The sequence below is a fragment of the Populus nigra genome, chromosome 11 (genome assembly GCF_951802175.1).
Source record: "Populus nigra chromosome 11, ddPopNigr1.1, whole genome shotgun sequence".
NCBI lineage: Eukaryota > Viridiplantae > Streptophyta > Magnoliopsida > Malpighiales > Salicaceae > Populus > Populus nigra.
Genome location: NC_084862.1, coordinates 186124 through 464413, shown reverse-complemented (window position 1 = coordinate 464413; position 278290 = coordinate 186124). Strand labels below are relative to the sequence as shown.

The window sequence follows — 278290 nt, the reverse complement described above, 5'->3', positions numbered from 1 at the left end:
TATTTCCAACAGAATCACCGATTGATGTTTTTTGTCCATCAATGATTCTATTGGGAAATTAGTATTTTTTTTTTTGTTTTTTTGGTTAAGTAGTTGTTAAATTAAAAAGGAAAAATCACAATAAAATCAAACAATATCAATTTTATTAAACATCAAAATTTTATTAATTTTAATATTCATTACCATATTAATTTTTCAACAATAATTACATCATTACATAGATGAAGATGTAGGTGGAGAATCCTGAGCCAAAAGAATCGAAATGCAAAGTAGGGTAATATGAAGCCATATATTCCGTCATTTTCTCTCAATTTGTCCTATTTTTTTCTTTTAATTTGGCTATCATTTCTTCTTCTAATTTAGCTACTCGCTCCTCGACCTATTCTAGGATCCTCAATTCAAATTCTAGCACTGACTAGCTTGGGTTATATGGTTATGTGCTTAAAGTTGAAGCAATACAACCTGACCTCGTTTCTCTAGTCAATCCCATAGGCATCTCATAAACATAATTCCTATTGGGTCCATCAATTTTTCTAGTCTCCAACCACAACTAAGAGTTATTAGAAGGATGGGTGGAAGCGTATTCTCTATAGGCTTCCCGTGTTCTCTACTTTACCTAATTATAGGTAAAGCTAAAATCAAAAACTTTTGTTTACCATAAGGAAAACCAAATAGAATGCCTTTATATTGCAAAACTACATCATACAATTCTTCACCCGACGACATCGACAGTGCAACATCCCTTTTAGCTTTACATTTCAAGAAGTTTTTTTTGTTGTTTCTATATCGATGATGACTTGGTAAGAACCTCCATTAGCAATAAAAAGAAAATTTACACCATTTATTAAGGTAAATTCCTTATTAATTCTATAGAATATGGACAAGATAATTTTTCATGTGTGCTTACACCCGAAACCATCTTATATGTGGGAAAATAATTAATAGTTCATATCAATGTTGTCTTCATCTGAAAATTTTGTTTTCTTAAGACATCATTTGGCAAAGCCCTTATTAACTATAACCGATTCAACTCATCAATCAACAGTTGAAGATAAACATTTATATTCATACCTAGACTATAATGACCTAGTATGACCATAACCAATTGCATTAATTTAAGTTTCATACACATCTCTAGGGGCAAGTTTATAAACTGTTAATATGACTAACCAACAAGAATAAGGTGCAACAAAGGATCCAGATAGATTAAATCCATTTGTACACAAGCCAAGACGTACATTCTATGGTTCTATTAAAAACCGAGGAGGCACTTTATTAAACTACTTCTAAGCTTCACCATCATAAGGATACACTATGAATTCATTCACCATAGTACAACATATAAAAGTTTGGACACATATTAGGTTTTTAGTATTCTAGGCCAAGAGATTTCATCATTGATTTTACAACATAGAAATTTGTTTTTAGCCCATTCCTTTCAAGTAACATATTTTTAGCCCAATCAATGATGTATTTTAATCGGCCTCACTCAAACTATAATTTGACTTGATGGTAAACACTTGTGCAATGGACAAGAATTTATTGTGAGCTGTACACTTATCTCATAATGGTTCATCAAAATTGTTTAAAAGTTCAAAAAACTTAATTGCATCTATATTTAGTTCTTCTTTTAAATGGATGTTACGTGAACCTTAACATGAATAACCATGATTCATTTCTATTGCATCCATCACCACACTTCTACAAGGATTACTTTTATCATAACCAAACCCGTATATGATGCTAAAACTAGAAGTTGAGCCACCTATATATATATATATATATATATAGAACAATTAAATTATGAATTTTTGTTCTCTTAAAATATGAAATACATGACAAAACATGAAATACTGGGGACATATCCTTTTTGTCTTCAATGACTCCATCTGAGATCATTGTCTCTGTTGGTTTTGTTACGAGGCAATAAACAAATGCTATTTAGGAGACCAATTTTTTTTTAAGTGTTTGGTTTGTATAAATGTAGAAATTAATTTTCGAGATAGAAAAAAAAAAGACAATATTGATAGATTATTAGACATGTCTTCATATCCTTCTTGTTTTGAAATAACAAGAATTCAGTCTAAAGCTGTACAAAAACATATTTATATTATATTTTTACCCCATTCCTTCCAAAGTGCCAAACAAACACTTTTATGTCTTTTGTATCTGTTTTGCCTTTTTATTTCCTGAAATACTAAAAGACTTTCAACTCTCTCTTTTTTTTTGTCATTTTAGATTAGCAGAGATAAACACTTGTACATGCTAAGAAGTATGTGTTTCACTTTTTAGGGATAAAAGCAATTAAGTATTTCCTTTTTAGGGTTTAAACTAATTAGTTTTGTTGATTAGTACCTTAATATATTGATAATAATGAGCCATGTAAGCTAATCGGGCACGCTGTTAAGTTTTTTCAGCTTAGCCACCCATCTCTTGGTGTCTCCCCCTCCCTCTTTTCCTGAGCTGAATGGCTACATCAACTGAGGGCATGCCCACGATCTCATTTCACCAAACTACTTCTGTGATGGATTGACGAGAAAGCTATGGCCTCCCTCCCGCTGTCAATTTCGTCTTTAATATTCTTTATCAATTGCATGACTTAAAGAGTCTTCTTTCCACTTATTAATAGTTTGTTCTTATCCTCTTTTTGTGAATAGTTCTTTTAATCATTGTGGACCTCTTCCCTATTCCCTGATTCTTTAAGCAGCATATTCTATTCCTGACGTCAAGATGACTGTTTTTTTTTTTTGTCTCTAATTTATATCTTAATTAATTTGATTAAAAAAGAGTATAATCTAAAAGTGTGATTGACCAGATCTCTGCCTACCACGCACACTTCTCTTTACCATTTACCTTTTTTCTTCTTTTTTGCTTTTGATGAGCAAAAAAACACGTGCTCATAGTTATAAAACTCGTCTTCATACATGATTTTAATCTTAGATTTAAGTCATGGGTTGGATATCTTAATTGGAAACGATGTTATTTTAATTTTATTTAAAAAAAAAAAGTTGAATTGTATCTCAATTCATCATAAAACTTACCTGAATTCATTGGGCTGGATGAAGTTTCATATCACTCTATTGTCCGTCGTTCAAAAGAAAAGGAAAATTTTGTTTCTCCCTCGTTGCAAATGAAATATGTAAATGCATTGAATGTATGTTTTTCAATGTATTGTTTGAAAGTTGATAAATATATAGAAAGCCGTTAATGCTTCATATTTATATCTGCACATGTATGTTTTATTAATTTATTTATCATCAAAGATAATAAAACATGACTCTTGTGAGCATGTTAAACATATAGCCTACTTGTGAGGTCAACTCTCAAGCAAACTAAATAATAAAAAATAAAATAAAAAAATATAAAATATAAAATAAAAACATTAGAAAAAAAAACTTTGAATCAACTTGGATTAACTCGACTAACCCATAACTCGAGATATCAAATCAAGATAACTTTATAGAAAGAAAATGAAAAAAATCACGAAGTTGGAGACCTAACAACCTTATGTCAAAAGAAAAAATTGAAAAAAATATTTTTTTCTTAAAAACAAAAACCTAAAAAAAAAATATTGACGTCAAATCAAGCTAATATTCAAAACTCATGATTCGGATAATGAGACTAAGTTACCTCATAGAATGCAAACCTAAAAAAATCACGAAAAAAAATTCTCAATCATCTAAAATCAAAAAACAAAACAAATAGCAATTAAAAGAATAAAGACCGAATCTGATATAAAAATTAAATTAAATGAAAGAATGAGGGAAGAAGTTTAAAAAAAATAAGGAAAAGAATAAAAAAAATGAGGACCAAATATGATAAATGAAAAAAATCAAAGGATGATGAAATTGAAAAAAAAATCTAATTTTATAAATTATTTCAAATAAAATAAATAGTAATCAATTGAATTCTGACCGAATCTAAAAAAAATTGAATGACTACTTTGAAAAATTAAAGGGTTTGACTTGGATATTAAGCAGAAAAGGAAAAAAGAAGACCCTCAACACCAAATCAGATGTATGTTGAATACACACACCACTTGGGCATGGAGAGGTCACCAAGAAGATTCTAATATTATCTTGGAAGATGGTGTTTGGCCACCAAGTGTTGCCGTATGCGCCGCCTAAAGTGAATAAGCACTACCAACACACTAATACCTGCAATGCACACATCAACTATTTTTTCAATAAGCACTAATTGAAGCCATTAACTTGCATTATTGGATAATTTTTCAACGAACTCCCAGCGTGTTACTTCATAATCATTTGATCTAGCAAATGGAATTTTACCAAAGGCATCAGCTTCCTCTATACAAACATTACATAGCTCAAAATAAGTTCTTGTAGTCTGCATAGAACAGAATATATGTGCAACAAGACAACCTATTCGAACACTAATTGGAGTTCTCGTACAATTATTGCTTGAATTTCTTACAAACGTGCTAAAAAAGTTGCACAGCAGCCACCATCGTAAAGTAAGTCAATCCACTTCTAACTGGAGAATTTTAGCAGTAATTGTTTTATTTTTTATTTCATTATTAAATTGCAAATAATAATTCACATATAGTGGTTCTTTTTTTTTTCCTTGAGTTTTTTTTTTGTTTCTTAATATTTTTTTTTGTCTTATTTAGTATATTAATATATTGTTCATATGGGATTGGTCTATATGATTTATTTTTTTGCTTGTGCATGGAGACCCATGTAGTGTCAGGTAGCGAAAGTTCCCTTGCTTGAATATATATTAATTTAGGTTTTTTTTGAATATTTTTAAATTTTATCATTCGATATATTAAGTTAGTTAAAAATTGAGCTTTATAATTATTTTTTAAGAGGTTAATCTCGATCTCATGAATCAGACCATTTGTTTGGAATGTCAACCCGGGCTGAGATCGGTCTTTCTTTTAGATTTTTTTACATCTATTTTCTTTTTTAATTTCATCCTTTAATATTGAAGTTGTTGAAAATTGAGTTTCATGATTTTCGTTGCTTTACTTTTTAAGGTATTATTCCGGTCTCATATATAATCTAGGTCATAGGTTTGGCATGTTAGGTCAGGTGACTAAGGTCTTTTTTTTAGATTGTTTTTTTAAGATTGATTTTTTTTTATTATTATAGCCTTGGTCAAGTTTGTTGGTGTTTTTATCCTTTTTATTAACAAATATGTTTTTTCAATTTCATCTTTCTACATTTGAATGGTTAGAAATTGGGCATCGTATTTTTTTCTCAATTTTATTTATATAGGGTTATCCAGCGTCATGACTCAAATCATAATTTTGGCATGCTAACTCCGACTAATTCAGTTACTTCATTTTTTTTCTTAAAAAAAAAGCTTTAATTTCATTATTAAACATTGGATTATCTTGAAATTAGCTTCATAATAATTTTTTCTTTTACCAAGCGTTCTTTTTATATAGGTCCTCATGATCTCTCTTGTTTTTTTAATTAGTCCATTTGTTATCGTTGCCTTTTTTTTATCATATAATTAAATGAAGCCATCGTATTGGATCTAGTTAGGCCTATAACTTATATATGTTGCGGGGTTTTTTTTATCCTTTTTTTTATGTTAAAAAATATAAACATAGCCTACAACGTAGCGCAAACCAGCTCTATAGTATGATACTAAATGCAATGTTTCTAAACCTACCTTGGTTTGATGTAGGGGCTAGGTGTAAGAAAAAATCAACTCGAAGTTAATCCAATCTGACTAGCTCAACTAACGACCCAGTTGAAACTTAATTTTACTTGTACATTTTATTTTTTAACTTTTAAAAAATTAAAATGATGTTATTTTAATTTAACTAGTTAACACGTATAACTCGTTAACAAATCATTTACTTAGATGATAGGACAAGTTAATTGGGTTTAATTACTCTCTCTCTCTCTCTCTCTCTCTCTCTCTCTATATATATATATATATATATATATATATATATATATATATATATATATATATATATATATATATATAACGTTCTCTTCACTTGTGAAGTACTATAGAACAATAGAGATTACCCAAGAAAAATGCTACATAATCCATGTGTTGAAAATGAAATGACAGAAACAATGTATCTACCTAGCTTGCCATTAGCTGGTGACTTGGATTGAATGTAGAAAACATAGGACATGTCAACTATTGCTACCGAGAACGACTTTTCATTGTTTCATTTCCATGGCAACGTGGGGCCACAGTGATGGCTGGACCGTGACAATAGAGCCCACCACCAACTGGTGTTGTTCATGGAGGACCTCAGATAATAGGTGGAGAATCAAGTAATTAATTAATGGAGGTTTTTAATTACAAGCATGATTATGGAATCAGTAATTAATGGTGATGATAATATATTAGTATCAAACCCTTCATCTCTCTTGTGTTTGCTTCAAAAGAATTAAGGCTTAACTGGACATTTTTATTAAGAGAAATAATCGAATATTTGAAACAAACGAAGTGAGAGAAATAATAATTTTTGCTTACTTGTTAATTAATCATAGAAATGGAGGTTTAATAATTTGGTTTTACTAATACAAGGATTATGTGCTATTAGGTGTCCAATTAAAGTGTGATGTAAGGCTATGAAAAATTTAGTCATCTATGACATCATATGTTGATGTTGATCCATAAATAATAAATAAATAAATAAGAGTTTCTTTATTAATTAATAAAAGATTAAACCAACTTTGAGATACAATAAATATTTATAATGTCATTAAATAGTTTATCGTGGATATATGGGCCACAATTTTATTTTATTATTGTTAATTTTTCAATGTTTTATAATACCGAAGAGAGCATATTTTTATTTTATTTTTAGTAATGTAGATGTTTGGGTTAGTTTGAGTATATCTCGACTAATCCCATGAGTCTTGAAGTTAACGATCATGTAATTCTCCAGTGATCTTAAAGTTCATGAAACTCAAACTGATGATTTCTAGAGAGCGGGAATAAATTCAGGACTTGACTAATTAAGCTATATCCAATTTCAAAAAATAGCATAACTATAAAACCTGGAGTTGCCGCGGACCAGTTCTGGAAACGTGAGCTGTTTTTAATTGTAGGACAATCTTGTTCTTTGGCTAATTCACTATGTGTTATGCTGTGCAAACAAATAAATGTTAAAGCTTTTGAGTCTGGGTAAGTGGGATTACAAACATATAAAATTAATTTAAGCAACTTAAATTTTTATTACAGGTAATGAGAAATAAAATTTATTTAGTGTTTCTTCGGGATAGAAAACAACAAGTCTAGACATACCTGACTCTCTAGCACGGGAAGGATGAACAGGAGAGGAGCAACTGCTATGTGCTGCAAATGAGGTTCCAACTCCCAACATCATTTTAATATCGAGATTTTTACTCTCTACCTGTATGAAAATCTTGGCAAGATACATGTCTGTAATTAATTCAAAACATAACAGAAAAGGTATACATATAATTAGACTGTTTGTAGAAGGAAGCGATGCTTGCTTGCTTCACAACTGTCCCAGAAAATAAACCAGCGCATATGCAGCCTTTTCAAAAAGCTCAGACATTTGTTCATAGCTAGATACACCCTGCAAATGACAGAGAAAGAGGGATTGCTGCACACGGCATGTAAATTTCAAAGTGAAAAACAAGTAAAGCTATGCTCTCGTTTTTCGAGAGGAGCTATTGGGATGAAACGACAACGGACCATTGCAAAATCGAACCTAACCATTAATTAATGGGCTAGACCGAAACAAGTTAAAGTTTGGTTCAAGTAATAAACCTGGAAAAGTGGGATAGATCTCAAGAAAAAGTCAAACATAAGCATTTGAAAGTAAGGTTGTTAATTCCGTTTCGGTAGGTGTTTTGTTTTTTCAATTGGAATAGAATGTTTCAGTTTCAGAGTGTTTCGGCGTGCCGTTTCGGGGTTGTACTGTTCATATATATATATATATATATATATATATATATATATATATATTCAACAAACATAATTTAAATTCAAGATAAATTAATTATAAATTATGCAATACAAACACAATGTCAAACAAATATAATTTCAAAATTTAAAATATTTCTAAATAGTCAAGATTAAATAGATCTTTAACTTAAAGTAATTCAACTTAAACAAAATATCAAAATATTATGAAAGTAAAATGTTTTAACACAAATATTTTAAATATAAAGTTAGGTCAGTGTTATTAAGGCTAATGAAATCTAAAGCATCCCTTATTTTGCTCAAATTCCTACAAAGTATAAACATTAAAAAAACAACATGAATATAAACCATATATATTAGTGATAAATCTAATTTTAAAAAATTAATATCATTGTTAATGAAAATAGTAATAATAATTTGCAATGTTATTATTAATATCATTGTTATAGAAAATAGTAATAAAAAGAGCTTTTTATAATTGGATGGTTTAATTAATTAAATTGAATAAGGTTCAATTTGATTCAATGGCTTTTCAAGAGCGGAACGGAACATGTGGAATGGAACCGGAACGTTTCGGGCGGAATTTAGCTGAAAAATCCGGAACGGACCGAGATTTAAAATGAGATGAAATTTGTTCCGTTTTTTGAATTGATATGGAATGTTTCGGCCATTCCGGACGGAACGGAACGGAATTGACAACCTTGTGAAAGAGCATGAGCGAGCTGATGAAAAATATCGAAATGAGAGTTGCCATGCATCAAGTTAAATAGTCGAGTTGGAGAAGGGGGACTAGCATCATTTAGCTTAATGTCACACCAGCACAGTGCAAAGTGACACAGTGCTTACTGTAGTTAAAATGCACACTGGAAAAACAAAAAAATAACTCAGAGCTGATGCAGAGTATAGATCGATTAGTGCCACACTCAATAACAAGGCTGAAAAGAGCAGAAAGGAAGGTTTCACCTGCCTAAGAGGAGTGAGTGAGACGCGTCATTTGCATCGAAGAAAAGGAAAGAACCAAATTATATATACAAAAAAAAGAATAATTGGGACTTAATCCAACACATGATAAATAAAATGATAGCGAGGTAATTAAGAAAAATTAAACCTCAACAAACAATATGCTCTTACCGTTGGAAAAAAATGCTAGAAACCAGCCTAAAGAACAAAGATGCAAGAAGGTGATAAGGAGAGCCAAATAAGGGTAACGGGAGAAGGATATTATTGTTAGAAAATAATATAAATTATACCCTGTAATTTTACTTAACAGTTTAAGTTTTTAGATTTAGATGATTATTTGATATGATATTAGAATCTTGATGATCAAGCGATTACAAGTTCGAATCTTAGCATTCTTATTTATTTGATAAAAATCAATCATAAGGTAATTTGAGTCTGTAATTTTTGAGTCCAAATAAATTTTTATTTGAAAAAATATATTAAAAAAATAATAAAAATTACATCTTAAAATTTTATATAATAATTTAAATTTTTAAATTTAGATGATCGTTTGATAATTATAAAATCACAAGCAAAGACAGAGTGACAACAGATGTTGCAGTGATCTGCTGGGACACAATCTTTATATAGGCCTAGCTAATTAGCAATAGCCTATCTCATCGTGTTGTCCAATTTTATGAATACAATAAGTTTCTACAAGAAATGGTTTGGCGTGACAGCAATTTTTTATTATTATTATTTGAATTTAGCACCCGGCCCTCTAAAGATTCAGAGTAGCTCTTATAATTTATTTTTTTATTTATATTTGATTTTTATCATTTAAATTTTATATAATTTATTAAATTATAAATATTTTTTAATTTCACCTTTATTATTTTTTTAATAATTCAAGTCTGCTCCTCAATTTTTTTCCCATTTCTTTTTTAATTAATTATTTTTTGTTTTTATTTTTTATTATTCGATAATTGAGTTTTATGATTTTATCTAGTTTACTTTTGAACGTGGTTACACTAGTATCAAGACTGAGTTAAAGAATTTTCATCTTGATCCGAGTGGACTCGGATCGAGTTTTTTTAACTTTTTGTTAATTGTGTATTTTTTCATCCTACAATATTTTATTTTCTAGAGATTGAGCTTTATCTATATCCTTTTTATTTTGTTTAATATAGAGTTATCGTGTTTTCATAAAGAAAATTGTTTTTTTCTTAGTATTCTTTTTTAATGTAAAAAGTATATATTTAACCAGGCCGCGGCCAAGTATGGGCAACAAATCTGGTATAAAGCTAAGGGAGTGTATATTATGGTATTTCCAATGCAAAGACTAACAATCTAAGCAATAGTGCTGAATTTAATAATTGTAATTTCTAACAATCATTGATTCTAAATTCCTATGACAAATGTAATGTATTTAATTATGTTTATATTGGAGAAGAGAATCAACAAGCACCAGTGGTCTAGTGGTAGAATAGTACCCTGCCACGGTACAGACCCGGGTTCGATTCCCGGCTGGTGCAAATCCTGAGCTGTGATGACCTCTGTGCTCAACGTGATGATAGGGTCTATCACTACCGTCTGATCATCATCGGACGAAAGCGAGCGCATCTGAGCTCTTGATTTCTGAATTTTGTTCTATATTTCTGTTTTTTGGCAGAATAACATATCAACAACAAACATATATATTGGAGAATTTTATTTTTCAAACTATATTGTAAGGCTGAGTTAAATTATTTAATGATAGACATACCTTTTTAGTAATGATAATTACGAGTTGCAATAAAAAAATAGAAATTTTTTTTTTTAACCAAAACTATTTCAATTGATTATTGCATTAGATATCATTTTTTTTAATTTAATGTTGCGATTGGTTAACTTGAAGGAATAAAAATATGCTTGGTGAGAGAGACATCTCCATTGTCTTCGTTTTCTATCTCGAATCAGCAACCCCAACACTAATTATAGATGATTTCTGGCCTTCTTTTCTAAAAATGGTGGTGTTAGTATGATCCAAGTTCACCACTGAGAAAAAACAGAGAGAAATTATAAGAAGGGATTGTGTGGCGTGAAGAACAGGGAGATTCGTGACAAATTTCAGGGACAGCAAGTCCACACTTGGATTAGATGATGGATGAGAAGGTCATAATGACAAAGTTCTCAGGATTTTAACTCAACATTTTGGAAGATTTTCAGCACCCAGAGGATTTAACTCCACCAAAGCATAGAAAAAAAAAAAAAAAACTTCGATAATTCTGTGTCCTCCCCACTCCATGTTGTAGGGTATTTGGCACGGGGTATTCACAGGGCAAATTCAAAAGTTTCCTCTGTTGGAGACCAAAACTTGAATTCAAATATCCACTAGTCTTCACTGCAAAGCTGAAATTTATCATCAACAATCGATGTTCGGATGTTTCTATATTCACTGAAAAGATATCTACACAAACCTTTTCTGTTAGACTACCTTCAAATCCTACAAACATTTAAATGGAAACATAAGATCTAAGAAACAAACGCCGGTGTTACAGAGAGTCAGCGTAGAAAACCATCATGGCGGACAAAAATAGTCGTTTTCTACATTAGAATGACCTCAATCTCCAAACGGAAGTGAAGAAGAAAAGCAAAACATAAGTCTTCACCGAATCTTGGATAGTCATTAGAATCTATAGTCATTATCTTCAGTTAATCTACGCTTCAAAATCCTTCATTGAGTCAGAGGAGGAAAATGAACATTGTCTTTAAGATGATATTGCTGCAATAAAGCCCTAAAATCCAGATGATGAGGTATTAATAAAGTACCACCTTCTATAAAGAAAAAATATTAAAAACGAAAAACCCTTAAATTATCCTCTTTTATTGAAAATATAAATTTACAGATTCTAGGAAAGTCTATTTACCTTTCTTGCTCATTTTCTAAAATCTCGAGGTCCTTGGCTGTTGATGCGACAGGGCTTGTAGCTGAGGTCCCAGGGCATGACAGGACCACCAAATCTGACGTGGAAGGAGGCCCTTCAGGATGCTGAAGGCCCCGAGACTCACAATCAGTTCTCACAAATGCACGGGAGGAACCATTGGCATTGGAAGATCCCCATACAGAGGGGTAAGAATGGTGGGCCTCTAGTGGCACAGGCTTCCCATTACCAAGATGTGGGTATTCGGCCTCTGAAAGATCATGGCCATGTTCAGAGAGATTCTTCTCCTGCAAAGTTGTAGGCAAACCGTTTTCATGGGCATATTTGTGCAACTGACCATGATTTGCTTGTGGTTGAGTCCTCCCTCTTCCCAAGGACAGCCTATCCCCCCTACTTGAGTGATAACTCTGCGAAATCATAAGCAAGGAAAAACTATGAGACCTGGAATCTATAAAAAAAATAAAATGGATGTCATGCCAACAATCATCAAAAAGCATAAATGCCAGAGAGCATAATAGTCACTTGGAAATACCATGTTGGGAATGTATGTTCCTGTTCCTCGTCGTTTCTTCTTTTCTTCAGAATCAGTAGCAGCTCTAAATGGCCCCCCTGGGTTAACACAATAGAGTTGTGTTCCAAAAACATGGTTTGTGTTCATTTGAGAATGACCATTCTGCTTCAATTGTAGGGATTGCTGAACGGTTTCCCAACGATTCTTATTCTCTGACAGAGGCAACATGGAAGGACAGGGTGGTATAGGTGCAGATACAGCATACATATGGCAATACTGACTATATGCCAAACTTTGCAAGTGGCCATTGTGATCCCCTCTGAGTCCCAACAAGGATTTCAAAGGTTGGGAGTTTCCAGTAATGCCAACAAAGTCTTTTTCTACTCGAGTAGTTGATAGGTTCTCGGGGACATTATCAGCAGGATTTGGGGTTGTTGAAACAGATGGAGCTATTCCTTCATGCTTGGTACATGAACAGACTGAATTACTACTCTGAAAATGGTTCTGTTTTGGTTCTGGCCTAAAAATGCAGCTCATTTCATCATCAGCACTAAAATTTATAAGCATTTCTCTATTTCCTTCAGATAGCCCTGGGAAATGCAAACGGGGGGTATGATTAGATTTTTCAGAAAATAGTGTATCATTATCATAGCCACCATTCAATTTCAGATGTATGTCATCTTCAGAGCAAGTATCGGAATGTGATGACCATGATGCTGAGTTATCAGAACTTCTAGCACCAGATGCTAATTCAGAATTTCCCACTTCTGTCCAATAGTCGCTTCCATGCCTATCCAAAGTATTTGCGAAGAATATTTTGAGCTCATCAGCTATTCTCTCTTTGGGTAACAAAAGAATTTGGCCAAGCTTGCGAGCTCCATATTTGAAGGCACTCCTTATTCGAAAGAAATTACCTGCAAAAAAACCACGGTATAATCATTGGCATGGGATAACACAAACATTCTTAAGTGCCCATTTAGTTGGACTCAACATGCAAACAAACAGGCGCAAAACAAATTGTCATTTATTAAACTGCACAGAATCCCATTAAAAAAAAAGCAGAAGAATAATGTCATCTGCTACCCTTGTCCTTTAGCACAAGATAAACAGCTTAGATTTTATGGCACAATGCAGAACAAACCTTCCACCAAAGGTAAGCAAAACAAAAGAATCTAAGGTAGCTATGCAGCCATGGTAGTCATGGGGCAAAAGTGTAGAGGAGGTAGTGCTAACAATGGATTTGTCAGTGGTGCTAATTCCATTAATAATCTCGGGGCAAAAGCCATGATGGTCATGCTATGAGCAGTAGAAAAACAGAGTTTAACAATTAAAACTACTCAGTTTTGACGTCACTGAAAATTTGACAATTTCAATGTGATGAAAAAGAAAATCCATATCCAAGGTCAGGTACATCAGTCAATACAAATTCTTCTTCTTGTTGTGCCACAGTATTAAAAGAGAAAAAGAGAGCTTCAAACCTCTGTTGACGCTGCGCCCAAGGTTGTTATTCTCCTTCAAAGGATCAACTATATTAAGATGTTTTTGGGGAAAAGGCCGTGAATTCATCTCAGGCTTTCTTGATGGGACAGAGAACCTATCAGCACAATCTTTGAGAAATTCATCACTAAGCAACAATTCACCTTGCCCATTTTCAAGTGGCTCAGCTGCACAAAAAGAGACAAAGCATAAGACAAATATGAATCCATCAAACGATCTATAACATCAGAAACTGGTTTGTTAAAAAGAATGCAGCAAGTATCTCACCAACAATATTGGGAAGGGAAGATTTGCAAACTGGTCCGTTTAAACTAATACAATAATTCTCCCAGTCAAACTTGCTGAAGTAATCCAGAAATCTGTAGAGAACCTACAGAAAATGCATGCACATTCAATGGTTCATGAATGCATAGAGCGCTGCAATTTGCACACATGGAGATACTGCATGCACACTGCAATATTTCAATTGAAGAAGCACAAGCACAATCCACTGTTAATTCCTCTAAATCTTACCGCCAAAGGCCCATTTAAGGAACAGTGAAATAGATGGAAGATGTACAGAATCAGCGTTTCCAAAGCATACGTTGAAATCAAACCATGATGGGCACCAAGAATTCGACTCTCATAGTAGCACCAAGCCTTGATCAAAATAATGCTGCGTTTGAAGAGGTGATTTTTTCCAACAAGCCGATCAACCTGCATACAAGAGATATTAAAATGACAATCAAAACTTGACCAAAATCATATTCTACAGCACTTGTAAATTTTGATCCTAATTTTATCAGGGAGCTGGGTGCTACAACAGACCATGGCGCTAGAAGACATAAATTAATTTAAGAATCACCTTTCCTAAAATAAGTGCAAAAGACAAATTCATGGACTCGATGCTGCAACTATATTACAAATACATAAACTCATCCAGAAAGCCAATGAAGATAAGAATCATACCTCTTCAAGAAAGCATAGGGTGCAAAGTCCTCCTAATTGATTGAAGGAAATATCCACCACTGTATTCTGTACAATACATTTTATAAGCTTAACCTGCCAACAAATACCCAGAATCAACCAGAAGTGAAGGAACAAGGGAAGTGACTGGAACATTCATTCTGCAAAAGTACCAATTTCTCTACTTTAAACTAATTAGAACTGCAATAAAAGATAAGGCATCTGCATGAGAAGAACCTCGGCATCAATGCAATGGACATCCTTCACTTCAAATGTAGAATCCTCATTCAGCTCTTCTCTTCTTAGAACAACATGAATATCAGAGACCAAAGCTTCCTCAATGGCAGGACTGCTAATGGCAGTCAAGTCAATATCCCCATCAGGGAGATATGTCTTTAAAGGAACTGACCCATATGGGAACACCTGTAAGAAAGAATGACCAGAAAAGGGTACAAATTCCATTAGCATCCACATCATTGAAATTAACTGTAACTCCTATGTATTAAACACTAATTACAGAAAGTGATCACAATCAAGCAGATAGATACCAATCTTGACTTAATGGGTGATGCTTAAACTGAGAAAAGTTAAAAGTGTGATAATGTTTACACCAACAATTGAAATCCCAACTAAATCATTTCAATTTAAGCTTTAGGCATCAGCACCAGAACCAGAACTAGAACTTTCACAATCTCGTTACAACTACTGCAACATCAAGGCTTTTACCTCAGGACCTCCCTGCCACGTGCCTAAACACCTGTACTCATGTCAAACATGACAAACAACACACCAGTACAACTCCAGTTAACCTCACACAGAATGAAAATCTACTTCTGCAACCTAATCATGATGAGAAATTTACTCTGTAATGAACTCATACTCATTAACCTATTCTTGCATTACAATTCATGAATCACAATAACTGATCAACCACATAAACAAAACACATTGATTCCTACACTAAGAATTCTAATCATCATGATTAGAATTTTACTTTGAGTTGATTGGATTAAAATAAATTATCTTGTAAAGGCCTAAGGGTCCGTAACCATAAACCACCAAATCTTACTTCATACTTCCAATCACAAACATGCACAAACACCAGCTCTGTCTCCATCTCTCCACTACGAATGTTCATCAAATTATTAGAACACCGCATCACCAACAACTCCATCACTGACAGGAATATCCAAACACAAACACTTTTGATAGCATCACTATCCTACACTCGTTAAGAACCTGACTGCCACTACTATAACTCAATTTTCACATTCAAAGAGTAGTCATATCTTTTGCAGCTATTTCTGTGTTTTTTAGAGCTCATGATATTTCAGAAAGCAGTGCAGGCAATGGAATAGACAGATACCAATCTTAACTTATTGGGTGTGATTTATCTCAACAAAAAATTGTCGATGTAATAAATATTTCAATTGATCTTTCAAGTAATAAACCCTTCCAAATTCAGCTGCAGGAATCAAGATTAGAATCGAAACATTAAAGGTCACTTTACAACTACTAACTATCCAGTTTTCAACAGATCCGAGGATCACCCCACCACATCAATGAACACTCGCACTCATACCATACATTTCAGCTATTCAGCAGCAAAATCCAGTTAACTACACACAATAACATAAGTATACCTCTGCAATCCTAATCATCATGATTAGTATCTACCTCAGTCAATCAAATTGTCCACAACATTACTCCGCAAAGAGCTCATTCACGCAAACCACCTAATCTTCCTTTATACTGTAAAATCACTAATCATTAACGTAAAAAAAAAAAAAAACCTCTCACCCTAAACTCCATTTTCCAATCCTTGAAAGCATTATATCACCAAAAACCCCTTAACCAACTACAATTTCCAAACACAAAAACAGTTTATAACATCACCACTCCATACACTTCAACATCCCAAATTTTCACTATTGTAACTCAACTTTCACAATACAAACAAATTCACAAAATAACCCTATTCCTCCTAGCAATAATAATTTTTTTTTAAAAAAAGACAGGAACAAGACATATTAAATTAAGTTGAAATAACTACATTAACACCTATAATCACCAAAATAAACCACATTAACCCCAAAAAACAAATTTTAGCAAAAACCCACATCACAAAACCACTAAAAAACATCAAAAGAAAATTAACAAAAAGAGAAATTATGCAAGGGAAAGGGATTGTTTAAAATATAACCTCAAATCCAAGAGAGGATTTAATGAGTCTTTGAACATAACCAATAACTTGTTTCCTCTTGAAATTGGATTCTACAGTTGGGTGAATTCTATAAACAATCTCTCTCGTAAATTCCTCTGCTCTCTCCCAATTCTCTTCCACAATTGACCAAGGATCCGGATTCGAAGTAAAAGAAGGAGAAACCGGGTCTTGACCCGAACCCAGAAGACCATGGTGATGATCATGATCGTTTTGGTGATGATGGTGGTGGTGAAGATGGCCGTTTTCAGTCGGAAAGTCACAAACTTGAAGATCACCCATTATTTAAAACTGAAATTCTAACAAAACCCACAGATTTATTTCTTGAAAGAAGAGATTTTCTTCTTGCTTGACAGGATCATATCATTTGCTGCCGTTTTTTTCTTTTTCTTTCTTTTTTTCCTTCTACTATAGTAAGAGAGAGAAAAAAAGGTTTCTTTTTCGAGGATTGAAATTGAATTGTTATTACTATTATTATTTACACAGAAGATGAGGAAAGAACAATTTTAAGAACCCAGAAACCAAAAAAGAGAAAAAAAACAAAGGAAGAGAAAGGATTCTTTTCTTAATATCTTTGGGTTTTCTTTGGAATTTTATACGATGTTTGTGTGGGGTTTTGATTTATTGATTCACAGGTCGTTTGTTTGCATGTCAGTCTGATGAGATGCGACGGAAAGGAAGTGAAGAAAAAGTAAAGAAGGAGAATTATTATTATTATTATTATTATGATAAGAGTGATATACGGCCAGTTGAATCGATTTAGAACCGGGCTGATCTGGATTCTAGATCAGAAAGAAGAATTGATGTGGTGTGTCCTTATTAAAAATCCGATGAAAACTTATTTAGATCCGATTAATAACTTGCTGGCTGTTTTTTTTAAAAAAAATATTAAGTTAATTATTTTAATTTATTTAAATAATTAAGTTAATTCAAGTTAACTGTCTTGAGCATGAGTTAATTTTAATCTAGGTTTATCATATAACGGGTTTAATAATTATGAGATTATATAAGAATAAAGAAGGAGATACAAGAACTTGAAAGAGAAAGATTGGATTGTTTTGTTATGTTTCGTTTGCATTTACTCCAAGCAGTTTTTGTTTGTTCGTTTGTTGATTTTTTATATAAAAAATATTAATTTAAAATAGTTATTTTCAATGAAATAAAATATTTTATTTGGTTCTTTCCCTCAATTTATACCGTTAAAAAAACAAATAATAAAATTCAGATTCATATAATCTAAATTCCATAGTTTTATTTGGTTCTTTCCCTCAATTTTTATTTTTTATTTTATTTATGTTGGCCTTGATAAAATAAGACGTCGGTAACCGAAAGTTAATTTCTAGAATTGAAACTCATAATTAAATTAAAGTTTATATTATGGATAACCGAAAGAGGAAGTTCAATGTATTTAATGAAGGATTCCTAAATTGAAAAGACTTAATGAAATGCTACACAAAATCTCAATAATTACTATATATCTTAATTCTCGAATCCATTTTCATTATGTTAAATCTGATTTTCATCTTTATTATCTTTATTTGGATTTTATAAAATCACAATAATAATAAAATTACATTTTTCCCTATAAAAAAAAGAGCATATCCTCTTAATTAATCATATGGCCGTACACGGTAATTATAATATTTATTCATTGTATCTAAATCGACGAGCTTAATGTGTGATCATAACGTTAATTAATGACACTTTAATGAGCCATAAAATCACAGGATTAGCTTGGGCGTGGCATCTTGCATGCATGCAAGGTGTCATCTCTGTAGCCAGCCCCGACTGATGTTCTTAATTAGCGATTAGGCTTGCTCTCTCTTCCTTTTTTTTTAACAATAAGAACATTAATTAGAGCACTCTACTCTGTATCTAGCAATTTTATTTATTTATTTATTTAAAAAAACAGGAATTCAAATTAAAAAAAAAAAAAACTAAAAAGCAGGGGATCCAAAATAAGTCTGATGCCCATAGAATATTTGACACGGCAAATGGTTACTTGCACTCTTCATTAGGGATTGATAACCTTTTGGATATGGACATCACAAAAGTCAACTCCTTTGAATATCCAGACGACTTGACGCTCACAACTCTAATTCTGACATACAATCCAAAGAGATAATTAATTAATTACTCCATCAAATTATTATTGTCGACTGCCATATTTGAGGCCAAACCCTAAGTAACGTATCACAGTTTGTAATCTTCACCTTTGCCTGCCTAAACTTGCTGTCCATCCAAGAAAAACACGGTGGCTAGTTTTTTATATATATATAATTATAAATATTCAGATTAGTTTATATATTCTAACTCTGAAAGGTTTAATTTAACTAGTTAAACTCTAAATTTACTCTTTAAAAATCATCAGTTCAAGTTTTATAAATCTCAAAATCATTAAAAACTTACATAATTGTTAATTTCAGAACTCATGAAATTAATTAAAATATATATTAACTGATCTACACATTAATAAAAACAAAAAAAACAAAATAAAAATTAATGATTGTACCAATCCATGTTTATGTCTCTTCTGGGTCTCCTCTTGGCTATGTGGGAACATCTAGCAACTAGCATGCTCCTTTACCTAAAGTTGTACTTCTGCCTCTTAGCCATGAGGCTTCTTCTCGTCTCTTGACTTTCAATCATCTTATCAACCGTCAAGTGTTGATAGAAAAAGACTGTAGAGCATTTCAGCCTAACAATTCGCACCAGAAGAGCCTAAGCTACGATCTATAGATATTTAGGCAGGCAGTGGGCTCTGACCTACTGGCTTCTGGCCCCTTGGTGGAATTGGGTGCCTAGATATGGGACCTTTGACATTCAGCGACACTCAACAATACATCAAGTTGCAGACAGGTTTCTACATTCCAAGTATCCCCAGCAAAATGCCTGCCGCCAATTATAATGGAAAAGCCACTCCCTCGAATTGTTGATGACTTTTGCTTCTTTTCTTTCTTCCTCTGTTTTCCTTATCCCCTCTGTGACAATTAGGTTTTGGGGGTTTGTTGCGAGGTTTAATGAATCTAGACTCGTTTCAAGAGGTGCAATTACCGATTAATTCACATTCAGGCTGATAAAGTGTATCTTAGACCATGTCAAGGTTCTTATGATAATCAATGCCAAAGCTCTTAATTAATGTCGAATCAACATTTGAAGCCGTCAAAGAGAGCAACATTAGCCAAAAGAGCAAAAAGAAGTGTGATGAGCCTAGAAATATTAATGAAGCTGTCAAAAAGAGCAACATTTGCCAAGAAGTGTGATGAGCCATTCACCATGGCATGCATGCATTGACCATTCTTAGTTTCTTGCAACATTCCTTCGAAAATTGGGTTCAGAAGCAATTTATTGATCTCTAAGCATTAATGAAGGTAGAAAGTTTCAGAAGCACTAGAAGAGCTGACTTACTGGCAACTTAGAGGACAAGATATGTATTTGTTCTTCACCGATGAATAGGAATACAACCAGAGAACAAATAGTAAAAGTTTTGCAGCCTGCTGTAACAAAAGTAAACATTTAAGAAACCAAATCCTAGTATCATACCATTGCCCATGTGCGATTCATACAAAACTAAGCCAAAACTGCTATATTAATGACATGTTTGTTCAACTCTTTTATCTGAAATAATAGATGCAACGATCTCAGAATACCACAACTCCAGCTATGTGATACACCCTTGCCAGCAACATCTTCATTGCTGAGACAGTTTTGTTTCCAGATTTTGATCCAGAGTAAATGAATTTATAAAAATGAGAATGTTTATGCATCCAAGTCCTTGTTTGAGTTCCACAAGGGGACTACTTTTGGTACGCCACCATCAGCTAAGATCCCAGTTCCATTTTCTGCGCTGATTAAAGGATCAGTTTCACTTTCCTTGACCTAAAACCCATTCAAAATATGAGAGCATAAGATGTCTGAAAAAGCTTACAAGCACTAACTAACTTAGCACTCATAACATGAAAGAGAGGTAAGAGAATTACCTCAGGCAATTTTGCTGGTGCTTCATTTTGCTTCTGCTGATTCTCAAGAGTGCAACAGTAAGAATACAGTACCATTCCAACCACTGCAATGAGGATTCCCAAAATGTTGCGCCAGCTAAATGGATCACGAAGGAGAACATAGCCAAATGCCAAAACTAGGCATGTTTTCAGATGTCCTAGGACTTGATAGGTGACCGGAGATGTCTTTCCAATCACCAGAAAAGTACTGAAGTTCACAGAGACAGAGATCAGGCAGGATAGAACAATGAAGAACTGCAACCACATAATGCACAGAAAATGTCAGAAGCAAGAAAACAAAGAAAATGCCAGTAAAGAGGTTAAAGTATTCCTCAATTCTCACCAGCACTAGAGGGGTGTATTTGAAAGCAAGAACGTTTTTGTTAGTCAGAAGCCCATCCAGGAATGGGCCAACAATGAACAAGGTTAATGCCTGATAGGGGCAAGACTGGTACAGAAGTTGTGTTGAAGAGACTCTGAACTTCTTCTGGATGGTATTGGTCATCTGAAATGCACTGGTTAAGATTTTAACAAAACAACAAAAATAAAAAACAAAAGACACAGACTTCCCTAAGAATGAAGTGATGGTAGCCACACAGTACAGCGCTTATTATATATTTCCTTTGCTTTTGCTTACCATTGAAACGACTAAATAAGGTATCTTAAAGTAGAAGAAAAGAAATCAAATAGCAATTAGCAAAGGAACTTCAGCTAAGGATACAATCTGAGCAACACAGGTTGTAAGGACTGCAAGCAGAGACAAGATAGATCCCAGGACATTGAGCTGAAGATCAGTCACAGTTGCAATTCCAACACCCATAAGAAGAATGGTCAGTGAAAGCTGGATACTCCGACTGCAGTATCACAAGTACAGCAGGCAAGAGTAACCACATATACAACTTGAGCAAGTGCATCAAAAATTAAATTGTTGTCACATAACTTATGAAAACAACATTAGTTACATTAGTGGCAGGCCTAAAAATTTCTCAATAAACAATATACTCAATAATTCAGACTGACCTGAATTGCTTACGGAAGAAAAGCGTCTCCAAAAGAACAGTACATGGGATGATAGCCAATTTTGTCATCTAAAAAATGGGAAAAGAAAGTAAATAAATTTTCATAAGCTATTGCTCCAAAATGGTTTATAAGGGAAAAGAAAACCTAGCATCAAGGATTAAAGTGGACAGGACAATAGTTAACATATGACAGAAAAAAAGGTCAACCAAAGGACTTTCACTAAATATGATATTACTTGATGTCAACAAATCAAGATGCTGCAAAGGGAAACCCAACCTATCCACAGTCAATTCATACTTTACAAGGAAGAGTTTAATAAACAACAACCTGGTCTCATTTAAATCACAGGAAAGTATTAAGCACCTTTTGTTTTTACTGTTTACCACCCCCCTGAAACACAAAAGCACTTAAAATGACTTTCTAGTCTACTGCATCAAGATGCTACTGTCAAAGAATGATAGAGTATGTAAATCAAATTCCATGGCCACTGATCATACATAATAGCATACTGGTTGGGAAGAAAAATGCATACCAGATCATAAGTCTGGCACAGAGAAGACAGCATACCTGATAAAAACCAACTGAGTTGAAACCCAAGCTAAGATTCAAAAGTCCAATGGATATCCCATTTAGTATGCCAAATCCCATTACTGCTCTTGCATCAAAAGGCTTGTGTTCAAACAATTTCATCCATAATGCAATGTGAAGAGAACAAAACGTGACCAGAAGATGCCAGCTTGTCAATGTTGTGGCTGCATTTGCCAAAAAATAAGTTAGTTTACATGATGGCAAAAATTAGAAAAAATAAAATGCTGAGCAACAAAAATAGTGATGATAATTCAAATCAAGCACATCTAAAGAAAAATGACCGCATACAGAGTTTCCACCCATTTACTATCATCATCAAAAACTGCCAGTGATTATATGCCATATGCTTGCATCCGAGTATAAAGAAAGAAGCAAGGCAAGAATATATGAAATCATCATTTCATTGCATCATATTGCAGTTGGAACACATCAGATACTACAGTCAACAAATGAAATCCCACACTATAAAACATCAATTGATGATCAGTAACTAATAAGATTGACTTCTTATGCGCTATGTGTCCATGATCAATTGGTTGTAAAACCTTACAAAGATGCATTGGAAACAATACAACGTGACAAACCATAAACAGTTTTTTAAATTTACACTAAATGATGAAGACCATGCGGTCTTGAGCTTTTACTTACAAAAAACACCATTTTTATCCGTTCCATAATTTCTGAAAAATGAGCATATGGTCTCCTATTCCATTATTCATGACCTCACACAATTACCACCCATGCATAATCATAAAACTTGTCCTTATAAAATGAATTTTGGCATCTAATATAACCAGCAAACTCCCCATCCAACTATCCACAATCATGTTCTAAAAAAAGACACATTTATATTGAATAAATATTGAATACCGCAACATAAAAAGTGATTCAACAACGTAACAATCATAACTTCACAAAAATCAAATCTAATCTAAGCAAACAAAATACATTATGCTTAAAAGGAGAGGGTATGCAAATATAAACACTCACCAAAAGTGAAGCCAAGAGTGCTAATGAGAGCCTTATTGCAAATCACAATAGAAACCGACGAAACCACTGATAAACTCAAAGCCCCAACGGTCCCTAGCTGGAATTTCTGGCCCTCACTCATTTTCACTTCTATTCAAAATCACTCTATCTCCTTGATCCAGATCTATCAAAATCCCAAAACCTCAATACAATCAACACATTTGTGCATAAAAAAGAAAACCCATTTCAGATTTTACTTAAAAACCCCTTTCAGATTTTACACAACAAAGAAAACCCATTTCAGATTTTGCATAAAAAGAAAAACCCATGAAAGCAATACATTTGTAATTCAATACAGAAACAAAAACCCACTACCTGATTCACCTCATAATTTGATCCAAAATTTTCAAAATGCAATCAATGCAGCTGAGACTGTCAAGAATTAACAATGGATTAGAACAAAAACCACAGATCTGTTACTAAAATTAAAGATCAACTTAGAGAAATAGAAACCTTTGGCAATTCTTGATAACTGAAATCTATCTATAAAAGAATACTAAAAGGGGTTTTTTTGTTTTTGTTTTTGCCCCTTTTTTTCTTTGCAACTCTGTTTGCTTTGATTGAGAATGAGAGAAAGAGAGAGAGATTTATTTATATATAAATGGAAGGGAAATGGAAATGGAGAAAAGGGAGGAGTGCTGGCGTTGATGCTGTTGCTGTTGGTGATGGGAAGGAAGCTTTGACTCTCTTCCGTTTTTCGGGGATTAAATTGTAATTGTGTCCAAATTAGGGGACATCAAATTTATGGCTTTGTTTGGGTAGAAGGTTAGATGACATACATCTTCTTTTTAAGAGAGATTATTTTTTTTATTTAATTTTTACCTATAAAAATAATCAAATTAAAATTTTATAAAATATAAAAAATAAAATCAAAATCAAACAAAAATCAATTTCAACCGATTGATTTTGATTCGGTTCAATTATTTTATATTAAAAACTAAAACCTAATCGACTGATTTCAGTTTGGTTTGGTTTGGTTTCGGTTAGGTTTGATTATTTTATATTAAAAACTAAAAACTATATTATTTTTTGGGCTTTTTTTTGGGCTTTCTGATGGGATTGGTTTTGGTTCGGTTTTTCGGTTCAATTCAGTTTATTTTTAACTAAACCGGTTTGGTTTGGTTGAGATTTTTCTATTTCAGGCTTATGAAACCGAAACTGAACCGAACAGAATATTTAATCAGTTTTTTATGGTTTGATTTTTTTTATTTAATTGGTTTGTCGGTTTTTTTGCTCATCTCTAATTTGTTTATTTTTAGGTGGGATGGTAATAAATACCCATAGGTCTGGTTTTGTATTATTTATACCCAAACTTGAAACCAAAATAACTACCCGAATCCAACCCAAACATCTATGTGTTTTTTATATCCAAACCCGACCCAAACAGATGTGTATTTTTTATACCCGAACATGATAGGATTTCGAGTATCTATAACCCAAACTTGAAACCCGAGCCCAAATGCTATATTATTTACATTTAGTACATAATTAACTTGAGATATATGTAATTTTTTAAAATTTTAAAATTATTTATTTAATTACAGTTGATATTTGGGTTGATATATTCAAGTTAAATTGTCATCTTTATTATCAGTCCATTTTTATGTAATAATATTAAGTTTTATTTTATTTTATTGTGATTAAGTCTTACATACATTTATGATAATTAATTCAAACCTTGCATGTTCTTAAACTCGAACTGCTTCATCATGTTAATTTGGTGATTTAATTTAAAACTTGATTCAGTTTAAGTTTTAAATTAAATTAAATTAGAATAAAAATTTATTTTTATTTTTAAAAATAAATTATTAAAATAATATCGTTCTAAATTAATCCGTCTAACTTATAATTTGAAACTTAAATCAAGTCATGAGTTGACTCGAGTGGGATTTAATAAATAAGTTATTTATTGCTTTTCTATTGAAATAAACATGGTCTGAAAGTAAATTACAGAAACTGTTTGGGAACGCGGTGTGTAAACCGCGTTCCAAAAAAATTCATTTTTTTTTACCAAAATTTAATATGATTTATATGTTTTGGATGGTTTTGATGTGTTGATGTTAAAAATAATTTTTAAAAAATAAAAAAAAATCATTGACATGCATTTCAACACGAAAAGTTATTTGAAAAACAACTGTTACTACACTGTCAAACATACATTAGAAAGGAAAAATAAAAAAAAGTTGATGGGGTGTCACATTAACATATCAAACTCAATCAAGCGTGGAGATTGTTAGGTTAGACATCGGAAGCAATTATTTGGTCTCATGAGATTTTTTATATTTTTAACAGGAAATAAAATAAAACAACAGGCGAGTTACTGACAAATTGGACTGTCATTTGCAATTATATCATCACTACATTCCATAATAATACGATGTATAGTGGATTAGTGTTTTAATATTAAAATAATATATAAATATAATAAAAACATGTCTTTTGATATGGTTTTGGAATAAATTCTCTTTATTTTTTTTTTAAATGTTTTTTTTATCCTACTATCTCTGTGTTTTTTAGCCCTGAAATAAGAATAATGAGATGATTTGTTAGTTGGCATGTCAAGTAATTAGATCATAAAGAATTCTCTATTTAAAAATTGCCACACCTTCTCCACAACCAATATACATATCAAAATGTGACATCATGAACCATCTAGGTGGTGACCCAATAATAAAAGCTTGGGATCAAGAAGTTTTTTTTCTTTGTGGTCTCAGGTTCGAGCCCTGTGGTTGCTCATATGATAACTACTGGAGGCTTACATGGTCGTTAACTTCAGGACCGGTGGGATTAGTCGAGGTGCGCGCAAACTAACCCGGACACCCACGTTAAATAAAAAAAAAAATTGTGACGCCATGTTGTGGTCATCTCCCATGAGAAGACCTAGCTAGGTGATTTCTCTAATAGCCAAATGGGGTGTTTTTCAAGAGCTCGCAACAATTCAACTTGCACGCATCTTGGTCCTTCAAGTCATGGAAATGCTCTTTTCTAGTGAAAATTTCAGTCAATTCCACAATATAAAATAGGTATAGTTTGTTAGGTTAATCAATGAAGAAGCTTGGAAGGACGATGAAGGTGCTTGTGTCATGGGCTTCCAGAAACAAGAGCAGGCTTCAGATATTATATAGTTGTGAAAATTAATTTAATGGTAGGATTACAATGCCTAATTATTAAAAATAAAAGAATAATTAATTCTGACTCTCTCAAGGTTTGAGCAATGCATTTCATTATCTGATCAAAAGACTCCCATCGATCTCCCCATCTCCCCATCCCCATAAAAAAAAAAAAAATAGAACTCTTGCAATAGGTGGAAAATATAATTTCAAACCTTGATAACATTTTAACATGGAAGCTGGATGAATACTCACTTTGCATTTTTCATTGTTATCAATTGTGGGTTAGCAAGTACCGAAGTCCTCCTATCCCGATTACAGGCTTATCGTGACAAGAGATCCAGTTAGCCTACTTATTCCTTCGGCTCTCTCAATTAATTATCTTTGGGATAATGTACTTGAAAATTCGAGTGATTTAGTAACAAAGTTTATATATTGGATAATTAATTAATTACTTAATTTTAACAATTTAATTCATTCTTTTTAACTAATCAATAACTTATGCGGGAAGCCAAAGTTGTTGATAGGTGAGAAATCAAGATGACTAGTAATTAGTATCTGGTAAACCAAGATGACTGATAACAGATATCTAGTACTTAATAAGTCAGACATGACTGGTAGTAGATAGTTGATACTTGTACAAGGTTTTTCTATGGTGGATAGATGATTCTCAGATGTTTAAATAAATATCTTTATTGAAAGAGAATGAAATGATATTTATAGAGAATGGAGAATAAAGAATGAAGAGTGAATTTAGAGCTTGAAGGTATCTTTGTAAATACAGTGTAATGATATTTCAGAGAAACTCTGAAAAATATGTATGCATTAGAGAAATAAAAAATTATGAATTTAGAATTTAAAGGATTCATGGGGTATTTATAACCCATAAATTTTATTATTTTGTGGATAAGAAAAGCTGAAAAGTCATTTCACCCCTATAAATTAACATGATATTTTGAGTTATGTTTTATTCAATGTAATATGTATTGGATTAATATAAAATACACAAAAAAATCCTAAAAAATTTCTTAAAAAAGTACTAGGCTCAGATGAGTTGTCTAAACATGCTAGAAGTAAAAAATAAACCCAAACATTACTTGAGCCTATTGATCCAGAGCCTAATATGTATTGAATCATTAGGCTCGAGTGTGTACCCGAGCCCTGAGAGGTGCTGGGCAACATGTCCAACAAGGCACTAAGTGTGATAGCATGCCTAACAAGGCTAAGAGCGTGCCAAACATAGACTCAGGTAGCAACCTGGGCTCATATTTTTATGGGGGAGTATTTTTTTTTTTTGGATATATAAGAATTTTTTTTTTGTCCCATTAAATTTAGATTCATCACTTTGCTTATTGCAGGGGTTGATTTTTGAAATCCTGGGTCAAAACTTGCCATGATGAGTGGCTGCTCTCACTTTTGATTAATGTTCATGACTAACCCGTGTGAGCTTTTATTTTTTTACTTATTCGATTAGATTTTGCCAGATGCAAAATTGCAACGACTTCGCTGGGATATGATTTAGAGAAACTACGACTTCGCTGCATGCTCTAGGACAAACACGTATCCCTCCCCTGTTGCTCTCTCAGGCTTTAACGGTTTGTTTTTTAGTTTGAAATTGTATTTAAGTGTCTTTGAATTGAAAAATATCAATTTGATATTTTGTTTTTAGTATATTTTTAAGGTTTTAATATGTTGATGTAAGAGAATTTATTTTAATATATTTTTTTAAAAAATCATTTTTAAAAAGCATTATGTACTTCAATACCAACACAATTATTACATGGTTCAACCCGTTTTTTAAAATACTTTTCGTTTGAATTAATTTTTTTAGATGCTTTTTGATAATTTTAATATGTTTGTCGCACCCGATATCGTGGCGGCCTTAAAATTTTAATACAAGGAAAGAACAGATTTCTGGTATCTTGTTCTTTTAGGAAAAATATCTTGTTTAAGGAGTCGCCACCTAGTATTATGGTCACTAGGAACCCTAATTGATCAACATAGATTCTATGGTACGGGACTGGTTACGTAAAAAGGAAGATATTATCATCCTTTAAATGTTTTACCTGAGACAGACTGCATTGCTGGTTTTGTCTTAAATTGCTAAATGTTTATTAATTTATGCTATGATGATTTGCTTATAATATTACTGACTCTGGCGTCAATGAATATTCGACTACGGATACTTCCAACTCTAGAATTGGTAAGTATTACATAACTCAAAACAAAAATGAATGGTGTTGCTGATTCTAATTCTTTAAATAAACCAATAAAAATAAATTTAAATATATGCATGTATGTATATTTTTTATTTTTTTATTTAATTTTTTTGAAGTTGGGCCCAGTTTAGTCTACATGGGCTAGGCTGGACCCAGCCAGCCCAGTCTCAAAACTTAAAAAAGGTCGGGTCACTAGTGACCCGGCTGGCCAATGCTGCATGCATGCGTGAGTCTACAATAATAGGGTAATTAATTTAACAAAACAGGGAAAGCTGAAGAACTTACCTGTCGAGGCTGAGGGAGACGATGCTTACGATTGGCGATTCAGCTTACTGTTCACGGCGGAGAAGAAACTTCTCACGACTGAGGAGCCGGTGGATGCTGGCCTCAAGAGCACGATGGGGGAAAGAGGGTTACTTGTTGGCCGGACACTCTCCCCTGTTTCTTCTTATCTTCACTGGTTCTCCTCGCCTGTTTTCTTAATCCCCTATGTTTGTTCTGGTTTTCTCCTTCGTGTCCCTCCTGTTTTTCGTTTTCGTTTGTTTGTGTCTGTTTGCCCTCTATCTTCCCCTTGTGGCTGAGATGAGACAGCTGCTTCAATGGTGGACTGCTAGATGTTCACCATATGGAAGAGCTGTTGGGGCTGGTGCAGCTGTGGGGTGAAGGCGAAGACGATGTCGATGGTGACGGAGGCTTGCCCGACTGCTGCTGCTTCCCCTCTATTTCTGTTTTTCTGTGTCTTCCCTGGTCTTCCTTTCCTAAGCTGTTTCTTGTGCTATTATTGGAAGACGAAGACGCAGACGAAGACGATGGTCGATGGTGCTGGAGGTCTGAACAGAGGAGATAGGGGTTCTTCTCCTGTGTTTGTTTTTTTTTTTTCCCTGTCTGTCCTCCTTCTCTTTTTCCCTCTTCGTCTCTGTCCCCTCGGTTCCCCCTGTTAAATGCCTCCACGCTGAAACATTAACATTGTCTTTAACTGTCGAAACGGAAGCTGAAATGGGCAGTGAACAATTTGTCTAAGAAACGGCTCCGTTTTCAATTCAATTTGCTATTTTTGATGTGGTCCTTGAAGTTTTGAACTTTTTGTAAGCAAACCCCTAGGTAAAATTTAATTGGACCCCTGCATTTCAGCTCCTTTTATGAAACAGTCCTTGGTTTCAGAATGTATCAATTCAGCCCTTAATTGACTCTTCAAACTTTGGCATTTCTTTAATTAAGTCCTTGATTTCATTAATTAAATCAATTTTAAGTCCAATTAGGTCTCAAAATTTGTCAATTCTTCAATTAAGCTCTTGATTTGATTAACTAAACTAGTCAAAAGTTTAATTAAACCTTTAAACTTCCAATCACGTTGCCCTTAACCCAAATTTTAATTCATTCTTCATTTATTTCATTTTTACTTGTTTTTCATCATTATTTTTTTATTTTTTTATTTTTTAGTAAATAAAATAATAATAATAATAAAAGGGTAAAAAATTGGGTTATGACAATATTGATATTAAAAATAAAAAAAATTTAATTTTTTTTGATATATTTTTAATTGAAAAATACTTTTACAAAATGCCCAGACCAAGATTTTAGATCGTCGAATCATAGTTCAATTCATTAATTTAATAGGTCATATATATAATAAAAAAATTATTAAAAATTAAAAATAATTTTTAAAAATATTATTTTGATGTATTTTTAATTGAAAAACACTCTTGATACATTCTAATTCAAAAATACTTTTACAAAATATCTAGACTTTTTAGTGTTTTTTTCCTTTCTAATTACATACTTGTAAAACTCTATCAAGATCTTGGATTGTCGAATCATAATTCAATTCATTGATTTAGTAGGTGAATTATATATATATATATAATAAAAGTACGTTACGACTTGAATCCTATTCTAAGCAATTTATTTTTTATTTTCGTTTTCTTTTTATGTAAAAATTAATCTTAATTTTGTTATATTTTACCAAAAAATTATCTTAACTTAAAAATTTAAATAATTAAAAAAAAACTCTTATTATCCTTTAACAAATTTTAATTAAACTAGACCAGGTTTGATTTGATAATAAAGCTAATTTGATTTGAATGGAGAAGACAATGTCTTGATCCATCAATACGAGTTATTTTCGAGTGGAAAATGAATATAAATATTTCAATTTGAGAAAAAAATTTATTAGAAAATTCAGTACTTTTTGGCAATGTAAAACTGTATTTATGTAGCAATTAAGACTACAACGGAAAGTGTAAATTACTCTTGAATGAGATAAATATATATATGTGAAAGGCCAGCCAAGCGGGTGCATATTTAATCTAGCTACCTCAGCTGTACTTTCGTCACTTCTCTTCCAAACCTTCACCAAAAGCCCCCCTTTGCCTCTCAGTATGTATAATAAGAAGCACTTAAATGCCCACTAATTAACCAAGCTTAAATATTATAGTGGCAGATGCATTAGTTAATGGCAGAAAGATTATCCTAGAACATATCCTAACTTTAATTGAAATAAAATGAAAAACAGAAGGAAAATTGTAAAGTCTGTGAGCAAGATTTACCTCCTAAATGCTACAGGAACAATTCCAGCACGGTATTGAGCAATTTGCAAGAAAGCAGGCACAGCCATATCAAAGTGTTGGAGAGGAGGATTGCACCATCCACCATTGTTGTTAGGCAAAGCAGGGTTAGGAGGGCAACAATTTGTAGCAGGGAGACACCATTAATCGATCGAACGAATTAATTAAGCTCCTTGATGGCATCTGAATATGGCATATCAACTTGGAGTCTTGAAACAAACTGTACTAAATACAGTTGGAAGTGGTGATTGGTCAAGTGATGCATATATGTTAGTTGGAATTTATGAACTCTCTTATATGATGCTAGAGGCAACAAATTAAAATCCCATTTGAAAAAAAAGAGAGAAGATGCATGTGTTAGATTTTGGGTTTGATTTATTTGATAGTTAGACTGCTTAATACAAGCTTAATATATATAGGAATGCACAACAAAAACAATATTCAATAGTCTTTTTTTTATTTAATAATCATCAAACGTATATTGAAAATATTATAAAGCTAATAGCTAAGGCAATAAATAAGAATAAGATCAAATAAGAGAGAAAAAAATCAGAACATACAGAAAAAAGGAAAAAAAAGAAGCAATATTCAATAGTGATTCTATTTGATATGAATTAATTGCTTAATTAAAATATTTTTTTCTAAACATCTCTCTTTCACCCTTTTGGTCCTGGCTAGACAAACAGAATGACCCTCTGCTTCCTCAGCCACCATTGTTCCTTAGCCTCTATTCAATATCCTTGTTAAGACTGTGAGATCAAATGACACAATGTTTATTGACAAGTGCTCAATCATGTGCCCTCACAAAGTTTTTGCCCATAAATGTATTGAAATCATGGATTTTCCACTGATATGTACATTGTTTTCAAGAACAATGTACATTATACACCCACAGCTTATGTAGGAAGAAATGATACAAGAAAAACAAGCAAAAATGACGCGAACAGCAATCTTCCCCCTCCATTTTTTAACTTATCACAGCTTCTCTGTAGCTACCAATCTCATGGACTAGACCTTCATGATCTAGTTGTCCTCTCAACAAGTCACTCAATTGGACTTGCTCGGTGTGTCACTTTCTGCTATCGAATTTACAACTAAACTGATATAGACCCCAATTTTGCTACCTCCTTGAACTCATGTTGCCCACGAAGTGGAGGAGACGGTGTTAGGAAACCATTTGATTCAACTACAACAAGTTTCGATACGAAATATTTTGTGGATTTGGTGAATAAAATGGGAAATATGATGTCTCTCATTGGCAATGGAGAGATCAGAATGAATTGCAGAGTGGTGAATCCTTCTTAAAATTTATACGCATTTGTTTTTGGGAACAGGTAATGGAAAATGTTCACTTCTATATGCTTTCTGTATTGAATTAATCTTTTGTTTATGCTTGTTTATGAAAAATAGATATATGTTTTTGGGAACAAAGTAATCCCATTGGCATGAAATGGCAAGTGTAACATTGTTATTTGGTAAACAAGAAAATAAAGAAAAAAATTATTATCATCATGTATAACAAAGCACATGATCAAGATGGGAAATATGAAGCCACTTACTGGAACTGATGGGGAGATCATAATGAATTGTAGAAAGGACTATGGGTTTTAATCTTGCTCTTTCTACATTCAAAACCGAGACTAGGAGCAAAGTTCTGTCAAATTTGAAAATATAGCATGATCATTTCTTAATTAATTGTTGTTTCACTTGTTGTGCATACTGGACCGAAAGCAAACACAAATAAAACACAAAACAAGCAGATTTACGTGGTTCCTCAAAACCGGGTACGTCCACGGAGGCAGCAGATTGTATATTAATGGAGGAATGATACAAACACTCAACTCAACCCAATACAACCCACAAAAAACCAGTGTTTCACTCTTACACTCTTCTCTCTCAAATCTTCACTTGCACTCACTCTCCCAGTTGCACTCACTACACTTCTATGCACACTTCTTTCACACACACTGCACTCTTCCTCTCTCGTTCTTGTCTTCAGTCTTGAATCAGTTTACATGAGAAATGGAAGCATAAATATAGTGGTTGTAAAGGAGAGGGTGGTTGATGGTGGAGAGGGTAGTTGAAGGTGGTTGAGAAAAATGTTGACAATTGCAAATGTTGACAATTTGCTACAAATCTCCACCTTGGCAAGATTTTTCCATGCAATCCTCGTGATCAATCAATGCTGCCTCTAACGCGCCATATGGCGCTGCACCCTGAAGGTGCTCAACACCGAGAGATGTTGACCAAGTCCAAACAATGTTGGAACTTGATCCCTAAGACACATTTTGTGAGCATGTCAGCTGGATTATCTGCGGTACCAATTTTCTGTAGCAGAATATCCCCTTCATCCACAATTTCTCGAACAAAATGAAATCGAACATCGATGTGCTTGGTGCGGGAATGATGACCCTGATTCTTTGCAAGACAAATAGCACTTTGACTATCACAATGGACATCCATGTGCTCTTGAACAATTCCCAAATCTTCAATCAACCCATGTAACCAAATAGCTTCCTTGAAAGCTTCCGTTACTGCCATGTACTCTGCCTCAGTTGTTGACAAAGCTACTGTTGATTGTAACGTTGACCTCCAACTTACAGGCCCTTTAGCAAGTGTAAACACATAGCCTGTTGTGGAACGGCGCTTGTCTAAGTCACCAGCATAGTCCGAATCCACATAACCAACTAAATTTTGTCCGAGTCTATCATCCCTCTCAAACTTCAAACCAATATCAGTTGTGCCATGAATGTACCGTAGAATCCACTTAACTGCTTGCCAGTGACCCTTTCCCGGATCATGCATATATCTGCTCACCATACTGACAGCATGTGAAATATCTGGTCTCGTACAAACCATTGCATACATTAATGCACCGACTGCATTTGCATACGGAATTTGAGCCATATGTTTGCGCTCTTCCTCTGTGCGTGGAGACATTGAAGCACTTAGCTTAAAATGAGGAGCTAAAGGTGTGCTTACAGGCTTGGTCTTACCATCTACCCCAAATCTCTGTAGAATTTTCTTCAAGTATTGGGTCTGTGTCAAACTGACTGTGCCTTTTCTTCTGTCTCTTTGAATCTCCATGCCAAGAATCTTTTTAGCTTCTCCAAGGTCCTTCATTTCAAACTCAGTTCTCAATTGAGCTTTCAGTCTATCAATCTCCACCTTGCTCTTCGATGCGATCAACATATCATCCACATATAAGAGCAAATAGATGAAAGAACCATCAAGAAGTTTGCGAAAATATACACAGTGATCAAACTGACTCCGTGTGTATCCATGCTCTGCCATGAACTTATCAAATCGCTTATACCACTGGCGAGGAGATTGTTTCAATCCATACAATGACTTCTTCAGTTTACAAGCCCAATTCTCTTTCCTAGTGACTTTGAAACCATCTGGCTGAGACATGTAAATTTCCTCTTCCAAATCTCCATGTAGGAAGGCAGTTTTCACATCAAGTTGGGCTAACTCCAAATCAAACTGTGCAACCAAGGCTAACAGAATACGAATTGATGAATGCTTAACAACTGGAGAGAATACCTCATTATAATCTATCCCCTCCTTCTGAGCATAGCCTTTTGCTACCAATCTTGCTTTGAATCGGATGTTGTCTTTTCTAGGATTACCTTCCTTCTTGGCATATACCCACTTGCAACCAATTGTCTTCTTTCCTTTAGGGAGTTGTACCAAATCCCAAGTCTGATTCTTGTGGAGAGATTTCATCTCTTCATCCATTGCCTTTTTCCATTTTGCACTTTCTACACTCTGTACTGCTTCTTTGTAGGTGTAGGGGATTCCATCATCAATCACCGGAAGTGCATAAGCCACCATGTTACAATACCGAGCAGGTTTCTTAATAACTCTTTTCGGTTTACTCGTTGTAATGGATTCTTGTTGTGTGGTTGCTGGAGTTGTTGCATCTTTTTCATCTGAACTTTCATCTGAATCTCCTTCAGTAGGGATTGTTTGAACAGTCTTTATAGGGATGACTGAAGTCTCCAACTCCACCTGTTGTGCATCACCAGACTGTTTTTCCTTCTCCTGTGATTTCTCTTGTTGTAACATGCCAGACTCATCAAAAGTGACATCTCTACTCAAAATCACTTTCTTTGATTCAGAACACCAGAGTCTGTAACCTTTCACTCCTCCACTAAAGCCCAAAAATATAGCTTTCTTGGCTCTAGGATCTAGCTTGGACTCAGTAACATGATAATATGCTGAGCAACCAAATATACGCATAAAGTCATAATCATTTGCAGGAGAGCCTGACCATACCTCCAAGGGGGTTCTTCCATTTAGTGCTGCTGAAGGTAACCGGTTAACAATATGATGAGCATAGCTTAATGCCTCGCCCCAGAACACTTTGCTTAGTCCCAAATGTGATAGCATACATCAGACTTTCTCCACCAATGAGCGATTCATGCGTTCTGCTACTCCATTCTGTTGTGGTGTTTTGCGAACAGTAAAATGTCGCTTGATCCCTTCATTCTGACAAACTTCAAAGAAAGGATCTGAAGTGTACTCACCACCATTATCTGACCGAAGAGTCTTAACCCTCCTTCCAGTTTGAGTCTCCACCATTTTCTTCCATTTCAGAAAGATATCAAGGACCTCATCCTTGTGTTTCATCATGTACACCCATACTCGTCTTGAGAAATCATCAATAAAAGTAACAAACCAACGATTACCTCCAAGAGATTCATTCTTTGAAGGTCCCCATACGTCTGTGTGAACATAATCTAGGATCCCTTTTGTGTTGTGTACCGCAGTGCCAAACTTGACCCTTGTCTGTTTTCCAAGAACACAATGCTCGCAGAACCCATGCTTCCCAGTCTTGGCGCCTTTTAATAGACCTTGCTTGACTAATCCTTGCAAAGCCTTTTCACCAGCATGCCCTAAGCGCATGTGCCAAAGTCTGGAATTATCTGCTTCATCATCTTCTATGCTTTTGGAGACAGCTGCTGTACCAGTAACTGTAGATCTATCCAGGAAATATAAGTTTCCTTTCCTCGTGCCTCTTAAGACAACTAATGCACCACGGATTGCTCTCAGGACTCCACCATGCATGATAATTTTATAACCACTAGATTCTAGGACTCCAAGTGAGAAGAGATTTTTTTTCAAATCAGGTACATACCGTACATCTGTTAGTGTCTTGACTACCCCATTATGCATCTTCAGATGGATAGTCCCAATCCCTTTGATCTCACTAACATCATCATTACCCATCAACACAACTCCTCCATCAAACTCCTCGAGTCTCGAGAATAAGTGCTTGTTAGGGCACATGTGATAGGAACATGCAGAATCAAGAATCCATTCACCAAAATGGTTTTCTGGTGATGAGACCATAAATGCAGAGTCTTGTTCATCCTCATCTCGTGCAACGTTCACAGTTGGTTTGTCTTTTTCCTTGTTGCCCTTAATTGGACAATCTTTCTTCCAGTGCCCTTTTTTGTGACAAAAGGCATACTCATCTTTTGCAAGATATCGTCTGTTTGATAATTCTCCTCTGGATTTTGAGCGAGATCTCCCTCGCCCTCGAAATCTTTTGGGGTTTGTTCTGCCTCTAACTATCAATGCTTCTGATGTTGACTCCTTGTGAACAATCTGGTCTTTCTTCCGGTACTCATTGTTCACCAAAGCATTGGACACATCAATGAATTTAATCTTTTCTTTACCATACAGTAAAGTGGTGACAAGATGTTCATATGTGTCAGGCAGTGAATTTAATAACAACAGAGCTTTATCTTCATCATCAATTTCCATATCTAAATTCTTCAAATCAGCTATCATTTTATTAAAATCATTCAGATGCTCATTCATAGAAGTACCTTTCTTGTGCTGAAACCGGAAGATCCTTTTCTTCAAGTAGAGACGATTCTCTATACTCTTCTTCATAAACTTGTCCTTCAGTGCTTGCCATAATTCCTTTGCAGAGTTTTGTTCTGAAAAGGCGTACTTCTGATCCTTTACAAAACAAAGTCGGATGGAACTGCAAGCCAACCGATTTATCCTTTCCCAGCTTTTATCATCCAGATCCTCTGGTTTATCTTCTAGAGTGAAATCTAAATTCATTTGGACAAGCATATCCATGACTTCACATTTCCACATGCCAAAATTACCTTTCCCATCAAACTTCTCCACCTCAAATTTGGTATTCGATACCGGGATGTATTGTGGAGGTATACTAGCATTCCCCACTGATTTTTCTTCTGGAATATCAGCCATGATGACATCTTTGGATTACAAATGGAATCCCGAACTTGTTAAAACACACACTTTTATGCTCAAAAGTGCCAAAACAGTAACTTCGGTATGCTGTTTAACAAAACGGACACCACGGTTGCGTCCGGAATGGTTGAAAATGCTAGGAACCAACTTGACTCGGCCAAAAACGGGTCAAAAAATCACTGAGTTGGCCAAAAAACTAATCTGACCGAGTTGACTCAGGGAAAGAATATTCTGTCTCTGATAAAAAATATTATGTCACGGGAATATTCTCTTACTGGTAACGGAATATTCTTATTCTGTCAAGAGAATATTCTGTCACTGTTAGATGACGTGTTTGATGACAGGGCGATGTGGACCCTCTGTTGATGACGTGGATGATGACTTAGCGCCTACGTGTCGGATGACGTGGCTGTCTTCTCAGACGAGAATTCCGGCACTGACTGGTTTTTCCGGCAGATTTCCGGCGAAATTTTGGCAAGCTCTACAAGGCTCGTTTCAACTCCGATTTCGACGATCTTTATATCGCTGGACTCGTATCGACAAGAGGAATCTCCGCAGCTGGTCAAAATCAAGATCTGAGAACTTTGAAAATTCTGCAACTTTGAACAGAGAGCTGAAAAACGTGTTTTCTGTGTTTAAGCTTCCCTAATGCTCTGATACCAATTTGTTATGCATACTGGACCGAAAGCAAACACAAATAAAACACAAAACAAGCAGATTTACGTGGTTCTCCAAAACCGGGTACGTCTACAGAGGCAGCAGATTGTATATTAATGGAGGAATGATACAAACACTCAACTCAACCCAATACAACCCACAAAAAACCAGTGTTTCACTCTTACACTCTTCTCTCTCAAATCTTCACTTGCACTCACTCTCCCAATTGCACTCACTACACTTCTATGCACACTTCTTTCACACACACTGCACTCTTCCTCCCTCGTTCTTGTCTTCAGTCTTGAATCAGTTTACATGAGAAAGGGAAGCATAAATATAGTGGTTGTAAAGGAGAGGGTGGTTGATGGTGGAGAGGGTAGTTGAAGGTGGTTGAGAGTGATTGAGAAAAATGTTGACAATTGCAAATGTTGACAATTTGCTACATCACTTATCTTTCATAACAGGTATTTTTTTACATCAAAAAAAAAAAAAATGCCAAACCCATGAACATAGTCTACATCAAATTACAAAATTTATTGCTCAAATCTATAGTTGAAGAGAAGAAGTTAAACCCTCTGGTCAGTCGACCACACTAACTGTATGTGAGAACAGATCTTCCAAACTTATTGTGTCAAATTCCTTTGGCAGAGAAGGCCACTTAGTTGCAAGCTCCGAAGAAATTCTTCCCATTGTAGGTCGGGATTGCGGATTGGGATGCAAGCATGCAAGTGCTATCTTCATGATATGGACAACACCCTCTGCTGCTCCTTTTTTAGGAAGCGAGATGCGTTGGTCAAGCACATCCTTCAACAATGTCTGTTGAGAGATCGGTGGCTTCGAAGATGATGCGGAAGATGCTTGTGATGAGATTGTGGAGATGAGATCGCCTGGGTGCCTTCCCATCATCACTTCCATTGTTACCACTCCGAAGCTATAGACATCACATTTTTCAGTCACTTTCATCGTGTAAGCTAGCTCTGCCACAAAAAAATTGGTTATGCTGTGTTTTAATCACATAGTTGATAGAAATAAAATTGAAAAAAATTTTACTTAAGTATTTATAGTATAAGCTAAAAACATACTATTATTCTTACTATTACGGGAACTTAATGTTGAAGTAAAGCTACGCACCTGGAGCAGTATATCCAAAAGTACCTGCAAATGAGGTCCAATTGGATGAGTCAGGCATCAACATTCTAGCTGTGCCGAAGTCAGAGACGTGTGCCTCATATTCCAAATCCAGAAGGACATTATTGCTGGTAATGTCTCGATGAATGATCGGAGGAGAGCAAGAATGGTGAAGATATGATAAAGCTCCAGCCATCCCTTTCACAACATTTAGCCTTTTCATCCAATCCAGCTCAATTGCTTGTTCCTCACTGGTTATAATCTTTCTCAAGCTTCCTCTTTCTATGAACTCATAAACCAAAAAAGAGTGCTTTGCATGTGAGCAAAATCCATACAGCTTCACAATATTTCGATGTCGAATATTTGCCAAAACACGAACTTCCGTTTCAAAAGCTTTAAAATCTGACAACTTGTCTGTTTGTGACCGGTGAAGTTTCTTCACAGCAACCACCTGTTCTTCTGACATTACTGCTTTATAAACAATTCCATATCCTCCTTCGCCAATGCAGTAGTTGGAATTGAATTCCTCGGTAGCTGCAATGATATTCTCATACAATAACTTCCCATCATGGCCCAATATCGTGAATAAGTTTCGATCTTGTTCAATATTCCCCGGCTCAGCTTTTCTCTTCCTAGCTCTTTGGCGGAGAATGAATAAAGCTCCAATCATAACAAGCACTAAGAGTAAGCTTCCTAAAAGAGGAAGTACAATCAAAATAACAAGTTTGTTTCTCTTAACAGTTATGCTGCTTTTTGGAAGATTGCATGGCTTTAGACCACTGGCGTTGCCACATATACCCATATTATCCCTTAATGCCTCAAATGAAGCGTTGTGGAAGGCTTTGATATCGGGAATGGGGCCTTGTAGCTTATTGGATGATATATCCACAACTGTCAAGCTTAATAGATCTTTGAAAGTGCGCGGAATCAATCCAGAAAGCATGTTGTGAGAGACATTCAGAGTTTCCAACATTTGCAGTTGCCCAAGTTGCCCCGGTATCTCTTGAGCTAAGAAATTGCAACTAAGATCAAGATCTTGAAGAGAACGCAGAAAGCCTATCTCCTGTGGAATGCTATTTGTAAATTTATTATTACTGAGGTTCAGCAACAATAAATTTGAGCACTCCCCAAGTTGTTTTGGAATCGATCCACTTAGATTATTAGATGCTAAATCAAGGATTTTGAGGGAAGAAAGCATCTTGATGTCTGAGGGAATGGCACCTGAAAGATGGTTGTTGCTAAGAGTAAGGTTGTACAACAGCTTCAACCGCCCTAATTCTTTTGGGATGGTTCCTTCTAAGTGATTTGAGGACAGATCAATCAATTGTAATTCAGTAGCCTTTCCGAGCTCAGCTGGTATCTCCCCAGAAACATTATTGTTTGAGATTTTCAAGCTCGTTATGCTACGATAATCTCCCCATTTCAAAGAAAGCTCGCCATAAAAATTATTGTAACTCAAATCAACATAATCCAAATGTGGATAGATGCCAAAATCCTTAGAAATATTTCCTGTCAATTGATTTCCATCAAGTCTTAGTCGGTGTAAACTGGTACAGTTTTTCAAGCTTTCCGGGATGGAACCTGAGAAATAGTTGTTGGCAGCGGTAAGATTTTCCAATGCTCCTCCATGGCATACCTCTTGCGGCAAATGACCCGTGAATTCGTTGTCAGACACTTGCAATTGCTTCAATTGGGTGAGATTGTTCAGCTCTAGGGGCAATGGGCCATTAAGTTTGTTATTAGCCAAGCTCAATGACACCAGAGATTTAAGTTGTCCTATTTCTGAAGGAATGTGACCAGAGAGATTGTTACCCCAAAGAAAGAGAATGGATAGGTTTTTCAAATTTCCTATAGAGGAAGGAATCGAACCAGTGAGATTATTTGTAGCTAATGAGAGACGGGAAAGAGACGTCAACTTTCCAATTTCATGTGGAATGGAGCCACTAAAAAGATTTCTACATAGAACTAAATCAGTGATACTTTTCAGGGAGCCTATCTCAGATGGGATACTTCCCGTGAGATCATTATAACATAAGCCCAACTGAGTAATCTTGGATAGATTACCGATATGTGATGGTAAGGTTCCATGAATTGAATTGTTCGAAAGGTCAAGAACGGAAAGATTGGGGAAGGATGAGAAGTTGAAATCATAAAGCGTACCTCTCAAACCAAAGTGCGGGAAGGTCAGATTGGCGACACTTCCAGAACCGTCGCAAGTGATTCCAATCCAATCAATGCAAGGGCTGGTGCCGACCCAAGAAGAAAGGAGAGATTGGCTTTGGTTGTCAAGACTTGCTTTCCATTTGAGAAGAGCCTCAGCTTCTTTAATATGACCTCCAGCAACTTTGGAATCGGCAGCACTAGTAGCCGTACCAAATATCGAAGTTTTAGAGGAAGTGTGATCAGCAAGAACAAAGAAAGAAGAGGAGTAGAACATGTGAAGGAGCAAGAAGATCAGGACGTGGGGAAGGATTGAGAAGTATGGTTTGTGCAGTAAGGACGTCATGGTGTGTTTTCAAGAGATGCAGAGAATATTAATGGTTTGCTATGGTAGATGGAGATCCTAGGCTACATGCAGTGGTATTTATAGGATAAGCATTGGAGTCTTTCTTAATTTCATCGAATATTTAAATCTGAGATTTCCAGTTCATCAATAATTTCTTCTCCCATTGGAAATCATAAGATGCGACAAATATTGTAGACATTGACAATGTTGACTTGCTTTTTACATAGAAATTGAAATTAGTTTATTTATATTTCAAAAATAAATATCATAAATGGAGATATAATAACAGGAGCAGTACATTTCTGATGAGTCTGCACTCTCATGAACTTGATTTGTTGTTGAGCAATAAAGCTTGCTTCAAGTCATGACTCGTAACTTCATTTACCAGTGGGGCCTTTGCTAGAAATTAACTTCATGTAACAAACGTCAGGTTGATGATTCATGCATCTGCACTGCAGATCTGCATTATATTTTTGTTATCCAAGGAAGGTATGAAGGGATTAATTAAATATTATTAATTATTTAAAATCAAAATAATTGCCGACAGACTATGAGTATAAATACCGATAAAAAATCTGTCGGTAAAACTGTTAAAACTGATAGGGAAATTACTTGCTTTTCAACTATAGACTCAAAGTATTTTATTTATGCAAGGATAAATCTAACATTTTTATATGTATTTTATTTTAAGACATAACTTGTCTAAAATCAAATATTATATGATTTATGATTTATATTATCAAAATCAATTACCCATTATATAATTATTAAAACCTTAAACCTTTTATTTTATAATAAACACAAAAAATTTATAATTATAGCTTACAAAATAAGCAAATCATAATATCATCATAAAAGTAAATTAACTCCTGTTTCTCTGGTGCTTGACACTGTTGAAATTTCCAAATAATCTTTGTTTCCCCTTTCCAAATTATTGTCGGAAAGTCCGACGTTCACACGCTATCTTGCTTAAGGGGCTGAATAGTGTAGACGGGTCAATGGGGATGGAAAAATTGCAACGTTATGGGCTCTCTCTGGAAGGATAGTCGGCGGATATCAAGTATAAATATTAACAGAAAATTGTATTGGAAAAACTTTTAAATTTAGGTTGTGTTTATTTTCTAGAAAGTAATTTTAAAAAAATTAATTTTTAAATTTTTTTGTATTTGTTTGCTATTAAAAAAGTTAGTCAACAAAAAACATTTTCTGATCAATAAAAAATTTGGCTTGATTTATAGGAAAGTCTTTTCCTTTTATTTTGAGCGGAAAACACTTTTTGGAAGTTGTGAAAAATTTAGAAATGTCATATTATTTTTTGATTATATTAAATTCGATCATCAAACTTTTAATTGCTCTATATATATTTATTTTTTTTGAATATTGTTTTTTCAATTTCATCCCTTACAATTTAATTTTTATATAACTTTGGTATTCATTTTTATAATTGTTACTTGCTTTTTCCTTATCATTTTTTAATTGAAATTTTTTATCTATCAAATTTAATCCTCATTTTTTTATTATTAATTATTTTATTTGAAATAATTTATAAAATGTTAATTATTATTATTTTAATTTCTTCATCTTTCAATTTTTTATTTTTTAGATTTGATCTCTATTATTTTTTTTATTATTTATTTTATTTAAGATAATTTATTAAATTATATTTTTTTTTCAATTTCATTCTTATTCAACTTTTTAATTTATAAGATTTGTTCCTCGTTATTTTAATAAACTTGAAAAAAATAAAATATTAATAAGTTATTTTTCAGATCATTTTCCATGACATAACCAAACATTGAAAATTATTTTCCAACTTATTTTTCATTACACTACTAAATATAAAAAAATAATTCACTTTCTCGAAATTTATTTTTTTAAAAAAATATTTTTCAGCAAACAAATTGACTCTGGTCATAAAACTCCTTGCATTTCAGCTATAGACTCAAAATATTTTATTTATGGAAGGATAAATCTAACATTTTTATATGTATTTTATTTTATCTTATACCTCCAATACCATTTAAGAGGGTGGGTCTTGCTGCCAGCTTCTTACGTACGGTTGATTATTAATTTTGCCTACCGAAGTTGTTATAATTTTATGAATGTGATAGCGAGTGTTTGTTCATGATTTCTGCAATGGAACTTATCGTGCAAATTGGGGTTGGATTTTCATTGATTAGTTGCCGTCTTCCTACGGTTGATTAAGTTCTCATACCTTCTCTCTAACTATCAATATCATGGGCTAAAACGCGTTGACTTCTACTCTTTTAAATTGTGCCGGGTACAAAAATTACTATGGATTCTGTACTAGGAAATTATTCTCTTAAAACTTGTGTCATTCTATGTATTATGGTTAGGTATCAATCATCCATGCGTTTAACCAATAAAAAAAATAAGTTTACGTGACAAATGACAAAAAAAATATTTTCTTCAACTAGATAGAAATCAAAACAATTAAGAAAACAAAGAATTTGCCATAAAAATCCTTTTGCATCACCATGCATATATGCTCTCATCTAATGGAATTGTTTCTTATTAGTGGTTTTTTTTTAAAAAAAAAAACCATTGAATTGGTCTACTATCGAAACATTGGTTATGAAATTTCAAATTCATCAATAATTTATTCTCCCTTTCCAAATCATAGGATACAACAATATTGTGGGCTCTCCCTCCTAATGTGTGCAAGTCCTATAGATATTGACAATGTGACTCCCTTTTGTTGTGGGGAATTGAATTCCTGAACAAGTGTTAAATACAATGACAAATTATACCATTACAGTTTTTCCATGAGACTTGTATCACAAACTTTTTCCATGAGATAGTTTAAACTCAATCTAAGTATATAAGGAAAAGTTATAAGAAAATTGTTTTTCTCTCTTCTAATTCTTGTGGTTGTCATGACCTTCCCCTCATCAAATCAAGGATTTTATTTTTTGATCTTGAGATTTTGGGTGACAGTTGATCGTTTGACCAAGTCAGTTTATTTCTTACCAGTTGTCGCATGTGTGAGGTGTTGCAGTGAGCGTCTTCTCATATGATATTGGGAAATGACAAAGACAAGGATTTCTTGTCTTTTATCAGTGGAAAGAGAGAATGAGAGTCGTCACCTATTATTTTGGTCACTAAGAACCCCAAATAGTCTCCAAGATCGGGCACGTGGACTAATTACGTAAAGGGAAGGTATTAGCACCCCTAATACGCCTTACTTAAGGTAAGCTGCATTATTTAATTGTTTGATATAAACTAAGATATTGTTGTGTTTTCTAATTGTTGGTCTGTCTAAGGTTTAAGAAAAATCATTCTCAGTAAAGAGATTCTTATCTTATCAAGTAAAACATAATCATTATAACATTAACAAAAAAGAACTACCTTTTATTTAATATTAGGAATACGTCTTACGTATAAGTTTGTAATCTCAGATATTAAAAGAAAACAAAATATATTTTTAGTATTTTTGAAATATAGACCAAGTTCTCATAACTTTAATAAACTGATTATTAAAGCTCAAAATGCATGCTAATATATAATTTTTTTTGTATGAAAATACATTATAAATTTTTTATATTTTTGTGAAACTTGGTCATATGCATGAAAACAAGATATTTTTTGTTGTTTTTTTATTTAATTTTTTTTCATTATTTCAGAGAAAACCATGTATTTTAATACCGGATTTGTATCTTTACAGTATAAAAATACAAACTAATATTAAGAAAAATTGATAGAAAAATACCCAAGAAAATCACAAATTTTTTTGAAAGGATTTTTGAATATTTTTTGTTTTTGTTTAATATATAATATTTATTATATATTATTATTATTATTATATTATATAATAATATATTGGGTTGGGCCCAACCCAATTATATGGTCTAAGCCCCTCCTAGTTGGGTCAACGTCGGCCCAAAACAGGGGTTGGGTCGATGTTGGCCCAATATATAATATTTTCTTTTTATTGGACTGGAGCGTCCCAACCCAACCTTATGGTTTGGGCCGACAATGGTTTGGCTTAGTAAGCAGTTGAGAAGCTCTCCATTGTTCATGCAGAATAGTGGAGAAGGAAGAGATGCAAGAGAAGAAGAAGAAGAAGAAGAAGAAGAAGAAGAAGAAGAAGAAGAAGAAGAAGAAGAAAAGGGAAGGCTGAGCTAGCAGTGACTTCACGGTGGTGCTAGTGGCAAAATGACGGTGGTTCCAAATGGCTATGGGGAGAAAAATGATGGTCTGCAGTGGTGATTGTTGCAAAAGGGGCAATCTTTTTTTTTGTTCTTTTTTTTCTCTATCTTTCATCTGTTTTCTTTATCCCTGGTCTAGTTTTTTTTTCTTGTTCTTGTCATTGTTTTTTTGTCCTTCCTCTTCTTCTTTCCCTCTCTATTTTCCCATGTTTTTTCTTTCTTTCTTTTTTCACTTCTGTTTTGTTTTTTCCTTTGCCCCTTTGTTTTTCCTTTTTTTTTCTCGTTCTACCGTCCTTTCATCTCCCTCCTCACCGCTTGGTGATGGGGTATTTATAAGGGGGAAAGGAAGAGAGCCACCCTACTTTTGTCCAGTCGCGTTGAATGGATAGGGTGGTTGGGCGGCCACTAGGCAGTCACCCAAGGCCGCCTGCAGGGCTTGTCCCCTCTATGCTTTCATCTGGTGGTAGGCCATGGGTATGGGTTGTGTCAGCTTTTTGGGTATATGGGAGATAGAGTGAGAGAGATGCTACAGGGGAGAAAAATCCTTCTTCCCATGCATGCAACGCGTCCATAGGAAGAAGAAGACCTATAGTGCCATTCAAAACGACACTGTTTTGAGCTTTGTCTTTTTTTTTTAATAACAGTAAATGAAACGATGTCGTTTTAAACAAAACATGTTATTTCATTTAAAAGAAAATATTGCGAAAAAGTTTTTATTTCCAAATCAGTCGTCAATTTATGATTTATTCAATCAAGCCCTCAATTGAGATTTTGGTTATAAGAATCAATTCAATTGCATCCCTGCCATATTCAAATGTCAGCCCTAAAGTTGACCGTCTTTTTCACTTTGGTCCTTAATTTTGAATTTGTTTATTTTGACCCTCAATTGATCAACAAACTTCTAATTTCTTTAATTTAGCCCTTGGTTCGGTCAATTTAAGCCCTTATATTAGCTTCTTTTTTTTAGTTTAGTTCTTGGGTTTGGATGTTTTTAATCAAGTCCCTAATTGCCCATCAAAATTTAATATTTATGCAATTAAGCCCTTAATTTGATCAAATTAACACTTAAAAATTATAATTTGACCCTCTTAAACTTTAATTTCTTTTAATTAAAGCCCAAATTGACTTAAAAAATCAATCTTCTTGTAATTAAACCCTCCATAAATTCAATTAAACCTTTAATAAAATCTAATTGAGCTCTTAAACATTCAATTTTGAATTTATCTTTGTTAAATTGAATTTTCTTTGCTAACAAGGCTCTCATTAGTCGAAAATATATTGTTAAATTCCAATCTTTGTATTTTTTAACCTTCTCAACCAAACTTTGGTCATTTTCAAGGCTCCTTGGTGTCCTTTTCTCACTAATATATATTTTTTGGTTTTTCTTCTGATAATTCTTGATTTCTTTTATTTTCTTCTTTTTGTATGGGGATCCTAAAAATAGATAACAACACTAGTAAAGGTGACATATAGGTTTGCAAAACTAGTAGAAATCTATGTCAATGAGATCATAATGTTGCACGATGTGTCGATCTCAATTGTGTCCAACAAAGGTCCATAGTTCACTTTTCAATTTTGGGTGAAGTTTCATAAAGTTTTGGGGACTAACGTTCAGTTAAGTACTAATTTTCATTCTCAGACCAATAAACAGTCTGAAAGGACTATATAGATTTTGAAAGATATGTGAGAGCTTGTGTGATTGACTTTGCAGTAGGATGGAGCAAGTACTTGTCTTTGATGGAGTTTGCTTATAACAATAGTTATCAGACAAGTATTGATATGGCACCATATGAGACTTCATATAGCCAAATGTGTAGATCACCTGTATGTTGGTATGAGGTTGGTGAGAAGGGATTAATGGGCCTCGACTTAATACAGATTATTTTGGATAAGATTAAGGTGATCCGAGATAAACTTCAAACTTCTCAGAGTAGGCAAAAGATTTATGCGTATAAGAGGAGGCGTAATCTAGAATTTTTAGTAGGTGACAATGTGTTCCTGAAGTTCTCCCCGACTAAAGGAATATTCATATTTGAGAAGAAAGGAAAGTTGAGTCCCAAGTTTATATGGTCATTAGAGATCTTGGAAATAGTAGGGGCAATGGCATATTGGTTTGCCTTGCCGCCTAATCTATCCTCCATACATCTAGTGTTCCGTGTTTTGATGTTAAGAAAATATTTGTTTGATTCATCTCATGTGCCGGAAATTCAACTAGTTGAGCTAAGGGATGATATGTCATACAAAGTTTAACTAGAGGAAATAGTGGTTTGACAAGTTAGAAAAATTTGATTGAAGGAAATCACATCGGTTAAGGTTGTGTGGAGTGAACACCCACACAAATAAGTGACATAGAAGAAATGCTTAACAAGCATTCCGTACTTGTTTGAACTTGATGGTTGACTTTGGTTCTTAAAGTTTAAATTCGAGGATGAATTTTATGTAACGGGGGAAGTGTTGTAAAACCCAAACTTTTAGCTCAAACCTAAGTCCAAGTCAACGTAAACCCAACCTAAGTTAACCTAGATATATAAGAAAAAGTTGCAAGAGAATTATCTCTCTCTTCTAATTCTTGTGGCTGTCGTGATCCTCTCCTTATCAAATCAAGGATTTCAGTTTTTGATCTTGAGTTTTTGAGTTCAAGAAAGGTGAAAGTACCAAGTAAGTGGTTTCCTCTCATGTTACTTTTGATTATGGTTTGTTTTTGGAAGGATAAAAAAGAGATTAGGGTTTATAAAGTCTTGAAGTTTATGGTGTTAAGATTGATTCATGATTATTATAGGTTTAAGGTTAAGTGATGATTTTGGATGTGTTGTTAGAAATAAGGATTTGTGAATTAATTTGTTATGGGTTAAGAAATTTGTTTCAACTTTGCTGGAAAATCTAGATAGAATGGCTTGGGGTTGAAGATGATGAAATTTTATCTTGGTCCTTAATTTATAAAAATTACATTTTAGTCCCTTAACTTTGAAAAATTATAATTTGACCCCAAAACATGTTTTGGAATTCTGGGTAGTATTCTTATAATATTAAAGATGATGAATCTCAATTTTATAATTGAGTTGTGTAATTTTTAGTTTAGCCACTCCATTTTGGATATTTATAGTTTGGTCCCTAAACTTTTTTAAAAAATATAATTTGGTCCCTAAAATGTAAATCGAGATCTTGGATATAATTAAGGATGTATTATGGGTGAAATTTTACCATGGTTATGTATTTTTGGCTTTTACAGTTTGGTTATCCAATTCTAGAAAAATTATGTTTTAATCCCTGATTTATAAAAATTGTTGTTTTGGTCCCTGATTTATAAAATTTTTTGTTTATCCCTAAACTTAGGAGACTAAACCTGGTTTTCTTTTATGAATTGGAGTCTTTTATTTGTGTTATTTTAAGTTATTTTTTAGTATATTCTATATATTTGTTGTAGGTATTTCTAACGATTCTCAATAGGATTTTCAGGTCTTTCATCCCATATTCCTTTTACTTCTATATTTTTTGGGTGAGTTGGATAATATTTAATATACATGTAATATAAATAAATATGTATGTTGATTATATGATGATTACAACTAGTTAATTTCTTGAATATTTATATTTGTTGTTTTATTTTCTTGGTACTTATCTATTCTTGAATTTGCATTCGCATTCTATTAAACTAAATTATATTCAATATAATATACATTGGTTTGATAATTATACGAATATCTATTATGCCTTGATATAGAAATTATCAGTAACTTCATGCTAACAGATAATAGTTAGTCTATGTGTATATATTATTTTGTATATTTTACTGATGAGAGAGACATCAACTTATGACAATTTATCTTCCTACAATAGTTATTTTTCGGTATCATCCAGTCACCTTCAACTATTAGCTGATTTCTAATATATATTTCATTACTTTATAATAATATACTTAGTCTACTAGCAAAACAAATTTTCAATTCTTCTTTCTCCTTTCCAAAATCATAGTTTGAAAGTGGTATATTCACACGCTATCTTGCTCACGATGCTGAATAGTGTAACGTTAGGGGCTCTCACTATGTATTGGAATCTTTTTCATAATTTCTTCTCCCTTTCCAAATCATTGCATGCGACAAATATAGTGGGCTCGCCTGACTAATTTGTGGACTTCCTTGTTCTTAAACATAATTTATTATGTTGAAGGATGTTTTTCTTATTGAATTATTGTAATGACCTGTCTTTGTTTGTAATTAAAGACATAAAGACTCCAACTGTTAATTTTGGCTATAGGTGCAATTTTCTCTACGCAATCAATACTATGGTTTATATATATATATAGATCACATCTAGCTGGTTTCTTTTTTTATAGGATTTCATCTTTTTGTTGATAGTTTTTTCCCCATATCTAGTCAATTAAAGCTTCTTGTACATTGTTAGTAATAGATATGAATGATAATTAATTTACAAATAATGAATTTAATATTAACAAATGATGATGAGATACTTAATGACTCATGAAATATTTAACCTTAGTTTAGGTTCATATGTGAGATTAAAGAATACTACTAAACCAAAAATTATCACACAAAATCCTAAGTTTCATTTTCTTGTTGGAATTTCATCTCTTGGTTCATAGCTACTTTCCACCTTGAGTCAACAAAGCTTCTTGAATATTATTTGGAATAAATATAAAAAGTAATCAATTTAAAAATAATAAATTTAATATTAAAAAAATAATGGTTATACAGCTAATTAATATAACTCATATGATATTTGACTTCATTAGCCAAAGATTATCACAAAAGATAAATAATCTAATTAGGGAATTGCTAGAATAAAAATCTATTCAAGTATTAGTCAGGATCAAGATGTGATATGTCTAAAATCAAATCAAAATCAATTATTCATTGTATAATTATTAAAACCTTGAACCTTTCATCCTATAATAAAACACAAAGAATTTATAATTTTAGCTTACAAAATAAGATGTACATCAATCACAATCATAATATCATCATAAATGTAAATTAACTGGTGCTTGACACTGTTGAAATTTCCAAATCATCTTTGTTTTCCCTTTCCAAATTATTGTCGGAAAGTCCAGCGTTCACACGCTATCTTGCTTAAGGGGCTGAATAGTACTGTAGATGGGTCCAGGGGAATGGAAAAATTGTAACTTGATGGGCTCTCACTGGAAGGATAGTCGGCGCATTTCAAGTATAAATATCAACAGGAAATTGTATCGAAAAACTTTTAAATTTAGAGCTCGTTTGTTTTATAAAAATTAATTTTTAAAAGATTAATTTTTAAATTTTTTTGTATATTTTTGTTATTAAAAAAGTTAGTTAATGAAAAATATTTTCCAGTCAACAAAAAATTTGGCTTGGTTTTCAAGAAAAAAACAGTGTTTTCTAATTTTTAAAAATGATAAAAAATTTAAAAATATTATATTATTTAAAATTTCCAAAACATCTTTGTTTTCTTTTTATAATTATAGTCGGAAAGTCCAACGTTCACATGCTATCTTGCTTAAGGGGCTGAATAGTACTGCAGATGGGTCCATGGGAATGGAAAAATTGTAACACTCTGGGTTTGTGGGTAATATTTCCATGATCTATCATACGCTCCTTGAGTTTCTGCTACCCCTATTGTTTTCCAACATGTCGGAATGTATACTACACTCAATAATCATTACTGCATTAATGGAGGAAATTCTGAGTTTCCATGCATGAGTCAGTCCAGCAATGGTCGAGTTTCACGGCAATGCTAAGAATAACAGTAGCTGTCTAGCTAGGAAGATTGCGAGTAACATTGTTATTTGGTAACCAAGAAAATAAAGAAAAAAATTATTATCATCATGTATAACAAAGCACATGATCAAGATGGGAAATATGAAGCCACTTACTGGAACTGATGGGGAGATCATAATGAATTGTAGAAAGGACTATGGGTTTTAATCTTGCTCTTTCTACATTCAAAACCGAGACTAGGAGCAAAGTTCTGTCAAATTTGAAAATATAGCATGATCATTTCTTAATTAATTGTTGTTTCACTTATCTTTCATAACAGGTATTTTTTTACATACTTTAAAAAAATAGAAAGAAAAAAAGCCAACCCATGAACATAGTCTACATCAAATTACAAAATTTATTGCTCCAATCCATAGTTGAGGAGAAGAAGTTAAACCCCACAAAAAACTGGTCAGTCCACACTAACTGTATGTGAGAACAGATCTTCCAAACTTATTGTGTCAAATACCTTTGGCAGAGAAGGCCACTTAGTTGCAAGCTCCGAAGAAATTCTTCCCATTGTAGGCCGGGATTGCGGATTGGGATGCAAGCATGCAAGTGCTATCTTCATGATATGGACAACACCCTCTGCTGCTCCTTTTTTAGGAAGCGAGATGCGTTGGTCAAGCACATCCTTCAACAATGTCTGTTGAGAAATCGGTGGCTTCGAAGATGATGCGGAAGATGCTTGTGATGAGATTGTGGAGATGAGATCGCCTGGGTGCCTTCCCATCATCACTTCCATTGTTACCACTCCGAAGCTATAGACATCACATTTTTCAGTCACTTTCATCGTGTAAGCTAGCTCTGCCACAAAAAAATTGGTTATGCTGTGTTTTAATCACATAGTTGATAGAAATAAAATTGAAAAAAAAAATTACTTAAGTATTTATAGTATAAGCTAAAAACATACTATTATTCTTACTATTATAGGAAGTAGGAACTTAATGTTGAAGTAAAGCTACGCACCTGGAGCAGTATATCCAAAAGTACCTGCAAATGAGGTCCAATTGGATGAGTCAGGCATCAACATTCTAGCTGTGCCGAAGTCAGAGACATGTGCCTCATATTCCAAATCCAGAAGGACATTATTGCTGGTAATGTCTCGATGAATGATCGGAGGAGAGCAAGAATGGTGAAGATATGATAAAGCTCCAGCCATCCCTTTCACAACATTTAGCCTTTTCATCCAATCCAGCTCAATTGCTTGTTCCTCACTGGTTATAATCTTTCTCAAGCTTCCTCTTTCTATGAACTCATAAACCAAAAAAGAGTGCTTTGCATGTGAGCAAAATCCATACAGCTTCACAATATTTCGATGTCGAATATTTGCCAAAACACAAACTTCCGTTTCAAAAGCTTTAAAATCGGACAACTTGTCTGTTTGTGACCGGTGAAGTTTCTTCACAGCAACCACCTGTTCTTCTGGCATCACTGCTTTATAAACAATTCCATATCCTCCTTCGCCAATGCAGTAGTTGGAATTGAATTCCTCGGTTGCTGCAATGATATTCTCATACAACAACTTCCCATCATGGCCCAATATCGTGAATAAGTTTCGATCTTGTTCAATATTCCCTGGCTCAGCTTTTCTCTTCCTAGCTCTTTGGCGGAGAATGAATAAAGCTCCAATCACAACAAGCACTAAGAGTAAGCTTCCTAAAAGAGGGAGTACAATCAAAATAACAAGTTTGTTGCTCTTTCTCTTAACAGTTCTGCTGCTTTTTGGAAGATTGCATGGCTTTAGACCACTGGCGTTGCCACATATACCCATATTATCCCTTAATGCCTCAAATGAAGCGTTGTGGAAGGCTTTGATATCGGGAATAGGGCCATGTAGCTCATTGTATGATATATCCACAACTGTCAAGCTTAATAGATCTTTGAAAGTGCGCGGAATCAATCCAGAAAGCATGTTGTGAGAGACATTCAGAGTTTCCAACATTTGCAGTTGCCCAAGTTGCCACGGTATCTCTTGAGCGAAGAAATTGCAACTAAGATCAAGATCTTGAAGAGAACGCAGAAAGCCTATCTCCTGTGGAATGCTTTTTGTAAATTTATTATTACTGAGGTTCAGCAACAATAAATTTGAGCACTCCCCAAGTTGTTTTGGAATCGATCCACTTAGATTGTTAGATGCTAAATCAAGGATTTTGAGAGAAGAAAGCATCTTGATGTCTGAGGGAATGGCACCCGAAAGATGGTTGTTGCTAAGAGTAAGGCTGTACAACAGCTTCAACCCCCCTAATTCTTTTGGGATGGTTCCTTCTAAGTGATTTGATGTCAGATCAATCAATTGTAATTGAGTAGCCTTCCCAAGCTCTGCTGGTATCTCCCCAGAAACATTATTGTTTAAGATTTTAAAGCTTGTTATGTTACTATAATCTCCCCATTTCAGAGAAAGCTCGCCATAAAAATTATTGTAACTCAAATCAACATAATCCAAATGTGGATAGATGCCAAAATCCTCAGAAATATTTCCGGTTAATTGATTCCAATCAAGTCTTAGGCGGTGTAAACTGGTACAGTTTTTCAAGCCTTTTGGGATGGAACCGGAGAAATAGTTGTTACAAGCAATAAATCTTTCAAGTACTACTCCATTGCATAGCTCTTGTGGCAAATGACCCGTGAATTCATTGTAAGCCAAATCCAACAACTTCAAATGGGTAAGATTGTTCATCTTTAGGGGCAATGAGCCGCGAAGTTTGTTCTCAGCGAAGATCAATTTCTCTAGAGATTTAAGCTTTCCTATTTCTGAAGGAACATATCCATATAAATTATTTTCACCTAGATAGAGAATGGATAGGTTTTTTAAATTTCCAATAGAGGAGGGGATCAAACCAGTGAGATTGTTTTTATCTAGTTCTACATCAACGAGCATGCTCATGTTCCCAATAGAAGAAGGGATAGGACCAGAGAGTTGGTTTTCATAAAGGGAGAAAAAAGATAAATTTGTCAAGTTTACAATTGAATTAGGGATTTTACCGGTTAAAATATTACTTGAAAAGTCAAGATCGTAAAGAGATTCTAGCAATCCAATTTCTTGAGGAATGGAACCAGAGAGTTTATTACGCCAAAGATAGAATATTGATAGGTTCCTCAAATTTCCAACAGAGGAGGGGATTGAACCAATGAGATTATTTTGTCCGAGTTCTACATCAATGAGCATAATCATATTCCCAATAGAGGTAGGAATGGGACCAGAGAGTTGATTTTGAAAAAGGTGGAGAAATGATAAGTTTGTCAAGTTTCCTATTGAATTAGGAATTGCACCGGTTAAATTATTACTTGAAAAGTCAAGATCATTGAGTGATTCTAGCAACCCAATTTCTCCAGGGATGGAACCAGAGAGTTTATTGCTCCAAAGATAGAGTATCGATAAACTCCTCAAATTTCCAACAGAGGAGGGGATAAAACCAGTGAGATTATTTTGTTGTAGTTGTACATCAATGAGAAAGCTCATGTTCCCGATAGAAGAAGGGATGGGACCAGAGAGCTGGTTTTGAAAGAGGTGAAACAAGGATAAGTTCGTCAAGTTTCCAATAGAGAAAGGGATCACACCAGTGAGATTATTTGCAGATAAAGAAAGAAGGGAAAGAGACGTCAACTTTCCAATTTCACATGGGATGGAGCCACTAAGAATATTTCCACACAGATACAAGATGTTGAGACTTCTCATCAAGCCTATCTCAGATGGGATGCTTCCCGTGAGATTATTATCACATAAATTGAGCTCAGCAATCTTGGGTAGATTATCAATGCCTGATGGAACGGTTCCATGAATTGAATTCCTCTGGAGATTGAGAGAGAAAAGATTGGGGAAGGATGAGAAGTTGAGATCATAAAGCGTACCTCTCAAGCCAAAGTGTGGAAGGCTCAAGTTGGTGACGCTTCCAGAACTGTCGCAAGTGATTCCAGTCCAGTTAGTGCATGGGCTGATGCCGAACCAAGAAGAAAGGAGAGATTGGCTTTGGTTGTCAAGACTGGCTTTCCATTTGAGAAGAGCCTCGGCTTCTGTATTATTACCTCCAGTAATTCTGGATTTGGCAGCACTTACAGCCGTACCAAATATTGCAGTCCTGGAGGAACTGTGTTCAGCAAAAGCAGCAAAGGAAGAAGAAAAATAGAACATGTGAAGGAGCAAAAACAGGATGTGGAGAGAGCCAGAGAAGACTGGTTTGTGTAGCAGGGACGTCGTCATGGTTGTGTGTTTTTTCAAGAGATAATAATAAAGTAATGGGAGGCTCCTTCATTTATAGGATGGAAAACATGATTGGAATCTTCTTCTTAATTTCATTCGAATATTACAAATCTGAAATTAATTACCAATTCATCAATAATTTCTTCTCCCTTTCCGAAATCAAATCATGGATGAGACAATATTGTTGACTAATGTGCAAGTCCTATGGACTTGCACATTGTTGACTTCCTTTGTGTTAAGCACACTTTTTTGAGAAATTATAGTGTTAGTGTGTTACAGCTTTAGGATTTCTATTTATCGAGATTAAACTTAAACATCTATGGCTAACACGATTATAAAGGATTATTCAATTATTAGCTATTTCAAGATTTATTCTTTCGGACCCTAAATGATATTTATCATGATGAGTCCTCAATTAAATTCTTTTCAAATGGTAAATTATTTTTTGTTCATTACTATACTAAGGTAAGCTTCTTTTTTTTTTTATTACTCGTAACTATATTCGTAGCTAGAACAAAGAAGGAGAAAGTATTCAAGGTATATACAATTATAAATTAAATTCATATAGATGACACATGTCAGAATCTGCACTCTCATGGTACTCATGAAATTGATTTGTTGTTAAGCAATAAAGCTTGCTTGCTTAAGTGGCTTCAAGTCACTCATAACTTTCGTTACCAAAAAAAAAAGAAAGACAAAACAGAGTAAAACACTCTCGTTTCATAACATATTTATTGTATGTAAAATTCAAATTAGAGTTCGGAGACTTTTTTAATGTAAAATTCTTTATTTCCTTGTACTTGTTATAGTTATTGTATTATTTCTATCTACTTTAAGGTTTAGAATTCAAAACATATTTTCTACCACAAAACTAGATAAAACTAGATGAAATTAAAAAAAAAACCTCATCGAATATATATATTAACCAGCCACAAAAAACCCGGTTAATTCTATTTTTAATAATAAAGACTATTTCAAACAATTTTTATTTTATATTAAAAAATTAAAACCTTTATCTAATATTTATATAATAAATTTTGATATGGGATAGTAACTAGCAAGGAAAGCATAATGAGCTCACGGGCATAACGTTGAGCCGAGCAAGAGAAAAACCTTTGATTGTCCCCCCAAATGCGCGAGACAACGCCTATATTTTTTGAATCTTTTATCTCCAACATTAATTTGTTTTTGGCCTTTAAACTATTTTTTAAACACTTGAAATTAGTTTTTTAACGGTCACAAAATCCTAACAACTTTTTTATTTTAAAAACTTTTTAACAACCACAATTCTTTAATTTCCTAACAATTCTTTTATTTTTTTTAACTATTGTAACAGCTTTATAATTTTCTAATTTTTTTTCTGTTTAGCTATAATATGTTAGCAGTCTCTATATATATATTGCATTCTTACAATCAAAGTATACTTAAAAAATTATAATACTATTTTTTTATGTTTGAAAAGTTTGTTGATATTTCTTTTCGATCTTGGTTTTTTGTTTCGGTAACTCTCATTTTAAAGGAGGAACTTATTAAATCCTGAAGAATAGCCTCATGTTGAGAAAATATACTTAAAAGACAGTTTCTATACACGCCTCAAATTATATTTTATTTTTGTTCTTCTTTGTATTTTAGTAACATAGATGAAAATACTACTGCTACCAGGACTGCTCTCCTCAACAATGTTGTTGTTGAGAACTCTGTTATTGTCATCATTATTGTTCCTAACTCTGCTGCTGCTACTGTTTCATTAGCTAAGGGACCATGATAAGTGAATTGAATTGTTCAATAAAACTATGAATGCTCTCGTTCTTGACACAGTTAAATACGCTAGTCTACTTGACGCTATCGTGCTCAAGGGGATAATGGAGGGCTACCGAATATTCCACTCCACTAAATACATAATGGAGGGCCAACGATGTCAAATTCAAGAAATTGGGGAGACCATGGAAACAAGTAAAACGAGGGATGGTCCCTCACAATTGTTTTTCAAAAAATTGCACGGTCATTTTTGGCATCTCAGTGGACGTGGGCTAAGACTCTTGTGAAATTGAGGGGGGGGGGGGATATATTGTCGAAAATTATTTTATAAAGATAGCATAATTCATGTGCGTGCGATTTAAAGAATGTAGAACATGTCTGATGAGTCTGCACTCTCATGAACTTGATTTGTTGTTGAGCAATAAAGCTTGCTTGCACAAGGAATGGCACCTGAAAGATGTGGGTCAAGCTGACTGCAAGGACTGAGAGGGTTTAGGCCAAGTGGGGTCAGTAATGCAGCGAGCAAGTCTGAGGTTTGAACACTTTGTCAATCTCTTATTGGCCAAGTATTTTCACGAGCTATGTAATGTTAGAAAGGAGGGTAAAAAGCTGGTCTCAATTGGGAGTATTTCCTTCCACCTAGTCTAACATTTAAACAACCATGCCGGGATTTGGTTTTGCTTTCAAAGGGGTTGAATGTGCAAATATGAAAGGCTTTTTCATGTGTTGGGAATTGGAACTTGGTTCCAGTGTGGTGAGCTGTATGCATATAAAGTGGGTCTTGTTCTTGTTGCTTCAACTACGAACAAGAGTAAAGTTTAGGTTAGGGCTTAGAGGGCCGTCGTTTGGCTAACGTTCTCCAATGCAAAGGCTGGTTTAAGTTTGTACTTCGAATTGAATTCGGAGAGTTCTTTGACCGTTGGTTCTCTTCCGGTCCCCTACGGTTCATTGCAATCTTCTGCTGAATTTCCTTTCTCATTCACTATGCAGTCATTAATTACTATAAGCATAATTACGAATTTACGATACCTCCTGAACTTCGACCGATTTGATTTAGATCCTTGTTCTTTCAAACATTGAATTTACACCCCTTGAACTCTTAATTTGTTAAATTAGATGCCTTTTAACACATTACGAGAGAGTTGTCTTAGTTTGTTCATGATCAAGTCATGACTCGTAACTTCATTCACCAGGGGAGCCTTGCTAGAAATTAACTTCATGTAAAAAACGTCAGGTTGATGATTCATACATCTGCAGATCGGCATAAAATTTTTGAACTAGTGAATGATGGGTCTTCAAGGTCTTGACACCATGTCAAAGAACCAATTCAATCCAAGAACTTAAATTATTAAGTGAGTTTTCAAGATATGATTTATATTAGTATAATTATTAAAACCTTAAACCTTTCATCATAAAATAAAACACAAAAAATTTATAATTATAGCTTACAAAATAAGATGTTCATCTATCACAATCACAATATCATCATAAATGTAAATTAACTCCTGTTTCTCTGGTGCTTGACATTGTTGAAATTTCCAAATCATCTTTGTTTCTCCTTTCCAAATTATTGTCGGAAAGTCCAGCGTTCACACGCTATATTGCTTAAGGGGCTGAATAGTGTAGACGGGTCAATGGGGATGGAAAAATTGTAACGTTATGGGCTCTCACTAGAAGGATTGTCGGCTGATTTCAAGTATAAATATCAACAGAAAAATCTCTCTCGGAAAAACTTTTAAATCTAATAATAAAACTCCTTGCTTTTCAGCTATAGACTCAAAATATTTTATTTATGGAAGGATAAATCTAACATTTTTATGTGTTTTATTTTATCTTATATATACCTCCAATACCATTTAAGAGGGTGGGTCTTGTTGCCAGCTTCTTACGTACGGTTGATTATTAATTTTGCCTACTGAAGTTGTTATAATTTTTTGAATGTGATAGCGAGTGTTTGTTCATGATTTCTGCAATGGAACTTATCGTGCAAATTGGGGTTGGATTTTCTAATGAAATGATGGATACAACATGAAGTTGGAAATTCATTGATTAAGCACAGTTTCGGAACGCGGTGCAAATCATGTTCTTAAAAAATTTAATTTTTTTTATTAAAAATTAATTTTTTTTATATTTTGAATCGTTTTAATACGCTAATTTTAAAAATAATTTTTTTTAAAAAAAAATATTATTTTAATATATTTTAACAAAAAAAACACTTTAAAAAATAATCACACTCTCACGTACTCTTTGGTTGCGGTCTTCCTGCTGCAGTTGATTAAGTTCTCATACCTTCTTTCTAACTATCAATATCATGCGCTAAAACGCGTTGACTTCTACGCGTACAAAAATTACTATTATGCTTAAGAAATTATTCTCTTAAAACTTGTGTCATTCTATCTATTATGCTTAGGTATCAATCATCTATGCGTTTAACCAATAAAAAAAATAAGTTAACGTGACAAATGACAAAAAAAAATATGTTTATTAATTGATAAATCATTATAAAAAGAGAGAGTAAAAAAACATATATAAAAAGAAAAAAGAAAAAATATGAGCAAACATCACCACTAATTGTGTTGGTTTCAGATTGCCTTGATTGCTTTTGTTTCTATATAATGAATTTGTTAAACTCACAACTTTTCTGCATTTGACAAGCTTTATTTTGCTTATAAAAAAAATATTTGACTTTTTAAATAAAAAAAATACCATAAAAGAAAATATTTTCCTAAACTAAATAGAAATAAAAACAATTAAGGAAACAAAGAATTTGCCATAAAAATCCTTTTGCATCACCATGCATATATGCTCTCATCTAATGTAATTGTTTCTAATTAGTGGTTTTTTTTTTTTAAAAAAAAAAACCTTTGAATTGGTCTACTATCGAAACATTGGTGATGAAATTTCAAATTCATCAATAATTTATTCTCCCTTTCCAAATCATAGGATGCAACAATATTGTACGTGGGCTCTCCCTCCTAATGTGTGCAAGTCCTATAGATATTGACAATGTTGACTCCCTTTAGTTCTGGGGAATTCCTGAACAAGTGTTAAATACAAAGACAAATTATACCATTACAGTTTTTCCATGAGACTTGTAACACAAACTTTTTCCATAAGATAGTTTAAACTCAATCTAAGTATATAAGAAAAAGTTACAAGAAAATTGTTTTTCTCTCTTCTAATTCTTGTGGTTGTTGTGACCCTCCCCTCATCAAATCAAAGATTTCATTTTTTGATCTTTAGTTTTTGGGTGATAGTTGATCGTTTGACCAAGTCAGTTTATTTCTTACCAGTTGTCGCATGCGTGAAGTGTCGCAGTGAGCGTCTTCTCAGATGATATTGGGAAATGGAAGAGACAATGATTTCTTGTCTTTTATCAGTGGAAAGAGAGAATAAGAGTCATCACCTATTATTTTAGTCACTAAGAACCCTAATTAGTCTCAAAGATCGGGCACGGGGACTGATTGCGTAAACGGAAGATATTAACACCTGTAATACGTCTTACTTAAGGTAAGCTGCATTGTTTAATTATTTGATATAAACTAACATATTGTTGTGTTTTCTAATTGTTGGTTTGTCTAAGGTTTAAGAAAAGTCATTCTCAGTAAAGAGATTCTTATCTTATCAAGTAAAACCTAATTATTATAACATTAACAAAAAAGAACTACCTTTTATTTAATATTAGGAATACGTCTTACATATAAGTTCGTAATCTCAAATATTAAAAGAAAACAAAATATTTTTTTGGTATTTTTGAAATATAAGCCTAGTTCTCATAACTTTAATAAACTGATTATTAAAGCTCAAAATGCATGCTAATACATAATTTTTTTAATTTTTTTTGTATGAAAATACAATATGAATTTTTTATATTTTTGAGAGACTTGGTCGTATGCATGAAAACAAGATATTGTTTGTTGTTGTTTTTTATTTAAATTTTTTGCATCATTTCGGAGAAAATCATGTATTTTAATACCAGATTTATATCTTTACAGTATAAAAATACAAACTAATATTAAGAAAAATTGATAGAAAAATACGTAAGAAAATCACAAATTTTTTTGAAAGGATTTTTGAAATTTTTTTGTTTTTTTTTAATATATAATATTTATTATATATTATATATTATTATTATATTATATAATAATATATTGGGTTGGGCCCAACCCAATTATATGGTCTAAGCCCCTTATGGTTGGGTCAACATCGGTCCAAAACAGGGGTTGGGCTGATGTCAGCCCAATATATAATCTTTTTTTTTATTGGACTGGAGCGTCCCAGCCCAACCTTGTGGTTTGGGCTGGCACTGGTTTGGCTTAGTTAACAGTGGATAAGCTCTCCATTATTCATGCAGAATAGTGGAGAAGGAAGAGATGCAAGAGAAGAAGAAGAAGAAAGGGGAAGGCTGAGCCAGTAGTGACTTCACGGTGGTGCTAGTGGCAGAATGACGGTAGTTCCAAATGGCTACGGGGAGAAAAATGATGGTCAGCAACGGCGACTGTTGCAGGAAGGGCAATCTTCTCTCTCTCTCTTTTTTTTGTTCGTTCTTTTTTTTCTTTTTTTTTTTCTCTATCTTTCATATGTTTTCTTTATCCCCGATCTGGTTTTTTTTCTTGTTCTTGTCATTGTTTTTTTTTTGTCCTTCCTCTTCTTCTTTCCCTCTCTATTTTCCCATATTTTTTCTTTCTTTCTTTTTTTGCTTCTATTTTGTTTTTTCCTTTGCCCCTCTGTTTTTCCTTTCCTTTTTTTTTGTTCCACCGTCCTTCCATCTCCCTCCTTACCGCTTAGTGAGGGGGTATTTATAAGGGGGAAAGGAAGAGAGCCACCCTACTTTTGTTCAGTAGCGCCGGATGGGTAAGGTGTTTGGGCGGCCATTAGGCAGTCACCCAAGGTCGCCTGCAGGGCTTCTCCCCTCTGTGTTTTCGTCTGATGGTAGGCCATGGGTGGGGTTTGTGTTAGCTTTTTGGGTATATGGGAGAGAGAGTGAGAGAGATGCTGCAGGGGAGAAAAATCCTTCTTCCCTTGCTTGCAGCGCATCCAGAGGAAGAAGAAGACTTATAGTGCCGTTCAAAACGACACCGTTTTGAGCTTTGTCTTTTTCTTCTTCTTCTTCTTTTTTGAATAACAGTAAACGAAACGATGTTATTTTTAAACAAAACATGTTATTTCATTTAAAATAAAATAGTGTCAAAAAGTTTTTATTTCCAAATCAGTCCTCAATTTATGATTTATTCAATCAAGCCCTCAACTGAGATTTTGGTTTTAAGAATCAATCCAATTGCATCCCTGCCAAATTCAAATGTCCGCCCTAAAGTTGACTGTCCTGTTCACTTTGGTCATTGATTTTGAATTTGTTCATTTTGACCCTCAATTGATCAACAAACTTCTAATTTCTTCAATTTAGCCTCTGATTCGGTCAATTCCAGCCCCTATAGTAGCGCCTCTTTTTCAGTTTAGTTCTTGGGTTTGGATTTTTTTTTAATCAAGTCCCTAATTGCCCATCAAACTTCAATATTTATGCAATTAAGCCCCTAATTTGACCAAATTAACTCTTAAAAATTATAATTTGACCCCCCTAAACTTTAATTTCTTTTAATTAAAGTCCAAATTGACTTAAAAAATCAATCTTCTTGTAATTAAACCCTCCATAAATTCAATTAAACCTTTAATAAAATCTAATTGAGTTCTTAAACATCTAATTTTTAATTTATCTTTGTTAAATTGAATTTTCTTTGCGAACAAGGCTCTCATTAGTCGAAAATATATTGTTAAATTCCAATCTTTGTATTTTTTAACCTTCTCAACCAAACTTTGGCCATTTTCTAGGCTCCTTGGTGTCCTTTTCTCACTAATATATATTTTTTGGTTTTTCTTCTGATAATTCTTGATTTTTTTTTATTTTCTCCTTTTTGTATGGGGATCCCAAAAATAGACAACAACACTTGTAAAGGTGACATATGGGTTTGCAAAACTAGTAGAAATCTATGTCAACGAGAGCATAAGGTTGCACGATGTGTCGATCTCAATTGTGTCCGACAAAGGTCCACAATTCACTTTTCAATTTTGGCTGAAGTTTCATGAAGTTTTGGGGACTAACATTCAATTAAGTACTACTTTTCATTCTCAGACCAATAAACAGTCTGAAAGGACTATATAGATTTTGAAGGATATGTGAGAGCTTGTGTGATTGACTTTGGAGTAGGATGGAGCAAGTACTTGTCTTTGATGGAGTTTGCTTATAACAATAGTTATCAGGCAAGTATTGATATGGCACCATATGAGAATTTGTACAACCGAATGTGTAGATCACCTGTATGTTGGTATGAGGTTGGTGAGAGGAGATTAACGGGCCCCGACTTAATACAGATTACTTGGGATAAGATTAAGGTGATCCGAGATAATCTTCAAACAGCTCAGAGTAAGCAAAAGATTTATGCATATAAGAGGAGGCGTAATCTAGAATTTTTAGTGGGTAACAATGTGTTCCTGAAGTTCTCCTCGACTAAAGGAATATTCATATTTGAGAAGAAAGGAAAGTTGAGTCCCAAGTTTATATAGTCATTAGAGATCTTGAAAATAGTAGGGGCAATGGCATATTGGTTTGCCTTGCCGCCTAATTTATCCTCCATACATCTAGTGTTCCATGTTTTGATGTTAAGAAAGTATTTGTTTGATTCATCTCATGTGTTGGAAATTCAACCGGTTGAGCTAAGGGATGATATGTCATACAAAGTCCAACCAAAGGAAATAGTGGTTTGATAAGTTAGAAAACTTTGATCGAAGGAAATCACATCGGTTAAGGTTGTGTGGAGCGAACACCCACGCAAAGAAGAGACATAGGAGAAATGCTCAACAAGTATCCATACTTGTTTGAACTTGATGGTTGACTTTGGTTCTTAAAGTTTAAATTCGAGGATGAATTTTATGTAACGGGGGAAGTGTTGTAAGACCCAAACTTTTAACTCAAACGTAAGCTCAAGTCAGCGTAAACCCAACCTAAGTTAACCTAGGTATATAAGAAAAAGTTGCAAGAGAATTATTTCTCTCTTCTAATTCTTGTGGCTGTCGTGATCCTCCCCTCATCAAACCAAGGATTTCAGTTTTTTATCCTGAGTTTTTGAGTTCAAGAAAGGTGAAAGTACCAAGTAAGTAGTTTTCTCTCATGTTACTTTTGATTATGGTTTGTTTATGGAAGGATAAAAAAGATATTAGGGTTTATAAAGTCTTGAAGTTTATGTTGTTAAGATTGATTCATGATTATTATAGGTTTAAGGTTAAGTAATTGATTCTGGATGTGTTGTTAGAAATAAGGATTTGTGAATTGATTTGTTATGGGTTAAGAAATTTGTTTCAACTTTGCTGGAAAATCTAGATAGAATGGCTTGGGGTTAAAGATGAAATTTTATCTTGGTCCTTGATTTATAAAAATTACAGTTTAGTCCTTTAACTTTGAAAAATTATAATTTGACCCCGAAACATGTTTTGGAATTCTGGGTAGTATTCTTATGAGATTAAAGATGATGAATCTCAGTTTGATAATTGATTTGTGTAATTTTTAGTTTAGCCACTCCATTTTGGAGATTTACAGTTTAGTCCCTAAACTTTGAAAAAAAATATAATTTGGTCCCTGAAATGTAAATCAAGATCCTGGATATAATTAAGGATGGATTATGGGTGAAATTTTACTATGGTTATGTATTATTGGCTTTTACATTTTGGTCATCCAATTCTAGTAAAATTATGTTTTAATCCCTGATTTCTAAAAATTATTGTTTCGGTCCCTGATTTATAAAAATTGTTGTTTATCCCTAAACTTAGAAGACTAAACCTGGTTTTCTTCTATGAATTGGAGTCTTTTACTTGTGTTTTTTAAGTTTTTTTTAGTATATTCTATATATTTGTTGTAGGTATTTCTAACGATTCTTAATAGGATTTTCGGGTTTTTCATCTAATATTCCTTTTACTTCTATATTTTTTGGGTGAGTTGGATAATATTTAATATACATGTAACATAAATAAATATGTATGTTGATTATATGATGATTACAACTAGTTAATTTCTTGAATATTTATATTTCTTGTTTTATTTTATTAATACTCATCTATTCTTGAATTTGCATTCGTATTCTATTAAACTAAATTATATTCGATATGATATACATTACTTTGATAATTATACGAATATCTATTATGCCTTGATATATAACTTGTCAGTAACTCCATGCTAACATATAGTAGTTAGTCTATGTACATATATTATTTTGTATATCTTGCTGATGAGAGAGACATTAGCCTGTATCAACTTATCTTTCTACAATAGTTATTTTTAGGTATTATCTAGTCACCTTTAACTATTATCTGATTTTTAATATTTATTCCATTACTTTATAATAATATAGTTAGTCTACTAAAAAAACAAATTTTCAATTCTTCTTTCTCCTTTCCAAAATCATAGTTTGAAAGTGGTATGTTCACACGCTATCTTGCTCACGATGCTGAATAGTGTAACGTTATGGGCTCTCACTATGTATGACTGGAATCTTTTTCACAATTTCTTCTCCCTTTCCAAATCATTGCATGCGACAAATATAGTGGGCTCGCCTGACTAATGTGTGGACTTTCTTGTTCTTAAACATAATTTCATCAGAAATTATACTATTACAATTTCTTATGAGATTGATTGTATTTTTAAACATGTTTTTTATTTATCAAAATTTAAACTTAAACATTTATGGCTATCACAATTTTAAAAGGATTTCTCAATTAGAGAGGAATTATTAGGTTCCTTTTAGGTATTGGTGAAGATTTATGTGCATTTATTTAGGCAATTTATTATGTAGCAGGATGTTTTTCATATTGAATTATTGTAATGACCTAATAGGTGCAATTTTCTCTATGCAATTTCATATCTATGTTTGTAATTAAAGACATCAAGACTCCAACTGTTAATTTTGACTATAGGTGCAATTTTCTCTATGCAATCAATTCTATGGATTATAATGTAACCTTTTTTCACCGCCATTATCTTAAAGCATTCAATTATATCATCTGTAGATGAGAAGGGAATTGAATTGGAGAATAGAGCTTAATTTATCTGCTTTTATGACTCAAAATATCAATCAAATTGATCAGTGACTAACGCTAGTCAAGCTATGAATACTACAATTCTTTTCTGTTCTCTCCTTTTAGTTTCAGAGTCTCAATCTCTAATTTGTTATGTCTGTGCTGGAACTGTATCGAAATGCTTGACTAAACCCCATTTCTGTTTGATTTCTGCGGTGTTAGTCTATCCTTTTTGTCCATCAATGCTACAATTAATGCAACCTCTTGTGTCTGGCTACAAAAGCACACGCACCTTACTGCTAGTTGTGCACTAGTACTGCAATTTCACTGAAAGTTTCTGAGCTTAATACCTATGGCTGCTCTTAGATCCTTCTTATTGTATTTTTCAGCAGCTGCTGCTATTTTGACCCCTTCACATGTCGCTTTGCTCCTTGACTACCTATACTTACAGTGCCCTAAGATTAAACATATTGTGTCCGAGGGTCAAAGCAAGTTCAGTATTTAATTGCTCGAGACTCCTTAAAGTAAGTTTGTTATGCACGTGAGAACAACAACATCATTCTTATAACATTTTTTTTTTTTTATGAAATATTACTTTTACCATGTGTTTTTTCCTCAATTTAACTTTTTGATTGCTCTTAATTATTCTTATTGTTTTTAGTTTATATTTTTTTATTTCTAATTTCTAATATTTTCTAAAATATTTGATGTCAGTCTTTAAATATATCAAAAAATAACATCAGTCCCTAAAAATAAAACACTCGTCTTATGTTAAATCATAAGAAAAGATTTCATCAAAATTGTTAAAAATATATGTAACTCATATTTGAATTTAAATCTAAATATACATCTTTTTTTTTAAAAAAAAAAGAGAAAAAAATGATGTTTATCCTTAAAAAAAGAAATTTCATCAATGTTAATAAAAAAAAAATGGGTGTTGAATCTACATGAATGATAAGAATTGAACTTTAAACTCAAGGAGTAGAAAAAATGAGTTTGGGCTTTGTGTTAAAAAAGAATATTTTAAATTGATGATTTTTTATTATTGTTTTTTTTTTTGAAAAATAACATGAGTTTTTTATATTTTGTTTGGTATATAGTTTTAATGGGCTAGTTTATTGGCTGAAGTCTTAATAAACTTATTATTAAATTTAAATATACATGCAACAAATATTTTAAAAAGCAAGAAAAACTTTGGCGACAATGCACAATAAATACTCATATAAATTTGGCGTTATTTTTATTTTTATTATATTATTTTTTTTATCTTTTCTCTGTTTCTTTTTTTCCTTAATCTGTATATACTTGACCCAAACCCATTAAACCCATAGATACAACCCAGATTAATAAAGCTATAGCCCGATATTCATTAAAGAGAATCCAAGCCCACAGTCCATCACGCAGCCCACGGACAGTGATGAATAAACCTAAGGAAACTAAATCCAGCCCATTTTCTATAGCCCACATAAGCCTTATCCAAGAAAGAAACTGGGCCTTATGTTTTTGGATCCATGAATAACTTGTAAAACAGTGTTTTTGTGTTTGAATATGGTTATAATTATTTTTTAAAATATTTTTTATTTAAAAATTATTTAAAATAATATATTTTTAAAAATATTTTAACATCAGTATATCTAAATAAATGATCTAAAAATATAAAAAATATAAATTTGATGTAAATAAAAAAATAAAAAAATTATTTTTTTTAAATATTTTTAAAACACAAAAATAAATAAAATTTAAAATAGAGTTCCGTGCGAGATCTACACAGAAGAAAGACCAAAAACATAAAAGCCATGGACCGAAAACAATCAAGAGATCTCCTAGCACTGAACTATTATGAAAATTTGACAGTTTGATAAATGATACCAACAATTAAAAATACCCATAAATCAAAACTTTAACATAACATAAGTGGGTCACGGGCCCCAAAACAGCAATCGCTACAGGCATGAATAGACTTCAAACTATAGATATTAGTTTAATACTGTTTTAAACTAATTAGAATCAATTTAAGTTAATCCGGATCTGAGACCAGATCAACTTTAATAACATTAATTTTCTGCTCTACTTGATTTCTACCTAGCTTTTCTAACTTTAGTCGGAAGTAGCATGATAAATCTAGTGCCGTAAAAATAATTAGCAAATAATTATTTTGTCCAACCATTCATAATGGTTATTTTCTTAAATGTTATTTGATTTTTTTTTTTTTGCATATCTCTTTTTATTATTGTTTGATCAAATAAAAAATAGATTTTATATAATAAAATTTAAACACAATTATATCTCGTGAGCTTGATGGATTAATGATTGACTCGAGTGAATACAAAATGTCGTCGTATACCTTCAATGGAAATGCCCGTAATTGTTATTCTTGCAACAAATGTAAATATAACCTATATATATATATATGAACTGATGAAATGGATATGGTTGATCATGAAGACCAATATTTCACTTTCATTATTGAAACATGTAAGTTGAAGCAAGCTCACCCCAGCCCAGCATACCATCCTACTAAGCCCCCAAAGCATCTACTAGCTAGAACAGATCAAAGCTTTTGAAAAACCACTCGAAAAGAAGAAAACACAGTAGGGTCGATGAAGAAAAGATGGTCTGCTGCCGGTGAAGAAGTCACTGGAAACAACCATATTGGAGGCTTAGGATCGATATATCTTCTACCCCTTGCGCAAGTCCCTAAAATAAGCAGAAGGATTTGCTTCAAAATTACTCCTTGGTATGCGCAAGTTCCTCCCCGGTGCTTTCATTGTTTCAACACTCTTGGAAAGACATCCGCAGCAACTGCGAAACCATTGGAGGACATTAACCACTGTTTCAGAAGCTAGAAATTTCATTTTTAGGTCAGAGCTTGTGGATGAAATCAGACACTGCACCAGAAGCTATAAATTTCTTAGTTAGATCAAAAGGCGTAGGTATGTAATCAGACACGGCACCAGAAGCCAGAAATTTCTTTATTAGATAATAAAGGTGATGGAAAATCGTGGAGAGAGAAGTTGGTGGTTCCAATGCTTAGGAGGTAGGCTGGGATTTGTACAGAAATGAATAGGGAGGAGAGTTTCTGGGTAAGGAAGAGAATCAAGAGGATGCGAGAAACGAAGAGTGTAATGACATATGAGCAGGGAACGCCCAAATCAATGGTGCCTTTTATCAAGTGAAAAAAAAAAAAAACCAGTGGTTTTTACGTAGTTATAACTTGACTTGAGGATGGACTTGGAAAAGTATTGAGTGACTGCGATGTTTTGTTTTTTTTTTAAAAAAAAATATTGATTTATTTAAGTTTTTATTAGGCTGAATTGAACATGTTTGACTATATCAACAAAATGTTTAATTCAACTAGAAACTTAATTAGATTTTCTGAAACAACTCATTGAATCGGGTATAATTTAATAACTATATCAATGACAACTATGAATTTTTATGAGTATAATTTAAAAAAGAATACAGCAGAAGTAATAATTTGACTATATCAATGATTTTTAAAAAAACAACAAGAAATTTAAAACTTGGACCAGTTTGTTTTGAATACAAAATAGAAAAAGAAAAAAATTTATTATCCATCTAGATTTTTTTATTAATATTGGTGTTTGGATTAATTTACATGTACCTCAACTAATCTCACGGGTTCTAATATTAACGACTATGTAAGTTTCTAATGACTCTGAGGTTGTAAGACTCAAATTAGTGATCTTTAAAAAATAAATTTAGAACTTAATTAATTGAGCTACACCCCTTAAAATTCTCATCTAGATTTTTTATCATGTAATACATTGCAAATTTCTTTTACTATATCAGATATGAGAAATATTTTTAGTTTAGAAAATATCTTTTATTAGTGTTAATGTGGGGGAAAATCTCACTTTTGACGAAAGAAAGCAAAAGTAAAGAAAGAAAGCAAAAGCAAGAGAGAAGATATAAAATGAACAAAAGGTGAGCTAGCTAGTTGCATCTTTTAACCCTTTAAAGAATTAGGCTATGCATTTCTGCATTATCTTGACAGATACACTTGACCATTCATAACTATCAAATTCTTTAAACCCATCTACAATACAGTACTCTACTACTGCTATTAATTACTACTACTACAAGCAAAATAGATTGAACCTAGAGGAGAAGGCAGGAAAACAAACGACCCATGCAAGAGGTCACCAGGGAAAAGTAACTTCATAAGGTACTGAAGCAAAACAGAGCCGAAGAAAAACAAGACTGTTATTTGAAAAGAATGAGATCTCCAGCCCCAGCCACATTCTACTCCAGGTTACCAGCATCAATATGCTTCTTTAAGGATTAAATCAGCATGGCTCCCAGCAGCTTAATTAATGGGATCAAAACCAACAAATCATTCAAGATTATTCCTATAGCTTATCTCCGTTCATCCGTGATGATAGTTCACCATTAATATAGCTCCAGAAAACCAACAGCACGACATCACACTCCCAAACAATTACAATATTCTTCACCTCTGAAGGCTTATTAGATACAGTCTTCCCATTAACATTAATAAAGAGCATGCATGGCACTCTTCTTCTTTCTGGTTATTGCAGACAAATGAAAGAATTTAGCATTCTTTATTTTCCCCAGCTTCAGCCGGTGAACTCTGAACTTTTGCTGTCATAACTGTTCTTCGGCGTTATTCCATGATTTGATACCTTCCTTGAAGATCTTGTCATGCTGAATTCAATTACAAACTTAGCTCAGATCAGTCAGATCCGGATCTTAAATTTCTTGAATCAATCTAATTTAATAACTGTGAATATTCATGCATGTAATTTGGAAAATACGAGTGTCAGTCATATTTTAGATGTACGCGTCTCTTAGAATTGATGTCATGTTCAACTCACCAACTATAGAAAAAAGAAAGCAGAAGCTAGAAACAAAGCAAAACAGAATATAGCATAATTTTCTTAGTTTTTATTTCTTTATGCTTCACATATGGTAAAACATGCATATATTATAATGCCAACCATCCAACTACTCCAGCATGATTATTGACTCATTGATGAATTAGTGACTTAATAGTTTGACTAAATCAGTGATTGGATCAGGTTTAAAAATATCTATTGATAGAATTGATTGGAAGATTTTTAAAGAAGACTATAAACAACTAATAATAATAATAAAAAAAAAAGACTCATTCTCTCCCCCTTCGCATGCTGATACAGGCTACATTAGGAATTATTTGGAAAACCCTTGGATTGTTTTCCAAATTATCCACCAATTCCCAACTGGGATCTAACAAATTAAACGAAACAAAATCATTTCAATTGAATTTTGAAAGTTTTCGAAATCCCGAGTAAAGAACATTATAGAAAGCAAAATCATTCAATGACTTTAAATCATCGTTTCACAATTTTCGTTACCCAGTAAGTAATCTATCACAAACAAGTGAGTAAGTATTCATTTTATCGTGATTCAATTATAGAAAACAAATCATATTTAATTGAAGCAATGTTCACTCAAGGAAGACGCAAGTATGTATGCCAATTGTCATGTAAATATAATCTATATATATGAATTGATGAAATGGATATGGTTGATCATGAAGACCAATATTTCACTTTATTATTGAAACATATAAGTTGAAGCAAGTTCACCCCAGGCCAGCCTATCCCATGCAGCATACCATCCTACTAAGCCCCCCAAGGCATCTACTACTACTAGCTAGAACAGATCAAAGCTTTTGAAAGACCACTCGAAAAGAAGAAAACACAGCAAGGTCGATGAAGAGAAGAAGAAAAGAGGGTCTGCTGCCGGTGAAGAAAGTTTGAATCAAGTATAAATCACGTTTCAAAGTATCAAGAAGAGTTTATTATTTCTCTTATATTGAATGAGGAATACAAGCAAATATATATAGTACTGGAACAACCAACCAGTTCCTACAATTAAGCTATTCTGCCTATAATATTACTTCTGTAATTAGGAAAGAAATAGTATTGTTCCTCTAATTAATCTATCCTACCATATACATTCATACTAAGAAAGGAAAGAATTCTGCAGAACAGGAAACCTGTAGAAAGGGAAAGAATCATAAGGAAGAGGAAAGAATCATAATATTTCAACACTCCCCCTCAAGTTGGTGCATGGATATCCCACATGCCCAACTTGTCCAGAAATTTTGAGAATACTTGCTTTGAAACTGCCTTGGTTAGGATATCAGCTAATTGCTCATCGGTACGAATTTTTGGTAACTCCACAATTTTCCCTTCCAACTTTTCTTTGATGAAGAATCTGTCCACCTCCACATGCTTGGTACGATCATGTTGTACTGGATTATGAGCAATGTCACATGCTGCTTTATTGTCACAATATAATCGAATTGGTTGTTCAGGAGGATAGCCCAAATCACTTAAGAGAAGTCTTAGCCATAATGCTTCACAAATTCCAAGAGACATACCTCTGAATTCAGCTTCTGCACTAGAACGTGCTACTACATTTTGTTTTTTGCTTCTCCATGTAACAAGATTGCCACCTACAAAGGTAAAATATCCTGAAGTAGATCGTCTGTCATCTATTGATCCAGCCCAGTCAGCATCAGTATATGTATCTATATTTTGACAATCTGTATTCTTTGTGAATAATATTCCTTTTCCAGGAGCAGCCTTCAAATACCTCAAAATTCGCATAACTGCATTCATATGCTGCTCTCCAGGATTATGCATAAATTGACTGATAATACTCAATGCATATGCAAGATCTGGCCTTGTGTGCGCTAAGTACATCAATCTTCCTACAAGTCTTTGGTACCTGCTTTTATCGACTGGTATCTGATTAGGATCAACATATAATTTCAAACCTTCTTCCACTGGTGTATCAGCTGGTTGACATGCTGACATACCGGTCTCTTGCAGTAAATCTAAAGTATATTTCCTTTGGGAAAGGAAGATACCCTCTCTAGATCTAGACACTTCGATTCCAAGGAAATATTTCAAGGGTCCAAGATCCTTCATTTCGAATTCTTTGGACAAGTAATTCTGTAAATTCTTCCTCTCCTCGGGATCATTTCCCGTAACCACCATGTCATCCACATATACAATTAGTGCCGTGATTTTATCCTGTTTTCTCTTCAGGAATAATGTGTGATCTGAATTACTTTGGTGGTAACCAAAGTCTATCATAGATTTTGTAAATCTTCCAAACCATGCTCTTGGAGACTGTTTTAATCCATACAATGATTTCTTTAATCTGCATACCTTTTGGCTGTGTATTTCTGGTATCATGCATCCTGGTGGAAGATCCATGTAGACTTCTTCGGACAACTCGCCATGTAGGAAGGCGTTTTTCACATCAAACTGTTGTAATGGCCAATCCAAGTTTGCGGCTAGAGATAACAAGACCCGAACTGTGTTGATTTTTGCTACTGGTGCAAATGTCTCTGTATAATCAATCCCATAGGTTTGAGTGTACCCCTTTGCCACCAATCTTGCTTTAAAACGCTCAATTGTACCATTTGCTTTATACTTTATAGTAAAAATCCACCGACACCCAACTGGCCTTTTTCCAGGTGGACATTCAACCAGCTCCCATGTCTTATTTTTCAACAACGATTCTATCTCTTCATTCATGGCTGCTTTCCATCTTGGATCGGTTAAGGCTTCCTGCACACTGTTAGGAATAGATACAGTAGATAATTGATTTACAAATGACATATTTGATTCAGTCAAACGATGGTTAGACACATAATGACTCATAGGGTATTTGACTCTACTTGAAAGTTCAGGTTCATATGTAGGTTTAGGAATACCTCTGGTATGGCGTTGTGGTAGTGTTTTAACTGACTCAGTTATAGGAGCAACCTCGGCAGACAATTGGTTTGGTATGTTACTTTCATCCCTTTCTTGGCTGATCACCTCAGTTTGTGAGTCATCACTCCTAGTCTCCACGATACCCATATCTTGATTACAACATTCATCATTAGTATCTCTATATAGATCCACATTCATCCTTGTATCCACTGTACTACTCTCATCTTGGTTATTCGGCAGAACGTCTGTAGGCATAAGGACTTCATAGTCTAGAGTCTGAAGTTCATCCTGATACTCCCCCTGAAGTTCAGACTTAGAAAAATACATTGAGTCTTCATGAAAAACCACATCCAGTGTGACAAATGTTTTCTGAGTTGGGGGATGATAACAACGATAGCCTTTCTGATGAGTAGCATACCCAATAAAAACACACCTCAATGCCCGAGGTTGCAACTTGTTGCGTTGATGTTTATGTAAATGGACGAATGCCACACATCCAAATACACGAGGAGGTAAGTTTGGGGTTGCTGGAGACACAACACCTTCTGTAAGGGCTTCAGATGGTGTCTTGAAAGCAATAGTGCTAGAGGGAACCCGATTGATCAAATAGGCTGCAGATGTGAGAGCTTCTCCCCAATAGAACAATGGTAGATGAGCTTCTATTAATGAAGCACGGACTACCTCTAATAAGTGACGATTTTTTCTTTCAGCTACCCCATTCTGTTGGGGTGTATGTGGACAAGTCGTTTGGTGAATGATTCCATGGGTTCTCAAGTACTGCTGAAGTTCACAACCTATATATTCTCCACCATTGTCACTACGAAGAACCTGAATTTTTGCATTATATTGAGCACTCATCATTTTATGAAATTGTTGAAATAACACATTTACATCACCCTTGGATTTCATCAAACACACCCAAGTCACCCTTGTACAGTCATCAATAAAGGTAACAAACCACCGAGATCCACTCAATGTAGGTACCTTGGATGGTCCCCAAACATCTGAATGTATTACCATAAAAGGAATTGAGCTTCTATTCAAACTTAATGAAAATGAAGCACGATGGCTTTTTGCAAGTTCACAAACATCACACTTAAAGCTCGAAGTATCATATTTTGCAAATAAGTTAGGAAATAATTTTTTTAAGTAACCAAATGAGACATGCCCCAATCATCGGTGCCACAACCAAATATCTGATGACTTCTTCTCTCCTTGAGAACCATCTACTGCCAAGGCTTGACGCAACTTATCTGAACTTTTTGACGTTAAGTCGAGGTAGTATAACATCCCTCGTTTAATACCATAACCAATCGTCTGCCTTGTTCGGATGTCCTTAAACACACAAGAGTTAGGCCAAAAAATAACAATACAAAATAAGGCAGTGGTTATTTGGGAGACAGACAATAAATTATAGTTTAAAGAAGGAACAATTAAGACAGAATCTAAACTCAAGTCATTAGTGAGAGGTACTGATCCTTCCCCTCTAACCGGATTTGAAGTACCATTGGCAGTTGAGACACATTGTTTGGAGGATGGTTTGATTAATGATACTTGACTAGAATCAAATGTCATGTGGTCAGATGCACCAGAATCAATTATCCATGCACTATTAGAAACAGGTGTAGAAACATTAAAAAACTTACCGCTGTCATATGAAGCCTTCCCAGCAGTATTAATTTTGTCATGTGTTTCGACAGTTGCTGCAGTAGGAGTTGTCATCTTCGGTGTCTTCTTTCGTGGATCGCGACTATGATCCCACCAATCTGGATATCCCACCAGTTCAAAGCATTTGCTTTTAGTATGACCATTTTGATCACAGTGACTGCATTTGTATGCAGATTTATCAGCTCCATTCTTCTGATGATTATACCTTGTTCTCTCCTGCTGATATTTGCTAGATCGGTTTTGGGCCACCATTGCTGAGGTTTCAAAGTGTTCTGTTTCTCCGTTCATCATTGTATGTCGGCTGGATTCACGACGGATTAGTGCATAACACTCTTCTAGTTCAGGAACTGGTTCCTTTCTCAGAATTTCTCCACGGATTTGTTCAAAGTCATCATCTAATCCAGCAAGAAAGATATGCACCCTCTGCCGCTGGACCAGTTTTCTATATGATTCAACATCTTTCTCACTCTCCATGATCACCTTATCGCGATGATCTAATTCACCAAAGAGCTCAGTCAGTTCCCCATAATACATAGACAACGTTCTGCCCCTTTGTTTGGCAGAGAATGCTTTCTTGTTTAAGGCAAAGACTTGTAACTCATCTGTTCCATCATAGAAAGCTTTAGAGAGAGCCTTCCAAATATCACAAGCAGTAGGTAAGCGCAAATATCTCTTCATTATTTCTGGAGACATAGACATCAAGAGCCACCTCTTGACCTTTTGATTGTCTGCATACCATTTTTCGTATCCCTCTTCTTCCTCTGCAGGTGTCTGTGTGCCACGAATAAAGGAGAGTTTCTCCTTCTCAGCAATATGCATTTCAATGATTTGAGACCACATGTCATAGTTTGTTTCATTGAGTAGAATCCCTGCATTAAAAGAGGATCCTTCCGATTGAATAATAATTGGACCAAGTTTGTTACCAGAAGCTTCAACATCTGATCTGTTCATGGTGGTGTTTGAAAAAGAAAGAAGAAGAAGAACCTTTCGGGTAGGCTCTGATACCAAGTTTGAATCAAGTATAAATCACGTTTCAAAGTATCAAGAAGAGTTTATTATTTCTCTTATATTGAATGAGGAATACAAGCAAATATATATAGTACTGGAACAACCAACCAGTTCCTACAATTAAGCTATTCTGCCTATAATATTACTTCTGTAATTAGGAAAGAAATAGTATTGTTCCTCTAATTAATCTATCCTACCATATACATTCATACTAAGAAAGGAAAGAATTCTGCAGAACAGGAAACCTGTAGAAAGGGAAAGAATCATAAGGAAGAGGAAAGAATCATAATATTTCAACAAAGAAGTCACTGGAAACAACCATATTGGAGGCTTAGGATCGATATATCTTCTACCGCTTGCGCAAGCCCCTAAAATAAGCAGAAGGACTTGCTTCAAAATTTCTCCTTGGTATGCGAGAGTTCCTCCCTGGCGCTTTCATTGTTTTAACACTCTTGGCAGAACCTCCACAGCAACCACGAAACAGGAGTACTATCACTACCACTACCACTGCAGCCATTATAGGTACGTTTTCTTTCTTAAACCATCGGAGGACATATACCACTGTTTCGGAAGCCAGAAATTTCTTTATTAGATCAGAAAGCTAGCGGATGAAATCAGACACAGCACCAGAAGCCAGAAATTTCTTTATTTGATCAGAAAGCTTGTGGGTTAAATCAGACACTGCATCGGAAGCTATAAATTTCTTAGTTAGATCAAAAGGCGAACGAATGTATTCAGACACAGCATCAGAAACCAGAAATTTCTTTATTAGAGAATAAAGGTTATTGATATTTGTGGAAAGAAAAGTTGGTAGTTCCATTGCTTAGGGGGTAGACTGCGATTTGTATAGAAATAAATGGGGAGGAGAGTTTATGGGTAAGGAAGAGAATCAAGAGGAAGAAAGAAACGAAGAGGGTAATGACATATGAGAAGGGAACACACAATTAATGGTGTCTTTTATCAAGTGAAAATGAAAGAAAAAAAACGAAGAGGGTAATGACTTGAGGATGGACTTGGAAAAGTATTGAGTGACTGTGATGTTTTGTTTTGTTTTTTTTAAATTGATTATTTAAGTAATCTATCACAAACAAGTGAGTAAAGAATTTATTTTATCGTGATTCAATTATAGAAAACAAATAGTATTTAATCGAAGAAATGATCGCTTAAGGAAGATGCAGAGCATCTGTGTCAATTGTCATCTACCCGCTCACCACCAACTTTTCTTTGAGGTTTAACTAAAGAAAAGAAACTTTAGTAATGGTGATCATGAGACTGCTCTAAGTTTATTATTGTTATTATTATTATTATTATTCCTTTCGATTTATTAAAGATGGTACTGGAAGAGGAAGGAAACTAAACGACACATCACACTATTAATAATGGAAAAAATGATCGATGGGCATCACAAATTCAATTAACGAAACTTACAAGTGAAAGCAACCTAACGAGAAATCATTACGACGTTGAATGCTGCTCTTGTCATATTCGGGATGGAAGCATATTTCATGTTTATCATAAGATAAGTTGTATTATTATTTTTTTTAAAATTGAGTATTTTTTATTCGTTAATCTTTTCTAAGATTCAAGGTAGATCTCTTCTCATAAGAAAATCTCTACCTTATCGGGTTAAATCCTAACTATTTTAAAGTCTGAATTTTAATATCGTATTTTTACACCTTGCATCTTTAGTACCTCAAGGTGTACTTTATCGTATAATTTTACACCCCATGAATATTAAAGTTTTCATCTTGACCCTAACAAATTGGTGAAAGAATTTTTGATATTGTGGTCAAATCCTAATGAATAATCCTAAACTGGTTACAATATCTATTTTGTTTTTTAAAACATGAACAAGATGTAATTTTTTTTTTAAAGAAAATTTGCTTGAAAAATTTTAGAATTTGACCATATGCATGAAAAAAAATATTGAAAATTTGTCATTTTTATTTTCATATATAATATATAATATTATATATATTAATTAAGTATTATTAAAACATGTGGGTTGGGCCAAGCTCAGTCTCAGAAAAGGTGGGCTAATACTGGCCTCACAAATTTTTTTTTTTGGGTGGCCGGGCCGGACCCAGCCTAGACACTTGGGCTGGGCCACCACTGGCCCGACCCAAAGTCAATGTTAATTATTTACAAAACATGATAGTAGTTGACGTTCTGCATGCAACCGAATTGGTTGCAGAAAATGGAGGTTGACGGAGGAGTGGCTCACTCGAAGGAGTCTCGACCATGATCAAGAGGCTTAACTAGTGGTTCTGACAGCATTGCTGCGAGGAACGATGACCTGAGTTGTTCACGGGGAGAAGAAGAAGACTTCTGCAGAAGTGAGAGAAAGGAACAAAAGGTGGTTGTTTCAGGCATGGGGGTGGCTGGCTGGTGGTTGGGCTAGCTACATGTGGTGGAGCTGGTGGTGGCTCTGGTTGATAGCTGGAATAGCAAAGAGAAAGAGGGAGAGAAAAAAATTTGCAGAAACAGGGGGTAGAGGGGTTGGTTTTGGCCGACTTTGAACCTGATTTTTTTCCTGCTCAGGCCATGAAATCCACCCCTATTTATAGGGGGTGGAAGATGTATTCTTGTCTGCACATGAAAAAAATTTCAGCCCTTGATTCTGTTGGTAAGAATTCCAACCATTGGTTCAAAATAAACACCATGAACTGTCAAATCTAACAATTCAAGGCTGTCTGAGTTCGCTATTTTAGGTTGGTGCCGAGGTCGTTTTGATGATAATATGCCTGAATGGACCATACTCGGGGATAAAGGGATGTCAGGTGACTATTTTGGTTCATGCGTTGTCTATTTTTATGGACATATGAGGCATTAAATGCACCTGAAAAGTAACCACTCAAGCAACATTCTAGGGCAAAATCAAGGAAGAAAATAAACAGTGACAAGACGACACGTCATTTAGGCAAAATCGGGCAAAATCAGATTTATGCAATCTAACCCTTAATTGACCATTAAACTTCTAATTTCTTCAATTTCACCCTTGGTTTCAACCAATTAAGCCCCTAGAGTTCGGCGCCTTTTACAAACTAGTCCTTAGCTGCGAAAATCTTTAATTTGACCCCTAATTGACCCCAAAACTTTAATTTTCTTGTGATTTTACCCCTAATTTTAATGAATTAACTTGGGAAAAATTAAATTTGATGTCTTGAAATTACAATCTTATCAATTAAACCCAAATTGGGCTTCCAAACTTAATTTTCATTAGCTGAGGGACCCTGATAAGTGAATTGAATTGTTCAATAAAACTATGAATGCTTTTGTTCTTGACACGATTGAATGCGCTGTAGTTTTGAAAGTTAGCTCGGCGGGTCGACCCGAGGCTGGAACCGGGCCAAGTTTAAGAAAAAATTGGGACAGTTAAAACCCGGGGTGACCTGGTTAGCCCGGCAAACCCGGTTCAAAATCCGGTTGCAACTCGTTAACTTTTATTTTTTTACTAAAACAATATTGTTTTGATTTTTAAAAAAAAATCAAAATTGACTTGGACAACCCAATAACCCAGTTAAAACTCAAAACCTAGCACGCTGTCATGCTTACGGGGATAATAGAGGGTTGCCAAATATTCCACTCCGCTCAATACATCATGGAGGGCCAACGTTGTCAGATTCAAGAAATTGGCAAGACACTTGTGAAATTGAGGGGAAAAAATATGTTGTAGAAAATTAAAAGTTTTTATCTAGTAATTAAAGGAAATAGAGATATTAAACTGTGTACTGATCGCAGATATTTAGCTAAAAAATTAGTTATGCATATAAAAATAACGACATTATACTTACAATATTTTTTATATAAAAAGTTATATTTATTATGTACTTTTTCCTTAATTTATCTTTTTGATTATTTTAATTATCCTCAATGATTTTAGTTTATATTTTTAATTTTCAATTCCAAATTATTTTATGAAAAAATTGATGTCATTCTTTAAACAGAAAATAATATGCTGAAGTTGAATAATATACGAAGTTCTATTTCTTTAAACAGTAGAGGTTCTTTTTTTTTTTTTTTCTTGATTCTGTATATGCATTTAGCCCAGATTAATAAAGCTATAGCCCGATATTCTTCAAAGAGAATCCAAGCCCACAGTCCATCACACAACCCACGGCCAATGCTGAATAAACCTAAAGAAAACTAAAGCCAGCCCATTGGCTAGAGCCCACATAAGCCTCATCCAAGAAACAAATGGGCTAAAGCCAGCCCATTGGGGTTGAAATGCAGCCTATATTTCATGATTTCTTGAATTTTTTTAAATTTATTATTTTTATTTTTTCAGATCATTTTGATGTCTTAACACTAGAAATAATTTTTAAAAAATAAAAATAATATTATTTCATAAAAAAAATAAAAAAAACCAAAAGAGAGGGATGAAATAAATATTGTTTTTGTTTTACAATAGTCTCAAACCAGTGGTTCTTTTGAATATATTTTATCACAATATTCAGTAAATATTTTTTAATATATTTATCAGCTTATTTAGGAAGAAATGATTCAAGAACAAGAAGAAAAAATGACGGATGTATAACGAAGCACATGATCAAGATGGGAAATATGAAGCCACTTACTGGAACTGATGGGGAGATCATAATGAATTGTAGAAAGGACTATGGGTTTTAATCTTGCTCTTTCTACATTCAAAACCGACACAAGGAGCACAGTTTTGTCAAATTTGAAAATATAGCATGATCATTTCTTAATTAATTGTTGTTTCACTTATCTTTCATAACAGGTATTTTCTTACATACTTCAACAAAAAAAAAAAAAAAGCCAAACCATGAACATAGTCTACATCAAATTACAAAATTTATTGCTCAAATCTATATATAGTTGAAGAGAAGTTAAACCCCACAAAAAACTGGTCAGTCGACCACACTAACTGTATGTGAGAACAGATCTTCCAAACTTATTGTGTCCAATTCCTTTGGCAGAGAAGGCCACTTAGTTGCAAGCTCCGAAGAAATTCTTCCCATTGTAGGTCGGGATTGCGGATTGGGATGCAAGCATGCAAGTGCTATCTTCATGATATGGACAACACCCTCTGCTGCTCCTTTTTTAGGAAGCGAGATGCGTTGGTCAAGCACATCCTTCAACAATGTCTGTTGAGAGATCGGTGGCTTCGAAGATGATGCGGAAGATGCTTGTGATGAGATTGTGGAGATGAGATCGCCTGGGTGCCTTCCCATCATCACTTCCATTGTTACCACTCCGAAGCTATAGACATCACATTTTTCAGTCACTTTCATCGTGTAAGCTAGCTCTGCCACAAAAAAATTGGTTATGCTGTGTTTTAATCACATAGTTGATAGAAATAAAATTGAAAAAAATTTTACTTAAGTATTTATAGTATAAGCTAAAAACATACTATTATTCTTACTATTACAGGAACTTAATGTTGAAGTAAAGCTACGCACCTGGAGCAGTATATCCAAAAGTACCTGCAAATGAGGTCCAATTGGATGAGTCAGGCATCAACATTCTAGCTGTGCCGAAGTCAGAGACGTGTGCCTCATATTCCAAATCCAGAAGGACATTATTGCTGGTAATGTCTCGATGAATGATCGGAGGAGAGCAAGAATGGTGAAGATATGATAAAGCTCCAGCCATCCCTTTCACAACATTTAGCCTTTTCATCCAATCCAGCTCAATTGCTTGTTCCTCACTGGTTATAATCTTTCTCAAGCTTCCTCTTTCTATGAACTCATAAACCAAAAAAGAGTGCTTTGCATGTGAGCAAAATCCATACAGCTTCACAATATTTCGATGTCGAATATTTGCCAAAACACGAACTTCCGTTTCAAAAGCTTTAAAATCAGACAACTTGTCTGTTTGTGACTGGTGAAGTTTCTTCACAGCAACCACCTGTTCTTCTGGCATCACTGCTTTATAAACAATTCCATATCCTCCTTCGCCAATGCAGTAGTTGGAATTGAATTCCTCGGTAGCTGCAATGATATTCTCATACAACAACTTCCCATCATGGCCCAATACCGTGAATAAGTTTCGATCTTGTTCAATATTCCCTGGCTCAGCTTTTCTCTTCCTAGCTCTTTGGCGGAGAATGAATAAAGCTCCAATCACAACAATCACTAAGAGTAAGCTTCCTAAAAGAGGGAGTACAATCAAAATAACAAGTTTGTTTCTCTTAACAGTTCTGCTGCTTTTTGGAAGATTGCATGGCTTTAGACCACTGGCGTTGCCACATATACCCATATTATCCCTTAATGCCTCAAATGAAGCGTTGTGGAAGGCTTTGATATCGGGAATGGGGCCTTGTAGCTTATTGGATGATATATCCACAACTGTCAAGCTTAATAGATCTTTGAAAGTGCGCGGAATCAATCCAGAAAGCATGTTGTGAGAGACATTCAAAGTTTCCAACATTTGCAGTTGCCCAAGTTGCCACGGTATCTCTTGAGCTAAGAAATTGCAACTAAGATCAAGATCTTGAAGAGAACGCAGAAAGCCTATCTCCTGTGGAATGCTATTTGTAAATTTATTATCACTGAGGTTCAGCAACAATAAATTTGAGCACTCCCCAAGTTGTTTTGGAATCGATCCACTTAGATTATTAGATGCTAAATCAAGGATTTTGAGGGAAGAAAGCATCTTGATGTCTGAGGGAATGGCACCTGAAAGATGGTTGTTGCTAAGAGTAAGGTTGTACAACAGCTTCAACCCCCCTAATTCTTTTGAGATGGTTCCTTCTAAGTGATTTGAGGACAGATCAATCAATTGTAATTGAGTAGCCTTCCCGAGCTCTGCTGGTATCTCCCCAGAAACATTATTGTTTGAGATTTTCAAGCTCGTTATGTTACGATAATCTCCCCATTTCAAAGAAAGCTCCCCATAAAAATTATTGTAACTCAAATCAACATAATCCAAATGTGGATAGATGCCAAAATCCTCAGAAATATTTCCTGTCAATTGATTCCTATCAAGTCTTAGTCGGTGTAAACTGGTACAGTTTTTCAAGCTTTTCGGGATGGAACCGGAGAAATAGTTGTTGGCAACGGTAAGATTTTCCAATACTCCTCCATGGCATACCTCTTGTGGCAAATGACCCGTGAATTCGTTGTCAGACAAATGAAATTGCTTCAAATGGGTGAGATTGTTCATCTCTAGGGGCAATGGACCATGAAGTTTGTTAGTAGCCAAGCTCATTGACACCAGAGATTTAAGTTGTCCTATTTCTGAAGGAATGTGACCAGAGAGATTGTTACCCCAAAGAAAGAGAATGGATAGGTTTTTCAAATTTCCTATAGAGGAAGGAATCGAACCAGTGAGATTATTTACAGCTAATGAGAGACGGGAAAGAGACGTCAACTTTCCAATTTCATGTGGAATGGAGCCACTTAAAAGATTTCTACATAAAACTAAATCGGTGATACTTTTCAGGGAGCCTATCTCAGATGGGATACTTCCCGTGAGATCATTATAACATAAGCCCAACTGAGTAATCTTGGATAGATTACCGATATGTGATGGAATGGTTCCATGAATAGAATTGTTCGAAAGGTCAAGAATGGAAAGATTGGGGAAGGATGAGAAGTTGAAATCATAAAGCGTACCTCTCAAGCCCAAGTTTGAGAAGCTCAAATTGGCGACACTTCCAGAATTGTGGCAAGAGATTCCAATCCAATTAATGCAAGGGCTGGTGCCGACCCAAGAAGAAAGGAGAGATTGGCTTTGGTTGTCAAGACTTGCCTTCCATTTGAGAAGAGCCTCAGCTTCTTTAATATTACCTCCAGCAACGTTGGAATTGGCAGCACTAGTAGCCGTACTAAATATCGAAGTTTTAGAGGAAGTGTGATCAGCAAGAACAAAGAAAGAAGAGGAGTAGAACATGAGAAGGAGCAAGAAGATCAGGACGTGGAGAAAGATTGAGAAGAATGGTTTGTGCAGTAAGGACGTCATGGTGTGTTTTCAAGAGATGCAGAGAATATTAATGGTTTGCTATGGTAGATGGAGATCCTAGGCTACATGCAGTGGTATTTATAGGATAAGGATTGGAGTCTTTCTTAATTTCATCGAATATTTAAATCTGAAATTTCCAGCTCATCAATAATTTCTTCTCCCATTGCAAATCATAAGATGCGACAAATATTGTAGACATTGAAAATGTTGACTTGCTTTCTACAGGGGGCTCTCATGGTATCATATGATTTATGATTTCAGTATCAAAATTAATTATTTATTGTATATGACAAAAAATAAATTCAATTTAAAAGCTCAAGCTATTAAATAAGATATCAAAATATAATTTATATTATTTTTTAACACATCATTTCAAATGAAAATTTTTCAAACTTGAAACTTACACAGACTTACACTAACTTGTGTATAATTTTTATTAAATAAATAGAGATGATGAGATTCAAACTAGTGATCACTTGGTTTTCAATACTCTGATACTATGTTAAAAAACCGATTTAACTCAATAATTTAAATTATTAAATAAATTCTTATAATAATATGATTTATATTAATATAATTATTAAAACCTTAAACCTTTCATCTTATAATAAAATACAAAGAATTTATAATTATAACTTATAAAATAAATCATAATATCATCATAAAAGTAAATTAACGTTGTGGGCTCTTTCTAGAAGGATTACACAGTTATATTACTAAAGAGTTACAGCGAACCTAAAAATGTCACATTTCTGCCCACGCCTTGTTAACGATCAGCACCTCGTCATTTCCTTCTCTTGAAACACGAGAGAAGGAAACATGATTTTGAAGTCCTTTCTACAGCATCCAAGACTTATTATAGGTTAAAGAATAATATAAAATTATTTATTAAGTTTTATGTGATAATTTATATTGAGATGATTTTTTGATATAATATTAGAAACTTAATGATTAAATAGTAAAGAATCCAAATCTTTTTTTCTCTAATTATGTAGTGATGATACTGTGTAACCGGTCTTTTGAGTTGAGATATTAGAAAAATTCGAATAAATATTTACTCCAATTAACCCAAATTTTCTCAGCAAACATTTATAGATTAGGAATATCATTCTTTCCGTTTTATGTTTACTTAAATTTTCTTACTTTAATTTCACTGTTTCACCTCTGAATATAAGGGAAATCTTAGGCAAAATTGGTTTTATACTTTTGTTTTGCAAGGAAAATATCTTATTGGAAGCTTACCAAGGGCAGCCAACCACCATACAAAAGCTTCGACGTTCGCTGGGCTAGAGACTTCCAAACACATGAATCTATTGACTGTCTGTTTCCTTGTAAAATTACTGCGTCCAATAACTTCCTACAAGACTGAACTGTATACATCTCTGTGCTGTGAAGAATCCAAACTTATCTATCTTCCAGCTTCGGATTCAACTGAATACTATCCCAAGACCTTAATTAGCTGTCTCCTTCAATTAAACTTCCAAGCCCAAACTAAATCTTGCCAGTAACCTGAATCAGCCAGCATACACTTTTGATCACATGCAAGCGTAAACAGTCCTGGGAAGACTGTCCTCAATGCACATTCAAGTCTTATTTGGTGATGTTTTCTACCGAGTCATCTGTGTGACAGACATTCTATATATGCTTCCAAGTTGTTGTAAAATACACTAAAGTCTATGCTCAAGGAGCCAGCCATCCTTATATATATATATATATATATATATATATATATATATATATATATATATATATATATATATATATAACGAAGCAAAGGGTTCAAATTGGCACAGTGATCGACTGAAATTACCTTTATTAAGCTTAAAAATTAACAGTGTATTGATTTTCTAAAAACAAAACACTCGTTGTAGTTATTACTATATGTCGAACCTAAAAAATCTTTTTGCTCGTAATTTTGATTTGTTGTTAAGCTTACACAAATAAAAGAAAAGAACATTGCATATAATCAAGGAGTTTTTGGCTCATAAAAAATAATATGGTCTTTAATAAGGTGCAGCCGGATTGAAATTTGAGTTTCTCTTCGATCTTGCATAGATTATGAGTTTGGATAAAGTGTAGCAACTACACTATAAATAACCTAATCTGTAATGCATTTAATTTCAACTATAGTAATAATGACTTTATCTGTAGTGCATCTAATTTCAACTTATTAATTCAGTTATTCTTTTTAATTATGTTTCTTTCTATTTCCTTTTATATCATTTGTAACGCAGACATTTTATTTTCTTGTAAATGATTATTTAAATTTTCATAGGTCACCTTTTAAAGATTATATTTTGATTAATACACTCGATTATTATATATGTATAAAAAAAATATAGCATAAAATCAGTAAATTTCAAATTTCAAATTTTTAATCCAATCACCATCAACTAATTATGAATATACATTATCATTAAAAAAATTCAAAGTTCTTTATTGATTATTTGATTACCTAATTGTTTTTTTTTAGTTTAACGTGGGTGTCCGGGCCAGCTTGTGCGCACCTCGACTAATCCCACGAGCCCTGAAGTTAACAACCATGTAAACCCTCAGTGACCATCATATGAGCAACTATAAAGTTCGAACCTGAGACTTCGGAGGGAGCAAACCTCTTGGTTCCAAGCTCTTATCATTAAATCACCACCTAGATGGTTTGATTACCTAATTGTTGACATGTGGGTTCCTTGTTCATGCAGCTGCAGACTCCTTCCTTTTTTATCCTCAAATTCGGCTAGAACGTTCACAGTCAATGGCATGATGTATCATACGCTCCTTGAGTTTCTGCTACCCCTTTTGTTTTCCAAAATGTCGGAATGTATACTACACTCAATAATCATTACTGCATTAATGGAGGAAATTCTGAGTTTCCATGCATGAGTTTGGCGGAATTACCGACGGATTGAAAAATTATCGGTAATTATTGACAGTTTCTGAAAACTTTTTATAAAATTAAAAATTTAAATTAAATATTATTGATGAAATTACCGATCAAATAATTAAAAAATATTAATATTCAATTATCCGTCGGTAAATTCATCGCTAACGCACCTCAATAAAAAGCCTGAATCCACTTATTTCACAAGAGACATACTCATTTCTTCTTCTACTTCTTCTTCTTCACTATATGTAAAAAATATCAATATCTATTTCTTTATCTTCTTTTCTCTCCTCATCTCTTTTTTTTTCTTCCATGCTCAGGTATGTCTTCTTCTTCTTTCTTCTTTTATCCTCTTATTTTTTTTTAAATTAATATGTTTTACGAAAAAAAATTTATCTCCTTAGCTTCACTTATAACTACATTAAGGTAAGATTTTGATTTTTTATTTTTTCATGATTTTTTTCACTATATTTGTTTTTTATTTTATTTTTTATTGTTTTTTGTTCTTAATATTTGTATAAATGTTGTTGGTAGATTTTTTTTTTCATATGAGATCAATTTTTAGTTGATTTATTTATAGGATTTTTAAATTTTTAGCAATTGCAACTTTATTTTTTTCATATGAATTTTTTTAGTTGAATTTATTTTCGTTTTATTTATTTGTTGCAAATTTGTTTGAGTTGATTTTCTTTTTTTTTTTTCCAAGCATTTTGAGTATATATTATAGAGTGTTAATTTATGTTAATTTAATTATTTTATAATTTTATAAAATGAATTTTTTTAAAATGTTTTTAAATATTTATCGACAGAATTACGTCAGTAAATCCGTTGGTAATAAAAAAAATATTATTACCGAGACGTTTATTCCGTCAGTAATAATATTTTTTATTACGAACGGATTTACCAACGGATAAAAAATTATCGATGAAAGATTCACCGATGGATCATTTCCGTCAGTGATTTCGTTGGTATATTAATTACCGATGGAATATATGTCTTACGCCGATTGAAAAATTCTGTCGACAAAACTGTTAAATGTTGTAGTGATGGTCGAGTTTCACGGCAATGCTAAGAATAACAGTAGCTATCTAGCTAGGAAGATTGCGACATCATTTTTCATTAGCCAATCAATGGCAAGTCTCTGCATTTCTGATTTTTTCTTTTTCATGTATCTCCATACAGGAACAAGTATTGATCAAAAGCATTCTGAAACCTTTCCTAATCTTTAGCTGAGAAAGAGGTTTGTCTTCTTTGAGCTTGTTGGCTAACCTAATTCTCTGGAAGAAATTGAGAATCTTTCTTTCAATTTGCGTTTTATTTGTGACATTGATGAGAACGTCCTGCATGTCTTGTTGAATTACTGACAATTCTTGCAATCTTATAGGTCAATGTAATATTAATTTCTCTCAACTTTGAAAGCAATGCTCTGGAGTTGTGTTGTTGGAACAATCACAAGCGTTACAAAAATAAACAGGTCAATCACTTCTGGAAATCTGAAGCAAGCATTGAAATTGAAATTATAAAGAAACATGTTTATTCTTGTTGAGCATTGTTGTAGTTTTTATGGTTGTCATTATAAAACAATTAGTTTAAAAAAAATATTTGTAATTATAATTTTTTTAAAAAATATATATTTAGTTAAATTGATGTGAAATTAATTTTTTCATGCAAAATAAATGAAAAGTAGTCTTCATGAGTGAAAAACAGGTTATTCTAACTCCTAAAAAAATCAAAGTTAATTTAAAATACAATTATATATGAACCTAATATAAAAAATAAAAGTTATTTAGCTAACTAAATTTTTTTTTTTTTTTTGTGTTTGGATAAAAAAGAAAATTATCACTGTACGGTCTCTAAACAGAGATCGTATTTGCTTTTCCTTGTGTTATAAAAAAAAGCGACCATTGCAATGGCAGACAATGTCACTAGGACAAGTGAGCAGAATTTTATGTTCCTTAACATTAACCAGTAAATTAGAGAGAGAGATGAGTGATATTGTCTAAAATTTTCGATGTTTTCTGTGTTGTTACTGTACTTATAGCTTTCGTTGCTGTACTTGTAGCTTCCGCCTACATTATCTTTCCTTGTCGGCTAACGTAATTCTATTGAAAAAGATTGAAATTCGTTATGTTTTCATGTAATGTTCATGGGAATCAAATTGCGAGTGTTATTTGCAAACTATGGCAATGCAGAAAAAGGTCTACTCAAATCATTCTAAATTATTATTGCACCCTCAGAAAACATACTTACCGCCGCACACACTTTTCATATACACAAAATCTGTAACTTGCTGCAAAATAAAGAATATATGTGCTTATTCTTTCTTTTATCATTACTTGCTGCAAAAACTGAATTGAAGAATTTCTGAAATGGATGAAGATAATGGAATTTGATTGCAAGATTCATTTGTAAATGAGAAGGGAATTGAATTGGAAAATAGAGCTTTATCTGCTTTTATGACTCAAAATTTCAATCAAATTGATCAGTGACTTAACGCTAGTCAAGCTATGAATACTGCATTTCTTTTCTATTCTCTCCTTTTAGTTTCAGATGTTCTCAATCTCTAATTCGTTATGTCTGTGTTGGAACTGTATCGAAATGCGTGATTAAAACCCCCATTTCCTGCGGTGTTAATTAGTCTATCCTTTTTGTCCATCAATACTACAATTAATGCAAACTCTTGTGTCTGACCACAAAAGCACACGCACCTTACTGCTAGTTGTGCACTAGTACTGCAATTTCACTGAAAGTTTCTGAGCTTAATACCTATGGCTGCAATTTCACCTTATTGTATTTTTCAGCAGCTGCTTCTATTTTGACCCCTTCACATGTCGCTTTGCTCCTTGACTACCTATATATACTTAACAGTGCCCTAAGATTTAACATATTGTGTCTGAGAGTCATTACTTCGCTTGCATTCCCATGATTGCTTTGTCAAAGTAAGTTTAATATTTAGTTACTTGAGACTCTTTAAAGAAAACAAATATCCAAAATCACTGGTAACACGCTATCGTGCTCAAAGGGATCATGGAGGGTTACCAAACATTCCACTCTCCACTGAATATATAGATAATGGAGGACCAACGTTGTCAGATTCAAGAAATTGGGGAGACTAGGGAAACAAGTAAAACAAAAAATGATCCCTCGTATCAGAATTGATATTAAAAAAATGGCACGGTTATTGTGGCATCTCAGTGGACGACGGCTGGGACTCCCGCGAAATCAAGAGGAAATATATATATATATATATATATATATATATATATATATATATATATATATATATATATATATATATCATGAAAAATTGAGTCTCCTCCTATTAATTAAAGAAAATTAGAGATTCTAAAATATATATTGATTTAAGGAATTAGTTAAGCATATAAAAAAACAGACATTATTTTTATATCATCCTTTATTACATAATATTATCTTTATTATATATTTTTTCCTCAATTTATCTTTTTGATTGTCCTTAATTATCCTCATTGTTTTTTGTTTATATTTTTATTTCTAATTATTTTATGAAGAATTTGATATTAGTCTTTAAACATGTCAGAAAATGACATCAATCCTTAAAAATAGAAAACTCATCAAAGACATTGACATTAAATCCTAAAAAAGATTTTCATTAAAATTGTTAAAAGTATACGTAACCCATATTTGAATTTAAATCTAGACATATATCCTTTTTTTAAAAAAATATACTTATAAAAATTGATATTTATCCTTAAAATGAGAGAAGGAAACGAGTCTCACGTATGAGTTCCTAAAAATTAACATTTGTGTCCCAAAAATCTAAGTAACCTAGAAATAGAGCTTTCAGGTTGGATAATCAATTAATTAATTGGTCCTAGCAATCTTATCCATTATCCCTAGTTAAGGTAGTTAATAGTTTATACTTGGTACTTGGTAGGTCCTTATAAGACTTTTATACATCTAAAAGGTATAGAAAAATTAGAGTTCAATACATTGGATGTTGTTGAGTTTATAGAGACTAAGTTCTTCCTATAGGTTAGACTAAATAGAGGAGGGTCACCCCTTTGTACATGCCAAGGAAGGATGGTTATTCCTTTGGGTGTGCCCAAGGGATGATTGTGCTCTCAATCTTTTGGGCATACCAATAGAGAATGCTCATTCTCTTAAGCGTGCCCAATAGAGAATGGTCATTCTTTTAGGCATACCAAAGAAGGATATGGTCATTTTTTTAGACGTGTTCAAGGAAGGGTGGTCATTATCTCGAGCATGTCAATAGATAGTGGTTATTCTCTTAGGCGTGCCTGGAGCTTGGCACACTGCCAAGCCCAGCATCTTGGGGCCTGACGCACTGCTAAGCCCAATCGTCTCTGAGTCTTGCTAACGCCAGACCTAGCGTCTCAGGGCTTGGAACATTACCAAGCCCAATGCATCTTCACTGGGACATGCTTGTTTTCCTGAAAATTTATACCCGTAAATTTTTCTTAATCCGGTATTTTTTTAATAAAGATATATTATTAAATACTTGGTTCATCAACGTGAAATTAATGGTGGATAATGAAAATATATAATATAAGCACAATTTCAAGCAGTACGTAGAACATATTCATAAATCACTATCACTACTAAAATATGAAGACATGTCTCATATTTTAATTTCTGTATTGGCTGTAGGGCTTGCGATGGATCAGTACTTCTTGATGACACAGACAACTTAACTGGCGAGAAGACAGCGCTTCTCAATTTCAATTCACTCAAATCCGAAGGCCTTAGAATTTGGTTGAAAACATTATAATAGCTGTTAATGAAGATTTCAAAGGGAATGTGGTCTCATGTGCAGACATTTTAGCTGTCGCAGCTCGGGACTCTGTCTCCATTGTAAGTAGAGAATATTTACCTACATTTTAGCTATAGCATGATTCTACTTGGGGGGTCCTTTATACAAGTGCTCGGTTTATTTAGGCTGAAATGATTCAAGAACAGGAAGCAAAAATGACGCAAACATTAATCTTAATTCCTCCCCCATTTTTCAACTTCTTGCAGCTAATCCTAATTATGAAATTAGGATAATTGGCTATGAAATTTCAGACTCGCCAATAATTTCTTCTCCCTTTCCGAATCATAGGATGCAACAATATTGTGGGCTCTCCCTCCTAACGTGTGCAAGTCCTATAGATATTGACAACGTTGACTCCCTTTTGTTCACATACTACGTATTCCGTGGAATTCCTGAGCAAGTGTCAAGTACGATGAGAAATTATTCCATTGCAGTTTTTTCCATGAGGTTGACGAGAATGTTACCGAATACAACACGTAAATAGACAACGGAGGGCCAACGTTGTCAAATTCAAGAAATTGAGAAGTGATCTATGGATCACCCGTAACGACCACGGGAACAAGTAAAACAAGGATGTTTCTTCAATATAAAATAACTTTGTCAAATATGCTCTTAATTTTGAAATGGTAAGAAAAATATGAACACACGGCAGAGGAACTGAAGAAAGACAAAAAATGGTAGCTAGCACGCTATCGTGCTTGTTAAAGTAATTCAGATCAAACATAAAAGGAGGCTAGAATTCTCAATGATATGTTTGTTATGAGTGCTTAAGTTAACCTAAATACAAATGAATTATATATAGGTTAAACTGAAAATACTATTCTACCCTTAATAAATAAAACTAGATAAATATTACTTAACATCTCCCCTCAAACTCACGATACGGCATCTACAAGCATCGAGAGTTTGCCAACTAGAAAATAAAAACGAGATATGGAATGCGTCTTGGTAAAGAAATCTGCAATATGCAAGAAAGAATGAACAAAAGGCAAAGTAATGGTGTCATGCTTGAGATGATGACGAGTAACATGACAATCGATCTCAATGTGCTTAGTTCGCTCATAAAAACCGAGTTGTGAGCAATCTGAATAGAACTTTGGTTGTCACAATTCATAAGAGTAGGATGAGAAAAGAAAACTCTCATATCAGCAAGTAACCAACGTAACCAAACAATCTCTTTGGTAGTAGATGCCATGACAGAAGCTGAAGGAAAGTCGAAATACCAGATTTTGCAGAAGCAGAAGACAAAATATCATTCCAAATTTTTTATTTTTCTTGCAGAAACTTAATTCAAATACCAAATTGCAAAAACTGAAGAGAAGACGAAATACCAAAACAATTGCAAAGACAGAACAGAAATGCCAAATTGCAGAAGCTGATACCAAATTGCAGAAACTGAAGAGAAGATGAAATACCAAAACAATTGCAGAGTCAGAACAGAAATACCAATTTGCAGAAGCTGATACCAAATTGCAGAAACTGAAGAGAAGACGAAATACCAAAACAATTGCAGAGACAGAATAGAAATACCAAATTGCAGAAGCTGATACCAAATTGCAGAAACTGAAGAGAAGACGAAATACCAAAATAATTGCAGAGACAGACAGAAATACCAAATTGCAGAAGTTGAAGAACAGTCCAAATACTAGATTTTGCAGAAGCGGAAGACAAAATATCACTCCAATTTATTTTATTTTTTGCAGAAACTTAACTCAAATACCAAATTGCAGAAACTGAAGAGAAGACGAAATACCAAAACAATTGCAGAGACAGAACAGAAATACCAAATTGCAGAAGCTGATACCAAATTGCAGAAACTGGAGAGAAGACAAAATACCAAAACAATTGTAGAGGCAGAACAGAAATACCAAATTGCAGAAGCTGAAGAATCTAAAATAAAGTTTCAGATATTAATTCTTCAGCCGCAAGCACAAAACTTTATCTTCATCCTCCATCTTTTAATAGGTCAAACAACCCATGTCTGATGTTTTGAAAAATGAATCTGAAGTTAAGCTTCAAAGGAATGCATTAAGCGTGCTGGAACATCTTATAGGGAATGAAATGGATGATGATAACGATTTTGATACGAGCAGTGGCTCTGACATTGGTAAACATGATTTCTACAAGGGCAGCGAGTTTCATAAAATTAACAAGCCAAGGGTTCGATCAACTAGGCTCTGATACCATGTTAAAGTAATTAAGATCAAACATAAAAGGAGGTTAGAATTCTTAATGATATGTTTGTTATGAGTGCTTAAATTAACCTAAATATAAAGGAATTATATATAGATTAAACTGAAAATACTATTCTACCCTTAATAAATAAAACTAGATAAATATTACTTAACAGTGCTCAAGGGCATCATGGAGGGTTACCAAACATTCCACTCGACTGACTAGATAATGGAGGACCAACGCTGTCAGACTCAAGAAACTGGAGAGACTAGGGAAACAAGTAAAACAACGATGGTCCCTCGTATCACAATTTTTATTCAAAAAATGCATCATCCTTGTATCATCATTTCTTATAAACAACGATCTCTGTTTATTATTTCTTATGTATTTTTTTTTCTCAATTTATCTTTTTAATTATTCTTAATTATCCTTATTATTTTTAGTTTATATTTTTAATTTTTAATTTCTAATATTTTTTGAAAAATTTGACGTCGGTTTTCAAACACATCAGAAAATAACATCAATTTCTAAAAATAAAAAACTTATTAAAAATATGCATGTTGAATCTAAAAAAAAATTTCTTCAAAATTGCTAAAAATATACTATCTTATATTTGAATTTAAATCCAGATATATATCCCTTTTAAACAAAAAAAAAACATATAAAAATGATGTTTATCTTTAAAATGAGAGATTTCATTAATGTTGTTAAGAAAATAGACGTTGATCCTACGTGGATGATAAGAATTAGGCATTGGGCCCCACAAGTATAAAAAATAATCTTCACTTTTCGGCGCCCACCTTTTCTTTAGGTGTTGGGGCAAGCTCCAGGAAAGTCTAAGTTGGCTCCCAGACCCTTTTGCTTAAAAAGAATCTTGTAAATTGATAATTTTTTATCATTGTTTTTTTCATTTTTTTTTATGGAAAGAAACATGATTTTTTTTTTTAATTTTTTTGGTATATAATTTCAATGGGCTAATTTATTGTATGAAGTCTTAATAAACTTGTTATTAAATTTAAATATGCATGCAAAAAATATTTTAAAAAAAATATTTGCCACGGATACACAATATATACTCATATAAATTTGATGTTATTTTTATTTTTATTTTTATTATATTATCTTTTTTCTGTTTCTTTTTTTTTTCCCTTGAATCTGTATATACTTGACCCAAACCCATTAAACCCAAGGATAAACCCAAAGCATTTAGCCCAGATTAATAAAGCTATAGCCCGATATTCATCAAAGAGAATCGAAGCCCACAGTCCATCACGCAAGCCACGGCCCGTGCTGAATAAACCTAAAGAAACTAAAGCCAGCCCATTTGCTAGAACCCTCATAAGCCTTATCCAAGAAAGCAAGTGGGCCGAAGCCAGAATATCCCCTAACTAATTATAGTTCATTAAAATAAATAAATAAATTTTTTTTAGATGCTATTTTATTAAATGCCGCTAAATTTTGACTTTTTTTTATAACATTAGCAAATTCTAATTTTATCCAACCCTTCATAGTTTTTTTCTTAAATTTTATTTAATTTTATTCTTATGCATATTTATTTTTATTATTATTTAATTAAATAAAAAATAAATTTCAAATATTAAAATTATTAAATTCAACGGGTCTATAATATATCTCAAGGGTTTAATGGACTAATGGTTGATCCGAGTGAATACGTATACCTTGAAATTTTATAATTCTATTTTTTTTATAAAAAAAAAAAGACTAAGGTTTTTAAATATAAAATTACAGAGAAAACTTTCATATATTTTTTCTTATATCTCAACACTAAATAACTACAAGTATATATATATATATATATATATATATATATATATATATATATATATATATATGAGATTTTTTATAGAATCTCAACACTAAATACTATATATATGAACTGATGAATTAATGGATGTGGTTGATCATGAAGACCAATATTTCACTTTCATTATTGAAACATGTAATTAAGATGAAGCAAGCTCACCGGCCCCAGCCCAGCATACCATCCTACTAAGCCCCCAAAGCATCTACGTACTAGCTAGAACAGATCAAAGCTTTTGAAAAAACACACGAAAAGAAGAAAACACGGCAGGGTCGATGAAGAGAAGAAAAGAGGGTCTGCTGCCGGTGAAAAAGTCATCGGAAACAACCATATTGGAGGCTTAGGAACGATACATCTTCTACCGCTCGCGCAAGTTCCTAAAATAAGCAGAAGGATTTGCTTCAAAACTACTCCTTGGTATGCGATAGTTCCTCCCCGGTGCTCTCATTGTTTTAGCACTCTTGAAAAGACATCTGTAGAAACTACGAAACAGGAGTACTACCACTACCGCTGCAACAATTATAGGAACGTTTTCTTTCTTAAACCATTGGAGGACATAAACCACTGTTTCAGAAGCTAGAAATTTCATTATTAGGTCAGAAGCTTGCGGATGAAATCAGACACTGCACCAGAAGCTATAAATTTCTTAGTTAGATCAAAAGGCGTAGGTATGTAATCAGAAACCAGAAATTTCTTTATTAGATAACAAAGGTAATTGAGATTTGTGGAGAGAGAAGCTGGTGGTTCCAATGCTTAGGAGGTAGACTGCGATATGTGTAGAAATGAATGGGGAGGAGAGTTTCTGGGTTAGGAAGAGAATCAAGAGGATGCGAGAAACGAAGAGTGTAATGAGATATGAGAAGGGAACACACAATTAAGAGTAGTTTTGAAGCAAATATTTATTTTAACGTGATTCAATTATAGAAGACAAATAATATTTAATTAAAGTAATGATCATTAAGGAAGACGCAATCATGTATGTCAAATGTATAGAACCCACCACCATCTTCTTTTTTTTTTGGAGTTTTAACAAAGCAAAGCAAAAGAAAACAAAAGGATCTTCACCTCTGAAGGCTTATTAGATACAGTCTTCCCATTAACATTAATGAAGAGTATGCATGGCACTCTTCTTCTTCCTGGTTATTGCAGACAAATGAAAGAATATAGCATTCTTTATTTTCCCCAGCTTCAGTCGGTGAACTTCGAGCTTTTGCTGTGATAACTGTTCTTCGGCATTATTCCATGATTTGAGACCTTCATTGAAGATCTTGTCATGTTGAATTTCTTGAATCAATCTAATTTAATAACTGTGAATATTCATGTAATTTGGAAAATACGAGTGTCAGTCATACTTTAGATGTACGCGTCTCTTGAAATTGACGTCATGTTCAACCCACCAACTATAGAAAAAAGAAAGCAGAAGCAAGAAACAAAGCAAAACAGAATATTATAGCATAATTTTCTTTGTTTTTATTTATTTATGGTAAAACATACATATATTATAATGCCAACTATCCAACCACTCCAGCATGATTATTGACTCGTTGATGAATTAGTTTGACTAAATCAGTGATTGGATCAGGTTTAGAAATATCGATTGATAGAACTGATTGGGAGATTTTTAAAGAAGACTATAAACCATTTTTTTTACAGAGAGAGAGAGAGAAGACTCTTTCTCTCTTCGCTAGCTTGCTTAAAAACCTAGCTTGGATTAGTTTCCAAATTATCCACCAATTTCCAATTGGGACCAAACAATAGAAACAAAACCATTTCAATTGAACTTTCGAAAATTTTCGATATTTCAAGTGAAGAGCATTATAGAAAACAAAATCATTTCAATGACTCACAATTTTTGTTGCATAAAGTAATCTATCACAGACAATCTAGTGAGTAAAGAATTTATTTTATCGCGATTCAATTATAGAAAACAAATAGTATTTAATCAAAGTAATGATCGCTTGAGGAAGATGCAGAGCATCTGTGTCAATTGTCATCTACCCGCCCACCACCAACCTTTTTATTATTTTTAACAAAACAAAGCAAAAGAAAAGACACTTGGGTAATGGTGATCATGAGATCATATATATTGGTTGAAATATAGACAAATCAAATTATATATTGTCTAATTTAAAAAAAAAAATTCAGGCAATACATGCTGTCTACTTTAATTTTCACCAATAAAATAAGAGATTAGTTGCTACAGTAGTCGCGTGCGTTGCTACAGTAGTCCCGTGCGTGGGTCCTGATAAAATGATTAGACCTGGTAGTACCTTATTTTTGCTTTTTTTGGTTTTCTAAAATCATTTTATTTTATGATTATGTATTTAAATTTTGAAGTGTTTTTATGATTAATATGTGCATGCATAATATTTTTTAAATAATATTTTATTTAATTATATATATATATATATATTTCTATTGTGCATGGTTTACTTGAATAAAAATATTACTTAAATAAATAAATATAATCGACTAAATATCCGTCTTGCAAGGTTTCATAAAGCATGTAAGGCATTATATATGGTGTGGCCTCTTGAGGTCCCATGTTAGCTTTCACAAAGCAAAAGTGATATGAATTCAAATTTTCGTATCTTACCACATTCGCTATCTAACACATATATATCATACATATTATCAACCATCTAACATCCCTTTGTTTGTTTGTTTATTTATTTATTTATTTTCATATTTGATTTTCATCATACTTTCTTTTACCTTGTTTTTTGTAGTATAGCCTGTCATTTTAAAAAATCAAATAAAAAATGATGAAATATAATACAAATTGAAGAATCTAATAATAATATGAAGAAATAAAGGTTTAGATTTATATTTTATTTTTTATTAACAAAAAAAGTAAATATTTAAAGGGATATTCTAGAAATCACGAGAAAATAATTTATTAGGAAAATAAATTTAAAATATAAACATATTGGTCAATGAAATTTTTTATAGAACCCATTGGTCTTTTATTTTCTGAAGTACTAAACTTCCTGGTAATTTTCTCTTCTTAAAACTATTGTCATGTCCCACTTCCACCCATCCCGTACTGCCCCTATCTTAAATTAATATTGAAACATACAAGTTGAGGCAAGCTCACCCCAGCCCAGACCATCCCAACATGCAGCATAGCATCCTACTAAGTACTAAGCCCCCAAAGCATCAACTAGAACAGATCAAAGCTTTTGAAAAAACACACGAAAAGAAGAAAATACAGTAGGGTCGATGAAGAGAAGAAGAAAAGAGGGTCTGCTGCCGGTGAAGAAGTCACAGCTGGAATTAAACAACCATATTGGAGGCTTAGGATCGATTTATCTTCTACCCCTTGCGCAAGTCCCTAAAATAACCAGAAGGATTTGCTTCAAAAATACTCCTTGGCATGCGATAGTTCCTCCCTGGTGCTATCATTGTTTTAACACTCGTGGCAGCACCTCCGCAGCAACTACGAACACTCCAGGCAAGACATCGGCAGCAACTACCAACAATCTTGGCAAGACATCCGCAGCAACTAAGAAACAGGAGTACTATCACTACCACTGCAACCATTGTAGGAACGTTTTCTTTCTTAAACCATTGGAGGACATATACCACTGTATCAGAAGCTAGAAATGTATCTGTTAGATCAGAAAGCTTGTGGATGAAATCAGACACCGCACCAAAAGCCAGAAATTTCTTTATCAGATCAAAAAGGTGATGGAAAATCGTGGAGAGAGAAGTTGGTAGTTCCATTGGTTAGGGGGTAGGCTGCGATTTGTATGGAAATGAATGGCGAGGAGAGTTTCTGGGTAAGGAAGAGAATCAAGAGGAAGCGAGAGACGAAGAGTGTAATGACATATGAGCAGGGAACGCACAATCAATGGTGCCTTTTATCAAGTGAAAAAATAAAAAATAAAAAGCATTGGTTTTTACGTAGTTATAATTAACTTGACTTGAGGATGGACTTGGAAAAGTATTGAGTGACTGCGATGTTTTGTTTTTTTAAAAAAAAATATTGATTTATTAAGTTTTTATTAGGCTGAATTGAACATGTTTGACTATATCGACAAATGTTTAATTCAACCAGAAACTTAATTCGATTTTTCTAAAACAACTCATTGAATCGGGTATAATTCAATTACTATATCAATGATAACCATGAATTTTTATGAGTATAATTATCAAATTCTTTAAACCCATCTACAATACAGTACTCTACTACTACTATTAATTACTACTACTACAAGCAAAATAGATTGAGCCTAGAGGAGAAGGCAGGAAAATAAACGACCCATGCAAGAGGTCACCAGGGAAAAGTAACTTCATAAGGTACTGAAGCAAAACAGAGCCGCAGAAAAACACTACTGTTATTAGAAAAGAATGAGATCTCCAGCTCCAGCCACATTCTACTCCAGATTACCAGCATCAATATGCTTCTTTAAGGATTAAATCAGCATGGCTCCCAGCAGCTTAATTAATGGGATCAAAACCAACAAATCATTCAAGATTATTCCTATATATAGCTTATCTCCGTTCATCCATGATGATAGTTCACCATTAATATAGCTCCAGAAAACCAACAGCACGACATCACACTCCCAAACAATTTCATTCTTCACCTCTGAAGGCTTATTAGATACAGTCTTCCCATTAACATTAATAAAGAGCATGCATGGCACTCTTCTTCTTTCTGGTTATTGCAGACAAATGAAAGAATTTAGCATTCTTTATTTTCCCCAGCTTCAGCCGGTGAACTCTGAACTTTTGCTGTCATAACTGTTCTTCGGCGTTATTCCATGATTTGATACCTTCCTTGAAGATCTTGTCATGCTGAATTCAATTACAAACTTAGCTCAGATCAGTCAGATCCGGATCTTAAATTTCTTGAATCAATCTAATTTAATAACTGTGAATATTCATGCATGTAATTTGGAAAATACGAGTGTCGGTCATATTTTAGATGTACGCGTCTCTTAGAATTGATGTCATGTTCAACTCACCAACTATAGAAAAAAGAAAGCAGAAGCTAGAAACAAAGCAAAACAGAATATAGCATAATTTTCTTAGTTTTTATTTCTTTATGCTTCACATATGGTAAAACATGCATATATTATAATGCCAACCATCCAACTACTCCAGCATGATTATTGACTCATTGATGAATTAGTGACTTTTATAGTTTGACTAAATCAGTGATTGGATCACGTTTAAAAATATTGATTGATAGAACTGATTGTAAGATTTTTAAAGAAGACTATAAACAAATAATAATAATAATAATAAAAGACTACTCCTCTCTCCCTTCGCATGCTTGGCTGATACAGGCTACATTAGGAATTATTTGGAAAACCCTTGGATTGGTTTCCAAATTATCCTCCAATTCCCAACTGGGACCAAACAAATTAAACGAAACAAAATCATTTCAATTGATTTAATTTTGAAAGTTTTCGAAATCCCGAGTAAAGAACATTATAGAAAGCAAAATCATTTCAATGACTTTAAATCATTGTTTCACAATCTTCGTTGCCCAGAGTAATCTATCACAAACAAGTGAGTAAAGTATTTATTTTAACGTGATTCAATTACAGCAAAAAAAATCATATTTTATCGAGGAAATGATCACTAAAAGAAGATGCAATGAAATGGATATGGTTGATCATATGTGAAGACCAATTCACTTCTTTATTGAAACATGTAAGTTGAAGCAAGCTCACAAAGCATCTACTACAACAGATCAAAGCTTTTGAAAAACCACTCGAAAAGAAGAAAATACAGTAGGGTCGATGAAGAGATGAAGAAGAGCGGGTCTGCCTCCGGAGAAAAGTCTATGGAAACAACCATATTGGACGCTTAGGATCGATATATCTTCTACCCCTTGCGCAAGTCCCTAAAATAATCACGAGGATTTGCTTCAAAATTACTCCTTGGTATGCGATAGTTCCTCCCCGGTGCTTTCATTGTTTTAACACTCTTGGCAAGACATCCGCAGCAAAAACGAACAATCTTGGCAAGACATCGGCAGCAAAAACGAACAATCTTGGCAAGACATCCGCAGCAAATTCGAACAATCTTGGCAAGAAATCCGCAGCAACTACCAAACAGGAGTGCTAGGAGTGCTATCACTACCACTGCAACAATTATAGGAACGCTTTCTTTCTTAAACTGGAGGACATACACCACTGTTTCAGAAGCTAGAAATTTCTTTATTAGGTCAGAGAGCTTGTGGTTGAAATCAGACACTGCACCAGAAGCTATAAATTTCTTTATTTGATCAAAAGGCATATAGGTGAAATCAGACACTGCACCAGAAGCCATAAATGTCTTTATTTGATCAGAAAGCTTGTGGTTGAAATCAGACACTGCACCAGAAGCTATAAATTTCTTTATTTGATCAAAAGGCATATAGGTGAAATCAGACACTGCACCAGAAGCCATGAATTTCTTTATTAGACCAAAAGGCGAACGTCTGTAATCAGACACAGCACCAGAAGCCATAAATGTCTTTGTTTGATCAGAAAGCTTGTGGGTTAAATCAGACACTGCATAGGAACCTATAAATTTCTTAGTTAGATCAAAAGGCGAACGTCTGTAATCAGACACAGCATCAGAAACCAGAAATTTCTTTTTTTGAGAATAAAGGTTATTGATATATGTGGAAAGAAAAGTTAGTAGTTCCATTGCTTAGGGGGTAGGCTGCGATTTGTATAGAAATGAATGGGGAGGAGAGTTTCTGGGCAAGGAAGAGAATCAAGAGGGTGCGAGAAACGAAGAGTGTAATGAGATATGAGCAAGGAACACACAATTCATGGTGCCTTTTATCAAGTGAAAATGAAAGAAAAAAGAAGTGGTTTTTACGTAGTTATAACTTGACTTGAGGATTGACTTGAAAAAGGCTTGGATTATTACAAAAATGTTTTGTTTTTATAAAGAAAAATATTGGTTTATTATTATTATTATTATTGAGATTCCTAGTAAAGAACATTATAGAAAGCAAAATCATTTCAATGACTTGAGATCATCGTTTCACAATCTTCGTTACCCAGTAAGTAATCTATCACAAACAAGTGAGTAAAGTATTTGTTTTAACGCGATTCAATTATATAAAATAAATAGTATTGTTTTTGTGATTGTAATTTTTTAAAATATTTTTTATTTAAAAATATATTAAAATAATATTTTTATTATTTTTTAAAAAAATTATTTTTGATATTAGCATATCAAAATGATTTAAAAATAATAAAAAACATATTAATTTAAAAAAAAATCTTTTTTTTTAAATACACAAAGAAACATGACATAAATAAAAGAAACGATCGCTCAAGGAAGATGCAGAGAATCTGTGTCAATTGTCATCTACACGCACACCACCAGCTTTTCTTTGAGCTTTAACAAAAGAAAAGAAACTTCGGTAATGGTGATCATGAGACCACTCTAAAGTTTTTTATTATTATTAATCCTTTGTGTTTATTAAAGATGGAAATAGAAGAGGAAGGAAACGAAACGACAGCACATCACACTATTAAAAATTATGGCAAATTAAGAGGATGGGCATCACAAATTCAATTAACAAAACTTACAAGTGAAGCAACTTACTGAGAAAACGTAACACCACGTTCAATACTCCTCTTGTCAGATTCGAGATGGAAGCATATTTGATGCCATGTTTCACCCACCACCAACAAAAGAAAGCCAAAAGGAAAGAAAACTAAAAGTATATATTTTCTTTATTCATAAAGATTTATTGCTCTTTTCTTTTTGTGAAATCTCTTTCTGTGAAATCAGGAATATATATAGATATAGATAGATATAAAGTCTAAACAAAAAGAGAGCAGAGCTTTTTTTTTTTTAGTTTAACGTGGGTGTCCGAGCTAACTTGCGCGTACCTCGACTAATCCCACGGGCCCTGAAGTTAACGACCATGTAAGCCTCCAGTGGTCATCATATGAGCAACCACAGAGCTTGAACCTGAGATCACAGAGGGAGCAAACCTCTTGGTCCCAAACTTTTACCGCTGGGACACCACCTAGATGGTTAAAGAGAGCAGAGCTTTAATTATATAGGTTGTAGTCCAAGCTACAATCTAACGACAAGAAAAAAAAATAAGGAACGAACAACCCTACATAAAAATAAAACAGCAACACAAAAAACCAAACGAAATCAGAACTTGAGTGGACTAAGCCGAAATACATTCGTGATTCTTATACAGATCGTGTCAAATAAACATCTTAACCCAATAGTTTAAGCTGTTAGGTAAGGTTTTAAGATATGATTTATATTATTCTCTAACACACCCCCTCAAGTGAAAACCTTTTAGACTTGAAACTTGCATAGGCTCATATTACCTTGTACTTAATTTTTATCAAATAAATGGGGATGATGAAATTCAGTACTCGCTTGGTCATCAAGGCTCTGATACCATGTCAAATAATCAACTCAACCTAATAGTTTAAACTGTTAGATAAGATCTCAAGATATATTTTATATTATTATCTAATAGATCAGACCGAGAGAACACATGTATGTTTGTTTCTCTTAGTGTGTTTTTTTAATTTTTAGTGATAGGCCCGTAGTAAATACAAAAATAGAAGAAAAAACAAGCACACCCTTAAGCAACACATTGGAATTTTCTGGGTGCTTGGCTGCGGTGAGTCACTTAATAATTTTTTGGAATATATAACCATGGATTAGTTTCCAAATTATCCAGCAATTTCCACTTGGGGCCCAAACAAACAAAATAAAATCATTTCAATTAATTAACTCCTCAAAGTTTTAAAGATCTCTCAATTTAATATCTTAGCTCAAGATCACCAGACATTTCTCATAGAAAAATTAAATATTTCTTCAAGATCGCATCATGGTTTAGACGGATATGCATGAATGCATACGGGGAATGGAATATTATAATAATATCTTAAAAAACAGACTATGAAAATATTAGAAATATTATATTATAGGTGTTAGGTTACTTTTTCCTTAAATATTTGTTTACCACTGCCACCTAATGAAAGTATAAACCATGGAAGACATTATGGTGTTGCCTTTTGAGGTCCCATGTTAATTAGCTTTCATGGAGCAAAAGTGACTTCGATTCAGATTTTCGTGTCTTTACCACTTTCGCTGTCAGCATTGAAATTTGATTTTCTTTTTAAAAAACTAGCACATTTCAAAAAATTTAGCAATCCAGTACATTCAAAAAAAAATATAGCATTATTTGATAAAAGTTACACTTCCCAACTGCGACTTTTTAAAAAATACACATAAATAAACTTCAATTATAACATCATCGTATTATAAATAAATAAAAATTTATCCTTCAACATTTAATTTATTAAGAATTTATTTGTGTGTTTTTTTATCACTTTTTTTTTATGGAATTATCCCAATTTTATGCTCATGATCGCAGGGTTAATGAGTTTACCCAGGTTAGCTCGAATCTTTTTTTTTCATTTCTTTTTTTTAAGAAAATATTTTTTTTCCACTCTCTCTCCCTTTAATATTGGATTTTTTGGTAATTGAGCTTCATAATTTTATTCAATTTGATTTCAATGAGCTTTCCCCAGTATCACAACCATATCATTATCATTTTCTTATTTGATTTTTGCTTTGTTATCGAACAAAATCCTTCAACATTTGATTTTTAAAAAAAATGAATTTCTTTCTCAATTCAACCTTTAATATTTGTTTGCTTGATAATTGATCTTCTTACTTTGTTTTTTTTTTTTTTACTTTTCTTTCTATAGAATAATTCTAATCTTATACTCATAGTAGCAGGGTTAGCGAGTTAACATGGTTTGGCTCGTGTATTTTTTAATTATTTTTTTAGGTTCCACACTTAAGTATTGGGTTTTTTTATAATTAAATTTTATGATTTTATTCATTTTGTTTTTGATGGGATTGCTTTGATATTACAACCAGGTTACAGCTTTCGCTAGCTAATCTGGATGGGCTAGCATCTAGATTTTTTACCTTTATTTTGCTTTCAAATTTTTGTTTTCATTTTATTTGTTGTTATTATTTTTTATTATTATTGAAATTGCCCGGTCATATTAAACCCAGTAAAGTCAATCATCCTAATCCTGGATTTTATTTGTTTTTTTAAAAAAAAAACGCTTGGATTGGCATGCAAGATAACATGGATCACCTATCTAGTAAGAACTGAAGATAGTTGGGCGATGAAGATGCAAGGATGCATGGACCTGACCGGTGAACTAAAAATCATCAACCGAGTTTTCAATTTTATCGTTATCTTTTATAATTAAGTCCTTTAATTAAATAAATTCAAGTTTGTCAATTTTCCTTCCATTACTTTACTCAATTCTTTTACCATTCCACGGGATCCAGATAGATCAGTTACCACAAGTTTATTTATAAATGGAATGGTTTGTGTGGTAAGGACGTCACGGCGTGTGTGTTTTCAAGAGGTATAGAATATGGCCTGCTATGGTGGATGAAGATCATTGGAATCCTTTTTCTTTTTTTTTGGGTGTATAGAGTGGTTTCGTGGGCTATAAAAAGTCATGCACTTTGAGTATTTTTGGTGTATAGATTCAAAACATATTTTTCACTGAAAATTGGATGAAATTCAAATAGTTTATTCCTCGAATATATATAAATTAATGAGCCAAGAAGTTTGATAACTAAATTATATTATATGCAAGTTCATTTATCAATGCAAAATACTTAAATTTTCAATTCAATTAAAATAAATTCTCTAAGCATAGAAATCAAGGTATCAAACTTAAAACATAAAGTATTATACTAAAACTAGTGTAAATATAATATACTTACTTGTTGGAATAAAGGAAAAATATCACCGTCAAGGATTTAATCATTTTAAAAAAAAAATTGAAATGATTCTCATTTGATGGAAATAATCACTAACAGAATTTTTATATTTATCGACGGAAATTTTCGTCGGTATTTGTACTATCATTCTGTTGGTAATTAATTTATCAACAGAAATGCTTTGTCGGTGAATCTTTCATCGGTAATTTTTTTTCCGTTAGTAAGTCCGTTGGTAATAAAAAAATATTACTACAGATGGATTTACTGAAATAAAAGGCAAGCAAAAAAAATCTCGCTTCATTCCGTCGATATTTCCTTTGAAAAAATATCGTATGTAATTTCATCGGTGATTATTTAAAAATATTTTTTAAAAAATAAATATCCTATAAATAAATCAACTAAAAATTGATCTCATATGAAAAATAAAAATCCTACAACAACATTCATACAATTATTAAGAGCACAAAAAATTAAAAATAAAATAAAATAACAAATATAATGAAAAAAAACACAAAAAAAGAGAAAAGAAAAATCATACCTTAATGTAGTTGTGAGTGAAGCTCAGAAGAGAAAAATAAATAAATTTGTAAAGTTTATTAATTAAAAAAAAACTGAAAAGAGAAAAGATGAAAGGAGAAGAAGACATACCTGAGCATGAAGGAGAAGAGAAGGAGTTGAGGAGAGAAGAGAAGAGAAAGAAAGGGATGTTGATGTTTTTTACATAAGGGGAAGAAGAGGAAGAAGAAAAAAAAAAGGAGGTCTGTCTGTTGTGAAATGAGGGATTTTAGGTTTTTTATTGTGGCGTTTTACCCATAGTTTTACTGATGAATAATTAAATATTAATATTTTTAATTCATTACATTGGTGATTCTGTTTGTAATATTTAATTTAAATTTTTAATTTAATAAAAAATTTCAGAAACTGTCAAATATCACCGACGACTTTTCAATCCATCGGTGATTCTGTCTGTAATATTTAATTTAAATTTTCAATTTAATCAAAATTTTTTAGAAACCGATGACTTTTCAATCTATATTGTCTGTAAAGAACATAACAAAATACCCCCTTTTAGGCCCCTTTTATACTATAATTTGAGACTAAAACCAATGCACATAACAAAATTAATTTCATCCATTTATCAACTTTACTTAAATGTTATAAAAATAAAAAAATAAAAAAATAAAAACTTATAATTTTTATATATTAAAAACCAGATATTTTTTCTTTAAAAATATATTGTTTAGGAATTGAATGATTAATGATCAAATGGTTTATTTCATGAGTTGAAAAAAAGAATCTTTATATGTCTATAATTATTTTACAAGAAATCTAAACTCAAACTCAAACCCAAACTCAAGCTCAAGTTTGGTCCTAAGACCGGAGACTCGAGTCTGAGCTTGTGTTGTGTATACACGTATGTCCTTAAACCTAAATCCTACTTAGCCCAAGGCTTCTTCCTTCTAAATGCTTAAATGTCCTTCAAACTTGATCTTAATTCCTCAACTTTCAATTATATAAGTTATGAAAAAATTTTGTAATCTTTCTATAAGAGATTGAGGGTTTTGGGTTGAGAAAGCATGTCATACAAGGATTCTTTAAAATTAATTTTATTGAGATAAAGCATGCCTAACATTCTCTTACGTTGATAAAAATTATCTAACTAGTATACAAAAACTTGAAGATTTGTATATAAATAGTGACTTGATAGGCCGCCACATCAAGATAAGTAGCTTTTAGATTTAAATCATTTTTAATGTAATAACATCATATTTACTTGATTTAAATCTAAACACAAACCCAAACTCAAGCTCAAGTTTGATCCTAGAACCCGAGACTCGAGTCTGAGCTTGTGTTGTGCCTTGTTGAATTGAGCAAGCATACACGTATGGCCTTAAGCCTAAAGGCTTCTCCCTTCTAAATGCTCAAGTGCTCTTCAAACTCGAATTTAATTCCTCAACTTTCAACTATATAAGTTACTAGAAAATTTTGTAATCTTTCTATAAGAGATTGAAGGTTTTGGATTGAGAAAGCATGTCAAATACAGATTTTTTAAGATTAATTTCTTTGAGATAAAGCATGTCTATCATTCTCTCACGTTAATGAAAATTATCTAACTAGTATACAAAAAACTTGAAGATTTGTATATAAATAGTGACTTGATAGGCCACTACATCATGATAAGTAGTTTTTAGATTTAAAATCATTTTTAGCGTAATAACATCATATTTACTTGATTAATTAGTAAAAAAAATATCATGAACTATTTAGCTTTTTATGTAAACCAAAATAATAATACTCACATAGTTTTTTATCTAGATTTTTTTCTTTGGTTCTCATTGTAGTGTTTATTTTGGTCCTTTACATTTTGGTTTCATTAGTGCTTTAAATAATTAAACATTTTATAATTCTCAAATAAACGATTACATTTCTCACTTATATGAATAATCTTTCATTAGAAATATTTTGTTATACTTCACTTAATAGAATAAGACATAAAAATCATTAGGAGCATGATTCACCCTTATTATATCGCAAGTAGCACCTTTTTATCATATAAATAGGAAGGAAATAATTATTTTTGTATGCTACTAAGAATGCTGTATAATATAGTTTTCTCTTTAAATCTAAATTTTGCTATCTCTAATCAACTATGTATGGTTATCATCATTAAACTGTTTCACCTTTAAAAGTTTTAAATTCATTATCCTCGATTAATTATTCGTAAGTTCCCTCGTTAAATATTTAGTGAGTAGATCTACAATATTTTTTTTTAACTTTATATAGTTATTGAAAAAATCACATTTTGAAAGTAAACGTTTAATAGTATTACATCTATGGCATATATGTCTAGAGTTACCATTATACATGCTACATTGTTCTCTTCTAATAGATGATTAATTATTGCAATGGGCACAAATTATTGGCATGATCTTAGGCCAACATGAAATATCTTCTAAAAAATTTCAAAATCAACTTTCTTTTTATTTTTAACAAAAATAATAAAAAATAATTTTTTTCTTTTTATCTTATGGTACATGTTTACTTAGAGGATTTTCAAGACTTTACTATTTCATTAAGTGTAAAGATATATTCACTAATAGATTTTGAATCTTTAAAATTAAATATTCAATTTATATTAATACACTTTTGTAGTATTTTTGAGCAACTAATATAATGTAATTTATAATGCAAAATGTACCTTAAATATTTGAATATTATATTTTTTTTATTTATAATGGTTCATAATACTGATAAATCTACTTAGTTTGCTAATTAATTGATTATGCAATATCTTTTCATATACAGTTCATAACTTGCTTTAATTATCCAAGAATATGATACATTGTTAATAATTTTATAGATTGCAATTATTTAGTTTAAATTTAATTTGCTAAACTAAATATATATGGTACTAATAAAAAGTGTGATACCTAAATTATATTGCATGCAAGTTCATATATCAAAGCACAGTATTTAAACTTGCAATTGAATTAAAAAAATAAAAACCCCAGCATTTGTACCAATCATACAAACAAAAGTTATCAAAGTTAAGAGTCAATTGATCTTTGGAAATACTCCTTAAAATAACATCATTTCGAGTCAATTCTACATTTTGTCTCTAAAATTGATTCAGAACATGAAAAATACAAATATCTGATAATTAGACATTTACCAAAAAACGGCCTCTTTCTATTCTATTGTTACCAAAATCATGGAGAAGCATCCGACTAAGAGCAACATTCTGCTCGCAAAAAAGTAAGGCATTCAGGATCCACATCCTCCGTCTGAGGCCACCCCTCCCCAAAAACGCAGACATTCAGTGGTCAGGCCAGGTCTGCAACCGCGACCACCATCTGTGGATGTGGCGAACAAACTTCTAACTATTAAGGGTAGAGAGCACGCCTCCACTGGCAGTCGGTACAACCACCTCCCAACCAGGCCCTTTCAGAGGAATTGAAACAGTGGCAGCCATGTTTTCCATGTCATCTGATGATGAGCCTACGACCAAATCACTGCGATCCAACACCCTCTCTAAATCTTCATCACTGATATCTGTCTGTATCAACTTGTCTTCTGCTGTTTCTTCATCCCGAAGCAGGGCCAGCATCTCCTCCTGAAAGGTTAATCCAATTGAAAAATTCATCAATCAAAGCACAAAAGAAAAGGAAAGAAGTTGCTGGTCATAATCAAGTCGCATCCAATCCTAGCATAGCCAACTGCAGGTGCTCAGTTAGCAATAAATCAAAATAAGAATTTCACTGTTTGTTTTTCATTTGGAACAGAAAACTTTTAATGTTACATCACATGCTGCAATGTGTCATCTAATTAACAGCCATCTGATTGCCAATTGTCATTTTTTCACCATTTGACACTAATTAAAAGGGTATGTTCAAAAATAGAAAAAATAAATGAGGTTGAAGAAATAAAATCTTCCTTAATTCTAGCCAGGGAGCAAACCCCTACTGAATTTCAATGAACCATGAAAGATACATACCATTGCTACCACTAATGGTTAAATAATAGAAGACATGTAAGAAACAAAGCATATAAAACAAACCTCCATGAGATCTGTGCCGGTAGACTTGGTTCGCTCTTGATGAAACTGTCCTTTTCCAATGACCACATGCTCAAGCTTCAACTTGCTAAAAGCTCTTTTCAAAATACGACCCTGTAAGCATACAATTTGTCAATTACCTGACAACCAAACAAAAGCACTAAACGAAAACAATGGCCATCGTTGGTTACCTCAACAGACTGAGCTGTTGTAAGCCTGTAAACATGGACAGGCTTGGTTTGCCCAATTCGGTGACATCTATCCATGGCTTGCAGATCCATTTGAGGGTTCTGGGATAAAATTGTAAAAATCCATGTAATAGTACAAAAATCAAGAGTTTTTAGTATATACTAAGGGTGGAACATGGGACACAAGATCAAGAAAATACCCAGTCACTGTCATACAGGATACAGGTATCAGCTGAAGTGAGGTTGATACCCAATCCACCAGCTCTTGTGCTAAGAAGAAAAATCCTAAACTGACTGTTCTCGTCATTGAATTCCTGGATCTGTTCAACACAAACAAACTCTTTTAAGCCTAGAATAATTATGCAATTTAATCCCTTCAGGTATTAGCAGATGCCATTCAATACTAGCAGCACACATCGACTTTCAGGATCTTTTCCCCATTAACAAACGCTTTCAAGCCTAGAATAATAAAACAATTTAATACTCACAAATACTAGCAGATGCCACTACATGCTAGAACATGCTGACTGGACAAGAAACAAAGTGCTGAGAATAAACATTAGCAAATTACTGAAGACAGGCAGTGAAGTTGACAAGTAAATTGCGTCACCAAGAGCTTGAAAGAAGCTTTCAAAAGTGCATAATCAAGAAATGCAGAGATGCTTTGATGAAAGCAAAGACACCGAAATAAGTGATAAATCATGTATGATTGGCCTAAAAGTACCAATTACCAAGACAGTTGCAGAATCCAAAATTATAAACTTCACAATATTCATCTATGGCGAGCAAGCTTTTCTTACATGTCTAAACCCAGAAGCTGCAAATTAATATTAATATTAATATTAAATATCTAAACCTTCAAGTTTTAAAAAAAGGAATGCAAGGTGTAACGGACCTGTTTCTTCCTCTCCTCTAACTTCACAGAGCCATCAATTCTACAAACTTCAAATCCTTTCTCACTAAAATAATAGTCCATTATATCCAAAATTTTAGTCCACTGGGAGAAAATCAGAACCTGTTTAAAAAGCCAGCAGAAGATGAGAGCATGCATGGTTTACAATAAACTAGAAAGTTTAGAAACTTGCACATCATACTTTGTGCTGGAGTGCAAACAAACGATTCAACAATCTATCCAGCAATTGGAATTTGCCACACTTCCCAACTATCTGTTCAACTGGTGGATAGAAATCTGTCAAGAACTTCGAAGGCATTAGTGAATCTGGCAACAGAAATTCACCACAGTAATTAAACGAGTTGAAAGGCACATACATGTGCCATCAAAGGCAGACTCTAAGAGATCCGGGTGGTAGCAATTTTTCCGAAGTTGAATCATCAAATTATTAAGCCTTCCTTTCATGCCACGTCCTGCAATTTTAAAAAACCAGAAGTCAATACAGGAAAATATGTAGAGCGGCTATCCATTCCATTGGGCCAGTGCTTGCTGACAATGCAGGTCAAGATGCATGGCGAAAGAATAAATGACTGCAGTTTGCTATCAGGTAGAATAATCTAAAAAAAAAAAAAAACAAGCAAACAAATAGCATATCCATATGATAAATCAAGCTTCAGCCCACAAAGAAAAGAATAATTATAACATGAACATTCATGAACCTGTGCTTCACGATTCACAAACCATAGGAAATATCATAGCCAAAATTAAGTCAAAGGACCAACAACTTATAATAGGGAGAATTAAATAAAACTATGACTCAAAAGCAGACACGATTTTTACTTCAATCACCTATTTTGCTTCTAGATTCACCATTATCCAGTGTCATCAAACTGCATGAGCTATTCAATAAACAGCTAGTATCCTGAAATTCTCACTTAGAGCTGTCATACTTTGATAGCTAGTAGTCCCAATGCCCAAAAACAGTGCTGCTTCCAAAGGACAGCCAGCCGAAACAGAATACCAAATAATCACAGCACGTAAAACCTCTTTTCTTCCTTTCTAAAGCTGAAGTCTTATCAATAACAAATTGATTGAAAAAAGTAAACTAATACCGGTATCCAGCTTCTCTCGTAAATAGTCCTCCAGTGTCTTATTGATTAAATGCTCCTGGAATTTCTTCTGATGCTCAGTCAGGGTAGCATATAAGATGATCTCTTTCTTCCGAGGAAGCATCTGCTCTACATCAGTTTTCATTCTCCGTAGGAGAAAGGGACGCAATATTGCATGGAGTTTGGTTACAGCCTGAGGTTGATTAAAAACCCAGTATATACACCATGCCATTCAAATGTTTCATTTACAAAAGCAGAATTACATCATTAGCTAAAATACATACCTGAGCCCTTCGCCTTTCTTCTACTTCTTCCTTCATTGTTTCATTATTGCACTTTCCTGACAGATCAAACCTGAGAAAGAAAAAAACTTCAGTTTAGGTCAATTGCATGTGAAGCATTGCAGTCATAACTACATGATTGAAGTCTATACTGCCATAATTACTGGAAAATGCATGCACGACTTTCAAATTGACAGCATACTGACCATGACTCAAATTCTTCATGGGATTGGAAAATATCAGGCAAAATGAAATTCAACAGTGACCAAAGCTCAGCCAAATTGTTTTGCAGAGGTGTCCCAGTTAATAAGAGCTTATTGTCCACGTGCAGGTATTTCAACTCCTTCAGCAGTTTGCATTTTGAATTTTTCAGCCGGTGCCCCTTAAGTAAGAAGGTTGCAATTTAGAATAGTCGGTAAAAATCAGTAATTTGGCAAATTAAAGTATTGGCACATGAAAGAAGACAGCTCAGAATGTTTAAGGCGCAAAAAGAACAAACAAGAGCAAAGGTATCTCAGAGCCCATGAACAAACACGAGCATTGACTATACAGAATAAAGAATGTGATTTCAAATTGCAATTTAAATAATTATTAACAGAGTGAGATAAGTGTTAAATAATATTTATGTAGTTTTATTTATTAAGAGTAAAATAGTACTTTTAGTTTAACCTATATATACGTTATTTGTATTTAGATTAATACTAAGCATTCATAATATACAGATTATTCAAAATTCTAGCCTTCTTTTTGCATTTGATCTCAATTATTTTAACAATAAGAAGTCTAAAAGTGACAAAATAGTGAGTGTTTAATCTGTTAGCTCAAAAGATTAGAGCTTTGTGGAATTGCAAGATCCAAGATGCCATGGTTGCATGCCTGTATAGCCAATCTAAACTTCATGAATTCAAAAACAGAGGAGAACTGTTATCTTCGGCAAATCTGCTAGTTTATAAATATGCAGTGCAACATCACATAAAAAGGCTCTGAGCTTATTTCAGGTTCCCAACAAAATGTATAAAGTGAGTGGAAAAGCTAAAATTGTACCAAAAAGGAAAAAAGAATCAACAACAAAGCATAGCACTTTTAAATTCCAGGCACTTGTTATCCTGAGTGTTATCTTCTGTGTAATTTGAAAGTCTTGAATCCAGAGCAGTTGACCACAATGTATCCAAACACACAGAACACCGCTACTAAAAACAATAGTCATTTTTAGCTTTGCCCTTATAACCACAAGCAGTCACTTTGTCCATACGATTTCCCTTAGGCTAATGTTGTTTGCTTGGAAGAAAAGAGTACTTCTCCCGTGTGTCTACCTAATCTACAAGCTATCTTGTTAAAACACTCACCTCATCAACCACAACATACTTCCATGGGTAATGCCTCAAATACTTTTTTGCATCCGATAATGCAATCTCATAGGAAGTAACAATAATTGGGAATTTGGAGCCAATTGATCTGGGCATGTGCTTCCTCCTTATCTCATCCCTCTGTTTCTTGCTACCGTGGTAGATAATTGAGTCCATAGAAGGAGCAAACCTATTCAGGGGAATTCACAGAGAATCAAATAAAACTGTGGATTAAAAGATCAAGATGGACAGTTTACACAAAAAATCAAGTTAAAACTTTTACCTTGAAATCTCATTCACCCAATTTGAGAGAGTGGAAAGAGGGGCAATAACCATATAGGGTCCATTTAAACCATTCCCTTTCAGATGTGCTAGGAAACCAATTGTTTGGATAGTCTTTCCGAGCCCCATTTGATCTGCAAGGATCCCATTGAGCCCATTTGTCCAGAGAGAGATCAACCATTTCACACCTTTAATCTGATAAGATTTCAACCTCCCACCAGTTAGCAAAGGTACAAGTTCTCTCTGCTCTTTCTCAGCTCTTTCTTCCTCAGTCAAATTTGCATCCTCATCCTTGTCAACTTCTTTTGATCTTGTAAGCATTGCGGTAACTGCTCTCTTGGCTTTCCTCTGAAGAAAGGTAGGTCATGGCATGTCAGAATTCACTAAGGCAATCTTAAAATGGCATCTTTTCATAGCAGAACACGTAAAATTAAATACAGGAAGATTTGAGAGGTCAAGACTAAAACTCCACTGAGATCATTAAAACACTCCCCATCTCAGTCAGTTCTCTTACATCTACCCATTTTCATCTTACAATTATATTCCTCTTTGGCAGGTGCGTTAAATATCCCTACATAAACATGTTTTCCTATTAACAGCTCTATTAAATTAAGAAGCAATCGTAAAATATATAATTGAAAATTTGTAACCAGTAAAGCACAAAAAAAAACACTTAAACTTTCAATCTTATACAATACAGCACATCTTCCGGCCACAACAGTCATCTCTAACATAATATCGAAAACACTAACATCCATATGAAGCAAAGCAAGAGGATAAAAACTCACAGAATTGTATTGCGCAGCGGCTTTTCTTTTTGATCCACGACCTCTATTTTTCTGCTCGACAGGTTCACTCTCTTGCTCCGCTCCATTCTAGTAATGCAATCTAAATCGTAAAGCAAGAAAACAAAAACGAAAAAGGAACATAAAAGAAAATTCATTGAAAAAAAAGGCATTTGAGAAGATATACACATACAGCAGTGATTTGATCAATCTTTTCCAGCAGAAACTCTGAATAGAGCTGAGTTTGAGTTAAAAGCTGGTCCAATCTATTAAACTGGCTTTCATCCAACTGAGCTTCCTCCGCCGCCGCTTTTTCTATCTCTTCTTCTTTCATCCTGGATTTCAACAGCTTCTCTTCCTCCTCCGCCATAGATATTGATATAAGAGACGCGTCCCCATTTTTTGCTTCCACAAACACCTCTTCTTCTACTTTCAAATTGCATTGCTCCTTCATTTTAAGGGGGAAAAAACACAAAAACATAAATAATACATAATATATTGTTAATCATATCTTTAAAAAAAATCACTCTTTTGTTCGACTGCTTAACATTAAAATAAAAAAATCATTTTTTTTTGCTTATACAGTTTTTTTCTTCTTGTAATTTGCAACAAAAATTAAAAATAAAATCGATCAATTTTAAAAAAAAAAAAAACAAACAAAAACACTTTTTTTCGAGAGTTAAATAGGAAAAAAAATCTAAAACAAAAAAAGGCTAAAAATAATAATACCTCGTCTTCAAGAACGGAAGTAGGAGAATCAGCAGAGGCTTCACTTTTCACTTCGCTCCCCATTTCAAATCTTAGAAAAACAAATGTCACCTCCAAACGCACAAAAAAAATCGCAGTTTTTACAAAATAAAGGCTAGCGCGGTGAGAAAAGGGAACCGCCGAAATCTATCGCACAAACTCGTGATTTTTCGAGAAATGTAAGAGCACGAACTGTAGAGAAGAAGGAACCGGTCCGGACCGTGAGAGTTTCTCTAAGAGAAGAAGACGGAGAGTTTTGAACTTGCAACAGAGAGAGCTTCAAATTAAAAAAAAAAAAAAACAAAATTCTTTTTATTTGTTTTCTTCGAGGTGGAATGGGCGGGAAATGGAGTTCAAAGTTATGCCCAGAAATGTAAGAATAATTACCAAAGGAACCTCTTGGTTTGGTTGGGTTTTCTTCTTTCTTTCCGGTCCTTTTTGGTATCCACAGCACCAATAAGAAAAGGATCTCCTGAGATCCTGGTTGCGGGGATAATTGGTTGTGTCGCAGGATGTAATTAAGTTTTGATTTGGTCCTCTTAGTTTAAATAAATTAAATATTTAGTCCTCGTGATTTAAAATCTTATATTCAATCTCTATGAATTGAAATATGCTTGTAATTAAATTAAATCATATACTTATAATTAAGTTATAAGCATATTTTACTAGGGGCTGGGAAGTTAGAAGCTGGGAATCTCTCTAAATGTTACTATAACAAGATACAAAATTTCCTTAAATCTTCGTTTTTCTTCCTTCCTCGTATTTGGAATATGCCATTAATTAATTATTAATGAACAAATAACTAAAAGAGATTACAAGACATTATTCCTCACAATAGTTATTTTTTCTTTGTTTTTTTAATCTATATTTTTTTAATAATTCTATCATTCAATATTTAATTTATTAAAATTTAAATTTTATAATTTATTGCGGTTTGTTTTCTATGTGGTTAATTCATGTTACAACTTTGACGAGTTAACATGATTGATTCAAGTTTTTTCTAATTTGTATTTTTTTTTTAATTTTATTCTTTATTAGGTTGATTATAAATTAGATGTCATGATTTGTTTCGGTTTATTTTCCATGAAGTTATCGTAGTTTCATGACCTGAGTCACGGGTTTTATAGGTTAACCCGGGTAGACTTCAGTTTATGTCCCTTTTCATATTGAATACTTTTTAATTTCATTATTCAACAATAGATTTATTGAAAATTGAGCTTCATAATTTATTTTAATTTCTTTACAGAAGATTATCATAATCTCATGACTCAGATTGTAGGTTTGGCAGGTTAACCTGAGTTTAATCGAGTTGTTTTTTTGGTTTACTTTCTATAAGGTTATCCTGGTCTTATAACTCGAGTCATGGGTTTAGCGAGTTACTTCGTGTTAATAAAAGTTGTTTTTTTTGTTTTTTTTTTCAATTTCATCTTTCAATATTGGGTTAATTGAAAATTAAGCTTTATAATTTGTTTTAATTTAGTTCCTACAAGATTGTCCTAATCTCATGATTTCGGGTTAATTTTTTTTTCATTTTCTTAATTCATTTTTTATTTTTTTATTTGTTTATTTTAAATTGAGTTTTACAATTTATTTTAATTTATTTTATATAAGGTTATCATAATCTCTTAATCTCTCAACTAAATCGTAAATTTAATTGATTAATCTGGATCAATTAAATTGATTATTGTCTCCATATTTTTTTTAAAAGAATGTATCTTATTAAATTTTTTTCATTAAACTATTTTTATAGATTGTTAAATTATATTCTTACCGATTGTTTAGAAATCAAAAACTTCTCTAACATGATTATTATTTTTTTACTACTATAAAAAGTTGCGCTTGATGTTTCTGGCACAGGGCGGAGCAAGATCTAGATTATATAGAAACCAGACAGTTCTTTTATAAGAATATTCTGTAACGTATTTCAAGGTCATAAATCTGTGCTGTAATGTTGGCAATCCGCTTCAGCTTTTTCACTTCATGAATGCATGCAACCCCATGTCAACAAAATGATGGGGCTGCAGTTGACAGAGGAGTCCGAAACATCAGAGTGTGGAAGAGGAAAGAACATTTTACACAGAGAAGAAAGCAGCTAGGGAGAGGGGGAGAGAAGGAATTGGAGTCCATTTCAATCAATCCAGGAATGGTTCAAGAGTAATATGACAGTCTACAAAGAATCGGACACCATCAACATAACATCCCATATGTTGACATCCAACAGGAATGACCTTTCATCCCAACAAGTCCTATATCACCACGAAATTCCATGTTAAACAAAGGACTCTTACACATCGCATCAAAACCTGGGTGCTTCCCTTTCTGGAGAACCCTAAGAATAAATAATTTGAATCGACCCCACAGCATGAATGGAATGAATAATGAAATCAAAATAGAAACCTTCTCTAAGTGACTGGATGTCAGTCTATAAACAATCTACCACACAGGCACACCATGGACAAGTCAGCTAGTCAGCAGCCAGTTTGCCTCAAAATGTGGAGCTATTTTCACTTGCAGAAAGCGAGGGACCTTCTGACTTCACAACATTTAAGCCTTTATTACTGATATCAAGCCCCTGTAACTGTCTGATAGGATCGTTTTGCATGTAGTCTGCGAGATTGTGAGAATCTGCCTGCTGTAGATGGTGGGTGGACATGCTAGGCGGGGTATGAGTAAATGATGGTAATTGCATGTTTGGGTGACCTGAAGATCCTGGCTGTGGAGGAAGTGGGAAAAAGTTTGGCTGGGTGAAGGGCATTTGGTGCATTCCCAAGTTGAATGACTCGGAAGGGCTTACCATTTCCCCGGTGGCTATCCTGAGCCTCTCAACCTCCTTCTTCAGTGCTTCATTCAGAGCTACAGAACAACATAAGAACTACCACTGTTTCAACCAAATATGATGTCATAGCCTTAAATAACAAATTTTAAAGAAGAAATGACTGAGAAAAAGCAAAGAGTATTTATCAGGTGCACAGGTGATATAAACATAAAGCAGGCATGCCACTCACCATCGCGCAACTGAGCCTGTTGCTCCATAGCTTGCAACCGAAGCTTAAGCTCTGTGTTTTCTGAGCTTAGACCAGTTGTGTCCCTCTATATGAGAAAAGAAGAGAAACAGGATCACCATCCTGACTGAAAACCAGAAGTAGTAGAGCACATAACATGGACTAAGCACGGTTGCTGACAATAAAGTAACATGATGAGATGAGATTGATAGAAAAGATAAATGGTGTTCTTGATTACAAGAACACAAAATTCAATATCACGAGATTTTTACTTGCTTTCATTCTGCATCTACCAGCTTGCCTTGTGAAAGATCTCTCTTAAGAGAGGAGGGTTGTGATCAGATTATTAGCTGCAAAATTTCACGAGAATCACCACCCAATAACAATATCATTTACTATCATAACCGTTCTTCATCCTCACATAATTTTTTTTTTTTTTTGTTCACGTCCGTGGATCAATTTGTTTATCTAGGCATTAACACAATCATCCATCCAACAAAAAATGGATCACAAAAATGAGGGACATCCTTGCAGTGGAAAAACATGGTATAAATAGACTATACAAATATAACTAAGGTAGAAAAATGCATGCTGAAATTACAACCAGCAAACATAAACCTGAAATAAAGTTAGTTGTGCAGAAAGAGTGGTAGCTTCTGTTTGGAGGGTCTGAACTTTGCGCTCAAGTTCCAGTATGTATCGGGCTTTCCTCTCTTTAGAGCGGGCGGCAGACTGCCTATTTGCAAGTATCCTGTGAACAACAACTATGTTGTCAGCATACGCAAAAGGGATGCCACCAATTTTTGAAGAAAACTAATTCGCAAATCAATTATCCACTTCTTTGCTTGTCTTTGTTCATGCATTCATTGTCAAAAGAAAACTATGAAAAACATATTTGGGGTGATTATACTTTTAAACATATTTGTGGTTACCGACATTTCTAAAATCCCACCATAAGCCACCATAAAGTTAAATGTCAGGTATGCCAAAGTGGTTGGTGAATGACAAGTCAGCCTAAATTGAAGAAAACTATTTAAGCTTAACATTTCTAAATCCCAGCATAATGCACCATTACTTTAAATCTCAAGTATGCCAAAGTGGCTGGTGAATTACAAGTAAGCATATATTGAAGAAAAATACTCGAACTAACAAGCCAGTCGAAATCTATCTTAGACGATAAACCGGTTTCTTGACTTCCTTGTAGGCTTCAATATATACTAAAGTATCCATTTGCCACAAAGACTATAAAATTCGTCATATTATTTGATAAACAGTAGCAGAAGAAGAAAAGACTCTCCAGTCCCGAAAAATACAACAATTCAACAAGCAGGTCTAAACACAGACAACTTAACAGTTATGAGACAGCATGAATCATCATAGATCCCAAGATGAAACAAACAATATTGACCAATCAGAACCAAGAATCTAACCCCTGAAACCAATTTTAAATCCAGCAAGCAACTAGCTAACTTTCCCCATCTTCCACATCCAAAAAACTACAAAAATTAAACCATAAAACCAAAAACATTACCTATCTCAAATTTAAAGCAAATGCACACCAATTTCCTACAAAAACCCATAAAAGAATAAAATTTTAAGCCAAACCCATAATCAAAAAACAAAAAAGTTCACACCTTTTAGCTCTTTTAGGATCAATATTCCAAAGCTCAGCTAACTTATCAGGCGGCATTGCTTTCTTAGCATCCATTACCTCTCCTCCACCAAACACACTCCCATCAACAGAATTACTATGCCTATGCTTAGGCCTGGAAGTACCCGAACCCGAAACCCCAGCTTTCTCTCCGTTCATATTATTATCATTATCATTCTGAACCCCCCCTCCAGCTCCATTCCCACTATTGCCTCCAGTTAGCTTATCAACATCAATGTAGGTTGAGAACAAATCATCCTCTGATCCGATCTCTTCTAAGCTTCCTGTTGAAGACCCCCCTCCACCATTACCATTACCATTACCACCATTGATTTGATCTGATGGGTGGATATCCATCATCATCATTGTCATGTCTTCTGGTAACCTAAAACTCATCTCTGAACGTGCCCTCCTATGGAGGGCTCCACCTCGAATGTTGTTGAGCATCGAAGAAGCAGGTGGTGTTGTGGGGTTGGGGTTGTGGGGTTTTGTTGGATCTGAATTTTGCGGTGGTTTAGATTGTGGATCTTGAGTTTCCATTGAAGAAGACATTGTTGAGAAGCAAAAAAGGGAGAAAAGGAAAGGAAGAAAATGAGAAGGTTTTGGGTGTTTTTTTCTTTTCTTTTCTCTCTTTTTTTGACGTTGTTGTGTAATAAAAATTATTACTGTGTTGTGTTGCTGCTTGTCCAAAAGTTAGTGTTATTAAATCTTATCCGGCTTGGCTTGGCTTGGCTTGGTATACATTATATTAAAACGTGGTTAAGACCGGGTTTTATACTGGATTGGTTAGTAATTATCTGATTAACCTGGTGCATTATCAAAAACTTAAATAATATGTAATTTAACTTCAAAAAACAAAAAAATATTGGTTTAATATTCTTTTAAAAAAATTAAAATAATATTATTTTAAATTAATCCATATAAATTTAGACGAAAATCTTGGAGGTTGTCATGAACCAGGCCACGTTATATCACTATGGTCAAAGGTAAGGTTACATGTTTTATTATTTTTTTGTGATTTAGATTGTGGATCTTGATTTTTCATCAAAGAAGACATTGTTAAGAAGTGGAAAGGGAAGAAGAGGAAAGAAAGAAAATGAGAAGGTTTTGGATTTTTTTTCTTCTTTTTTTTTAATATTTCTCTGTTCGACTAGTTTGCGTGCACCTCAACTAAAAATTATTATTATTATTATATTAACGTGGGTGTACGAATCAGCTTGCACCCACCTCAATTAATCCTATATGTTTTGAAGTTAACGACCATGTAAGACTTTAGTAATCCTAAAATTTATAAAATTTAAACTAATGATTTTTAGGAAACAAATCTATTAAGCTATACCCCTCCACTAAAAATTATTACTTTGTTAAGTTGTTGCTTGCCAAAGTCACTAGTATTAAACATGATCTGGCTAGTCAGAAATTTGTTAATTCAGGACACGATTCCAATCATATTTGATATCGAATTAGTGGATGTTGACTTGATGATATTCAATTAACATGGTGAATTAAACAGAGGTCTCCGCTAACTGGTCAAAACTGAGGTGAAATCTAGGTTTTTTTTTAAAAAAAAAAATCAAAATAATATAGTTTTAATAATTAAAAAAAACTTTTAATAATATTATATTAAAGTAACTCAAGTAATTCAGTTAACTCACTTGATTTATTACTTGTTTCTTAAACCAAGTCGCGAATTTGCTAGGTTTTATCACTATGATCAAAGGTAATCTAAAGAGTGTTTTTTTTTTTTCAAAGTGTGCATGTGTTTTTTTGGATTTTAATGATCCGGTGATGTTGGAACTAGGATGGAGTAAATAAGGTTAATTGCAATTATCATTATTGATTAACTAACAAATAACCTTATAAACTAAATTGGTAGAGCAACATTACACCGTAAATCAGAATAATTTTTTTATTAATTTAAAAATAAGCTCAAGCAATACTAGCGTGTTTAAAATAAAAATAAAAACTACTCAACTACTCAATTTATAATATAGACAAGAAAAAAATATATATAATCAAATTTGAAAATAAAAAGAAAAGATAACGACTAATGGATCAATATAAACATAAAAGAATAATAAAAACCTAAAAAACAAAACAAAGAAAGAAAGGCCACCCAGACTAAAAAGGTGACAGGGTTAGGATTCTAGCCAATTAAATGAAAAAAAAATCTAAACTAATATAAATTAATCTGTCAAATACATAAACCAAAGACTAAAATAAGCTAGCAAAAAGCAAATAAAAAAAAAAGGTTAAAATCTAATCATAAACAAATCAAATTAAATTAAATTAAAAAAAATCAATTTAAAAAAACTAAAAAGACAAGTAGAAAACAATGGTAGTTTTTTGGATTGTTATAACTGTTGTTTTTCAACGAGTTTTTCGTTTAAAAATTTATTAACATAATATTTTTTTATTTTTAAAATTTATTTTTGACACCATCACATCAAAACAATCCAAAATCATAAGAAAAAATTGAAGCAAATTTTTTTTTCAAAAATTATCAAAAGTATTTTTTAAACGCAAATACAAATACATGCTAAGCAAGTTAACCAAGCTCTACCACCCCAGATAATATGAATGAGATAACTCAATAAAAGATAAATAAAAAAAATACAAAATTAAATTTCAAAACAACCTCATGCCGAAGGATGTAGCGTAAAAAATATTGAATTTTTAAAATAATCTTAAAAAAAAACCAAACTCGTCTAGAAAACCTCACGGTTTAAGTAATGATACCGAGATAAATGAATAAAAAGAAAATTAAATTAAATTATAAATGTTAATACAAAAAACTTCAACTTGAAAGGATGGAAATGAAAAAAAAAAATTAAAATTTTATCTTATTAAATGAACCTCTAATAAAGTTAGTAAATCTATTAAAAGAAAACATCAACTAAAAAAATCACAAATATAACATGCTAGAATGCAATAAAAAAAAGGTTTCCATGATAAAAAAAAAGAAGAAAAAACAGTAAAAATGAGAAGAAGCACAATACAAAGTGCTACGGTGAAATCAACATCTCTTTTAATATTTCTTATAACTGTAATTGTAAATATCAATCATATCTTGCATGTGGAGCTCTGTTCTTATTTTTCATGTGTGTTTAGTATTATAATAATTTTTATGATTGTGATTTAAAAATTATTGTTTTTTTCAAATTCAAAATTTTACCATAATTTAAAATGAAAAACAAATTTAAACAATAAAAAAAACTTTAAAAATGATAGTCAACCAAAAAACATTTGTAACTACACCCTATCATAGTACCACCTGGAGCTTTCATAGTTTCTGAAACACTGGCTTGGACGGTTTAAACATTAAGAGAGTGTTTGAAAATATAGTTCAAATCTGTTTTTAAATTTTTTGATTTAAATATTTTTTTAAATTTTTTTAAATTATTTTAATATATTAATATTAAAAATAATATTTTTTAAAAAATTATTTTAATACATTTCTAAATAAAAAATACTCTAAACCACTGCCACTTTCACAATCTCCAACCTCATTTAAATGCACCGACCAAACCATGACCACCCGCTTCAAATTTAGCCCAGTGCTCCTTGGATTGAATACTTTCTTAAAAGTATAATTATTTAAAAAAATATTAAAATAATTATACTTGAGCAGGCAAAGAACTAGCCTTTCAAAATGAGGTAACTTTTCTTTTCAATATTTTTTTAAAAGTATAATTAAAAATATAATTAAATTAATATTTTTAAATAATTTTAATATGTTAATATTAAAAATAAAAAAAACAAATAAATTATTTTAATGATGACAAATAAAAATGATGGAACTTGAATGAAGCAGGGGCCACAGATGGGTCGTATCCCGTCAATTACGGGGTCCAACACTTTCTGAACCAGACACGACACAGGTTCCATTTATTAGCGCCATAATTCGATCAATTTAATATTAAATCAGGTTACTATACAATAAGTTTTTATTTAATTATAATCTTTTGTTTGTTAACAGCATTAATATTTAAGAGTTGGCCTATAAAATCTTCAATATCCGGTCCATGTCGTGATTTATTTGGGAATCATTAAATCTTAACGACGTTCATATTAAATAAAAAATTTACTGTACAGAGAAATAAAATATGACATTATATTAATAAAAGTATTTAATAAAATATTTTACTAACTAAATCAAAATCCTGTTTTCTTTCCATCAATGCATCACATCTTCTATAGAATTATCACATGGATAGAAGAAATTTACTTGGCATTATTTTGATTTTGATTTGACAAAGGAAAACAGGTAAGCGAAAAAATCTATTGTTATCATTTGAGTACATATGGGATATTAATGGCAAGTAAAATACTAAAATATATGTGATTTTCCCATGCTAAATTATGTTTATTGTAATACTAAGAGGTGTAGATCAAGTGATTAGATCCTGAATTTGTTTTTTAAAAGTCACTAGTTCGAGTATCACAAATCTCAGAATTACTAGAGGCTTATCTGGTTGTTAATTTCAGAGTCTCAAGGGATTAGTCGAGATGTGTGAAAATTAATCCAGACATCCACAGTTATCAAAAAAAAAAAAAAACATACTGTTTTTAAATTGACCTAAACCACCAAGTTAAATAGTAACCCAAATGACCCAGGATTTAAACCTAACTAATTAATCATATATAACCTGTTTAAAAATTAGGCTAGCTTGTGCCCAGATCAAAACCATTAATTTTTTTAAAATAATATTAATTTTATTTTTTATAAAATAAAAAATTTAATTAATCTAGATCAGCTCCTAATCAATGACTCAACACTTCCTCTATGTTTGCTCCGAACTTGTATTTAAAAACTATGATTAAGCTAACTATAGATGAGGATTCAATTTTTTTTTAAAAAAAAGAGTTGCCAGAGCTGATAAATGGCAATAATTAGAAATTATCATAGTCTAACACAAGTCTACAAAAATTAAAGCACGAATGATTAGCTAAAATAGAGATCAGATATATATAGTTCCTAATAAAAAAAAGGATTTGATTCTGAAAGGATATGAAGCTAAAGCAGAATTAACAATGTCCGGAAACCCATCCCATCTTCCTGAGAGCGAATGTGATGAAAGAAGATTTTATCATATACTTTCATAAAAAAAATTGGATAAAAAATAATTTATTGGTATAAATTTCTTGAATATAAATACACTTCGATAAAGGCTTGTTAAGTCTGACGCTAGTTAGACTCAAGAGATAATTGCGTCTAACACCATTAATTTTATAGATTTTTATATAAAATCATAAAAGAATTATTTCTCAACAAATACACTTAATTAAATAAGCTTATACTCTGCCAAGACTATTAGATGTATTAAAGTTTTTCATAGTCAATCATTTCTCTATCTTTTAGCTTGATTAAATGAGTGAAATACAACTCATAATATAACTTGAAATATTACAAAGATAAAGTTATACTCCAACATTTTTTTTCTATAAAAAGAGAAAACTCATGGATTACAAATATACCGTGAAACCTTCAAAACAAAAATTCACAATCTTTATTTTTTATTACATATATATTTTAAGAGCATCTTTCTCTAAAATATTATTGTATTTTATCTTTCTAAAAAAGATATTTATTTAAGCATCGGAGAATTCATATCTCCATAAAAAATAATATTTTAGAAGTACTAACTATAAGTCACCTTGACCTATCAAATACCAAGTATAAACTATCAATTACTTTGACTAAAAATAAATAAATAATATTATTATAATTAATTAATTAATTAACTAATTATTCAAGTCAGGATTCATGTTCCTTTGAGACCTGTTCAGAATAAAATTTCAACTACACGATGGAATCATGCTATGATCCTTTATATGAAACACGGCCAAAAGTTTAGTGAACTTGAAGCATCCACAACCACTTACACCCCCAACTCAAAAATATCTATCCTTGAAATATCTCTCCACATGTATTCTTCAGTGACCACTTATGGAACACAAACTCTCTGCTATCTATCTTCACACAAAGCATTGGATGTGGGTATGCACGTACGTAGGAGAGGACCATAGTTCTGATCAATTTGGTGTATTATAGCATTCTATGGTCCCAATTTTGGATAACTACTGGACTTTCTCTTATCCTTCGCTGATCAAGTTGATGCTGCTTTTCTTGTAGTCTTTTATCGGATGGAATATATGCAACATACCTAGCTAGCCAGGTCCATATCTATAGTTACCTTGTACCAAAAAATAGCATATCTACCATAGCTAAAGCACATATTTTCTACAAAATTTAACCCTATCATGCTGCATGATCCTTCAATGGAAGCTGCGACGTGACGGATCAAATCAAACAAGCCATGCAAACTTTAGTTGTATACCGCCCGCACCGCTTGCTCTTGGACATGGATTCTGGGATGCCACCTGATAGCCATGGATGCAGGAATTCGAGTATCCTCAACAGTGATGAAAACAGCAACATGGCGATAGTTTTGGTAGCTTTGCTGTTTGCATTCTTATGTGCTCTTGGAATAAAGTCCGTAGCACGTTGTGCTCTAAGATGTGGCTATAGAATTGGCTTTGAGACTCCGCAGCAAGCTGCTTCACGCCTAGCTGCGGCCACTAATACAGGACTAATGAAAAGTGCACTGAGGCAGATTCCGGTGGTAACTTATGAATCAGGACTAAATATTCAGGTCACTGATTGTACAATATGCCTTGGAGAGTTTTCGGAAGGCGAAAAGGTAAGAGTACTACCAAAATGTAGCCATGGTTTCCATGTTAAATGCATAGACAAATGGTTATTGTTACATTCATCATGTCCCTTATGCCGACAAACATTAGCACTTGATCAGTCAGCAAATAATTGTGATGTAGATGAGCCGAATGTGAGAATCCCGGTCCTGGAAAATGGAGCCGGCGGATAACTTAGCACAATACACATGTAGGTGGCGAAACTCAATAAAGGAGTTGGTTGCCGGCACCAAATTTCCCGCGAGGAGGTCAAGCCTTGCTTCTATGGAACATTCTGTTATTGTAGAATGGAGGACAAACAGGACCCTTTATTTCATTAATGTACATATATTTTCTTTTCTATGCTTAAGGTTGTGTTTAATTAATGTTCTAAAATAAAAGAGATTAATAACAATATATATATAGGGGCGTAATCACAGGAAAGCAAGCAGGGGCTCGGGCCCTGCAAAGAAAAATTGTGATGACTGATTTTGTAGGTTTTTTTGCTCTTAGTAATAGTGTAATAAGATGTGATATTTAAATAGGTGAGTCTTCTAATAGTAAATATATTTGTTGTTCACTGACTTTAAAGTTACTTACGTGTGGGAAGAAAAAATATAAAGTTATAAATAACTTTTTTAACTTAATGGATTTTACCCTTTTTTTCTTGTAGCCCTAATATAAAAGGTAAAATACAAAAATATAAATATAAATATAAATAACAAACAAAAAAATGAAAGCAGAGCACTATCAATTAATTATTTTTTCATCAAATAAATCAAAGTAATTGAGCATTGCTAACCTTAAATTTAAAATTTTTGTTTGTCTTGTTTTGAGATGTTCGTTAAGAATTTGATAAATTTTTTCATAATTCTATTATTTTGTTTCTTATTGTTTTTTTTGCTTGGATCTGCTAGTTTTGCCAAATTTATTTTTGAATTCTTGTTATAGTGATTTGTTTTCTAATTAATTAGATATATTTTATTGGTTTGTCTTGATTATATTTTTTTTATGTTTTGTTTTTAGCAAAACCACCAAAATTACCAATTTTTTTTCTCACGATGAAGATGAAATTAACTTCATTGTTTTGACTCAATTTGGTATTGCTCAAAACCTTTTACCTAGTGCAAAGATCATTATATGTTTGTATTTTTTTTTATAACTCATGTATAATAAATTAAAAAATATTATGTCTTGTTATATTAATTTTGGCATCCTCTAATAAATAATCCTAGCTCCACCCCTATATATATATATATATATATATATATATATATATATATATATATATTGGTTAAAGGGACATATAAAATATACAAGGAAACATGTTATCTCCCTATTACTATTTTTTTTCTTTTGTTAATAATAACCAAATATTATCCTTTTGTTTGTGGATTTTGTGTAAGTGTTAAATATGATATTATATATAGCATATTTATTTAAAAACTCTTATTTCATGGCTTTTGACTTCTGAATTTTAATTCAAATAGGTTTTGAAATGTTTCCAAACTTTTTCTTTTTATTGGTTCTAATACAAAATACACAAAAATTCTAAACATAAAAAACACTATATTACATATGGACTATATATATATATATATATATATATATATATATATATATATATATATGCTTAATAGTGTTTATTTTATGTGACCAGTTTTTCATTACCAAGTTCACTAATTATAGAAAAACCATCCCACATTTAATTAAACCACAGAGTAATAGCACATAAAAACAAATGATCAAGTACAAGAACAAACAAACATAAAGCATCCCGATTCATCAAGGGCCCTTCCTACAAGGGCAGCTGGTGATGTTTAGGAGTACTGTAAGGAGAATAAGGCGAGCTTGTAACAAAAGAAGGAAGATCTTGACTCATGCTAACACCTGCCTTATTGGAGGGCCTTGGAGGAGTCGACATAGGGTTTCTTGATCTTGAGGTCATGTTGCCATGGCCGAATGCTCTCTCCCCTGCCCTTCTCGGCCCCTTCTCAGCCCACCTGAGCTCTGCCTGCTTTACATCACTAGGATACCCCGAACAACACCCTACCATTCCTGCTCTACTAATGTATCTGTATAAAAAATCAGACAAATTGTTAGAGTTTGATATTAGGCTGCCACAGTAAATTATTTAGAGCTGTCCATCATTAATGATGAAAATCTGGCCCATAAATTAAGTCAATATAGCATCATGACTACGCTTTAAGCAAGGACAATCAAATAAATTAAGGTTAATGGTGAAAGATTAGAATTTAATCCAAGTTTATGGATCGGAAAAATTTCAGAGTCCCTTTCAATGCAAGGTCATCTACAGATTTAATGACAAATAAATTTAATTTAAATTAAGTTTTGCATATTCAATACTTGTTAATTAATCAACCATGCATGAAAATATATAAGATAAAATATTAATTTGAAGGAAATATGCTTAGAGATGTTACCTTTGACTGAACCTTCTCCCTAAACAGTCGATGCACTTTCTTCCTTCTGTCATCTCTCCCATTCCTATGCTTACACAATTTCGGCAATGGACTCTTCCACAAACCTGTAGACAAAATCATCATTTCTTAGCCATCAATACAAGAATATAAATCTACAATACAAGTATTAAATCACCTCAAACATAACTTATAAACCACTATCGAAAGCATCTCTCTTTATCGAATCTGGGGCTTAATTTTTTAAAAGAAAGAAAGAAAGAAAGAAAGAGGATTGGTTAGTAAATATACTCACCAAGCAACGATGCCGAAAAATATAGATGTAAGTAGAGCAAACGGCGCAAATATTGGAGTGAGGGATTCCAGGGCGATGAGGTCTTCCACTTCTTTCTTGGCACATAGAATCCATGCTCATAACACTCACATCATCAAATTCCCTGCTCCTCTCCGGTGCAAACCTTGATTTTGAAGGACCTTTTCTACCTATATTTGCATGACCATGATTGCTTTGATCATGATGATATGATCCAATAGTGCCACACGGACTATGAGTATCATCATGCTGCAGGTTATGTTTATGGTATTGACCAAGTGGGTGCCCTTCAGCAAGATGACGAGGTTGTTGATGATTTTTGGAAGCCTGTAAACCTCTGTTGAAATCAAGGCTAGGCAACTTGGTTAGAGGAGAAACTTGTTTAGGGGTTTTGGCTTCTTGACTTGGTTCTTTATTGGTGGTTGTGTTTATCTTCTCTGGTGTACTATTTTTGCTTTGTTTTACATGTATTGCTAGGTCTTGAAAATTGAGATTGACTGAATCATCTGGGATTCCTGAATACAATTCTTCAAGCTCCATTCTTGCCTTTGCCAACGTTTTCAAGTCCCCCATTTTTTAGCTTATCAAGCTTCTTTTTTTCCTCGGAGAGAAATTGTGAGAGCTGTGGAAATTGGTTGAAATAGAGGTGGAATGAGTTCATTAAGTTTCATAGGAAATGTCGATGATTTTATACATAAATGGCTAACATCTAGCTAGGCCGGACATTAATTAAGCTGCTCGGAAAATCAACTTGGAATTTAGCCCAGGCCAAGTTTTTTTTTTAAAAAAAAAAACAGGTAGAAGTTAACTTGATCACACTACAACCATCCATTTGATTAAATCAAAACCTGATTTGAAGATAAAATATATATTTTTAAAAATATCATTTTAATATTTTTAAAAATTTCAAACGATATCTTTTCAGGGTAATTTATATCAACCCGTGATGTGCGACTCTCTACGTGGATTGAATCACTCTCTACGTGGATTGATCAACCCTAGCATGAAAAGCGACAAATACGAGGCCGGACTAATTATTAATTAGCACACTAATGACACGATTCTGGTGGTGTGGGTCAAATATATTTTGTCTCACTTGGGTTGGTACAAGAATGCTAGCTAACTTAATTAAGAAATGGTAATTAAGATAACTGATCTCCCATGTTAGCTAGCTAGAATATTAACGCGTAATTGACCACAATGGATGCCTTGTAGCTCTTCTTCTTCTTCCACTACTAAGAAAGACTTGATCCAGCTACTGATATCATTTGAACAGTTCCATGCAACAAAAGACGTACAGTTGCCGACTAAAAAAGACTTGATCCAGCTACTGATGATTTGATCCATCCTTGACAGATGGATTTTGATTTACAAGTTCTAATTAAGCAGCTATATATATATATATATATATATATATATATATCCAAAACCTTTTCTGGAAAATGTTGATGGAGAGGTTTTCGAGACGCAGTACTGAACCAACAAAACAGGAGAGCATGCTCTATGCATATTGAACACGAAAAGATCAATCATCAATGTGGCCAAGAAATGGATTGGGCCAGTTGGACCTTCGGGAGGACCAGGCACAAACGTTTTTTTTATATTATATAATTAAATCAAACAATCTTATTGGATCTAGTAAGAGTAATAACTCGAGTTACGAGATTATATTTTGTTTTTAATTTAAAACATGTTTACAGTGCTTGAATATCGGTTTTTTAAATAAAAAAATCAACGTAACAAAGCACGGGCGACCTGTATAATTATAAGTAAATCAAAGTATTAATGGAGATGGTTGACATTTTGAGGTTGTAAGTAGTGTCCAAGGGTTCACGGGTTTCGCAGGATTTTATTATTTACACCTAGCCAACCATAAATGAGAGTATTAAATATTGAACCCTAGCTATTTAATTTAAATTAACCAAAGGTTGATGAGTCCAAGGCTTAAATTCATAAGTGGCCTCTCTATTTTAAATTAATTTGATCAGAAAGAACCCCATTTGTTTATGCCCTGCCGCAAGGCAAGGAAAGAGTATAGTAGGGGCTATTTAATTTTTAAAGCTAACAAATAATATATTTTTTTTTATTTTTTTAAAATTATTTTTGATATCAACAAATCAAAATAAAAACAAAAAAAATAATTAAAAAAATCAAAATTTACGCAATACCGAACAAGGACAAAGAGCATAAATTAAATACCTGCATAAACCTAACCTAATTGCTTCTTGTTAGAAGGGAATTTAAGATCATCTTGTTTAATTATTTTGTATCGCACAGTATTGATGTGGCTATTTAATTTATAATCCAGGTGGATAAAGGGAGTCAAATAGTCAATGTTAGTAGGAAACAGTGGGGTTAACTTGAGCCAAATCAAAGTGTAGGGTTTGAGATGAATTGATCAAATATAACAAGTACAAAAAACCAGGCATATGAACCTCCCACCCATTAAGATCGCAGTGGTAGGCAGGACTTCGAATGGAGCAACCACAGATTCTAACAGAGTAATATCAAGGGGAAGATGTTGTGTGAATGGAAAATTAAACATACAGCAAAATTGCATTTTCTATGACTGTAGAGATATGTATAGCACCACCCCTTTGGAGGGGACATTAAAAAAAACAACGAAAATAAATTACACTATTCGAGTGAAGAAAATCGAACTCCTCGTGAACTACCATATCAAGCCGATATAAATCGAATAGACAGCACCGTCAATCGCGTCTGCTCTCTTGAGTCCATCCTATTGATGCAAGAAATGCTTCATCGGACAGGCGCCTCAGACTCTCTCCACTATGTTGAGCTTGACCTCCCTCTTGGTCCCACACCAAGCTTGAAAGACCGTTTTGCTTGATATAATTATCCAACGGTGTGTTGGCCAAGTCAACAAGGTTCATCGTGCTCAATCCTGGCATGTCCAGCGGCATGTCCTCCCTGTTAGGATGACAATTTAGGTCTATTTGTCCAGCACTAGTTTCTGTTTTCTCAGTTTGCATTTTGCTTTGACCGACTTCAGTCTCCGGGTTGTTTATAGGCAACACTTCATGACTCATTGTGCCATTCGCTTCTGATTCCTTACGATCCATGTTGTCCTTCTGAGAAGTTTCTGCTTCGCGTTCTGATTGGCGCTTCTTCTTGCGCAGCATGAGGGTTTTAAAACGGCGCTTTACAGTCATGCAGACATTACATGTGCATGTGGGCTTGTGCTTGCCTTTCCCGCTTGGTGGTTGAATGCAAACGATGCAAGTGCAACCAGGGCGGTGACGGGGATGCTTTGTCGTGGCTCCAACTGATGGCTCACCTGAATCATCTAGATTGTCTCCTAAAACTGCAGCACTAGCCAGAGCATCTAAGCCAGAAGGCTCACAGTTTTGGAACCGCTTTTGGCTTTCTAAAATCCTTCGCTTCTTGAAATCTGCTTTTACAAAGATTTACGGGTGGGTTTTCAAATCAAGGAGATGTTTTGAGATTCATCAATAATAAAAATCTTGCACTTCAAAGGAAAATCTCAATAATATAATATCACCATGATTATTCAACCCTATCTTTTACTTGATAGTAACTGAATCAGTGATGTATGTATCAGGTTATTTAGCTTACATTTTAAATGAAAATCTTCACTAAAAAACTATCAACAACAATTCAAATCCTGTGTTTTCCTGCATGTGTGTGTGTGTGTGTGTGTGTGTTATATCAACCGACCTGCATTACTATGAAATTTAAGTTGTCTAGTCATGGTGATTTCACCCACTTGTATTAGAAATTAAATCTAATGACACCGATAAAAACTCTCCAATGTATAAAAGCTTATGCAGAAAGCAGAAAGGGTCTATCATACCTTTGCTCACTCTCAGAAGATTATCCAAATCCTTTGGAGTCATCTCTTCGGGTACAGAACATGTACACCTAGAAAAGTTGACCATAAAAATATGAATTGTGAAACCAAATATCAATCATGAATGATTTTTAATGAAATACCCTAAAGAACGAAAAACAACATTTCATAAGCAAAAAATGAGCAACCTGCTTGAATCCCAAGCATTCTCCGAACACGTCCATTTCGGGGGGAGAAGAGCATCCACAGGAAGCTTTCGCCATTTGGAACAATCATCACATTGAGCCCACTGTTCTTGTCTCCTGAAAGATTCAGTTATTGAGCATTAAAAGAACTGACATGGAGCACTTCACTACACAAGCCCATTCATGCAGGTTAAGAGTTTCTACCAAGAACCTACATTACCCCAAACATGCTGCATAACCATAGAGCTACTTGATCTCTCTTGCTTCCCTTAATTAAAGGTAGTAAGAAGGAGGGAGGGAGCAAGCAGAAAAAACTGTGCCATCATCCATATCAAGGGCTACGGGATCACAACATGCCCTTTCTATTAAAAACTACCAGAGCCTTATTCAAAATTTGTGTTCAATGTACTGCAGGGAAACGTTGACAACATATAAATAATACATTGGACAAATGCTGAAAGAACTCCAAAATATCCTTCACCAACCCATATGGTAGTTTCTTTTCTTAACACAAAATGTAACACTATGCATATACAAGAATCCTTACCCAGGTGATCGAGAAGTAAATATGGTCCTCTTCCCAAAAACTGGAGGCTCCTAAATGAAATAAAGAAATTTTATCAAATAGTTTATCTAGAAAAAAATGGTCGAATTTAGAGCTTCAATGCACTGAATCCTTTAAAGCATCACTGCACATATAACTTGCAAAGCATAGGCAAGCAAAAACATCAAATAAGAGAAACCTACATCATATTCTTCAAATTCATGGTCCTCAATAGTGACAATGGTTGGTTTCACACTTGGGGGTGGACGAAGTAAGTCCTGCGCTTCCTCCCATGTTAGTCTGAGCTCCATAGCATCTTCACTATGCATGAGTAACCTCTTACTTTTAGGTCCAATATTTCGAGTCCTTTTCTTCTCTGTTGGTGCTGTTGTTTGCTGCAGTAGATCCCCATTTATCCCGCCCCCATGGTTCTCACTATTGTTCCAGCCAATATATCCATCAGCTAATTTCAAATGTTCAGACAGAGAATTTAGGTCAGGATCCCTGCTGCCTTTAATGATCTAAAAAGGACAGATTAACCACTTACTGCAAGGAGAGTCTCAACAGTACCAGATAAAGAAGTTTCCCCTGAAGCAGTGCCATCAGGAAGACCAGATGCCTGGGCGTCCTGTTCATTCAACAAGCATGTACAAAGTACATGTAAATCCGCTCACACATTAAAAAAGAGATATGGCATCTGAAAGTAAGAGGATTCAGAATGAAGTGAAAATGCCAATAAGGCTCAACCTGTATATCTTCATTGTTGTTTGTTGATTTGCGAAATCCCATGACAAGTTTGCCTCCAGGATCTATCCGGCTAAATGTTACTGGAATAGGAAAAAAAATAGCATTCATAAGATAACATTAGAGAGAAAGAGAAACACTTGAAATGAAAGTGATAATTACCTCCAAATTCCAATAGGTTAAAGGATGCAAAAATATGACAACCATAATAGAACATACAATAATCAAACAAGGCAACATCAATGCGCTTTAGTTCTGTTTGAAAGAACTCAAATTTCATACAGATAGATAAGATTTAAAAAGGTAATGCAGCTGAGAACCTCTCCTTTCATGCCAATACTAGTTATATTGTGTTCCATTAATTTAAACAACTGTACTGCCATCTTAGTCCATATTGGTTTCTACATAAACCAAACCATTGTTAAACGGCTTATATTTGAATGAAGCAATATATATCCTAATAGCTATGTATTAACATCTTCCTTTAATCAAGAATAGAAATAAAAATTCAAGCACACAACCACCCCCGGCTAGGAATAGCATGAATTTTACAATAAAGCATCACAGAATATGATTCAATGTGCAAAAAATGTTGTGAGAACTCAGACATTAATATCTACTTTAAGCAAGAATGTAACCGAGCATACTTGTATCTCCCGCTTTTAATTGCATAGATTGTATGCAAGGGGTTACACCCTCCAACACATACATCCTACTGTTGTTGTTGGGCCAAAATCTGAACTGAAACGTCCATTCTCTCCCTTTTATATCTTGAATCTTTAAGGGAATGCCTTCAGATTGAGAAATAGGAGGAAAATATGCCTGCAATATTTTAAAGTTTATGCAACTACAAATGCAAAGAAGGAAGCAGGAACAAAAAATGAAACGAAGAGAAAGGCACAGGCTGTATTACTTCTGCACATGCTTTTGGGAGAACCAAACGACCAATTCGACCAGCATCACTGGCACTGAGAATCTTCTCAAACAATGGCACAATATTGGAGTTCAAACTTTAAGATAACATACTTAAGGAAACCACTAATTCTGAATCCATTTATGATGAAAAAAGAAATCACAAATGTAAATTTATCCAACGAATTAGACTTTAAAATAAAGGATACTCTCCAGATAGTTGCTGCAGCTCTTGGTCAGTGATCCTTGGCCAATATCGAGGAAGTAACTGATTCTTTCCACGCCCCTCAGCAGGTGGCCTTGCAATCCGTAGCTCAGAAGCTGCACCTTTATTATTTTCTGAACTTGACAAAAGGCCCAGTTTTGAGGGTTTAGGCAATATTGGTCGAGATCTTTGTCCCTGCTGAAAGGAAGAAGGTGTTTTGCCTTGTTCCCTTCCTTCAACAGCCCCACCAGGAAAGGGTGCAAAATTTGTAGTCCCGGATGGAGCTCCCAAAGCCATACTCAGAGATGGCTCAGAAAGTGAACAGTGCATATCTCTCATGTCTAACAATGAACTCATATTGTCTGGCTTGGTGAATTTAGATGATCCAACTGATGGTAGAGTCATGTTTGAGAAGCCCGTGCCAATATCCCCAATTGCATGCCTGATCTCCTCTTGTCTGAATTGCCCAAGACATCCATTAGCGTTGGCTCTCTCGGAAGGATGCAATAGGCTGGGTTCACTAGCCTCTATAAGCCTGCACAACTGAGCAAGTCCTCCCTCATCATAGTCATTAGTAGCCACTGTGCTTTCAACAGGAATGGACTCCAAATCACCAGCATTATTTCTTGTCAATGAGCCATACCCATTAGGAATCTCATCACTTTGCATCTGCATGAACAAATAGAAAAACAAATGAATGAGCACATGATTAGAACCACTAAAAGCACACTGTCTTGCTACCAAATAAATGCCAAGAAAATACATTATCCTTCATACAACAACCATAACCATAAATTTAAGTCATGAAAATAAAATGTGAGCATGAGAATCTATAGGGACGTGCAAACATTATTAGCTAGAAATGCTTAAGGATAAGCTTCCACAACTATCGAGCTTTTTCACAAGAACACATTAATCATTTCTGTCACCAAATTGTATGTGACAAACAGTCAGCAATCCTGGAACTATTTCTGAAGAATCATCAAGACAACCAAAGTCTTCAAAGCCATAAACATGTGTAGCATGTAATTTATTGAGCCTCTATAACTATGTATAATTCATACTTTTGACAGAATGACCAGAAAAGGTAAAAAAGCAAAAGCAGTTGTTTAAACCAATCAAACTAATATTCAAACATACTGCATACAGCAAATTAGAAATGCTAGAAGCAATTCATCTTACTGAATGAAGTCGAGAACTCCTTGCACAGCTACTACACCCAACACCCCCATAATCCAAGAGTTCAAGCAAAAATTTAGAGGCTATGCATCCACAGTGGAGACGCTGCGAAACAATTTTCAATTAGACATTTTTCTCTTCTGTTCTTCTTCTTTTTGGAGGAGGGCCATAAGTTGATATAATATAAGAAAGGTTCAACAAACAAAAGGAAGGATTTGGAAAAAGTAAAAGCCACCAGACCATTAACTTACCTTGGTGCATATATTGCATTCCCTCCATCCAGGTTCCTCAGAGTGGAAAGTATCACAGAAAAGGGAATCCTCATATGCAGATCTAAGTTACAAATAAAGATATAACCCACGTCAAATTAGCAAGGATTTAGTGAAAATAAATGGAAGTAAACACATGGACATCAATAGAATGATGAATCAGAAACATGATGTTTCTAAGTTAAAGGTAAAAGCAACTTGTAATGCACACACAAGGTCAGCCAGCGTAATTGTTAAAATGTTACAAAAACTACAAAAGTAATAAGGTGTCTCATGATTTCACGAAGCATATGGAAACTACTGTGAGATTGTTATAAAGCTTCATGTATCGCATAAGTTCATTAAAGAAAAACCATGCATATCAAACTCAAAGAGCTGTCAAGTGAACCAGTTCAAATCTTAACTACTAAGATTTGTCAAAGCATCTGAGATGGCAGCATCTCTATCTAAACTTAACATTTGCTACAGTTGCATATCATGCGAGAATGGGTTATTCATTCAAATTGAAATTAAGGATCCATTACCAGCCAAATGCATGAGATAGGAAATAATTATTCATTCATTATCAAAACAAGCCAATTGTCTACATCAGAACAAAAGAAAAATCGAACATGCAAGGATGGGAAATAATTGTAGCTCAACCCCTTCCTCTGACTGTCCTTCTGCCAGTCAAACACAAAGTTTACTGATTTAGACTCATTCTGCTAAAGATAAAATTTGATAGGTTCTCCTAGGACGGCCAGCAATTTTCTTCAGCTGGTTAATACCATCGACAGAATTCAATACATTGTAGCTGTCGGTGCAGAAACATACAGATTGAGTGATTTGTATCGTTGAGTATAAGCCATGATTAGCTGCTTACATGCTATAATTAAAGATCAAGACTTTCCACGATATAATAACAAGTAGTTGCCCGTATATATAGATGGTTATACTCTAGTACTGATTATCTAAATATAGGTGTCTTAATAACAATAATCATAATGTCACCGATTCTTACAGCAAAGTACTAAAACACTCCAGATGACAGAAATCTAGAAAAGTCAAAACCCAATTAGCAGAAACAACAAAGTGATGAACTTGAATCAAAACATCCCCAAACTGCTCTTTGTGAAGCTACTTAGCTACTAGCATTGGAAATTAAATCCACGACAAGGAAGAAGAAAAAGGAAATTACCCGCAATTAAAGCAGAGAAGAGCATGACCACCAGATCGCAAAGGCCAACCTCTCTTCCATTCATGAGTCGTCGTAGTTTGACACGATGCATTCATGCAAATCTTGGTGCCCATTTCTTTTATTAAAAAAATAAATAAAAATCAACCCTTTCAACTAATAACAAACCAATCATCATCAACAACAAAACCCAATCATAAGAATACCTAAAACCCCTTTCTGATCAAAACCCACAATTCAATTGAAACAAGAATCAAAACTTGTCAATCTCTCCACGCACAACATTATGAATAATTCCAAATCTCAACAACCCCTCAATAGTAAGAAATTATAGAAGAAAAGGCCCAAATCTTTAAGCAAAAAAACTAAAAAAGAAACAATTTTTTCAGCAAATTTACCTTCATTAATGTCAGTGACTAGTACTGAGTGAAGAAGAAGAAGAAGAAGAAGAAGAGGGGTGAGTCAAAGAGGAGAGTAACGGCGAGTTAATTTGTTTGTTTGTATTATTATGGGCAGAGACAGGAGACAAAGTGTGTGTGTTTTACAAATGAGAGAGGGAGAGAGAGAGTGCATGCAAATATGCGAAGGAAGGGGAGAGAGGAAAAAGGAAAGATGCATGCACGACACTTGACGCCGCTTTCCTAACAAACATAGAAAAGTAGGGGAAGGGTAGTCGAGTTGAGTCGAGTCTGGGTCGAGTGGGTTCGAGTTGACTCTTTTTCTTTCACTCACTCATTCGGACAATGACACCATCATGCGGCGGTTTCGTGGGTTTTTGTGATCTGTTTCATCCAATATATTAATTTACTCCTGTTATTAAGATTGCATCGGGTTGTTTTTTTATTTTATTTATTTTTTTAATTAGATGATAAAAATATTAATACTTTTTACTAGGTTTTTTAAGTAATTTTCAAAATATATTTGGATTGAATAAATATCAATATTTTACTGGTTTTTTGGGTTTTTTTTAAATGATATAATCAACTTTCTATACTATTAAAAATCATTAAAGTATAAATATTACTAATTCGAATCTCACAATCTTTAGAGTCACTGGAGATTTATATAGTCGTTAACTTTAGAGCTCATGAGAATAGTCAAGGTACACGCAAGCTGGCTTGAACATCCGTATTAATAAAAAAATTATTAAAATATTATAAATTTTATGTTTTTTCACACTAAAATCATTTTTGTAAAAGAGAGCTAAGAAAGTCTTATTTCATTGAAAGGTTATGTATATCTCATCTTTTGGATGGTGTATATTTCATCACCGACATTTAAATTGAAATTGAGACGTTGATGTAGGTTTTTTCATTTTAAATAAGACAAATTAATATTTGAAAGAGGTTAATTATAAGTTTTTTCTTTATCTCTCTATTAAAGATATTTAAGAAACTTCTGCCGTAGAACAAGTAGGTTTCACTTGCAATATCAACGCAATTAATTACCCACTAACACAAATCTTGAGGGCTTATCAACGCAATTAATTACCCACTAAAAAAATCCATTGAAATAATTAAATTAATTGCTTTCAAGGACTGATCGATCCTGCCTTAATTTCACCCTTAAATGATATATTTTTCATCGTTGGTTGATGAAAGCATTTGAAAATAATTGCTTGATGTTGCTCGGAGAATATGAAAAATAAAAGATTAGTGTGAAGAAGGAAAAGACAAGACTTAATTAGCGGTGGAGCCAAGAATGTAATGACAAAATTAGTTTGTAAAATAAATACTTTTAATATCTTCTTAATTTAATTAAGCTGGTTTAATTCCCTTAACCAAAAATTAATAATTTTATTCTATTCAAGCTCACATAGATGAACCAAGAACTTCCTGTTTGAAATTACATTAACATTATTTTACTAAAATGTAAAGGAACAAATCTTAGCAGAAATTTTTTCCTTTATAGTCTTACATTTCCAACAATGCGATGGCCAGTTTTGAATTTTATACTGACAGCTATAAATGACAGAGGCTATAAATGTTAAAATAACATGTGGAAAATGATAGATAAAATTAAAAATAAATAAAATTTTTGTAAAAAAATTAAGAATAAAAATTAGATATCTAAGGATGAGGACTAAAGTTCAAATACCAACAACGAAAAGAATTAAGTTATAATTTTCATAGAAGAATAGAGAAAGAGAGAGAGAAAAGGCTCACCAACAATAAACCGAACCGCCACCATCGACATGCGCTACACCACCATAAAAAGAAAGTGGTGACGCTTCCAATAATATGATAAATTTATATTTTTAGATGCTATTAGGTGTCTCCTCCCACACGTTGAAGAGTGAGCCACATGTCCTCTCATCTTTTTAGCTTTTTAGTTGACCTAACAATAATATAAAAAAAAAACATCATGAAAAGACCAAAGAAACCCCTGAGGTCAATTTTAATTTGTTGACTTTCAAGGTTTTTTGATCATTTTATTATGTTTTTTATTTTTTTATATTTAATCAAATACTAAATTATCCTTCATAGCAACTAAAAAAAACCATTGCGAAGATAAAAAAATGTCTCTTGATGCCAATATTAATTTTCTTTCGCTTCTAATAAATTTTTAATTGTTCCACCGTGCAATTAAAATAAGAAAAAAGTTAATTGTAATTGATTATTTTAGTAATGATCGGGCTCTGTACTCGTGGTTAAGATTTTTAGTATGAGAGACAAAACTATAAAAATATTGTTCCGGCAACAGTCTTTTCACTCCCAAGCTACCACGCAAATCTCGGCCAAATTAGGTTTTATAAATTTGGTTTTAGTGTCCGTACACTGTTTTTGATGAAAGATATTTCCATGTATTAAATTGCCAACCAGTTGTAAATTTCAACTAGGGTTTTTCATGTGCATGCAAGTGTTTTTGACCGACTCAGCGCTGAATCTTTTTCTTGTGATGATTAGCTCTCGTTGTATGTTTGCTTAATTTGCAGTGACCACTGTCTATATATATGTACTTGTTAGTAGTGCGTGTGTGCGTGTGTATTCCATGAAGAAGTAATTATATTTTAGCTTCCTTCGGACCATCTTTTGAGCCACTCCACGCTTGCATGTCCCGTGCCACTTTTGTTTTATGGCCTTATAATTATAAACAAGTAATTATTCTCTAACATCTGATTGATTAATTGTTAATTAGTAAAGATTAGCAGGGTACGTAGCAGTAGGCTGGACGAGTGAGGGATGAGTAATTGCAGACATCTGCATAGTCTTTCTTCCTCTCGTTTCTTCTTATTCTAGATCTCTTCATTTCTGGAACTTCTACTTGTTATGGTCCAGCCATAATAATTGGTATCGGAGCCATTTTCCAAGGAAAAAGAAAGGTTGTTTGTGTTCTTGAACAATCAAAATATGATAGAAAACAATAAAATCAAGGCTCTAAAGGAGCATGGTAGAAATTAAGGTGGATGAACAGATGCAATACACCTACAGAGAAGCATGGTGAAAAACTCGATTAGATCAGTTCATAATTGGAAGCTATGGTGGCTATGTTGAAAGCAAATCAGGTAGTCAAGAAGCTGATAGAGTTAACACCTCAACTGAAGGTATTATTCCAAGTCAGATGATGAATCCACGAGGTGATGGGCTTATGAATAAAAAAAAAAGCGATTGCTCCGGTGGTCAAGGCATATCACGGGTGGGGCACAATATGGCAATGCAAAGAATTGATCTGTCAAATCTCCATGGAGAAAATCCTAGAAACTGGATAAGAAAATGCAAGAATTTCTTTAAGCTGAACTACATCCCAGTACAACAGTGGGTTGAGCTAGCATCGATCAGTGTACCTGGATGGCAAGGCAAAGATTTGGTTTGAAGGGTTTTTGTATGCAGGAGAAAATTTGGCAATTTGGGAGGAATTTACATGGGCTTTGTGTATAAGATTTGGTAATGGAGAGAATGTGGTGGAAGAACTCAATAAGCTAGCACAAGACAAAAGTGTGGATGAATATGTTGAAAGATTTGAAGAACTCAAGTCTTTAATGAATGCTTTGATTCCTTTTTAACCATAATCTTACTACATTTCAAGTTTTATAAGTGGACTTCAAGAGGATATAAGGCAAATGCTTAAGATTCTCCAACCTACAATGTCGATATATACAAGCTTTTGAACAAGCTAAGTGGCAAGAGGAATCCAATAATACCATGACTAATAAGAGCCTATTCAATCCAAGAACTGTTCTCTCATATAGCATGGATCGATAACCAAGTAAACCACCACCAAAGACTTTTAATCATTTAGAAAAAGAATGGCATCATGGTTCAAGACAAAACTCTAGAACTTATACGAGGAGAGGAGAGGCTGGGGCTATGTTTTAGATGTGGGAAGAAGTATGCACATAGACATCAACGTAGCATGAAGGAATATGATAGAAGAAGTGGCAGAGGATGGATAGGCTCCTAGTCCTGGAAGAAGGTAACAGTAATGGAATTACAGCCGAAGAAGGTTAGTTAGCTATTGATTAAGAAGTAAAAATATGTGATATATCGATTGTTAGTTAGAGTTTGCTAGTGAAGGTTAGCAAGGTAGCAGTTCGTTGCAGTGTGTATACAAGAAACGTAATAAGGAGTGAGGGATGAGTGATGAGTGATGAGATTTGTGAAATTGCAGAGTTCATTTGTTTTTTTTTTTTTTTTTTTGAAACGTTAGATCATTGTGCTGCCGGTTCCATTGAGAAAAAGGATGCTATGAGAATTTGGTTGGAACTGAAACATAATGGATTTCTCTCGCCTTCGCCTGCCCCCATGCCAATGTCAAAGCCAAATCCGAAGCCCGCTTCAATGCCAGATAAGAAACGAGAGAGGCACAGAAATGATCAGTTTAGTGGAAAACCAAAGCTTGAAATTAAACGGTGCGGCGAGTTGATGGGTTGGCTAAGGTTGCTGCGTCTGCTTCTGGATTGCTGAAGAAAATTAACTGTGGGAATACTCCTTGCGTTGTTATGCTATCAATGCCAAAAAAGCACAATGAGATCGATGTCCACGATTGGCGGGCCCAAGGGAGTATTGAAGGATTAGAGGTAGAACCGCCCGGCATGTGCTCTCGTGTTGCTCAGCCATCTGGGTTGCTTAATGACTTAAATCCAGAGATCATGAATCGGATGCGAAGCCGAAAACAGCTCTTTTCATTTATTCAGGCTTTGGTTCGAAGAGATACAATAGGAAATGTTGACATCCTGACTAGGCAGGAAAAGAGATTTGGGGAAGATGTAAATGAATGTCCAAATGGTTCTTCAGGAAGTGACCACCTCGAATTATGTTCCAAGGCTCCAAGTAGCCTTTTGTGTGTGAAAACAGAATACGAGGAAGAGATTGATGATTTGGGGATAGCTTTGAGAAGGGCAGACGATGAGGATGACAAAGATGATGTGAAGTTATTCCTATCTTCAATGACAACATCAGAAAATGCAAGCAGTTCTGTTCTTAGAGTAGAGCCACCCTCTCAACTAGCTGTGGTATGTAAAGTGTACATTTTCAATTAATCTAGCTTTTTGGTTCCCAGATGCTACCGCAGCTTCTCAATGTTTGCAATGTCTTCGCAATGACATCACAAGGCACCTTGAAGGTGCAGTGCAAATTCTTTAAACTAGTCTTTTTTTTTTTTTTGTTAGAGTATATACATGCTTGCATATCATGAAGCGTCCTATGTTTCCTTTATGTTGCCAGCATTAATGCTTAGTAGAATTAATTTCAAAATGTAATCCAGACACAGTTGCCTGCACTTATGCTCAAAGAATTTTCAGTTGACCATGAAACTGAGTTCTTTGCTGCCAAAAGCGCTGTTTCTATGAATGAATGTCCGTAAAGCAACTTGGAGTAATTAATTAGTTTGATGAGATGGATAAGGCACTCGATGAAGAGGCAAATCAACTGGGACGTAATTAAGCACCTGTCTGAAGTCCTTTCAAGACATTAAAATGCTATTAATTTATACTGCTGAATCTGGACATCAACTCTAGAAACTCTGGTTGAACCAAGTAATGGAAATGCAGTCACAGAACCTTGAAGTTTTCTGTCGTCTCAATCGGTATACAGGATGTTCACCTGGAAGCATACAATGTTAGTTTTCAGTCATCAATGAAGATGAGAGCACGAAAGAGCATTTTATGCGAAAAGGCAACAGAATTTCCATGTGTCCTCCCACTCCGACACCTGCCAAATAGTGAAAAGAAGAGGTGTAAAGCAAAGATAAATGGATGTTGCAGAGAAGGATTGGTAGATGAAGCACACAGAGTTTTCAGAACTTCCTGCATTAATAGATCATGAATGTGGCTGATTCCTCTACCGTGGGCTTGCTTTGATGCTTCCCATTCGTGGGGTTTTGTTTTACACTTGTATTTGATTTTCCAGAGAGGTTATATTACCTAAATTTTATATTACTCAAAGATGATAGAAAAGTTCTCTTCTTTATACTTGTTTCATAAATATTAGTAGTTACGCCTGAGCTTCGGAAAGCCAAAACACACTTCCAAACACAGTCCACATTCATTACCAAGCATAACCTTAGGCCTAGTAGTTGAATGCATATCATGCTTCCTCTTTTTTCTCCTAAGAAATTAAAACCCAAAGAAGAAAAAATCATTCTTCTATAATCTTATGACTTATCCTGGTCAAAGATGGTGGGCATGCTACGAGTAACTTCAGATGGAATCTAGTCTGAAAAGAATATTAATGGATTTGGAGAGGATAAGGTTAAAACAAGGACTGGTGATCTTGACTATCACATTTGAACTTGGCAGGCAAGCAAGCAACTTAGAACATGCCACGATACCATAAATAATTAGCATACACACATGTAACTAGACCTAAGCAATGACATCATAGGTGCTGGTCAACATCTTTGATTACACTGTCAATCAGCAGCTATAAATAGGTGCTACTACCCCATTTCCTTATTCACCACAACAGCTTAAGAATAGAGAGATCGGTTGAGCTAGGAAAAGATCATCGCTTTATTTGGAGATGGAGGACAGAGTGACTCTATTGGATTTCTGGTCAAGTTCATGGGCAGTGAGAGTGAAGGTTGCCTTGGCAGAGAAGGGGATAGAATACGAGTCCAGGGAACAGAACTTGATAGATAAGAGCCCTCTGCTTCTTGAAATGAACCCGGTTCATAAGATGATTCCTGTTCTTATTCACAATGGGAAGCCCATTTGTGAGTCACTTAATATTGTCCAATATATTGATGAGGTGTGGAAGGACAAGTCTCCATTGCTACCCTCGGATCCTTACCAAAGATCCCAAGCCAGATTCTGGGCTGATTACATTGACAAGAAGGCTAGTATTTCAGTACTTGTTAAACTTCTTTCTTTTTTGTTTTTCTCGTGTGTGTGTGCTTATTGTTTATTTGAACGCAGATATATAACAATGCCAAGAAGTTATGGAAGGAGAAAGGAGAAGAGCAAGAAGAGGTAAAGAGGGAATTTATAGAAGGCTTGAAGACTCTTGAAGGAGAGCTTGGAGATAAGCTTTACTTTGGTGGTGAAAGCCTTGGATTTGTGGATGTAGTGCTTGTTCCTGTTACCAGCTGGTTCTACTCTCTTGAGATATGTGGGAAATTTAGCATTGAGGCTGAGTGTCCAAGGTTCACTGCATGGATCAAGAGGTGCATGGAAAAGGAGAGCGTGTCCAGTTCACTTCCTGATCCTCACAATATCTATGACTTCGTATTGCTGCTTAAGCAGAAAATGGGTATAGAGTAGGCTTTCAGGCTTTGAATAATGAGTGAAGGCATTCCTGATAGAATGTCGGAAGCAAGAATGGGAAATGGAATGAAGTTTGGGGATGAAAATAGAGAGTGATGTTATGTAATAAGTTATAAAGTTTAGCACTTAATGCTGATAATTTTTGCTGTGATTAGAGTTTTAATCCATTAATTTGGAAGGTAACTAATTATCTGTTTGGAAACGAGGCGGTGTAACCTATATTTCCAAATGAAAAGCATCAAATTTAAGTGAAAAACAAAGCCTAAATTGAGTATAAAACTTCCAAGCAATATGTAGATGGGCAGAGATCTCGAACAGAAACATGGAGTTACATGTGAAATCCAGAAAAAGCAAAATTTATCGATTTTTCATTAAACAAAAAAAATAGAAAAGAAAAGAAAACATCAGCTGAGCTCGACACAGTGGACATTTTCTTAGTCACCATACTTGTGAATAAAAGTAGGACCTCGCCACTACATCTGGTTGCTTAATGACTTAAATCCAGAGATCACGAATCGGATGCGAAGCAGAAAACAGCTCTTTTCAGTTACTCAGGCTTTAGGTCGAAGAGATACAATATGAAATGTTGACATCCTGAGAATGCAGGAAATGAGAATTGGGGAAAATGATGTGAATGAATGTCCAAATGGTTCTTCAGGAAGTGACTACCTGGAATGATGTTCAAAGGCTCGAAGTAGCCTTTTGTGTGTGAAAACAGAATATGAGGAAGAGATTTGAGGATAGCTTTGAGAAGGGCAGACGATGAGGATGACAAAGATGATGTGAAGTTATTCCTATCTTCAATGACAACGTCAGAAAATGCAAGCAGTTCTGTTCTTAGAGTAGAGCCACCCTCTCAACTAGCTGTGGTATGTAAAGTGTACATTTTCAATTAATCTAGCTTTTTGGTTCCCAGATGCTACCGCAGCTTCTCAATGTTTGCAATGTCTTCGCAATGACATCACAAGGCACCTTGAAGGTGCAGTGCAAATTCTTTAAACTAGTCTTTTTTTTTTTTTTGTTAGAGTATATACATGCTTGCATATCATGAAGCGTCCTATGTTTCCTTTTTGTTGCCAGCATTAATGCTTAGTAGAATTAATTTCAAAATGTAATCCAGACACAGTTGCCTGCACTTATGCTCAAAGAATTTTCAGTTGACCATGAAACTGAGTTCTTTGCTGCCAAAAGCGCTGTTTCTATGAATGAATGTCCGTAAAGCAACTTGGAGTAATTAATTAGTTTGATGAGATGGATAAGGCACTCGATGAAGAGGCAAATCAACTGGGACGTAATTAAGCACCTGTCTGAAGTCCTTTCAAGACATTAAAATGCTATTAATTTATACTGCTGAATCTGGACATCAACTCTAGAAACTCTGGTTGAACCAAGTAATGGAAATGCAATCACAGAACCATGAAGTCTTCTGTCGTCTCAATCGGTATACAGGATGTTCACCTGGAAGCATACAATGTTAGTGTTGGGGATTCCTACCTGTGATGTTCTGATATTTGCTCATAGAAAGGTAAAGCACACTGACACAATATTTTACGTGGTTCGGCAAATCCGCCTACATCCACGGGAGATATCCATTTTATTAGATATAGAGATACATGGAGGAGGAGAATTACATCTGCTGCTCTTACAGCTGCTGCCATTGCAGCTCTCTCTTTCCCTCTACTCACACTCACGTTCTCTCTCACTCTCACAACCCTCTCTCACTTTGCTCTCAACAAGTATGCCTCCTTTATAGGCAAACATGGTGAGCCCCTCCAGCACATTTGTCAACATGGAGGGGTCAACAAAGCCTTAAACCATGGCATGAATTGTGGCACAATTCATGCTTCCACTTGCTTGGTGGTGGGGTATTGCCACAAATGGTAATATCCTAACAATCACCCCCTTTGTCATTTGTGTGGGCAATTGTCCTCTTGCTTCTTCAGTACAAGCTTGCATTATGCAGCTCTTCCAAGCTTTCATTTTGAGAGCGTCTTCAACACAACATTCCCCTTCGAGCGTATCAACCATGCTTGGTCCAGAATGATTTTTCAAGCCTTACACTAAGGCTTACAACACCCCCTCAAACGAATATTCCCAAGTGCGACAGTCATTGAGTATTTCAATGTGATCACAAGCTCGCCACTCTTTCAAGAGTCTACTCATCCAGGAGTTGCGCCTACCCTCTGTTCCACCCTAGGAACCACGCCTTACTTCTCCGTGAGTCTCTCGCTCTTAGTCGTAAGAGTCCAGGTAGCTCTCCACCTTTAACCATAGGGGTAGCCCATTAAAGGTTGATCCATATTTGTCTTCATACTCTGAGTATTACAATGCCATTACCAAGCTCACCACCTTGACAAGACTCAACTTATTCCCGGAACCTGCGCATGCCCTCTGCTCCTTCATAGCAGCCGCGTCTTAATGCTCCACAAGTCACACACTTGTTGTCCAAGGCAAATGTCTTCTAGCTCATTGATCTTTAGCATGGGGGCAATATCCATGAAAGTCAATCACATCGGCTTTAGGGCGTTCTGAACTGGGCTCATATCGTGGCCCACACACCTTCTCCTTAGGTGTCTCCGCTTGTCACCATGCGACGGTCTGAACTAGGGCTTCTATCACAGCCCTCACACCTTCTCTAAGGTGTCTTCACCCGTTGTCATGGGGCGGTCTGATCCGGGCTCCTATCATGGCCCTCACACACCTTCCATCTAAGGTGTCTTCACCTTTCATAGGTGGCCGCATTCTCCTTTAGCTGAGATGCTTCAAAGTGGCTCCAAAATTCTCTACCACCATGTGCACTATAGGAGAGATTACTGCCACTGACTACATAGAAAGAGAAAGTTGCGGTATACTCCTCGCAATCCTCCACCTCGATTTCTATGTTTGGAGCTTTTGTGCCTTTCTGCTTGAAAGCTCCACCTACATCAACTCTCGTTGGTGTCTTCGCCTTTCATCATAGGCGGTTGCCTTGTATCACAGGCATTTGCACCCCCTCAATTAGGTGCTTCTACAACAGCTATATTTTCATCCTTACATGCATTGGAAAGGTCTTCGCCTGTTGTTTTCATCAAGAGCATAAAAGACTTCCTGTTGTATAAACTTTAACAGTCTCTGCTCTAAGCTTCATCTGGGAACACTTCTTCTCCTTGCACTTGTTGTCTCATTACAGTACCTCGTTGGATCCTACGGGTACTCTGCACAATCTCCGTGTGCCCTTGTGCAATTTCTATTCTCCAGATTTTCCCCTATTCCTTGCTTATGTTTTACAGCAGCTCATCCTGTCACAACACCTGTCCAAGTCAAAATAGGGTGCCAATCTTTATCCCATTCTGTATTTCTCTTCCATTATCAGGGTTTTCATCAATTCTCCCCTCAAGAAATCACAGTCACTGAATCTAACTTCTTTGGAGAAATCACATCTTCATCAGATCCTTGAACATACGGAACTCAACTGTTCCCTTGTGCCGTCGTCTTGCTAGTCTTCAACTGTTTCATTACAAACTGCTATATATATATGAAAATAGTACCGTATGGATAATCCTTCCACTAAGCAAGTTCCTAGGAAAGATTGGAGGGGTCACACTAGTCCCGCTTAAAACCTAATCTCCTAGATAGAACTTCTCAGGCCATATCTATCCATCGTACTGTCTTTCCGTATATACAACCATTTGCTAGCTTTGTTGCGGCTTTCCTTTACAAGTGATCTGGAATATACTGGTTTAATACATGATTTCTCAACATCTAGCAAGAATACAAGTTCTTAGATTCGTCAAGATTGGTCTTCGTCAATTTCCACTCTTCACCTCAAATTGTCCACATGATCGGGTGTCCAGAGTGTCCCAATTTTGCCTTCCCTCAAGGCAATTAAAATTCTCCCCACTTAGCAGTTCAGCACATGTAATTGGGTAAACATGTGTGACATGTTCTTCTTCATCTCCATCGACCACCATGAAGACCATCAGATGCCTCCTAATCGGGCAATCTCTTTTGTTAATTCACCACTGCTTTTTTTTATCTCAAATCTCAATGATCGGACTATATCATTGCATCTGGAACGATCAAATTAGCTGGAAACAAGTCTGAAATCGTCTAAATCGCATTTCAGACGGCTAAGATTTGATCAAAACAATTTTAGCCTGATGAACGGCCCAAATTCAATCTCAGATCCGGTTGCACAGAATCTTCTCCCTCGACTCGCGGCTCGGCTCGGCTCCAACACAGCTCGGCTCAACTCGGCTCGGCTCGCGGCTGATGAAGTGGCAGATGGGTCCCACTATGTTGATGTGTCAGCTGCCTGGTCGCTGACATGGCATGCCAACTGTGCATGCTGACGTCACAATTACATCATGCTGATGTCATCCCTTGCATGTCTAGTGTGCATGTTGACATCACAATTATGTCATGCTGACGTCATTCATATCCGGGTCAGTCAAATGGGTCGGGTCAACTGGTATTCGGGTCGGGTCAGCCCATCCGGGCGAAGAAGATGCGTGGCACGCCTGAGGCGCGTCTGCACACGTGAACTGCCACCTCGTCGGCGCGTGGAGGCGCGTGCAAGAATGTTCGATGTCCGTTTTTTACGCCGTTTTCACCAGTGGCTTCGTCTCGGCCTCCTCTACACAGTGGTATTGTCAAAATACCATTTTGAGAACTTTCATTTTTTAGCAAAAATCAAATACCCCTTTAAACCATGTGCTCTGATACCAATTGTTAGGGATTCCTACCTGTGATGATCTGATATTTGCTTATAGAAAGGTAAAGCACACTAACACAATATTTTACATGGTTCGGCAAATCCGCCTACATCCACGGGAGATATCCATTTTATTAGATATAGAGATACATGGAGGAGGAGAATTACATCTGCTGCTCTTACAGCTGCTGCCATTGCAGCTCTCTCTTTCCCTCTACTCACACTCACGTTCTCTCTCACTCTCACAACCCTCTCTCACTTTGCTCTCAACAAGTATGTATTTTTTATAGGCAAACATAGTGAGCCCCTCCAGCACATTTGTCAACATGAAGGGGTCAACAAAGCCTTAAACCATAGCATGAATTGTAACACAATTCATGCTTTCACTTGCTTGGTGGTGGGGTATTGCCACAAATGGCAATATCCTAACAGTTAGTACTCCAGGTATTGCTTTTTCTTCCTCTTCTTGTTCTCTCTTTCTTTTTTGTGATCAATTGCAACCACTGTGATTGCAATTTCTTACTTAGCACTCGCACTTTGTAAAAAGTAACATTAATATGCAAAGAAGGATGACTAAACGAAATACTTTGAGCATTTTAGATGAATTACCCCTGCAGTATGAATTATCGTTGTTATTACAGTAAAATGGTAGTTTGTTGGGAACAAATAGGTAGTCCATATGGAAGCATTTCAATTGGAGCAATAGGCTTTGTTTAAGCTGCATAGAAAAATTTATGAATGGAATCTAGTCTGAAAAGTATAGTAATGGCTGCAAAGAATATTTAAATTTTCATCATCTTGAATGACTTCAAAGCTCTTTTGCTTCAGGCATCCCAGGTTTCTTCATACGTAATTTTTTGCTGAAAAACAATCCTTGTACACCACTGTATTTACAAGATTCTCGATCGTTGTGCATATCTGTGTAAGGATGGGTGCTACTCCCACATTTGCAAATAAAAACAAAAGAGCATGCGAGTAATGAAATTTTATCATGTCATTGGAAATCAGATGCCATTGAGTTTTGATTTGTTTATGCTTGTTCTTCTTCTTTTTTCCATCTTGTGATCTTTTGTGCATTTGGGTGATATATTAATGGTATGTTATCTGGAAAAGAGAACTCTACATCTTAATGTTCAGTATTCTAGAATTTGCATCAGATGTTTGAGATCAATATTTAGGTATAAGTGATTATATAAATTTGTGGTTAATCAGAGTTAAGCAATGAAAAGTGTTTAATTTTTCTGTAAGTGATTCAACGTATTTGAATTTTCATATTAATTGACTTTGAAGATTCTTTTTGCTGAGATGGGTGTGGGTGCTTCCCGTGTTTTGCAAATAAATATGCTGAGGGGTTCCACTGATTTTTATTTTTATTTTTTTTTGTATTTTTTTTTTTGGTTTCTGGATAGTTTTTTTTTTTTTTGGTGGAGTAGCTACTTGTGCGTACTCTCTAATCACTAGAAATTTTTTCGATTATACAGTTTTTCTTTGTTGAATATATGAATGGTATGTTTCAAGAAGAAAACTTTGTATCTTGAAGTTTTTTTATCGTACAAATGAGTTAAACTTGTTGTGATTGACAACTAGGGAGGTGGGATTTGAAAGAGGAGTTTAGATACAATCTTGGTCTGCATAGGATGATTGATATCATGTTTACGAGGGGATATAGGATGGCCCATTATGATCGTTTTATGTTTGACGCTGAGGGATAGATATGCTGGCAGTAATGCTAAAAAACGTCTAATGCCAAATGCTTGATGCTTCTGAAATTGAGAGTTGAATTCTTTGTAATTATTTTGGAGTAGGGGGTGCTTAGGCAGTAGAACTTGGGATGTGTGATAGAATTCATACAACTTTGTCAAGCACGAAAACTGACATTGATCTGGTGATTTGTTCCTGTGGGACAATTGTTGTATGATGTTTCTTTGCATGACCATGAGTTGATGAACTTGAAGTGCCTAGAACTTTAAGGAATCATACTACTATTTGTTCTTGTGTATTTTGCTTCTCTCTATTTATTCTTCTAATTGAGAAATCAATTCTGTTTCTTATGGATAAACATTTGACATTTATGGCTGGCAAGATTAGATCCATCTGTTGGAAGAGGAGAAATGAGAGAAGAAAATGCAAAATCAGTCATCAATGAAGATGAGAGCACGAAAGAGCATTTTATGCGAAAAGGCAACAGAATCTCCATGTGTCCTCCCACTCCGACACCCGCCAAATAGTGAAAAGAAGAGGTGTAAAGCAAAGATAAATGGATGTTGCAGAGAAGGATTGGTAGATGAAGCACACAGAGTTTTCAGAACTTCCTGCATTAGTAGATCATGAATGTGGCTGTTCCTCTACCGTGGACCGGGCTTGCTTTGATGCTTCCCATTCGTGCGGTTTTGTTTTACACTTGTATTTGATTTTCCAGAGAGGTTATATTACCTAAATTTTATATGACTCAGTGATGATAGAAAAATTCTCTCTTTTCTATTTCTCCCTCTTCTTTATACTTGTTTCATAAATATTAGTAGTTACGCCTGAGCTTTGGAAAGCCGAAACACACTTTCAAACACAGTCCACATTCATTACCAAGCATAACCTTAGGCCTAGTAGTTGAATGCATATCATGCTTCCTCTTTTTTCTCCTAAGAAATTAAAACCCAAAGAAGAAAAAATCATTCTTCTATAATCTTATGACTTATCCTGGTCAAAGATGGTGGGCATGCTACGTGTTACTTCAGATGGAATCTAGTCTGAAAAGATTATTAATGGATTTGGAGAGGATAAGGTTAAAAAAAGGACTGGTGATCTTGACTATCACATTTGAACTTGGCAGGCAAGCAAGCAAGCAACTTAGAACATGCCACGATACCATGAATAATTAGCATACACACATGTAACTAGACCTAAGCAATGACATCATAGGTGCTGGTCAACATCTTTGATTACACTGTCAATCAGCAGCTATAAATAGGTGCTACTACCCCATTTCCTTATTCACCACAACAGCTCAAGAAAGAGAGATCGGTTGAGCTAGGAAAAGATCATCGCTTTATTTGGAGATGGAGGACAGAGTGACTCTATTGGATTTCTGGCCAAGTCCATGGGCAGTGAGAGTGAAGGTTGCCTTGGCAGAGAAGGGGATAGAATACGAGTCCAGGGAACAGAACTTGATAGACAAGAGCCCTCTGCTTCTTGAAATGAACCCGGTTCATAAGACGATTCCAGTTCTTATTCACAATGGGAAGCCCATTTGTGAGTCACTTAATATTGTCCAATATATTGATGAGGTGTGGAAGGACAAGTCTCCATTGCTACCCTCGGATCCTTACCAAAGATCCCAAGCCAGATTCTGGGCTGATTACATTGACAAGAAGGCTAGTATTTCAGTACTTGTTAAACTTCTTTCTTTTTTGTTTTTCTCGTGTGTGTGTGCTTATTGTTTATTTGAACGCAGATATATAACAATGCCAAGAAGTTATGGAAGGAGAAAGGAGAAGAGCAAGAAGAGGTAAAGAGGGAATTTATAGAAGGCTTGAAGACTCTTGAAGGAGAGCTTGGAGATAAGCTTTACTTTGGTGGTGAAAGCCTTGGATTTGTGGATGTAGTGCTTGTTCCTGTTACCAGCTGGTTCTACTCTCTTGAGATATGTGGGAAATTTAGCATTGAGGCTGAGTGTCCAAGGTTCACTGCATGGATCAAGAGGTGCATGGAAAAGGAGAGCGTGTCCAGTTCACTTCCTGATCCTCACAAGGTCTATGACTACGTATTGCTGCTTAAGAAGAAAATGGGTATAGAGTAGGCTTTCAGGCTTTGAATAATGAGTGAAGGCATTCCTGATAGAATGTTGGAACCAAGAATTTGGAAGGTAACTAAGTATCTGTTTGGAAACGAGGCGGTGTAACCTGTATTTCGAAAAGCATCAATTTTAAGTGAAAAACGAAGCCTAAATTGAGTGCAAAACTTCCAAGCAATATGTAGATGGGCAGTGATATCGAACAGAAACATGGAGTTACATGTGAAGTCCAGATAAAGCAAAATTTATCGATTTTTCATTAAACGAAAAAATAGAAAAGAAAAGAAAACATCAGCTGAGTTTGACTCAGTGGACATTTTCACAGTACTTGTGAATAGAAGTTGGACCTCGCCACTAGCCAGGGGATGCCCTTGCCCTCTTCCCCGCCAAAAGTTTTCAAATCCCTTGCAAATCTTAAAAGTTTTAGGGAATAATTCTTACAAAATGGCCCTCCCAAAATCAGACGTACACATTCTAACCCTCCCAGCATTAGAACTTTGGATTCATCCTTGATACTTCTGTATACGAGGAACTAAGATCCTCGGTTTTGGCAGCTACATTAAGCAGTGAAGCAGATGAAGCAGCTTCGAGATTGGGCTGTTCGAATACAGCATACATATGGTGAAGGCTGAAGGAAAACCGGATCTAAGCAATGAAGCCATGCCTGATTGTTTACTTGCTTATCAGCACTATACAGCTCGAGCTCAAGTTTGTCAAAAAGATCAACCGCGGAAGAACTGGTTCTGCTTGATTTATGGGCAAGCACTTAGGGTACGTCTAGTTAGCATCCCAGGATACAAAAAAAATAAAAACATGTTTAATTAAAAAAACAAAGATATAGATAAAATATATATATATATATATATATATATATATCTAAAAAAAATTTCTATCTCTATTATCTTTGTTTTTTCTATGAGATTTGGTTAATTACAAGTATACAGTAGGAGATTTGGTTAATTACCAACCTGCTACTTCTTGTTTGTTACCTTGTTGTAATGCATGAAGCTATGCAGGAAAAGGCTATGGAGTTATAAGAGCTTGAGGAAAAGGTAAGCAAAATTAATTTAAGGCTTGAGGACCCTGGAAAAAGAGCTTGGAGAGAAGATTTGATTATTTTGGTGGGGAGAGCATTGGTAAATAGTTAACCCAGAGGTTTTCTCTCATTCATAACTTTTTTGAGTTTCATTACTGTAATATTTTATTTTTTAATAGTTTGTTTGGAACTATTTTTATTTTACTATAATTAAATTTAATTATAATGTTTAATTTAAATTTAATTAATAAATAAATTGAATTTATATGTTTAAAAAAGATAGAATTCAATTCATTTTATTTCTTATATTACCTTCATTTTATTCCTTCAAAGATCTTTAAAAAAATATTGATAAATTGATGTTTTTAAATTTCATCTCTTCTAAACATGTGAATTCAATTTATTTATTAATGAAATTTAAATTAAATACTAGAATTAAATTGAATTATAATAATAAAAAATAATTCCAAACAACCTCTTACTAAAGTAAATAAAAGGAGTTAACCTTTTATTTAATTTTATATCATTTTTAGATATTAAATTTCATTTGAAATTCAATTCTTCATGCTTAAAATAGCTTCTTAGACCAGTATTAGAGATATATTTATAATATTATTTTAAAAAATAATTTTTATTCATAGTAATTAACAAAACATTAAGAAAAAAGTGCTTTCACTTTGCACAGTGTGCGTCATCTCATAAAATAATATTCATTTCAATAATGTTTTGGTTTTTTTTAATCAATAATTTTTTTTAATTTTAATTTTATCTTTTGATATTTGATTTATTACGAATTAGACTTCATAATTTTTTTTTCTATGAGGTTATCATAGTCTTATTACATGAGTTACGAGTTTGGCAGGATAACTCAATTTTTTTTTTAATGTCACTGTCATCCTTTACCATTTTGTTTGTTGGGGATTGACATGATTTATTTCAGTTTGTTTTATATGAGTTACCTAAACTTTATGATCTAGGTTACGAGTTTAACAGATTAACTTGGTTGACTCATATTTTTTTAATTGATTTTTTTTCAATTTCATCATTTAACACTTCATTGATTGGGAATTAAGCTTCCTGATTTGTTTTGATTTTCTTTCTATGAGATTATATCGATCTCATGACCAGAGTCACGGGTTTGTTAGGTTGAAGCGAGTTTGTTTTTTACTCTCTTTTTTTAAATTGAGTTTTTTAAAATTTTATCATTCAATTTTGGGTTAATTGAGAATTGCACTTCATAATTTATTTTAATTTGTTTTCTATTGAGTTATCTTATTTTTATGACTCAAGCTACATGTTTAGTGGGTTAATCAATGTTGACTTGATTTGTTTTTCTATTTGTTTTTTATGAAATTATCTTGATCTTATACTCTATGTTATATGTTTGACAGATTGACTCGGTTCATTTTGTGTATTTTTTTAATTTTATCCTTTAACATTGGATTTATTGATAATTGAATTTCATGATTTGTTTTGATTTTTTTTTCTATATGGTTATCTCAATCTCAAAACTTGAATTGCGGGTTTGACAAGTTGACTTGATTTCTAATTTCATCCTTCAATACTTTATTAAGTAGGAATTAGGTTTCCTGATTATTTTTTATTTTATTTTTTATTAGATTATCTCAATCCTATAACTCGAGTCATAAGTTTAACATGTTAACTCGAATTAACTCGAGTTATTTTTTTATCTTTTTTAATTGATTTTTTTTAATTTTATCATTCAACATAGAGTTGATTGAGAATTGTATTTTATAATTTGTTTTGATTTATTTTTATGAGATTATCTTAATCTCAAGACCTGGATCGTAAGTTTGGTAAGTTGACTCGAGTTGTTTTTTAATATTTTTTTTATTTATCATTTAACATTGGATTACTTGAAAATTATATTTCATAATTTATTTTAAATTATTTTATTTAAAGTTATTGTAGTCTCATGATAAAAGTTATGAATTTAACAAGTTGAACTTAAGTTGATTTAATATGTTACAATTTCAATACTACTTTAAATAAAATAGTTTTTATTTTTTAATTAAACTATGTTTTTAATTGCCGTCAAGTTATTTTTTAACTCATCAAATCAACCAGGTTATATCATAAAAATCTCTAAATTTTTTTTCTGTTAAAAAAATTAAAATAACATAGAAAAAAATTGCTTAAAAAAAATTAATCCGAACTCGCTACGTTGCAATTATCCAGCACAAACAAGTTCGAAGATGTTTTCATTGGTGAACCGGGAAAAAACAATAAAGTTAAATATAGTGTGCTGAAGCCCAGTAATAAAATAACGGTCTTAATTATCTGGGCTTGATTACCATTTGAACTGCACGAAACAGTTTGTGAATTGTGATCAACTCATGGGCTAATACAATCTAGCCCAGTAAAAGTTGGAAAATGCAAACCCTAGCAAAAGACACCCTCTTTTCTTCTATATATACCATATGATAGACTACCAAAGTTGCAGCTGCAGTTCTAGATTGCTTCAAAGCTCAGGCCTCGTGGTGTATATGTTTCATGATGTTAGGAGACTGATAGCCATCATATATACATAATATTCTCTCTTGTTTATTTGTTTTGTGGTTCTGTGTACAATAAGCCGATGCTCTGGATTGAAAAAAGAAATGAAGGAAGCATGGTAATGTGCACAGAAATTGATCCAGTGATGGAGGGTCACCATGTCTGCTCCTTATGATGCTTCTCTTTTATGGAGGCTTTGAATTTGGGGCCTGGTTTATACCCACACTTTGTTCTTGCTTTGTTCTTTCCTTCATGCTTTTCTGCTCGTCTATGCCCTTTGTTTCATCTGGGGATTTATTTTTACATCAGGTGTCTCCTTTTCTTTCCACCTCCAAGAAATCTTAAAATTTCAGTGTTCATCGTAAAAGTTTGATCTTTCCTTCTCTTTTGTTTTTGCTTGCACTGTTCTGATTGTTATTACCGTACCAGACAAGCACTAAAATGTTTTCCCAAGTAGCCCCATGAGATTTTTACCCTGGACATTGAGTGTTTTTTCATTAAAAAAGCTGGATCTTGAAAAATTAGAAGAAATCTCTCCAAAACATAAGTAATTATATATTATGCCATGCAACACAAAACATTAAAGCAACGAGAAAGTTTGAGTGGAAATTAAATGAAGATCCGAGGAGATAATCATAGTTATCGGACCGCTGGGGCTTAACGTGCCAGAGGGTGACCACAATTTTAATATAACAATTTATGTGGGTGTAATAATAAAATTTAAAAGATTATTTTGAAAATGTTTTTATCCTGAATAGAAAGTAAGCGAACACAAAAATTTATTGTCTTGTATTGAAATTCTTCTCATTTTATGTGAAGTACCAAAAGATTTATTATCTAGAAAAATATAATATTTTTATTGTGAATATGAAGGATATATATTAGAAGATTTTTAATTTTATATTAAAAAAATAACATTTTTTTAATGTTTATATAATAAATTTTGGAATGAGTTAATAAAAAAAAGAATTGGTATTATGATTGCTTGTAAAACTTATTTAGGTAGTATTGACTAGATTAATTGTTTTTCATAAAAAAAAAAAATTTTAAAAATAAGATTCAAGAGTATTAGACTGCAACGTCAAACCTAAAAGTAATATTTATAATATTAATTATAATTATATTTTTAATTTTATCATTCAATAAATCTATGGTTGTTTTAAAATATTAATAATATTTTATTAAATTTTATTAATTATAATAAAAAAATAATATTTATAATATAAATAATAATAGTATTAAACTTGTTTAATCCAGGTTTAAGTGGATTTGACTGCAATGCTTGGTCTAAAAGCCTTCGGCTTGGCTGCAACATCGGACTTAAGAGTTGTGGATCTAGATGCCACCCGAGAGCTGCGGGTCAGGATACCAGACCTAGAACTTGGGATTATAACACCAGATCTAAGAGCCTTGAGTCATGTGAGGCTATAAGATCCCGATAACTTCAATCAAGTGCCCCCTACCAAACCAAATCAACTTGGATCGAGCGTCTTTTTTCAGCCCCAAGTTAATAATGAAAATAATAATTATTATTATTTTACCCCTTAAATTAAATCTATGTATTTTTTTATATATATATATTTATAATACTTATTTCAAATTAATAATAATATTAAACTTATATTGCTTAAGTTTTTATAGTTTAGACGTCAGACCCAAGAATCTTGAGACATGTAAGGCTGTAAGGCTCAAGTGACATGGGTTTGGCGCCTCGCCTTGGGTTTGGAAGAGGATGTCAGACCCAAGTTAATAATAATAATAATTTTAACCCTTCAAATCAAATCTATGTTTTTTTTTCTGATAGTAATAATACTTATTTCAAATTTAATAATATTAATGATAATATTAAAATTGTCTGGACCATGTTTTGATAGTTTTTAATCTCTTCAAATAAAATTTATGGTTTTCTTTGATAGTAATAATATATTTTATTAATTTATTAATTTTAATAATAATTATAATATTAAATTTGTCTGACCCAAGTTCTTCTAATTTTTAATCCCTTCAAATAATAATTGATTTGATTTTACCCTTCATATAAAATTTAAGTTTTTTCTCCAATAATAATAATAATTTTTTCAAATTTAATAATATTAATGAATATAATAATATTTATAATAATATTAAACTTGTCTTGCCAAAGTTTTTAATCTGTTCAAATAAAATTTATGGTTTTTTTTAATTTTAATATATTTTTTTCAAATTAATTAATTATTATATTAATAATATAAATAATGATATTTTTAATATTAATAATAATATTAATACTATTAATATCAACCTGTGCTGGGCCTGCTGTGGCGCCGAACCCAACTGTGCTGGGTCTAACGTGGACGCTTGGCCCAGAAAACCGGGATCTAGTCGAGGCTCCAGGCCCAAGTAGCCGCAGTCTAGTTCGGCCTCAGGCCTGGGAAATCTCAAACACAAATTTCTTTCTTTGTCCCTTGAATTCAGTAAAATCCAAAAGAAATAATTAAAATAAACAACTCGAGGTAGAGATAGATACGCAGAACCAAGAGAAACATCAATGAAACCACTGTCATCCCATGCAAAGTCAACCAAAATTAAGAGCTACCAAACAATTGGGTACATCGCTTGTATTTAACTAGCAACCCCTTTTCACTAAACAAACAAGGAGAGTGACATGCCACCAATCACTCACTGACAAGTGACAACAAACAACTTGGTAACTCACAGCACACCACACATATTATAAAAAAATAGCAAAAAAAATAAATTACCCCCAACTTATAGCAAGAGAGAACAAACTCCTCCTCGGTAAAATACGTTTTATGTAATTGAATAAGTAAAAAGAAAACCTCTAATTACCCCGTTGCATAGTCATTTTTTCTCTCTCTGTTTTTTAAATTGAACCCAATGCCCTTTTTGTCGCTGAGGATATTTTCCTCGAATGCTCTTGATTTAAATTGTCACTTTCCTAGGAAAAACAGTGGCAGTGTCCATGAGCATGCTGTTGAAAATAGTTACCTTGCTATGCCTTCATTTAATTTTTCTGTTTATAAAGAAAATGTTCCCTCTTTGTTACTTTATCAGCCAATCAGAGAAATGATACCCAGCCATGCCTTCATTAATTTTTTTTCTTTGTTAAAGAATGACCAGTTAAAAAAAAAAAAAAAGAGGGTTTCTTCCTGGTTTTGCTGGGCTACCCGAATTATGAATTTACCTGGCAGGTCACGCGGTTTCACCGGTCAATTGCAAGCCCTAATTTTACTTTTTACAGATCCAGCTAGGACTCCAAGTCACCTGGGTGGTGAATCTACTTGCCTGGGTGGGTCCAATAAATTGAGAATTCACATGGTCTAGGGGCAAAGCTACAAGGAATTAAATATCAACTTATTGCAAAGTCTAGAAAATATAATTTTTTAGTCCATAGATTTACAGCCACAGCTCCCTTTGTATCATCATCATTATCCAATTTCATCTGAATCCCACATCCAAAATCATTCCTTTTTTTTGTTCTCAAGACTCACAGCAACAATACACGAAACAAAACAAAAGGGAAGTAGGAAATGAAACTAAAAGGACCTTGGCTTTGCAACAATGGTGGAGTGCTTCAAAATGTGCAAGCTGAACTGTCCACCTTTCTCTGAGGTGTCAATCTTTGACTGTCCAGGAGGAGGCAAGAGCTCAAAATTCTGTACCAAACGTCCCAAAGTAATACCAAGAATTGGTAATGCAAGAATAATTCCAGGGCAGCTCCTTCTCCCAACTCCAAAGGGGAGGTACCTGAAATCATTGCCATTGGCCTCAACCTTGGCCTCCTCTTCGAAGAACCTCTCTGGCCTGAATTCTTCAGGGTTTTTCCACTTAGCAGGGTTGTTGGCAAGCCACCATGCGTTTACCAGGATCTTGCTCTCGGCGGGGATGTCAAAACCTCCAAGCTTAGCATCATGGAGGTTCATGTGTGGGACAAGCAGAGGAATCGCCATCCTGAGCCGGAGAGTCTCTTTGATGACAGCATTAAGGTAAGGCAGCTTGTTGGTGTCAGGCTCAGTGATTTGGTGACCCGGTCCAAGCACGGTATCGAGCTCATCACGCAACTTCTTCTGGATTTCAGGATGGTTCACAAGCTCAGCAATTCCCCACTCAATCGACCACAGTGTTGTCTCAATTGCTGTTCCACAAAACAATCAATTCGTACGAGTAAGTGACGTCCTACTAAATTCGAGCGTCTCATTGTGTTGCGAAAAAAGAAAATTACAGAGCCACAAAACACAAAATTCGAGTGTCGCTATGAGTGTGTGTGTTGACATCCCCACCAATAAAGTTGGGTGGACGGACATATACCATCAACCTACCACCACCATATATTCTTTAGAATGTGAGAATTCAACTAGGCCTTCGAAAAGTTTGTTCGCAGAGTATCTTGCTTGGTCAAGGAAAAGTTGCAGGATTTTCAAAAGGGTTAGGTGAAGGAAACACAACAAACACCACCTATACTAGTTTCAAAGCGAATCAAACTTCAAAATGGACGAGGTACATGCACGTCACATCACTTGTTTTCTATAGATAAAAGAAGAGGTTATTCTTGAAAAATAGCAATTTTCCAAAAAATAATAAAAAACAAATAGCACAGTTGAAGACTTTTTTTATTTTTTATTTGAAAAATAGCATTCTTAATGCGCTATGTTGTTGGGAAGTGCACAACCCAGTAAATTGCAAGGTTCCTATCCGCGCATTCTACAATTATTCTTTTCATATATACCGAATATGTTTACCATAAACTAGTTTAGTAATATGATAGTAATTATTTTTTAAATAATTTTTTATATTGAAATAGAGTTAATAATATTTTTTTATTTTTTAAAAGTTATTTTTAAGATTACTATATCAAAACAATCCAAAATATACAAACCATATTAAATTTTAATAAAATAAAAAATTTAAATTGTTTGAGAACCTCGTTCCGAGACAATTCCTAAATTAAGTTGTTCGCAACAACAAAATCTACTGAGTTGAGTTATTTTTAACGAGACAACCCTTTAATTTATGTTATTTTTCTACAACGACAAACCCTTTGGATCATAGAAACACATACCAGCAACATTGATGTTCTCCACGATGTAAAGAACGTTGTCCTCATTGATCTCTCCTTTCTTTTGAGCATCCAAAATATGATCAATTGCACATTTCAAGCCTTCATTGCTCATGCTCTTTGTGCTTCCAAGTTTCCTATTTCCCCAAGACAGAGAATATTTATCGATTTTGTTTACAAAATAGCACAGTTGAAAAAATTCAAATTCAAATTCAAATAAAAATTCAAATTTTATTTTTTAAAAAATAGTATAATTTAACAATTTAAAACTATACCTACAAACCCAGTTGTTAAAACTTAAACAGGTAATGCATTTATTTATTCAAGGATGGGACAGTGATCAAAATGTCGATGATGATGAAAACTATCAGCCAAGTACTGACACATAAATGATTGCTGGCCCTCTATCAAAATCTATTGCAGATCTGAGCATGATGACAAATAGCACCAGAAAAAATATAAAAATTTATAGGCCATTAGATTGTAGTTCTAATTAACGAGATTGTTCAAGATCATTAATCAAAGAATCTAAATAGCCAAGAAAGAGAGAAACTTACTTCCTCTCTTCAACAAAGTAGTCCTTGAAGAGTTGCAGCCTTCTCTCTTTAACCTCCTTGCAGATCTTCAAGTAGCCTCTCAAGAAAGGTCTCAGAATGGGGATAAAATCACCGTAATTGTAATCAAAACTCTGAGCCAATCTGCTCCTCTCACCATTCAAAGCCTTAAGCTTATTAAACAAAGGATCCTCTTCGCTCTCAAATCTCCTATCAAACATAATCCTATACATGTTGTTATACATCATCAGTTGCAGTCTCCTCCTCAAAACAATCCCATGAGTTGCAGCCTCGGGGTTTTTCTTAACATCCTCGACAACTTGAGCCGCTTCCTCTTCCCATCCATACCTATATTGTTGAACAACCTTGTTCGTAAAGAAAGGGACTGTCATGATTCTCCTCATCTTCCTCCAATGTTCACCATAGACAGTGAAAACCATGTCTTGACCTTTCCCAGTGAAAATATCAAAAACAACGTTTCTTGTTCTTGACCCGAATTCAACACCTTGCGTGTGCAGAACCTCTTTAGCGAGGTCAGGTGAGGAGACGACAACAAGATTACGTTGGCCCATACGGAGGAGGAGGATGTCACCAAACTTCTTGGCCAAATCAGTGAGGTTACGGTGGTTCAGATCATCACCAACTTGAAGCCAGTTGCCAAACACGGGGACCGGTAAAGGACCAGGTGGGAGTTTAAAACGTTTGCCACGTAGTTGTGAAACAAGAATGGCAACAAGAATGGCAACGAAAGAACCCAAAAGGGTCTTCTCCAAGAGAAGGAGATCCATTGTACTGGAATATGATCTTCTTTATCCAAAGGAGTACTGAGAGAGATTTCTGGGGAGAAGAAGGAGTGGTAGATTGAAGAAAATATAATTAAGAGGAGGAGAGACTAGGTGGTTGGTGGGGAGTGAGCGGGGGCTGGGAGGGGGTTTTATAAGCTAGAGAAGAATTAAAGAGCCGACGTGGAGGTTGGAGATGAAGATAGTCCGTGAGTTAGGTGGACGTGTGGCTTCCAGTTAGGTTTCTGAAACAGAGTTAACGGCGTTAGATCTGAGGTGTGATAGGAGAGGGACAACACAGCATTGATCGTTGCGGAGGTAGTAGGAGAGGCACATGATGTCACAAATTCCTTATATGTATACGCATGCAAGCGCGACTCTTCGAGACGCTATTTTGTCGGCTAACTTGTATATATTGTAATTAATTTTTTAAGATTTTAAAGTTAATATTTATATAAATTTTTAATAATTTTAAAATTTATAATACTCAAATTATTTATTTTTAAAAAATAAATTTAAAATTTAATAAATTAAATTACACCTCTCATAATTTATCTAAAACCCCTAGTTTAATTTAAAACATAAAAAAATTGACTAACACATTCAAGAATCCAAAATGATCTCCAGTCTCCACTTATTCCATAGACTTTTCTTTTCAGTTTTTTTTTTTATCAAATCAATATTATTTTATCCTTTTAAAAAATTTGAAGAGTTTCTCTTCATACGTAACTCGGGTTTTATTTTGTGCCAGCTTCAAGTCAGGTTTTACACATACATATATGTATATATACACGCACTTCAAGAATATTCATTAATCAGCACTTCGTCAATACTCCCTCATGTTAGAATATTGATCTCAAATTATAATTAATTATAGGTGTTTTTATAATTAATAAATTTTATATATACACGCACTTCAAGAATATTCATTAATCAGCACTTCGTCAATACTCCTTCATGTTAGAATATTGATCTCAAATTACAATTAATTACAGGTGTTTTTATAATTAATAAATTTTATATATACACGCACTTCAAGAATATTCATTAATCAGCACTTCGTCAATACTCCTTCATGTTAGAATATTGATCTCAAATTACAATTAATTACATGTGTTTTTATAATTAATAAATTTTATATATACACGCACTTCAAGAATATTCATTAATCAGCACTTCGTCAATACTCCTTCATGTTAGAATATTGATCTCAAATTACAATTAATTACAGGTGTTTTTATAATTAATAAATTTTATATATACACACACTTCAAGGATATTCATTAATCAGTACTTCGTCAATACTCCCTCATGTTAGAATATTGATCTCAAATTACAATTAATTACAGGTGTTTTTATAATTAATAAATTTTATATATACACGCACTTCAAGAATATTCATTAATCAGCACTTCGTCAATACTCCTTCATGTTAGAATATTGATCTCAAATTACAATTAATTACAGGTGTTTTTATAATTAATAAATTTTATATATACACACACTTCAAGGATATTCATTAATCAGTACTTCGTCAATACTCCCTCATGTTAGAATATTGATCTCAAATTACAATTAATTACAGGTGTTTTTATAATTAATAAATTTTATATATACACGCACTTCAAGAATATTCATTAATCAGTATTTCGTCAATACTCCCTCATGTTAGAATATTGATCTCAAATTATAATTAATTATAGGTGTTTTTATAATTAATAAATTTTATATATACACGCACTTCAAGAATATTCATTAATCAGCACTTCGTCAATACTCCCTCATGTTAGAATATTGATCTCAAATTATAATTAATTATAGGTGTTTTTATAATTAATAAATTTTATATATACACGCACTTCAAGAATATTCATTAATCAGCACTTCGTCAATACTCCTTCATGTTAGAATATTGATCTCAAATTACAATTAATTACAGGTGTTTTTATAATTAATAAATTTTATATATACACACACTTCAAGGATATTCATTAATCAGCACTTCGTCAATACTCCCTCATGTTAGAATATTGATCTCAAATTACAATTAATTACAGGTGTTTTTATAATTAATAAATTTTATATATACACGCACTTCAAGAATATTCATTAATCAGCACTTCGTCAATACTCCTTCATGTTAGAATATTGATCTCAAATTACAATTAATTACAGGTGTTTTTATAATTAATAAATTTTATATATACACACACTTCAAGGATATTCATTAATCAGTACTTCGTCAATACTCCCTCATGTTAGAATATTGATCTCAAATTACAATTAATTACAGGTGTTTTTATAATTAATAAATTTTATATATACACGCACTTCAAGAATATTCATTAATCAGTATTTCGTCAATACTCCCTCATGTTAGAATATTGATCTCAAATTATAATTAATTATAGGTGTTTTTATAATTAATAAATTTTATATATACACGCACTTCAAGAATATTCATTAATCAGCACTTCGTCAATACTCCCTCATGTTAGAATATTGATCTCAAATTATAATTAATTATAGGTGTTTTTATAATTAATAAATTTTATTGATATGGCCAATTAAATTTTAATTGTACTGTATAAAATTTAAATGGCTAAAATCAATACAATTAATGGGTTAATGTTTATGATTAAATTAATTTAGTTTATTTAATTATTTTAAATATACTCGGTAACTTACATTTTTATTGGGTATACATAAATTTAACATTTAAAAATACTTTCCTGTTTTTCATTTCATTTTGTGTTTTGTTTTATTAAGAGAATAGAGTAGATAAAAAAAGGTTAACGGCGAAATGGGTTTTTTTTAATAAAATAAATTATTAAATTGAGGAATACCGATTAAGAAAATAATTAATTTATTTTCAATGCTACAAAATCTGAATAAATTAATCAAGGAACAAGCTTATCATCCTAGTTCAAAGGACTGGTGTCATGCTATGCTGGGAGTGTCATCAACGTTTTGCGGAGGTGCAAATTGAAAATGTTAAACATGTTTCGAGGAAGAAGTCGAAATTCGGAAGAAATCAATCCTCAATTGAAATAACTGGAAAGAAAGAAAAGTCAACCTTTAAACAGACGACTAGACTGTACCGTTACTTTCAACGGCGTGTGTGCGGCCTTCTCAGTTTCAACTCCTGCATGCCCATCTACCCCCACCTAAATCGTAAAGGATTTCTTTCGCTTTCCCTTCAACATTTATTTTTCTTCCTTCTCTCTTCTTCTTCTCGCCCTTTCTACATATAAATTGCATGCTTTTCATCTCCTTAATATATAGTTTCCATGCTTGATGGAGGGGTAAGTAACTTTTTTTCCTTTCCATTTGGATCATTTTGTGGGCACTACGTACATGAAAAACATATTTTTCATTAATTAAATGCATTACTTTTATGTTGATTATTAGTCCAAGAACTTGTTTAGTCTTACGTTGAATTCAAACACAACATCACGACAAAAGCATAGTTTTTATATTATTGTTCTGTGGAAAATTAATGTGGTGCTCAGCAATAATATATGGGCCCTGAAACTCTTTTTCTAGCTCCTGTTTTTCGTTTTTTTTTTTCATGAAAGATTCCTTTTTTGTATCAATCTGCACATCGTACCAATATCAGCCTCATAGATTCATAGAAATTTGATATTTCTCTTGATATTTGAAATCAAAAGATGAAGGAGGTGAGCATATTTTGTTTTCATCGCCGGATCGAACAATAATCCTTCAAGTTAATTATTCTAACTAATTACCATCACCATCGATGTTGATTATTTTTTGTTACAATATCGTATTTAACTTTTAATAAGTGGATCATTCTTCAATTCGGCAATGAAGTTGTAAAATCTAATAATGAAATTGGTGAAGGTCAGCAACTGCATTCATCAATAAAGTTAAAAAAAAAAATATAATAACAAATTTATAAGAGATGTAATTTAATTGGTCAGATCCTGAATTTATTCTCTAAAAATCACTGGTTCGAGTGTCACTAATCTCAGGACTACTAAAAACTTACATAGTTATTAATTTTAGAACTCATGAGATTAATTAAGATATGTACAAACTGACTTGATCATTGATATTTCACGTTAATTTTTTTTAAAAAATTATAATAAAGGGAAGCAATTGGAATTGCATACCTACCTCCAATTCTCACCTACTACCGTGGATAAGGGCGTGGACAAATTGCATACCTACCTCCCCAAAAAAAGCCCCTGCCACCACACCATTGCTCGAGCTACCTCCTTCCTCCACTCCACTCCATGTGTATAGTTTGAATTGAAATGCTTATGTTTGTCCACGTCATTCTTATGTAGAAAAAATCTCCATTTATAGCTTCCCCATCCCTATACACCCAACAATGCCAGCGATGCCAAGAATTTATTACATGTCTTCCAATATTGTACTCACAACCTAACATGGACATAAATATATAATTTAATTTAATGATTGTGTGTTTGATGCTTGATAACTTTTTAAAACTAAAGAAGATTCAAGTCGTAATGATTTTAGTTTATTTTACATTATTATTATTATTATTATTATTATCCGTACTATGCAATTCAAGGCCCTAGTTTGCCATCATCTATTACGCCATCTCTTATCTTCTCGGCGCTGTTAAAATGACCTTCGAACCTCAGGTGATGGAGCTCGGCGCGTGTTTTTATGTACGTTACACAAAAAATAAATAAAAGAAGGGAAAGTCCCTTTCCTCGCCAGTTCCTTTACTCTTGTGTTTTGTTCCCGTGACTGTGATGTGGTCTCATTTTTGTTTTATCCCATTATAAATATGTTCGAGAAAAGTCTATTTTATTCTTGTATAATATATAATATATAATTCTTAATACTTTATTTTATTCTTTCTTCCTAATTGATTAAATTATACTCTTCATTCAAGAATTATATCACTCTTAGTCATATACAGATATAATATATCTTTTTTTTTAACAAATGATTTAAATGTTTTAGAATTAAGCACCCCACCACGGAAAAATAAAAATAAAGAATTGTCAAAACTAAGAATAATATCAAGACGAGAGATATATATTTGGTAGTGTGGTAGCTGTTGCTTTTCAAATAATTTTTTGTGCTGAAATACATGATAATGATACTTTTTTATTTTTTAAAAATTATTTTTGATATCAGCACATCAAAATAATTCAAAACATATAAATCATATTAAATTTTAATAAAACAATAAAAAAAATTAAATTTTTTAAAAATATAGTTTTCACAGCATTACCAAATCCAACCTCAAAATCACATAAACTGTAGCCGGCCATTGTTTCTCATTCTCGAAGGGGATTGATTGCTACTCACTGGAAATTAATTAATTGCCTCTCTCGTCCTTCAAATGAACTAGACATTTACCCTTATCCAATAGCTTAGTGGTGGATTCCACTTGCATCATTTCAGAAAAGACCAGCACTTATTATCAAAAAAATAAATTAAATGAAAACGAGACTCCACTTCGCAAAGTTTTCCCCTTGCACTTGTTGGATTATCTTATTGCTTTCGGTTTGTCGGTGTTAGCTTTTTTTTATATTATTTTTTAAATTATTTTATATTTTTTAAAAAATATAATAGAGTAATATTTGTAAAAGATATTTGTTACTTATTATTAATAATGATATGTTATTTATTTCTCATTAAAATCATCAAGCGAAAATAACTATTTAACCCTTTTAATCTACCACAACAATAAGGTTCATTAAATATAAATACTTTCTAAATTATAAAGTTAAAATATTTACTTTTTCCAACTCTCCAAACTTATACATATCTTAATTTTTAGAGTATTATTCATGCAAAAATAAAAATAAATACTCTTATTTTGTAAATTTAAATCTCTTTCTTTTAGCTTAATCAACAATCACCTCATTAAATATGCGATAATCTACCCTTATCCAACAACTCAATAGTAGATTCCACTTACTTCATTTTAGAAAAGACCAGCATTTATTATCCAAAAAAAAGGAAAAAGAAATGAAAAGACTTCCCTTCACAAAGTTTTTTTCCTTGTACTTGTTGAATTATTTGATTACGATTGGTTTGATTTAATTAGCTTTTACTTTTTAAAATGTTTTTTAAATTATTTTAAAAAATATTATAATAATATTTTTTAAAGTATTTTTAACATGCTAATATTAAAAATAAAAAATCTAAATAAATATATTTTTCAATTAAAAAATATTTTTAAAAACATCTTACACAAATTACAAAATAAACACTACTTTATACCTCCGCATGCACTCGGATGCGTGTTTCATGTTGTTCAAATATTAAAAGATGACTCAACGTTCTATATTCTTACAAGTTCTCGCTTGATTACTATATCTATAATGTAGATATAAATCTAAACAAATATGTTCTCGCTTGATTACTAATAATAATAATGCTTTCTCTGGCAAACCTTAAAACCCCAAAAAATGCATTTCTTCTTTGACAGAGTTTTATTCAAGCCAAACATGGCCTTAAGGCCCTTCATAGGCTTAGCCCAGAAAAGCGGATGGGCTTCTTAAGATGGCCCAAAACCAACACCAATCCTATGAAAAATATATGGACATTTTTTGTGATAAAACAACGGGCCAGGCTTAACACAAGAAACCCGAGCCTTTTTAGAAACTAAAAGTACCTAAAGGCCTAGTCCACTAAAAAAAAAAAAAAAAAAAAACAAGTTCCCTCTACCTCTTTAATTTTAGGAAGATCAAAACATTGATCTAAAGAGTTTGTTGTGACTAGAAACCATGCATCCAAAAAAACAACAAATCATTAAAAAAGAAGACATGTTTTATGAGTTTAAGAAAGGGACCTTCAAATGAAAAAAAAAAAAAAGCGAACAAGGCTGCTGGACTTAAGAACTCTGCTACACTGATTTGTTGTTGCTCACGGCTGCTGCTGGAGTTGGTGTCATCTACCGCGGTTGCTGAAGATTCTACTGCTCTCGGTTGCCGCTGGATGTTCCAGTTGGGTCACGGTGCTGTGGAGGAAGACAGTAGCTGTTGTTGCCTAGACCGCTGCTACTGGAAGAAGCTGCACTGCTGCTGATCTTGAAAGTTGCTGCTCACGGTGCTGGTTCAGAGAGGTTCGCTGCTGCTGCTTCTGGAGGCTCTTCCAATTTCTAAGTGGCTGTGATGGTCTGTGGAGAACAATCGCTGTTGCTGGATGGAGAAGAAACCTTGGACAATCGGATGGAGGCTCACGATGCTGTCATGTGAAGAGAGTTTGCTGGAGTGGCTGCTTCTCTGACGGTGGAAGATACAGAGGAAACTGTTGGTCTGCTTTGGTTTTGTCAAGAAGAGGCAATGGTGGATGGTTGGCTGATGAGCTTGCAGTTGAAGATGATGGCAATGGAAGTTACTGGAGTCAGGCAGTGGGCGCGCAGGGCTGAGAAGTGACGTGCAGCCCTTGCTGGTTGAGGTCGGTTGGTGCTGTCGTTGCTGGTATCAGTGGTGCTTCACGTGATGGAGAAAGTGATGTGATGGTCTCCGTTTGGGTTCACGGGCTGAAGAGCTGCTGTTATTATCATGGATTTGAAGGAGAAAATGACTGGAGTTAGGAGGTGACAGTTGAGGGATGCTGCTGGGAAATGAGATAGAAGGCTGTCAGGTATTTTATTTTTTGGAGGGGCTATCACCAGAAAAGAAGAGCTTGTGTTCGTGTAGGTTTTTTAGAGAGAGAAAAAAAGAGGGAGACCAAATGAGGGAGCTTTGGTTGCTGGAAGAAGGGGGTCTCCAGTGTTCAAGAAAATTAGATGGTGCGTGAGCTTGGCCTTTTAAAATGAAAAAGAAATGAAATGGAGAGTGTGTGGCTGAGGCTTTGGGTGGATGATGGGACCTTGGTGGCTGACAGTGGCGTTTTTGTGTGTAGTTAATGGGTGTCTAGTACTGTTGCCCTCCCAGGAGGCTGTTTTCGTCAGGGTTTTGAAGGCAGAAACGGGGAGGTTAGAGGAGTCATGAAATGATGGGATCAATACTTAATTGGTGTCGAGGAATAAATCACAACTATTTATTAAAGCCAAGTATATATATAAGATTGTCTTCGACTGCAACTGATCATAAGGGAGGATAGAAGCTGTTTTTATAGGCAAAGTGGTGTTGGGTTGTGGTTTTGGAAGATAATCTGCAGATGTTTTTAATGCAATAAAAGCAAGAGCTGTGGCGTAGAGTGAATTGCAAATACCCAGATATAAGTTGGCATAAAATTTATATGATGTGATGAAGGAATTAGAGAAAAATTAGAGTTGAAATGCAGGGAATTGAATATTTTTAATCAATTATATATTTCTGAAAATACATAAATTTATTTTAAAACTATTTATTTTATGTCTCTATTTTTTTAAATTAAACATATTTTTTGTTTTACCATCCCCATCTTTTTTTAATTCTGTATTTATAACCATAGCATATTTTGAAAAGACAAAGATGATTATAGTTGAGCACTTTGTTAACAAAAATTTAAGTTAATTAAGTTATAAGCATATTTAAAAACAAGAGGATGTTATACTGAGAAGTTTAAATCAAAGGGACTAATTAATTACTTTACTAAGAAAACAAGGACTAAATAAATAATTTACTTCATACAAAAAAATGATTTTTTTGAAAAACAACACAGTTTGATAAAAATTTTAGAAAAATAACACAAGTTAAAAAAGTATTTAGAAAATCACACAATTTTAACATAATTGTGTTTGTGAATATTGACTAGTATAGTGATTTTTTAGTCAGAAGTCAAAACGCATCTCTCATGCAAATTAATTAATATGTATAAAAGTTAACCCATAATTTTATGAAGAGTCATTGACCAAGAGATGAGATTCAAAATTTAATAGTCAAGAAAAAGAGATATGAGATAAGCTAACGTGGCAAAAAAGAGAAATGAGAAAAGAAAAGAAAAGAAAAAAAAAAAGAATAGGTCAATAAGAACTTGTTAGTGTTTTGTTTTTAAATATATTTGGTACCATTAGAAAAATTTCAACTTCATAATTCTAACTATATATTAAAAAATTATCAAACAAGAATGTAATTGATTAGGAGTTTTATCTAGGGTTAATTTAAAATTAAAGTAATTTATAAATTTTGTTTGGGGTTAATTTAATATGGTTAAAATTATTTAATTGAGATATTTTTAATAGTATAAAATATCTAAAAAGCAAAGTTATGATGTGTCTTTAATGATTCATTTCTTTTTTCTCTTATTTTTCTTTCTCTATTTATTTTTTATTCTCACATCATTTTTTTTTGTCATCTGAATTATCAATCTTATCTCTTGATTATTAACTTTTTATTAAATTTTAAGTTGATTTTTGTATATATGACTTCTGACAAAATAACTATTATTTATAGTAATTATTGCGTATCAAAACCATAATTAAAAATACAGTTATGTTTCTAATTTTTATATAATTTTTTAATTTATATAATTTTTTAAGTAATTTTATGATGCTTAAATAATAATTATTAATATTTTCTAAATTTACTTTTAAAAAATAAAGAAATATAACTATAAAAAAAATCTAGATAAAAATATTCTTCGGTGTTTTTCTCATTATGTATACTTAAAGAATAACTATGCTTCTAATTACTTTACAGTAACCATATATATATATATATATATATATATATATATATATATATATATATATATTTTTTCCTATTGCTTTTACCAAACAGTGTTAGAACGGTAAAAAACGAAAAAAAAAAAAAACCTTCAAAGCCATTTCTCTCTCTTTCTTCTACCCTTCTGGCTTCTACTTCGCTGATACACTCTCCCTTCACTCCTAAAAAACGATGTCGTATATCCCTCCTCACCTGAGAAACTCAAGCTCAACCACTACCGTTACTACTCGCAGAACTCAGTCACCGCCTTTAACAGACACTAATCTCTCCCATTCCTCTTCAAATTCCACCTCCTCCGCCCCTTCTTCTTTCTCCACATTCAACTCTCTCTCCTTACGGACCTCCGCCTCCGTCGCGCGAACCATCTCAGTTCCTCAACCTGTTTTTCCTCAGTGGACGCCCTCCGACCGCGTCCTTCGCTTCACTCCAGATCAGGTTCACTTCCTTTTCAAGTTTTCCAATCTTTTTCCGATTTTTGTATTTTAAGTGATTATTGTACTAAATTGCTTTATTTATCAGTAATCTGTTCTCACAAAAAAAGAAAAAAAATTGAATTTATTAATTAAAATTATTTGTAGCTGTGATTAAATTTTTTATAATAAATGCAGATTGAAGAAATTCGTTCTCAGCTCAAAATAAATGTCAGTGTTGCTTCGGGTTCACCTCCTGCACCTGCGCCTATTGAATCATTTGAAGATATGGTAAATTCACTTTTTAAAAAAAAAAGAAATTTAGTAATTTTTTTTTGAAATTGCTATATTTAGTAATGTTTTTTTTGTTTATCTGGTGAATATTTGTCAGTGTTTGCATCAAAGTATCATGAAGGATATTGCGCATCATGAGTTTACGCGACCGACTTTGATTCAGGCTCAGGCAATGACAGTTGCGCTTAGTGGAAGGGATTTGTTGGGTTGTGCTGAAACTGGTAGTGGAAAAACTGCAGCATTTACCATTCCTATGATACAGGTGATCGATGTTAGAAGTCGTTTTATAAGAAGATATGTTCTATGGTATTGTATTTATTTTGCTGTTTTTGATTGGGATTTTTATTTTTTTGTGTTGATCTGGCAGCATTGCTTGGCTCAACCTCCTGTTCAGCGTGGTGATGGACCATTGGCGATGGTGTTGGCTCCTACCAGAGAACTTGCTCAGCAAATTGAAAAAGAGGTGTGATACCTGGTCCTTAGATGTAGAGAGCAAAGATATACTCATGGATTACATCTGTCATTCTGGTCATGTTTTGTTTATATATGTTGTGGAGTATCATCAATGTGTGGAACTGTCTTTGAAAACATTTGGTTATTTTTTTTTGAGTTGGGACTATTATTGACTTTATTTGTATTGATGGAACTTATTTTCCCGAGGTTCCTGTCCATATAGCGTTTCTACTTTTCCTGGCATGTTTTATTGGACCACTTAATTTATTTGTTTTGGGGCTTTGGATCATGGACATACTTGTCAAGCACCAACCTTGAGTTACTTTGTCATATCTTTCAGGTTAAACGTTTTAGTAGATCTCTTGAGTCCTTCAGAACTGCCATCGTGGTGGGTGGAACAAAGTCTGCTGACCAGGTAAGTAATGCTGTGATTATTTGGCTTTCCAATGTTTGATTGTAGTTTCTAGAAGAAAACAAAGTATGGATTCTTATATATGTGACGTTGCACTTGGAATTGTCTATATGTGGTTAGGTAGAATAAAAACAAAATTGTCATGTCTTTGTGACAATTTTGTGAGAATTGAATTCTTAGCAATGCATGTCTGGACTCTTATACACCATTTTATTTTCTTTGCCAGTAAGGTAGAATGTCTCTTGCTGCCCTGCTTTCTTGTATTATTATGGTGATATATGATTTTCATTAAGTTTACTAATATTTGTCTGTTTTGTTTTTGATGTTGCAACCTGTGACAGGGATCAGAGCTACGAGCGGGAGTGGATGTAATTGTTGCTACTCCTGGAAGATTAATTGATCATTTACAACAAGGAAACACTTCCCTTTCCAGAATTTCATTTATCGTTCTGGATGAAGCTGATAGAATGCTTGACATGGGCTTTGAACCACAGATTAGAGAGGTACATGATGCAAATGCATAGGAGTGGTTGGATTTCTTAGTTCATTTTGCTTGATAGCTAAACAAGTAAGAAGCGTTAAGGTTTCCAGAATCATAACAAACTCATTGATCAGTACGAAGCATTGAAGGGAGATATCTGAGTTTACCTTTCATAGAGCACATGATGCAAATGCATAGGAGCAGTTGGATTTCTTAGTTCATTTTGCTTGATGTGTTTTATTCTTTCACTGCATCATTGTCATTTAAGTGGATTCTTCAACTGCAGATTGAATAGTGCTTGATATGACTAATGTTTATGCACTTGCAAGAATTGCAGTAATCTTCAACAAGATGTATTAACCGCTTCCATATTCTTTCAGGTTATGCACAACCTTCCAGAGAAGCATCAAACTTTGCTGTTCAGTGCAACTATGCCTGTGGAAATTGAAACACTAGCACAGGTTAGATCTCCTGCTCCTTTCCGTTTGGGTCTACCTTTAAAAAGCATGATATGATTCTTGCAAGAAGAGGAAACTGGGAACAATTTTGAGGATATTGATGGATCCATGCTTTGTTTTCTTTAACTGCTATCATTTGAATGGAATCCTGGCCCACGGAGGAGAACATCTATTGTTCCTTTTTTCCTTTTTTTAATTTCAGTGCCTGCAAATCAATAGCCTTTTCTTTCAAATTCATATTTTGATTATCCAAGGTTCTTTCATATGAGTTTGATTAATTTATGAATCCTTCTCTTCTGGATTATTTGCTTTGGTATTAAGAAATACATTAATCCTCCTTCCTGTTTTATATATTTGCAAGTCCCTGGAAATATTATTTTGGAAACTTCAAACTTGGGCATCTTCAGATAATGGTTTATTATTTCCATATCAACAAATGTTGCAGTACAATATTCAAAATATTATCCCAAAATTTGAATTGTTGCATGAAAATCACACTTTAAAGTACATTTTTAAATCGCATTCTTGTGATGCTAGATATCTAGGTCAATATGGTCCTTTTGCTCTTCGAATCCTATTTTCCTAATATTTACCGTCATATTTGGCACGGTGTCTCATGGTTGCTTTACCTAAGTGGTCTACATGTCTGGTTTTCTAATCATTCTGTTACCTGGATGAGTGCGATGATGGCTTTCCAAAATCCAGCATTCAAACCCGGTATTTGCTTTTACTAGTACATTTTTGAAAAGAAGACAACTATACCCCCCCCTAGATCTGGTTGGTTTTGCTTGCAAGTACTACTATTATTGAGTTGCAAATCTTGACATATTTTCCTACTTGTCAGTATAAGGTTGAGTATGTAAGATTATTTCAGTTAATTTATCCTGCCACAAAGAAGTTCATGTAAAGATTACATTGTTTCATTCAATTTCAGGAGTACTTAATTAGCCCTGTTCAAGTCAAGGTAGGAAAAGTGAGTAGCCCTACTGCAAATGTGTCTCAAATTCTGACAAAGGTTTCTGAAAGTGAGAAGGTATGCTTCTCTTGGTGCATCAGTACAAAATATTTTGTTTCACCTACAGAGTTGAAGATTGGCTTTGTATTTATTGTTTTATGTGGACCAAGTATATAGAGGAACCTTTGGTTTTCTGATTGCCACAATGGTTTAACTGAAGCAAATTATTAGTCAAAACAGAGAGAACAATTTTAAATTTGATCATGAAGATGAAAGACACTGTTGCTCACAAAATTGTAACTAAGGAAATTTTGGGAGCATATCCATTCCATGTGATCATATAATTTTACTATCAAATATATAACTTGGATGATTATATTCTTAATTACTTTTTTTTTTAAGTTGACATCTCTTGTTTCAAGTTTGTGTGGTCCTTTGATTGATCAAATTGGTATGGTGTTGTGAAAGCATTTAATGTGGTGTAGATTGATTGCCTTCTAGCTCTGCTTGTGGAGGACGCATCTCAGGCTGAGAAATCCAACCAATCCTTTCCATTGACTATTGTGTTTGTGGAGAGGAAGGTATGCCTCATACTATATGTTTTCATGTACTTCAAGCCATGTTTTTTTGGTTCTTATTTATGCTTCATTCTTGTAAGTTTCTTGTTTAAAGTTGTAATACTTGAATATGGTTTGAATGCAGACAAGGTGCAATGAAGTTGCTGAAGCTTTGGTAGCGCAAGGTTTACAGGCAGTTGCTCTTCATGGAGGCCGCAGTCAGAGTGAAAGAGAAGCTGCTTTGCATGATTTTAGGAGTGGATCTACTACTATTTTGGTATTCTGATTTATATCACTTAAGCATCTTGAGTGCTTAATGTTCATGATATTATTACTTGTTTTAGATAACACAGTTTGAGACGTTCCTAAAATGTGATTTATTCAAGTTGTCTTATGTTCTTTCTTGTAGTTATCCAATGAATTGAATTTAATGCTCTGATTCATATTCCCTCTTCCACTTGTCACTCCCCCCCCCCCCCCTCCCCATCCCCCTCTATTTGTTGTACTTACACTCTGGCACATGCATGCATATTTATCACAGTTTACTCTCTGCGATCTACCACCCTCTGGTACCTTTAAATATAATTTACCATTTTTCCCTAGAAGAAGAAAGAAAAAGTTCTTTCCTTGTGTACGGTAGATTTATGTTATACTTCTTGTTTACTTCCATCTTCTGTTTTCTTCCTTTAATTTCATCTTTTACAAATTTGACATTGTCTATGTTGCTTATAGTGATCTCCATGTGCAGGTTGCCACTGATGTTGCATCTCGTGGATTGGATGTAACTGGAGTTGCTCGTGTGATAAATCTGGATCTCCCAAAGGTATTTTCAGTGGAATGTTTTTTGGTCATATAATGTTAGATGACTGCAATGACAGCTTGGAAGTATTTCATTCATTATTCTGTTGCAAAAAAATTGGACATTCTACTTGGTTTGTGGATTGCCAGCAATTCTAGCAGTTCACAATATCATCAGTAGTGATCTTGATTATAGAACCATCCTGCAATGTAAATCTCAGCTTGTGTTGAGGCTAACCAGAACCATGCCTTGAGGTACATCATGGCCTCTATCCCAGCTTATGGTCATGAAGTCTTTGTGCTGCATGTTCTTAGCATCAAATTAGCCTGGCCATTTTCAGTTGCTATTGATTTCCTTCTGAAGTAGCAAACCTGAAGCTTCAGTTATGGCTGCCTCAATTATAGAAAATGGAAGATTATGTGCATCGTATTGGAAGGACAGGCCGTGCAGGGTCAACTGGCCAAGCTACTTCATTTTACACTGATCGAGATCTGGTACCACCTTCACCTTATCTTTCTACTTATTGCTAATGCTCCCTTCTATTCGTGTATTTGCCAGCTCTTCAATTCTTGACTGCTGTGCCTTCTTACTGTAGTTCCTTGTGGCACAAATAAAGAAAGCAATAGCAGATGTGGAATCGGGGAACACAGTTGCTTTTGCAACTGGCAAGGTATTAATTTTCTTTCTAGTATGCATTAATAATTTCTTTTAACATAATATATGTGGATTAGTTGTACTTTTTTCACCCCACATTTTCTGCTCTACACCTTTCTCTGTGCGAACCTGGCAGTGCAATGAGATTGCTATGAAGCAGTAATTCTAGCTTGAAGGACTCTTCACTTTGAAATCTTTAATATTTCTTATATTTTTACTGAACTTAGTACTGTTTAACCTTTAGGCTGCAAGAAGGAAGGAAAGAGAAGCAGCTGCTTCACAAAAGGAAGCTAGGAATGCTCTGTCCAAGGTGATGGGATCCACATGTATAAACATTGAGGATAAGTATAGGTTCATGATAGCCCCTTCAGTCATCACAAGTGAGGGCGCGGCCGACAGTGCCTGGGATGATTAGTTGAGGATCTATTCAGTGCCTTTTTAAGGAGCATTGATGATCCATGCTCAAGATTCAAGGTTAGTGAGATCTTGTGACTTCATCATCTTGGTGTGTATGCGCTAGGGTTTGCCTGCATTAGTGTGTGTTTTGTGCCACCATTGCCCAACTTGTGCTGATGAAAAAAGATGAATGTGTAGGCGCACACTTCCTGATTTAGGCTTGAAGTGAAAGACGTGGAGTTGCGCGTGGCTTGTTCCCTCTCCAAATCTCATCGAGCCTTAACGCAAGCAGCTGTAGAGGACAGGTAGAATGATCCTAAAACAGCAAGTAGCATTGCATATAGATTGTGCATATTGTATGTATACAGAATGCTCTATTGAATTGTGATGTGATGTTTCAAAGGTTACTTAATTACCTCTAATCAATCTGATTCAATGTTTATATTGAACGGATGCAAACACGAATGCATGTTCTGATATATTATATTTGATTATGTAATTTTTAAGATTATAATGCGACGAAGGATTGTAATTGTAATGATTGATTACACTGCAAGTATTATGTATATATAAGCTATGTAATGAATACTTAATGAGTAATCATGCAAGGATGTAATTGTAGAAAGGGTTCTCATTGGAGGGCTAAATTGTAATTTTTTATAAAGTACAAGGACCAGAAAATTTAAAAGAAGAATTAATTTGTAAATTAAAATAAAACATGGGGTGGTCTAAAATAATTCTTTTTAGAAACCACAAGGACTGAAATAAAATATTATAAAGACTCCTTTACATGACTAAGAGCCTTGCCGACAAATAAAATAATCTTTTTCATTGCATCGCATGGAATAAAAACAAGGTTTGAAAAGCCAAAACAATAGCTTGTGGGCATGAAATGAGAGTGTGTTTAGCTTTGTGGTTGTGATCTGAAAAGGCCGGCTTAAAAGAAGTCATAAAGTTCTCAAGCGAGTCTAGCTTTTTCACTGCTCAATCACACCGCACACTGTTGGTAATTGCTTGGTGCTTCCCATTCTGCTTGGAAAGTGAAAAGCCTGACACTCCACCACTCATGGCAGCCAACATTTCTTTCTCTTTACTGTCCACCTAGTAGAAGAGCTTTCTAGTGGCCTTTTGCTGTATGATTTATTTTTCTTTGCTATTCCTTTGATGAGTATTGTAGAAGTCGATGCCTCCTTCCACCTTTCGTTAATACTAGAAGATCTCTAATACCTTGTCAACCAGGATAAGAAGAGGTAATACAGTGATACCTACTGCCGACGTTGACGAAAACAATACAAAGAAATATAATAAATATTAAAGATTGGGTAGAAATTTTGCAGAAAAAGAAAAGCTTTCATTTCTTCTATTCGAAGTACAGGTAAATTAAGACACCCATTTAAACACCGGCAAGGAAACATTGCTATCAGGAATAGCTTCGGTAAGACTCTGACTGCAAGAATCCTCATCTAGTTTTATGTTCGAGGAATTATTTTTATGGCCTCAAGAACCCTCAATACATAAGTTCTTCTTGTGATGTTTGCTATACAGACCAAAGAAATGCCACAGGACTACTAACCAACAATGGTAAACCCGGGCATCACTCAGCTCAAACATGAGGCATGGCAGAAAAAAGAAAATACATTATTACACTACTGAGTGCCTGGCTGGGCTCGCACTCGCACTGCAGCACTATCAGATTTGCAGTGGAGTTGCAGCCACAACCTAACTTTATGTTGCCAAAACTGGAACTCCCTTGTGCCCCGCAAAAGCCTGTCGTAGAGTATGATAACCGTTCCTGTAATGTTCAAGAGTGAGACACAGTTGCCTTATTGCCTCCCGTTTCTCTTCTGCTCCTTCCAGGATTAAAATTCTTTGCCTCTCAACTTCTCCCTCCAAATCCTTAGCTTTTGATCTTAACTCATCCATTAGTTTACGTGCCTCTTCTGCCCCGGCAAGTAGCTTCACATGCTCCATCCGTAATTGTTGCAGATGCTTATCCATTTGATTGACCGGGTTGTCTCTAGAAGTTACCTCTGCTTTAAGTGTAATAGCTTTCTCATTAAGCTCTTCTCTCTCAGATTTTATGCGACTGTCTCGCTCAGCAGTGTCTTCCTTTAACTTCTGAATTTCACGTTCAAGTGTTTCCTGCATTTCTGCCTCCTCAGCCTGGAACATCCTAATACCATCCTCTAAAGAACGGCAACGTGATTCCTGTTCTTTCAGCCGCTCCTCCAAGCATGTCCTCTCCTCTATCAATTTAGATATTTCAGCCTTGATTTGTGCCTTTTCTGGAAAAATCTTCAGCTCAGCATCAGACACTGCTATTTTAAGATCTCTCACCTCACGATCCCGGTCTGACAGATTAGTTTTCAGCCTGGCAGTTCTTTCTTGCAGCTTGGAGACCTCCCTTTTTTCTGCGTTGAGCTTGTTTTTCAACGTATTTATCTCCTTGTGAGCCAACGCAAGTTGATCTTGCAAATTATTGATTTTCTCAGATGGTCCACCACCCTCAAGTTGTTTTTTCAAAGTAGTTATTTCTTTCTCTGAAACATGAAGCCTCTCTTTAGCAATCCTGAGTTCTTCCATTAGTGCTTGAATCTTAACACTGGAGTCCAAAGTTTCAGCTTCCGACCCACCAATCCTTTGTTGAAGATGAGAAGCTTGATTTACCTCAAATTCCAGCTCAACCTCCCTGGTTGTGACCTTGCTCTCAGCTGGCGATGCGAACTCAGACTGCAAACCATCAGAGACTTCAGATGACCTATATTTTTGAAGCTCAGTATTCAATCGAGTAACCTCTTCTTCTGACAGCCGTAACTCCTCATTTGCAATTGCCAGATCTCGCTCACACCCTGTAAGTTCTGCAAGAACATCCTCAGAATCTTCATTTCTGACACCCCTAAATGAGCCATCAACACTCTCATCTTGCTGCATCCGTAGCTTTTCTTTTGTTTCACAAAGCTCATTTTCTAAATCAATTATTCTCCGGGACAGTCCTTGGTCACCACTATTACCAGATAGACCCGAGTAATTGTTTACTGAAGAATCATCAGATTCTGATTCTGAATCCGTCAACGTGGATAATTCGTCTACTTCTTTATGGTGATGATCGCTACTGCCACCAGAGCCCAAAAAGAAATCAAAACCAGCAGCTCGAGGGCCAGGTTTAAGACGGCTTGGTTTTTGTTCACGAGCAGGAGAAGGTGGTTCAAAGATAACGTCAGAAATTCCAGAGCCTTGGGACTGGAGATCTGATGGAATGCTCTTCCTTAATTCTTCTGTCACGTGATCATAACGTTCTGCCAGAGATCGATACATGCGGTAGAAGTCCTCTACATGAGAAATCAATTCTGGTCTCTTCTGATAATACATCTCAGCCTTTTTAGCAAATGAGTCTCCATCCTCTTCAATTAGCTTCAGCATCCGCTTAACGCTCTGGTCCATCTCTGCAGTCAAGGATCGTTTTCATGATCACAGGAACTCACTGTTTCGTGATGCAAAATACAAAGTTCAGAGAAAAAAAACTCCTGTTACAAAAACTCGGGGGGGTTCCGGATTGACCATGGCAATCACTCAGGGTATTCCCATGTCGGAAACAAAATAAAAAATAAAAAATAAAAATTCATCAGGAGCAAATGGCTATCTTTAAGTAGAGAATACTCTAACCACTATTCTTTTGGAGTGGTAAAATAGAGGCAGACCCCAAATATAGGCACCAGACAACAGTGTTGACCATGCATGTCCTTTTAACACATTTATCTTGTCTCTGAGGAGCATTTTACTTAAATTTGCGATTCCAAAGACGCGGCAAGACACCCTTATTTGATAATCTGTTCCTATTTCACATTTGATTCATGCACATTTCTGTTCTACCAACAAGTCCTTGAATGAAAAGGGACAGCGAGAAATCAGTAGCTCACCCTCAAGATTCTCAGCATGCCACTTGGAATTTTTCGGACTGATATGACTATCCCACCACCAGGAATGTGATTTTCTTGTTTGCAATCCCTTGAAATTCTTACACGGGACCTGAAATTCATAAAAAGAGCACCAGTTACAAAACCAACTCACACTAAATTTCTTAGACTGATGAGAACATTCAGCGGAACAGATGAGACTGCAAAACTAGAGCCCATCACCGAGGTCGAACATAGGAATTCAATTGTTTGCTAAAACTATTGGAATAAGAAAATCTGTTCTTACCATCGGAGAAGCCATTTCGGACGTTGAAGGGAATGATGCGGCGGTCCAAAATAAACTGATGTGGTATTATCAACAAACCTGCTACACAGTTATAAAGATAGCTATTACATGAAGTCTTCACGGTGAACAAATATCTCAACAACCAATCCCCCCAAAACCAAACAACGTAGTTTTAAAACACAAAGTGCCGCCACTTGTTAATATTTCTACAAATGCTTTTTAATTAATTTTTTTTATTCCAACAATTAAAAAACACTTTAAAAAATATCAATTTAATATCTCTTATATAATTAAAAAAAACAATTTAACCACATAAACAAAAATTATCTAACTTTTATATATATATATATATATATATATATATATATATGACAAATATATACTACCACATCTATGTTTATTGACATCCTTATTGTGTCAAGAATATATTTGAAATTGCAATAATAATGATGAAAGCTTTAAAATGTTTTTAAAAAATATATATTAAAATAATAAAATTATTTTTAACATCAATATATCAAAATAATTTAAAAATATAAAAAATATTATTTTAAATTAAAATTTTTTAAAATATTAAAAAAATAATAATTTCAAACACGGATGATTGAGCCGACTTCAATAATAAGTAGGTGGATAAATGGTGTTAATCCAAAATGATTTTTAAAGAAAAAGGAAATTGAGAAGATAATGTTTTGAAAAACAAATCATACCGACAAGAAGTACAGCTCCTTTGTCTGAAAATCACTATACTGTAACATTCATTAAAATATTCCCTTATTTGACGCCAAAAACACCAAATACAAACAAAAAGATCAATATGTAGTATTTTAGACGCAGAGAATTGCGAATACCAAAATCCAAAAGGGTTTTTTCCTTTGTTTCTATTTCGGTTAGAAAAATAAATTTTATGAACTAACTTAGAAAATTGATAAGTTTTGTTGATTTCTTCGGTATTTTAAAGGGTTGTTTATTTTAGTGGAAATAGAAAGATTGAATCTTTAGAATATTCCACCAAAAAAGAGAAAAAAGATTGAATTTTTACAATTGCATTTGTTTCAGTAATGAGGTGAAAAAAAGAAGCTGCAAAATTCAAAAGGGTTACTGGTTTTTAATGGCAGAAACTAAAAATCTTCAAGTAGAGATCAAATCAAACAATCTAGTTAGCACATTAACCACTACATATCATGATATAAATGATCAGCTCATACAAATTGAAAAGGATAAAAGACTGAATCCATAGAAAAGAGAAGTAAACCGAAGCAGCAAAAGAAAGAGAGACTGGAACAAGGTAGAGCATACAGAAGAGAAAGAAAGAGGCTTTCTTGTTTGCTGTTATTGGAAATCTCGAGGGATGATAATTAGGGGCATATGCAGTAGTAGACTAGTGGTGATGGATGATCAGTTTCAAAAGAAAGAGAGGAGGAAGTAATAGAGACAAATCTGATAAAATTGTTTGCCCACTCACAAGAACCACAACCCCACAACTACAACAGAGAGAGAGAGAGAGAGAGAGATGTGAAGAGTTATATTACATAACAATGGAGGAAAAAAGGGATATAATGGCTACCTTTTTTAAAATCTGGTTTCCCACTTGAATCTCCATACAAGTCAATGCACTTAAGCAATCGCAACACATGGGATTTAATTTTTAATTAATGATTTGATTTTTCATAATCAATTAAATTTGAAATAATCGTGCATATGTACTTGAAAATCTCAAATTATTCTAAACAAATTTATTTTATACACCGATCTCTGTTTTTTCTTTTTTTTTAATAGATAGAAAAACCCTCAGAATCTTGTACCAAATCTAGTTGTTTCCTTGAAATAAGAATTGTTGTTTAATTTCTCCTTGACTACCATCTAACTATCGACGTGTAGTTGGATGGGAAGATATTGCTAAAAGAATCGATTAAGCAAACAAGAACATGTCCTTATTTTGGATGCCAAAGGACTTGGCAAACTTTATCTATGAAGCGTGGATTTTTTTTGGTGTGGTCATTTTGACAAGCAAAAAGTGCATACGGTAGCTTAGATCATGTTTGTTAGAGAGAACGACAGAGGGGATCCGACGTAGGAATAGGGTTAATTACTGCAAAAAAAAAAAGGAAAAAAAAAGCCCTTCTATTCAAATGGTTTTGAAAAATGGAGTTCAGGAACCAAGAACGATAGGAAGAATTCATAAGAAGAAAGTATAACCCAAACATTTTGGATGGTGTTTGGATTGGTGAGAATGCTTAGTCGTCGGAGTTTTATCCCTGTCTTCGTAAATTATCTAGTCAAAGAAATAGTATTCTGGGTAGTATGAGGCCTTGGATTGCTGGTTGCTGAAGATATATGTAATCTTTAATGGAACCGAGATATTAGAAGCACCGCTTGACAGTTTAATGGAGGTTATTAAGCAAATCCATTTGCACAAAGCAACAACTTGAATCCACTCTTTCAACAATAGGTTCAGCTAAAATTCTCGATCTTGTTACTTCATTTTTCATTTCCATTGTTGTATTACTTTTTTTCACTTCTTAATTATGCTGGGTTTTCATCTACTAAATGGCTAGCTTAATATATATAATCTCTCCAATTTCGTTAATAATAATAATAAAAAAGTTCCTTTTCACAGTGATTAGCGAGCTATTTTGATATAGTTCCATGAAAGTATAAGATAATAATTTGGGTTACTAAATTATTCTTGTTTTGTAAGATCATCGTAGTCATGAAGCATTGTGGTCAATTAATGTTAGAAGAGAAGATCTCTAGAGATGTCTCCACATGGAGTGGAATATGGCGAGATGTTGATTATTTATTGCTTTTGACTTTGTAACCGAAAATAAATGGAAGAAAGTCAAAAGGCCAGGGTTTCTCTTTGTCTTTATCCTGCAATCTGTCCCTTCTGAAGCCAGCAAGAATTTCTTAGCGATGACTTCTTTGTTATTTTTGCAGGATGGTATGCCATTATTGAAGCAGGATGTAGAATTATACGAGTAAACATCAAGAACCCAGCTTGCAGGCCTCTCTCTTTCCACTGCTAACCCTATTAACTAATAAAAAATACAATAATTAACACGCCATTGCCATCGAACTGCATGTATAGGCTCTCACACACACATGTACACAGCATGCACTTGTTCTGATATCACTTTTATGTTAGGTTAATTGAGTATATCGAATGCATTTCACACCCAGGAAAGAAACGAGAAGGAAACTCCATTCACAGGTGGCTTCATCTCTGTTTGTTCCCACTGGCTTATATATATATATTTTTTTTTTATTATCGTGGGTGTCCGGGCCAGCTTGCGCGCACCTCGACTAATCCCACGGGCCCTTAAGTTAACGACCATGTAAGCCTCCAGTAGCCATCATATGAGCAGCCATAGGGTTTGAACCTGAGACCTAAAAGGGAGCAAACCCCTTAGTCCCAAGCTCTTACTACTAGACCACCACCTAGATGGTTCACTGGCTTATATTATATATATATACAAGATGTAGTTGTGTGCCTTGGAGTTGGCATGATGGTATTTAATTAATAGGAGATATGTTCAGTCATTGCAGGTTTTCAGCTTCGCGCCACATGGTTCTTAGAACTGCCCGTGTCTCGAGCCTTGAGTTTTCTTGCCGCATGTTGTGCATAGCTTGCAAGTTGCAACCATTGTACTTGAGACATGCAAGTCCAATTGGTTATAATATGCTTGTGTGTGTGTGTGATGAGTTAATCTAACTCCACCAAAAGAAGCCTGGCTACTAAGAGTCTTGAAAGACTAAAAGATGTAAAATCGATGCCACATCTGAATTCTGCAGGGCAGCCCTTCCAATTTCCAAACAGCTACCTTAATTTGCTGGTTTTATAATCTAGTTTGTCAATGTATTGTAGCTTCTTCCTTCAAAAAAAAATGGTGACCACACCACACAAGAAAAGGTACATTTACCCAAAGACAAATCACATAATATCTCACATGCATGCACATCCTAAATTAACCAGCACACCTGTTTATTGAAGGTTGAGTACATTTAGATATAATATTTAACGTGATTCGATAAATTACCTACATCTATGAAAGAGTTTCATATTATTAGAGATAAATAAAGGATACAATACAAATAGATGAAGGAGAAGGATCACTTCATTCTAACTCAACTCTCAATTTTTATTGTTGCACTTGCAGCTACTCCAATGACAACAGGGCTGCTATCCTTGGCAGCCCCTCTTTCTCTCTTCTTTTTATTGCCTTGCTCTCTCTCTATTCAAACTCTATTGCTCTTTCCTGGTGTCTATTTATAGACAAGAATGATGCCACCAGCTCCAGCTTATCTTCAACAATGATAGCTATTAATTTTTGATGTTAAGGATGGACTGCTGCATTTGTCAATGGACGATGTCATTCATTAATGATTGTTACATATTAATAGCAACTCACTCAATAATTATCACATCCTAAGAGTCACATTTATTAATTGGGTATAAAAAAGGTTAATGTAAAGTTGATTTATTTTAACTCGTGACTTGGTGGATTTAATTATTATACTACTAATTGATATTTTTTATTATGGTTGTCAAACTCATAAATTGATTAGTAAAATTATATGATTTTATAAGTCAACTAAAATATACCATGTAAAATAAGATAGAAAACTTAAAAATTAATAAACTCTGTTAAAATGGGTAAAACTCAGGGTTTACCGAGTTCACAAAATTAACAAAAACCATCGAATCTTCTCACTGTTCTCAATCCTCTCCTCTCCATCCCGTTAGTCTCACAAAATTCCCCTTTTTCCTTTCCGCTTCCCCAAAATCTCACATTCTCTGATTCTCAAATTCAACCCTAGCAGAAGCAGATCTCACATTCTCTGATTCTCAAATCTTAAACCCAGCAGAAGCCAACGCCTTCCACTCTCTTTCTTTCTCTCAAAACCCCCATTTTTTTCTTTATTTCGTTTGCCTTTGATCTGATTGTCTCCGACTCTCCGGTCTCCAGTTTCCAGTCTCCACTCTCTCAGCTTTGCTTGCTGGATTCTTTCATTAGTGGCCAGGTTTGCTTGATTCTCTCCTTCTCTATCATGTTTTATATCATTTTTGGGTTATCAATCTTATATCATTTTTGGGTGATTTGGCTGTTAAATAATCTTGAACTTGCTGTTAATCTTGCAATTGGTGCTGAAAATCTTCCTGGTGTTGAAAATCTTCCAGGTAAACACATTATTTTCTGTTAATCTTTTCTTTTTCCCCTCATCCATGGCGACGAAGTGTCTGATATAGAATAAGAGTTGAGTGCCTGTCATATTAACATTTGCTCATTTGCTGAATCATAAGATCTTTTCTCTTTTGTAATTTCGCATGCCTTATTAACTGTGCTGACAAGTCTTGTATGTGTGTGTATATATATTGTCATATTGGGTTTTTGCAATCTTTGCATGTTTTTGTCCTAATCTGATAGACGGTACCAAATATGTTGCTTTCAAATGGTTGCTTTCAGTTTCTGGTTGCTACAATGCTGCTACATCATATATAGCTCCCAAACCCATCTTCCTTTTTATTGCAATTCCCACTAGAAGGGCAGAGCATGAAATGAATGCTTAATACTGTCCTGAATTTTGGTATATATATTGATTCTTCAGTCACATGATATCTCATCTTCTTGTTGCACATAGAGTTAAAAGAATTAGTTGAAAAATATTAGGTTAAACAGAGAGAGGTGCCTGCAATGATTTTTCTTTGAAGGTTCTAGAGGAGTGCTCCTCTATTATACAGAAGGTGAGGGTGTCTCTGATGCAAAGGTGTAGTTTTAGAGTCGGTGTTCTTGTAGTATGTGGTGAACTGGAATTTACCTGTTCCCAATTCCTACTTCTCTTATATATCCTGGATAATAACCAGGAGCTTGTTTATATTTGTATATCTTCTGGTGCAAAAGGGGTTATGATCCTAATGGGTAGCAGTAAGACCATTGTTTGGTTTAGGAGGGACTTTCGAATTGAAGATAGCCCTGCATTGGCTGCTGCTACAAGGGATGGTTGTGTTTTCCCTGTATTTATATGTTGGTTTTTTTGTTGTATTTTATTCAATTCTCAGCACTATACATCCTTATTGGTATATATATATATTGATTCTTGAACTGCAGGATACATGACGATAAAGATCAAGGCAATGAGGTCATGTTTAGTTTATATGACACACCAATATATTATTTGTTTTAAGTTTGTTAATTTTTAGTTAATAAAATTCTATGGACATAATTGTATTGTATTATATTTTAAAGTTATTTAAACCATCTATAAATTTTTATTTGAATCATGTATTTTAAGTGTTTGGACATTTGTATTGTTTGTTACTTTATTTCACTTTTACTTACGATTTTACGATTCGAGTTTACGATCCGAGTTTATATTGTATATTCTGTGTCGTGTCAAAAATGCGTTTTCGACAACCTTGTTCTTTATCACAAGACATAACATGCAAATATGAACATTGCTATTGAATGACTGTGTCAGTTAAGAAAGAAAAAAAAAACAGCATTGATCAATTAAGCATGTCAACTTGCAGAGATTTAGTTTATCATTAATCAGTCATCGTACAAGAACCAAGAAGATTGAATAAACAATTGAAGCTGAAGGAAATTAGTCCAAGAATGTTCAAGCGCTGCTAGAGAGTAGCTAGCTAGGTGAGAATTTCCAGTTGGGGAGGTGGGAGGTGGGCTAAAATGAACGAGGTGGTGGGACTTCAAAAACCGCACTTTGTTCTAGTCCATGGAGTATGCCATGGAGCCTGGTGCTGGTACAAGATCAGGTGTCTCATGGAAACATCTGGCTATAAGGTCACATGCCTAGACCTTAAAAGTGCTGGTATTGATCAGTCCAATCCCAACACGATCCTCACTTTTGATGAGTACAATGCACCCCTTATCGACTTCTTGTCGAATTTGCCAAACGATGAAAAGGTAAACTAACTAAAAGCTTCTGTCAACTATAAGCGATTGATTTTTATGGGTTGCTTGCTTGCTTCGCTGTATATATGTAGGTTATATTGGTAGGACATAGTGCAGGAGGTTTGAGCTTGACAGACGCTATACACAGATTTCCTAAGAGAATTCATCTGGCTATTTATGTTGCTGCCAACATGTTGAAGCATGGCTTCTCTTCAGATCAAGATTTCAAAGATGTAAGAAATTTCTTAATCACTTCTCTTATTTGCTAGTGGCCTTGATAATTTGATCAAGTTAGATCATGAGGTGTTTTGTGCTATATTCCACGTTCCAGTTGATAGGCTATAATTGTCTTTCCTGGCTGAAGCTTGTATCAGCAAATCCTCCATGTCTTCCAATTCTGATGACTGCAATTGTTAGTGCTTGTTTGTAATATACAAAATCTCTTATAATTTGTCTTGCATTCCTGATGACATCTTGCATGCTTTCACCCCTTGGAGATTAATCTAAGATCATTTTTGCATCTAAAGGGCCTAATTCATGCCCCTCGCTCTCTGTATATATATGTGTGTGTGGATCGAGCAGGGTGACCCTGATGTATCTGAGTACGGAGAGATAGCTGATTTAGAATACGGGATGGGTCTAGATGAGCCTCCAACAAGTGTCATAATAAAGGAGGAGTTCCAGAAACGAATTCTCTATCAAATGAGCCCTAAAGAGGTATATATTGATTTATTTCGAGTCTTTTGACACTAGTAGCAAGCATGATTGCATCTCTTAACAATCCCAGCCCCTTGATTATTGGTTTTGGACCAAGTCGATCAGGACTCCATATTAGCATCAATGCTACTGCGAGCAGGGCCTATCAGGGCATTCAAAGGTGCTCGATTTGAGGGAGGAAAGGATGCTGATTCTGTTCCACGAGTATATATTAAGACATTGCACGATCACATTCTAAGACCAGTGCAGCAAGAGGCAATGATAAAGAGATGGCAACCTTGTCAAGTTTTCGAATTGGAGAGTGATCATAGCCCTTTTTTCTCTGCCCCATCTTTGTTTTTCAAAGTAATAGTCGAAGCAGCAGCCGCCATCACTTGTAACTGATATTTTATTGAAACTTCAATAAATCTGGACTATTTATAGGGCTCAACAAGAGTTTTTAATTGGTTATGATATGCTTGTGAGTGTGTGTGTGTGTGATAAGTTAATTAATCGAACTCCACCAAAAGAAGCCTGGCTACCAAGAGTCTTGAAAGACTAAGAGAAGTAAAATCGATGCCACATCTGAATTCTGCAGGGCAGCCCCTTCCATAGCTAGCTTAATTTGTTGGTTCTATAGAAAATTTAGCTTAATTTTTCTTTTAAGTTTAGGGTTTATAACCTAGTAAGTTGTGTCTCAATTAATGCCAGTATTCTCTCCTCTCGATCAGATTATCTCAAACTCGAACCTCTTTGCTGTGATAAAAATTAGCTCGTGGACCAAGTTAAGCGCAAAAAACAGAAAAGAAAAGGAAACCCTGGATTCTTTTGCAGGGCTGCTCATGCATTAATACAAATTTATTTTGTTGCGTGAATGAAAGAGTGGGGTAGGATTTCCACTCAGCAGTTGGGTGAAAGATTAACGAGGAATGGACGTGCAGAAATAAATTATCTGAAACAAGCTGGTGTTCTGACATCTGACAGTACGCCATGCACTTCATTAATAAAGAAGAGTAGCAGCAGCAGCCAGCCTCAGCCCCTAGCTCCATGCCTCTCCCTTGACCCTCCTTCTGTTCACTTTGGTGCAGAGCTCTGCCGCCTCTGATGAGTACTTGCCTTGGAAAAAATGAGACCTCGAGGCCGGCCAGCCAACTCATAGAACAGTCGGAGAAATTAAGCTCCCTGCCTTTGCCTCCTTTTTATATATATATATATATTCGTGTATGCATTGAACAATTTTTTTATTTTATTTATTTTTAATTCACACGAGATACAGGTCTTCTTTGATGTGTGGGGGTAGAGTGTTTCAATTCAGTAGTTGATTGAACCATGCATGCAGAAACAACTAATTTCCGAACCCCGATCGAGGTTGTGTGTGTTAATTATTTATTCCTACTCTTGTTTTATTATCTTGATCATTTAATTCTTATCTTTTTTAAAATTTATTTAATTAACCCTTGTTTTATAGTTTTTTTTTTTTAATAATTTCATAACTAACTTTTGTCAAGTATTAATGTTTAATGATATATAGGATTTAATTGTATCATTGAATAATACATTAAAAATAGATGAATCATGTTAGTTGCAACTTTTATATATATATATGTTAAAAGCTAATTAAACAGACATAAAATGATATGAAGATATTATTTATTGAAGCTCTTCAAAAATAAGAAAAAAAAACCATGTCATAAAAGAAGAATATTTATTTTTACTACATAGTTAACTTTGGGATTTAATAAAAACTAATAACTTGATTAATTGATAATTTAATTCAAAAACACAACAAATTAAAATTAATTCAACAAATATAAAAATTAAAACAAGTACAAATGAACAATGACCCGAACACAAAAACACCCACCGTCCAATCCATCACAAGTCATTTTCAATGATTATTGTCATGAAACTTCCAGTGCAGAAGCACTGTCTGCAGCCCCATAAAATAATAAATACATAAATTAAAACAAAAATCACTCGGATATTCCAAGTGATGTATGTTTAAAATAATTACTGAGCATCATTAAGTGACATAAGCGCTTTTGAATCTAAATCCTGAAAATATGAGAATTCTCAAAGAATCTGAAAATTCAAGTAAAGAATTAACCCCAAAAAAAACTAATAGGCATCAGTGTCAGCGGCTTCATATTTTTTCTTGTTCCTGTGAATTTTTACACTTTAATCCCTTAATTTTATTATTATTTGGTTCTTCTATATTACTTTGATTTGTAATTGGTTTTAATGATTTATTTTTTTATGAGCTAAGCATGGTTAATTCTTGGTTTTGCAAGATAACTCAGATTATAAGATAACTAAGATGAATTCAAGTTAATTTTTTTTATTTTTTTTTTATTTTTTCTTTCAATATTTAATTTGTTAAAAATTAAACTTTCATAATTTTTTCATTATACTTTCTATAAAACTATCATATTGCCATTTAATTTTTACTTCCTGATTAAATATTAAAAAAAATATCTTTCTATAATATTACCAAACATTAGTTCAGTCAATTTATTGTCGTTGCATGTTTTTTTAATCATTAACCACGCTTATTTAATCAAATTAAATCTCTCAAATTTTTTCTACTTTTTTAAAAGCGCCTTTTTTTTTTAACATTGAGCTTTTTTGAGCCCATCTAGTAGAAACCAGGCAAACTGATGCCCCAACAACCCTCAGCTTTTTTCAGACCTATTCATTGAGACCTAGAAAATTATCCAAACATCTCTTGAAATATAAATTAAAAACCAGTACAAAGTCCCAGAAACAACGTAACCATCTTAGGAAACATCTGTATACTTCATAAATTGACAGCATTTCAGGTAGCTGTCACAATTCACGCAAGCAGTGGCTGATTGACAGCAAATACAAAAAAGGATCTATCGGCTAATTCGCACAATTCCTGGCTTTTAAAGGCTTATGTCCCGGTATTTCTGCGGCCAACACGAGCAACAAAACCAGCTTTAATTGGAGCAACTGATCGTCCAGAACCACACTGCACAAGTACTAATAAGATCAGCAAGAAAGAGCAAAGCAGAAATGGGGACAAAAATATAAAAGCCACAAAGAAGTCAGCAACCTGAAACTGGCATCTTCTTGATAGTTGCATGTAAAGCAACAAGGAATTCATGGAATGGAGAATAATGACAGTAAATGATAAGAATAGATTCAACCAAAAATGCAGATACTGATTGGAAAATAAAAGAAAATGCCAAGTCGATAGAAGAAAGCTCCACAAAAAGCAAGGTCCCAACATTTCCCACGGGCATTGTAAGCAAACACAAGGGCACTCACCAGGAGGGCCTTGGATGTACGTCATACATCTGCCTATGAGGTTGGAAAATCTGGCAATGGATATCTCATCATCTTAAGTCTCAACTTAAGAGGATTTGGCCAGAGATAAATTTGGATACCTATTAAAGGTAGTCACGAAAGTTGTACAATTTTCTTTCCAAATCAGCATCTACTGACCATCCCGTATTTTGTTATCCCTTAAGTTCTTTGTCTCAGTTCTTTATCAACAACCATAATAAAGAGACAAGAGGATAATCAGCAGTTACCTTCTCGCATCTGAGAAAGAAGAGACGATTCTCTTTTGACAAAATGGTGTCAGGACTCTTGCAACCAAGACAAATGACATACTCATCTGAAAATGACATAGAAACATTCAAATGTGTTAGGCAACAAAAACCCTGCCCCATCAATTCCTTCTGGAAAGCTTAGCATATAAGGAATCAATCGAGAAAGTTATATACTTACTGATATATCGACGAAGGATCCCTTCAAAATTTTTGGGAGCAAATCTCCCTTTGACAACCAACCTCTGTTGCCCATCAAGGGATCCGCTGGTACCCAACTCAGCAAGGAGGAAAGCCATGACATGGTCTGCCTGCCGATGCATTCTGAAATCCCCCCACCAAAGAAAATGGAAAGATAAAGTTCACATTCAGTATTCATGCCAAAAACAAGAAGCCGTGTACTAAAAAAACAAATGATAACAAGCTACGAAGAAAGGCAACGCAACGGAGAGCAACATCAACTCACGTCCTGCACAGATCCATGAAATTCACAAAAACAGTCTTCTTTGTTCCCTCACGAAGAACTTGAGGAGGCCTCATCACAGTTCTTCGCCTGTCACCAGCAAGCTCAGGATTGTTTTCACGCAGAATGTTGAAAACTCGGCCAAGAAGCTGCCAATGACACAACAGAAAGAAGAAAATTCATTACTCCCCAAGAACATATATGATAAAAAATAAGGGAACCATAATGTCTCAGCCAAGCACTTAGCCAACAAGTAGAGAGCACAGACATAACAGGGATGGAAGACCTACAGTAACTACAATCAAAAGGATTATGTGATTACTCATTACAAAATATCAAGATCTTTTAGCCAATCTATTACATAAACTATAGTTCAGAGAAAGCAGAAAAATACAGTTCCTTGTACGATTGGTGCTACTCCACATAAATGAATTTTTTTTACTGTACCTCCTCGTACTCATAGTCACGGTCAGTCCCATCCCAGGGGTTTCGTTGCTGCTGCTGCTGCAGGTCAGCACCCTCCCCTTTTTCATCCTCTCCTGCATGATCTAAGAAACCAAGAAATGCATCTCTCTCAGAATCCAAATAACAGAGTCAACATAGATTAAGCAAAGAGGGAAATTTAAAAGAGAATCTTCTTACCATCCAAATCTTCTCCTGCAACCCCACTTTCCTCATCCAACATACTGGTTTCAACCTATAATTATCATACCACGTATCAACACAGAGATTCACAAAAAATCGGATGATACTAAAAAAGGGCACGCCAACTTACAGGTTTCTTCTTCTTCTTTTTCAAACCAGTAAAAGAACTCTCAAGCCCATCAGAGACTGTAACCAACAAAAAGAAAAAAAGAATCCCAGAAAGAAAAATTAGGCAATCTTAGCACAACTATTCAACAAGAAAAAGAAATACTTTTAAGTAAATATACCTGACAAAGATTCAGTCTTGTCAGCCAGGGAATCGACTGCCTCATCTGCATTCTCTTGTATCACCACCTTCTTCTTCTTCTTCTTCTTTGTTGGATCAAAGGGGGCAAGCTGCTGTCACAAAGAAATAAGAATAAATTAAAAAAGAAAATCAGCGCTAATTAATCAAAGGGAAAAAAAGAAGAAAAACAGACCTCTGCCACCTCATCCTTGATATCGATACTTTCGTCCGCCATGATTGCTGCATTGCATGAATCAAAATAAGAGATAGAAACTGTACAGAATCTAATTATGAAACCCTAAGACATAAAATTATGGGATTTTGCTTCAATAAACCCTAGAGAGTGAGAGAGAAAGAGAGTACCTTTGTGGTTTACTGCGTCTCCTGCTGCTGCAGCTGAGAAGGATTGGCTTGGGCTTTGGTCTGCGTTCAGAGAGAGAGAGAAAGGAAGCAGAAATGTTTATAGTTGGATGGTGCTGTGGTTCGAGACCGATGTATAGATGGCCCACTTTACTTAAATGGGCCTATTTGTTATGGACTTTAGTCGGTTGGGCTTTTTTCTAGTTGGATGGTGCTGTGGTTAGAGACCGATGTATAGATGGCCCACTTTACTTAAATGGGTTTATTTATTATGGACTTTAGTCGGTTGGGCTTTTTTCATCGTCCTTGCTCAACCATAGAGGCCGAACGCCCCTTCACTATTTTTTTTATTTTTAACTATATTGGGTGCAGTGCATGAGATTCGTGATACTGCAAGTTAGGTTAAATTTTTCATAATACAAAGAATTATTCTGGGCGATGATAATATTTTTAAAAAATTAAAAAATTTAGGACTCGGGGGTATTGATTAAATTGTTTAATAATATCAATTAATTTAATAATATGATAAAAAACATAAAAAATTAATTATTAATAAAATAAATAAATTATTGCCAATATTATAAAAATATATTCTCTGAATAATGTCTCGATAATCTTATTTTATAACAAAACAATTAAATTTTTCTTAACATAAAAAGAATTATTTTGGAGATGATAATATTTTTAAAGAAATAAAAAAAATCTAGGACTCGAGGGTATTGATTCGAATTGTTTAATAATATCGATTAATTTAATAATATGATAAAAAAAACATAAAAAAATTCAATGACCAATAAAAAAATTATTGCCAATATTATAAAAATATATCATCTTAACAATCGTATTTGATAACAAAACAAAAATTAAGTGAGAACGAGATGACTTTGTAAAGAGCATACAAAAGAAATTGAATAAAACAATGAAGGTCAACTGTCAAGAAAATAAAATAATAAAAGGCAAAACTAGAAAAAAAAAACTCGAGTTAATATAGGTTAACTTAACTAACCCGCAACTCGAGATATGATATTGAGATAATAATATAAAAAAGAAAGTGGCAAAACTCATAAAGCTGAAGACCCAATAATACAGTATCAAATGATAAAATTTACAAAAAAAAATAAAAAAAAAAAACTGGAATCAAACCAGGCTAATCTTTAAAACCTATAACTCTAGCCATGAGACTAGGCTACTCTGTAGAAGAAAAATCCAAAATATCATGAAGCAAAATTTACAATCATAAAAAACAAACAAATAGCAATAAAAAAAATAAGAACCAAATATAGTATAAAAAAATACATGAAATAAAACAATAAGAGATAAAATTGAAAAATAAAATAAATCAAAAAAAGAATAAAAAAGTAGCAATTAAAAGAACGAGAACCAAATATGGTATTAATAATAAATTAAATAAAAGAATGATGAACAAAATTGAAAAATAAAAAAATCAAGAAAAGAATAAAAAAAATAGCAATCAAAAGAATAAGGATTAAATTTTATAAATTATTTTAAATAAAACAAATAATAATCAAAAGAACATGAATTAGATTTGAAGAAAAACCAAATTAAAGGTATAAACCCCCAGATAAAAATTCACGACATTAATATGGAAAAAATTTCTAAAGTTGGGGTGAAAATATTTTGGCAAAATATTTTAGATTTAAAAAAAAACAAATTAAGTTATGGTTTTACACGAGAATGACTCTAATTGTCGGTCTAAGCCAGTATATAACCATGTAGCCCGGAAGGGAGCTAATTTGAAGGAAAATTGGCTGGGATGGAAGTCCCCAATAAATTAGTTAAAATATTGAGAATGAAAGACTCGATCAATGAACATAAATATAAATGCATGAGAATATGCAAGGCGTTACATAAGGGCTTGTTTGAAAAATTAAAGGGTTTGACATGAAAATCAAGAGGAGAGAGAAAATAAAAAGAAAAGGTTGTTGGCATCAATTCAGTGGTCCGTTGAACAAATGCATCACTTAGTCATGGAGGGGACGCTGAGTATTTTCCAACTTTGCCCTTAAATTAAGTGTTTGGTAAATGAAAACGACACACATGCCACTCGATACTCGGAAGCTCAACTCACGCGCAGACGCGTGCAGTACACTCATCTGCTCTCTTTTTTATTATTATTTAGTTTTAGTAATTTACCAAATCACCCCTCAATCCAAGTGATAATAACAAAAAAAAAACCATATTGAAAAGATAAAAAATCCCCTAACACCAAGTTTAGTTTTCTTTACTTTTAAAATAATTTAGTAATTTTATTAGTTTTTTAAAAATAAAAAGATCAAGAAGTCTCTGGATATCAAGCTAATCTTTTCCTTTTTAAAAGGTAATTAAGTCTTTTTATTATGCTAAAAAATAAAATTAACTTTAACGAGTTTGATAATATCAAATGAATCTTGTGAAAATATTATTTTGCCCTATATTTGCACTTCCTGGCTTGCAATGTGAAGAGAAAAAAATATTATTATATTATAACAATTTAAAATGAAATGAGGCTTTAATGTCAATTAGTATATATATACAATGATGATGTTGGATTTATCTAGGTGGAGTTTGGTTACTTGCTTTTTGTATAATAGATGGAGATAACGAGGATCAGACATGTTTGTTTGGAAATAAAATAAAAGAGATAAATAAAAAAAATAAAAATCTATTTAGTTGAAGAAATAAAAATATATTTATCTTTATAAAAAATTTAAATATATTTTTATCATTAAAATCAGGAATACATGATTATATGTTATATCTTTTCTCATCACCTATGTATTTTCTGTCAATAGTCGTGTAGAAGTGCCAAGTTTTAACAAGAAGTACCATTAGCATCCTTCAGGGTTAGGCCATGGAAAATATTTCCAAGAACTTCACGACTCCATATTTTCAAAAACCATTCTTATCATTCCATGCCTCTTTGACAAACTCACAAAGCCTGGGATCAATCCATCAATCAACCAAGATGATTGGAACCGAAATAATCGAGACTTAATTAGGACAAGATGACGAACCCAACTGAACTGAAGCAATAAAGTGACTTTGAATTTAGACTTACATCTTAAAGAGGTTCATGAATCATAGAGAAGTCTAGTTCAATAAATTGTCTACGGACGAGGAGCAATAACCAGAAACTGTCACTTCACTTGAGAGACCCTTCGGCCTCAATACAATAAGGATTAGAAAAACCGAGTCTTTTGAAGCCCACTGATGCGAGGTTCCACTATTACAAGAGCTTTTGGCTTGTAATGAAAAAAAATCAAAATAATGATAAGTTTGTGGCCAGCACCCTGGCAGTTCCGAGTCGTTACACTCATTAGAACATTCAACGCGTTGCCGCCCCACTCACTCCTTGACTGCACATTCAAACAGTGATGTTTATGCTGGGAAATTTATATAAGAACACGGTTAAATGGTATATTTACGATCAAATTAAAAGTAGAATTCACTTTCAAGGTATAACATGACCCGTCGTCGAAGATTGTTTGAATAATTGAGCCACATTCACGTCTCCATCGAGTCTAGTTGGCCCGGTGAGACTGGCAACATTTTTGAAAGCAACCTGTGATGGAACTTGTTCCTTTACCATTTCAATGAACACAAGCTGAGAAGTTTCCAAGGATTAACTGGACATGGACATGGACCTCCTGGTCTCGGTCAAACCATGATGTTCTACTTCTATTGGTGCACGCTTCCCTACGACAATTCACCAGAAATCTGGCTTCGTAACTGCCCCCCTTTCACATTTTGTCTCAAGATCTTCTACTTCTACTTTAATTATTTGTCTCGCAAAGAAAAAAGGTGGACTCTGCTTAGCTTGTGACTTTGGGTAGTCAAAAGGAAGGATGCGGCCAAACATCATCTGCTCCTTCTATTTCGAAGAAGTTTCCTCCATCTTTTCATGGGGTTTTCGGTCCAAGTGATGGAAATATTTAAAGAAGAAAACTTACGGCTAACCTCTTCTCTTCTCTTCTTTTCTTTTCTTTTTTTTCAAATATTAATCTTTTCTTGAGGGCTAAGACACGGTATTAATTAATCATATATAGCACTGGCCAATTTAAATTAATGGGCCTTTTCTATTCCTTGATTTGTCTTTTTGTATTTCAGTCAAGTGGTTGTGTCTAAGAAGCTTGCATATCGCTATTTCTTAACCAGATTCAAGGAACGTGACTGTAATTTGTAACCTCAATGCATGGAAAAGGGGGGAAATTAATCAAATATACTAAATATTAGCTTGGCCGAGAAACAAATGGGACAAATTCAGACCTCATCGGTAACAACGTTAGATGATTTTCCTAAATCGTTAATTCCCAGTGTCATACGGCAGCAAGAAATTGAGTGGTGGCTGAACCGCCAAGGATTGTGAGCCCTAAGCGGCATGCTTCTCTCCGATCTTCTATGTTCATACATGGTATGATGCTCTGACTTGCAAATATAGCTGAGAAACATAGAGTTTTATTCAGTCATAGGTAGCTAGAAGAGGGCCAGAACAGATGACAGGAGCTATGTACAGGAACGTTGAAGACAAATCACAGATGTTGCGAGGGACGGCTACGGTGTGTATTGCAGCACGTCTGTCTAACAGAAACAGTTCGATTTTTTCCAGTTTTTGACAGATTAATGACATCCCTAGCTCTCTTCCATGCATAGTTTCACCAAACCAGTATTAAAAATAAATTAACAGTTGAGAGATATTAATTTCCAACTTGGATGATTATCACGAACATTTTCTCCATTCAAAATATCAAAGGATCAAGGAATTAACTTTAAAAAGTGTTTAGCAATTAAAAATAAATTTAGAAATTAACTTTAAATAATAATAATAATAATAATAATGCAAGTAATATCAATGAAATCGATCTAGAATTCAAATGGTGTTTAGCAATTAAAAAAAAAAAAGATGCGACATCAATCACTCACCACACTGAGGACAGTAGCAGATGGCGGCCATAAATTTAGAAAGACAAAGAGGGTTAATTTGTCCGCTACGATGAACATCTCGAAAGTGACGGGAAATCACCATGTGCTCCCCTTCTGTTGTATGTTTTGCGCTTATCCTATCCTTGTTAGAGTGGATAAGTTTGCTGCTTCCTCGTTTCACTTGAGATTTTACGTCCATCGTGGGCGTATTCTTACCATACCTTACTCCTGTTTTTTCTGCTCAACCTTTCTTTTTAAAAAATATCTTTTTATACTATTTTTTTAATATTAAATTAATATTTTTAAATGCTTTTAATGTTAAAATTTTAAAAAATATATAAAAAACATCGTTTTAATTTAAAAAATACTTTTACAAAAATACTATATATTACTAAACACACTAGTTGAGGGCTTGAGGCTCCACACACACACACACACACACATATGAAATATTGAACTTTTTGTATTCACATATATGTGGAATCAACCTTTTACACTCATTACAATTACTTCTATACTAAAAAAAAAATATTAAGAATCATGGTGATCTTTCATTTATTTATTTTTTATTTCTCCACATTTTATAGTTTGATTTGGTTTTTTTTCTTTCAATTTTATCATTAGATTTTTTTTACAGTCATCCAGGTTATTTTTGGACCAGTCAATTTATCTTAACAATGTCAAAATAATTTTCATATTGTTTAATTTTAAACTCGAGTCAAATAAGAAAACGGGTCAAAATATTTTTTTTATCAATTTTATCCTCTTTTCAATTTATTCCATAAAAGTTTTTTTTACCGATCAACCAAGTTGTCTTTGGACCAGTCAAGTCAACCGGATCACGTTAAAAACATTCCCACACAATTTAATTCTAAATTCGAGCTAGATAAAAAGTTGGGTTGTGAGGTTTTTTACATGTCAATTTCATTATATTTTTTCAATTTCATACTCAATGTTTTTTTTACTAGCTAGATGGGGTATTTCTGAACTAGCTAAGTTGAGTAGGCCATGTGAGAACAACTCTTATACTGTTTAATTTTAAAATTAAACTAAATAAAAAGTTTGGTAAAGAGGTTTTAAAGTTAACATGTTAGGTTGAATTTGATAAAAATACTAGATAATTTTTTATGACATGAATATTTCTTATTTTTTTTTTTTTAAATCCAAACCCACGGCACACAGAGGATCCATAAACTTGTAGCATCTATAATTGAATAAACATCGTTAAACATATATGAAATAAAAGAAATCGTTTAAAGTGGCGTCATAATATGTTTAATGATATTTTTTTCAAAATATCTACATAGCTATAAAAGAATTACCGTTAAGATAAGTGTCTCCTTGATTATTACTGGGAGGTATGGCATGAAAGCCAAGCCTTGCTGCTGACAAGTATAGATGGCCACCATAGCCAAAACACGTGCTTGTATTTTAAAATTATTAGACAACCATGCGAAATGAATTGATGGAGCAGCTCTCTTGAGAGAGAGATAGATAGTGGAGGGGTTGCGTGTAAAGTGAAGTGGATATAATGAAATGTTTTTAATTTTGGAACACATAATCTCAGATTCCCAAAGAAAAATAAACAAACAAAAACAGAATGAAATATCTCACAACACATTTAACATGTGGAAGGTTAAATTTATTGATGTGATTGATTATATTTATAAGAATTAAAATCTTGCTTACGATAAAGGTAACTATGGACCGTAGTTTTGAAATCTGAAATTTGGCCAATCCAGGGCTAGAATTAGATCGGGTTGAAGAAAAAATAGAAAAAAAATTCAGTGTGACCCGGTAAAAAACTTGGTTGCAATCCGTTAAATTTTGTTATTTTTTTACTAAAACAACGGCGTTTTGATTTAAAAAATAAAAGAATTGACCCGGACGACCCGATCAAAACCTGAAACTCGAGCCTTGGACTGGGCTGACCACCAGGCTGGGTCTGAAAACTATGTTGCGGACTAGGTGGATACATGGAATTGATATTAATAGCAATGTTATAACTCTTGGTATGGTTACTTGCATTGGTTAGCTTGCTTAATTTAAAATTGTATTATTTTTTTAAAAAAATTAACAAATAAAATTGGAACTTTATTTTTTATATATATATAAAAAACTAAAAGTTAAACTGATCATTTCACTTAAAATCTTGATCAAAGTTGATTGAATTCACTTTTACCTTGTATTTGAATATAAAACCTGACTAATTAAATAAAGTTTTAGATTAGTGAGTTGTTAAATTGCTCGTCGGTCTTGGTCAGTTAATACATGAGAAAACACAAAAAAAAAAATAGCAACAAGCATAGAAAGATAGAGTTTTGGTTGAAAATAGAGTCATGACACAAGCATTCTAATTCATATTCTAATATACTATGTCTCTTTAAAAGGTTTTAAATTTTTTAAATAAGTTAGAAATCAATCTTTACTATATAATAAAATTAGAATCCATAAATAAAAATAAAAAAAACATAAAATCCAAAACAAAATAAGAATTCCAAAAAAATCAAGGAAAAAATTACTTAATTATTCGTATAATGTTTTCGTCACAAATCTCCTTCTAGCTAGCTAGCTGGAACAAAACTGTATCTGATTAATGTTCTTAACCTTCAGTTTTTGCTAAGCAGGTAATTAACTTTTTGCAAAATAATTAATCTTCTAACTTTATAATTACATGAGCAATAATTATCTATGATGGAAAAAAACCATATAAAGGTTTGATGCACGCTGCAAACATTTACTGTAATATATATATATATATATATATATATATATATATATATATATATATATATATATATATATATATTAATTGTTGTTGAAGGTGAAGGTATCATGAAGGAATCTGATCATGCAATATGATGATCAGAGGATGGAGTGAATATCCTAACATGAGCAGAGATCAAAGATCCACTGATCATCATGAGTCGTCTCCAATGAAATCTCTCCAAGAAACGCCAAAATAACTATATATATATATATATATATATATATATATATATATATATATGATTCCAAAACTTTATAAATATTCTATATGCTATCCGTTTCGAAGAGAGAGCTACCGAAGAAATGCATGTATGCTACTAGATCAACCTTTGCAACTTGTACCCACGCCAACAAAATTATTGGACGAGCAGTGGTGCGTGGCCTCTTCTCGGTGCCTCTTTAATAATATATTAATTAGAGATTATATATTAAGGTCCACATAATACTATATGCTCTTATAATGGACCCCGTTCCTATAATAATATTACAAGTATAAGATATGAAAAAAATAATCAATATTTGGTTTTAATTGATATGTAAATTTGTCACAAAATATTCTTATCCATCATATAAAAATAACATATGAAAACATGAAGAGTTCTTATAGAAATTTGCCTTTTTCCTTTGATTTCATGAGTTCGAATTTTAAAACCAACATTTTAAAAAAATTATTTTATTAAATATTGGTATTTATTAACGTGTATGTAATCCAAAATACTTTATTGAACATAACATTTGAAATATGAAAAGTTATATTAAAAAAAAAAGAAGAAGCTAGTGGAAGGCGGCAATGGTTTTTAAGGTGGTGATCATGGCCATACATGTATGGAGTAGATTTTTATTGCTTTCGAATCCGTTTGGTCACCAACCATAGGGCCTACAAAATCTCCACTACGATTTTTTCATTTCCTCAAATATGTCTGATAGTCCCTTCTTGACTTTTCCCTCCATCTCATTTACTTTGAAATTTATTTGCAGCCGCCGGTAGACGGTGGAGCAGCTAGTGATGCCACATTTTCAAGCTAGAATCCAATAGCAGTGTGTGGTCTCTACTGAATCGTGGTTGAGATAGGTGGACCCTTTATCATTATTGGCCACTAGCCACCGTCTTGTGGTGGGGCTTCGGCCCCCACCATTAACCTTTTCTCCAGGTCTTGCTGCTATGACTTGGTATACAATTGCTGTAAAATGTTGACTATTTGATCCCCAAATTACTGCATGTATTCGAGGGGCACAGATTTGGGGATCAGTGGATCAAAAATGGACATCTCGTGGGGGGGAGGTGATTATATGAAGCTCCCCCACCTTGGTGTAGTCAAGAATATTAATTTGGATTTGATATATTATTTCCGATTCCTATTTATTGATGTGTATTTAGATTTTTTTAAAATGAAAATATGCAACTTGATTGTTTTGAGTTTTTTTTTTATATAAAACAAAATCTAAAGGGTGTTACTAGATATCGTTTCCTGTTTTTAGGTTTTTTATTTTTTAACACTAAATAATGTTTTTTTGTTCACTATTTATAGTATTTAAAAAGCAGCAATTCTTTTAAAAGAGGTATACATATGTAAAAAATATACAAATTTTTTTTAATTTAAAAATACATTATTAATTAAAATGTAAAGAGAACAGAAATGGAGCGTGCTATAACTATATTTATGAATCATATGGATAAGACCAGACATAAAGAGAACTCCACAAAGAACCTCAAAAGCATATAATATGAAGCTTAAAGTTGTTATTTTAATTATTTTTCTAATTAATTTTGAATTTTAATTATTTGTTTTTAATAAGCATTTAGAAATTTTAATATTAGATGGATTCTATGAATTAGGTAAGTTTTAATTAAGAATAACTTTCTATAAAAGATTTTAGTTGTAATTAGAAATTATTTCTTACCAAGAATTTTAAAACTAATATAAATAGAGATTCTGATTTATTTTAAAAGGAAGATTAGTATTTCATTTTGACTAAAGCGATTTTATTTGTTTTTCATTAATTTTTTATTTTTACAAGATTCACCATTTCGCTAAAAACTTTTTAAAATTAACTAAATTTTATCAAGTTAATTTATTATTTAATTCAACTAAAAATTCATTTTGAATCAAACTTTAAATTTTAAATTTTTCAAATAAACTCATCGATCCATCCGACAAGTTTAACTACTATTATAAATATCCTACATTAAAAAAAGGAAAGAAAAAAAAACACGCCAAGGACTTTATGTGTTTAAACCCTCATGTGTGAAGGGTCAAACACATAATTACATATGTGAGAAATTTTATTTTAAAAGTTTTTTTTTGTAAAAGCAAAATATTGCAACAAAAGAGATAAAAATAAACAATTTGTTGCACCAAAGTCGTGCCTTTTCCCCATCAAGAAAAGACTGCAGATATAGAGAAACTAATATAGCTTTCTTTTTCAGGCTCCCCGGCGGCAACCTCTTTAGCAGCTAGGGAAAGGATTTCACGACAAGCGAGGCAAAGCAAGCAAGTTGGAGACTAATAAAATCTTGATGGAGCCATAAAATCCGACAAAAACCCGCCACCTCATCAAGTGACGATTTCATTTTTGTTTCAGACGTTTGGCGGCTCCCACCTTCAAAACGTGTCCAAATTTGAAACTTCAAGCATCACTTAATCCTCTATGAATTAGTATTTTTGACATCATGATAATTTATTTATTAATTAAAATATTATTTCAAAATCGCTGGTAAGAATCTGTTTGACATTGTAACAGCATACAATTAAAACTCTGTTTTACTTCAATTATAATTTTAAAAATATATAATTAATAAATAAATATTACAGTTTTACCACTGAAAATTCTCTACTAAAATTTTAATCATAAAAAAAAGAGAGAAGAAGATTCATTCAAAGCATAAAACAATTAACAGACGCATAATTCTTTCTTTATATTTAAATACAATTTAAACCATAGCTTTAAATATAATAACAATAATTTAATAAAAATCTCCCTTGTTTTCAACGCTTGGCGTGACATCCAAGTAATCCAACCATTATCCAATTTATAGAATCTAAATCAACTTTTTCCTTTTCTTTTAACAGAATCCAAATTAAATTATCCAATTCAACAAGCTTAAGAAATCTCATGCCACACAATATTTATTAATACTCAAATCTTACTTCATTATTAAAATTTAAATCTTACTTTTTTTTATACAATAAATTATTAAATATATGTCGACTACATTTTGTGCTGCATAGAAATTAAGAATAATATTAATCTTTGAGTACACAAAAATCCTTAATAAAACCAACGAGTGGCAAAATCTCCATATAATTTGCTAAATATAGACTAATTAATTAATTAATACTCCACTTTACAATTACACTCCGTGGTTTGACTAATCAAACCAGACACCTAACATCAAACACAGGGGCACTTTAGGTATTCCGACTCTATATTAGGCGCCATTCTATCCTCTTAGCGCCTTCAAACGCGAATCGTAACATGCCACGTCGTGTTTGGGTAGTGTCAATTTACAATACACTCCCTAAACCTTCACAAAATTGATTATTTTACCACACGCTCGAAGATATTTTCTTAGCAAATGGCCTCCACCAAGAAATCGTCGAAGTCAACAAATTCTTCCTCGTCAACGAATTTCCCCGGCAACATTAAATCCGGCAGGCCGAACGGCACGTCAATTTTAAACCCAAAAGCGTCAACGTCACCGTAAGCCAAACTATCAAACGGAGTTAACTCGTCGTATCGAAGAACAGATGTTGGTGAAGTCATCGATAACCTTAACGGTGACTCGCATGACTCGCGGTGATCGTCAATAACCTTAGCCTTCTCGGTCAAAACAGGGTCAAACGGGGTCAACTCCTCGTAACGGAGGACTGACGTGGGTGATGGCATGGCGTTAACACCACTGCTAGACCGTGAGTCACATGACTCGCACTGGACGTCACTTGGACCGTCGACGTTAGCTTTCACCGTCGAAACGGATTTAGTAGGAAAGTTGGTGACGGCGTCAGGACCTTTTAGTTTCACTGCAGCTCTGTCATAGACAGTAGCAGCTTCCTCTGCAGTGTTGAAGGTGCCAAGCCAGACCCGTTTCCGTCGGGTCGGGTCACGGATCTCGGCAGCCCACTTTCCCCAGGGTCTCTGACGGACACCCCTGAAGTTTTTCCGGCGAGTGACGTCGGATACCGGTAGTCTTGAAGGTCTCTTTCTTGTTGGGTCTCGATGATCATCGTTTGAAGTTCTTGAAGAAGGAGCTGCTGGTGCTGTTGTCTCCTGCTCTAGCAATCTTATTTCACTCACTTGTCTCTTCACTCTCCTGACAAACCTCCTCTCCTGTTCTTGTTCTTCTCCTTCGTCACTGGAGGAATCAGTGGCATCAGGGTCGGTATGGATGATTCTAACAAGTCTTTGGCCGCGGATCCTTGAAGAAGGATGCTGCTGCTGCTGGTTCTTGATGAGCTTTTTAGTGGCGACTACGTGTTCAGTAAATTTGACTTTTGATTGTACGGACATGGTGTCGGGGTTGTAGATCAGCATGGGTTATGATTTAGTGGGGGATAGAAGATGAAAGAGTGGTAGAAAGGGCTGGGTTTTGTGATCAAGAAGTGGGTGAAGACATAGAGGCAAAACCATGTATTGACCAGCTCAAGTTGGTCTAGCTAGCTAGCTTTGTCTGTCTGATGAATGAAGTGAAAGATGAAGAAAAAAACTGAAGAAGAGTGAAGGAAGCCACTTAATATGTACTAAGATTAATTGGATCTTGAGAGTCGGAAGGTGTACTTATAAATACAGTAACGAAAGAGGGAGGGTAAAGCTAGAGCTAGCTTTGTGGAGCAGCAACTCCTGGATTTCACGAAGAAGTTGGCTAGCCTGAAACGGCGAAAAGGGTGTGAAGCTTTTAGTGGGAAACGAGAAAAAGAACAACGTCTTGCTGCGAGTTCAGTGTTCTTCACCCTCTCTGCGTGTGAGGGAGAGGGGGGAGGGTGAGAGAGAATTCACTCAATGGAAGAAGCAAGGAAATGAAGTGGAGTAGGAAAGAGGCAAGTGCGCGCGGGTATATATATAGTTCACGGAGGGGGCACTTAGCTTAGGGGAAGCTGGTGGCAATGGGGCAGTGTTTTCTGTTTTTGTCGTGGGAGGTGGGGAGAGGGGTCATGTCATATTGGAAACGGGAGCTAAGCACAGTAGCACGTCCACTTACTATTAGCCTTTATACTGCCTCCAGCTGCATATCTTGACGTGTCAAAGAGGACTCTTTCTTGCAGACCCACCTCATTTTCTCTCCTCTCTTTTTACCACGTTGATTCGTTTTATTTAATTTTACTCTTATTTATATATGAAGTTCCGAATCCTGAGGTCCTATCTTGCAGCCTTTCTTACTGAAGTTTTCCATACAATGTGTAAATGGCCTGATGGAGTGCTAGCTAGTTGCTGCTAGCTTGCTAGCTAGTTGCTGCTAGCTTGCTAGGCGTTGCTTTATTTCTGGTAGCTCTAAATTCATGGGAGAAGTTGACCCATCCCTCCTTTGCATTCAAGGGAATTGAAGTCTACAGCACAACTGATGCTAGCTTGCTAGGCTCGGTTTGTCTTTGCAATTTTATCCCGGTCATAAATTTAAGAATGTTCAATCAATTAATTCAGCACAGTTTTTATATATATTTTACTGAAATTTTCATTTTTTAAAAAGAAAACTATAATTTGCAGGTTTTCTTTGTTAATTGACCTTTTCAAACAGCACAGTAACAAACATATCCTAATAAAACATTGTTCATCAAGAGAGAAATGTGCAGAAGTATTCATGATTCTAAAGAAGGGAAACCGGAGGAAATTACTGTATTGGCGACAAGGGATGCGTACGGGTATGTGAAGGTTTGGACTTGCAAGAATGGAGAAGGTCTCAGTTAGATGGAAAATATTGCAATTAAAGACTTTCATAGAGAAGTTAATTGGACCTTACCCTCTTAATGTTGGAGTGGACGACGTTGACTGTGTTTGAGAGTAATAATAACGGTTTAAAGTATCTTTTACTTATAAATTTATAAAAATATTTTTTTTTATTTTTAAAATATTATTTTTAACATGAACACATTAAAACAATTTAAATATATATATATATATATAAATTATTTTAAATAAAAAAATTAAATAAAATAACTACACTGTATTTTCAAACACAATCTTTGTAACAATAATAATAATAATATCCCCCATACTATACTACTTATCAAATGTTTCCTGAGGATGCCTTAAATTTACAAGAATCGGGTAATATTATATAGTAATAATATACTAGCCCGTCTATGCCAAGAGTCGGAGTCGAATTAAATATTTTTAAAATGCTGGAAAAAATATCCACTCTAATAAATCAATCTTGACATCCTTTTAACTTGATTTCTTTAATTACCCTATACTAGGTTTAAAATTAACAGGTTAGTTGTTACAATAATTTTCATAAATACACTCTAGTCTAGTCTAATGATGAATCTTCAAACGTAGCAAATTATTGACATCAGCAGTGTGGTTACAGATGCTTTTCAAATAATTTTTTGTATTAAAATATATGTCAATAATGTTTTTTTATTTTTTAAAAATTATTTTTAATATTAACATATTAAAACGATACAAAACATATAAATTATATTAAATTTTAACTAAAAAAATTTTAAATTTATCAGGAATGCAACCGTAGCCGCGTTTCCAAACAGAAAGTGATGAGTTTGAAGGTGATGTGTGAAGGATTGTCATATCATTGTGAAACCCTAAACAGAATAAATTAAGCAAGACTTCGTCTATCTATCCAGTGAGTTAGAGAGCAATTGACGGGTCACAGACTCGTACGCAGCACAGCAGGAGCAGACCAGTTGTGACCATGGCAATGATAATTGTGTAGCTAACAGAGGACATGATAGATAGCAGCAGGGTTAGTTAGGTAGGTGGCTAGCTACTTCACCAGATTCAAACTACAGTGATTTAACACGAACCCACCACAACGAACAATCCCATTAGCAGAACTCATCGTTGCACAACGAGGTCGAATTATTATGATCCCTCACTTGCTTCCGGCTTTATTTTGCCTTTTCCTGTCTTCCTGTCTCGTCCTCTCTCCCTCTCCCTCTCCCCCCCCCCCCCTCTCCTCTCTCTCTCTCTCTCTCTCTCTCTCTCTCTCTCTCTCTCTCTCTCTCTCACACACACACACACACACACTCACACTCACACTCACACATCTTTTTAATTAGCTTCTGGGATTTGAAGGGTGTATGGCTCATCATCATAAATGGACCGACATTTTCTTATACTAATCAATTACAATTTATGTAAAGGAAAAGGGATTCATAAAGTCTAAGAAGGGATGGTATCATTATAAATAAATGCATGCGTCCCAATTTTAATCATGAAGAAAATCACAACCACCTTATTAATCAATTAACCCCTTTGATACTAATATTCCATACTCGAACTGCCCCATAGCTAGGGCCAAACTCATAAGCAATTAAGAATTCATTATTCTATGGGAAAAGACATGTTTCTCCGAGTATAAAAATTTATTTTAAAATTATCTTGTACTTAAATTTATATTATAGCTCTGTTTTTCTTTAACCAATATTATGTTTATGTCATTTCTATATTTGTCCCATGTATAATAATATAAATATTTAAAATAAACAAGAAGGGTAAGAGGAATTACTATAGCAATAAATATTTTTAGCTCTAGACTCATTTTGCAGTGAAATAATGAAATGATGATTTTGTTTTTTTTACATAATATTTTTATTTTTATTTTTGCATTGTAAAATGACGTACTTACATTTTAAAACAAAAAAAAATATTAATTTGACAATTAGAGGTTTATTCGATTAAATTACCTTTCAAATCAAAGTTTCTTTAACAGGTAACTAGAAGCTTTTTTGTATTTTCATCTTATTTTTTTTAAATAATCAAGATGGCTAATGAGCAATTTGATATTTAAATAAATATAAAATATTATTCAAAAATAAAAAGTGATTGATGCGTGCGTTGTATGCTAAAAAACATGGGCTATCCTCGCACTCTTCGAGGAGCACATGCAGCATCGTCCAACGACTAAATATTAGCTTTTTACAGTGATGTTTAAATGGTTTGAGTGATTTTTTATCTCTGAACAGTATGTGTGGCCAATAAGCTTTTGATTTAGTATCAACACGATTTAATTTAAATATGAGCCAAGCAAATAGTGAGGTTGAAATTCTTAAAGTTTAAATTCAAGATGCTGAAAGTTTATAATAATCTAAATATTAATTTTTACATTAAAAAAAAAGATTCAAGCCACAGCACGAGTGTGGTCAATAAACTAATACTAACCAGTTGCAACCCTAGTGCTATGCTCCTGCTGTTAATTTTCTTTTTTCTTCTTTATTTTTTTATAAATAAGGTCTCAATATTCTATAATAAAATCAAATATCTTGGCCGGCGACAAAAAAAAGAAATAGTTCAAGACAAGTGTGTGTATAGTGCTACGAAATACACATTCGTTTGGACTCTGAAACAGTAGATATATATATCGAGATGACATGCACCAAAATTTAATTTAAGAACGGATACAAACAATACAAGAAGATTTTTTCTCGCTCTTTCCTTCTTCTTCTTGTTTTTTTTTGTTTTGTTTTTTTTGCTATCAATATCTATAATGGAACTGAACACTGGAGTCAACCCTTTGAAGGCAGCAGCTCTACTTGCATACATGTAGTTTGCAATTGATTGCAACGAGAAGCTCCAACATATTTCTTGACTATGAAACTCAATCATGGGATTTTCTTCAATCTCTCTTCACTGCAGAGAGTACCAAATCTCCGATACTTCATTTTTATTGACATCGATCCCTTTCGGAACCATATCTCAAATTATAAAATAAGGAAGATATATATCGGCAAGAAGTAAATTAATGGTACAATCAACTACATATAAAGTGATGATTACGACGTCGTTATCAGTTTATATAATTATATAAAACCAAGGGCGTTGAAGGTTAATGGTGGTGAAGTCTGGTAGGTTTCCTTCGGCTTGGAGAGGAAGCAAAGGGTGATGGGCTCAACCCTAGGCGGACAACATGCATGTGTGGAGCACTCATAATATTATGCATTGGAGCTCTCGCTGAGGCCCTCTTTGCTTCTTAACTAAGTGATAAGATGATGCTTTAAGTTCCTTTCCTCTTAAACAATAGATCTCAGGTTCCCAACAATATTATCAAATGATTTTTGGGGGATTCCATTATTTCATGCCCTGCCCTTTACAGGTAATAAAAACATGCACCTCACAAATTTATGCCATTAAATTGTTAAGTCAAGAACAGTATTCAACGCCCTGTATGAAGGATATGCTTGCCACCTTATTGCTGTCATAACGACATGACGACGGGTTTATGTGAGGCTTTAAGCCTGCTCCGGTTAGCCCCATCTTAATCACGTTTTCCATTTCTCTTTCCCAATCAAATAATTAGATGTGTCCGTCGCTCAAGCGCCACCTTAGATAAACTAGTCTAATCCCACTACGTATCCTGTGATTGTGCTTGTCCTTCACCGTCATCTACCGCCCCACTAGCAGAGGTGTTAAGGAGCCATGTCAGGAAACACTCGAGAGTTTGCTGAAATACGCGAGTGGAGAAAGCAAGGGTTTGATTGGTTTTAGGACACCTTTTGATGGTCTCGATATTTTCATGTTAAAATACATAACTTCGGCAAGGAAAATCATTAAAACAAGGAAGATCCCAAAGGCAGAACTGGGGTTGGTTCTTAAAATGGGCTAATCATTGGTTCCTAAGACATCAAAGCTTTAAGGTGCCAAGAAAGTTAGATTGGTAAACCTTGCCTGTACTTGTGTCTTTAGCATATCATGAATCGAGAATGATAATCTTGGGCAAAGTATATCAGGATTAACACTTCTAGCATTCAAATACGAGCATGGAATGCAAAGAAACAAGCTACCAGTTCTAACAACAGCAGCATTACATTACATGCACCCCCCCTTTAATGCCTTCAAATAGATATTCACAGACTAGCAGACCAGTTTCTTCCCAAATCTCTGCATTTAAAAACCAGAAAGAAAAAGACAATTTGAAGTTCGAATACTTCCATCCTTTCACCTAACAATATGTGAACCATTGGATAACGAAATCTTTAAAACTTGCTAAATGGATTCTTCTGCATCATCGCATCAACCCATCGCATACTTCTGCGTCCAGCTTCGGGCGGTGGCCTCATACTTTGCCCTGTCAGTCTTGTACATGTGAGCGATTTCAGGCACAAGTGGATCATCGGGATTTGGGTCGGTCAACAGAGAGCATATAGATAGCAGCACCTGGATTGAAAAACACAGCTGCTGTTAAACACTTCACACAAATACAAATATTCTAGGCTGTTTTGCATGAGTGAATAAAATGCACAACTTCATCCTAATATTCCAAAAACACCTCAACAAGTGTTGTTTGGAAAGAGCCAGATGCCCAACTTTGTGATCAGGAATGGGTTACATAATTCACTTTTTCACCAAAATCAAATAGCATCAGAGAAACAATTGTTGAAGAAATATTTCCTTTCCAATCAAATTTTCTGTCACATCATCTTCTTACAAGGAGCCCATTTTTGTTACTAAAGTCTTATAATTTTTCTTCACTTTGGTTTCGGGAAGGCAAAACAGGGTCAGAAGAAATACCTATTCAGAAAAGTAGTGGAATAACAGACCACCATATCCACATCAATCAAATAACAAGCTCACACCAGTGAGTGTTCGAGAAACAGCTATCAAACACAACATACAAAGTCTAAATCTCCAATCTGTGAAGGCCTAATTCACAAAGCAATACAATTAGAGCTAATGTAATCAGAAACTGCGACCCTTCTACATTTCCTCTTTTTCCTGATTCCAATTGTGTGAAACATTTAATTAGCAGCACCATGGTATTCTCCCTAATCACCAAGAGGTAAATGGACATCGGAAAAAAAGGCACAGATATGCAATTAAACGTGTTCATACACAGTTCAAGACATTTATTACATTCATTGATACATATAAGAATATTACTAGCAGGCCTTCCAAGACCTTATCATTAATGGTTACTATCATTCTCTTTTCTATTCAGGACCCGGGGTCACCATAAGTTCCTTCATATTGGTAGCACATACTCTTGCGCATAGATGTGAGGCCTTCAGGACCTTAAAAGACTGTTCAATGCATCACTGCTATAAACCTTAAATCCCGAACTAGGTACAAGTTGTGTTTAAACTAACATTTGTGGTAATTCTTCATATTACTTGTTGTTTTAATAAAAAAATGTTGAAAGGTCGTTTTTAACAGATAATAATATCATAGCGAACACATCATTTTGGTTTCAGGTCTCAGTTGTGAATGTACACATTTGATGTATATGCATAGAACACCAAATCAAGTTATCAGATGAGTATGTGTTTCAGCATCAACAAAAGCCTACATGGATAATAAGGCAAAAGAGAAATCATCATATCAAACCTTGGAAATGGTTAGTGCAGGGCTCCACTGCTCTTTAAGAATATCCAGACATATGCTTCCATTGCTGTTAATGTTTGGGTGGAAGACTTTTGTCCTGAAGGCAACCTGATGTAAATAATCAAGAGTCAAATCAATTTGTTTAGTAAAAAAAGAAAAAAACACAAGATACTGAACTCATTTTACAAATCAAGCAAGTCTATGGCCCAAACTAAATGGGATTGGCTACAATATATCTCTTATATTTTATTATGATTGGATCAAACTTTTTGTGAATTTTGGTGATTCTATTTAAGTGGATTTAACACCGTAATCCAATGTATCATCAGACAAAAGTATTCAATCCATACCTATCAGCCACTAAATCTAGAACATTAAAGCACAACACTTTCTGCTTATCTAAATGCCTAAGTTGATTCAAATTCCAAAAATAGTGCGGCCCTAAATCTATCATCAAAGCACATAAAGATGATATCTAGGCCTTATGACATTGATATTTGATAGCAACTCTATTTCACGCAATCTTGGCTATAACATGAGCTGTTCTCCAACTATATAGCTCTTTTAGGCTCGAACTTTAGCATGGTAAAATAAACCCTGGCTATAACATGCAAGATTATAAAAACTATCTAGAAAGTCATTCTTACTTCTGTGCTGCCCTCTGATCTTACTCAAATTGGTAGCTCCTTTTCTATATTACAAGTAAACAAAAAAACTTGACAGTCATTGCTTTGCACACAGAAAGCATGTAGAGTTATCAGACATTAATGCTCATAACAAGCACTGACCAGAACTTCACAATATCATTTCCATAAATACCTTTCATTTTACTGTTTCAAAACCTACATCTATGCTGGAGCAAATTTCAACCTTTATACAAATATCAGCAATCAATAGTTTTGTGAAGTTCAAATAAGGTACGACAGAATCATATTTCTCTTTCCTTCTCTTTCTAACAAGGAGACCAAAAAACTTGATGTAGTAAATACTTTGGTCTCAAGGGAACTTTGCGCGCGCGCACGATAAAAAAAATACAGAGAAAATGATCACCTTGGGGGGCTTGAAAGGATAATCAGGAGGGAAATGAATAGAAACTAAAAAGACACCTCCTGCATATGGGCTATCAGCAGGTCCCATAATAGTCGCTTGCCAATGGAACATGTCCTCAGCTACTGGACCTAAAATTCCAACCATTTACAAGTCAAAAATCAAGTTACAAAGCCAAAAGGATGGAAACTTTACACCACTAATTCCACAAATGATACAAAATCAGCTCTCAAGAGCAAGAGGGTCAGCATAACTAAATAACGTAACAATAGAGGGAAAAACAGTTTTAAAGATGAGATTTTTATCAAGTAGAAGAAAAGAACAGGAACCATACCAGCACTGCAAGACGTAGGTGGATCTTTCTGCAAGTCCTTGAGCTCTTTCAAGATGCGTTTGGAAGCCATCGAATCAGAACCCAAAAATCAAATCTGGACTGAGTCGCTGAATAACAACCAAAACAGCCAAAGAAAACAACCCAGATGAGGAAAAGAGCAGATCTATTAGTACACACAAAGGATATAGAGAGAGGAGCACAAAACCAAGAAAAGATTTTTGGAATCTAAAGACAGGTGAGGAAGAGAAAGATGGTCGCTTTGTAAATTCTTAGAGGCCTGGCTTGAGAGAGAAAACTACTTTTGCTTCTAGAATTCTCTCTTATCTCATCAATTTTGCGTAAGATCAACGTCCTGCTCTTTCTTTATTTTATTTTATTTTATGCAAGTCCATTAAAACTGCTATCCTCTCCTCTATGACCATCAATATTATCTCTTTGTTTGCATTCTGATCCCTCTTTTTTGTTTTTTTTTCATGTTCTTGCACTTTTTTCTTTACTGTTTCTCCCTCTAGTCCCTAAAATGAATTACATACAGGCAGCATTTTGTTCACCATGGGAGCCCAGTTGAATGTAAGTAAAGGACGACCTCTTTAGGTAATGATTGAGATGTAGAAGAGTTGTTTTTTAAAATGTTTTTTATTTGAAAATATATTAAAATAATATTTTTTATTTTTTAAAATTTGTTTTTAATATTAATATATCAAAATATTTCTTAAAAAATAAGTTTGATTTCTTTCCCTTTTTTAATTCTAAATGACATGTTTAACTTAATAATTCGAGTATTTTTTTTATATGTGAGTCATTGATTCAAATCCAATAATATATAGCTAATTATCCGAATCCATGGTATCTAATGAGTATTTTTATTCACCTTAATTTTATTGATTTTTGATATTTTCCATTCCATTTTGTTTCATTTCCCTTTCTCTATTTTATTTATGAATTTAAAAATAGAATTCAATTCCAATTATGATTCTACTAAATTGGAAAAATAAAAAAATTAAAAGGTATGAACAAAACTTCTGTTTATACTAAGTTTTATTTTTATTATTCGATCACAATGCCAAATGATTATAGTACCAAGACATGAGAACATCACAAAGAAACCATTTCAAGGAAGAGGCCACACTGATCAATGGCCTGTCTTGCTGAACACAAATCCAGATTTTCAACTCCCGGGTCTTGACATATTACTTGTTAGAGAATAATATAAATTATATTTTGGAATCTCAACTAACAACTTAAACTATTAGGTTGAGATGGTTCCTTGACATGATATCAGAGTCTTGATGACCAAACGGTCACGAGTTCGAATCTCACCATCCCTATTTATTTGATAAAAATTAAGCACAAGATAATGTAAGTCTGTATAAATTTCAAATCCAAAGAGCTTTCACTTGAGGGGGTGTGTTAGAGAATAATATAAATCATATCCTGGAACTTCATCTAATAGCTTAAACTATTAGGTTGAGATGGTTCTTTGACATTACTGACTAAAAATTAGAACTGCTTGTCTTGTGTAAATTTAATGTTTGATAATCTCAAGCAGTCAAAAGTTGCTCTTGTCACGCTTTAGCTGATAAAATCATGATTTTCAAGTGCAGACCAGAAGAGAACCGTCGTTAATTTCATCATTTTCATAAAGATGGCTAAGATGGTGTTCGACATCAAAAAGGAAGCACATTCGCCAGCTAAGGCAGAAAAAAATGCAGTGTTCTTGATTCAAGTCAACAATTCATTCACAGTATTGAATTAAATTTTACAACGAATCAAGAGGTTTCCACCTAATCAGACTAAAAAATCGAAAATCAAAGCAATACTACACAATAACAAAGGAAAAACATGAGACAAATTCACACTCTATGACGCTGCACATACACATAAGTTGGAAAAAATGCTCCAGAAACCTTTCAAGGCAGTTGCTCATAGCACATTTTGAATCTTGATCCTGAAATCAAGCAGCAACAACAATTAGTCAATCATGGAGTCTGCACATTTGAGTCCTTGGATTTATTCTCTTCAGAGGATGGCCGGTTCTCTGAGTCAGATTGCCGGATTTCTTCAATCATTCGAACAACTTCTTCCATGTTAGGTCGCATGTCTGGCACCTTTGCTACACAGGTCATTCCAATTTGCAACATCTGCACCATTTCTTCTTCAATGTTTTGGTATCTCATCAGTTCAACATCGAAAACCTCAGCTGTCCACTCCTCCCTTACAACTGATTGGACCCATCTAGGGAGATCAACCATGTCATCACGTCCTGGTGATTGGATTGGAGCTTTCCCAGTCAGCATCTCGAGGAGGACAACACCAAAGCTGTAGACATCTGATTTATGAGTGTGCTTACGAGTTTCAATCACCTCAGGAGCACGATAACCTGCACTCCGAGATGAAGTAGCAGGGACATTCATAAGAGGGGTCAGGCCAAAATCAGAGATGCAACCATCATGGTCTTGGCTAAGGAGGACATTTGTCGACTTGATATTTCCATGAGTGAACTTTGGACCGCCAACTGAATGCAGGTGGGAAATTCCCCTAGCAGTTCCAAGGGCAATCTTAACTCTGGAGTCCCAATCTAGTGGAGTTCTGCCAGCTCCCCTGTTCGCTGTTGTCATATTTGAATGGAGTTTAGGATATTAGTGAATCAACAGTTTTAAATTCCATGCCTGAGTGAATTTAACTGCAAAGAGTATAGGTTGATTGATGCAAAATGGAAAATGACCTCCTAGAATCATCTCTTCTAGGAACATGGACAGCTTGTCCAAACACAATTGATTGAAAAATGACAAAATCTATAGTGCCATTCTTTGGCATGATAAATAATTACTGAGCTAATCCTCCATGTAGGACCTCAGAAAATGGTTATTGTATCCGAAAGGCTGTTCAAAAACTGCGAGGAAAGTAAATTTGGTAAACAATAGTCGCAATGTGTAAAAGATTTCATAGTATTATCGCCATTCCGGTCATACCTATGTTCTTGTAGTGTCAAATAAAAGTGAGTGAAAGCATCATTCATCAGTTTCTAAAGCAACTTCTAAGACTCATTACTAGAGCTTAAGGCGTACCATGCAAAAGCGTGGATAAGCTGCCACCAGGGATGTAGTCGTACACTAGAAGCTTCTCATCCTTTGAGTAGTAATAAGCACGAAGTGGCACAATGTTTGGGTGCTGCCCAACCCTCCCTACATTCTCCATTTGCTGCTCAAAGTCTCTCTTCCCCATCACCACTTCTTTCAACCTTTTCACCACAACTGTAGTTGATTCCTCCAAGACAGCCTTATATGCTGTGCCATAACTACCCTTTCCTAGAACTTCAGCTGAAGCTCTTAATAAATCCTCGAGATCAAAATTGTAAGAGCAGCCTTCAAAGAACACCAGCTTGTTTTTCTCATGTTCTTGCACCCCGCTTCCAAACTCTTCTTTGGGCTTCTCGCCCCTTCCACTGCTAACTGCCTTCCCTTTCAACACACTACTGCCGCCATTACCTTTTTTCTTCAAACAGCAGCACAAGATGGCTAAAACAACAAGAAACAGAACAGCAGACCCTCCCACAGCTATGGCAATGATAGCTCCCATTGTCAGTTTCACTTTTGAGCTTCGCTTACGTGGAACTGTTGGTGGGGGAATGTAAGCAGGAGATGGAGAAGGTGGACGAATGACTGGGGAGCAAGGATTGAGAGGAGGTCCACATAAGAGAGTGTTTCCAATGAAAGATGAATTAGGGAAATTTTGAAGAGATACTGGAATTGAACCGTTAAGATGGTTGTAGCTTAAATTCAAACGCTTGATCCTAGTGTGATTAAGATCAGGTATGGGTCCAGAAAGTGTGTTATTTTGGAGGCTTAACCCAATAACTTGTGTTAAATTTGCTAATGTTTGAGGAATGTCGCCTGTGAAAGAATTGAATGAGAGATCCAGCACATTGAGCTGCAAGGAAAAGGAGGTTGGAATGCCACCGGAAAAGTTATTATGTTGGAGGAAGAGGTTGGTGAGTGATGGAAGAGAGGTAATATCAGAAGGAAGATCACCTTCGAGGACATTGGATCTGAGGCTGAGAACCCTGAGGGCATCAAGTTTACCAAGAGTGTTTGGTGGGATATGACCCACAAGTCCAACTCCAGGGAGTCGCAGTTGAGACACACGAGTGCCATTCGAATTGCAAGTGACACCCACCCAAGAATTGCAGACCGATGAAGCGGGGTTCCAATTGAGCTTCCTTAAATGAGGTACAGCAGTAGCAAAGTCCAGAAGAGCTTGCTTATCTGACTTCAGGTCAGCAAAAGCAAAAGGAAAAATGATGGCTAGGATGACGAAGAAATAAATAACTGAACCCAGGAAGATCTTCATGGGGAGTTGATTTGGACTTGCCATATGGAAATATAGGCCCTTCACTTATTGCTGTTTCCCTGATTCAGCACAGAAACCAGAAAACAACATTAGACAGCCAACATAAGGCAATTCATGAATCTTTACAAGAAAAGAATATAAGCATCCCCATTATATCACAAGCTAATTGCAGCAAAAAAGACAACATTCTCAAATGCAATACTCATGGCGTAGCAATCTCTCACATAAAGAGCTTCTCACTTTGCTATGCATCTATCAAATGAAAACTTCATGAGTTGCTATTAAGCTTAAATCTGAATCGTCTTAGTTTTCCAGTTCATATTTTCCACAGCATAAGCAATAATGATTACAGCAGTCTTGTCTGCTAAGCACCCAAAACAACAGCAAGTGTGTCCTGTACTTCAGCCATTAAAGATACGAAGATCTAAAATTAAAAAGCTATTGATTGATCATTACTTTTCTTGCCAGAAAAGTTGAGATAAATTTTTCTACTCCTCACTTTTATGTTTCATCCAGTATCTAAAGAAATGCTAAGGACAAATAGAAAAGGTAACACCATCCAAAAGCAAGAGGCAAAAGATATCACAAGACGAATAAAGCAAGCAAAAGAACAACTCTTTTCCATTACATTCCGGGGCTCCCCGAATGAAATGCTTATTCTCTATAGTGATGGCCAAAGGGCACAGAGAAGACCCAATACCAACAGGAAAAAATAAATAAACAACAAAAAGGTGAGAAATAAAAAGGCAGCACATGCTTTTGCTCATCAAAGACCATCAAATAAAGCAAATTACACCCACATGCTAATTAATTAAAGAAAACAAAATAAAAAAAGAATCCAAAGACTTTGAGAATGACCAAGTTTGGTTCTATACCAGAAATATCCCAGTAAGATCCTACATTACAAGTACTTGAAGGATAAGAGTTAGGCTTCAAGGAAATAACAAAGGTACAACACTTGTTGAAGTTGAAGAGAGAAAGAAGCCATGGAGAAACCAGAAAGTTCGCAAAATTTTACTGGACTGAATGGCAATTAAGCAATTTAAAGTCATGCTAGCTAGAGTTGTTGAACAACTAAAGGTGGATTCTTTGCATTGAAAAGAAAGAAAACAAGTCGAAACTAGTCAAGCCTCAAAAGCATCCTGAAGAGATCCAAAGCAAACACAGGTATGACAAACATTGCAACAAACTCACTTGAAAATCTGGAAACCAAAAAGTTTCCTCATATTAGATAAGAAATTGACTTTCTTGTGAGAATCAACAAACAATATTCAAAATGAAACAGATCTAGAAGCTTAAGAAGATGCCCAAAATGTAAAAAAATAAATAATGCAGGTAGACCTTGAAGAGCTTGATTAATGAAACAGAAGAGTAAAGAAATAAAGGCAAAATTGTGAACCTGGAGAAAGAAGCATGCAGGAAGACTCTCTCATCAAACAATGCCTTGATAATTGAACGCAGTAGCTGCCATTTCTCCAGCTCTCTCTCACTCTCTCTATGGAGAAACTATAACTGAAACCTCCAAAGAACCAACCAACTGAAGAAACCCATTTCCAGCAATATCAAGAATCTGCAAAGAGAGGAGCTTTAGATCCAGCATGAATGTTGTAATTAGCTGAAATGGGTAATCTTTGGACAATGAGCTAGCAACATAGGAATTCACAAACTTTGAGGATTTGATTCCACCCCCAACTAATAGTTGAGCACTTTTAGCCCAAGATTAGCATAGCATTTAAGAGGGTAGAGTCAGCGGAAGCGGTAGCAGCTTTAAGCTTTGAGTTTACTTAAGACAAAATAAACAAAAAGTGAGAGCAAATGACTACTACTGTTTGTCTTGTTGAGGAGTGGAAAAGAAGGCAAATTTCTTGTTTTTGAATTAAAAAAGGCGAAAGGGAAAGATTAGAAGCAAGAGAGCATAAAAAGGTTAGAAACTTAGTCCCTGTTACAGTTACAGTAAAGAGAGAGGAGAGAGGAGAGAGTGAGAGAGTTTGACTTGTCAAGGACAATTACATAATCAACCTCATACCTTAAACTAATCAACTCCAAAGAAAGCCACTTTACTGTACAGATTCATGGAGTTGAGGAGATGTTTATCTCACTCTTTGTCGACACTTCACTCACGTCATAATCACAACTATGCCACTGTCCGGCTAACAGTCTGTGGAAGGATGCCTGGCCACATGGATAGGCGTCAGAAGTGCAAGCCTGGAGGCATAGACTTTTTCTTTCTTTATTCTAAACTGCAACTGCTCTCTCCCTCCCCTTCCTCTTCTCACCAAAACATGATAATAAGAAATTGGTGGGGATTGGCCTGCGGAGACTTACTTGCTCTTTCACTACCATTTGCTACGCAGGCAATTCAACATTTCCTGGCAAAGCCATGTGCTTGGTGCGTGTTTCGCCTCCCAGAAGCTTTTGTGATTGTGTATGGAAAAGTAGGTTTAAAAACATTATAGGTTTTTTTTCTTTTATATATATATATATATATATATATATATATATATATATATATATTAAGTATAAATAAAATAGTATCAAAACACTACTCATAAACATCTATTAGATTGCTTTGATCCTCACATTTCACATTGTTCTAATTAATAGAACAAAAAAAAACTATATTATTCTATATTTCATGGAAAAAAACAAATAAATAAAAATAAATTAGTTTCTTGTCCTCTTTTCCTTCTTCGTCTGTAATGTACTTTTGCAACTTCAACAGAGTTTCAGGTTTGAAAAAGGATAAAGTCTTTAAATTCAAAGTAAAATGCCATGGGATACATTTAATGGCTACAAATATTGCATGGACTGAGTCTTTATACAGACAATTAATGGCAGCAATGCCCTACATTTCTAACTCTTTCATGCCCCCTTCCCTTGCTCCCTCGTTTTTTCCACATAATTCAATGAAATTATAATGTCTCCTCTCCACTATTATTCCATGAACTAAATTTTTTTCTTCTTATTATTGTTTTCAAAAACACTTGAAAGCTAGCCAAATAAATAAAATGCTTGTGGTCTGCTTCCTGGGTTTTGATAGTGTTGGTAATATTTTTATTGAAAATATATTAAAATAATATTTTTTATAATTTATTTTTTATACTAGTATATCAAAACTATTTTTTATAATTAAAATCATAAAAAAAACACTGAAAAAACATCATCTAATATTTTGTTTTTGATGTTAAACGCGTTTTTGAATCCAAGTTCACATTATTGAGTTGTCCTATGAACAGTAGGCATTAATTTAAAGAGAGCACTTGAAATTTGGAGGTAGAATGGATGGACAGACCTTGGAGAAACTACAACGACAGGCTCTGGGAAGGTGAAGAAAATACAGATCAAATTCCAACCACTCTCTACCTTCTTTTTTATCATGCCCAACCACCCCCACCAAATCAATTTCAATGCTTTTTTTTTCAAATTCACATGCAGCTGCAGATCTTTTATATGTAAATATATATAATGTAAAAAATTATGACAAAAAAGAGAGTACGTACGTTGTCTTTGCTTTGAAATCTGGTCAATAAAATGTTTGGAGTCATAATTGATGCCAGTGATGGATTTTGGAATCATGTTTTGCCTGCTGCTGCTGCTGCATATTTTAAATGTTCCAGTGAAGTTTACTCCTTAACCACAAGCTAGCGAGAACCCATCTAAAAGAATCCATGGATGGAAAGAAACTTCCAACCCTAATTATGATGTCTGATAAACTCTCATAAAAGAAGTTCATGATTGCCATCTGGGGGACTGACTCTCTTCATCATACTTACTTTGGTATAAAAAAGAAATGACTTCTCCCTGCAGATCAATAATTTACAGCTAATTAAAGGGAGAATAAAACTAACAACTAATTAAATCACATCTCCAAGTCTCTCCTGTCCCTATATATGTACGTATGCATCAAGGTTATATGACAAATTACGAGATGCATGGAAAGAATTATCCTCCCAGCTTGGCATAGAAATAATATTGGAAGTTTTGTAGCCTGATTTTTAAAAAAAATTGACCAAAGAAATGGATGGGATTGTACAGCGACAGATGAATAAGAAAACGTAGAAAGGAGACATGGAAGCTTTGGAAACAAGTGTGCATGGACATGGCAGCCGGTCATAAAGTTAATTTGGACGAGGAGTGGGGACTGGGAAACCATTACCTTTGTGATCACGCAATGAACACTCATCATTATACTGGAATAAGTTTTATATATGTCACAATCAGAAGGAAAAAAAGTTAATCCAGTTTTAATTTTTTTAAAAATTAAAATAATATATTTTTTAATTCCATACATTATAATTCCTGGGATCACCTGAATGTGTGATTGAGCTCGTAATTAAGTGATTACAGTCGCAGCGATCGATCCCATGAAGCTGATTTTGACCTGGAAATTAAGGTCATATCATTCACTGCTCAAATCTCTTCCATATTCTTATATTTATGGGGGCAGAAAATCCTAATTGCATGCTCATTGAATTCCAAATTAATTAAAGCAGCATGAACATTGCAGGTTTTTCTTTTAAAAATAAAATTAAAAAAAAAACTGGAAAGAAAAAAAATGGTGTCCACATGATAGGATATTTTCCATTTGTCTACGATCGTCCTGTGTGGTTACTGTATTATAAAAGCAACATGGGAGGGCCCAATTTCTTTAAAGATTTTTTCCGACCGTCTTTCCCTTTCTTTAATCCTAATTAAGTCGTCCTTGCTGCGAGAATCTTGTTAATTTATATATTATAGTTCGAGATTGTGATCCAAAACCACGTAGCTAGCCTTGGACCTTTAATTAATTATGGGGATTAATTAATTTAAAGTATAATAATCATTAGAGACTCGTTGAGGATGTACCCATGCATCCACTCACGCATGTTATTTAAAACTAATTTGTTATTGTAATTAAATTTAATTAAGTGTTTGACTTGAATTCAATTAATAAATAAATTAAATTTGTACGGGTAGAAGAGATAAAATTTAATTTAATTTATTTTCTATGTTACTCTAATTACTTTCATTTTATTTTCTTAAAGATCTCTACAAAAAATATTTTAGAAAAATTAGTTTTAACATTAAATTTTTTTTGGTGTAGCAAATTTTTATATTATTTTTAAAGATTAAATTTTATTTAATATTTAACCATTGATATTCAAAACTATTTTAAATATAAGATCTAATTAAAACTCGATCCAGAGGGTTCATAACTTGTTTGGAAGGTGTGTTCTTACATCTGAAATTCTTTTTTTTCTCTTTATAGTTTTGTTTTCCTAAAGAAAATGAAAATAAAATTATATTTTTTAATGTGGGATTTGAAATTCATTAGTATATATACTCTATGATCCCTAGAAAAAAGTTATTTTTTTAACGTGAAATATATGTTTTTTTATTTAAATACTTCAATTTAAAAACTCAACATAATATATTTTTAATGTAGAATAAAAAAATTTAAAATATTTTTTTAAACTTTATTATTTACAATAAATATAACTTATATTTACATGAATTTTTTTAAAAATTTTTTATATAAAATATTAAAATTTTAAATATTTTTTTTTAAATTGACCATAAAATCCACAAGTCGATCCCTTGTCTTGATCTAATAACTATGGTTGGAAGGTGTGTTCTTCCGTGTGAAATTCTTTTCTTTTTTCTTCTGTTTCCCTGGAGAAAATGAAAATGTGAATCACATTTATGAGGCGTGGATGAATTGCTTGATGACTCTTGGCTCCCTGGGTAGCTTATCAGCTAATTAATTCCATTTAATTGAATAAAGAAAAGTGCTCCGTTTCATTAGAAGGAGTCTATTCTCTCACAAATGGCCGTCTCTTCCCAACCTGTCTCGACTCGCCAACCTTCCATGCTTGTCAAGTCAACCTCAAGCATCAATTTTTCTCATCAATAACAAGACGAAGCAACCAACCCACCTTTCCACATTGACGAATAATTATTTTTTTATCATTATTTCATTCTTTAAAAGGTAATTGAGGTGTGCAAATAGCTTGGATCATGCACTAAATCAATATAATTCATAAAATTATAGAAAATAAATAACAATTACAATATGCACTCTCTTCAGTCTCCCTTCTCTTTATCTTTCGTGCACATCAATTCCCTACTAAAATTTATTACCTTAAATGTTGGAGGGTCTTGTATTTTAATAAATAACTTGTTTTTATAAGATAGCATAAAAGTCAGCCGGTAACCCGTCAATTAGTGGCCATGGCAAAGTGAATCTTGTCGGATTTCACTTAATGTGTTGAACCAACTTGTACATATCTTGTCTCTAAGTGCTCCTTCGAATCTTGCTTCTGCATCCTAATTACGTCACCAATGTCCATGTCCATCGTTGATGGTAACATTTCTATATATATATCACAGCATGATCAGGAATTATCAAGGTGACAGACGATTGCCACAGGAGCAGACATGTATTTCTCATATTCTTATAGTTTCCTCGTGTATTTAGGAATCAATGAACAGTGCTTTCAGGGAATAACAAAGACAGGAAAGGACAAACAAAACAATGGGGGAGATTAAACAATTAAGGTTTCCTCTCCTCTCTCCCCTGCATTACCTGGTAGTATATACTGGGTTACCAAGGATTACTAATTGTCGAAAACCATCAAACAAAATTGATCTAAGTAGTTTGTTTTAAACATTCGATTCAAAAGTCCTGAACTCCAAACCTGCAATGCTTGTTTGTTTTTTAGAGTGATTTAGGGCCCATTTGGCCCAGCTGCGGTGCTATTTATACATGCTCCCGTGCCGAGAGCATAGTCAATGTTTTTTTGTTTGGAAACGTGAGTTGCACCGCAGCTGTGCCAAAGTTCATGGGAGAAGGACATATATTCTGAAAACTGGTCAACGCCATCTATCAATTCTGAAATTAGGAGTGCGCTTCTAGACTGATATCACAGCACCAAACACACAGTAAACAGAAGAAGAACGGACAGCAGAATTCTATTATTATATATTCTGATCTTACTCTCCTGTCTCATCAGTGAGTTGTGATTCAAGTCATGACATTGTTATCAGATCCATCAGGTAAAAGGGAATTCAGGTTCTCCATCAAATCTTCCATTTTGGCTCAGGGCTTCAGCGTATCTGTCCATCTAGTAGCTGGCCACTGTGACCTTAACAATCCTGTGAAATCTGTCCATTTTCAGACTTTAGCTATGGGACCAGAAAATCAATCAAGCGGTCATGTTGAAGAAAGAGTTAAGCCTGAATCTTTGGTGGTCAATTAAAAGCCCAAACTGGGATTGATTCCACTGTAAATAACCAGCAGCATCTACCATTTACATTACATCAAGTTTCTCCTCTGTACACACACTATTTACATCAGGATTATTAACTAAATTATCTATCTGCTCCAGTTTAAGCATCAATTGTGTTGACAAACGAAGTGTGCAGATACAATTTCCTTTGGGCAGTTAACAATAACTAAAGGACTAAAATGGGGAAGTGAAATATGCAGGTCTAGAGCATCATCATAGTCTACACTCTACAGCCTGTTTGCTTCGTGAAAGCCCAGAACCATTTGCCTAGAATTTCAAAATCCAAGCCCGCAAGATGAAAAAACCACAACCCAGTTCATGAAGTAGAAAACACCAGCGCACTTAAGGGTCTAGCTCATGGTTAACAGGTGAAGCTTGCATTGCCCAACATCTCGAGTTTGACCCTCTATATACACGCTTGTCATTCCCGTGATGTCTTACCTGTCTACTGGATTTGTAGGATGTTCAGTAGACCCGAAAAATAATCATAGTACGCGCAAGTTGGTCCAGACTTCCCAAATTATAAAAAAAAAAAAAAAAAAAAACACTAGCATACTTGGAATTCAAATGAAACGAAATCCTTTACACTATTAAGAATTAAATTTTAAATAGAATTTAATATTTAAAAATGCTACAAAAATAAATAAAAAATTAACCTCTTTTATCTCCAATTTCAAAATGAAAAAAATTTAATGTTTAAACTAACTTTCTCAAATTACTCATTTAGCTGTTTTTTTTAAAGACATGTGAAAAAATAAAATAAATATAATAAGAGTAATATAAAAAATAAAATAAAATAAATTTTATTTCTTTGAATTCAACTTATTTATTGATTGAATTCAAATTAAATATTATATTTAAATTTAATTATAGTAAATAATTGATTCTAAACAATTAATGTAAAATATATAAATATGGATTGATTAAATTGAAAACATGGTAAAATTAATAATTGAAAATAAACACATGATTAATAAACTATAGAAATAAATAGACTGTTTTTCAATATTTTCATATTAAAATTATAAAAAAAACATTTAAAATAGCATAATTTAATTAAAACACAAGTTGAAAAGCATTTTGAAATTTGAATGATTAAACATAATTCCAAAAGAAAAACCTCGATTAATTGAAAATTTCATAAAACATTTCTCCATTGACCAATTATTTCCCTTCTTAAGTATTTTACATCACATTGAGATTAAACATATATTCACTATTAGAACTTATAATCCAAATCTATTAAGAAACTAAAGGAAAATAAAATAATACCATCCCAATATTCGAGTGGATCACCAGCCCAGCTCTACCTACGCAAATTTATCACACAAATTCAATGGAAGGTAATTAACTAGCTAGTTTTAACTTCTAAGAAACGGAGAACCTTCTCCTCCTGGGCTTGGTAATATCCACAGCAATATTGTCATCGATATGAGAAGTATCCTTAGATCCATGCTTGAAAGGATTCAACTTCCCCAAGGTCTTCGACATGGATGAGAAGAAGGAATGTTTTCGAGGCCCAGAAGTAGTAGCAGCAGCAGCAGAAATACTTTTACCTGAACTACCTTTATCCTTCTGCATGTCTGAGATGTAAAGCTTCATCTTCGTAAGCTCTGATCGCAAGGCCTCATTCTCACTGACAAGTGAAACATCAGATTGCAATTGACTCCTTGTTGCAGCAGCATCAGGCTGATCATCTGCGCCACTCCTTAGTTTAAGCTGATCGTAGTAAAGGGTATGCAAAACAATCTGTACTGGTAATCTTTTGTTTAGTGAAGCATGGAGTCGAGCTTCATAGGAGAGTTTCAATGGATCCATGACACTGCAAACCTTCTCTCGTTCCATCTCATCGAGATTCGGATGAGCCTGCAATCAGCACTCAAAACCATTACTTCTATGCCTATTCTCAAATGAACAAACACTGAAAAAAAAAAAGAAGCTTGAATTGATAAGCATAGCTAATAAAAGTTTACTGATTATACCTTCAGATAGATGTCGATGGCACGATAGAGATCATCTTCAACCTTTCTGGCTCCTTTCCGCACAAGAGTTGCAATCCCATTGAATTTGGAAATGGTGAGTTCAGGATAGGTTGCGATCTCACCAAGGTACGAGTCCACAGTTTTTGCGACTCTATGCATTGCTGCAGAACATGTTTCCTTGAAATCACCACCACTAAAGACAGCCATATTCTTCTCCTTCTCCATGAATCCTGATATGATCCTCCTGATGCTATCCAGATCGTAAAGTTTCTCACCATTATAAGTGAAAGACATGACGAGTAGATCATCAACCGTGACATGCTCTAATATCACAGAGATTCGGTTCTCGAGCTCATTCTTGCAAGAATTTGAGGCCTTGACAAAGATGGCAGTACGGAGAAGGCAGCACAGGAAGTTGATAGGCAAGGCAGCTTTCTCCGAGGGCAAGAGAGAGACTATTGATTGCAGAAGCTCGCGTTCGCGGGCATACATAGCAGAATCATCAGAAATGGAGGACTTGGTGCACCTGCCGGAGTGATCTCGAACAAGATCTCGAAGATTTCTTTCTGTGTATGTTATTAAAGCACTTGCTAAGGTTAGTGCTTTCGCGCCGCGTTTCCTCATTCCAGACAGGATTCTGCCAATGAATTCTATGTCTAAAATTGATAACTCCTCAGTCCACCAATTTGGTGGTGTTCTGCTTGGAAAGTTTGCCTCATTACAAGCCTGACAATCATCAAACTAACATCAATTAACCAAAATTGTACTGAAAATTAACCAGATAACCCGATGATATATGTTACACAAGCTACTAATTTATGTGAATCTACAAAGTACCTTAAGGCTGATGGCATCGACACATCTTTGGACAATTTTGACGTCTTCAGCCAGAGGAAGGAGATCTTCGCAGGATTTTAACACAATGATGGCGCCGGAAAGGCTAGACAGGGCTACTTGAGCAAAGAAATCTTCAGTCCGACCAGCAAGATTGTTATCACAATACGTATCAGTCATTTGAAGATACTCAGCAGCACAACGAAGGGCTGCTACGTTTTGAACCGTGATCTCAAAGTTAACACCATAGCAGAATTTTGCTGCTTTTACGAAGATCTCAGGCCCTCCAGGTATGCCAGACAGATCGATCCTAGCTAGCTCTGGTTCTTTTGATTCAAAAATTAGTTTTCGTATGTAGTTGCTCTTTGCCAGTAGCATGAACTGCCACAAAGGAATCAAAGCATAATAACATATTAATTAAGCATTAGAAAAGCTATTCCTTGTTTTCATTCTTTAATTCTTGCACTTGATCTACAAATTAATACATGATTGGCAAAAGATCAGTAACACAACATTTCCATACCTTATGAAGAGAAAAGCTGGCTTCACACACTACAACCACAACATCTGTAGGAATATCTTTAGAAAAGACCCTACAGAAAATTTAGAAAGGACTGACAATAATAAGCAAGAGCTAATGTTCAACTTAGCATATATAATTAACTACAAACAAGAATATATGTATGAATAATATTGGTGTTCGTACCATTTGCCAGTTCTCTCCATGGCAAGAGAGAGCCTGCTTCTGACAGGAGAAGCCATGTTTCTGCCTTGTCCTAACTTGGCTTTTAGAAGAAAGAGATCTTCAGATAAGCAGAGTATCTATGTTGGGTTATATAGCAATCTTTGTCTGGATAAGTTGCTTTTTCTTAATCTAGTACTTATCTACGGTAATTTCACTCTCTCTTTTTTTTTTTTTTTCTAAACATAGTCTTGCAAATGTAGTGATTGTTACCACTTGCTATGGATTAATCTACCCTAGTTGGCTTCACGACAGATAGGCATTAACGTGTCAATTCTATTCGGCTGCAATCACAATCTCAGAAATTTCAAACGTCTATGATGACCCTTTGATGTATTTCCAATCCACCGTTTTTATTTTTAATGATTAAATTCCATGAATTACTCTTTTGATCCTGAAAGAGACGAGAAGAGAAAAGGAAAAGAATGGTAAATGAGAATGGGGAGAGGGTAGGTTATGCATTGCACAAAAAGAACAAGAACTGGCCGGAATCGGGCTATCACAAACACGACTCTAAATAGTAGTTTTTTTTATGAAGTTTTGTCTTACTGAAAGGTTTACAAGTCTTCAAATAATAGGATTGAAATCGATCCCAACAAAGAAGAAAAGTCATAATCCCTCAATAAAAAGAAAAATTAACAAAAATAATCTAAAATTAACATAAAATTTATAAAAATCAAGAAAAAATAATAAAACTGGCTTGAACAACATATTCGGGGCCTAATTTAGAAATATTTCAAAGCTCAACTAGTTATAGTTAATCAAGCCTCTAATAGAATAAGAGATTAGAAATCTCCAGAAAAAATTTAAACACTTAATAATTATAATATTTTAATTCTATTTTGTTGGCTGCTGTGATCAGATTTCATCTTATATTTAGTTGTATGCTGCTAATCCATATATATATATATATATATATGCAATGTTATTCACCTTATCTCTCATCAAACAAAATCATATTCTCACCATCACCTAGAGTCTCTAGTTTCTACTGGACCGGCTTCATCGTTAGCTAATCAAATTGACATTATGATAAGAATATGACAAGAAACAAGACAGGAAAGTAGTCATGGGCAATCTGCTAGATCAAACATACGCGTAAACATATATTATTGGATGTAGGTCTCGAGAGATGTCTCTGCCACTCAAACAAGTGGTGAAGACCAAGGTTGTCAATTCCGTTCCGTTCCGTCCGGAAAGGCCAAAACATTTCATACCAATTCAAAAAACGGAACAAAACGGAATAAATTTCATCTCATTTTAAATCTCGGTCCGTTCCGGATTTTTCGGCTAAATTCCGCCCGAAACGTTCTGGTTCCATTCCACATGTTCCGTTCCGCTCTTGAAAAGCCATTGAACCTTATTCAATTTAATTAATTAAACCACCAAATTATAAAAAGCTCTTTTTTATTACTATTTTCTATAATAATGATATTAATAATAACATTGAAAATTATTATTACTATTTTCATTAACAATGATATTAATTTTTTAAAATTAGATTTATCACTAATATATATGGTTTATATTTATGTTGTTTTTTTCATGTTTATACCTTGTAGAAATTTGAGCAAAACAAGGGATGTTTTAGATTTCATTAGCCTTAATAACATTGACCTAACTTTATATTTAAAATATTTGTGTTAAAACATTTTACTTTCATAATATTTTGATATTTTGTTTAAGTTGAATTACTTTAAGTTAAAGATCTATTTAATCTAATCTTGACTATTTAGAAATATTTTAAATTTTGAAATTATATTTGTTTGGCATTGTGTTTGTATTGCATAATTTATAATTAATTTATCTTGAATTTGAATTATGTTTGTTGAGTATATATATATATATATGAACAGTACAACCCCGAAACGGCATGCCGAAACACTCCGAAACTAAAACATTCTGTTCCAATTAAAAAAACAAAACACCTATCAAAACAGAATTAACAACCTTGATGAAGACTTCTCCAGCTATCTTTGTCATAAAGTTTTGGCCAATGATCCACCACGTCATACTAGGCTTTCCCTTCCCGTCCTTTGCCTTGCTATGATGATAGGCCAACACACCCAGCCCCTCTAGGCTCGAACTTTGACTGACATGCCTTCTGTTGCTTGCTTGCCTGGCTGGATAATACAAGACTGGAATCAGATCTGCATCCAATACTGTATCTACTCGTGGCATTTACTGCCACGTTGTCCCCTGTCATTGAAGAAGCAGCTATCCATGAATTTCTTTACAATATTAAATGAGTTAAGCCCAGATGAATGATAAAGAAATACTACTGCTTGTAGCAGAACTTTTGAGATTAATATGTATTGCTGGGCCAATGCCCATTGGTGTCTCTCTCTATTCATGCCCATCAACTGTGACCGTACCATGAATGGTTGCAGTTCGTACTCATCTACATACCATAATTATACATCTATGATGATCTTATGTTTCTGCAAATATATGTGTCTGTACAAAATCCTAAGAAAATACTTAGTATTAGGGGCATAGATTGTATGTTTTGTAGCTATTATGTTTAAATAAATGAAAAGGAATGCTATTTATTACGAATATTTCCTCCGAATTAGTTTCTCAATTAGTATCAATTGTTCTGTTCTAATTTTTGATTTGCTGTTTTTCTAGTTGTATTTATCTTATTTTCAATATCATCTCAAAATAATTTAATTTTAATTTTTTTCAATATGTTCAACTTTTAATACATTATTTTTAAAATTATTAGTTTTTCTCATTGAGTCGACATTAATTTTGTTTTTTGTCAAAAAAAATAAAAAAATAAAAAATAAAAAATATATTAATAAATAGACCAACAGTTAGAAAACATAACATTTTTTTAATTTATATAAGATAAATAAATAATACAACTTATTTCAGGTAAGACGTGTTAGAGGTGCTTATACATTTTTTTTATGCAACCAACCCTTTTTTTTAAATTTTAAGATCAATTAGGTTTTTAGTGATCAAAATATTAAACAACGATTTTTATCTTTTTTTTTACTATAACAGATAAAATTTCTTATTCTTTCCATCCATATTATACCTGATTATCCCAATTCAAAAAAATAATTACTGCAATACCCCACACACATATGACATCAATCATTGATGGAGTTGAACCAGGAGACAAATCTCATACTGATTTAAGAAACTACCTCGGGATGAACAAGTATTATTACTTTTCAGCGAAAGAGCACAACAGCGACTTCAGCTAGCCTTAGAATCAGCTACGGCACAGGGGACACAGCTTAAGTTGGTAGTTGATCAGGAGGTCCATGTAAATAGGTCTCGCTACATGCATGGTTAGTATCTTGCAGCCGTGAAATCACTTTCTTGCAGTGAAGGGGGTGTCTTGTGCTTGCGAACAAGGTGAATTAGCAGATAAAGTCGTATGGATTCACTGAGATGAACGAGTGGAGTTTTTTTTTATGCGGGCCAAAGTCTATTGAAGGAACGCAGCAAGTAGCACGTTGTGATGGCTACTACTGGTCCCGGATTTCAGCCCTTCGATCGCACATGCTCAAGGTAAGTAAGAATGTGGACTCAATTTCATGCGTGAATTTGTTGAGATTATAGCTGTGATTATTTTTTATTTTAAAATATGTTAAAATGATATTTTTTTTTATTTTTAAAAAATTATTTTTGATATTATTGCATACAAATGATCTAAAAATACTAAAAAAAATAAAATTTAATTTAATTTTTTAAAAAAATATTTTTAAAACGTAAATATTATTACCTTAATGTTTGGTGCACAATGTTACACCTAATTCTGATGCATTGCCAAGAAGGTGGGTTCTCGGTTTCATTGCACGTCCAATCCAAGCTAAAAAGGGCTGGACTCAGAAACTTTGGAAGCTCACCTTCTCATTTCCCAGTCTCATTGCAGCATTCATTTATTTATTGGTCTTCTGAAGGCAAATGGGGCCATGATGTGATGCCTTCGGGACCCTTTGGTCCCATTTTTCCTGTCAAAAAAATGGACTAATTTTAATAGGCTGGAATATAGTTTTGCAGTCGTCAAGCTGCAGCTATCCTAATTTATTGTTTTTGCATTTATGGCATTCCCCGTCCACCAACCTACCTATCATCGCATAATAACAGCATGCGAATTAGCAGCTTTGATTTTCAGCAGCAAGCATTCTTGCGCGCCGACCCTCCTGACATGAAAACAATCGACACCAATCAATTTGGTATTACAAAACATATTTATTTTTATATTTTCATTTCAATCTTTAATTTTAACTAATTATGTTTCTATCACTTTTATATTTATCTGTTCTTTCTTAAAATGCTAACCAAACACAATACAAGAGAACATCCAAATCATAGCTTCTCACTGGGCAGGCAGATCATATAAATATGGGAATAATGCATCGTTAAAAAAAGAAATGAAAACCTGGACAATTAAAAATAAGACCTCAGAAGAACAAAATGTCTGAAATTTATTCAACAAGATGATACAGTCGCGCATGGCTTTATGTACAGTTGTTACCAATATTACAATGGATAATCAGAAAGTTAAAAACTAAAGCTTACACTAAAAACCTGGAAATATATTAATCACTAATCAGTAAAGCGTACGTACATTATTGCATCAAGTGGAGAATCTCCAAGAAAGCTTAGAGCTTAGTTGAATGGAATGGATTACCCGGATTTAGTTCTTATGGAATTGGACTTAATTCGATATCCCACTTGATTCCCCTTCTGATGAAGGTTCCATTGACCTGATGAAATTGCAGGAAAGATCAGCATAAAGACCGACCGCCCTTCTGATGTTATTGTTTAGCTCCTTGATCAAACCAACATTTCGAGTCAAATTTTCTGGGACCTTCGATTCCTGGTTTTGGTTTATTTCATTGATTAGTAACCTGTTCTGATCCAGAATGTCCTCAACTTGCACAAAACTCTTCTGGAATGTTTGGAAATCTTGCTATCTACTTGGTTTCCATTGCTTAAGCCTGAAGATAAATCACCTCCATTTCAGTCGATCAAAACCTCTAGTCTTTCCTGCATCAAAAAAGTAAAAAGTTCTCTACATTGTAATTATTTTATCTTATCTCTTCGTGGACTTAGTTTTATACGGTAGCTTTCATGCTTGGAAAACCGATAGGAATGATGTTACACTTGCACCTGTGTTTCCATTCCACTGCCAAGAAGGTGGGGCCTTGCACTTCCGATCAAAGTTAATTAGGGCTGGGCAATGAAGATTCGCAAGCCCATCTTCTCGTTTGCCTTTCTCATTGTACAATGCACACCTCTAAAATAGAGAAAGAAGCAAGATTGCGCTAACATAAATTAGATATAAAACTATTAAAGACTTCAAGTGTATTTGATTTTTTTAATATTAAAAAAAATTAACATAATAAATTAAAAATATTTCCAGAACATTAGACTTTAAAAAAAATTAGCGAAACAACACAATTTATATACATTTAGAAAATGTGATATTCATAATATGCGGCTATTTAAAATTGTGACATTAAGAAGTAAATTATGAAAGGTACTAGAGAGAAAAGAGAAAGAGGAGAGAAAAATATATAAAGAAAAAGACTCTGGAGGTCTAATGAAATTTCAATTATGATATTATCAATATTATTAAAAATATCTTGATGAGACAAATCCAACGTTAAAAATATCATCAATAGTAATCCAAGTAGAATACACTTGATATTAAAAAATAATGGATAGCTCAATAGCCTTTGATAACAAGTATAGGTTACTAAAGTTACCATTGTTGGATTCTTCTAGCTTATATTTTTTTTAAGGTACTAGTAGTTTAGTAATTGAACATTCAATGCGCCTTCAAGAATTCTTTTTTTTTATTTCTTTTTAATCTCTTTTGTTTTTTGTATATTTCACTGTTATTTTAAATAACAACAAGCTATTTTAAAATAATAAGCTATAAATATCGTGTTTTAAATATATATAAACTGTGTAATTTTGGCATTGTCGAAGCCCACAAAGGGGCTTGATATGGACCCAGTAATTGGGTCTGTGATTATTATTATTATTAGGGCCGAAACACGTTGTCGAAGGTTTGTGTTAAAATAAATATTTTTCTAAATATATTAAAAAATATCAACAAATCTTTGTCATCACAAATATAATCATGAAAACAAACATGAAATCGACATCTAGGGGACATTTGTCACAAACTAGGTGCTCCCTGCTATGTCGACGAAGAAAACAGAGAATACTTGAAGAACATGCTTCTCAGTTACAGCTAGATCACAAGAACATCGAACGAAGTCGGTTCTTGCAATGATCTGGTTAAGACTCGGAAAGCCACAACCCAATATGCTCTCGTCGTCTTTAGACTTTTTGCAAGGCACGAGGCATATTGACTAGTACTAGAAAGATCGTGAGGCATATTGGCTAGTGTTCGAATGTTGTCCTTACTTAGGATTCTTTAGAGATGCAGCCAACCAACTTGGAACAAATATCTACAGTGTTGCATAAAATTGTAGGAGGATGATTCGTGCGAAAAAAATTGGATTATTTGACATTAGGATATATATACCGATTGAAATGTAAGCATTCATCTAGATAATTGGACCAGCACGCAGCTTTAGTGTTCGGATCCTACGTGCAACAAATAGACAAAAAAAAAAAAAACAAACCACATATAAACACTGTGTTTAATGTCATTTGGCTATATGCCTATGTTCACTGTCGATCGAAACGAGGAGATATTTAAGTTAGTGTCCAGGACGAGACAAAAACGTGTTTTTGATAAACAGATAAAAACTTTAAATAAATTTTTGTTTGAGATAGTTTTAAAATGAATTTATGTATTTAATTTTAAAATAAAAAAAAGGTATAGGGACTAGGGAGATATATTTTTTATTATCTTTAATTTTTTTTCTCGAAACAATATCTAAACTCTGCATTTAGAACTCTAGATAAACAGAATACATCAAGCATACAATACAGCATAGGCATGATGCCTACCATCCCTACGTTCTTCGGCTCCCCAGAGAAAAAGGGCCTGTATCGATCATTGAGCCTATACAAGTTATACTCAACGTTTAGCGTGAGATAAGACATTTCCTGCTAAGTGCTAACAAGCAAGGTATCATCAGATCCCAGTTAATAGATCAGTTTTCTTTTGACAGATTGTTAGTTCTGGAACCATGAGTGCTGCTAGCTAGCTATGATGTTAATTCTCTATAGATGGAAGCTGTATGACGACCAAAATCTACTTGGTTAGCACTCACTGCACTCTCCAGAAACATCAAATTGGTGGTGTAGATGCATCTTCAAGGACTGTAATTACCTCATTTTCTCACCATTGTTGATTCTAGGAGTTGGGATTTGATTTCTGTATCATGTGCTAATTAATAATCTTGGCTTTGTCTTTGTTATTCTTTGAATTTCCTTGTTGCAGCTATAATATTTGGTTATTTTGCTGAGCTATGTTTACACAATAATATCATCCGAAGCCATTAAATAATTTATTGACTTTCACCAAGTTGCTATGGTCTGTCACTTCCAGAAATTGATGATTACGTGTCCAGAACATGATCAGTAGGCTCGGGAAGGTGGATCATTTCATAGGACCATTCCTCGCGAACACAACCATAACAGCAACCGAGCTTCGCAAGTAGCATATTCGATAATAATTAAGCGGTAAGAAGTTAATTAGATAGAGAGAATATTTATTGTTTTAATTCTGATATTTGTATTTTTCAATTCACATTTTGTAACTGTGGAAGCAATTAAGAATCTCGAGTTAATAGACTCGCTTCTATAATTTAGTTTTTGAAAATAGCCGCTCACCCTTGAGTCGCGTACATAAGCATATCCGTTATATATATATAAAACAACCACCAAGCCTCTATCCTATACAAGTTAGGGTTTGCTCAAATCTTTTTCAATATTAAGAGATTTTTAATTCTTAATTGCCATTTCCAACCATCTTAACTAATTAGGTTTGTCAAAAGAAAATTCACACCTAAAAATTTTAAGTTATTATATAAAATTTCAATAATATTTTTATATTACTCTCTGACATACCATCTCAAATGAAATTTTTTTAAGATTAAAACTTGCATACACCTACACTATAGTGTATTTAATTTTTTTAATTAGAACGAGGGGTTATGTTCGAACTTGTAATCGTTTGATAATTATGATTTTGATACAATATCAAAAAATTATTTCACCTAAAATATTAAACTATTATGTGAGGTCTCAAGAATAATTTTTATATTACTCTCTGAGTTATTTGTATTCGAAATTTACACAAACTTATTATTATCTTAAGTTTAATTTTTATAATTTAAGTAAATAAAACAACAAGATTAAACTGGATACTGCTTGTTTATTAAAACTTTTAAACTTAAAAAATTAAATTATTAATTAAAATTTCAAAAATAATTTCATATTACTGGACGTATGAAAACTAATGATGCCACCAGTTTCACGTTAACTCTGAAATGATGATTCGTGTCTATATACCTGTATATGATAGCCTCAAAATAAATATTATATCACTAGAATCATATAATGAGTTTTGTTTTTTTAAGAAATATTTTTTTAAAAAAATATGTTTTATTTTTACTTATAAATAACTAAGATCTTCATCATCTCTTCGCTGATATGAAATTAGTGTCATCATCATAAATGGTTATTTGTGCCCGTACTTGCTGTTCATTAGAACTTCTAACCCAAAACATTAAATTATTAATTAATATTTCAAAAATGATTTATATTATTGGCTGATGCGAAACAAAAGAAATGGTTAAAATTTGGTCAACACAAGCTAATTACGATGCTCTACACAACTGTTCAAAGTCAATGGCTTGCATCTCAAGTTTTTTCAGTTTTGAACCCACACCTTTTTTTATTTATTCATAATCATCGATAGATTTTCAACCCACGCCTAATTAATATTTGCCTCTTGGCGTTCACCTGGCATGGTATTGCTCCCCCAACAACAGATGCGACGAGGTCTTAATTCCAGATTTTATAAAGCTGGGGGGAATGCTAACATCATTCAATAGAAAGGGATTGTTTAAGCATTCATTCCTGTGTGGCTAGCTAGAGGGAGGTTGGTTGGTTCGTAGTGGTCAGAGATCATAAATTCAAGAGACGGATCGATCTGGCTCATGATCTCACCATTAACTAACTGGGGATGGTGAGGTGTCTAGGAAGAACATGACTTGCATGCACCCATCCATCCATCAGCATGATCGCTCATTACATAAAGTTGGTAGCAGAACTGTTCAACAATTATTATAATGGGCTTGGAAGTCTCCTTAATTTGAGACGTTGAAGAGTCAGTCTCACACTTCAATTTATTCGCCCCATTAATTGATTTTTTAATTATTATTTGAACTTGATTTTGCTGGCCTAGCTAAGAATATAAGACATACATACACACCACCTCTTCATGCATACACAGTCCTAGCTAGGATTGCAGGTGATCAAGGGTTTCCTTCACGGTTCGGTACGGTGGGAGGGGATTGAGACTATAATGTTGTGTTCTAATCACAGTTTTATAAATATTTTAGTTATATTTTTTAATATTATTTTTTAAACTATCATAGTGGCTAATAATAATCACAAGCCTATCATGTTTTATTATTTTAAACTAACGCGGACATGACCACATGCTTTGAATATATTCTATGGGCTGAATCCTAATACCATGAGCTGCAGGTGTAATTTAATATTAATTAAATTACTTGGAAATATATTAAAATAATTTTTTTTATTTTTAATATAATATATCAAAATTATTAAATTAAATACAATTAATTTAATATTTTTTCATGTCAAACACGTCCAAGCATAATTATAAATACAAAAACAAATAGAATTGGAGTTTTTGTTACACGGGTTGCTTTGATTGTAACAAGGTTTTAGTTATTGAAACAGGATATTAATTCGCATCTTAATTACGATATAGCAACTTTAATTATATTTTAATCATTAAAAAACATTATAGTTTATTACAGTAACACCAATAATTATGTGAATTGATTATAGATTATTACAATAACACCAAGTACAGATCACGATTCCTTCCCTTCTGTTTTCTCTTGCTGACACGTTGACTAACAAAGAATAATGCATTTCATTATCGATTAAGAAAATAAAAAAAGAAATCAGAGTTCAAAAAACTAATCATGAGAGAGAGAGAGAGAGAGAGAAGGATAATTAGGCATATAATAGTTAATAACTTAATTAATTAGAGGACGGCAAGGAAGCACGAAGACTATATATGATGTATACATAGTTGATTAGGAGGATCTTTTGCTTTCACACGGAGGTGTGAACTGCAGCTGTACCGGATGTTCAAACAGCCGCCGCAATTCAAGAGGTGACTGCCTGTTCCCCTTGCGTGTTTGGAATGGTTTTTTTTTTTTTTTATAAAAAATATTAAATTAATTTTTTAAATAATTTTAATACATTGATATTAAAAATAAAAATCTAAAAAATATATTTTTAAATAAAAAATATTTTTTAAAAAACTATTACACATAAAATAAAATAAAATAAAATAAAATAAAATACACTAATGGTGGTGACCCACCTCCTTTTAGCATGGACATTGCTATATCTTATTCTTTTTATTTGATTGTTTTTTTTTTTGAGTTTATGGATTTAATAGTCAAGCGTTTATAATTTTAGAGCTGATAAATATCTAATTCACATCCTTGCACGCGCCACATTAAACAAGTCCACTAAACTTAGGAATTAAAAAGAAAAAAATAAATGTGGAGATTATTTGGTTTGTGAGAATTTGAGAAAAGTCAATATGATTATTTTTTTGTTGACAATTTCCTTTTCTTTTAATTTGGATAGTTGTTATCTACTCTTTTGCTGTTTAAAGTATTGTTTGAGAGGATAAGCTCGCCATCCAAACTAGACTCTTAATTATGAGTTATTTAATTGAAATAGAGAAAGGGCTTCCTTCCTGTAAATTATATACATCTGAGAGCATTTCAAACATGGCTTCTCAGTAAACTTGAATGTTTCAATGTCCGATTCAAGCAAGAAATTGAAAGGGAGTGGCAGTCATCGTCTTTGACTTCATTACAAAGGTAATTTCACCTGCTATATATATATATATATATATATATATATATATATATATATATATATGAATTGAACATGTAAATGGCTGCAGGTGGAGGGGACTTAAAGGCGTGGGAAAACACTTTTCCCCGGCATTAGCACTGTGCAGTATTGTTTTTTTAATAAAGAACTTAATGTTTTTTAACCACTAGCACAAAGCAAGCATAAATATGCTAAATATAGCTGCTTAATCCCTAAAATTAAGTAAAAAACAATATTTCTTGGGCGGAGTTTAAAGATTCGGCTGGTTACAGTAAAGCAAGCCTCAATAGAACTAGAACCGTGTCTACAAAATTTAAGCATGCATTCAATGATTTAATCTAAAATCATGGTTGCTCTTACTAAAACATACTTCATAATATCCATCCAAACTACTTCTTCTGTTTATTAACATTTTTCTTGCACGTCAATTCAAAGCAACACATCAATTTCATGTCTAACGTTTGCCGCAGACCAGTTTGAAGTACGAAGACTCCTCTCAAGTTCCCAACAACGAAGTCAAAAGAGCCAAACCCATTTTGTTTTTTTTATTCAATCAAAAGCATGGTGGTAAGTTATGAAAAGGATCGATACCATCATACTTATTTTCATTATCCATGATTTCTTCTTCTTCCGCTGCTGTTGCATTCCTAACCGTGACTTTGTCAAAAAGTTGCCAAATTGTAAAAACTCTTCGGTTCCAGATTTTCTTACTCAAGCATCATCAAAACTACTGCTTTTCAAGTCCACCAATAGCTTAGGTCTGTTTGCTCTACACTTCAATATATGTATCTCATCTTTTTACTCTTCTTCTTCATCTGTTGTTTTTTTTTATATAGCAATTCTTGGCTTTGTTTATTGCATCTCCAGCCGCCTGGAGAAGTAATTGGATAATATTCAAATGTTTTCACTAGAATATATGGACTTCTCTTTTCAAATTCAATTCCTGTAATCTTCTTTTTCTTCGTCTGTTTCTTGATATCAGGTGGGATGTTTGGATAGTCCAAGAAATTTCAGTTTTGGGTTTTAGTATATGATTCGGGATTCTGGTGATATTTCCTTTCTTGGGATGACTATATCGAGAACTTGGACATTCGGAGCTGCTCTGCTCATCTGGCTCTGTTGGTCTTCATTACTTGTAGCAGCACAAAATGCACCCACTGACCCTGTAGAAGGTGATTTTCCTTCAACAGCTGGCTGTTCTTTTTTTTTTTTTCCTTCGAAGATGCTTTCTACAGTAGCATTGCAGCCTTAATTTTCCCTCTCGCAATAGACTTAGAAATGCTAGGAATTGTTTGGCATGAATAGGTCCTTGTGAATAGTGTTCCTACTTAGCAAGCTAGATTGACTATTACCTTCCATTGTTTGCTGGTACGTGCATCATCAAGTACTGAACTACTGATATAGTAAATGGAGTCAATTTTGTGAGTACCAGTAGTTTTGAACTTTATATCCTTGCTTGCGAATTGTCCAAGCAATAAATGATGATGTTTGTATCTCGGATGATGCCGAAAACATCTTATGACATTCAATGTGGAACCCTACCGGGATATCTGGTTAAACTTGTACCATCTTATCGTGTTGTTAATTAGTTGTTCTGGCCTTAATAAAAATGATATGATGATGACCAAATGATTAAAAAATCCTGCAGTGAAGGCATTGCGAGACATCAAGAACAGTTTGATTGATATCAATAACAATTTGAGTAATTGGAGACGAGGCGATCCATGCACATCAAACTGGACAGGGGTTTTGTGCTTCAATAAAACAGAAGAGGATGGCTATCAACATGTTCGAGAATTGTATGATTCCAAGCCTTAAATTTTCATTTTTCTTATTTTTGGAAAAAAATAATTATTTCCTTTTCAATTTCTTCCTATTTGATGCATGCTGGGGAACAATTGTATTTTATTTTATTTTTTTGCTTACTTTTTCGATTTGTTTTAAAATTGAATAAATGCTGGCCAAAGTTGTTCTTCGAGGTTAGGAGCAATTGTGTGAAGATTGCCCTATTTTTTAAAAAACATCACCTTAAAACATGCAAAATCCCAGTTTGGGAATCTATCACCATGTTGCGCTAGCTCTTATCCAACTCGCAAATGACAACTCTATAATTGCCTACTAAATTGATGACTAACCTGTGCTGAGCATAATGCAAAAGCTACATGTTAGACTTTAAGCTCATAAATTTGACAATTTTAATGGGACTTTGCATACAAATAGAATGATGGATATTAATTTCCAGATTTTCCTTTCCTCTTTTCTTCTCAGAACTGTGTAACAATATTTTTGTTTTCTTTGCAGGCAACTGTTGAATATGAATTTATCAGGAACTTTATCACCATCCCTCGGCCGCTTATCGTATATGGAAATATTGTAAGGGTCATTTCCTTTGTTCTGAAACAGATCTCTCTGTTGGAATGTCTATGGTTTTGACTGTTTATTTGTCCAACTGATATATATTCTCTGTTGATCTTATCATAGGGATTTTATGTGGAACAACATTACTGGAAGCATACCACCGGAGATAGGAAATATTACATCTTTGGTACTCTTGTAAGTTGAGCTTCTTTTTAGCTTGATAGCTTAGACTGTCAACATTGTTACAGCATAATGCAAACAACAGATCAAGCATTTTCAAGTCTCTGAGTTCTAATTTCTTAGGTTATTTCTCATGAACTGATTTATTTAGTGTTGAATGTTGACAACATTGTCAATGTGAATAGAGTTGATATTGTTAGTATTGCTGAGCTACATTCTACAGCTGTTTAAGCTTTTATGTTTGATGGAGTATTTATTTTTGCAGGCTCCTGAATGGAAATCAATTAACGGGTCCCTTGCCTGAAGAGCTTGGCTATCTTCCAAACTTGGAGAGGATACAGATAGACCAGAATAATATATCAGGACCAATACCTAAATCATTTGCAAACTTGAACAAAACACAGCACTTGTGAGAATTACTCTGATGCTAAATTCTCTAAAACCAGTGCTAATAATCTTAATTGTGATACTTGATTGATTCATATTTCATGGTACTTGTATTCTTTTCCCTTGTGGACAGTCACATGAACAACAATTCAATTAGTGGGCAAATCCCAGCTGAACTTTCAAGATTACCAAGTCTACTTCACTTGTAAGTTTGCTACATTCGAGATTCCTGTTTGAGGCTGCAAATTAAGTTCATTTCAATTCTTTCCCTTTCTTGTTAATCTTGTCTCATATGTGTTAATTTATTGTTAATATGACAAATATTTGCAGCCTTCTGGATAACAACAACCTATCAGGAACTCTTCCGCCAGAGTTATCTGACTTTCCGAATTTACTTATACTGTATGGCTCTCTTACTTCCTGTAAAATTGTGAATCATTAGTTTATGGTTTCTTATGCCAATATAGTAGATTTTAGCTTCATATATTTTTGTGTCTCATAACCTTTGCCTATTTTCATTTTGCAGCCAACTTGACAATAACAACTTTGATGGGAGCACAATCCCGGCTTCTTATGGAAACATGACTAAATTGTTGAAGTTGTAAGTGCAAATTGCAAATTTAGATCTGCTAGTATTCGAGAAGGAAGGATTGCCTTTTCTTCTCATGTGGATGTGGGTGTTAATGTTCGTGCATGTATGTCTATTAGCAGAATTGAATGCCTTGATCACAAGTTCCTTTAATTTGATAAGAAGTTTCTTTGATTTAAGTCATATAGATCTCTTTCTTTGCCTTCTTGCAATAACTGTGTATGTCTGTTGAATCCTCAACTGAATAGTCTCAATACCAATCTGGTTGGAGCACACAACATTGGTCATTTTCCACCAATCAATACTGTCACCCACCAAAATTTTCAAGTTGTAATGGATCAGTCATACAGCAGAACCACTTCGAGTTTTACCTTGAGTTGTTTGAGTCTTTATCACTGCATTTTATTGCCTCTACGAAATATGGAGTCTTCAATTATTTTAATGAGGTTTTATACTATCATTTTCTTGCTACTTATTGTTTCATCTCACCTTAGATATTCTATGCTTGCTGCAATGCAGAAATCTGCCGTGTCAAATAGTCCAGATTTCACAAACCTTCCACGTTGTTAAAACCTTTGTGTTATTTCTCATTTCATAATTGCAATGTAGTAATCCATGCTTCAAAATCTACACAATTTTTTTAATGTGATATCTATATGTGCCTTGATTGGCCTTTATCAGGAGTCTGAGGAACTGTAGCTTGCAAGGTCCAATGCCTGACTTGAGTGGGATACCAAATCTTGGCTATCTGTAAGTTCATTTGTTTGCTATCTGTGGCTTTCAGCTGACTGGATAATTACTGTTTCTTTCTTTCATGGATAACTCTGCGGGCTTTTTTTTTCCCTTACCACTTACAATTTTTGATGTGATTTCTCAGAGACCTCAGTTTCAACCAGCTAGCTGGACTCATACCTACAAATAAGCTTTCTGAGAATATTACAACCATGTAAGGTTTCTCTATATCGCAAATGTTACACGATCTGACAGATGAATCTCTAAAGTGCCTGAAGGATTTTAAATTTGGACAGCAATGATTTTTTGGATGTTGATGTTCATTTCTTATTTTGCAGCGATTTATCCTACAACAATCTTAACGGGACTATTCCTGCCAACTTTTCAGAACTTCCTCTACTTCAGCAACTGTGAGCATTTTTCCACTTGCTCTTTTGTTCTTGCTCATCAGTTTCTGATTTCTTAAGAATGATATTATAGCTTGTGTTACTATAGAAGCTGTAAGATTTTAATGTTACTGATTAAGCTTATATAGGTTCAAAAAGAAGGTGATGGGTAATAAATTAAATGTTTAACTTGATCCTATTCTTTGGCAGGTCAATTGCAAACAATTCATTGAGTGGCTCTGTTCCCCTCACAATCTGGCAAACTAGGGCCAACGGGACTGAAGGACTTGACTTGTAAGAACTGAAATGACAATGAACAATTTTTTTCTCTCATAGAAGTGTGCTTATGTGTGGGATAGAATGTAATTAAAAAATGCTTTCCTGTTATGTTATGATACTCTGAAGAACACTTCTATTCTTGATTTCTATTATAAAAGATGATGTCATGTGCTGATTTCAGCATACTTCAATATTGTGTCAAAGAACCATCTCAACCTAATAGTTTAAAATGTTAGGTGAGGTCTCATGATATTATTTATATTATTCTCTAACACACCCCCTTAAGTGAAAGTCATTTGGGCTTGAAACTTGCACAGGCCTACATTACCTTGTGCTTAATTTTTTTATCAAATAAATAGGGATGGTGAGATTCGAACTCATGACCGTTTGGTCATCAAGGCTCTGATACCATGTTAAAAAACCATCTAAACCTAAGAGTTTAAACTGTTAGGTGATGTCTTAGGATATGATTTATATTATTCTCTAACATATTGATGATGTATGCTCTCGGGAGGCTGGTTTTTTAGCATGGTACTTGTTTCACTAATCAACAGTTTTTGGCTCTTTGATGTTGCAGGGACTTTGAAAATAATACACTGTCAAATATTTCTGGCAGTACCAGTCTCCCTCAGAATGTCACGCTGAGGTATTCTTCTGCACTAGCAATGCTACATTAGTACATTATGTCTACATATACATGATGTGAAGTTCACTCTTGTCCTACTTTTTGAGACAACTATAGGAAATCATTTGTTGATGCTTTTATAAATAATTTTCAGGCTTAAAGGAAATCCTGTGTGCTCAAATTCCAGCATAGTCCAATTTTGTGAATCTCGGAATAGTGATATGAACAATCAGAGTTCAACAGAATCTAATGCTACCTGTTTTACTCAATCATGTCCAGCCCCTTACGAATATTCCCCAACATCCCCAATATCTTGTTTCTGTGCTGCCCCTTTGATCTTTGGATATCGACTGAAAAGTCCCGGGTTCTCAAATTTTATTCCTTACAGAAATAGATTTGAGAGCTATTTGACCTCTGGTCTCGAATTGAGTCTCTATCAGCTAGACCTTGCTTCAGTTGTATGGGAAAGCGGACCTCGATTAAAAATGCATTTGAAGCTTTTCCCTGTCTATGTTAATGGAACCAGTTCCAATACCTTTAATACAAGTGAGGCTCGGCGCATCATTAGCATGTTCACTGGGTGGAAAATTTCGGACAGTGAAATATTCGGACCTTATGAACTTCTCTACATCACTTTGTTGGATCCTTACAGAGATGGTTTGTTTCTTTAACCTATCATTGTTATATAGAAATTAATTAATACTTATCCTAATTAAATAAGTTGTGGAGTATTCTAACCTAGAATGTGATAAGCGTGTTACCAAGTTTTGATATCCTAATAATCTTCATTGCTGTTGCTATATTGCAGTGATTGTCACCTCTCAGAAATCTAATAAAATAAGCACGGGTGCTCTGGTTGGCATAGTATTGGGAGCCATTGCTGGCGCAGTTACGTTATCTGCAGTTGTTTCACTTCTTATCTTGAGAAGGCGTTTGAGGGACTACACAGCAATATCAAAAAGACGTCGCCGTGAGTGTCTTTCCATTCCATGATTAGAATGATGCAAATATATTATCTTTTCATGTGGTGTTTTGTCTCGAATGATGTGTCAACCCTGTAAATCCTCGTAACTTCAATTCTATATGCATTGTGAAGTCTTCAAAAAAAAAGGTCACATTTTGTTTCGAGAATTTTCTGAGATACTTTATTAAAGTCTATATGAACAATTTCATTCTTAACATGCTCTGGTATTTGGGCACAGAGTCCAAAGCCTCCTTGAAAATTGAAGGTGTGAAGGATTTTTCTTATGCTGAAATGGCCATGGCTACAAACAATTTCAATAGCTCCAGTCAAGTTGGTCAAGGGGGTTATGGAAAAGTTTATAAAGGGATCCTTGCTGATGGCAGAACTGTGGCTATAAAACGGACTGAAGAGGGATCTTTACAGGGTGAGAAAGAGTTCTTAACAGAAATAGAGTTGTTGTCAAGGTTACATCATCGGAACCTTGTATCTTTGCTTGGATATTGTGACGAGCAAGGAGAACAGGTACCCTTTGTATTCTTTTAAACTTGAGATGTTTAGTAAAGTCTATCATTCCTAATTTTAGCTTGACCTGCAGTAAACTGCATGCTTCTCATCCTTGGGAAGCAACTCAAGGAAATTTATCATTTGCAGTATCATTTGGGAAAAAGCTGTATTATCTGTTCCTTTTGTGCATGCAGATGTTGGTTTACGAGTTCATGCCGAATGGCACTCTTAGAGATCATCTATCAGGTAGATCTCACATTTTTCCCTTTAGACTTCCATCTTTCTATCCTAAAGCAAGATTGATTTCGGATTTCGACTTCGAATTTCTATGTGCTTATTCCACGGGTTTCGTTTCATGGATCATGCATGTGGTATCTCAGTGAAGGGAAAAGAACCCTTGAGTTTTGCGACAAGATTGAAAATTGCCATGACTTCAGCTAAGGGCATACTCTACTTGCATACAGAAGCTGATCCTCCGATATTTCATCGAGATATCAAGGCCAGCAACATATTAGTGGACTCCAGGTATGATGCCAAAGTTGCTGATTTCGGACTTTCAAGACTTGCCCCAGTTCCAGATATCGAAGGGAGTGTGCCAGATCATATATCCACGGTTGTGAAGGGCACTCCAGTAAGTCTATTACTTTCAAATACTATCTTTCTGTAGGATGATGAAATTCGAAGTAGAAATAGAAAATGGGACTTAATGGATTCCTGACATTCCTTCTCTTTTAAAATTATGTAATCTTTGCAGGGTTACCTTGATCCGGAGTATTTTCTAACTCATAAATTGACAGACAAGAGTGATGTTTATAGCCTCGGTGTAGTGTTTCTGGAGCTGTTGACGGGGAAGCAGCCAATCTCACATGGCAAAAACATTGTTCGAGAGGTAATGCTTTTCGGTTTATAATTTCCTACTCTTCTATCGGTGAAAAACATTGATTTGTAGATCCTGCACTATCAGTACCAACAATCTCAACGCCAAGTCTCATGCAAATGAACTTCGGCATTTATTGCCCACGTCCATGTCATGATGATAGAGCATTGTCATTTCAATTTTATGAATCTCAAAATCTCTGACAACAGGTTAAAATCGCATATCAATCTGGTATGATCTTCTCAATTATCGATGAACGAATGGGTTCTTATCCTTCCGACTGCATTGACAAGTTCTTGACTTTGGCCATGAAATGTTGCAACGAGGAGACAGATGCGAGACCATCAATGGCTGATGTAGTCCGAGAACTTGAAGGTATATGGCATATGATGTCAGAATCTGACACTACAACAACAGATACAATCAGCACCGATAACAGAAAGGAAATGACTCCACCCTCTTCATCCTCTATGATAATGAACCCTTGTGTGTCATCAGAAGTGTCTGGCAGCGACCTTGTTAGCGGAGCCGTTCCTACCATCACTCCAAGATAAATGAAAGACACAAAATGGGAGACCAGTTCTTGGGTTGCTATAGTGCTTGAAAGATTGTGTGGGGAGTCATCTATCAACAACTTTCTGCTCGGTTTTTTGTGTAGTCTTTGTAGAATTTCCTCTTTTTTTTTCTTTTTTTTTTTCTTGTAAACATACTAGGTAGAGCAATGGCAATAGAGATGCATTACAATGCCGAAATATTTTTGACTGACATGTAATGAAAAAATAGTGATATCACAATGCCTTTTTTATACATCCATTTTCTCCTTGGTTTTGTGATTCTTCACAGTAATGAGTTTGGAATTCTGGTTATTTTTTAAAGTATTTTTATTTTTAAAAATATTAAAAAATTATTTTTAATATCAGTGCATTAAAGTGCATTAAAATGATCGAAAAATATTAAAAAATATTAATTTAAAAAAAAATAAAAAATTTTTAATTTTTTTAAAAACCTTTTTTAAACGTAAAAGTAAATAGGGATTTCGTAAAACCAGGATTTGTTTATTTAGTTAATCAATGCATATTATATTTTTATATAAGATCAACTTCGTTAAAAATATTATAATTTATGTAGTTTTTAAATCAACTTTTTAAATTACAAATGTAAATGTTATCATAACATCAAATACATATTTAAGTTTTGTTTGACATTATGATTTAACTGTATTTTTTTTAAAAAATTGATTCTTTTAATTTTAAATTAATTATTTTTTATATTTTTAAATCGTTTAAATATAATGATGTAAAAAATAAATTTTTAAAAATAAAAAAATATTATTTTAATATATTTTTAAATAAAAAATATTTTAAAAAATAACTCCAACCAAAACCACTCATACTCATATTCATATTCATGGCAGTGCATCGTGTCACCAAATGAAACCTTAAAAAGAAACCGACATTGAAGAAGTGGTAGGCGGAAAATTGGACCACTTCCAGCCCAATTTGACGCAACCACACACGTATGCAAGCCCAAAACGCGTTAGGGTTTTATGCGGCCTTTTCTCCTCACCCCATCCCTCTCTATAAATGAAAAGCCTCTCTTTAACACCTCTTTCATTTTCTTTCTTTAGGGTCTCTGCCGCCGATCCACCGCAAAGAATTCGCCATGGGTAGAAGTAAGCTTCTCTCTCTCTCTCTCTCCAATTCCCAATCTGAATTTTTATGGTGTTTTTATTTTTTTTTCCTTGTTTAATTAGTAAACAATGTAAATCTTGTAAAATTTTGGTTTCTGCTATCATAAATATGAATGGATTTTTGTATGGATAGAAGATAGAAGATTATTGAGTTTTCTTTGCTTTTGCTTGATTTAGAGTCGTCTTTATCTATTGTGGGAATATCCAATGATATCAGCTTTTTTTTAATCATTTTTTATGGACTGTAAATGATTGTTAGATTTCTGAATGCTGCTATTTGAAGATGGATATGGCTAAGTTTGCGATGCAATGGATATGGTTAAGATTATGTCTAAGAGATGGATGCCTTTGATGAAGAAAATTAATATAGGATGAGAATACTTCTATTTTTATTCTTGGGCTTTTGGAGTTAATCTAGATCTTAATTTTGAAACGATTTTGATTGTTTGTGTACCTGAAGTGATGTTCTTTTTTTATTGCTGTGGTTGGAACAATTAGTTTATTAAATTCTATGCAGTTTTGAATTACAGGGGCCTTTTGTTTGTTGAAAACTTTTTTTTCTCTGGTGCATATTTATGCAATATGCTCCATTGATTATGTCCCTGCCTTACTTTTTAGGGCTTGATTTTTGTTATGTGATGGGATTTTTAAAAGAAGTGTTTTCTGCTGCTAAGCTGATCTAGTTTTTATTCCTCTTTTTTCCATTTTGCAGGACCTGCAAGGTGTTACCGCCAGATCAAGAATAAACCATACCCAAAATCACGATACTGCCGTGGTGTGCCTGACTCTAAGATCAGGATTTATGATGTTGGGATGAAAAGGAAAGGAGTTGATGAGTTTCCATTCTGTGTGCACTTGGTGTCCTGGGAGAAGGAGAACGTCTCCAGTGAAGCTCTTGAAGCGGCACGAATTGCTTGTAACAAATACATGGCCAAGTTTGCTGGAAAAGATGCTTTCCATTTGAGAGTCAGGGTTCATCCTTTCCATGTCCTGCGAATCAACAAGATGCTTTCATGTGCTGGAGCTGATAGGCTCCAAACTGGTATGAGAGGTGCTTTTGGTAAACCACAGGGCACTTGTGCTAGAGTCGCCATAGGACAAGTTCTTCTTTCTGTTCGTTGCAAGGACAGCAACAGTCACCATGCTCAGGAGGCTCTCCGCCGTGCAAAATTCAAGTTCCCTGGTCGCCAAAAGATTATTGTCAGCAGGAAGTGGTATGCAATTTCTTTCTTTTATTCAGACTGTTGAAGTCTGTCTGCAGTCTATTACATGGCCTGTTGCCATCATGATTGTGCATGAAGGATTGCACTTTTTCTTTTTTCATGGTGGCACACCTATTGATTTTTCTTGCTGCTTTGCTATTCTGGTAAAACGAAGGCCCGTGCCATCTCCCTATGGAAGTGTGGTAGTGTTCGTTTTGTGTGCTTGCCTCCTTTTGCAAGCTTGTTTTGTGTTTTCTAATTTTGGTAGTTCCTTACTTACTCCTAAGTTAGTGGCCTCACCTTGTCTGTTAACGGTGATGTGCAGGGGTTTTACCAAGTTCAATCGCACTGATTATTTGAAGTTGAAGGCTGAGAATAAGATCATGCCAGATGGTGTGAATGCCAAGGTCAGGCTTTGCTTAAAGTTTATTTTTGCATCCATTTAATAATCAACCAAACGATATAATTTCACTTGTAATGTTAGTAGTGGTTTTTCTCTCCAATTAAACTGATGGTGATTATGTGTTTCTCTCAGCTTCTTGGATGCCATGGACCCTTGGCCAACCGTCAACCTGGAAGAGCATTCTTGCAAGAAACTGCATAGGATCTTTTCTTTCTGGAAGGAACTTTCACTCATCTCTTAACGTCGGAGGAATTTATCCATTACTGTTTTTGTTTTAGTTTCGAATATTGTCAAACTTGTTGAGTTTCATCGAAACTGTATTTGGAGGATATGATATGAAATTCATGGTATTTAGGGTGTTTTATGCAATATTTGAATCAGATTCGTGATATCTTTTTGGATTCAGCCCTTTTGAATATTTAACCAAGTTGCAAGCGTCTTTTATCTTGTTGATGATCATATGCTTTATAAATCCAAAGTTAACAATTGACATTAGAGTGGCAAATTCATGATTTGGTGGGATGTTTAAAGAAACTGTAGGAGCAATGAAGGTTTAACACAACCTTGAGTATTAATCCTGGTGGATGGATTACTTTTTATGCCATTATTTGTAACTGCCACGCCCTAGCATTAAGTGGGATTTAGCTTTGCTGCTTTGCAATAAAATGACATGGAGATCATCTTCAACCCTAGGAACAGGACTAGTGTCAGACATGGATATGACTTCTGAGGCTTGCCAGTAACTACTTCCACCTTCCAATAGAGGCACCTATCCCAAACAAGTTTCACATTAAAAGACCCAATGGGCCTTCTGTTAATATGGGAAGGATTCATTACCAAGTTTATGTCAAGATTCGTTACAAATATAATATCGGTCTTGTATATCATTTTTTTTTATCTTTTTGCGCCGGAAAAATAGTTGCAAAGTAAAAAAGATAAAATTCAATTCTATGTAAAAGGGTGGGCAACCAAATTACTTAATGCATGTTTAGAATTATGGTATAGAATATCTTTTTTAAAAGTATTTTTTACTTCAAAATACATCAATTTTTTTTTTTACATCAAAATCATTGAACAATACTAAAAACAAAACATTAATTTAATGAATTTTAAAGCATCTATGAACAAAAATTACCGCACTCCTAAACAAGATTTAAGTGCTTGATCGGGGCGGTGCACAACAATTACTCATGAGTAAGTTGGCTCATGCTTTTATAAAACAAGCACATTAGGTTTTTTTTTTTTCATGGCATTTTTGCATACAAGTTTTAAAGAATCCTCATTTTCAATGCAAAAGGTTTATTTGCATCTTAAAAAGTAAAAACAAAGACTTGGCAAGCCTAGTGTATCCGTTTTTTTCTCCTACAAATCTTATTAGGCAGTCCTCAACACCACATTACAGTACCGATGGCATATATATATGAATCCGTTCATGGTGCATGCAGCGTGCAGCACCATAAAGATCATAAAAAGATCAGTAGTGAAGATGGTGCGTGAAAGATTATGCTAAAACATAAAGACAATGGTGTCTTGTTGAATCAAAATTCACATCCGAATCTTATTGGTGGGTCATAACAGGTGATAAGCATGCAACATCACAAACAGCTCAAGAGCAAGTTCTAACATGGGCTATAAATCATCAGAATAACTCAGTGCAGATGAAGTTCACAAGTTCTGAAAACTGACAATGCAGCTAGTGACATTCAGTTTATTTGCCAGGTGAACAAGAAAAAAATATGAAGCCTTCGAGAAAAAAGCAGACATCCCTACTGCATGCCTGAGCTCAGTACCTGTGTTCCAACTTCTCCTTTTCCTGGTAGTTTTGCACATACCTGCATGGATTACAAGACAACGATGCAGGGAAACACATTCAGCTCAAGCTAACAGCAGCTAATAACATAGAAAGGCGTTAATGAAAAGGCACAAAACACTGAACATTTCATACACCACTGCATCTTCAGCTCAGTATGTGGTTATGGCATCAAAAACATCCCACTGATCTGAGACTTGTGCGACTTTTTTTGGCTAATTTAAGGTGCAATTGTATAAAACCAGTAACCTTAGGACCATAGACCTTCTTTTCTATTTCTCTCTCCATCCATTCAACGGACCAACAACACAAAAATCAGGATGAAGGGAACCACTACTATGTCTAAAAAAAGTTATAAACATCAAATAGCATAGAGAAAAAGAAAAACATAAAACCACATCGGAAACCAGATTAACAACTTAGACACAACAGAAACCAGAGGATAGAAAAGTTAAACATGGTTCACGCATTGCTCAATTCTGCAATATGAAAGTGAAGCAAATAGATAGACCGAAAAACCCATATCCTAATTAATAATATGCGAGTAAAAACGGTGCGAAAAATACATGGAACTACTTTTCTTTAGCAGTCCCTTGAGAAAGGAGAGATTTTGTCTAGGATCAGTTAATGAAACATACAAGCAAAAAAGATTTAACCTAACAGCGCTGTCAGAAATGCTTTTTTTGTTTCCTGATTTACAAAAGAAAAGGAGGAGGAAAGAGGAGCATGGTTAAAGGACATGGACAAGTACTCCTTTACACTATTATCAGTCAATCATACAATGATTTGAGTTTTGAATTTGTGCAAAGCTAATAAGAAAACAGATAACAACATCAGCAGGACAACAATTTGGTCGTAGAAACGAAAGGATTTTAATAATAAACCTAAAGCATAAATGAAGCTATAATTGCTTCTTTTCCTCGATTTCACACAAAGGAGAGATCTTTTCGTTTCTTAGATAGATTTAATTAATTAGTTAGTTAGTTAATTAGGGGTTTTTAGGGTTTCAAATTAATTTAAGTGATACTGAGATTGAATGAATAGATAGAGGAGAGGAGGTTACGTGTAGACGCCGACGAGAGGAGCGAGGAGGAGGGTGGCGCTGATCCAGTTCTCGGAGACTTTGTGGTGGATCTTGCCAGGCAGATCTTTCCAGAGACCAGGCATTACCTTCTGCTGAAACGGTGACAGAGCATACACCACCGCCTTCAGTTTCACCGGTTGCTTCCCCATATCTTTGTTTTCTGCCGCTTATGAGGTTGATGAATCCGCGCTTCCGAAAAACCAATTGCTGCTACGCAACGCTCTCCTCTCCTCTGCTCTGGCACCCTTCCTTTATTCATCAAATCATCGGATCGACCCGGATTATTGAAGTGATTGAGATATATGGGCCGGGTTTATTTTCTTAAGATGACCCATAAAGTTTGTGGTCCATTGGGCCATGTTAAACATGATCCAATTTAGACCTCTTGGTGTTGTTTGTAAGACTGTGATTGGCAATCAACTTTTATATTTGGTATTATATAATTTTTGTTGCTGTGATTGGAAAAAAAATATTTTATAAAAAATATTTTTGATTGAAATTGATTTGATATTTATATATATTTGGTTGAAATTGAGGTTGAATAAAATATAGTTTAATATGTTTGATTAAACATGCTTTTCAAATTAAAGTTATAAAATAACTAAAATATATATATTAATATTGACGGTTTTTAATTTAAATATTGTAGATTTAACTACCACTATTACATCATTAAATACATAATACTTTATATCTAATATTTTTTATTATTCCATTAACTTATTTATAATTTCATCACGTATGAAATTCATCTGATAATGACTATAGTTTTCATAGTTTTTTAAGCGTGCAACAAAATCAAGTAAAATATCATCAGAAATAAAATTGGAATTGCGATCAAAATTGAACACTATTCACGTAAACAGTGTCACACCTGAGAGCTGTTCACAATTTAATTAACTCCGCACTATTCACTTCAAGAAGTGAACAGTACCCAAGTGAATTATTCACCTAGCATAGATGCGGCAGAACGAAGAAGCAGCTCTTAACTGTTTTGCGCAAACCAACGGTTTCAACGTAAAATATATAGGTCCCACACAAACAGTAAATTAAGTTTGTATATTACCAAATATATTGTTTATACAATTTATTTTAAAAACTAAAACTACCACATAAACAAATATTCTCATAGGCCCTGTTTGTTTGGGATCCTGTTTTCAAAACCATGATTTTGAAAAGGCATAAAATTTCAATTTTATCAAAACCAAGGTTTCTAGTGGAATGAGTTTTCAAAGCTATGGTTTCGAAAGGGTTATTAGTTTTTTTTTCTTAGAAAAATATTAAATTAATATTTTTTTAATACTTAATGATTTTGATGTACTAATAATAAAAATACAGAAATCTAAAAAAAATCATTTTAATATTTTTAAATAAAAAATTATTTTACACTACAGTTTTAAACACTCCATAAATATCCGTTTACAGTGGAACCCGTGTTTGGGTTGTAAATGTAAATTAGTGGTGAGCTCAAAACCTCAACCAATTTGCTTCAGAAAAACAGAAGTCGCTGCAAATCCATCAGCATTGCTACTTTCATACAAAGAGTTAAGGTAGACCGGCCTACCCATCCCTCACTTCTGCAAATGGATGAAATTGCTCTAGTGCTTGCTGCACTTCTATGGCCACTAAAGGAGGTTGAGATGGTGGCAAGTAACAGTGGTGCTGCTAATGCTATGGAGAGCCAATCATGACGGGAGAAAAAAGGATTTGCTAATTACTGCAAAGCAACATGGACAACCACCATTCAGATAATTTTGCCCTAAACGATTGTTCCTACAATACATTATGCATGCACAAAACTAGATGAAAGAATGCAAAAAAGAAGAGGAAAAAAGCAAAATAAACTAGACCCTTCCTTCATTCCACCGCTTAAGAAAGAAAACAGATGTTGCAGTTGCACTATTGGCATTATATTACAGACTAGTTTAGCAAAAATGCTGATTTTAATTACAGAACAAATGTAAATCACTGTTCTATTTATACTTTTACAACTGCAAACAATTTCATTAACCAACTATGAAAAATGAATTTCTATTCCTTTCCCTTGTTAATGTTTTTGTTAACAAAGAATAACCTGTTTCAATTCATATCCAACTCAGCAAACCATACTTCTTTGTAGCTGTACAGAATTGACAAGCATATGAAGTGTTCAAGAGAAACCAGTGGGGAGATTGGGTCATATGAAGTGTTATTGACCAGTTTTGACACGCTTCATCCCGCTTGATGTGAAGGGAGAGATGCTACCACTCGGACCAGGGCTCTCCTCCCTATAACTCAAATTCAGCAGTGCTAGTTCTCTCAGCTGTTGCCTCTTGTAGATATCCTGAGATTCATCCTGCAATTTGAATAACACGGGAAAGTGAATGTCTGGTAGGACAGCAAAATGTTTTTGACATCGAAGACATTGATGTTCAAATGCTAGCATTCTCAAGCCTGCCATACATAAGTATGCTGGTGGAATTCATGAAATATTAATACCAAAAGCAGGAGAGGAGTCGGGATTCCTTAAAAGAATGCATCTATAGCAGTACAATTTTGCAAGGGATGTCTTCTATTGGTTATCTCACACTGATAGCATAACTGTTCCATTGTGGGTCAGCACCACTTACTAAAATAGAATTGATGTATGCAGTCATCATTAATCATATGCTGACCATAATTAAAAGAACAACAACAAAGGCACAGCAAATTGTCTACAAATTATAACTGTGTGATCAGCATGTTGAAAGAAAGAAAATATAATGAATCAAATAAAAGAAATATTCCACAAACTGCTAGAAAAGCCAGATAATACAGCAGAAGGAAAAGATTCAAAGAGATACCACAGGCTTGAGCAATTCTTCTATGATTTCCTGTGCTTGTCTCAGTCTTGTATCGATAACATTGGCAGGTAACTCAGCCTCAATTAGAATGTGCAGCTGCTCACTTAGATGCTCATAACCTGGTCTTCCCCTTAAAGACTCTTCCTTTTGAGTAAAAAAAATGAAAAAACTGTTAAAACAGTGAAAATCATGCTGAACGTTTTGGAAGCTTAGCAATAACTGAATTAAGACTTTTGATGGATTTGACCATAAAAAGGGATCCACAAAAAATTTGAAAGCCTCCAAGGGAATTGAAAAGGCCAATCCCAAGCTGAACTTTATTCTGAAGGGGAAAATGGTACCTTCTCTGGGTCCTTTATGGAACCTTTTCCTCTAATATACACACGGCAGCCCATAGAAGCTTCCACTCGCTTTAATGAATTGCCCCTAGGTCCTAGAAGCCGTCCAACAAAATTGAACTAAAATCCACCAAGAAATTAGGCATTTAGTACATTATAGCCTTAGACTGAAATATATATATATATTATGTTCCAAAGTAGATGCTTCGCTTACATTTGGATAGCTATCAACTGGAATATCCAAGCGCAATATTTTCTTCACAATATAAGAACTTGGGCTTGCTGGAGCTGCTTGCCAGTCTATACCCATCCCCTGTGGTCCAATTCTCTGTCACGTAATTAGGATGAGGCTGTAAGTTCATACTACTGTGACCAATATTCCATGAGAATGCAAGAGAAAATGCATTCGATTTCAAAACCATGGTAAGTCAGCACGTAGGTAAGACGTAAGACATCCACTTTTCTGCTAGTGATGAAGACTAGAGCTTGCTTAGTTTGACCAACAAGCATTTTTCTACAGCTTTTAGACAGATCAGAATACACACATGCTGAAACTCAAGAAAATTAAGCAAAATGGCAGAAAACAAAAACTTCACTAACTAAAGAAGATTCATCTGCTGAGTGGGGCAAAAAATCAGACCATTTTGAACCTGCCAAAACTAGGTTCTTGATGAAAAGTACCCCTCTAAAAACAAAACTTAAATCAACCACGAGCAGTTCTGGTCTAGTTCAATTATAAAAAAGAAAGCATCATGTTGAGGAAAACCAATACTGCACTCTCATTTCTGTTTTTATATCTTATTCTAGATAAGTCAATTACCATGCATTTTGTTGAAGTAATATTCTGGTCTAGAATTTGACAACAGAACCAAGTTTACGTGTTAGAATATGAAAAGATTATTGACAGGAATCCCAAGCAGAAGATGAGTAGTTGAAATACATACTTCATGTTGGAGTCCATTCCACCCATTGAAGCCTGCTCCTATAGTATTCGGAATCATGTCTAAAGAAGCCATAGGGCTTAGGCTTCCATATTGCAGTCTGTCCAAGTCACCAAACCCCTGGTTGGGGGTCCTCCCAGAAACCCTCAATATCTCTGCTAACATAAGGAATAACTAAAATTTCTCTTCGGATAGAATAACAGAATGAAAATACTGAACCATGTGTTCTCAAGTTGAAGCTTTTGTAGTTAAAATTTAAGTGATCAAAGTATGTTGACTGATTTGTGAGCAACACACACACACACACACACACCAACCACACGGCTGCCCAGAATCACTATCAATACTAGTAATCAACAGACACAATAAGCCAACACTGCCTTAGCTCAGCTAGAGAAAGACACAATATTGATTTATGAAATCCATTTTAGACTGATTCAAATGGTGATCTATCACAAGCAAATACAATTGAGGGTTTTTGCAATCGAAAGTTCGATGCTTTATGTGCACTTCTTGTATGACATTCCCATTTTTGTGAGATAAATCACTTTGGATTATTGCATAATTGAAATTAATTAGACATGAAATCTACTCCTGAAAGCTGGTTTGCTTGGATGTTTTAGACCATGATTCGTTACTATGATTGATTTTACAATGCACAAAGAACACAAACCAACTCTCATGCCTCCTACTGCATCTCAATAATCCAAGAAACAGCTAGGCAAGATATAAATTGCTTTTCAGCAAGATAAACTAAGGTCGGCAACCTTAACATTACATGTAAGTTACTCTGATTAGTGTTTATTTTAATGATTATTAGCGTATTCTCATCCATGGAAACCACAGTGTAAAACAATCAATGCATAGTAGAGTGTAGAGATGCGAGTCCCTAGATTCATTCATGATAAATCACTTGATTTTGCAAGAAGTAGCTTGACTAACATTATGTAAACATCAAAAGAATAGAATTTAAGGAGAACCATACATATACATCATCCATCAAAAGCAATTTACAAAGAGGACTCCAACATTCAAGAAGCGGCAGTAACAGAAAATTGAATTTTAAAAGTACAAAAACTAATGTTTTCTGGTTTTTTCCTGCTGCATATAACAACTATAAAGTATATAAACAAGAGGGGCAGTCTTTATAGCACCAGAATCAAGAAGGCGAAAAGAAAAAAGAATCAAACAGATCGAGATTAAAGAAGATAATAAAGAACCTTGATTCAAAAGCCGGCTACAGATGGGAAGGACTTGCATAAAAGGTCCAAGCTTTTGGCGCTCCTCTAGCAGCTCTGTCAAATATTGACCACTGGGAACAAAAAGAAAACAAAACCCAGAAAAAAAAAATCAATCAAAACTATGAAACAAAGACAAAGAAGGTGAAAGGAAATTGAAACAGAAAAAGAAAACAAGTACCTGTCAACATCAGGGGTTATTCTTACATGTGGAGATGCTCTTACAGGTGAAAAGTTATGTGTGTAGAAGCCTGACATGATGATGATTCTTATTGACAATCGTGTAACAAAACACAGACAAACAAGAGAAATATGAGAAGAAGGAGAAGAAGGTGAGAAGGAGGAGAAGAAAAAAGGTGAGTAATAAATGGTGGTGGGCTTTTAGTAGTGCAGTAGTATTAATGGTGGGGTTTAAATATGGGAGCAGAGCTTTAAAGGCTTCAAGGCTTTTCTTTCTTGCTTGCTTCTCTTTTTTTTTTTTTTTTTCCTTGTACTCAACAAAAGTTTTTACAGGTGCAAGGAATGGATTGAAATCACCATGAACAAATCATAGAGTGATAGGGACACATAGATGGACAGTTAAAAAGAAAGAAAAGATTTGCAGAGAAAGGTGAGAGGTCTCAGTGTGGATTTTTTTAGCTTTTTAGACGTAATTAATGATTTTGATACCAACTCTTATACCTTAATGAGTGTGGATCACTTTCTCTTTTGTTTACTTTCTTGCTATAATTTTATAATATTATGAGGATTTTATTTTTTTACATGAAAGTTAATTATATTATATTATTATATAGGGATACCTATTAACGTAGGAAACATACGTGGATGTGGGAGATCGAAGTCAGAAACCTGAGGCCAAGAGGGGATTGGTGCAGCTTGTTATGTTGGGTTTTGAATATTTGCACCCTTGGAATGAATGGTAAGAGGATCTATCTATCCATGCCTCCTACCTACAACAGTTCCTATATCGGATTCTGCAGAGGAAAAGGCTTCCCTTAAGTCGGTCAATCTTGTCTTAAAGCTTCCCTCTCTCTCTCTCTCTCTCTCTCTCTTGTACTTTCCCTTTCATTTCATTGGTTAAAGATAAAAATTAGTTTTAATATTAATTTTTATATAGGAATAAACTAAAAGGGTCTGGTCTCTAATTTGTTTTTATATTTCTTTTAAATATTGAATTTTTTTTAGAATTTAATTATTAACACCCGAAGATGATGTTATATATAATATTTCATTAAAACTCCTTAATCAAATCCAATTTAATTATTTTTGGATGGAATTAAAAGAACAGGTTCGGTGGTCAAATAGAGATGCTTCTTTTATTGATTTATTGAGTTTGAAATTTGAGGTCCTTGCTAAGGAATCTGTAGCCGCTATCAAGGTTGTCCTTTTCTACGAAGCAAACCAAGGAAAATGTATGCAACTAATAATCAAGAGCTGGACGAAACTGGCCAGCTGAGGTAGGAACTTGGTGTCTGTGAACCACACACATATATATCTTTATATGTTGACAACTAGCTAACATATTTATTAATCTAGAAAGGGAGGGATATATGCTTGTGTTGTGACATCATGCTGCTGCTGCTGATTTCTTTCAATCACTCCCAAACACGCCCGAAACACGATACAACCTGAAATGATTCTACTTTATTAATGCTCGCTTTATTTATGTTTTAATATATGATAATCATTATCACATGAAAAGAGATGAAAGCGTTGGACCAACAAGCCTATATGGTCTTAGCTCAAGGAGGACGTACTGCTTAATTTGGCCTGTCTGTGGATCCTCTTTTTGCCCTCTACCCATGTCCATTGCCACGTGAATCATTTACAACAATCAGGAGCATCTCCCACCAACCTGTAAGTCCACCCAGCAGGAGTGCATCGATCCAATAATGGAGTAGACTAGTCCCCAACTGTCTACGACTAATCCAGATTTCTCTTTGCACAACTGTTGCCCACCTGCTTCCAATTCATCAACCAACTGTTCCCTTGGAAATATCACATTTCTTGAGAAAAATGCAGTCTCTTGTAATCCCGTATTCGACTCTGGTTTCGGAGAGACATACTTAATCCTGGTAGACTGAGAAAAATCTTGATATCACAAGGCACGGGTACTGAAAATGAGCATAGGATTCCTATGAGGCCTGCTTGAAAAGTACATGGCAGTGCATGTTGTGCTGGGGACAATAATGTGTTGATCACGAGAAGCCATGGGCAAATCTTGCACTATTATAATGCCGTGTAATGCAATGAAATCCAACGTATCCATCATATGGGCATTATTTTGGGTTGCAAATGATGCCCCAACAAGAAAATGTAACTCAAAAGATGATCCATGATATAGATTTTTGTCTACGTCAACATTGATTATAGCTGATGAAGGAATATTCATGGAAAACAAGCATGATGGTGATGGTAAGAGCTTTTGATATCATGAATCAAGTTCTACTGCCCACGGATGTACATGAACTCGCACCCTCCATCCTTTATGGTCCACCAGATGGATCCGTCTCAATTGGCAATCACACCGACCGACTACGTATATGTTCAGGATTTATTTGGCATGCACTCAATAGGGTGTGGGCCTGAATTATTTGTCATCAAAGAAAAGGAAGGCGGTACGTAGTCTGCATTTTGTCTGCTGGTCTTAAACTATACAAGTTGTCGTTTCTGATTTCTGATGCTGTATGGTGATACACTGACAACGCTGATTGCCGTTTTTTTCTCCCGCAAGAAGTTGCTTGCCATTGCTGTTGATGAATAGAATTTGAGCTACATTTGACGAGCTATACAATACCGAAGAGCACTCGTCAATTTCTACATGGACCATGCCTGTTCGAGGTATATATCCTCACAGCGTGGCTTCAAAATTGAAGTGTTCAGAGAAACCAGCCAACCATATGTGACTGATGGTTTCACGAGTTGAGTACCATGGAAGGCTCTGTTGCAATCATTGCTGCTCTCAAGCAACCACTACTAGCCACTACTAATAATCTTGTGTCCTCCAGTACTGGTAAACATGGAGTAAGCCTAAGCCGACTTAGCAAGTGGACAATTGGCCCCAAAAGATAAAGTCACGTAGATATTCGGAAGGCTAATCAATGAAGTATATAGTTGCGTCAATTATAAATGGATGAGAAAACGAGTCCAGGACTGATTGGGTCCAAGTTCTCTCTGCCATGGCTAAAAAATACTTGTATATAAATGAAAATATTGTATTTTTTATCATTTTATTTTATTTATACATGAAAAATAATGAATAGTGAAAAGCCTCCAAAATACTTTTTCCAGATATAAATTTTAAAAGATAAAAAAACTAAGTTCTTAGTTCTTCCAATAAAAAAGTATTACGTTTAAGCAGTAAATTCCAGTTTTTTTCTTTTCTTTTCAGATCTTAATTTTCTTAAGAATTGAAATATTACTTTGATTTTTTAAAAAAAATAATCAAGGAAGATTGATGGCTACCACCCATGTACCTGGGTTTCGCAGAGTAAACTCAATGTAGAGTGGTGGCCCATCATCAAGTTCGACAATAGCTTGCAGCTTTTCCGTACACTATAGGCAAAGGTGTGGTGTGATTTCCAGATTGAAAGTTCACATTTTTTTTTCCCTTCTCTTCCTCTTATCTCTTTTTGGTGAGGGCAGTGGGCGTTGAGTTATATATTCAACAGTAACTTTCCTCTTCTGAACTCTTCTTTGACATTGATGTGAACCAAATATGATCTCAGATCCATCTCTTTCTTTTGGTGGAATCAAAAGATTCATAATTCTTATTAGGATCCTTTTTCAGCTTAGAATGTATTAAATTCTGGATATCTGTCTAAGATTGCAAGTTCTTGACAACGTTTCAAGAGCACTTGAACTTCGAGATATTGAAATCGTCCAAAATTATTTTAAAAATCTTAGATTTAATATATTTTTAACTCAAATATACTTCAAAAAAGCAGTTTCATATGTTCTACTGTGCAAAATCATCGATAAAGAGTTGAACTCGACCACCTCTGGAAGAGTTGATTTCTGTGCTCACCATAGTTCAACACCATTATTATACTGAGTATGTAGGTGGAGGTAAATTTGACCCCAAAAACAAAAAAAGAAAAAAGAAAAAAAAGAAAGCAGCTTCAAAATGTGTGTGCGAGGGAGAGAAGAAGACGAGGGGGGGATAGGGAATCTAGGTTAGTTGAAATGTCCGTGTAGTTGAAGCTTATGTTTCCCTGTCTGATGATCAACTCGTCTCTATAGGAAAAGCTGTATCGTCTTCCTCCTCCTTTCCCAATCCTAATCAAGATAAAATCAGAGAAAGGTCAGATTTCAGCAGATGTTGTATGGACAAAGACCCCCATTTTCTTTCTTTTTTTATTTTTATAGGAATTAATCGAAGGCAAGTAGCCGGAAAGCTGTTTCAGATAAGGACAGAAAGTGAAAGACTCCGTCAATGGAAGTATTAAGAAGAAGCTAAATGCTGCGGCTGCTGCTGTATCCAGCTTGTGGGAAAACAAAGCATACCCGTTTTCAGATATCCATCCCTCCACTTTAATTTTGCATTGAAGTTTCATTCTTTGTCATGAAGTTCCTTTCTTTGTATATCATTTATAGTGGGAAAAGATTAGGAAAAGGTATGGAGAGTTGTGGTGTAGGCAATTCTGGTGAAATCTATAGGAATTCTTCTTTAGGAAGCAGCAGTAATATTAGTAATGGTGGTGATGATGCCGGTGGTGGTGGCGGCGGCAACAATTCAAGACGTTAAGGAATCAATATAGCAGCATCAAATTTGACACATGCTCCATTAACAACCCTTTTGGAATACTCGGGTATCCTAGGGGGAAACAACTCCATTTTTTCTCAAGAAAGGGAGCATTTGATTCCTTCTCCATCTACTGCTGCTGGTGGTGGTGGTCACCAAGAGGTTACAATTAGGATAATCGGCTCTGCAGAGAATGATCGTGATGATGAATCCAATGCTTCTCCAAATGTTTAGGAATTACCATATGGTCAACGAGATGGGGTTATGGAAAGCAATGTGAATTCTGTAAGCACTGTTTCTGATGGGTCTGATGGGTCTGATGGGTCTTCTGGGATTGACATAGATTCATCATTACCGTCGTCGTCGTCGTCGTTATCTTCTTATCAGAGATATGATATCCAGAACTTACATCATCGAATTTTAAATTTCTATATGCATATGCTTACAATTTTCTCCTGCCTTACGTATCATTTTACATATATCTCAAGTCTTTTACTTTTACAGGGTCAAATGCCAACTCTGGTGGAGTATTTGCTGATATTAATGAGCGTGTTTGGTGGTAGGGTAGTAGTGGTTGTTTTTTAAATAGTTTTTCGTATTGAAATACATATTAATGATGTTTTTTCATTTTTTAAAAATTATTTTTGACATCAGCACATTAAAACGATCCAAAAAGTATAAACCACATTCAATTTTAATAAAAAAAATAATTAAAATTTGATTAAATACAGGTTGAACTACATAGCCAAACAGATTGTACCGTGTGTGTTGTCAACACCTGTTTGGTATCTTTTCTTTTTAAACAAAGAATAGGGAAGCTTTTTTTCATCATTAATCACAGGGTTATATTTAACCGTCAAGCTTACAACAGTTCTATGGAAGGTATGCTCTCATTTATGTAATCTGCTATATTTCCAGTACCATACTAAAACCATAGTTTATTGACATCTTCTTGATCACTTTCGCACCTGGGTTCAACTATTCTTTACTGCATGGCGGACCTTGCCACTTAAAGAAATGTACTATGGTTCTTATGCCACATCTGAACAGGTGAACTCTCTTCTTTTAAGTATAATATCTGTACATTTTAACTGCAATTCCTTTCCTCGGTTAAGGGTGGAAAAACAGTCTCTTCATAGTTAAGTGATCTTGGGATGAATCTGCTAGGCACTTGTGAACAAGAACTTCTGGGCAAAGCCATGCAGATTTTGGCTGGTTATTAATGCCTCTTTTTCTTGGCATTACGTGTACTGAGGTTCATGCCAAACATGTAGTCGTGTTATGCTTTGGCTGGACTTTTGAGGGTAGTTTTATTAATAAATATCCAGTTCTACAAGATTCCATTGTTTGCCTGTGAACATTCAAACTTCTGGCAACAAATTTTCCATAGAAGAATACCATGGCATGTGAACTTTCCAACTTAATTTTTGGGTATATCATTACTTTGCTCATCATTAATTGGTTTGCTATATTATATGTATGGATCCTCTGTATTGGTATTATTCTTTTCTTGCACACAAGTGTTCGCACATTTTAAGCTTGTCACTAAATTGGAGGTCAAAGCAGTGGGAGATCTCTGTGCCATTTGCCAGGAGAAGACGCCCGAGCGCCCATTTCACTACGTTGTAAACACATTCTGTGAAGATTGTGTATCTGAATGGTCATTTTCTCCACCTTCATCCTCTCTTTATTTATGAGGATCATATCTATCTACACAGATGCATTATTTCGGTTACATGGTGCTCTTTTCTCTCCCTCCATTGACTTGATTACGGATTCAATAAAATTGCATCATTGTCTAGTTATACTTCTGAAATCTCTTGTGTCTTCCTGTGAACTAGGAATATTGAGATAGATAAACAATAAGAAGATGATACCAGATTTATTGCTTTTAGCCGTTTCTGAATCAGCAAAAGGCTAAAAACAAATTTGTACACAAGTGCTAAAAGTCTTCGAATTTAAGAAGCATGTTGCCTTTCTTATGCTGTTTTTACATGGAGAATTTCTGTTTTCTTGTTGCTTCCTGTATCCTTGGCATTTTCAGGTTTGATCGAGAAAGGACGTGTCCATTATGCAGAGCATTGATCAAACCAGCAGATATCAAATCATACAGTGATGGATCAACCAGTTTGTTTTTCCAGATATTCTCAGATATGATGCTTGCTCTTAAGCTAGAGCCACTTCCACCTTTCAAAGCCATAGGCCTCCTCCTTTTCACAGATACAGTGCACATGTGTCATCAGTAAATATTAGTGGACATTTTTCTTTCTTTCTTTCTTTGTTTGTTTGTTTTTTTTTTCTTTCTTTTTGAAGCACTGCTGAGTGCTGACAGTTCACTCCACATGAATGTTGACATCCTCCTATTTATTGCAATCCAGAGGTTAGATAGATCTCCCGGCCATCTCAACGTATTTATAATCTTTGAACCACAGATGGAACCCTTCCAAGCTCCAATTCTTCTCCGTCAATAACCATCATGGCGTCATTCTTTTTCGAGAAATCTATTCTATGTATTATGCTATTGCAGCAATTACAGTCAGTAATGCACCTTGCAATATGGCTGCAGAAGTGCTTTTAGTTCTTAACTAGATAGGTGCCTTGCTAACCTGTGATACTAGACACTAGACACGGAATTGAAATAACTTCATGGAAAAAAAAAGTTAAAAAAAAAACAAAAATCAATTTTTAATAAATTAAAAATTAAAAAAATCAATAAACCTAAAAATATATATATTAAAGTCAACTCATGTTAATCTTCAAAATCTATAACTTTAAGTTATGAGAGTCTGAGACCAACCCTATGATTATAGTCATGAGTCTGAGACCAACCCTATAGAAAGCAAACCCTAAATAAATAACACAGCAAAATTCTAAATTAATAAAATATTTATGGATGAAATTAAAAAAAAATAAAAAACAAAAGAAATAACAATAAAAAAGATGGGGACTAAATTTGATATAAAAGTAATTTGAAATTAAATGTTGAGAGATGAAATTTAAAAAAAAATTCAATTAGAAAAAAAAATAACAATCAAAAGAATAAGGATCAAATTTGATATAAAAATTACATGAAACCAAATGATGAGGGATAAAATTGAAGAAAAAATTAATAAAAAAAGATTGAAAAAAAAAACAAAAAGAAATAAAAAAATAAGGATTAAATTAGATACAAAACATAAATAAAATGACATCTTTATATTTTGACAATGAAAAAAGAGGGAAAAAAGGTGGTAGAAGAAAAAAGTTCATCGAAACTCAAGCATTGATTCATCATTTACATGCGTGGCACCAACAGAAAGCTCACTACGTGACGCTTCCAAGATAGAAAGCAATGTTTGTATTTGAAACAACAACACACGCACCAACAATTATTTTTTAAAGAAAAACAATATTTATGTTTCTCAAAAGAAAAATCACTTCCAAGTCAACTTGTTAATAACTAAAAAACTAATTTGAAATTGCAAAAAAAAAAAAGCCACTGGAAGCAAGCTTGTTAAATTTTTTTTAAGGATAATATATTCTTTACATTGTTTTTTTAAAATGTAGAACAATCAAATTACCCCCTGTTAGCCTTTTAACAGAATTTTCTTGGAGGGGTAATATAATATTTATAGTTTTACACAATGCATATAAAAGATAAAAAATATTGACTTCTCCTTGATTAAACTTTTTTTAAAATAATTATTTAATTGTTCATTTGAAATATAAAAAGACCAAACTTAAGGGAGGTAAATTAGATATTACACTAATTATGTTACATAATAAAAACAAACACATTGGGCACATATAACATAATAATTAATAATATAATTAAAGTGTTTAAACTAAAAGGAAACTTTATTTTTAATGTGGTTCAGCAATTCTACATCCATATTTCAACTACCAAGTGTACTTGAGGATTGTATTTTTTTATTGATCCAAGTAAAAGATACAATACCCTTAATGAATCGACATCAAACAATTACACCACTTGAAGATGTTTTTTCTTCAAGAATTTTTTCTTGGTAATAATATCTCATGAATATCAAAAGTTTAACTCTCAAGTGTTTACAATTATGATTTGTTTAGAACAAGATTCATTATCTCAAAGAGTAAATTGTACAATTAAAAACTATTATCTCTTTAGCATTTAGGATGATTGAAGATATGTAACTGTTATAAATGTGAGATTTTATATTTTTGTACAAGAATATAAAGACTTAATTTAGCACAACTTAGAGTATGTTAGGATTGATTATTTTTAGTTGATTTTTCTTTTGGAATAACTTGTATATCATGTATGTTCAGAAAATCTTATTTATTTTGAATAAAAAAGATATATATATATATATATATATATATATATATATATATATATATATATATATATATATATATATATGTGCGCGTGTGTGTGTGTTTCCAAAATAAACTTTGAAATACCTCTGATGTTAAAGCAATCGACCAGTTCAAATGACCATATCATTCGATTGACCGGTTCCTGTAAAATTAGTTTTGACAGTTTCAAACCTGGTGAGACTTGAACCGATTAAAAATATATCAATCTTATTTATGCGTGCAATGTAAAGTGTGTGCGTTCATTTTAGTTTGCTATTGAGTAAAATATAAAGATTTAACAATAAGCATTAAAATGAATTCTTAAAAACTAAGGCTCCGTTTGTTTGTAGAAAAGTTGTTTCTTTTTGGAAAATGAATTCTGGAGAAAGTGAATTATTTTTCGATGTTTGGTAGTGTTATGAAAAATGAACTAGAAAACACTTTTCAGTGTTTGGTTATATTATAGAAAATAAACTGGAAAATAATTTATTAATGAATTAATTTTTTTCAAGTTTATCTAATATATATCTAATATTTAATATAATATTTAATCACTTACAATAAAAGAATGATATCTAAAAAGTATAATGATGAATTTTTTTATTATATCCTATATTTATATATAGCTTATTTTATAAAATATAACTATATATGTCATGTCATATTATAGAGAAATAACATTGTGAAATATTTCTTAATTAGAACCTATTAATATTTTTTTTTTAATTTTAAAAGGTTAAAATAAGTTTTTTTTTTTTTAATATGAAGAAAGCCAAATTAGTTTATAGTAAGAGTTAGATATTTGTGTTTTTTTTTGTATGAAGATTTTTTAAAAAGATAAATAAATACAAACATATTTTGATGGGTTTTTTGGATAAAGTTTTTTTTTTGTAAATCCCTTTTTCTAATCGTGTCAGGCTATGAATGGCCATTCCTATAATAGAGATGCACAGCCTGGTGAAGGGCACTTGTTTCAGTCTTACATATTTAAGGCCCCCTCTTGGAGGTTCGAAGAGCACTATCTCTTGGCTTTACCAGGGTTGTAGTTAGCTTTTGTTCAAAAACTCTCCCCTGAAGTGTTCTCATGGGTTGCCAGAAAGAGCTGTTGATAGAAAAGGTTTGTAGATCTATGACAAACTTTCAAGGTTAGAAAACCTCAATCCTTCCAAGCAAGTTAATTCTCTCTTTACTCAACTTGTACAAACATGTATGAGTAAATGCCAAATGAAAGTGTTTTCCTTTCCTTGTCAAAAGAAAAATATTTTTCTATTATAAAAGATAGTTTTTTTTTTTAACCGGAAACAATATTTTTTTAACTAGCTTTTTAAATGGTTACCAAACATGAAAAAATGAGAAAAATAAATTCCAGAAATTTGATTGTCTTCTCTTGTTTAGCATCTTGGACTTGTTAATGAATTTTTTTCATTCAATTCCTTACACTTCTTAATGTGATTTTCATATAAACATATTATAACTTAATTTCATCCAAACATATTATTAATTTATTTTTATTTAATTGTTATCATTAAAATATATAAAATATTATTATGCGACCTAAAAATCAACACAAATCACCTTCAATGGCAAGTTTATTGATTTTTTGGTGGAAGAGAAAATTATTATACTATTGCAGTGAATAGTAATATCTACAAAGAAATACAAAGTGAATTCTTCATGTCAATCTGTTTTGTTTTTAATTTTAATTTTAATTTTCAGTAGCAAAATAACTGTTCCCAAGCCAAGTCATAGTCACGAGGACCACGAGGTTCCTCAAAAGGCCCAAAGAAAATGCAAGGTTGAACATTTTGAGTTTATCTGGAATTGCGTAGGATTACTTCTTTAAAAATATTTTAAAAAATATATTTTTTTATTTTTTTTAAAATATTTTTAACACCGACGTAAATCAATCTGAAAACATAAAACAAATTAAATTTAAATAAAAAAATAAATTTTCATAAAAACATGGTATGCATCGAATTCCATTCAGTGTGTTAGTCCTGTGAGCTGGGGAATCAGATATAATAAGGTTCTGATCTAAACCTCAGTTACAAGGATTTACAAATCGTATACTCTATTGTCAGATCCCATCCCACACCCCTACAGCTTGTATCCCCACAGCACCGTGTACCCACACCACACGTTCTCCTCATATTTACACCTCAGGCAATAGCATTATAGCAAAGCATGCCGCATCCAGAGACACTTTCCGTCATTGAATTCCTTGATCCAGTAGCTTTAGAACAGCACTGTAAAATGTAGCACATTTGGTGATGCTCTGAGAAAGCTTTGACATGACCAGCTTGGCGTCACATGAATCCTTTACACCACCGTGAATATATAATTAAATTCACAGGGAAAATACTCTCGGCCAAAATCTGAAGAAATGCTGTAGTTCTAACGTAAGAACAAGTTTAAAGTACATCATAGCAAATTTACATGAGCTTCAGCCAACATCGGAAGACTGACAATGAATAACAAGGAATCAAGGACAAACCATGCTGTTACAATTTCAAACTTTTGTCCAAAAAGATAAAAGAGTAGTACGGAGCATTGCCATTCAAGCAGTAGGATTCGAGTGTTTTCTAGGATCTGCTGCAATTGATGTCGAGGTAGATGAATTTGGTGATGCAGCACTTTTGGAAACCTCCACAGACCCTGGTGGGGGGACAGGATGAGGCAAGATGTCTCGAGTCACAGGCAGACTTGTACCAAGGGAAGCCTCAGTATGCAAAGGAGGGGGCGACATTGACGGGATGGAGGGAGTGTTGGAGACAACCTTGATGGGATAAACTTCAGTTACTTCTTCAGTGCCCTCATCCAAATACACAACATCCTGCATGGTAAGCTGGTGATATTCAACAACCTCCCTCAAAAAGCGGTTCTCACGAGCATAGACTGAGTTCTCATGTGCCAACCGGGCCTTCTCTGCTAAGAGTGTTTCAAGTTGAAGCCGAATCTGGATTTGGATAAAGTGTAATCAGGATTGAAATTGCTTGATACAAACAGACTGCCATGCTTCAATCATGATGTCCATTCACTGGAAATAGGATTTCTTTTTTCCCAAATTGAAAAGATCTCTCCTCCCTTGTGCTATTTATTCTTGTATTTAAAATTAATATATTTAAAGTTGAGAATAATTAACCAAAAAAAAGGAAATATTTATTTTTATACATTTTATAATATAAC

The 278290-nt window shown here is 33.9% G+C and overlaps 27 protein-coding genes, 2 long non-coding RNA genes and 3 other non-coding genes across 52 annotated transcripts in view; 12 read left to right on the top strand and 20 right to left on the bottom strand.

The window, feature by feature from the left end:
• Nucleotides 1–10299: 10299 nt before the first annotated feature.
• TRNAG-GCC (transfer RNA glycine (anticodon GCC)) lies at nt 10300–10370 on the top strand. Its single transcript has one exon. It is a non-coding gene; the product is annotated as a tRNA-Gly (tRNA).
• Nucleotides 10371–10376: 6 nt separating this feature from the next.
• On the top strand, nt 10377–10466 carry LOC133668866 (small nucleolar RNA snoR114). The gene has a single exon (XR_009833820.1). It is a non-coding gene; the product is annotated as a small nucleolar RNA snoR114 (small nucleolar RNA).
• Nucleotides 10467–11191: 725 nt separating this feature from the next.
• On the bottom strand, nt 11192–17690 carry LOC133668590 (uncharacterized). The gene is made up of 9 exons (XM_062088539.1): nt 16916–17690; nt 14950–15135; nt 14716–14808; nt 14281–14463; nt 14035–14137; nt 13749–13934; nt 12292–13184; nt 11745–12166; nt 11192–11612 (listed from the first exon to the last, which is right to left on the bottom strand). Exons 1-9 carry the CDS (start codon nt 17213–17215, stop codon nt 11552–11554), a joined length of 2427 nt encoding a protein of 808 aa, XP_061944523.1. The 5' UTR covers nt 17216–17690; the 3' UTR covers nt 11192–11551.
• Nucleotides 17691–20337: 2647 nt separating this feature from the next.
• LOC133668784 (UDP-xylose transporter 3) lies at nt 20338–24271 on the bottom strand. 2 transcript variants are annotated; one of them, XM_062088787.1, is made up of 9 exons: nt 24022–24271; nt 23884–23940; nt 23530–23692; nt 22519–22703; nt 21952–22019; nt 21653–21785; nt 21275–21436; nt 20914–21186; nt 20338–20812 (listed from the first exon to the last, which is right to left on the bottom strand). In XM_062088787.1, the coding sequence occupies exons 3-9, from the start codon at nt 23648–23650 to the stop codon at nt 20693–20695; spliced, it is 1062 nt and encodes a 353-aa protein (XP_061944771.1). In that variant the 5' UTR covers nt 23651–23692; nt 23884–23940; nt 24022–24271; the 3' UTR covers nt 20338–20692. The 2 variants fall into 2 exon arrangements, with proteins under 2 accessions (XP_061944771.1, XP_061944772.1); XM_062088788.1 differs by having other exon boundaries at nt 23893–23940.
• Nucleotides 24272–38770: 14499 nt separating this feature from the next.
• LOC133668287 (MDIS1-interacting receptor like kinase 2-like) lies at nt 38771–42092 on the bottom strand. Of its 2 annotated transcripts, none has more exons than XM_062088063.1 (2): nt 39514–42092; nt 38771–39335 (listed from the first exon to the last, which is right to left on the bottom strand). In XM_062088063.1, the coding sequence occupies exons 1-2, from the start codon at nt 41990–41992 to the stop codon at nt 38938–38940; spliced, it is 2877 nt and encodes a 958-aa protein (XP_061944047.1). In that variant the 5' UTR covers nt 41993–42092; the 3' UTR covers nt 38771–38937. The 2 variants fall into 2 exon arrangements, with proteins under 2 accessions (XP_061944047.1, XP_061944046.1); XM_062088062.1 differs by having other exon boundaries at nt 39490–42088.
• Nucleotides 42093–52153: 10061 nt separating this feature from the next.
• LOC133668311 (probable leucine-rich repeat receptor-like protein kinase At1g35710) lies at nt 52154–56124 on the bottom strand. Its single transcript, XM_062088089.1, has 2 exons — nt 52884–56124; nt 52154–52721 (listed from the first exon to the last, which is right to left on the bottom strand). The coding sequence occupies exons 1-2, from the start codon at nt 56113–56115 to the stop codon at nt 52327–52329; spliced, it is 3627 nt and encodes a 1208-aa protein (XP_061944073.1). The 5' UTR covers nt 56116–56124; the 3' UTR covers nt 52154–52326.
• A 16280-nt stretch (nt 56125–72404) lies between these two features.
• On the top strand, nt 72405–78077 carry LOC133668216 (uncharacterized). The gene is made up of 2 exons (XR_009833652.1): nt 72405–72716; nt 77678–78077. It is a non-coding gene; the product is annotated as an uncharacterized LOC133668216 (long non-coding RNA).
• A 4142-nt stretch (nt 78078–82219) lies between these two features.
• LOC133668845 (MDIS1-interacting receptor like kinase 2-like) lies at nt 82220–85298 on the bottom strand. The gene is made up of 2 exons (XM_062088863.1): nt 82796–85298; nt 82220–82641 (listed from the first exon to the last, which is right to left on the bottom strand). Exons 1-2 carry the CDS (start codon nt 85296–85298, stop codon nt 82244–82246), a joined length of 2901 nt encoding a protein of 966 aa, XP_061944847.1. The 3' UTR covers nt 82220–82243.
• Nucleotides 85299–102625: 17327 nt separating this feature from the next.
• On the bottom strand, nt 102626–103799 carry LOC133668179 (uncharacterized). Its single transcript, XM_062087924.1, has one exon. The coding sequence runs from the start codon at nt 103638–103640 to the stop codon at nt 102831–102833; it is 810 nt and encodes a 269-aa protein (XP_061943908.1). The 5' UTR covers nt 103641–103799; the 3' UTR covers nt 102626–102830.
• Nucleotides 103800–111306: 7507 nt separating this feature from the next.
• Nucleotides 111307–118366, bottom strand: LOC133668069 (ATP-dependent DNA helicase DDM1-like). 2 transcript variants are annotated; one of them, XM_062087813.1, is made up of 15 exons: nt 117915–118366; nt 117379–117633; nt 117189–117275; nt 116402–116748; nt 116119–116308; nt 114979–115154; nt 114781–114845; nt 114495–114689; nt 113760–113855; nt 113585–113679; nt 113386–113505; nt 112691–112810; nt 112494–112592; nt 112306–112416; nt 111307–111861 (listed from the first exon to the last, which is right to left on the bottom strand). In XM_062087813.1, the coding sequence occupies exons 1-15, from the start codon at nt 117975–117977 to the stop codon at nt 111625–111627; spliced, it is 2256 nt and encodes a 751-aa protein (XP_061943797.1). In that variant the 5' UTR covers nt 117978–118366; the 3' UTR covers nt 111307–111624. The 2 variants fall into 2 exon arrangements, with proteins under 2 accessions (XP_061943797.1, XP_061943798.1); XM_062087814.1 differs by lacking the exon at nt 117915–118366 and having other exon boundaries at nt 117189–117288; nt 117379–117449.
• A 1673-nt stretch (nt 118367–120039) lies between these two features.
• Nucleotides 120040–123249, bottom strand: LOC133706179 (transcription factor RF2b-like). The gene is made up of 4 exons (XM_062131655.1): nt 122569–123249; nt 121553–121685; nt 120938–121022; nt 120040–120785 (listed from the first exon to the last, which is right to left on the bottom strand). The coding sequence occupies exons 1-4, from the start codon at nt 123135–123137 to the stop codon at nt 120418–120420; spliced, it is 1155 nt and encodes a 384-aa protein (XP_061987639.1). The 5' UTR covers nt 123138–123249; the 3' UTR covers nt 120040–120417.
• Nucleotides 123250–128604: 5355 nt separating this feature from the next.
• On the top strand, nt 128605–129858 carry LOC133668781 (RING-H2 finger protein ATL72-like). Its single transcript, XM_062088779.1, has 2 exons — nt 128605–129289; nt 129423–129858. The coding sequence occupies exons 1-2, from the start codon at nt 128906–128908 to the stop codon at nt 129435–129437; spliced, it is 399 nt and encodes a 132-aa protein (XP_061944763.1). The 5' UTR covers nt 128605–128905; the 3' UTR covers nt 129438–129858.
• A 1100-nt stretch (nt 129859–130958) lies between these two features.
• On the bottom strand, nt 130959–132815 carry LOC133706168 (uncharacterized). The gene is made up of 3 exons (XM_062131645.1): nt 132015–132815; nt 131723–131826; nt 130959–131353 (listed from the first exon to the last, which is right to left on the bottom strand). Exons 1-3 carry the CDS (start codon nt 132603–132605, stop codon nt 131077–131079), a joined length of 972 nt encoding a protein of 323 aa, XP_061987629.1. The 5' UTR covers nt 132606–132815; the 3' UTR covers nt 130959–131076.
• Nucleotides 132816–134387: 1572 nt separating this feature from the next.
• On the bottom strand, nt 134388–141762 carry LOC133668728 (B3 domain-containing transcription repressor VAL1-like). The gene is made up of 14 exons (XM_062088679.1): nt 141475–141762; nt 141080–141194; nt 139885–139966; nt 139637–139738; nt 138459–139123; nt 138251–138347; nt 137985–138159; nt 137341–137420; nt 137164–137221; nt 136797–137056; nt 136597–136646; nt 136053–136166; nt 135868–135935; nt 134388–135444 (listed from the first exon to the last, which is right to left on the bottom strand). Exons 2-14 carry the CDS (start codon nt 141190–141192, stop codon nt 134744–134746), a joined length of 2565 nt encoding a protein of 854 aa, XP_061944663.1. The 5' UTR covers nt 141193–141194; nt 141475–141762; the 3' UTR covers nt 134388–134743.
• Nucleotides 141763–147959: 6197 nt separating this feature from the next.
• On the top strand, nt 147960–148929 carry LOC133668292 (probable glutathione S-transferase parA). Its single transcript, XM_062088068.1, has 2 exons — nt 147960–148350; nt 148431–148929. The coding sequence occupies exons 1-2, from the start codon at nt 148036–148038 to the stop codon at nt 148773–148775; spliced, it is 660 nt and encodes a 219-aa protein (XP_061944052.1). The 5' UTR covers nt 147960–148035; the 3' UTR covers nt 148776–148929.
• A 7545-nt stretch (nt 148930–156474) lies between these two features.
• LOC133668164 (probable glutathione S-transferase parA) lies at nt 156475–157425 on the top strand. Its single transcript, XM_062087901.1, has 2 exons — nt 156475–156839; nt 156920–157425. The coding sequence occupies exons 1-2, from the start codon at nt 156525–156527 to the stop codon at nt 157262–157264; spliced, it is 660 nt and encodes a 219-aa protein (XP_061943885.1). The 5' UTR covers nt 156475–156524; the 3' UTR covers nt 157265–157425.
• Nucleotides 157426–160913: 3488 nt separating this feature from the next.
• LOC133668865 (small nucleolar RNA snoR100) lies at nt 160914–161039 on the top strand. Its single transcript, XR_009833819.1, has one exon. It is a non-coding gene; the product is annotated as a small nucleolar RNA snoR100 (small nucleolar RNA).
• Nucleotides 161040–164144: 3105 nt separating this feature from the next.
• LOC133706363 (trans-cinnamate 4-monooxygenase-like) lies at nt 164145–167347 on the bottom strand. Its single transcript, XM_062131890.1, has 3 exons — nt 166425–167347; nt 165871–166004; nt 164145–164946 (listed from the first exon to the last, which is right to left on the bottom strand). Exons 1-3 carry the CDS (start codon nt 167207–167209, stop codon nt 164348–164350), a joined length of 1518 nt encoding a protein of 505 aa, XP_061987874.1. The 5' UTR covers nt 167210–167347; the 3' UTR covers nt 164145–164347.
• A 9529-nt stretch (nt 167348–176876) lies between these two features.
• LOC133706255 (ATP-dependent RNA helicase DBP2-like) lies at nt 176877–183224 on the top strand. Of its 3 annotated transcripts, XM_062131746.1 has the most exons (15): nt 176877–177252; nt 177426–177518; nt 177619–177783; nt 177889–177984; nt 178315–178389; nt 178728–178889; nt 179248–179328; nt 180260–180358; nt 180766–180861; nt 180983–181114; nt 181586–181660; nt 182041–182130; nt 182232–182306; nt 182535–182764; nt 182885–183224. In XM_062131746.1, exons 1-14 carry the CDS (start codon nt 176989–176991, stop codon nt 182703–182705), a joined length of 1674 nt encoding a protein of 557 aa, XP_061987730.1. In that variant the 5' UTR covers nt 176877–176988; the 3' UTR covers nt 182706–182764; nt 182885–183224. The 3 variants fall into 3 exon arrangements, with proteins under 3 accessions (XP_061987730.1, XP_061987732.1, XP_061987731.1); XM_062131748.1 differs by lacking the exons at nt 182535–182764; nt 182885–183224 and having other exon boundaries at nt 182020–182130; nt 182232–182291; XM_062131747.1 differs by lacking the exons at nt 182535–182764; nt 182885–183224 and having other exon boundaries at nt 181857–182130; nt 182232–182269.
• Nucleotides 183225–184015: 791 nt separating this feature from the next.
• Nucleotides 184016–188409, bottom strand: LOC133706242 (protein NETWORKED 4B-like). 3 transcript variants are annotated; one of them, XM_062131728.1, is made up of 4 exons: nt 188186–188409; nt 186887–186967; nt 186604–186712; nt 184016–186129 (listed from the first exon to the last, which is right to left on the bottom strand). In XM_062131728.1, the coding sequence occupies exons 2-4, from the start codon at nt 186899–186901 to the stop codon at nt 184412–184414; spliced, it is 1842 nt and encodes a 613-aa protein (XP_061987712.1). In that variant the 5' UTR covers nt 186902–186967; nt 188186–188409; the 3' UTR covers nt 184016–184411. The 3 variants fall into 3 exon arrangements, with proteins under 3 accessions (XP_061987712.1, XP_061987713.1, XP_061987715.1); XM_062131729.1 differs by having other exon boundaries at nt 186887–186964; XM_062131731.1 differs by lacking the exons at nt 186887–186967; nt 188186–188409 and having other exon boundaries at nt 184016–186167.
• A 3153-nt stretch (nt 188410–191562) lies between these two features.
• LOC133668503 (methylesterase 17-like) lies at nt 191563–194967 on the top strand. Of its 3 annotated transcripts, none has more exons than XM_062088400.1 (5): nt 191563–191911; nt 193419–193812; nt 193893–194033; nt 194383–194517; nt 194623–194967. In XM_062088400.1, the coding sequence occupies exons 2-5, from the start codon at nt 193576–193578 to the stop codon at nt 194899–194901; spliced, it is 792 nt and encodes a 263-aa protein (XP_061944384.1). In that variant the 5' UTR covers nt 191563–191911; nt 193419–193575; the 3' UTR covers nt 194902–194967. The 3 variants fall into 3 exon arrangements, with proteins under 3 accessions (XP_061944384.1, XP_061944383.1, XP_061944385.1); XM_062088399.1 differs by having other exon boundaries at nt 192069–193812; XM_062088401.1 differs by lacking the exon at nt 191563–191911 and adding an exon at nt 191943–192068.
• Nucleotides 194968–197206: 2239 nt separating this feature from the next.
• Nucleotides 197207–199918, bottom strand: LOC133667949 (eukaryotic translation initiation factor 2 subunit beta-like). Its single transcript, XM_062087663.1, has 10 exons — nt 199829–199918; nt 199659–199705; nt 199467–199575; nt 199310–199365; nt 199177–199231; nt 198982–199082; nt 198538–198683; nt 198253–198395; nt 198054–198139; nt 197207–197488 (listed from the first exon to the last, which is right to left on the bottom strand). The coding sequence occupies exons 2-10, from the start codon at nt 199698–199700 to the stop codon at nt 197411–197413; spliced, it is 816 nt and encodes a 271-aa protein (XP_061943647.1). The 5' UTR covers nt 199701–199705; nt 199829–199918; the 3' UTR covers nt 197207–197410.
• A 10866-nt stretch (nt 199919–210784) lies between these two features.
• LOC133668780 (pathogenesis-related genes transcriptional activator PTI6-like) lies at nt 210785–212696 on the bottom strand. The gene has a single exon (XM_062088778.1). The coding sequence runs from the start codon at nt 212045–212047 to the stop codon at nt 211085–211087; it is 963 nt and encodes a 320-aa protein (XP_061944762.1). The 5' UTR covers nt 212048–212696; the 3' UTR covers nt 210785–211084.
• A 4713-nt stretch (nt 212697–217409) lies between these two features.
• LOC133668440 (ubiquitin-conjugating enzyme E2-17 kDa) lies at nt 217410–220766 on the bottom strand. 2 transcript variants are annotated; one of them, XM_062088289.1, is made up of 5 exons: nt 220591–220766; nt 220386–220492; nt 220055–220182; nt 219008–219112; nt 217410–217840 (listed from the first exon to the last, which is right to left on the bottom strand). In XM_062088289.1, the coding sequence occupies exons 2-5, from the start codon at nt 220453–220455 to the stop codon at nt 217697–217699; spliced, it is 447 nt and encodes a 148-aa protein (XP_061944273.1). In that variant the 5' UTR covers nt 220456–220492; nt 220591–220766; the 3' UTR covers nt 217410–217696. The 2 variants fall into 2 exon arrangements, with proteins under 2 accessions (XP_061944273.1, XP_061944274.1); XM_062088290.1 differs by having other exon boundaries at nt 220386–220766.
• A 1311-nt stretch (nt 220767–222077) lies between these two features.
• LOC133668370 (probable inactive receptor kinase At5g58300) lies at nt 222078–227009 on the bottom strand. Of its 7 annotated transcripts, XM_062088162.1 has the most exons (4): nt 226762–227009; nt 226135–226305; nt 223454–224794; nt 222078–222993 (listed from the first exon to the last, which is right to left on the bottom strand). In XM_062088162.1, exons 3-4 carry the CDS (start codon nt 224757–224759, stop codon nt 222365–222367), a joined length of 1935 nt encoding a protein of 644 aa, XP_061944146.1. In that variant the 5' UTR covers nt 224760–224794; nt 226135–226305; nt 226762–227009; the 3' UTR covers nt 222078–222364. The 7 variants fall into 7 exon arrangements, with proteins under 7 accessions (XP_061944146.1, XP_061944145.1, XP_061944151.1 ...); XM_062088161.1 differs by lacking the exon at nt 226762–227009 and having other exon boundaries at nt 226135–226714; XM_062088167.1 differs by lacking the exons at nt 226135–226305; nt 226762–227009 and adding an exon at nt 225611–225732.
• A 6119-nt stretch (nt 227010–233128) lies between these two features.
• Nucleotides 233129–235774, bottom strand: LOC133706338 (root phototropism protein 2-like). The gene is made up of 5 exons (XM_062131847.1): nt 235526–235774; nt 235343–235412; nt 234823–235200; nt 233986–234711; nt 233129–233869 (listed from the first exon to the last, which is right to left on the bottom strand). Exons 1-5 carry the CDS (start codon nt 235579–235581, stop codon nt 233372–233374), a joined length of 1728 nt encoding a protein of 575 aa, XP_061987831.1. The 5' UTR covers nt 235582–235774; the 3' UTR covers nt 233129–233371.
• A 10743-nt stretch (nt 235775–246517) lies between these two features.
• LOC133667885 (probable LRR receptor-like serine/threonine-protein kinase At1g06840) lies at nt 246518–255343 on the top strand. Of its 5 annotated transcripts, none has more exons than XM_062087574.1 (22): nt 246518–246618; nt 247105–247415; nt 247617–247806; nt 248283–248433; nt 248936–249007; nt 249116–249187; nt 249438–249581; nt 249693–249764; nt 249890–249961; nt 250086–250160; nt 250830–250898; nt 251026–251094; nt 251219–251290; nt 251477–251560; nt 252123–252191; nt 252325–252827; nt 252979–253140; nt 253373–253656; nt 253833–253884; nt 254019–254269; nt 254393–254527; nt 254725–255343. In XM_062087574.1, the coding sequence occupies exons 3-22, from the start codon at nt 247665–247667 to the stop codon at nt 255067–255069; spliced, it is 2895 nt and encodes a 964-aa protein (XP_061943558.1). In that variant the 5' UTR covers nt 246518–246618; nt 247105–247415; nt 247617–247664; the 3' UTR covers nt 255070–255343. The 5 variants fall into 5 exon arrangements, with proteins under 5 accessions (XP_061943558.1, XP_061943561.1, XP_061943560.1 ...); XM_062087576.1 differs by lacking the exon at nt 246518–246618 and having other exon boundaries at nt 246852–247201; nt 247336–247392; XM_062087575.1 differs by lacking the exon at nt 246518–246618 and having other exon boundaries at nt 246852–247201; nt 247336–247415.
• Nucleotides 255344–256028: 685 nt separating this feature from the next.
• On the top strand, nt 256029–258201 carry LOC133668390 (large ribosomal subunit protein uL16). Its single transcript, XM_062088196.1, has 4 exons — nt 256029–256187; nt 256918–257419; nt 257733–257814; nt 257943–258201. The coding sequence occupies exons 1-4, from the start codon at nt 256178–256180 to the stop codon at nt 258009–258011; spliced, it is 663 nt and encodes a 220-aa protein (XP_061944180.1). The 5' UTR covers nt 256029–256177; the 3' UTR covers nt 258012–258201.
• A 1139-nt stretch (nt 258202–259340) lies between these two features.
• On the bottom strand, nt 259341–260966 carry LOC133668391 (cytochrome b-c1 complex subunit 8). The gene is made up of 2 exons (XM_062088197.1): nt 260684–260966; nt 259341–259642 (listed from the first exon to the last, which is right to left on the bottom strand). The coding sequence occupies exons 1-2, from the start codon at nt 260851–260853 to the stop codon at nt 259594–259596; spliced, it is 219 nt and encodes a 72-aa protein (XP_061944181.1). The 5' UTR covers nt 260854–260966; the 3' UTR covers nt 259341–259593.
• Nucleotides 260967–262535: 1569 nt separating this feature from the next.
• LOC133668031 (KH domain-containing protein At3g08620-like) lies at nt 262536–266684 on the bottom strand. The gene is made up of 7 exons (XM_062087768.1): nt 266225–266684; nt 266026–266117; nt 264809–264960; nt 264079–264192; nt 263868–263984; nt 263527–263670; nt 262536–263039 (listed from the first exon to the last, which is right to left on the bottom strand). Exons 1-7 carry the CDS (start codon nt 266299–266301, stop codon nt 262893–262895), a joined length of 843 nt encoding a protein of 280 aa, XP_061943752.1. The 5' UTR covers nt 266302–266684; the 3' UTR covers nt 262536–262892.
• A 2703-nt stretch (nt 266685–269387) lies between these two features.
• On the top strand, nt 269388–273179 carry LOC133668300 (uncharacterized). The gene is made up of 2 exons (XR_009833667.1): nt 269388–271837; nt 272832–273179. It is a non-coding gene; the product is annotated as an uncharacterized LOC133668300 (long non-coding RNA).
• A 3874-nt stretch (nt 273180–277053) lies between these two features.
• Nucleotides 277054–278290, bottom strand: part of LOC133706273 (uncharacterized) — a 4472-nt gene continuing 3235 nt past the window's right edge. The window contains exon 6 of the mRNA XM_062131769.1: nt 277054–278060. Coding sequence (XP_061987753.1) covers nt 277662–278060 — 399 coding nt within the window. The 3' untranslated portion in view covers nt 277054–277661. The remainder of the gene's footprint in view (nt 278061–278290) is intronic.

What these genes read in the sequence shown, in the direction of transcription:
- LOC133706255 (XM_062131746.1), top strand. Translation starts at nt 176,989, where the DNA reads ATGTCGTATATCCCTCCTCACCTGAGAAACTCAAGCTCAACCACTACC. An exon ending in GAACAAAGTCTGCTGACCAG is followed by an intron (nt 178,390 to 178,727) that starts GTAAGTAATGCT and finishes AACCTGTGACAG; the next exon opens with GGATCAGAGCTACGAGCGGG. An exon ending in TTGCTTTTGCAACTGGCAAG is followed by an intron (nt 182,307 to 182,534) that starts GTATTAATTTTC and finishes TTTAACCTTTAG; the next exon opens with GCTGCAAGAAGGAAGGAAAG.
- LOC133706179 (XM_062131655.1), bottom strand. Translation starts at nt 123,137, where the DNA reads ATGTCTTCTTCAATGGAAACTCAAGATCCACAATCTAAACCACCGCAA. An exon ending in CACAACTAACTTTATTTCAG is followed by an intron (nt 121,023 to 121,552) that starts GTTTATGTTTGC and finishes TTTCTCATATAG; the next exon opens with AGGGACACAACTGGTCTAAG. An exon ending in ACAGGCTCAGTTGCGCGATG is followed by an intron (nt 120,786 to 120,937) that starts GTGAGTGGCATG and finishes GTTGTTCTGTAG; the next exon opens with CTCTGAATGAAGCACTGAAG.
- LOC133668390 (XM_062088196.1), top strand. An exon ending in ATTATTGTCAGCAGGAAGTG is followed by an intron (nt 257,420 to 257,732) that starts GTATGCAATTTC and finishes GGTGATGTGCAG; the next exon opens with GGGTTTTACCAAGTTCAATC. An exon ending in CAGATGGTGTGAATGCCAAG is followed by an intron (nt 257,815 to 257,942) that starts GTCAGGCTTTGC and finishes TGTTTCTCTCAG; the next exon opens with CTTCTTGGATGCCATGGACC.
- LOC133668311 (XM_062088089.1), bottom strand. Translation starts at nt 56,115, where the DNA reads ATGACGACGTCCCTGCTACACAAACCAGTCTTCTCTGGCTCTCTCCAC. An exon ending in TTTTGGATATACTGCTCCAG is followed by an intron (nt 52,722 to 52,883) that starts GTGCGTAGCTTT and finishes TTTTTGTGGCAG; the next exon opens with AGCTAGCTTACACGATGAAA.
- LOC133667949 (XM_062087663.1), bottom strand. Translation starts at nt 199,700, where the DNA reads ATGGCGGACGAAAGTATCGATATCAAGGATGAGGTGGCAGAG. An exon ending in TCAAGGATGAGGTGGCAGAG is followed by an intron (nt 199,576 to 199,658) that starts GTCTGTTTTTCT and finishes TTGTGACAGCAG; the next exon opens with CTTGCCCCCTTTGATCCAAC. An exon ending in TGCAGGAGAAGATTTGGATG is followed by an intron (nt 199,083 to 199,176) that starts GTAAGAAGATTC and finishes TTGGTTTCTTAG; the next exon opens with ATCATGCAGGAGAGGATGAA.
- LOC133668440 (XM_062088290.1), bottom strand. Translation starts at nt 220,455, where the DNA reads ATGGCTTCCAAACGCATCTTGAAAGAGCTCAAGGACTTGCAGAAAGAT. An exon ending in ACCTACGTCTTGCAGTGCTG is followed by an intron (nt 220,183 to 220,385) that starts GTATGGTTCCTG and finishes TTGGAATTTTAG; the next exon opens with GTCCAGTAGCTGAGGACATG. An exon ending in ATCCTTTCAAGCCCCCCAAG is followed by an intron (nt 219,113 to 220,054) that starts GTGATCATTTTC and finishes TATTTACATCAG; the next exon opens with GTTGCCTTCAGGACAAAAGT.
- LOC133668370 (XM_062088162.1), bottom strand. Translation starts at nt 224,759, where the DNA reads ATGGCAAGTCCAAATCAACTCCCCATGAAGATCTTCCTGGGTTCAGTT. An exon ending in CTTATCCACGCTTTTGCATG is followed by an intron (nt 222,994 to 223,453) that starts GTACGCCTTAAG and finishes ATATGACAACAG; the next exon opens with CGAACAGGGGAGCTGGCAGA.
- LOC133668590 (XM_062088539.1), bottom strand. Translation starts at nt 17,215, where the DNA reads ATGGGTGATCTTCAAGTTTGTGACTTTCCGACTGAAAACGGCCATCTT. An exon ending in CCCTATGCTTTCTTGAAGAG is followed by an intron (nt 14,464 to 14,715) that starts GTATGATTCTTA and finishes TCTTGTATGCAG; the next exon opens with GTTGATCGGCTTGTTGGAAA. An exon ending in GAACATACATTCCCAACATG is followed by an intron (nt 12,167 to 12,291) that starts GTATTTCCAAGT and finishes ATGATTTCGCAG; the next exon opens with AGTTATCACTCAAGTAGGGG.
- LOC133706168 (XM_062131645.1), bottom strand. Translation starts at nt 132,605, where the DNA reads ATGGGGGACTTGAAAACGTTGGCAAAGGCAAGAATGGAGCTTGAAGAA. An exon ending in TTTTTCGGCATCGTTGCTTG is followed by an intron (nt 131,827 to 132,014) that starts GTGAGTATATTT and finishes TTTTGTCTACAG; the next exon opens with GTTTGTGGAAGAGTCCATTG. An exon ending in GGGAGAAGGTTCAGTCAAAG is followed by an intron (nt 131,354 to 131,722) that starts GTAACATCTCTA and finishes TTTTTTATACAG; the next exon opens with ATACATTAGTAGAGCAGGAA.
- LOC133668069 (XM_062087813.1), bottom strand. Translation starts at nt 117,977, where the DNA reads ATGGGGAGCGAAGTGAAAAGTGAAGCCTCTGCTGATTCTCCTACTTCC. An exon ending in AGTATGTTGTGGTTGATGAG is followed by an intron (nt 115,155 to 116,118) that starts GTGAGTGTTTTA and finishes TTCTTACTTAAG; the next exon opens with GGGCACCGGCTGAAAAATTC. An exon ending in CCGGCACAGATCTCATGGAG is followed by an intron (nt 111,862 to 112,305) that starts GTTTGTTTTATA and finishes TTAACCTTTCAG; the next exon opens with GAGGAGATGCTGGCCCTGCT.
- LOC133668503 (XM_062088400.1), top strand. Translation starts at nt 193,576, where the DNA reads ATGAACGAGGTGGTGGGACTTCAAAAACCGCACTTTGTTCTAGTCCAT. An exon ending in ATTTGCCAAACGATGAAAAG is followed by an intron (nt 193,813 to 193,892) that starts GTAAACTAACTA and finishes GTATATATGTAG; the next exon opens with GTTATATTGGTAGGACATAG. An exon ending in CAGATCAAGATTTCAAAGAT is followed by an intron (nt 194,034 to 194,382) that starts GTAAGAAATTTC and finishes TGGATCGAGCAG; the next exon opens with GGTGACCCTGATGTATCTGA.
- LOC133668391 (XM_062088197.1), bottom strand. Translation starts at nt 260,853, where the DNA reads ATGGGGAAGCAACCGGTGAAACTGAAGGCGGTGGTGTATGCTCTGTCA. An exon ending in CCTCTCGTCGGCGTCTACAC is followed by an intron (nt 259,643 to 260,683) that starts GTAACCTCCTCT and finishes TAATCCATGCAG; the next exon opens with GTATGTGCAAAACTACCAGG.
- LOC133668784 (XM_062088787.1), bottom strand. Translation starts at nt 23,650, where the DNA reads ATGAGTGAGGGCCAGAAATTCCAGCTAGGGACCGTTGGGGCTTTGAGT. An exon ending in CACTCTTGGCTTCACTTTTG is followed by an intron (nt 22,704 to 23,529) that starts GTGAGTGTTTAT and finishes TGGCAAATGCAG; the next exon opens with CCACAACATTGACAAGCTGG. An exon ending in ACTCAGTTGGTTTTTATCAG is followed by an intron (nt 22,020 to 22,518) that starts GTATGCTGTCTT and finishes CCCATTTTTTAG; the next exon opens with ATGACAAAATTGGCTATCAT.
- LOC133668845 (XM_062088863.1), bottom strand. Translation starts at nt 85,298, where the DNA reads ATGACGTCCTTACTGCACAAACCATTCTTCTCAATCTTTCTCCACGTC. An exon ending in TTTTGGATATACTGCTCCAG is followed by an intron (nt 82,642 to 82,795) that starts GTGCGTAGCTTT and finishes TTTTTGTGGCAG; the next exon opens with AGCTAGCTTACACGATGAAA.
- LOC133668031 (XM_062087768.1), bottom strand. Translation starts at nt 266,301, where the DNA reads ATGTCAGGCTTCTACACACATAACTTTTCACCTGTAAGAGCATCTCCA. An exon ending in CCATAAAGGACCCAGAGAAG is followed by an intron (nt 263,671 to 263,867) that starts GTACCATTTTCC and finishes TTTACTCAAAAG; the next exon opens with GAAGAGTCTTTAAGGGGAAG. An exon ending in AAGAATTGCTCAAGCCTGTG is followed by an intron (nt 263,040 to 263,526) that starts GTATCTCTTTGA and finishes TTCAAATTGCAG; the next exon opens with GATGAATCTCAGGATATCTA.
- LOC133706338 (XM_062131847.1), bottom strand. Translation starts at nt 235,581, where the DNA reads ATGGCTTCTCCTGTCAGAAGCAGGCTCTCTCTTGCCATGGAGAGAACT. An exon ending in CCAGCTTTTCTCTTCATAAG is followed by an intron (nt 235,201 to 235,342) that starts GTATGGAAATGT and finishes CCTTTGTGGCAG; the next exon opens with TTCATGCTACTGGCAAAGAG. An exon ending in CCATCGACATCTATCTGAAG is followed by an intron (nt 233,870 to 233,985) that starts GTATAATCAGTA and finishes TGCTGATTGCAG; the next exon opens with GCTCATCCGAATCTCGATGA.
- LOC133668780 (XM_062088778.1), bottom strand. Translation starts at nt 212,047, where the DNA reads ATGCTGATCTACAACCCCGACACCATGTCCGTACAATCAAAAGTCAAA.
- LOC133706363 (XM_062131890.1), bottom strand. Translation starts at nt 167,209, where the DNA reads ATGGATCTCCTTCTCTTGGAGAAGACCCTTTTGGGTTCTTTCGTTGCC. An exon ending in TACTTTGTTGAAGAGAGGAA is followed by an intron (nt 166,005 to 166,424) that starts GTAAGTTTCTCT and finishes TTGGGGAAATAG; the next exon opens with GAAACTTGGAAGCACAAAGA. An exon ending in GGAGAACATCAATGTTGCTG is followed by an intron (nt 164,947 to 165,870) that starts GTATGTGTTTCT and finishes TTTGTGGAACAG; the next exon opens with CAATTGAGACAACACTGTGG.
- LOC133668781 (XM_062088779.1), top strand. Translation starts at nt 128,906, where the DNA reads ATGCAAACTTTAGTTGTATACCGCCCGCACCGCTTGCTCTTGGACATG.
- LOC133668728 (XM_062088679.1), bottom strand. Translation starts at nt 141,192, where the DNA reads ATGGGCACCAAGATTTGCATGAATGCATCGTGTCAAACTACGACGACT. An exon ending in CTTCTCTGCTTTAATTGCGG is followed by an intron (nt 139,967 to 141,079) that starts GTAATTTCCTTT and finishes TTTGTAACTTAG; the next exon opens with ATCTGCATATGAGGATTCCC. An exon ending in AATGCAATATATGCACCAAG is followed by an intron (nt 139,739 to 139,884) that starts GTAAGTTAATGG and finishes ATTGTTTCGCAG; the next exon opens with CGTCTCCACTGTGGATGCAT.
- LOC133667885 (XM_062087574.1), top strand. Translation starts at nt 247,665, where the DNA reads ATGATTCGGGATTCTGGTGATATTTCCTTTCTTGGGATGACTATATCG. An exon ending in TTACCAAGTCTACTTCACTT is followed by an intron (nt 249,765 to 249,889) that starts GTAAGTTTGCTA and finishes AAATATTTGCAG; the next exon opens with CCTTCTGGATAACAACAACC. An exon ending in TTTCCGAATTTACTTATACT is followed by an intron (nt 249,962 to 250,085) that starts GTATGGCTCTCT and finishes TTCATTTTGCAG; the next exon opens with CCAACTTGACAATAACAACT.
- LOC133668164 (XM_062087901.1), top strand. Translation starts at nt 156,525, where the DNA reads ATGGAGGACAGAGTGACTCTATTGGATTTCTGGCCAAGTCCATGGGCA. An exon ending in CTGATTACATTGACAAGAAG is followed by an intron (nt 156,840 to 156,919) that starts GCTAGTATTTCA and finishes ATTTGAACGCAG; the next exon opens with ATATATAACAATGCCAAGAA.
- LOC133706242 (XM_062131728.1), bottom strand. An exon ending in GCATGCTGAGAATCTTGAGG is followed by an intron (nt 186,130 to 186,603) that starts GTGAGCTACTGA and finishes CCTTGACTGCAG; the next exon opens with AGATGGACCAGAGCGTTAAG.
- LOC133668292 (XM_062088068.1), top strand. Translation starts at nt 148,036, where the DNA reads ATGGAGGACAGAGTGACTCTATTGGATTTCTGGTCAAGTTCATGGGCA. An exon ending in CTGATTACATTGACAAGAAG is followed by an intron (nt 148,351 to 148,430) that starts GCTAGTATTTCA and finishes ATTTGAACGCAG; the next exon opens with ATATATAACAATGCCAAGAA.
- LOC133668287 (XM_062088062.1), bottom strand. Translation starts at nt 41,992, where the DNA reads ATGACGTCCTTACTGCACAAACCATACTTCTCAATCCTTCCCCACGTC. An exon ending in TTTTGGATATACTGCTCCAG is followed by an intron (nt 39,336 to 39,489) that starts GTGCGTAGCTTT and finishes TTTTTGTGGCAG; the next exon opens with AGCTAGCTTACACGATGAAA.
- LOC133668179 (XM_062087924.1), bottom strand. Translation starts at nt 103,640, where the DNA reads ATGGAACTACTAACTTTTCTTTCCACATATATCAATAACCTTTATTCT.